Source organism: Canis lupus, chromosome 12 (genome assembly GCF_011100685.1).
Source record: "Canis lupus familiaris isolate Mischka breed German Shepherd chromosome 12, alternate assembly UU_Cfam_GSD_1.0, whole genome shotgun sequence".
Taxonomy (NCBI): Eukaryota; Metazoa; Chordata; class Mammalia; order Carnivora; family Canidae; genus Canis; species Canis lupus.
In genome coordinates, this window is record NC_049233.1 from 33,348,134 (window position 1) to 33,636,491 (window position 288,358).

The 288,358-nt window shown below is 37.1% G+C and overlaps 2 protein-coding genes and 3 pseudogenes across 2 annotated transcripts; 4 read left to right on the top strand and 1 right to left on the bottom strand.

Moving 5' to 3' along the window:
* The first annotated feature begins 19,258 nt into the window (after window positions 1-19,258).
* SMAP1 (small ArfGAP 1) lies at window positions 19,259-196,684 on the top strand. The gene is made up of 11 exons (NM_001097558.1): window positions 19,259-19,376; window positions 63,525-63,658; window positions 85,240-85,325; window positions 93,338-93,413; window positions 103,956-104,036; window positions 117,147-117,227; window positions 173,705-173,795; window positions 187,624-187,751; window positions 193,162-193,333; window positions 194,158-194,477; window positions 196,550-196,684. The coding sequence occupies exons 1-11, from the start codon at window positions 19,259-19,261 to the stop codon at window positions 196,682-196,684; spliced, it is 1,422 nt and encodes a 473-aa protein (NP_001091027.1).
* LOC106559561 lies at window positions 55,507-58,010 on the top strand (annotated as a pseudogene).
* LOC119874369 lies at window positions 160,617-160,752 on the top strand (annotated as a pseudogene).
* On the top strand, window positions 166,679-167,156 carry LOC100684310 (small ubiquitin-related modifier 2 pseudogene; annotated as a pseudogene).
* Window positions 196,685-197,976: 1,292 nt separating the features above from the next.
* On the bottom strand, window positions 197,977-276,864 carry B3GAT2 (beta-1,3-glucuronyltransferase 2). The gene is given in 4 exon segments (NM_001013419.1): window positions 197,977-198,063; window positions 198,149-198,297; window positions 223,740-223,884; window positions 276,256-276,864. Coding segments are annotated over 4 exon segments (990 nt in total).
* Window positions 276,865-288,358: the final 11,494 nt, after the last annotated feature.

Consider the following 288,358-nt stretch of genomic DNA (forward strand, 5'->3'; position numbering starts at 1 on the left):
CAGAACTGGAGTGAGGGGTGGAGGACAGAGAAGTCAAAAAGATGAACTTTTGCAACAGCCTAGGGGAAAGATGAAAAGGACCTGAAATAAGGTAGGTTCTGTGGAGATCAAGAGACAGAAGATGAAACTGAGAAATCTTAATACAGAATCTCTTAGATCTGGTGTGTGATTGAATATGAGGAAAGGAGGGTATCAAAGGCAATTCCCAGTTTTCTGCCTTGGGTGTGTTTGGATGGCAGTGCCACCACCTTAGAGAGGAGACGAGAGCACCAAGTATAGAGGACAGACGATGAGTTTCTGTTGGACAGACTGAGTGTCAGATATCCAGGGACATCTCAGTGAGGACATTCAGGAAATTGTAAAATGTACAGGTCAGGTGCTCATGAGAGAGGTTTGGGCTGCGGATGTGAGTTTAGGAGTCATTTGAATACATAGCATTTGTTCTAGCCTGGGCATTGGGAATTGTTCAGCAATAGTACACTGATGGAGAAGAAATACAACCCAAGGATAACATTAGGTATATGCATAGAAAAAGAAGCCCCAGAAGATTTGGAATTGTTGGAGGTAAGGTGAGAACCAAGAGAGGGTGGTACTCAGAAATTAAGGCAGGAATTTCAAGAAGGGGAGTTATCATTACGTAAGATGAGGACTGTCTTAGTCAACCCAGACTGCTGTAACAAAATACCATAGATGGGGCAGCTTTAACAACAGGCATATTTCTCGTGGTTCTGGAGGCTGGGAAGTCCAAGATCCTGGTGCTGGCAGATTCAGTTCCTGGTGAGGACCCTTTTACTTACTTGCAGATGGCTGCCTTCTTCCTGTGTCTTTACATTTAGGATAGAGTTGGGGGGGGGGGGGGAGAGCGAGAGAGAGAGAGAGAGAGAGAGAGAGAGAGAGAATGAGTGAGCTCTCGTCTCTCTTCTGCTTCTTAGAGGAACACTGGTCCTATCATAGAGGCCCCAACCTTATGATCGCATCTTAACCTAATTACTTCCCAAAGGCCGCACCTCTAAACAACATCAAATTGAGGGTCAGGGCTTAGACATAAAAATTTGGGGAGACACAAACATTGAGTCCATTATACAGATTAAAGGAGTCACTTAAATTTGACAATCAAAAAGCATTTGCTGGCCTTCATCAGAACAAAATTTGGTGAAGTTGTGAGCATAGCAGATAAAGGGAAAAGTCTGAAAGCAAAGCCAATGATCTCAGTTTAATTTCCCAGGAACTGACTTCAAAGGGAAGGAGAAAAAGAGGAATGTATTTAAAGAGGAGTGCAGAGCTGTTTTAACGTGGAGAAATTTGAGCACGCTCAGTAAAGAATAATTTGATAACTTTTAAAATACTTTAGAGAAAGGAGATGACTAACAGAACAAGGCCCTGGAATTAGAGAAGAGGAAGTAAGCTTGGGGCCAGATAAAGTAAACATGCAGGTGTGAGCAGGGCCAGCTTCCGGGGTGTGTACCAGTTGCCCAGGGGCTCGCTCTCAGGAGCTTTACGCTTCATTTAATCTCTGCCTTGGCAACTTTGAAATTCTTAACTGTGTTCTCTTTCAATTTGTGTGTCATATGTGAAATTCAATGGGATGATGGAAGCATGTGCATGAACCGAGAAGATATGCCTGGTGGCAGTGTGCACACACTCAAGTTTAAGCCCACAGACGTGGTAGGCAGCAGGCAGTTTACTGAGCTGCTTGGCACACATGTGCACACCTGACACAGACCTACTGAAGGGGGTGGCTGGGGCTGAGACCTGTGTCCAGATTCAATGATGATTAGAGCAGGAGCAGCAGAAGCAGCAGCAGTGGTGGGCACAGCTCTAGTCCCAGAAGACAAGAGGGACTCAGCATGGAGGCAGCATCAGGACCTGCAGTGGGAGACAGGCTTGCCTCTGTCCCAGGATCCCAACTCCACTGCATCTACACGACTATTAACTTTTTTGCATCAACACTGGAGCAGTAACTGTTGGTGTGCAGGCAGTAAACTGTAAAAAATAATGCAAAACAGAAGTTTACATATGGACATTCCAGTAAAGCATGTCAGGGCGTTACTAGAATATTTCAGAGCTCAGAATTTCTGATTTTCAAAACTACTGCAACACTGTCAAGCAAAAGTCTCTTTAATAGCTATTGTATACATTTACATGTATAATTAAATTCAAACTTGATAGGAAACTGATTTGTTTGTTTTGTTTGTTTTTTTTTAAAGATTTTATGTATTTATTCATGGGAGACACACAGAGAAGCAGAGACAGGCAGAGGAAGAAGCAGGCTCCTTGCAGGGAGCCACATGGGGGACTGGATCCCAGGACCATGTGATCACACCCTGAGCCAAAGGCAGACGCTCAACCACTGAAGTACCCAGGTATCCTGATAGGAAACTGATTTGTATGAAGAGTTAAATCTTTTTAGAAAAGTTGTTCCACAGAATCATCATCAGCTCTAGATGTACTAAAACTTATATGTTAGAAAAATTTATCAGAAATTATCTCAAATGTCATAACCTATGAAATACCCTTAAGAGCTCCAACAATAGTTGCATCAGCAGAAATATCCTGCTCAAAATTAAAAATTATCCAAAATTAATTGCAATACTTCATTTGAAAAGAGCAACTGACATTGCTCCTAGTTATAACAGTTGAAAACAAAATTGCTGAAAGTAAAAATTGTGCCAACCTAATAAGTGAACTTGCAGAAAAGTGAGCCAGAATTGTCTTGTCATTTGGATGTCACATTAATAAAATATTGTTATTGTATTACATGAAATTATGATACCAAAGACTTTATTTTGCAATTTGAAAGTTTATGGTTTATATATTATAACTATATTATTATTCCTAATATAATTTTATAATTAAAATAATTTTTAGAGGAAAAAGCATTATATTTTAATACCTATAGCTGCATATTTTCTTGCTTTTTAAAATAAAGGGCCCTCTTTTTCACTTTGCATTTAAGCCCTGAAAAACAGGTAGCTGAACCTCGGTGTGAGGATGGGAGGTTGAGGAAACCTATGCCTGATATACTCAGTTTCCCTTTTATCCTCCTGGAAAGTTGGAGGCAAGAAAACGAGGAGTGGGAGGAAGAGCAGGAGGGTGGGTTCTAAGTGTTGGCTCCAAGGAGAGTTTTAATGATTTAAATGTAATGGGGCAATCAGTAAGTCTGGAGGTTTTAAAATAGTTTCGATATAGTAATTTCCATAAGCTTTTAAAAATTACTACCTCTATAATATGCGTTTTATGACCAATCATAAAGAAAATTACATTTGGGGGATTATGCTATTTCTGCCAAACATTTGCTAGTTTTAATATCATGTTGTGAAAAGTCAAATACAGTTAGCTTGACTCGATATGAAATAAATGGTGTGCTAAGGTCTCAACTGCTGTAGATGATAGAGAATAAATGTAAAAATGTCATGTAAACTGTAAAGCATCATAAGTACTAGAGTTGTTAAATTTAAGTTTTAGTAAATGATCTATAAAATGTGAACTTTAAAAATGTAGTTTTGTTTATAAAAGTGGAATTTTCCAGAATGTGAAACTGACATATGCTCTTTGTTAAAAATTTGAAAGCTTTGTTATATGAAGAAAAAAATTACAGGTCCTTCTCTCAAACTCTACTACTGTTGTCATTTTGAAATGTTTTCTTCCAGATTTTTTTTCCTCAGGAGGTTAATTAGACTATAAGTATGATCATATAGTTACATGTTATTTAAATTTTTCATAAAAATCATTTTTATATTTACATTATTGTCCATTATGTGGCTCTGTAATACATGATTTATCCATTTGTTTATTGTTGGACATTTAGGTAGTTTCCAACTTTTCTATAATGTTATATAACTACAAGAAGTTTCCTCATTGAACTCCTTTCCAGTTAAAATATTTCTAAAATTAAACTACATTTAATCATACTTCATTTTCTCTACCTGTCCCTCTCTCCTTCTTAGTAAACATATAAATGTGATTCGTTGACCTATTTGAATCTTAGTTACTATGATCATTGTGCATTAGGACATTATTCTCTTTTTTAAAAAATATTTTATTTATTTATTTGAGAGAGGAAGACAGAGAGAAAGAGGGGAGGGAGAGAGACAAGCAGACTCTGAGCTGAGTGTGGAGCCCAATATAGGGCTCTATCTCATGACCCTGAGATCATGATCTGAGCTGAAATCAGGAGTCGGTCACTCAACCTACTGAGCCACCCAGGCACCCCTAAAACATTACTCTTAGAAGGTGAAAAAATACTAAAGCTAACCCCACAGGAAATTGATTTTATGAACTTATCTTCTGTTCTATGGCCGCACTGAGGTAATGTCTGATAATTTCTTAGTAGAAATGAAAGGCAAAGATTCAGATATTGCATGATAGTTGCATTAATCATTGCAGGAGATAAAACCCAGTGGGAACAGGTTGAGAATCCCTGCCAGATATAATAAGCTGTTTTCTATCACCTCTAAACTATTTAAATGGAAATGGGTCATTTGGAAACACATTTAGATTTTCCCAAAAATGACCACTCTAACTAGGAATGTTTCATTTGCCTTCTGTTCAATTCACTCTCACTGTTCCTGACTGTTCCAGGATATTCATTTTGTGGTCAGGAGCCTTGAAAGAGTTAAAGCACTTTGCAAGTGCTTTCCTTATGTTTGGGATTAATTTCCTCCCCCAACAGGATCTGACTTATTAGAGCTTCAGATATGTCTAAAGAAAATTCTATGTTAGAGGCATCACTGAAATGCTTGATGTCTCACCAGGAGCCCACATGAAAATGGCTTAGTGGAGTAAACTTATTTTTGTCTCTTTCTTCTCATGAGTTTTCCACAAAACAGCTGCCTTTTCTAAAATGAGGTTGACTAACCATTTACAAGATTTGAGAAGGGACTAATTAGTATTGGAGGTTGATTAGGGATTGTATCTATTTTTATTTAAAAAGTCACACCCAAATTGAACACCAATAAAAAAATAAATTAAAAAAAAAAAAAAAAAAAAAAAAAAAAAAAGTCACACCCAGAGAAGCATTTGTTTGGTGGCTTGCTGTAAAATTACTTTTTTCACCAACCACACATTACTGGGTAGCTATTGCCTGGGAATGAAGCCCATGATTCTTTATTACTGTTTGAAGTTGGACCTATCATAATCCGTGTTATTCAACTACATGATTGTACACAGTTTTATAGGTGGAAGCAAGAGATAAGAGGAACCCTGACCTCTTGTCAGAGATATCTCTTCATTAATTTTTCAAAGTAGAGGCTAGGACTAACATGCCTTTTGCAGGCCTTTCCTTTGGGGAGGAACAGAGATGACTTACAGCACAGGAGGCCTACATCTGCGGAACAGTGATTATGAGGGGCCCCTCCCCCATAGCCTTGTCCCATCCTGACCTCTGCAGGGGAAGGCCCTTCAATGCCCTACCAATGCTGGGCCGATCCCTACCTCCATAGCATGCATCATGAATAACCCAAAAGAACGTGGAGAGACAGCTTTTTCAGGGTTGAAGTCCCAACTTTGGATCTTTTTACTGCTCCTCTATCACTATCCTCCAGCTAGATTAAGTCCTCTGATTAACTAGTCTGAATTAACTTGGAATTCCTAAAGAACCAGGAGCTCTCCTTTATCTACATTCTTGCCAAACCTCAGCCTCAAGCTGCTTTTCCCCCTGCCTTTCTCTGGCTATTTTCATCCTCCACTGCAGTTTCGGTCTAGAGGTTAGCTTCCCTGACCACATCTTGCCTCACTAGAACTGGACAAACGAAAGACCCCCCCCAAGATAATAGGAACAACAACAACAACCACAAATTTGGAGGCTGTTGACAGTTTTCCCACAGTACTCTGCTCTTAGGATTTAAGTAGTAGCTGTACTGTGTTCAAATCAATCACCTACTTACTTGTGGGTGTCTCCTCTGTTAGCTGGTGACATTCTTGAGAGCACTGTTTTGTTCAGCTTTAGATGCCATGATGTTAAAGAGGTCTAAGACACAGTTTCTTTCATCAAGGAGTTTGTAATCCAGTTGTGAGAAAAAGGTATATCTATGTGAAGCCAACAGTAAAAAAATACACATAATTAAGATCAAAACTTTTATTTATTAGATCACCAAGAATTTATAGCCAGAACTGATCAATGAAGGCAGAACTATCTAAGGATTCTTCATGGGGAAGTTGAGATTAGAATTAGATTAATATTATCTTTGCTGTAGGCTGAGGAAAGGACATGGGGGGTGTTGTTATAGGCTAAGAGAATAAAATGAACAAAAATGTGAAGGTTGGAATAAGTCTAAGATGGGGTAAAATTAGCCAGATGGAGAAGGGAGAGATGTGACATGGAGCTCAGGCAAAGGTCATAGGAGGAGTGGAGCACAAGGAAAGGACAGTAAATAGTATACCGTGGTGAGGAGTCATATGGATTGGGTTCAATGGGAAATAAGAAATCACTGCAAGTTCCTAAACAGAGGATTATTGGAGTAAATTGTTACCCACCCCAACTTCCCAAGAAATCAGTCCTCCTAGCCTCTATACTTTTACAGAGAGAAAGATTTTCCCCTGTTTCTCCTCCCACACTGACTCTGTGCTTGGACATGTGATTTGCTTAGGCCAGTGGGATATCCACCAACATGACTCTAGTGCATCAGGGTTTGTCCTTTTGGAATGCTGCCTTTGCAGTGTGAGCAAGCCCAGGCTAACGGACTTGGGATGAAAGACCATGGAGAGACAGAGAGAAAACAGGAAGAGAGAGAGAGAGGCTGGCAGTACATTACTCCACCCATCCCAGGTGAGGCCCCAAATATGTAAATGAGGCCCTCATGGGCCATCCATCCTGTCAAGGCACGAGATGAGTACCTCTGCTTAAGTGACCGCAAGTAAGATGCCAGAACTGTCCAATTGAGATGGCCAGACCCATGGGACTTTGAGCAGTAAAATGGTGGTTGTTTTAAGCTACTAAGTCTGGGGTGGTTTTGTTACACAACAATAAATACATTAATAAGATGAAAGACAGGAGAGTCTTGGTCCCCTGTACAGGTTCATCATGTTTGGCTTATGTCAATACTCAATAAATATTGATGTTATTCAACTCAACCCTAGGCCACCGTCTGTCTTCTATCAATTCTCCCTCCTTGTGTGATTCTATCCACTTCCATAGCTTATTTAATGTAATAATATGCACCACCACCATACTTTCAACCACTAGTTTACACCCCCAGCTGAGACCTCTTCCCTGAGCTCCAGACTTACATATGCTATCGCCTGTCTGACAGCTCCATTTCGGTATCTCCAAGGCACTTCAGACTTATGATCCACCCCAAAACATTCTCCTGCGTTGGCATTGCCTCGCTCAATTTGGCACCATCCACCCAGCTGTAGAAGACAATCTCAGTTATTTTTTTTAACCCTCAGCCTTATTGAGGTAAAGTTGACAATTTAAAAAATGTATATATTTAAGATCTACAGCTTGATGATTTGATATATGCATACATTGTGAAATATTCATCATAATCAGGCTAATTAACATACCTATTACCTCACATAGTTCCCTTTATCTTTGTGTGTGTGTGTGTGTGTGTGTGTGTGCATCTACATCTACATCTGTGTGTGTGTGGTGATAATACTTAAGATCTACCTCCTTAGTGGACTTCAAGTTTACAATACAAAATTGTTAACTATAATCACATTGTCCCTCACTGCCTCTTACTTTGTCTTGTTGGTTTTACCTTCTTAACGCTCCCCAAGTCAACCTACTTCTTATGATCTCAGTAACCACCACCCCAATCTAGTCATCATCATCTCATCTACATCACTGCCAAAGATGCCTATCCTACTCTCCCTGCATCCACTCTTGCCTACATCCAATCTGTTCCCCACACTGCTGACAGGGATGTTTATTTCTCAAGACATAAATCTGGTCATGTCATTCCATTACTCTTGAGATAAAGACCAAAATGACAACTGTGGCCTAAAAGTCTGTATTTGTTCCAGTTCTCCAAGAAACAGATGCTAAGACAGGTTTGGAATGAAAGATATTTAGTAAGAAAAAAGCCTGTGGGGGCACCTGGGTGGCTCAGTCGGTTGAGCATCTGCCTTCAGTTCAGGTCATGATCCCAGGGTCCTGGGATTGAGCCCTGCATTGTATCTGCTCATCCCTCTCGCTGCTTGTTCTCTCTCTCTCTCTCTCTCTCTCTCTCTCTCAAATAAATAAATAAAATCTAAAAAAAAAGAAGAGAAAAAAACCTATGAAGAATAAAGGGGAGGAGGATAGAGAATGTAGGAGAGCTTTGGAACTATAAGGCAAGCCTGTGAAAGAGACGAGGCAAGAAGGAGGATTGGACAGGAAAAGGCTCAGATTCCAGCTAAAGTCTGAGAAAGTTTTGGCCAAGTTAATGTTCCCTATTAGAAGACTCTCTTGTCTTATAGCCATATCCTCTAGCTGTCAGTAAGCTACACCTCCTGCAGCAGGAGCTCTGAGTGGCACAATTCACGACCACCAGAAGGCCCTGATGACACGACCCCAGCCCACTTTCCCAGCTTTGCCTTGTATCATGCTGCCTTTTGTGGTCTCATACTGGCCATACGAGTCTTTTGTCACTTACTGGAACATGAATGTTACATGTTTCTAACCCCACCCCAACACACACACATCAGTTTATACCTATTCATCTTTTAGTTGTCAGCTCAGTTGTCTCTTTGTTTAGAGACAACTTCTACAACTGGGGCCAAATCTCCCTTTTACATGCCACAATAACACTGTCTTCCTTTCCTTCTGGGATTTATTTGTGTGATTCTTTGATTACTGTCTGTCTTCTCCCCTAGACCATGAGATAGTTAAGAATAGGAAGGTTGTCTTTTTTACTTGTGAATATATCTGCAGGGACTAGCATATAATACCTGCTCAAAATATTTTTCTTGGATGGATGGATAGATGGAAGCAAGGAGACTCAAATCCTTGATCTGCTGGTATACCTTAGGCACTTTTGGTCTTTTCAGCTACTTTATCTACTTTGGAGCTGATGAAAAGTTAATAACCCTGCTCCTTAACGTGAGGTCTTTAGCTTCTTTAAAAAATGGCATTGGATGAGTTAGAGTCAGGAAGAATATGGAAACAAAGAAGTCCTTCTGGGTGTGAGGAGCTGATGAAATGGATTACAGGCAACATTATAAGGAAAGAAATGAAGTGAGTAATTAGTGATTATTGGATATTTCATTTATTTGGAATGAATCAAAAGTGACTTTAGGGTGTAAGTCAGGTAATTGGGATCATGGAGATGCCAATGTCAGAGGCATTGAAGGTAGAACCCGAATAAGGACCAAGGAGAAAGATGAGTTGATTTTGAAGACCCAGATTTCTAAGTGAAGGCAGTTTCTCCTAGTGAAATGGTTGGTTGGTGAGGCACTGGAGGTTGTAGAAGCAAAGCTGTTGGAGAGATCTGAAGTCCATTGAGTGTCTCCTCCAAGGTGTCTGCCACGGTAGCTGAGTCACAGAGTCCTGGGAGTCTGGGTGGAGTGAACCTGCACAGAGAGGAGAATAGGGAGATCACCTGAGAGGCAAAGGACAAAAGGAAAATGTTGCTTCATCACCTATTAGTCAGAGGAACTCTCAGTACAAAGTACTAAGGCAGAGATGCAGAGTCTGTGGGGAGCTGATTGGATGGGAAGTGGGGCACCAGGAAAAATAGGAAGTTTGAAGAGGGGGACAGAAATGAGACCCTGGGAAAGATTCCCTGAGCCTATGGGAGAGCATCTATCAAGGTTGCCCAGGCCCAAAGTTGGGTGGGCATAGGGATGGAGTCTCTGTACTAGTTTCTTAATGTGGAAGTGATGGTGAAGTTGTGAGATGCATGGCCCCTGACAAACAAAAACAACAAACGATGTAGTTTAGGAGAGAACACAAACAGAGAGCAGAGAACAAGTCTTCAGCAAGGGGCTGAGGATTCAACACTGACAGCAAGGGAAAGGAAAAATAATAGTTTACAAGGCTAAATGAGGAGAGTTCTGACACAGTTATACAGAAGTGCTAAGAGTAACATTTCTGGGAGGAAGAGGAAATCCTCAGCAGAGAATCAGGAATAATGGGAACAAATGAAACCAAATTAGGCTCAATTTCCCATTGGGACTATGTGATGAAATGTTCCCCAATATCTTTCCTCAATCTTCTTTCTGTTGAGGTACAGTTTATGTACAATAAGATGCAGAGAGTCTAGGGATATAGTTCAATGAATGGTGACAGCTATATAAACCTGTGTGAGTCATCACACCAATTAAGATACCAAACATTTATATCATGCCAGAAAGTTCCCCTGTGCCTCTTTTCAGTAAATCTCCACTCTGCTCCTTCCATAGGAAATTATGGTTCTGCTTTCTACAATCATATATTAGTTTTGTCTCATCTGGAATTTCATATAAATGGTATCATGAAGTTTGTATTCTTTTGGGTCAGTCTTCTTTTACTCCACATTATATTTTTAGATTTATCCATGTTCCTTTGTATATAGTAGTTTGTTTCTTTTAATAGCTGAGTAGTATTTCATTGTATAAATACACCATTATTTATTTATCCTTTTCCTTATTGATGGATGGTTGGGTTGCTTCCAGGTTTGGGACGTCATGAATGAAGCTGTTATGAACATTTTTGTGTAAGTCCTTTTTGTGGATATATTTTTTCATTTCTTTTGGAATGGAATTGCTGGGTCATAGTAGAAACATATGTTTAACTTTATCTGACCAATAGTTTTCCAAAATGGTTATAACATTCCATACTCCCAAAAGCAATAGAGTAATATTAGGTTTACAAATTGCTACTTAATATTTGGCATTGGTATTGTCAGTCTTTTTAACTTTAGTCATTCTGGTGGATGTAAAGTGGTATCTCATTGATTTTTATTTACATTCCCCAATGATTAATGACAATGAATATCTTTTCATGTGCTTGTTGGTCATTAATGTATCTTCTTTTTGATTTGTCTCTTCAAGTCTCTTGCCATTTTTTATTATTATTTTTTTAAATAAGCTTTTTACTTTGGAGTAATTTTAGATTGACAGAATAGTTGCAGAGAGTCTTTTGCCATTTTAAATGAGTTGTCTTTTTATTTTGATTTATAGGAAATCAAGATTCAGATGCCTAACTGAGCCACCCAGGTGCCCCTTTTCTAGCTTTTTTGAGATATAATTGACATATAGCATTGTATATTTATTGCAAGTTTAAAGTGTATGATGCTTTTTCGTTTACTTAATGATATCTTTTGAAAGTGGAAATTTTTAATTTTAATGAAGCCTAATTTTTAACTTTTTTTTTTTTGTGGTTAGTGCATCTCATGTCCTAAGAAATCTGTCTGTCCTAAGGTAGTAAAAGTAACATTTAAAAATAATTCATATAAACCTATGCCTATTTCCTTTCCCCTTTCTCTTAAAATGTTACTTTTAGTTAAAATTACTATGATAATATGCACTGTTTTGATAAGGTCAAGAATGAGAATGGCAGAAAATTTCACGTATAAAGTATCTCATCCCAGCAAGGTTACCAAACCTCAAAGGCCTATAAGAAAAGGAGTAAGTTCCTTCAAAGACTGGGAAAAGTAGCAAAGTTCTTTGAGAACATGCCCCCTCCACTTCCATCAAATGGCACACAGCTCATTATCAGTAATTTTGGTGCTCTACATACATCAGTTTTAGTTCCACTTTTTATATCTAACAAACAAAAGAGGACTGTGTTAGAAGACTTATTCGTGGTCAAAGAATCTAAAGGGAAACTAAAGAGGCAGGCTTCAGAAACCACAGCAGCTGAAGTAGCTGAGCAGATCAAGGGAGTAGGATCCTATAGAGGAACAGATCTCAGTAGGGATGAGTGATCTCTAGCTGTGCTTGTCTTTGTGCCACTCCATTCAAGCTCAACTTTCTAGAGGAAAGTACCTGAATGGCCTGATTTGGGCACATGCCCAGGGTATCTTGGCTGACAATCTCTCCTTCAAAACTGGATTCAATAGAAGAAGGAGATAGTTCCCCAAAGGAGAATCAGGGCACTGCTACGAGAAGGGGATGGACTCTAGAAGGACAAAAGCAGTAAATGCCCACCATCCCTTAAAAAGGCAGAATGTATATCTTCCCATTTGTGTTTGTATCTCCTGCCTTAGCAGGATGAAATTGCCTTTATTCACTTATCTTTTAATCTTCCCTCAAATAACTGGTTGAGTTATATTATATTACTGCCAAGGCCAAATTTGTAAAAGCAAAGCTCATCTCAGGTTAGTTTTGTTGCTGTTTTAAATCTTTACGTTGCATATGTATTTGTAATTACTTAGACTTTTTCTTTTTGAGTTGAGATGCAGAAACTCTGTGGATGCTAATATTAAGTGGGGGGAAAGGGATACACTAGATAAAATATAACTTGACCAAGATGGGAAGTGAGTTAGGACTGATATAAATGGAATTTTTATGCATTAGATTTCCTTTTAAAAAATCACCTAAAAAGTTGTGTTTCTTAATTTTGCTTCTAGAAATTATGTGTTTTCACAGAGAAGCTCCTATATTTAATCTTTTTTGCTTATTTATGCATTCAGCAAATATTTATTAAGGACTTGCCATATGCATTAGCAGCAGGGGCTCTGAAGCCCCCTGACGAGATCCTGAAAGAACCTGATCTATGAATATAGATGATAAACTATGATAGGAGTGAGGGATGGGGTTGACTGTTTTGTTCACTAATTTTTATCCTTAGTACCTAGCACAGTACCTGAACCATAGAAGGAACTTAAAAAATACACTGTTGAATGGATGAATAAACAAATAGAGGGAACAGCCAATTGATAGTGTTGGGAGTATGGAGGATAATGAGAAGGAAAATTTCTTAGAGTTTTTTTATTCTGCTTCAACAAAATGCTTAGAAGGATGAAAGCTAGAGTTGCCAAAGCCCAAACTTGAGGACTGGCTACTGCTCTGTTTCCATCAGGCTTCTGCCTTCAATTACAGATGGAGGCTGGTTATCTTCTCTACAACAAAGACTCCAAGAATTAGATGTGCTCTTCTGCCTCCTTGTAATCAGGCTTTTTGTGACTGGGGACACTGTTGCCCATATGAACATCAAAAACATTTCAGCGTCTCTGTACTGGGGGTAAAAATGAGACATTTAGAATTTGAAAATTACTTTTTCCTACATTGAGCTGTGTGATGTGGTAGGTTCTTCTATACTAGATACTTGCTCAATACTGTATATTTGAAAATTACTTCTGAAGGAAGGCAGAGAAGAAGTGTGTGGAAGTCATGTATCTTCAACAAAGACCAACTTCCCACACTGAGGAGAGTCCACTGGTATCTAAGCATAGATCAAAAAAGTACCCCACACACTAGTCAGGCAGAGTTTTTAAGAACTACAAACACATTAACATTCTGTGATATAACTTTTGAAAACAAAGAAAAATAAAATCTGAGTCTTCCTTGGTTTTCCTCTTTGTATGTTGTATGGTGTATTTGCTTTTACATTTCCATGTTTGTGTATTCTCTTGCTTTAATACACTTAGTCTCTCTTTAACTCTTATCATTGTTGGTTCTAACTTGTTCTACTCAGTTTTCCATCTCAGGGGGTAGCGTGGCTTATGGAAAGAGCAGGATCTTTTTTTTTTTTTTTTTAATTTTTTTTAATTTTTATTTATTTGTGATAGTCACAGAGAGAGAGAGAGAATGAGGCAGAGACACAGGCAGAGGGAGAAGCAGGTTCCATGCACCGGGAGCCCGACGTGGGATTCGATCCCGGGTCTCCAGGATCGCGCCCTGGGCCAAAGGCAGGCGCCAAACCGCTACGCCACCCAGGGATCCCGGAAAGAGCAGGATCTTAATGCCAAAAAGACCTAGCCTCAAATGCCAGTTATGGTATTTAATATCTAGGTAATTTTCAAAAAGTGCTTAATATCTTTGAGTCATAGTTTCTGTGCTGTTCAGAGACATTTCCATTTCTCTGTCTGGGTGCATAGTAGGATTACACTTCTGGTTCCCTTAATATTAGCACATGTTACACAGTTGCTATAGCCAATGGATTGAGAGTAGAAGTAGGCATGTGTTATTCCTGGGGAGAAGTCTGTAAAAAGGTAATTTCATCGCCTTTCCCCTGAAGCATGACATAGATTCTATCAGTCTGGTCCCTGAGTGAGGGAAACATGGAAAAGAATGCCCAACAACCCAATGGACATGTAACGTGACCAGGAAATAAATTTCTATTGTTTGAGGTCATTAAAATATGGGGGTCGTTTGTTACTCAGCATGAATTAGCGCATCCTGGCTGATATTTCCTAATATGAGTAATGACTATAAGATTTACCTCAAAGATTGGTGTGAGGATAACTAACCCACAGTAGGGGATTAAAAAGCAGTGGCTCTTATTACTATGACCTCCCCCCACTTCTCCCAGCTGTCTGTATCTATTGTTCTTATCAGATATTTCACCTACACACTCACACATGGCTCACTCTGGTCCATTTCACTCCACCCATCATTCTCCTTCATTTCCCCATTCCCCCACTTTCCAACTTTTCTTTGTCCTCGGTGGAATACCAGCTCCAATGGGGGCAAACTGTCTACATCTGTTTATTGTTTTTCTCCAAATGGAAGCAGAATTTTAGAGTTAAAAAGGACTTCACTTCTCTAAGAATCTGGACAAACAGACTTTCAACCTCACTCTCCAGCCATTAAATGTCCATAGACATCTTGACTTCTGGACCTCATCTGTAGAAGTTACTTCTTCCCTGACAGCTAGGTACTCTATGTCCCTAAGTACTCCCCGCCCACCAGCTTTCTTTTTCTTTTTCTTTTTTTAAAGCTATTAGCATTCATTTCCTAAGGACACCAAATCACCTTTGGCTTCAAAGGAACCTGTAGTCATTTAGTGGCTCTGATCTCACCTCTCCCACACACATTTTGGACACTTACCTTACACTCTACAGTTAACTCTATCCATGCTTTCTACCCCTGTACCTATGTTTTCTTTCACCCCCTCTCCTAACCATTCTCATCACTCCCTCAACATTTTACTGAAATGCCAGATAGTTGCAGTCCCTGGGAAGTCTCATCAGATGATTCCTCTTCTCTTGTTCTTGATCTAAAGGTAAACAATGAACTGTACAGACCCATGACTGCATATGTTGTATGTGTTCTCTACAATTGAAATCATCGACTTTTCCAGACATTTGGCATTAATGTTACTCTTACTTTCAGAAAGCTCTCCTACCATGGCCTCTGGTTCTCTTCCTGGCCATACTTTACCTCTCTTTTCAATGGTTCACCTTTCTCTTTTCACTCATCATTTAGCTGGCAATCCCCAGAGTTTTGTGCTTTCAACTATTTTTTTTTTTTTTTTTGTCTACATGCTTTCTCTATAGGGGAATTTCATTGACTCTTATGGGTTGTATGACCACTTAAATGTAGATGACTTCCAAATGACTTTCATCAGCACTAACCTCTCTCTAGAGCTTTAGAAGTAGAAATGCAACATCCTATTAAACATATCGAAATAGATGTCCTATGGATACGTTAAACTTAACATGTCCTCAAGTAATTGTCTTTTCTCCTCTGGCCCCCAAACTGAACTCTCCTTGTGTTAGTGGCATCACCATTTACCTGTCTCCCCACTTAGAAACTTTGGTGTTATTCTCACCTCCTTTCTCTCCACCCCCACATACAGTCAGCTGCCAAATCTTGCTGCTTTTAATTTTAAGACGTCATTTGACTTTGTCTCTTCCAAGCTCTATGCTACTGGCTTAAAATAGGCCCTCAGCATATCTTCTTTGGACTTATTGCAACAGTCCTGTCTGTAATTTATTTCCCAGATCCCTGATAATATTTTCCCCCTCCCATATTCTCCAGCCTGCCATTATAGTTACAGAAACAAAGCTAACCAAATCTTTTCTCTGTGTAAAAGCTTCTCCTGGCTCAATATGCCCATGGGGTAAAATTCAAACTAGGTAGGCGGGCTGTAAAGTTGTTAACCTCTCCATCTTGCTTCCTTTCCTGCCTTCATGTTCTCTATGCACATCCTAGGTTCCTCTTGCCTCATATTCTCACTACTGCCAGCACATAATCATGTTTTCAGAAGTTGATGTGTATATATATATATATATATACAGATATATATATATACACTCACAGTTGATATACATGTATCTATACATATATATATCTCAAGATATTCTTCTTCCTCTTCATCCTTATCCCCTTGAAAAATTCCTGCATGTATTAAAATCAAGTTTAAGCATCATGCACTCTGTGAAGCCTTCCCCAATTCTTTCAGGCTATTGATGTTCTTTTCCTTTTGTTCCCAGAGCACTTTGTATCTGCTGCAGACTTTCCAGTGTGGCTTTTAATTGTTCTGTTTACATGTTTGCGTCTCACATGAGACTGTAAGCTTCTGATTGCCAGAGAACAGAATAGAAGTTGTTTAGTGAATATTGACAAATTAATGCATCGTTGTTTTCCTCCCAATATGTTTTTGGTATCAGTCTTTTGTTGTTGTTGTTTATTATTTTAAGATTTTATTTATTTACTTATCTATCTATTTACTTATTTATTTAGAGTGAGAGTTGGGGGAGGGGTAGAGGGAAAGGGAGAGAGAGAATCTCAAGCCGACTCTGCACTGAGCCTGGAGGCTGATTTGGAGCTCAATCTCAGGACACTGAGAACACTACCTGAGCAGAAATCAAGAGTCAAGATGCTTAATCCACTGAGCCACCCAGGTCCCCCTGTTTCATTCATTCTTTTACATCCTTAATAAAGTCAACTCAAACTTAGATTTTTAATAGCCTCGATGATAACCATCTAGAGAAGCCCTGTTCGGTAACATAGCCACTAGTCACATGGGGCATTTGTGTACCTGAGGTGTAGTTAGTCCAAGTTGAAGCAAGCTGTAAGGGTGGAATACACATTGGATTTTGAAGACAATAGAAAAACAGAATGTAAAATATCTCATTAATAATTTTTAATTTTAACTTAACAATTGCTCATATGCCAAATTTATAATATTTTGGATATATTGGGTTAAATAAAATATATTATTAAATTGCCTGTTTCTTTTTTCTGTTTTTAAATGTGGCTATGAGAAAATTTAAAAGTATATGTGGTGTGCATTATATTTCTATTAGACAGTGCTGTACCACTTCAATCATGTGAAACATTTCTTGGTAGTATGCCTGTCTTCTGTTTTTTCCTTAATTCTTGTAGTGGTAAGCAGAATTTCCTGGGAAGGGAAGAAACACTCAAAAGTGGTGTTTATTAGCTGGTATTTTTGGACTAGCTTTCCCAAATTTGCCTTTTTTTTTTTTCATGCTACTATCCTATTTGGAGAATCTGCGGGTTTTTTGTTGTTGCTTTGTCAAGGCACATTGCTTTGTCTGGTTCCCCAGAACTTCTTTAATTCTGTTGTACTTCACTTAGCCTTATCTTTACTCATCTTAAGTAGTATCCCTGTTAGCCTGTTTTCTGAGCTCCTTTGTGATTTTGTGCATGATGCTCTTGCTCACTATCTCCTTCCTTGGCCCCCATCTAAATCAAGCCAGTCTTTAAGATGTGGCTTAAAAGTTCTATGTCCCATATGGTGTTTTTTTCTGTTTATTGGAACTCACTCTGATATCCTACTAGTTATTGTCATAGCCACACAGTTTAAGCTCTAATTTGTTCAATTCAGCATTCGATTAAATTCCTCAAGCATTTTTTTTTTTTTTAAGAGAGGGAGGTGGAGGAGAGGAGAGGCAGAGAGAAAGAGAGAGAGAGAGAGAATCTTAAGCAGGCTCCATACCCAGCATGGAGCCTAAGGTAGGGCTGGATCTCACCACTCTGAGATCATGACGAGCCAAAATCAAGAGTCAGAGTTTAATTGACTTAGTCACCCTGAAGCCCCATGAATTCCACAAGCATTTTTGAGATCCTGTGCCAAGAGCAGGGATAGGTGAGCATGAGGGTCACCTTTATGCAGGACCTAAGCTAGGCATTGGCAGTACAGAAAAATTTAAGACACAGGCCCTAGCTCTTTGCCTTTCTTAGCATCTGCTCCACCACAGGCAAGGGCCATGTTTATTCTGATTACATAAGCCTCATATGAGAAATTGCTAATAAGCCATGATAGGCCAAACCAGTCAAATAGCCTCACTCAGCGTTCAAATCCCATGAGTCCAGGTCGGGAACTCTGGGTTCTAATTAAAGATCTTTCCCTAGTTTTCTTTTTCATGCATTAAAGATCACTGTTCATATAGCTTTTTGTTCAAGTGACCACACCCAGGATTTGCCTTCGTGGCCACACACTCTCCTCTTTATGAAAGGCCTATGGCCAGGGGTCTTAGACTCGGGAGCTTTGGATTTGAGTCTCAGCTACTCCACTGAGTAGCTGTGCAGCCTGGGCAAGTTACTTAACTCTGCCGTGCCTCATTTTCCACATCTGTATAATGGGAATAACATCACAGGGTTGCGATAAGGGTTAAAGGAGTTAATGGTTCTTGGCACTGAGTAACCACTCAATAAATGCCAGCTCTTAATACTTGCCACTACCAGGCTATTGCTCTCCCCCAAAATGTTAAGGGACTATCTTGACTACTTTATTCCACTTGCGTCTTCCAACTTGTAGGATAGTTCCTGTTTCAAAACTGCGGGTGAGTAAACACGGAACGAATAAACGAATGCACTCAATCACTTTATTTCTGCCATTCCCAATGTTGAGCCAGCAGGAGCAAAGGCAGGAAAGCAAGGGAAAGTCAACTCTTCGTACAGGTTCTTCGTTCGCCGGGTGTTACCCGAGGCCTTCAGGGTTTACCCCGTCTCCAAAGTGGGGAAGCCCACAGCGGGCAGAGCCGAGCAGCTTCTCGCGGAATCACCCCCGCCCCCCGCCCGCGAAAGGCCTAACGCACCGAGCGCGGCTGGCCGGCTGCCCGCGAAGGCCGGCGCATGCGCAGTGCGCCTAGCGCCCGGGTTCCTTCCTGCGGCGCCACCCGGAAGCCCCGGCTCCGTCTCCCCCTCCCCCCTCCCCTCCCCTCCCCTGCCCTCCCCTCCCCTCCCCTCCCCTCCCCTCCCCTCCCTCGCCGGCTCGGGCGGTGCGTGCGGGGCCGGCCCGGCGAGGAGGCGGGACACGTCGGCGCTGCCACCGCCGCCGCCGCTCCTCCTCCAGTTCCAGCCGCCGCCGCCGCCGCCGCCGCCGCTTCCTGGGCTGAGTCCGCCGCGGTCCCGGCGGCTCCAGGTGTGTCCACAGCCCAGCTCCCGCCCGAGTCCGCCGCCGCCGTAGCTGCCCCGGGCTCCCCGCCCCGCTGCCGAGATGGCGACACGCTCCTGCCGGGAGAAGGCTCAGAAGCTGAACGAGCAGCACCAGCTCATCCTGTCCAAGCTGCTGAGGGAGGAGGACAACAAGTACTGCGCCGACTGCGAGGCCAAAGGTAGCGCGGACGTCGCCGCCCCTGGCCGGGGCCTCCTGCGGCCGGTGACCTTCCCGTGGCCGCGGCGCCCGGGGCCCGAGCGGACGCCGCGGCTGCGCCCGGCCGGCCCCGGCCCTGAAGGGAGGGCGGGCTCGGGCTCCAGGGGCCCCTCACCTCCACCACAGGCGGCGGCGGGGTCGGGCCCGTGGGCGCCGGCCCGGGCCTCTTCTCCTTCCGGGCCCCCGGGCAGAGCCGGTGCCGGCGTCACGATGCTCCGACCGTCCCCAGGGCCGCGGCCAGAGCCGGGCCGGGAGCGCAGAGCCGCGCTCCTCCCGCCTCAGCTCGCAGGTACCTCCGTGGGTGGGGCCTCCCGTAGTCCCGGTCTCCGCCTCGCCCCTTCCCCGGTGACCACGGCGTCCCCCTCGGGCCCCGATGCCTCGTATCCCAGGTGGAGCCCTACCTGCCCGCCCACCTGACTGCCTTGTACCGGGCTTTTGCTGCCTTTTGACAAAGGGTATGGTGGTCCTTTTTGGTGGGTTGGAGTTTTTACCGAGCCAGACCATTGGGGAGGGGTCTTTAGTAGTAGTAGTAGTAGTAGTAGCAGCGGTAGTAGTAGTAATATTTTATTAGTCCGGATGTTAGCCGAAATGAAGAGGAATTTCATTATAGGAGTCTCTTGGACTGTGGGCTTATGTTCCTGAAGCTTTTAATAATTAGATTGTTTCTGACCAGTTGGTTTGGGAGAACATGTGGACGTTGGCTTCTGTGGCCCCAAAGCGTTAAAGGTGCGTTTTTTTTTTTTTTTTTTTTAAAGATCCAGAGATGAAAAAATAATCGTAATTTTAGTTAGTTCCGTTGGAGGGCTTCTGCTTCAGCCTTTAAAATAGATACACTATTTTTAGCCTATATGTTTGGGTTTGGAGATCTGATTTATATCTAATGTCTTATAAGTAATCTCATGAGAAAAATGTTTCAGATTTTTTTTGAAACAAACTTGCGTTTTGGGAAAAGATCTTCCTTATTTGTAAATTGGTTTGTTTATTCGGTGAAGAATAGGTAGTTTTCCCAAGCAGGAGTCGGTCTGAGAATGTCATTTAAGATTTCTGTTTTTTGACTTAGACTTTTCTTGAAGCTTTACTTTTCCTCCTCAATAGTATATAAATGAGTCACGTTTCAGTAGGCTGATAATGTTTGATTAGACTAAGCCACACAGCATCAGCAAGTCGCTTCAGTGCCATACTACTGTAACAGGTACCTGATTACTGGAAGATCATGTGGGAATACTGGAACTAGACCATTTTAAGGAGCACTTTTCAATATTATAGTAACTCGACCTGCCCAACGTTAGATATCCTGTGTAACCATTCAAGTGATGAGTTAAAAATGCCTGATTATTATGATAATATTTCTTTACCTGATACTGATTATGTGTGTGGTTTTTTTTGGGGGGGAGGGGGACACTGTTCTGTATTGAGCCTCAATTACTCATCACTGCACTAGTAAAACGCTGAAAAATGGGGCCCTCTAAAAGGCCGGAAAAGGAAATGAGCTGCATTTTGGGTAATAAGTAATATGGTTAAAAAGAGATGCTAGTATATATTAAATCTCTTAAAAATTGAATAGTAACAGTTTCAGTAAGTACTTTCATTAGTTATAGAAATAGGTGAAAAATAATTTTTGTTTGAATTTGTCCCCGAACTTTATAAAGTCAGACTTTTACTAATGCGTCCTAAAATAATTTATAGGTTTTGAAAAATCCATTATGTGCCACATGGTAGCATTTTCATTCTCATTTTTTGAAGTGAGGAGAGGAGAATCATGTGCTTTTTAAGTTAGAACAAAAATTTTATTCTAGCCGGAGGAAAAGGGAGCTTTAGTTTTGTTCGCTATTTGTATTGCCACTGAGGTCCATAGAAACATACTGAATGAACATTTTTATTTTGGTTTTGTTTGATCTTTTGTTTGTGGGTTTGTTTTTGAGAAATATAGGAAAGTGGAAGAGAGTAGTATCCAGAGTTTCAGGATGCATTGTGATGGGCATGAACTCCAGTCATGAGTTGGAAAGATCATTAGTTTTTTCCTTGTTGCTACTAAATCTCAAATAATATTAAAATGATCTTCTAAATTGTTTGACTGTTTTCTTCCAGTAAAAAAAAAAAATCACTAAGTTTAATTAGTTTATTAGACTTACTCTCATAGTTGCAGTCTTTGAAAAATTTGACATGATTGGGGCCATTGGTAGAATTAAAATTCTGTAAAATTTTTGAGTCTTTGATACAGTCGAACCCTATTGTAGTCAAACCCTATTGTAGGGCTCTCTTAGTAGAGTTCTTTGCTTGATAAATGAGTTTAGAGTCATTTTTATATATGCCAGGTGACCTAGTAAATGTAGTTAGTAAAATTCCAATTAAATGTATTTTCAAAAGACATGCTACAGGTCTTATTCAGCAGCTCAACTATTATAAAGAGGTTCCATACTGTATATATGTATTAATGTTTTCTTCACTAATAAACTACATTAAGCTTTTTGTGTATTTTGAAGCTGTTTCTTAACGCAATTTTCTTTTCTTTCAGAAAATACTTCCCCCACTGCTCTTTGAGAACATGTACCAAAGACCAAAGCCTAGGGCTAAAGATTACCCTGTTCTGTTGACTTATAATAATAGTTGGCAAAGTTATATCATTTGGATTTTGACATTTTCTTACTGAGTCACCAGTGTGTGTTTTCCTGAATTGACATTATTTAGGAAGGAAGGAGAAAAGGATGGCATAGGTGCCAGTTTCCTGATCATGATCCTACACTTACCAGATCTGTTGAGCAATTGGAGAATAAGAACAGGCAGATGGAGCTGCACGTCCTTTCCCTGGCCTCATTTGTGACTCTGTGGGAGTTTTAATGCAGTTCTATTGGTTATTAGTTGGTGGCACTTTATGGAGCAGTGAGGATTTAGAGCCCCTTGCTAATCTAAAATTTAGTTTTTAGTATTTAAAGTTTCATTCATGGTTAATACTAGCTTTAATTCTCAACACGAAAATGGGTCTCTTGCCCAGTAAGTTTTGGGTAGTCAAAACATAAGGTTTTAAATGCTTATGGGATTGTTTTGTCCCACCTGTCTTGATATTAAGAGGGCAAACTCCTTCCCCAGATCAAGCACTTATTTCTTCATTCCACAGATCTTGACTTGAGGGGACACTGCTAAGCACTATTGGATTATGGGGCTAAAAAATTAGTAAGATCTAAATGAGTTTGTTTAGTGAGTACTGCGTTTTGCAAATGTGTAATACCAAATCAATATACTAAGTATTACAACAGTGGTTGTAAGAAGTACTTCCCGCTCTACTTATTTTGGGCTGCTATCCCCATTGCATCTGACTTTTGTCTGTTTGTCTTCATAGTTCCTAGAATGCTGCCTCAAGGCCTTTGCACATATTGTTCTTTCTGCCTAGGAAGCTCTCTAACAATTTTTTGCCTGATCAGCTTTACGTACCATACAGTTTCTCCTTAAATGTCTCTTGACGGGAAAAGATTCTCCCATATTAAGTTAGGCTTCCCTTGTATAAGACACATCCTAAATGTTTTATTACACTTACTACAGTTGTAGTTAAACATTATTTGAGTATTTATTGGGTAATCTGTTTCCCTATTTAATTATAGCTATAAGAGAGAAGAGACCTTGTTTGTCTTGTTCAGGCTTGTATCCCCAGCCCTCTTCGCAATGTGGTAGGTTAATGTAACTCTTGAATGAATGAGTGAATGAGTATACAGAGCTGACAGCAGGCAGCAGGGTATGTGGAAATGGGTTCACATGGGCATGTGGAGTGACTCTATTAGGAAATATTCATGGGTGTCTTGTTTGTGCTAGGTTCTGAAAGTGGAGTGGGATTTCAGCAGATGGAGAAGGAATCAAAGGGCACAGTTAGCTGCACAGACAAGGTACAGGTGTATAAGAAAACATATGACGTTTCTGTGTGGCCTTTTTTGAGTAAGCTTTCTCTAAGCATGATCAGATTTGATGGTGGCAAATGAGGAAGAATTGAATTGGTGAGAGATTCCAGGCATGTCACCTAATTATAACAGTAGTCTGAGCAAGGGTGTAAGGATCGGAACTCACCTAATGTCATTGTGTTGTAAGTCAGGGTATAGGGCAGGAAACAGAACCACTGTAGCTACTTGAAGGAATAGAGTGTTTACATTGGAAGGGCTGGAGGAGCAAAAATCAGTGAGCCACTCCTGGAGTAATGGTTTCAAGGCCAAATACTAATACTAATACTAATACTAATACTAATACTAATACTAATACTAATACTGCTACCATGACTACCACTACTGCCATGGCTGCTTCTCACCCATGAGATTGGTGAACTAATGGGGGAACCAAGACTATGGTTACTGCATCCATTCGATGTCTATTAGACAATTTTGTCAATTGCCCTTACTGTAGGAAGATGGCATTTGTTAAACTTGTACCTTCCACGTACAAATAACTTACAGACCTATGTCCAATGCTTTGCTAATCAGGGGAGTCTTTTAGCTTTCTAACCTCTTCAAAACATAGAAACATGAAGAGAAGGTTGTGAGACTCAATCTGAGAGTTCACTACAAGGCGGTGAGGGTGGAGAACGTTTTCATTAAGTATTCGATATTTAAGAGTTCTTGTATAAATTTATTTTTAAAGTAATTCATCCTGGGATGCCTGGGTGGCTCAGCGGTTGAGCCTTTGGCCCAGGGTGTGATCCTGGAGTCTCGGGGTCAAGTCTCAAATCCGGCTTCCTGCATGGAGCCTGCTTCTCTCTCTGCCTGTTTCTGCCTGCTCCTTCTGTGGCTTTCATTAGTAAATAAATAAAATCTTAAAAATAAATAAAGTAATTTGTACTAAAAAGTAAAGTTCACCTTGAGAAAATGATGTTTATGATGATGTTGATGCTTGTGGGATAAATACATATAAACAAAATCTGTGATTATAATTTATCTAAAGAGACCTGCTGAGATGTGTAGGGTGGCTCAGTGGTTGAGCGACTGCCTTTGGTTCAGGGCGTGATGCCTGAGGTCCTGGGATTGAGTCCTACGTCGGGCTCCTGCTTCTCCCTCTGCCGATGTCTCTGCCTTTCTCGCTCTGCGTCTATCATGAATAAATAAATAAAATCTTAAAAAAAAAAGATTTGTAAGTTTCCCCCAAATGCTAGCCTTCAGTTTGATTGGGTCTATTGTTCTTATAATTCTGCTGATCTTGAGGTTTTCTCTGATGATTATGTGTAGAGCCCTGGTGTCAGAGCTGGAATAGAAACCACTGGTCTCTCTCTGACTCATCACTTTAATACTTAGGCTGCATGTTTTGTTCCCTTCCTTTTTTTCCTTCCCAATTATTTTTCTTAGTAATTTTTTAAAGATTAAAATACTCTTTCATTACTTGATTTCAATACAAGGTATATATAGCTCTGTACCAGATATATCAGATATATACAACCTTTATTGACATATAAGGACTTGAACCTATGCTTTCTTTAAGGCAGAGTCAAATGTTTGACATTCTAATTACATATTTTATAAACTCAAGCCTTTTCCTACTGTTGTTACTTCTATGGCTACTGCTAATAGCCTTCTCACTGGATAAAATCAACTCACTTTTCTTTCCATTTCTCAATAGAAGAGCAAAGAAACTTGGAGGCCATTTTGTTTGTTGACTGCCTTACATTCTGACCCCTGTAAAGAACTGATTTAACAGATAATATAATTATGTTGATTAAATCAGTATTTTCTGGGCACTACAAAGATTAAGAGTCACATCAGATACTGTTGTGTGTTCTAAAAAGTTTTGGGTATTGTCCACAAACTAGTTAGGGATCTCAATAGACATGAGACAATGATGCATTAAATTCTAGCCTATATGTAGACTTTATTATTTATTTATTTATTATTTTTATTATTTTTATTTTTTTATATGTAGGCTTTAGATTCATTAAAAGTTTAGTGATGAGAAAGCTCAGTGTGACTTGGAGAAAGTAGGAAGGAGAAGAAGAAGGTTAAGTTTAGAAAAACTTGAAAACTTCAAAAAAAATAATATTACATGTATATACAGAACTTATATGCTGCTTTCTTCTTGTCAGATGATGTTGTGATACTTCACATACATTCACTTACTTAATCCTCAAAACCACTTTTTGTGGTAATATTATTATTCCACCTTACAAGTGAGGAAACCGAGACATACAGAATTTAAGTAACTCCCAAGGTTATACAGCTAAGAAATGGTAGAGCCAGGAATTTCTTCAGTAACAGAAAAAAATTTTGGATGGCTACTATATTTCAGGCATTCTAGGAGCTGGGGAGGAAGCAGAGAACAGGTAGATGAGGTCCAAGCTCTAAAGAATCTACTAATCTGTTAGTTTGTTGGAAGCAGGCCTGGCTTGCAAAGTTGACCCTTGAGGAACTTGGATTTGGGGAGGATCTCGCTATCCCTAAGTGATGAGTCAGTCAGTGTGTCTTAACTGTACAGTGTGGTTTATGCCAAATGACTGCTTTCCTTCTGAGAGTCTGAAATTTCCATACATACTAGGCAAGGGTGCCTATGTGACAAGCCTCCCCACCTTGCCCCCCATAGTCTAGACATCAGGCCTCTACTGAGACTCTAATGGGCAGTATTTCACATTTGTCAAAAATCATTACTGAGCCAGTTAAGTGTGTCTGGTGCAACTTCACCAGAAGAGGACACCTGAACATTTGTGCCTGTTTTCTCTTGAACTTTGCTCCATGCACCTTTTTTCTTTGCTAATTATGCTTGGTATCCTTCTACTGTAATAAATAAATTATAATGATGAATACAACTGTATTTTGAGACTTCTGAGTTATCAAATTACCAAGCCTGATGCTGGTTTTGTGAACCTTTCAACACATTTGATAATATGTATTTTTCTCCAGTATATTGTGAGAGTATGTTGGAATATCAGTGTATCTTGGCTAGCTCTCGAACCTAACCTATCAGCAAGGGTATAGCTCAGAGAAGCTGGTATTTTTAGCATTAGTGGAAATTCTGGCCTTACTGGGATGATATGGAAGTAGGCATCTGGACTCTAGAATCAGGATTTGAATTTAGGAAATCTAGCTCCAGAATTATAAACTGCATGTTTGATGGCATGAAAGATAAAAGGCATGCTTTTGCAGTTGAAATTTTGTGATTGAAGAAACTATTGTTGGGGGCTGCCCTGGTGGCTCAGCAGTTTAGCGCCACCTTCAGCCCAGGGTGTGAACCTGCAGACCCAGGATGGAGTCCCACGTGGGGCTCCTTACGTGGAGCCTGCTTCTCCCCCTGCCTGTGTCTCTGCCCCTCTCTCTCTGTCTCTCATGAATAAGTAAATAACGATCTTAAAAAAAAAAAAAAAAAGGAAAAACTATTGTTGGGAATAGACTATCACCTTAAAGCTGACATTGTATTTCTCAGAGATGTTATTGCCAAATATGTTCCAGCATGGACAGTGTTACTGTCTTAACTTACCTCTTTGTTTTTAATAGCAGAACTACCATAACTTCGAAATACTGATGTAAAGCAGAGGTTTTTTTTTTTTTATCATTAAACTTTATTCTACATATTGAATCTTTTGACAAATCCTTTAGAGTTGTGTGTGTGTTTTATTTTTTGGTCTTCAATATAGCTTCTTTGCTTTTTTGTTTTCTCTTTCTGCGTATCTGTTCTTTGGTGAGTTACTGATCATCTACCGTGGCTTTTTAAACCATAGGAACAACTTAGTAGAATTGAAGGACCATTGACCTTGATTAAGTTAGTAAAGGTAGGTTTGAGTCCAGCCTTTGCCTCTTGACTTATTGGTGACTGGTTGTCCCTGTCCTCAGTGAGCCTTACTGCAAAGATTTATTTCAACTCTAATGTGGTTTGTGTTCTTTTCTGTCATGTCACTTCTGTGTCAGCTGTGTCAGTATTTACTGTTATTGTTAATTTTTAAAAATTGTATTATTAAGCATTTATATTTTAGGGCGTTATTGAACTTTGGGTCATGGTTGAACCTATATACTTTTTAAAGGTTTTCACTGATGACTTAGGCTTATCTGAGCAGATTTACTTGATATTATCTTTGATTATCTCAAGCTTTATCATATATTTCACAAGAATATTCCTCATAAATTGGGGCTCCTTTTGTTTGAAACTTTTTCACTTTAATGCAAGTAAGATAAAAGGAACTACCTTCTTTAGTCATCTACTAAAGCCATATGTTAGGACTGTAGACCCATACATTTAGTCATACATAGTACCATACATCATACTATCTAGTTATACATAGAACCATATAGAAATTTTAAAAATTTCACTTAAAATAGAGCTGTGATAAGATGCTATTGGAAATATGTGCTAATTTTATGTTCGTGTACATTTTGAGTGGTAAATGTGAGGACTTTGAGAGTCTAAAGGGCAGGGAATTATAAGCCTTCTAGTAATTCTCCATTCTCTTTGCACCCTCCCTCTCCCCTCAACAATTTTTGGTCTCCCTTTCACAAGAGATCCAAGTGATTGGTTTTAGGAGTGATTGATGATAGACTTTCAGACATCTATTACTGATCTTTTGTAAAGAGTGCATTTCAAGGACCAATGATCAGCTTGAACCCAAACTTAAAAAACATAATAAAGGGGATTTTCAAATTTCTGTGGGAGGTTATATTTAGGATAGCTTTATCTTTCAATATAAGAACATTGATTAAAACTTATGATTTAGTCTAGGTTAGATTTTTTTAGTTCATATATTTCCATTTTTGAAAGTTGTTTTTGATATAAGGTTGATGGTGCAGTATCAAAAAACCAGAAGTATGATTTTTGAAGAGAAATGATCACTAGTATATTAATTTCCTATTGGTGCTATAATAAATTATCACAAACTTAGCGGCTTAAAACAACACAAATTACTGTTTTATAGTTCTGGAGGTTAGAATCCAAAGTAAGTCATAACTGAGCTAAAATCAAAGGTCTTCCTTCTGGAGATACTAGAAGAGAATCTGTTTCCTCATCTTTTCTAGCTTTTAGAATTCATCTTCGATGTTTGCTTCATGTCCCCTTCCTTCATCTTCAGGTCTTTCTGCTTTTTTGTGCTTCTAGCATTATATCTTCTGTAGCTCTTTTAAGGATATTTGTGATTACATTGGGTTTACCCCAATAATCTAGGATAATACCATCTATATGTCCATAACTTAAACACACTTGTAAGTGTCTCTTGCCATGGAAGGTCACATATTTGCAGATTAGAGAAATTGGAACACGGACATCTTTGGGGATTACTATTCTGCTTGCCACAAGTGGATTTGTGATAAAAATTATATATTGAACCTAGATTTTTATTAAAGGTACTGCTCTGGATGGCACTTAACATGGCATAGGATGGTGAAGTTAGTACATTGCAGATTAGTCTTTCTTACAGGATTTATTTAAATATTTTATTTAATTATTCATGAGAGACACAGAGAGGCAGAGACATAGGCAGAGGGAGAAGCAGGCTCCCCTGGGGAGCACGATGCAGGACTCGATCCCAGGACCCCGAGGTCACAACCTTAGCCAAAGGCAGATGCTCAGCCACTGAGCCACTCAAGTGCCCCCTTACAGAAATTATTTTAAAAATATATGCATGCAAGAGTCATTTCACAGGCTCTTTGCATCACTTTGATTTATGTAGAAAATCTTTAGAAATTTACCAAAAAAGATATTACAATCAATAATTGAGTTTCATTAAGGTTAATATAGAAAAATTAACCATTTCTGTATACCAGCAACAAACAATTGGAAGTTGTAATGAAAATTATTTACAATAGCATAAACATATGAGAACTTGGGGATAAATTTAACAAAATACATCCAAGATTTGTATACCAAAACTTACCAAAGAGAAATTTAAAAATACATAAAGAAATGGAGAGAGATACTATGTTCATGGATTTAGAGGATGTAATTTTTTATTTTTTAGAGAGAGAGCTGGGGGGTGGAGGGGCAGAAGAGAATCCTAAGCAGTTTCCATGCCTAGCATAAAGGCAGACATGGGACTCAATTTCATGACCCTTAGATCATAACCTGAGCCAAAATCAAGAGTTTGACACTTAACCTGCAGAGCTACCCAGGCGCCTCTATCAGGTGCCATCTTTAGGTCAGTTCTCTCCAAATCAATCTGTAGACCTAACATGATCCTAGTCAGAATCCTAGAAGATAGTTTTGTTGAAACTGACAAGCTGATTCTAAAATTATAAAGAAATGCAAAGGAGCCTCCAAAAATCTAAACAATTTTGAAAAACAAAAAGAATATTGGAGTTTTTATAAAACCTGACTTCAATAGTTATTATAAAGCTATTGTAATCAAGGCAATGTGGTATTGGTGTAGGACAGAAATATCAATAGAACATAATAATCAAGAAGTAGACTCATGTCAAAGATCAGTTAATTTTTAACAGAAATGTTAAGGTAATTCAAAAAGGAAAGGATAGTCTTTTCAGTGACAACGAAAGAATGTATTATGACCATTATCTCACACCATGTACAAAAATTAGCATGAAATGGATAATAAAACTAAATTTATGAGCTAAAACTAGCTCATAGAAGCTCATTTAGCTTCTTCCAGAAGAAGACATAGGAGAAAGAGAAAGCCTCTGGGTTCTTGGTTAAGCAAAGATTTCTTGGGTAAGACACAAAAGCACAATCTATAAAAATAAAATTAAGAAATAGACCTCACCGGGGACCCTGGGTGGCGCAGTGGTTTAGCGCCTGCCTTTGGCCCAGGGCGCGATCCTGGAGACCCGGGATCGAATCCCACGTCGGGCTCCCGGTGCATGGAGCCTGCTTCTCCCTCTGCCTGTGTCTCTGCCTCTCTCTCTCTCTGTGTGACTATCATAAATAAATAAAAAAAAATTAAAAAAAAAAAAAAGAAATAGACCTCACCAAAATTATAAACTTTGCTTTTCAAAAGATAATGTTAAAATGAAAAAGAAAATCATAATTGGAAAGAAAATATTATATCTGATAAGGGCTTTCTTTTAGAATATTTAAAGAAATATTATAATTTAGTGAGATAAAACTTGAATGTTCACAGCATTTTTATTCATAATTGGCGGTGGAAACCATTCAAATACCTACCAGTTAGTAAAAGAACAAACTGGTACGTCATACAATGGTATAATATTTTGCAATATGTAGGAGCAAAGTAGTGAGACAGTAACATGGATGAATCTTAAAGATGTTATGCTTAGTGAAGAGATCCATACACAAAAGACTATATGTGATTCCAGTTATGGAATTCTAGAAAGGTAAAACTTACAGGGACAGAAAATAGATGGGTGGTTGCAATGGCTTGAGGGTGAAGGTGGTTTGCTATTTTTTTAAAAGTAAAATGCTGTACCAGTATATTTTATTCATTATTGTTTTGTTCACTATTCATCCACTTGCTGTAGATTATATAGCAGTTTCTCAGTTATTTTATTTGGATCTATGCAATATATCCACTACTAAAGTTATTTTGCTTTTCCATAAAAATGAAATTAATGGTCTGAATAAGAGTTTGCAAAAGCAATATTCTTCTGGTAGTGGCTTAAAAGATGATGAATTCTTGACTGGTGCCCTTTTATTGGTCAAATCTTTATTTTTTATTTTTTATTTTTATTTTATTTTTTTATAAATTTATTTTTTATTGGTGTTCAGTTTGCCAACATATAGAATAATACCCAATGCTCATCCCATCAAGTGCCCCCCTTAGTGCCTGTCACCCAGTCACCCCCACCTCCCCTTCCGCCACCCCTAGTTCGTATTCCGGAGTTAGGAGTCTCTCATGTTCTGTCTCCCTCCCTGATGTTTCCCACTCATTTTTTCTCCTTTCCCCTTTATTCCCTTTCACTATTTTTTATATTCCCCAAATAAATGAGACCATATAATGTTTGTCCTTCTCCGATTGACTGATTTCACTCAGCATAATACCCTCCAATTCCATCCACGTTGAAGCAAATGGTGGGTATTTGTCATTTCTAATGGCTGAGTAATATTCCATTGTATACATAAACCACATCTTCTTTATCCATTCATCTTTTGATGGACACCAAGGCTCCTTCCACAGTTTGGCTGTTGTGGACATTGCTGCTAGAAACATCGGGGTGCAGGTGTCCCGGCGTTTCATTGCATTTGTATCTTTGGGGTAAATCCCCAGCAGTGCAATTGCTGGGTCGTAGGGTAGCTCTATTTTTAACTTTGAGGAAGCTCCACACATTTTTCCAGAGTGGCTGGACCAGTTCACATTCCCACCAACAGTGTAAGAGGGTTCCCCTTTCTCCACATCCTTTCCAACATTTGTTGTTTCCTGCCTTGTTAATTTTCCGCATTCTCACTGGTGTGAGGTGGTATCTCATTGTGGTTTTGATTTGTATTTCCCTGATGGCAAGTGATGCGGAGCATTTTCTCATGTGCTGTTGGCCATGTCTATGTCTTCCTCTGTGAGATTTCTGTTCATGTCTTTTGTCCATTTCATGATTGGATTGTTTGTTTCTTTGCTGTTGAGTTTAATAAATTCTTTATAGATCTTGGAAACTAGCCCTTTATCTGATACGTCATTTGCAAATATCTTCTCCCATTCTGTAGGTTGTCTTTTAGTTTTGTTGACTGTATCCTTTGCTGTGCAAAAGCTTCTTATTTTGATGAAGTCCCAATAGTTCATTTTTGCTTTTGTTTCTCTTGCCTTCCTGGATGTATCTTGCAAGAAGTTACTGTGGCTAAGTTCAGAAAGGGTGTTGCCTGTGTTTTCCTCTAGAATTTTGATGGAATCTTGTCTCACATTTAGATCTTTCATCCATTTTGAGTTTATCTTTGTGTATGGTGCAAGAGAGTGGTCTAGTTTCATTCTTCTGAATGTGGATGTTTTTTGGTCAAATCTATTGGAATACTAATAAGTACTTTAGAAACTGTGAAAATTGCTGGTTTAGCTTTTTGTTTTTCTTGAGGAGTTGTGTTATTTATCTATAGCTCTGAAGTTCCTTATGGCATCTTTATAACTTAAGTTCTTCAGTGCCTTTAAAGTGCAGTATTTTCTGCTAGGCACTGTGATAATTTATAGGGAACAAATCATATACAGTCTGTAGACAAGTTTGTCATTTATTAGTTAAAAGAATGCCACATAGGTACTTTTAGCTCCAGGGAGGTGTACAACTTTTTGCCTCTATGATATTGGGATTTTTAATTCTGAGACCAGTGACTCCACCTCCTAGGACTTGGAAATCATTATTTGGGGGAAATTCAAATCAAGAAATCTCTGATTTTTTTTTTAAAGATATTTATTTATTTATTTATTTATTTATTTATTTATTTATTTATTTATTTATTTATTTATTTTTTCATTTATTTATTTTAGAGAGAGTGCAAGCAGGGAGAGGTGCAAAGGGAGAGGGAGAGAGTCTCAAACAGACTCCCCACTGAGTGGGGAGCCCAATGCAGGGCTGGATCTCACAACCCTGAAATCATGATCTGAGCCAAAACCAAGAGTCACACAACTTAATTGACTGAGCGACCCAGGTGCCCCAGGATATCCTTGATTTTAATGGCTTCCTATTTAGCCAAAATGAGTTATAAATTTTTATAACTCTTTTTTATAAATGAAGCAGTGTTTTCTCAAATTTGCCTTCTATTGATAATTCTTTTGTTGTTGTTGAGTAATATAGTTTTGATCTCAAAAGAGCAGCCTTTTTCCTGAGATTAGTTTGCCCCAATCTAGGGTTCATGATAGATATAGTAAGACATATATTTGAATAGATAAGTCAGGACAAAGTTGTGAATTATATTTGATGGCAAACAGTGGAGCATGAACTTGATCCAGTAGATAATAGGATCCTTCACCGGTGCACTGTATTTTTGTGAAAAACCAAACTCTGTATACTGAGTAAAACAAAGCACAAAGATGATTTTATTATAAGGCATTTGCCCTGCAAGTCGGGAAAGCGAAGGCTATGGGAGTAATGGGTTCAGAGTTGCTAGCAGACTAAGAGATTTTTATGGATAAATACAGAAGTTACTTGGCTTTTTCAGCTGATTGGCTGCCTAGTGGTCTTCTTTCTTACTTGGATCTGGGTAGCTGAGTTGGGAATAAGGAAGTCCAGAGAATGAACAGCCTTGGTCTTTGATGATTGGCTGATGTCCTCTACTTATTTCTGAGAAGAGCTGTAAATTCCTGTAAAATTAGGATAAGTTTCCTTTATGCATTGGTATTGATTGTCTTGATTTTGTCCTTGACATAAGTGACTCCATTTTGGTTTGATTGTATACCTTCTATAGAGTATGAAATTGTATTTTACATAGGTGGTTAGATTTTAAAATCAGCATTGACTAGGCTTTAAAACTGCTTAAAGACTGTATGTATGATTTTTTTGTCTTCAACTGTGTATAATTATGAGAACAGGAATTTCATTTCTTCAAAATAATTAAGCTTCATTAGAGGAGAGAAACAAAGGAAAGTTTCTGCATTTCAGACTGTTCTATTTAAAGTTAAATGCTATCCTTAATGGTGAATGGGCTTAGGTGAATATTTTTTAGCTATTTCTCCTTGACAGCATTTTGATGTACAGTTTTCTTTTTAAATTGCGATAAAAATTAATTAATTAATTTGAGGGAGGGAGAGAGAGAGAGCGCACACATGAACATGAGGTGGAGGGGAAAGGAGCAGAAAGAAGAAGGACAAGTGGGCTCCCTGCTGAGCAGGGAGTCCCATGCAGCATTCCTTCCTAGGACCCTGAGATCACGACCTGAGCTGAAGTCAGAAGCTTAACTGACTGAGCCACTCAGGCACCTCACCCACCCCCTATATTGTGCACAGTTTTAATATTAAACTTGTATAATCTTAATAAATGTTATATTAATAGGATTGTGATGACTATTACATGATGTAATGTATGTGACACATATAAAGTTTGATAGAGTAGGAAGTCAGTAAATGTTGGATTTGAATCTTAAATCTTGCATGATTAGACCTACAAACATTTTTGTTTTCTTTTTTCCTCCAGTTACTTTATTTTATTTTTATTATTATTTTTTATAGTTTTGTGTTAAGTTTTTCATTTTAATTCCAGTATATTTAATGTACAGTGTTATATTAGTTTCAGGTGTACAGTATAGTGATTCAGTAATTCTGTACATTACTCTGCTCATCATGAGTATACTCTGTAATCCCCATCACATATTTCACCCATCTCTCCACCCACCGTCCCCTCTGGTGACCATTAGTTTGTTCTCTATAGTTAAGAGTGACTCTTAGTGTGTGTGTGTGTGTGTGTGTGTGTGTCTTTTTTCTTTGCTCATTTGTTTTGTTTCATAAATTACAGATGTGTGAAATCATAGGGTATTTTCTTACTCTGACTTATTTCACCTAGCATTATGTTCTCTACCTCTTTCAATTACTTTTTAAGAGAATTATCCAAGGTTTCAGGTATTGGAACTCCTTCCTTCAGATTTTCCCTAAGTTTTATTGTTGTAAAATTTTTCTGAATTAACTTCTTGATGTAATTATTGTAGGAAGTAAAAAAACAAAACAAAACCCTAAAGTATCCAAATATTTGTTATAGACACATTTTCTTCTTTGTAATGTGGTTTCCTTTCTATTTGCATTAAATTATTATTTTTTATAAGCAAAGGTTACTAGTCTATTCTTGCTATTACTCTTCCCATATTGTCAGATTAAAACAAATGTTTTTTCACTGTGGAAATTCTGTTCAACTATTGTACAGAAGTACTTTCCCTTCCATTGTTTATTTACTGAAAATTAGTTGTTATCTGGGCTTTGTTTTTTAGTGGAGACAATGATTTTACTTCCGTAGATAAGACAAGGCTATCAGGTGATTGCCTTCTTTTTTCTTTGCCTTTTATTTCTTGTCCCAAATTGGGGCAATTATACTTTTGACTGCTTTTTAATTTACTTGGTAAAGTATGCCCGTAAATAACAGGAAACAAAGGTTTTTACCTAAAATAAATGTTTGTCTAGCTTTCAAAAAAGTAGTTAAGGGTGCTTCCAGTTTCTACCCTGGTTTCAAGACCAGAGGGATCAAGTTGCCACTCCATCCTAACAACAAGTAAAAAGCCTTGCAAACTGAAAAATCAACATCTCTTCTTAGTTCAGAGAAATGAGGTCACAGGGCAAATTGCTGTTCCCAAAAAAAGGAGAGATCAGTGAATATAGAGAATCAGAACTCAGTCGAACTCTGTGGGAACCAGACTGGGGTAGGAAAAAACTGTAATTGACAAATTGCTAGAGGCTCACTGTGGACTAATCAGAGTCAAAAACTACAGGGGGTCATGGTTGTGGGGAAGGAACTCACTCATATTTTTGTGAGTTTTACTTCCAGGAGCTTAACACAGTGAATATGGGAGAAAAATCTAATGCTTCTGGCAGGGGAAGGAGAAAAGGAACCATTTTGAAATACACCGAGCATTCCGTTCTTAGTAAGATCTGCCCTCTGCAGAAACTATTTAATTAGAGGTGGACTGACTCGGGGGAAGGGAAATAGCTAACTCTAGCCACCTGTAGCCTTTCACAGGAAAGAAGGGAAATGCCAGTTCCAGCCTACTGAATGATAGGCACAATGATATTTGTGAAACTCACAGGACAGAGGCAGAGGCTCACTGAAAGACTATGACCTAATCATAGAACTTTGGGATGCTTCCCACTACATTACTAGAACTATTTACAACAGTTACATTCATCTAATATATCATTTCTAGGGGTCTAGGAAAAATTACAAGGCATACTAGAAGGCAAAAAAAAATAGTTGAGGTTCTTAAATTTCACAGTGAAAATGTTTCAGATAACAAAACTATGGCTTTAAGCTGCCAGTTCATACCTTGTGAGATCTAAATATAATTAGAAAAACATGGAAAAAGTTTTTCATGTATTTAAGTGAATGTGTAAAATATATATATGTATATATATATATCTCCTATATAAATGGCTAAAGTTACATTATGTTCAATTTGAGTAAACTTGTTTACATCAAATCTGTTCCATCCTCTTCTAGTTTCAAAGGTTCTGAAATTTTTGAAGAGTATTCATCTCAAATAATAGTTACCCCAGAGCTAAGGGCCAGATCTTCAAACCATTCCCACTCAACTGAGCTATAATCTTTATGGTAGATCTCTAATACTCATATTCAGATTATTTTCAGAATTCACAATATGTCACTGAACATTATATTGATCAGTGACATTTCATATATGTGCCCCTTGAAAATATTTTATTTTTAAAAAATTTTCTTTATTTACTTGAGAGAGAGAGAGAGAGAGAGAGATACAAGAGAGGAACAAACAGTGGGGAGAGGGAGAAGCAAGCTTCCCATTGAGCAGGGAGCCCAACTTGGGGCTCGATCCCAGGACCCTGGGATCACGACCTGAGCCGAAGGCAGATGTTTAACTGACTGAGCCACCCAGGTGCCCCTCTTGAAAATATTTTAAAGTAGAGGTTATAATTACACTTTATATTAAACGTGGGTTCAATATTTCTTTACAAAGTCAATGATATGAAAAAAGTTGGGAGGGGACTCTTCTAAGTTGAAAGGAACTTAGGGGATATAACTAACCACAGTCCCCGGTCCTTGAGAGGATACTTTTTGAAAAAGATCTTTACAAAAAAATTCTGAGGGGAATCATAGTTGTGGAAAATAGATAAATATTAGATGACACTGAGACCTTATTGTTAATTTTAGTTGGTGTGATAATGTGGTTATGGGGAGAAAATTTATATTTTTTAGAGGCTCATACTAAAAACGTTAGAGGTGGTATCGTGATGTCTGAAATGACCATACTTCATAAAAAATGAAAATTTGGCAGAATCTTAACAGTTGTTGAGTGTAGACAATGGGTATGTGGGTATTCACTATACCATTCATTCTTTCCATTCTGTGTTTGGAAATTTTTGATAATAAAAATTAAGAAAAAAAATTTTAGTTTTTGTGTTTAAGGAATAAACTCAAGCCACCAATAAGTAAGGGGTCTCCTCTGCATATAAATAAATGTTCAATTCTCCTTGGTCTGCAGGGTTGTTCTTTTAATTTTTTTTTTCCCAAGTGGAAGACTAGCATTAATTAACTAGTCTTGACTGTTTCTGGACATTTAGGTAATTTTATACTGAATAACTGTTTTTCAATATGTATCAACTAATCTTAACATGCTCAGGGCCTGTGTAAGCATACGGAGAGAACAAAAGTTTTTAAAAAACTCAAACTACAAATTACAAAGATAGTGTGATTAAGGAATAATTACATTAACTATTGGCTCTTTATGATAGGCCCTTAATCATTTTAGGATACTGGTCAGAAAAGGATTTTTGTGGAACTGTTTTAGTGCTGTGTAGCTGTTGTTAAAAAGCATTTGAAAATGCAGTAATGAATGTTCTAATTTTACTTCTCCCATCATCCTGTTTTTCAAGAACACATTGAAAAGAGCTGCCATAGACCATGAAAATACACTAGAACCTCTAATGCTAATCACTATCTTGGATTTTATCCAAGGGTTACTTAAGGAAGTATTCATTTCACGGATATTTTATGAACAGCAATTATGTGTAAGGCACAACTGCTAATTGCCGTATGAATTGAAATTGCATAAGGTGTGTGAATCCTGACCCTAGGGCTTAATGTGTTATTTAGAACTTTCCATTTGAAGGCATAGAAACAGAACTAGAATTAACTTAAGCAAAATAGCATTGGGCATTGGGTTTTTTATTTTTTTATCAGAAGAAGGGGCAGACTTGCCTCATATGACTCAATTCTTGAATCTCTTTTCTGTTTGTATTCACTCCCTTGCCAATCTCATCCAGTCTTTTACAGTATTGACTGTAAGTCGCCTCCCAGTTGTATATCTTCAGACCAGAAGACCTTGCCCTAGAACTCCATGCTGATACATCGAGTTGCATGTGGTTGTGCATTCAGGGATTTTTGTCTTTTTTTTGTTTCTGGCTCTTAGTACTAGGTAACTATTTATTGAATGAATAAATGAGGAGGGGGCAAAGCATGCTGGGCACAAGAATAATGTGTATTTGTCAGTTTAAGACATTATCTACAAAAGATAACCAACCACAATACAACTGATATAGGAAAAGCTAATTTCTCTCCGTGGACTTAGAAATATTTCATAGGTGTTGGAAGGACTTTGGTGATTCTCTTTCTGGAAAATAAGACCTTATCCAATATTTCTCTTTTCCTACCTTTTTCTCATTTAGCTTATGCAAAACTTCATTTTATCAGATTTATAAAAGCCACTGACTTAGAATGCTGTAATCATATACTCTTTTTGTATGTTTATAATGTGAAGGGTGGTAAATTCTGCGTTCTTGTGCTTAACCAATATGTAATGGTACAGTGAGAAATGGTTTCATATTAAGTATTTACTTAGCTAGGTTTTTTAAACACAGATTTGACAATAAATGTAAACATGTTTCAAAACTTAGAATGCTGTTGGTGTCTGAGCTGTTATCTAAAGCAAATGTTATCTCATGAGATAAATCTGTAAATAGTGCTGAGAATAGCTTTAAAAAGAGGGATTTTTGTAAATATTGGATATCTTTGCGCTTGAGAGGGCAATGTTGCAAATACAAAAAGCACTAGAATATTTGTGAAAGAGTAAACAAAATAATCCTCGATAGCTATAATAGGCTTGCTCAAAGTTTTGAACTTTTAAGCTGAGTTTTTGAATAATGCTTTGTCACCTGAAAAAAGTAAGGAGGTTTGACAAGGCTTAAACTTTAGGATGGACAGGTGAAACATGGATTGTTAATTCTTAAAATTAAGGTTCATGAAATGAACCATAAAATGAAACCATTTTATTCTGTACCATCCTGATGACTATTGAATCCTCAGATTATTACCACTGTTTAATTTCTTTGCCAGAGTAAGTCAGCATTTGAAAAATGGCAGAGGAGTGCTTTTTTTGTAGTTTTTATAGATTTTAAAGTTTTTCAGTGTCCTTGTGATATTTTGAACTTATTTACAGCTTTTTCCAAAGCTTAAGTAATAAGTATTTTAAAAAATTTATATATAATAACTTTTGTTCTACAGTTTTCTTCTAGTTGACTGTGCGTTGGCAGATTCATTGCTGTTATCCTTGAGAGGACACTAGTTTAAGAGCTAAAAGCATAGGCTTTGAACAAGGCTGACTGCTCTGGGTTAAAATCTCCATTCTCCCTTTGCTACCTCAGTAATTTCTTTCTTTTTCTCTCCTTCCCTCTCTTTTCTTTCTCCCCTCCCTCCTTTACTTGTAGTGGGAGTGTGGTATTTAAACTTTCTAAGCCTCAATGTCATTATATGTATAATGGCCATACCTGTTGTCACATAGGAGAGTTATCTGAGTTTGTGAAGTAATGTCTGGTGCAAAATAAGGGTTTGATAAATGAGTAGGAGTGTGATAATTTATGTCAGGTCTTGTGGGGGGGGGTTGTTTATTTGTTTTAAAGCACTTATAGTCATTTAGTAATTTTTTTACTTCGCAGGAAGCATTTGTGAATTGTATTTTGTTTGGTAAATAATGTAATTGAGTAGATTCTGAGCACAAGAGTACTTTATGGAAGTCTCAGGAAAAGAAGGTAGTTATTATTTTTTTTTAACCTTTTATGTGCTGGTTCACTAGACAATCAGAAGTATGCAACAGAAGCCCTGCCTTGCCCTTTAGAAGCCTTTAAGGAGACAGGCAGGTCGTGATATATATATCACGTGATACATGTAATATAGTCTTTATGCTTATATATATATTTGTGTGTGTATATATTTGTTCTGGATACCTATGTGGAAGGAGTAGTGCAAGTATTAAGTGTTATAGAAGTTCAAAGAAAGTAAAAATCACCAAGAGCAGGAGTTGGGGAAGGCTTTTGACTAAAGAGAGAGTTCTTGAGGTAGAGGAGAATCAGACTTAAAGAAGAGTGGCAAAGTTGTTCTAGTAGAAAGTTATTCTGAGTTGGACAGGTTTGTCCATATATTTAGTGCAAAGGCTTTTCACATTTCCGGAAGCAGATATAGGTACTAGGCAGAAATTTAGGAGAGGGGATAGACAAAGGAGTGATTGTTGCTTTGGGAATCTTCTGTGTGGAAATGTTTGCCAAGGCCATGTGAGTGGATTAGATACTTGCAGACGGTCAGTGACCAAGATGGGGTAGGCAGTAGTTGGAAGTAGAATCATTGAAGGATCAAATAGTGGCCTGCAAGGAAAACCAGGACAGAGAAGCTTTAGGAGAAGAGGGCTTTCAGAAGGGGATATAGTCAGGAAAATTAAATGCAGGAGGTAAAAATGATTAGAAAAGAGCATTTAATTTTGGAAGACATTAAAAATGTTTTCTAAGCTCTTTATAAAAGTGTTTTGTTGTGAAACCGTTTCAGAACTTGTTTTCTGTCCTCTGTACAGTGTGAGTCAAGAAAGTGAGTCTTTAGTATGTTGGGACCATTTCCCAAGGCTTTCTGAGGCAAACATTTGCCTTTTTTTTTTTTTTTTAAGTACCTTTGCCAAATTTCTTTCTTGTTTGTTTTTGGCATTTGGTTTACTTTTGAAACAAATGCTTTATTTTCCCATGGAATTGTGGGAAAGAATACTTTTTATATTCTATGAGGAAAATTCTTTAGAGTTTATTTTGAGGACCAAGTACTATTGTTAATATATATGTAAATCGCTTTGAAAATAAGATTTGACTGACGTTTTATTCATCAGTGTTACTTTGTTTTGGCTGAAGGATTATAGTTAACTCTTGAATCAACTGATAACATTGGCATAAACTTGTTTCTGACGAGACCTGTCAGTTTATTTTTGGAAAATATGTTTATTTTTAGCACTTTTTCTTTTACCTCCAAGAAGTTAACTTCTTTTTGTGTAAGTTAATATACTAATGTCTTTTGATTCGGTACTATTGTACTTAGACATTTGAAATTGGCTTGAGGTGTTTGTAACATATATCTGCCCTCTGCTGGTGAAAATGCATTATTGCTCCTACCTCAATAGCTTCAGTAATTTATTCCAATGAAGCAATACTAATAGTGGCCATAAAATTACACTTAGGAAAAATGCATTTGTCGTTTGAAAGGAATATGTTTTCTTTAGGGCATTCCTGTACGATGGTTTATTCTGCCCCAAAAGCCAGTAGTGTTGTGGGTGAGAAATACCCACTATATTGATGATTATTTTTACATCGTGTATTTTTATATTCTTTTAAAACATTTTTTGGAAGTTTTAGATCTACTCTAATGTGGTAGCCAGTAGCCATATTTTGCTACTTAACTGAAGTTAAATTATCAGTTCCTTGTTCCCACTAACCACATATAAGTGCTTAATAGCCACCTGTGGCTAGTAGTTACTCTGTAGGACAGTGCAGATTAAAGAATGTTTCCATTTCACAGGAAATTCAATCAACAGTGTTATTCTAATGTTTAAATTTTAAATAACAAGGATTATTATTTTAATGAAGTAATTATTCTTAAATTTGCAGTGAATTTCTTTCTTTGCCATATACCTTTTCCAGATAAACACAGTTACCGATAAGGAACCTCAGTTAACTAAGAGAATCTCTTTAGTAGGATTTTGCTTTAAGATTTTTATTTTTTTATTTATGATAGTCACAGAGAGAGAGAGAGGCAGAGACACAGGCAGAGGGAGAAGCAGGCTCCATGCACCGGGAGCCTGATGTGGGACTCCATCCCGGGTCTCCGGGATCGCGCCCTGGGCCAAAGGCAGGCGCCAAACCGCTGCGCCACCCGGGGATCCCTTTAAGATTTTTTTGTACCATATAATTTATTGTACCATATATATATATGTGTGTGCGTGTCTGTGTGTATGTATATATGTATATATATATATGTATGTGTATATATACGTGTATATATATATACACACACACACACACACTTGCCAAATGATTACAGTTTTCTCATTGTAGAGCAGCGTGAACATTTCTCGTGTTTTCATTCTCTGGAAGATTAAAGTGAAGTTAAAAATAATGGTCATATTTTTTTCTGTTACTAATTGAGGTACTAGCTTCTTTCTCCCTTTGGTATGTGTTTAGGTGGAAGAAAGGCTAAAAGTCAGAGCATATGTAGGGAAATTCAGATTTTATGACAGGGTGAATCATAGTTTAATGGATGTTGGTTGATTTAAAAAATAGACATTTTTCCAGTTTTCTCTTCCTCCCATTTCTCATCCCCTCCCATCCCTAACCTCTGGCAAGCGTTAATCTGTTTCCCATTTCTAAAACTTTGTCATTTCAAATATATTACATAAATAAAATCATATTATATTTTGGAATTGGCTTTTTTTACTCAGTGTTATCCTTTGGAGATTCGTCCAAGTGGTTGCATGTATTAATAGTTCTTTCCTATATATAAATACGTAGAATTTTATACTATGTATGTTTATGCAGCATAGTTTGTTTAACCATTCACCTGCTGAAGCACCTCTGAGCCATTTCTAGTTTTTGACTATTATGAGTAAAGCTGTAAATTTGTGTACAGGTTTTCTGTGACGTAAGTTTTCATTTCTTTGTTAAGTGCCCATAGTACAATTACTAGGTTGTATGGTAATGACACACTTAGAATCATAAAAAAAAAATCTGCAAAGCTTTTCCAGATGGCTGTATTTTACTTTCACACCAGCAATATATGAGTGGTCCATTGTTTTCATATCTTTTCTAGCATTTGGTGTTGTCACTGTTTTTTACTTTAGCCATTGTTGGATGTGTAATGATAGTGATATTGGCTTTGATTTGCATTTCCCTAATGGCTAATGGTTTGAACATCTTTTTCATGTGCTTGTTTTGCCATCTGTATATTCTCTTCAGTGAATTATCTGTTCATGTCTTTCATTTTCTAAGTGATTTCTTTTTTTAACCGAGTTTTTTTAAAAAAGACTTTTTAAGAGTAGTTTTAGGTTCACAGCAAAATTGAGAAGGTACAGAGATTTTCCATATACCTCTTGTAGCTTCCCCCATTATCAAGATATTGTTGAGTTTTGAAAGTGCTTTAGTTTAGCCATTAGTCTTTTGTGTTAGATATATGCAACTATTTTCTCCTATTCTGTAGCATGTTTTTACATCCTTTTAGCATGGTCTTTTACAGAACAAAAGTTTTACTTTTAATGACATCCAATTCATTAATTTTTCTTTTATGGATTATGTCTTTTTTGGCAAGTCTAAGTACTTTTTCCTGACCAAATTCTGAAGATTTTCTCCTATGTCGTTTCCTAAAAGTTTTATGCTTTTATATTTATGACCATTTTCATTTTGAGTTGCTTTTTGTATATGATACAGGTATGAATCAAAGTTAATTATTTTGTATAGTAGGGTTTTGCATATTTGTCTTGTATTCTGCAACCTTGCTAAAACCTCATGTATTTGTTTTAGTAGTTTTTTTAAAAATAGATTTAGATCTCCTACCTAGATGATTGTCATCCTCAAATTAAGGTAATTTTTACTTCCTCTCCAATTTGGATGCCTCTTATCTTATTTCACTAGCTAGAACATTCAGTAAAATTAGAGTGGTGACAGTGGACTTGCTTTTCTCATTCATGATGTTAAAGGAGAAAGCATCCAAACTTTCAGCCACAAATATGTGTTGGCCAGAAGTTTTTTTTTAACAGATTTTTTATTGAATTGAGGAAGTTCCCTTCTATTTCTAGTTTGCTGAGATTTTTTAAAATCAGAAATGGATGCTGAATATTATCAGTGCTTTTTCTGCATCTATTGAGATTGAAGTGTTTTGTTGCTGTTCTTTAATACAGGGAATCACATTTGATTTTGATTGAATATTAAACGAACCTTACGTTCCTGGAACAAACTACACTTGGTCATGATGTATTATCTTTTTCATATATTCCTGGATTTGATTTGCTAAAACTCTGTTAAGTATTTTTGCAAATATTCACCAACGTTGTTGATCTGTACATTTCATTTCTTATGATGTCCTTGTCTGGTTTTGGTATAAGAGTTATGTTGACTTGCTAGAATGAATTGAGAATTGCCTCTTACCTTTTCTTTCTTTCTTTCTTTCTCTTTCTTCTTTTTTCTTTCTTTCTTTCTTTCTTCTTTCGCTTTCTCTCTCTATCTCCTTTCCTAATCATACTTCTTCCGTTTACTTCCTGCTTCTTCCTTCCTTCTTCTTCCTTCCTTTCTTCTTTCTTTCTTTCTTTCTTCTTCTTTCTTTCTTCTTCTTCTTTTTCTTTCTTCTCTTCTTTCACCTTTTATTTTCTTCCCAGTTTTCTGAAGAGTGTGTGTAGAATTTGTATCATTCTTTAATTGCTTGGTAGATTGCCCTAGTGAAACCATCTGAGTGTAGCTGTTTTGGTGGAAGATTTTTAACTACAGATTCAATTTTTTTTTTAATAGAAAAGGCTATTCACGTTCTCTTTTCCTTGTGGAAAGAGCTCATCTGTGTCTTTCAAAGAATTGGTGAAGTTATTAGCCTAAAATTTTTCATAATATTCCCTTATTTTTCTAGGATCTTTAGAATCTGTAGTGATACCACTTCTCTTATTCCTGATATTGGTCATTTGTGTTTTATCTTTTTTTAATCAGTTGGGCTAAAGATTTATCAATTTTATTGATGTTCTCAAGTAATCACCCTTTCTTTTCATTGACCTTCTTTGTTGTTTTCCTATTTTCTGTTTCATTGAATTCTGCCCTCTTTATGTCACCTTTGTTTTTGAAATATATTTTAGCAAGTAAACAGTTCTCAGTTTACGGTATTTCACTTTTAGTACTTTTAAGATGTTTCACTGTCTTCTAGCTAGCATTTCTGATGAGAAAATTGTCATCATCATACTTGTTTCTTTGTGCATTATGCATTTCCTTCCCTCCAGCTGATTTTAAGATTTTTCAATTTATCTGTAGTTTAAACATTTATGTTATGATGTACCTTTGGGTGATTTTTACGTTTCTTGTTTTTAGGGTTCTTTGAGGTTTATAGTTTTCAAGAAATTTGGAAACATTTTTGCAGTTATTTTTTTAAATCCTTTTTCTCTGCCTTCTTCCGCTCCTAATTTAGGGATTCCAATTATAAGTTAATTAAGCTGCTGAAATTGTTGCACAGCTCACTGATGTGCTTTTTTTTTTTTTTTTTGTCTTTGTGTCTCATTGTGGATAGTCATTAGAACTTTATCTTCAAATTCTTTAATTTTTAGTTTTCTATATTGTTTGATCTCCTGTTCTGTCCTTTTTTTTTTTGCCTCAGGCATTATAGTTTGCATCTCTAGCAGTTTGATTTGGAATATATATCACCCCCCCCACCTCATTCAATTTTGTGCCTCTATTTAACTGTTTTATTCTTTTCCATGGCTTCCTGGATATATGGAAATCACAGATAATAATAGTTTTAATGTCCTTGCCTATTAATCCTATCATTATGTAATATATAGGTTCATTTCGGTCGATTTTATAGATCATACTTTCATGTTTCTAACCTGCCTGATAATTTTTTATTGGATATTAGACATCATGAATTTGGCTTATCAGTTTTGAGGGTCTTTTTGGCATTTCTGTCAATGTTCTTGAGCTTTTTATTCTTTGACGATGTTAATTGGAAATAGTCTGACCTTTGTAGATCTTGCTTTTAACCTTTGTTAGGTGAAACTAGACCAGTGTTTACTTTAGGGTTAATTTTTCCCACTGGTCAGGCAAAATTCTTCTTCTTCTTCTTTTTTTTTTTTTTTTTAAGATTTATTTATTTTTGAGAGAGAGAGAAAGTGCACGAGTAGGAGGAGAGACGGAGGGAGAGGGTGAGAGAGAACCTCAAGCAGACACACTGCTGAGCATGGAGCCAAGCTTGGGACTTGATTCCATAACCCCAAGATTATGGCCTGAGCTGAAATCAAGAGTTGGATGCATAACTGGCTGAGCCACCTCGGTGCCCCCTGCAAAATCTTCTGAATTCTTCATCTAATGCTCTATGAATGATGGGGTCTTTTGATCTGGTTAGTGAGCTCAGACACTATTCCTGAACTTTTGAGCTTTAAGATTATTCTAATTGTTTTAGAAACCACTTTCTGTGGTTTCCTCACCTGTGTGTATTAATCAATAGCCCGTTGAATACTCAAGGGTGATCTTTTTCAGATCTAAGGAGTTTTCTCTGTGCACCTCTCTCCTCTCTAGTACTCTGCATTCTGAAATTTAGCCATCCTGGTCTCTGAATTCCCAGTAGCATCTTCTACAGTAAGGGAGACCAATGGGCTGCTTCTGGTTTTATCTTTCCTCTGCCATGGCCTGGGAAGTGTACCCAGGCAGTAAATGGAGTTCATTGTAGGTCTCTTACTAAGTTTGTTTTATGTTTCTTGATTTCTGATCTCTTTAAGATTGTTTTACATATTTTTCTTGGTTTTAAGTTTTCTAGTCAGTAGGGTATATTCAATGTCTGTTCCTTTATGTTGGTTAGAAACAGGACTCAGTATTGTATTTTAGTAGAAATAAGGAATGAAAAGAAAATTATTTTAAACCTTTTCTCTTTACTGAAGCTTGAACTTTTCCTTAGTTCTTTAAAGAGAATGATTATATTTAAATTTATGTAGAACATCTGCCTTCATGTAATACAGTTACTAATATAGCATAGGAGAAAATGACAAAACTATTGATATTACTACTACTCACCTGTTTCAAGGTCAGTTGGAACACTGCTCTAGTGTCAGTTCTAAGCCAGAACTCTTCTGACTAACTAATGCAAAACAAATTAATCCACTAAGTTCTCCCCATTTCCTGAAGACTAAGTCAGCTTACAGAAGAGATTTCTTATGGTGTGTTCTTCATATATAGATTTGATTTTACTTTGCTGACTGCCATTATCACAGGGTTATTTTTGAGTCAAGTTAAAATACTTGATTATACTCTTCATAGTATTAAATATTCATGTTTCAAAGATTATCTCATCTATTTTCTCTTATTGAAATTATCTGTTAATCATAACTTTTATGATCTCATAGCTTTCTCACAAGAAAGAATTTGGCTTAATCTTGGCATTTACTCTTTATGCAAAAATGCAAATAAGGCTAATGTATCCCACAGTGATATTTGTTAAAATCTTGATGTATCAATGTTTACTTGATGTATTACTGATATCAAAGATTAAGTGGGCTTAATCATCTCTATTATTTGTGAACTTGAAAGAAAGTAGTTGAACTCTGTAGCTAATTTAGAATATCATTTTAGCCAACAGTTTCTACCTTCACCCACCCTATCAAAGTCTTTTTTGAAGCAACAGTTAATATAGAGACTAGTTATTTGGGTTATTTTTGTACTTCAAGTTGAAAAGGGGTAGTAATTGAGCCAAATGTTAAGAAGGTGAAGAAAAAAAGAAGTTACTTTTTGTACAAAAAGTAGTTTTGTGTAGTTAACAAACAAGCACAAACTTCAAATAAGTTGAGCATTGATTATATGTTTTTTCTTAAGCTGTGATTTCATTCATTTCAATGGCCTGTTCAGAACTGTTCAATGAAGTTGGCAACAGTATAAAATCAAATTTAGAAGTCAGGTGTTTTTGCAGTGTTTTCAGCCTATATTTTCATATATGTCATCCTCTTTTGTTTTCTTTTAGATGCTGTCAACCAAAGATGCTTTGAGCTCCCATCTGTACATGTGTGCTTGGTTTTTATCCTCAGTGTCTTTGCACTTGCTGTTCTCTTTCCCCAAATATCTTTCTAACTGGCTCCTTGCTTTAGAGCTTTGTTTACTTATCTGTTTATTTATGTATTATTTAATTAATTATAATTTATTTTATTTAACAATCTGGAAGTTTACAGTCATCAGCAGAATTTACCAGAATAATTGCTAATGTATAGGCCTATAAATACATACATACATATGTATGACTGCAAGAAATGTTTATTGAATAACATTTATTTTTACTATAATATTGCACATTCTGTTTTATTTCAGAATAGATATAACACGTAATGATCATTATCTGTAGTCTGAAAATCTCTGCTATATTCACTTCCCGACTTTGTACAATAGTAACCCACTTTTGGCTGTACTTGATGGAACTCTTTAGTATAATTACAACTTGTATTTTAGTAGCAGAAACAAAAGAATAAGTCTTGTAGTAAAAAAAGGTTTATTTTCCCCAATTAAATTTTCATTTTATGTTGAAACTGATGAACTAATTCTTTGTTTTTAGTGAAGATCATGTTTACTGATACTGCATTTTTTTGAACTTATCTTTCCCCTCGGTTTCATGTGGACCAGATACACCATATGAAACTTTCTGATAGAAACTTTTATCTAGCTGCTCAGCAGATGATCTGGTAAAACCACTGTAGGATCTGTGTAAAATAGAGGTTAAATTGGGTTCATATTATTGGTAAAATTGTACTGTCAGTTATTCCATTTGTGATGAGAACTCTTAGGATCTACTTTAACACCTTTGAAATACATCAAACAGTATAACTATAATGGTCATCTTGTACATTACATCCCTAGTACTTATATTTATAACTGGAAGTTTATGCCATTTGACTACCTTCATCCAGTCCCCCCACTCACATCTGCCTAATCTGATCTTTTTTTCTGTGAGTTTGGTTGTTCTTTTGGTAGGGAAAATTGATTGTGCCGAAAGTTCTGAAAGCCATTGAGAGTATGGCCTCACTTCATATTGTTGCCTAGGCTAAAAGAAAACAACCAAAAAAACTCCATTTATTTTTAAAAGTGAACTATTTTGGCACTTAAAAAGGATTGAAAATGGATATTTAACACCTAATATTAAAAATGTATAAATCTAACGCATTTTCAAATTGTATTTTTAGGTGAATTTGTTTCTGGTAATACCATTTAAATAGAAGTAGGACTTTTTTTCTTTAATATACTGGAGAGACATACTTGGGTATTCATTCTCATTTTTAAGTATCTTTACCTAAAGATCTTAAAAGATTAAATACTTGAGGATTCCAGAAAAACATGTCAGATTTTAAGTTTAATGTGTCTATTTTATTGCTTTTGGTTAAGAAAGGAAAAGTTATGTGACTTGTCACTTAATGGTTTTCTTTAGAGCAGATTTTGTTAAAAGAACAAAGGCAGAATATTTATTCTTGTTCCCTCCTCCATACAAGCTCTCTTTCCAATATTTGTGGGTTTGGTTTTTTTTTTTTTTTTTTTGTCCTTGGTACTAGGGTAAATATATAGAAAGTCTTCTCCTATTTAATCTTAAAGAATTTGTTTGTTCAGTAGTAACTGGGCATATTAAGATATATAGCCTTACTTCATTCTTAACTTGTAAGGAAATTCTTGAGTCTCAGTTGATTCCTGGTGCCTCATTCATTTTTTCCCACAGACCCATACTGTTCTTATATTTCTGATAACTACGATCCATTTCTTTCTAGTGATATTCTTCTCACAAGGCTCAGAATTAGGAAGTTTCCTTTTTGTTTCCACTGTGGAATATGCACATAAATCTTTTTGAGGTTTGCAAAAAAATTTGTACTGCTGGAAACTTTAGAAAGAAACAAATTAACAAAACAAGAAGATAAAATGCAAAATATAATAACTCCTCTTAAGTGATTAGGAGAAATCTTAAAAATATTTCAGTATTACTAGATGTTGGGCTAGCGAAGTAGGTAGGTGTAGCTGACCATGAAGGGCCTTGTAAGTGGTGCTTAGGAGAATTAAACTTTATCTGATGGGTTATAATACTGAAAAGCAATATTTGGATCTGGGGGTTATTTCAGAGGATATTGTAATGATCTAGGACTCTAGCTGATAAGATCCTGAACTGGGGCAGAGGCCCCACTGAAATGAGATTAAAGTCATGGATTTGGAAAAAACAATTAAAAGATAAAATGATTAGGGTGTTTGATTGAATGATTATGGATGATGAAAGAGGACTAAGAATGACTTCTTTATTCTCCTCTTAAGTCATTAGGTGGATAGTGCTACCAGCTGAGTCAGAGGAATCAGGAAGAGCGCTGTGTGTGTGTGTGTGTGAGAGAGAGAGAGAGAGAGAGAGAGAGAGAGAGAGAGAGGGAGGGAAAGGGGGGGGAGAGAGAGAGAGAGAGAGGCAGAAGCAGGGTGAGAGGGAAGGGCTAAGTGGAGAAGTGAATTCCATCTTGAACATGTTTAACTGGTGATGCTATGGTATCTAAGTTGGTTATTAAGAATCTGATGCTTAGGGAAGGAGATCAGTGCTAGAGATAAACAGCACATTTTCTCAATTGTATTTCTGATTCTAATTCTGTTTCTGTTTATTATAGTTGTCTGTTGAATGATCATGTACAAGTATTCTCTTTTCACTTACTATTCACTTCTTCAAATGAAAGCATAGAATAAAGATGAAAAAAACTACTAATGCGATACTATCCCCTACCATTTTCCAGTCTTCAGGTATTAACATTTTACCATGTTTATTCTCTTCCTCCTACATATATTTTTTATTTTTTGTTGGACTCTTAGAAATATTCCCATATCCCTAAATTTATCAGTGTTTATCTTACAAAAATTTTCTTGCATAAGCACGTACAGTTATCAAAATGGGAAATTATCATTGATAAGATACTATAACCTAATCTGTAGACCTTACTCAGATTTCACCAGTTGTCCCAATAATATCAGGGATAAATTTTTGTTTTGTTAGCTTCAACAAATATGAATGAAAGACAGTGTCATGTAAATAAGTAGACTTTTATATTGATTTCAGAGCATTTGTAAACAGTTTGCTTTTTTTTTTTTTTTTTTAAGATTTTATTTATTTATTTGAGAGAGAGAGATTGTGAATGAGGGGAAGGGCAGAGAGGAAAGGAGAAGTGCGCTTCCCGCTGAGCAGGGAGCCTGACACAGGGCTCTATCCCGGGATCCTGGGATCATGTGACCTAAGCTGAAGGCAGACACTTACCCGACTGAGCCACCCAAGGCGTCCCAACAGTCTACTTTTTTAAGGTAATTGATGGACATAAGTCCTTCAAGTATATTTGCTTGCTCTATTTCCTGTAGTTAGACTTTGAGATTTGGAGAGAGTAGGGGGTAGATTACTTTTGGTTTTTACCTTGTAACCCCTTTCCATGCCTGATAGCATAGCAGTGTATGCCCCCAATATTCTTTGGAGAAATCTTAGCATTTTTCTTACTTAGCTTTTTTTCTCTGTCTTTATTTCATACTTACTAAGCATGTGTTGGGCACTGAATTAAAATGCTGGAAGTCTGTATATGCACTGATTATGCTGATTTATTCTTAGGGACTACAAATAGTTTCGGCAGCAACTATTTACAAATAATTTCATAGTAAATGTTTTATGACTTTATTTGATGTTGGGGTGTAGAGTAACTCTTCATAGACTCCTTAAAAAACAGACAAACAAAACCTTATCAGTATTTCTTAAGCATGCCTTAAACATTCCTTAAGGTATGCCTTCAACGTGAGGAAGTCATATTCACTTCCTCAGGTCCTTTGTGCTTATTGTTCCTTTTGCCTTAACTCCTCTTGCCTACAAAGCTGAATAAGTTTGTTCCCCTCCCTTCTTCAGATTTCTGGTGAAATACAACTTCTTCTGACTAACAATTACCTTCCCCTTCTTCCTTTCCATCTGTACTCCTTATCCTTTTCTCCTTTTTCTCCATAGTATTCACTGCTGCTAACAGACTATTACTTTTACATGTTTGTGGACAGCTTTCCATTGGAATTTAAGCTCCATGAAGGCAGGAGCTTATCTGTTTTATCACTGAATCTCCAGAGTCTGGTACAAGGTATAGTAGTGCCTGGAAATAATGAGCACTCAGTAAATATTTGTTGCTTAAATACATGTGCTGCTATTCTGAGTCTAACAGACTTAAAGAAGAAAAAAACCATTCCTGAGGGAATTATTTAAATACCAAACTTAAGTATTCTTTCTGGATAGAAAGGTTTTAAAGTTCCTTTATTCTAGGACTTTTCTCTTAAAGGTTTTATATTGTATTATTTATTGGTTTGGTTGTGTATAAGGTTCTTATGACTGAAGAGAGATGACTGCAGTGTGTCAAAGATTGACTCTTTTTTTTATAAAACAAAAATGTTCTTTTCTAACCACTTAATGTCAGTCTTATTTCAGACAGATTTTGGGAGAAAAATTACCTCTCGTTGCAGATGATCTTTGTATTTACAGGGCTTTTTATTTGAGGGTTTTTTTTTGTTTTCGTTGTTTGGGGGTTTTTTGATACGAATTTTGTGTGAGCTCATTTTTTAGTAATCACAATCACTTGGCCTCTTAATGTTTCATATACCAACCTTCAGGAAGTGATTGATTAGAATAGTATGATTCTTCTAATTAGGATTATAGTGACTCCTTGAAGCTTGTAAAGTTACCTAGGAATCCTAATTATCAGGTGTTATTCCTACGTGTCATCTTTTGGCATTACTGATGCTATTTAATAGGAAAACATGAATTTGAGATAGGTCAAATATAGGTGAGTAGGTCATACCAAAGTATGTTAGTTACTTTCAGATTTAAAAAAAAATGAAGGAACATTTTGTTTCCTTCTGAGTAAAAACCTTGTATGTTAAAATACTTAATATTTAAAGAAACCTAACTAAACATTCCATTGTATATGTTTGCTGGAAGAAATGGTTTCGCAATTTAAAATAACTGTTGTTGAAATACTATTATAGAACTTTTCTTTAAAATTTTTGTTTAATTTTGAAACTTTTTTTTTTTTTTTAAGATTTATTTATTTTAGAGAAAACACACTTGTGTGCAGGGAGGGGCAGAGGGAAAGAATTTCAAGCCGACTCCCTGTTGAGCAGGGAGCCTGGCATGGGGCTTGATCTCATGACTCTTGAGATCATTCATTTAAGGAAATGTATACAGATTTTTTTTTAAACAGCCTTATTGGGATATAAATAACATGCTATAAAATTCATTTATTTTAAATGTGTAATTCAATGATTTTTAATGTATTAACAGTTTTGCTATCACTAGTAGTAAAATTTTAGAACATACCCATCATTCCCATGCTTATTTTCAGTGATTTTCCTCCCCCACCACACATATACAGGTTGTTTTTGTAAGTTTGTAGTTCTGTTGTTTACAATGTAGAAAATATATTTTTAGGGGTTGTTGCTTGGGTCTCTTGCTGATCTGTGAGTGAACTTAATCTATAACCTAGCTGGCCATGAGCAATGAAAGGCTAATCAGTACTAGGGTAAAGAACAAAGGGCCTTGGGGTAGGAAAAGAGAAAGGGCTTTTTCCTTGTTTCATGCTTGATTGTGGACAGTCCTTCGATACAGGCTGTTCTCTTTAGGATCTTTTAATTGCTTTATTGTGTATCCCTTTCCCTAGGCATCCACTATTATGAGGCTGCCTTATGAAAGTACTCTTTAGTCTCAGTTGATTTTGCCTTTGACCTCCCCTCTCTTCCCCCTTGATCAAAATTCTCTATCCTTTCCAATTTCTTTCTCCAACAAATTAAAACAAATCCAGTTCTACTGCTTTAATCTTAGGTATTATGGGGAAAGAAATAAAGTGAACTTGTAAAAGTATGGGTAGCATTGATACTTTTGGAGAGTTGAAAGATTATTGGCATCTTTAAATCTATATTATTGGCCTCAACAATAAGTAACTTGGCATTTCAAAATGTTGACAGAATAAAGTAAAAGCAGTCAGCCAATGTAAAGGAATTTTGTTTGGAAGGCTGAAATTATCATAGTAGGAGATGCAGAGTTTCCATAGTTGCATTTTGGGATCTGCCTGTGGTATAGTCCTAGCTCTTTTTCCTGTCTTTCTATATTTTGACCCTATGTTTCTCAGTCTTGAAAATGATGTAGTAATATTACCTATCTCACATATTTATTAAGATTACATCAAACAGTATATCTGGAAATATGATGAATAATGTCTTGCACATTCAATATGGTGGTGAATTCCTCTAAAAGTACCTCCTAGCAGTTTTGGTAGCAGAACTCAGTGGCTCACAGTCTTAGCTATCATTTGTAAACTAGAGACAGCCTACATTTTTATGTTAGATGTTAACAGTGCGTACAGACTATACAGAGTATACAGAGATCAATAATATGATCCTATTCTCAAAGAGATCACTTTCTCAGAAAAGATAGCTAAGACAATTAACTGTAGATCATTGTGATAAATGTTACAGAAGTTTTGGGGGAATTGGAGAAGGCTTTATAGAAGAACTAAGTCTTAAAAAGAAATGACATTTAGCAGTTAGTGTTATATTCCCTTTTCCTTATCTTGGTTTATTTTCTATTTCTAAAAAAATTCAAAGTAGCTTTTATGTTTGTCATGATAATCAGAAACTTAAGTTTCTTCTCAGAAGAGAATGCAATTTCATCTTATTTTTCAAATGGTGTGAAAGCTACAAGATAAGCATATTCATTTCTCAGTAAAATTCTTGTTACTTTTTTAGATATATAGTATTTAAAAATATTATTTAGATATGTAATAATTTATGGTTTTATAAACCTCATTTTCCCACTTTCTACAGAATTTCTCTATCTTAAAACTGTCTTTCATCTCGATTTGAAAGTTATTAGTGACTTGGTATTTAGATGCATATGTATTACAACTTAAAAAAATCGAATTTCTATTTACATAAAAGAAACTTAATAATTGGGTGCTGCATTATTTACTTATTTTTTGGCTATAGCATTATAGGAAACTTTCATGATTGTGAGGGAAAGGAACTATTCATTTTACCTAGAATGTACTTTGTCTAGACTTTGTCTTTCAGTAATCATATCAAATGCCACTGTCTCTAGAAAGCTTGCACTAATATTCCTGGCCAACATTCATCTTTTCCTCTTCTGTGTTCCCCTATCATTTGTATGTACACTATACCTATTGTATGACTTTCTAGAGTACAAACTCCGGCAGGACCTGTGTTTTATATTCTTTATTTAATATCCTTAAAAAAAAACCAGACACAACACATATTTGGTGATTTAAATTGAATCTGGAAAACTAGGGTTTGATGAAACTGTGTTTTATTATTAATTAATGCCTCTTAGAATTTTGGCTCTTTTTTTTTTTTTTTTTTTTTTTTTTTAATTTTATTTATTTATGATAGTCACATAGAGAGAGAGAGAGAGGCAGAGACACAGGCAGAGGGAGAAGCAGGCTCCATGCACCGGGAGCCCGATGTGGGATTCGATCCCGGGTCTCCAGGATCGCGCCCTGGGCCAAAGGCAGGCGCCAAACCGCTGCGCCACCCAGGGATCCCGAATTTTGGCTCTTAAATAGAGGGCTAATCTGGCACATTTTATTTCCTGCCACCAACAAGCAAATATAATTCACATTGAATTCCATAGATTACAGGCTTAGATGATGTCATAAAAAGACCCCCTAAAACCTTGGCTTAAACAGCATATGCATTTATTTCTTCTTTACATTAGTCTGGAGAGAAACTGTCCAGGATGGACAGTGTAGTTCTGTCATCATCAACATGGGGTTTTAATAGCTGAGTCCAAGATAGCAGTTTCATTTCTTATTATGTCCTGGCTAATGAGAAAGGAGAAGGGGCAAGGGGAACACAGGACTAATCTGGTTAATGCCAAAACATGATTTCACCTAATATTCCATTGGCCAGAATTTGGTCATTTGGCCACAGCTGCAGTGGAGCCTGAGAACTGAGGTCTCTATCCGGGCATCCATGTTTCTAGCTAAAAGTTAGGGGCTTTTATTATTAAGAGGCAGAATGGCTAAATGGATATTAAAAACAACAGTCCTACCTCACAGCTAATTGTTTTTGTTTCCAAATGGAAACAGTTTATTGCTTTTTTTTTTAGTTTTTTAAAATAGTAGATGAATTGTTTCAGGTATCAAAGAACCTGTATATTTGACTAAGTCCTCAGACTTAGCAGATTTTTTATTATGCTCCCTATATCCATACTATAAGCCTTTTTCCTTACTGTAGGTGTTGTGGAAGGCCATATAGAGCCTGACTAGTGAGAAATTCACCATTTACTTGTAATTTAGATAAAACTAATTACAAATAAAAATATTGGGTACCTATTGGAACATACATATTGTGTGGAACAAGCTTTCATGGGCTGTAGACATTTATAGGAACAGGGAGTGAAGGGATGAAGTCATAAAGATTGATTTTCTGGATAATATGGGAGTCTAGTTAGGCCTTGAAAATGAGATAGGATCTGTGTGGTCATAAGCTGAAGCTTCTAGGCAAGGGAAATGGTGTGCAAGAAAGTTTCAAGACAGGATAATTGAGTTGTATTGAAGGGAAAGCAATGATTCTGTTGTGATTGGCTCCCTGAGTGTGTAAGTTGGAGTACTGCAAAATAAAGTTGATTCAAGAAGGCTCAAGGTTAGAGTTAGATCAGTAGCGGGAGTGGAGAGCAGATCCCAGAGAGTCCTGAGCAGCCCCAACCCTGCCACTGGCCTAGTTACCATCACACCCCTGGGAGGAGCCACAGCTGCCGCACCGGACCTCAGCTCTGCAGACACCAAGCCTGACACCATGGGCCGCCGGCCTCACATCCATGGCGCTTGCAGGCTGGGACAAGAGCATCATCACAACGGAGGTTTTGGGAACAGTAAAATGGTTCAATGTAAGAAACAGATGTGGTGGGATCCCTGGGTGGCGCAGCGGTTTGGCGCCTGCCTTTGGCCCAGGGCGCGATCCTGGAGACCCGGGATCGAATCCCACATCGGGCTCCCGGTGCATGGAGCCTGCTTCTCCCTCTGCCTGTGTCTCTGCGCCTCTCTCTCTCTCTCTCTCTCTGTGACTATCATAAATAAATAAAAATTAAAAAAAAAAAAAAGAAACAGATGTGGTTTCATCTATAGGAATGACACCAAGGAAGATGTATTTGTACACCAGAATGCCATAAAGAAGTATAACCCCAGGAAGTACCTTCACAGTGTAGGAGGTGGAGAAACCATTGTGGAGTTTGAGTTGTTGGAGGAGAAAAGGGTACAGAGGCAGTGAATATTACAGGCCCTGATGGAGCAGAGCAAGGCAGTAAATATGCAGCAGACTGTAACCATTATAGATGCTATCCACATCGCAGGGGTCCTCCATGCAATTGCCAGCAGATTTACCAGCATAGTGAGAGTGGGGAAAAGAATGAGGAATCAGAAAGTGGTCCCAAAGGCCAGGACCTACTACAGTCAGGAACCCTGTGGGTATTGACCACAGTATTCAAACCCTCTTGTGCAGGGAGAAATGATGGAAGCTGCTGACAACCAGGGCGTGGGAAAACAAGGTAGACCAGTGAAACAGAATATGTATTAGGGTTATGGACCACAATTCTGCAGGGGTCCTCCTTGCCAAAGACAGCCTAGAGAGGATGGCAATGAGGAAGATAAGGAAAATCAAAGAGAGGAGACACAAGGTCAACAGCCACCCTCAACGTCAGTACTGCCACAACTTTAGTTAGCAGTACAGACCCCCAGAAAACCCTAAACCACAAGATGGCAAAGAGACCAAAGCAGTTGATCCACCAGCTGAGAGTTCTGATCCTGAGGATGAACAGGGCAGGGCTGAGTAAATGCCAGCTTACCATCTCTGTCATCTGGTTTAGTCATCCAACATGAAATAAAGATGAAATTCCATCACTAAGAAATGAACAAAGGATTGGAGCTGAAGACCTTAAGTGCTTGCTTTTTGCTCATTGACCAGATAAATAGAGCTACCTGCATTATCTATGTAGCATGGTTTGTTTTTTTTGTTTTGTTTTGTTTTTTTATTTTTTTTATTAAAGACGTCTTTTTTTTTTGGTAATGACAAACTTGGGTTTTGTTTTTTTTTTTTCCTGTTTTTTTTTTTTTTTTTTTTTTTTTTTTTTTGTCTTTTAAGCCTAGTTTTTCTCAATAAACCTTTAAAGGTTTTTAAATTGTTTCATGTCTGGTCAAGTTGAGATTTTTAAGAACCTCATTTTTAATTTATAATAAAAATTTACAACTTCATTTTTTCAAAAGTCAACAAATAGCAAGGCAACCCATTAATAAAAGTCTTAAATAATTGTTAAAAAGAAATATCAAGGTTATAAATGGTCATGAAAGCAAAATAGAGGAAAATAGAAAACCATTAAAAGCTTGGAGTTGGAGAAATGCCTGGGTGGCTCAGTGGTTGGAGTATCTGCCTTCTGCTCACGGTGTGATCCCCTGGTCCTGGGATTGAGTCCCGCATCACGTCCCCCCCCCAGGGAGCCTGTTTCTTCCTTTGCCTTGTCTCTGCTTCTCTCTCGGTGTCTCTAATGAATAAATAAATAAAATCTTCAAAAACTTGGGGTTGGAGACTGAAATGGTGAAAGGATTTAATCTGATAATGAATTCAGAGGGGGGTGAATTTCCTTTCTTTTCCCCTCCTTTCCTCCTTAATCTGGTAATGGAATTCAGAATGAATAAATTCCCTCCCTCTTTCCTGCCTAATCTCCATGCAGTTACCAACGAATGACCTCTCAGTTATCATACCCAGATATTCTCTCCTAACCCAATTCTTCTTGACTTCTCTGAAACTTTTGACATTGTTGACTATCTTTTCTTTAAGACCTTGGCCTCTGTTTTTGTCTTACTTTTTATTTTCTCCGTAAGACTTGGTACTCTAGTTTTTTTTTGTTCTTTTGTGCTTGTAGGCTACAACTGCCATCTTGAAGATGCTCAGGTTTGTATCTTAAGTTTGAACTTAAGTCCTGTATTCCCAATTGCTTGATGCACATTTCATTTCATCTCCACAAGTCACTGTTATAATTTCATCTCCACATGTCACTCCATATCCAAATTTCATTTAAAGCATTCAAAAGATTACCTGCAAAATTTTCTGAGTCTGCCTTTATGCTTTAAATCCCAGATTTAAATAGAACTTATAGACATTTGGTCTCTACCTCTTCATCACTGTTGTCCAGTCACTCACTAACTCCTGGTGATTCTCACATTTGTCTATTTCCATTCTTCTGGTTGCCACATTTATTAATCCTTCAACATGTTATATTTGGATTGTTATGTCCTCTAAGTATTCAGTGATGCAGGATATGAGTCAAAGTGCTAGTATTAGTAAGACCAGATAACATCTTCTCTTTCATTACTGGAGCTTTGTTTTAGTGTGATTATGATATAAGTAATATTAGTTTAGTTGATACTAGCTTATTTGTGTTGCTTTTAAGTGAGACAGTGATACGGGTCACTAAAAATAACCCAGTATTTGAATTCTAAATGAACTTTGGATTTTTTCTTCAACAGATTTGATTCCTAGTATATTAAAATAAATTTTCACAATTTGAGTCATTAATTCAGTAAGAATAATGAAAGCAGGTCAAAGAAGTATGCTAAATGCTTGAGTTGAAGACGTTCTCAAGAATAATATAGAATCTTGCTATTCTAAATGTGCTTTGTGTATGGCAGGATGGACAACATTAGTTGCTTGTTAGGATTGCAGGATCTCAGATGCCACTTGAGGGCTACAGAATGAGAATCTGTAATATCCCTAGGATTATGTATGCACATTAGAGTTTGAGAGATACTGATCTGGAACTTTGTCTTTCTTTAACTTTTCTCAGTTTCAGAATTAGCTCTAAAATAATTAAACCCTCCAGCTATTTGTATTTATCTTAGATTTGTTTGCCTTAGATTTTTGTGTAAACTTTAGAACAGATTGGTAGAAGTATTATAAATGATGGAGAGTAACTAGGGGAGGCAACTCTAGCTAGAGTACTCATAGGAGTCCTCTGTGAACAGGTAGTGTGTGAACTGAGGCAACAAAGTGAGGCAGGTATATGAAGACCTAAGGAAGAAACATTTGGGGCAGAAACAGCAACAAATGCAAAGGCACAAAGGCAGGAGAGGGCATATCTAATCATAGTATATGAGTGGGAATGTCATGATGAACTTGAAAGAGTGATTAGGGGCCTTCTCCCTGGGAGTCAGGGTAAACCACTGTCTGCCACATAAAGACTTTAATTTTGTGTCCTCCTATCATTTCCCGAAACTGTCCCCAAATACATTTAATACTCTACTCTTCAGCCATAACAAAGTCCTTTACTGTACCACACCTTTTAGCCTTTGCCAAGAAAGTGTCTTGACATATTCTGTGCCTACTGCTTACTAGTTAGCCTTTAAATTTCAGATCAGGCTTTGCTATCTCTGTGAGATCTGCAGACTTTGTCTCCTTAGTTGGAGACGTTGCCCTTTATGTATATCACCTTATGCTAAAATTGATTACTCCATGTTGTAATTAAGATTTGTCCGTGTTGGGTAACCTGGGTGGCTCAGCAGTTTAGTGCTGCCTTCGGCCCAAGGTGTGATCCTGGAGACCTGGGATCGAGTCCCATGTCGGGCTCCCTGCATAGAGCCTGCTTCTCCCTCTGCCTGTGTCTCTGCCTCTCTCTCTCTCTCTCTCTCTCTCTCTCTCTCTGTTTGTCTCATGGATTAAAAAAAAAATCTTAAAAAAAAAAGATTTGTCTGTGTTGATACATGCAGAGTATTCATTTTCACATTGTATGGTGAGATAATCATACTAGTGTACATTTAAGTTATTTCCAGTCATTTTAGGAATCCATGCTGCTATAAATATTCTGGTACATGCTTCTTAAATACATGTGTGAGTTTCTTTGTAGTGTTTTTCAGCCATATTCGACCGTGACCCAGAGAAAAAACATTTTACAGCAGGACTTGGTTTTCATGTGTACGTGTGTTTATATACATATAACGTACATATAACGTACATTACTGATTTACTTAAAGATTTATTTATTTATTTTAGAGAGAGAGTGTGTGTGTGTTCACACTTGGGGTAGGGGACACAGTGGGAATCCCAAGCAGACTCTGTGCTGAGCTTGAAGACTGATGTGAGGTTTGATGACCCTGAGATCACTACCAAAGCGCAAACTGAGAATCCATCACTTACTCAACTAACTACGCCACTCAGCTCCTGTATGTTACTGATTTTTTTAAAAAAGTTTAACAACTATTCTTACCTTTTGTGTGGTGCACTCATATCTTTTATCCTTTTCTCTTAAAAATAAATACTTGTTAAGATTAAACTAATGGATTGTGACTTGCCATTTAAAATAACTGTTGTAGGTGGCTCAGTTGGTTAAGCATCTGCCTCAGTTCATGATCCCAAGGTTCTGTGATTGAGCCCCACATTGGGCTCCCTGCTCACTGGGGAGCCTGCTTCTCTCTTTCCCTCTGCCTGCTGCTCTACCCTGCTTGTACTCTTTCTCTCTTAGACAAATAAAATCCTAAAACAAACAAACAAACAAACAAAAAACCCCCACCTGCTATAGGGTATGTTATATATGAGTGTTTATGTATACCTGAATATGTCATATTACATATATAAACTGGTCAATCTGTATGTATGTGTGCCTAAGTGTGTTTGTGTGTGCATGTGTGTGTATGTGAGAGAGATTTGTGTGATTGCTGGGTGGAAAGGTTTATTCATCTAGAACTTTACTAGATTTCTTCAAATTGTTTTTTTAAATAGTTATACCTATTTATACTTCGCTTGACTTCCTGAGTCTGGGAACTTAGCTTTTTACCTTTGTGTCTATGGTCTTCTAATAACATTTACTTGGCACAGAGTTGGTAAGTATTCACCAGTAGTTTGGTGAGTCAAAATGAGTATTTCCTACCAATACTTGAATGACTACCATGTTGAGCAGCTTTTTAAAAATCAATTTTAGGTAAATTTTACAAAGCTAATTTTATAGAGTGGAGAACCGAGAGAGGCAGAGACAAAGGGAGAGGGACAAGTAGGCTCCATGTAGAAGCCCGATGTGGGACTCGATCCCAGGACTCCAGGATCATGCCCTGGGCTGAAGGCAGGCACTAAATCGCTGAGCCACCCAGGGATCCCAGCAACCAAACATTTAAATAGAACATGCCCTAGATGTTTGTCAGTTTATAGGTGTCATTTCTCAAATTTAAAAGGATATTTTGGTATAAATTGTGTATGTATAAACTATTTCCTAAGGAATTTTGGAGAGGAATGAGTTTAGTTTTACTGCATTATAATTACTGGCTTCAGTGTTATTTTGCAGATTAACTTTCACCTTTAGAGAAAAAGGATGTACTGAAAACAAGTCTATAAGTATTTTAGAAAGCTTGGTTTTTATTGATATCTCACACTGTATTTTTTTCATAATCAGATGATTTATAAAAAAAGGTATAAACTTCTGAATAGTTGACATAATTGCCAGATAGTACTTTAATTTTTCCATTTTACTTTAATTATACAAGCAATATATGAAAATAATTATAAGAATATTTAAAATTCAAGGATATACTTTCAGAGACATAAAGAATAGTACAACTAAAGCTTTGTATTCTTGTATCCTTAATGTGAGTTTCTCTACACTGATTTTCAGAATTTTTTAACCATGATCCAAAGAATAGTATTTTATAGCACACCTTAGTTCATCTATAACTTTTCTTAATTCAGGGTTATGTTTGGGATTTAACTATGTTGCTATAGGGTTTCTCGAGGCAGACCACATTGTTGCTCATTGTTTCTAACATTTAGTTGATTAAAATATTTTTTCCAATGTGTTTAATGTAAGATGGGGATTGTTGTAGTTTAAAAGAGCATTTTCCCTCACTACTAGTAATCTCATACATGTTTTTATGTTTATAGCCATACGTTTCTTCTTTGAATTATCTGTTCATATCTTTTTGCCTATTTGTCTTTAAGGTTGGTTGTCTGTTTCTTACTAATATCTACATTTCATTGAAAACTCTGATTTTTTGGTAATCTTTTAAGCAATACCTTACATATTTAATGAAGAACTTAATTCTTATTGTGGGATATTACCATTCCTGGTACAAATATGTATGCTAAGTGAAAACTTTTCACATAAATTAGTTTTAAATTCTTAGACAGATTTGGGAAAGTTCCTAGAAAAGCAAAATTAGTAAATTCATTAAAGTTCTTGAAGGTTGATTTATAACCTTGCTGCTTGGTGCCATTTGGAAATTTGAGCTATAAAATTCTTTTTTTTTTTTTTTTTAAGATTTCATTTATTTATTCATGAGTGACACACAGAGAGAGGCAGAGACATAGGTAGAGGGAGAAGTAGGCTCTGTGCAGGAAGCTCGATGTGGGGCTCAATTCCGGGACTCCGGGATCACACCCTGAACGAAAGGCGACGCTCAACCACTGAGCCACCCAGGCATCCCAAGCTATAAAATTCTTTAAGACTCCCATTATAATTGTTTAAAAAATCAGACTACTTTTTAAATGCTGCCATAATATTTATTTTAGTATTTAATATTTGTTTATCTTTGTTTTTTTCTCCTTAATTAGGTCCTCGATGGGCTTCCTGGAATATTGGTGTGTTTATTTGCATCAGATGTGCTGGAATCCATAGAAATCTTGGGGTTCATATATCCAGGGTCAAGTCAGTCAACCTAGACCAATGGACACCAGAACAGATACAGGTAAACATTTCCTTACTGAGATATTATTTACAATATTAAAATGAATATAAAATATTTAACCCTTCTTGCATCTAAGGGTTAACATTGAAATGGAGTATATTAAAGTGGCATGTGCCACAATATAAAATTTGGGTATTACCTGAAATGTCCACTCTCAAATGTTTATATCTTGTTAGGTCTGTAATGAACTCAGTTTTTTTATCTATTCTTATCTAAAATGTTGCTTTTAAAGTCTTTAAAAAATGAATTCCTTTTCCTTGTGTTGATGAAATTTGTCCTTAGAATTCTAGTCTGTTTTTTTTTTTTTTTTCTGTCAGTAGAGGGAGCCTGGGTAAAGATAAAAAATAAACCACCTCTTACCTAAGAACGGACTTGAAAGATTTCCCTTTTATACAGAAGTATAAAGTAATTTTCAAACAGGCCTCAATAGTTGGAACATAGCCCAGTTAGCAATGTTTTAATGGCTGATGTGGACTTGTTTTGAATAGTTTAGCTTTGTTAGAGATAAATTTGAAATTTTAAGGACTTGTCATTTTTACAAAGTGACAGTCTTATTAAAATTTCAAAATCTTATTTTCTGATCCTTAAGATGAATTGCTAAAATAAAAATGTTTATTTCTACTGGTTTTAATTTGTAATTCACAGTGAAATTATACTTCTTTTTCTTAATGCCCTTGAATATCTTCTAGTCAATATGAAGACTAAATACACAAATATATGTAGTTGAACTTCAGTGATATTCATACATACTTCCAATCAGAAAAAAACAAAAAGAACACAGAAACTCATGGATAGGGTGAGGTAAGAGTGAAAGAATAGAATATAATACTGGGGGGAGTGGATCATAAAGATTTGGTTAAAGAGAATAAAACTTCTGTGCTAAAGACATATTTATGCCAAAGTAAATTCTAGATAGAGCCAAGATTTAAATATTAAAAAAAAAAAAAACCTTAGAAGTACTTGAAAAAAATAGCAAAGAGATCTTCAGGCATCTAAGTCAAGCATAATTTATTAAGTTCACTCTTAAATAAGTTTTTGAGGTTTTTATTGGCTGGGGCATAAAAGGAAATATGATACGTTATGTATTTTCCTAATCCTTGAGTAGAAAATTTACTTCTTTTATCAAGGAAGCAGAGCTTTTTGAACATTGCATATAAGGCTATGTTCTTGGTAACATCTCTATAGTAACTGTGGTAACGGGTTTAATAATGTTGTTTCTTAAGTTGTCTTCAAGAAAACGTGAAGTATAGCTTGAAAATATAACTTGGTGTTTGTAATGGGTTATGATGGGTTATGGAGGTACAACACATTCAAGACCCAAAGTGTATTGCCTTTTTAATAGTTCATTTCAGACTAAGGACAAAACATGAAATCCTTGGACAATTCAGTTTTCCAGAAATAATATTTTTTCTCAACTAGGCTGTTAAAAGGAGTTGAAGAGTAGTTTATTTGAGGTTGGGAGCTGTTTTTTTATTTTTATTTTTTTAAAGATTTTATTTATTTATTCATGAGAGATAGAGAGAGAGGCAGAGAGAGACACAGGCAGCAGGGAGAAGCAGGCTCCATGCAGGGAGCCCACTGTGGGACTAGATCCTGGGACTCCAGGATCATGCCCTGGGCCGAAGACAGGCACTAAACCCCTGAGCCACCCAGGGATCCCCTAGCTGTTCTTTTCCTATGTGTGAGAGCAGTTAGAGGGCTGCAGGTATAGTTCATTGGTTTTCTGTGGAATAGGTTATAGTTACATAGCAAGATACTGAATTATTAAAAATGGCAGGCTTTTGAAAACAATTATTAAGTAATATACAGTCTTTGTATTTGAACATTATTTGTATGATTTCAACTGTCAGCTTCTTGAAATAATTATTATTTTGGAACGCAAAACTTTTGATGAGCACTTATCACCAGAGAATGCTCTGTATAGCTTCATATACCAAAGAGCTCCTCTTTCAGTGCTCTGTGATGAGAAACAAGGTTAGATGCACTTACTTAAAAATTAAATGAGTAGGGCAGCCCTGGTGGCCCAGCGGTTTAGTGCTGCCTCCAGCCTAGAGTGTGATCCTGGAGACCCGGGATCGAATCCCATGTCGGGCTCCCTGCATGGAGCCTGCTTCTCCCTCTGCCTGTGTCTCTGCCTCTTCCTCTTTCTCTCTCTCTCTCTCTTTCTCTCTCTCTCTCTCTGTCATGAATAAATAAATAGAATCTTAAAAAAAATAAATGAGTAGACTATGAAGTTTTATTTTTAAAAAAATATAGAGAAGCTTAATCACATAGACAGGGAAGTAAGCCATCCAGTATTCTTGTGGTGGGCCTTGCAAGTATTTGCAAGAAAAGCCAGTTGTTCTTTAAAAATCATCCTGGGACTACTATGCAATATAAATGAGTAAGTAATCGGTGAAGGCCCCAAGGTTCCATTCTATAATGCACAACCTTTATTTTAACCTAGAAAATTTCCAGGCAACTGATTCTAAAAAGGCAGTAGAACAAAGGGATTTATAGAAAGTTGTCTCTAGATAGTCAGACTGCCAGAGTTAGTCCTGACAGGATATTTAACCTCAGGGTACCTGAATTTCTTCACTTATGAAATGGGAATAGTAAGAATGTCTCCTGTGGGTTGCTCTGAGGATCGAATAAGGTAATATGGGGAAAACATTTAGAGTAGTACCTGGCACATTTTAAAGACTCAGTGTTAGCTTATCACTTATTAGTAATATTAGTCCATTTGTTTCATTGTTTAAAACCCTTAGTATTGTTGCCGTGAATCTTTCTGATATTAAGCAATTAGCTTTCTAGTAAATCTATGATGCTAAATGTACTAAGTAAATAAACAGATTGATTCATTATGTAGTATTATTGAGTATAAAGCTTTTTGAAGATATTTGTGAAATATAATTCTTTTTTAGTCGTATTGGATTTTTAAATAAAGATTTTATTTATTCATGAGAGACACACAGAGAGAGGTAGAGACATAGGCAAAGGGAAAAGCAGGCTCCCCTTGGATAATCCAAGGCAGAACTCGATCCCAGGACCCCGGGATCACACCCTGAGCCGAAGGCAGACAGATGCTCAGCCACTGAGCCACTCAGGTGTTGCAGTCATATTGGATGTTAAGGCATTTTTTTTTAAAGATTTTTATTTATTTATTCATAGAGACAGAGAGAGAGAGAGAGAGAGGCAGAGACACAGAGGGAGAAGCAGGCATCATACAGAGAGCCTGACGTGGGACTCGATCCAGGGTCTCCAGGATCAAGCCCTGGGCTGCAGGCGGCACTAAACCGCTGCGCCACCGGGGCTGCCCCTGTTAAGGCATTTTGAGATGGTTAGGTAATGGTATCAGTTGTCTATTGAGGTTGCATGTTATTCAGATTTAAGCATATCCTTTTGCCTGTGATAGTAGGTATGTTCCATATAATCCAACTCTATACTTATGCATTTTATTTTTTACTTAAAAAAATTGAAGTATAATTACAGAGACAACAATTTTACAGATATAACTGAGTTTTATGGGTCTTGGCAAATGTCTGTACTGTGTCACCTAATGAAGACATACAGAACATTTCTATCACCCTAGAAAATTTCCTTGTAACAATTTATACTTATGTTCTCTAGGGGAACCACTACACTGATTTCTGTACCCTTAGGTTGCTATACATTGAGATTTTTATCGTTTGGAGCTTGTTTTTATTAACTCTGACTCCTTTTTTTAAAAATTTTTATTTATTTATGATAGTCACACACCCAGAGAGAGAGAGAGAGAGAGGCAGAGACATAGGCAGAGGGAGAAGCAGGCTCCATGCACCGGGAGCCCGACGTGGGATTCAATCCCGGGTCTCCAGGATCGCGCCCTGGGCCAAAGGCAGGCGCCAAACCGCTGCACCACCCAGGGATCCCTTAACTCTGACTCCTAATTCAGATTAGGAAGAGTGAAGATCACAGTGTAATTTAGTGTTCCTTATTCATAGACATTTTAAAAGAATTTCTTTGATGTAAAAAAAAAGCTTGGGAGGCATTTATTTGTAGAAGTAAGGGAAGTACTTTAGTGCATATACTTCTATCCTGCGTCTTCCCTCACCACTACCCCCAACATTTCATGAAAATCGTGGTTCTAATTTTCAGAGATGATGTTTAGTATTATACTAAACTAAACTACATACTAAACTAAATTTGGTTAGTTATATGTATTTTTAGATCTTTAATTGCAAATGTGGAAACATGATTTAATCTCTGAGCCCAAACTGTTAAATAAAAATGTTCTTTTTTTGTGTGTCTCTGTAAAATGTAACTAAGTTTTGCCTGAAAGCTTATCAGCTGACATTTTATATACACCATATTTATATCATTTATATACATGTTGTGAGTGTGTGAATCAAGTTTTAGGGCATTACCATATCACAGCAGTGTTAGAATTCCTTTATGCTTATTTTTTTAAAAATAATTTATCGATCAGAACTTATTTTGATTTTTATTAGCATGGACATAGATACCTTACGTTTTAATCAAACAAAAATTTTTTAAATTTTATTTTTTAAAGTATTTTATTTATTTATTCATGAGAGACACAGAGAGAGAGAGAGGCAGAGACACAGGCAGAGGGAGAAGCAGGCTCCATGCAGGAAGTCCAATGTGGGACTCCATTCCGGAGTCCTGGGATCACGCCCTGAGCCAAAGGCAGATGCTACCGCTGAGCCACCCAGGCGTCCCAACAAATTTTTTTAAAAATGTAGCTCATGGTTAAGTTAAATGTCTATGATTTTGGGTTTATGGTCAGGCACTTTTCAAATTTTTAGAAAAGACCACTTTGTACTTTTATAAATACTATACTCTCTATTTCTTATTTTGTACTGCTTTGTTAACTTCAAGTATTGATTATCATTTTTTCTCCATTATTTACAAAATTTTAATTACTCATTTTTCAGTGTCTGTATTGAAGGAGTTAAAATGAAGAATACCTTATTTTTATTCCAGGGTAATGGTACTTGTGCTTTCAAGTTGCTTAGCTTGCCTTGTGCAGAGTCTTGTAAATTGGGCTGCCTAATAAAACATCTTAGTGAGATTTTGTCCCATTGCAAAGTGTACTCCATATATTTGGTATTTATCTTCATAACTTTTGGGCCACCTTTAATACTTTATGTATCTATAAATCTTTTAGTAATCTTTCACAGATTGTTTACTACTGACTAGTATAATACTACTTTGTATTTTCTTGGGAACCAAGAACTAAGGCCAAACAACTGAAATTTATTCATTTATAAAATATACTGTGGGGAACTTTACATTTGAAACTGCCCAGTCTCCATAGGCCTATGATTTATCCATAGAGAAATTGTCTACAACATTGTGTAGGCATTTTTACTCCCTCTCATGGTATCTTTACCATTTTTACTCTATCTCTGACTGTATTTTGGCTAGAAGGAAAGGTCTTTAAACTCAACCCTTGTCACATCCTTGTTTACTATTTTAACAAAAGAATAGAAGCTTGCTTTCTTCTCATTCCATGCAACCCCTGAATATTTCTGCTTTGACTTCAGTTTTTTGTTCCCTTGTTTTAGAGGCAGAATGGAAGGTGGTGGTTGCTAGTTTCTGTGCCTTTTATTTTCATTTGCAGCTTTCATTTCTACCTACTTAAAAAAATTATATTCATTTGGAGGCACACGAAAATCTTTCTTCTTTGAAACATATTACACTCTTCTGCCATAAAAAATTCTAATACCATCTTTCCCTCAACATACAGCTCTTGGCTCTGTTGCTCTTGATGAAGCTTTGGAATATAGGTGAGGTCCTGAGCTGACAACCAAGAAAGATGTCTGGTGCAAAATGGTGGTTTTATTAAGGCACGAGGACAGGACCCGTGGGCAGGAAGAGCTGCTGCCCCGGGCCTCTGAGGGGTGGCTGATTATATACCTGGGAGTTGGGAAGGGTTTGAGGATAGCGCACTCTCTACGGAATTTTGGAAGCAAGGTTACCAGGACCTTGAGGGGCTAGCTATTGTTGGGAAAAGGTCACTTAATCCCATTTAATAAAACCTGAGTCATGAGACCTTCAGATGGATATCGGTGGCTATGTGCTTGGAGGATGATTGCCAACATGTATCTTACGGGTTTAGAGATAAAGGAAATTTCTAAAGGAATTTTATATGTTAAAGCAGACTTACAGGCTCCTGGGGGTTGGGCTAAGATTAAGATTGCCTTCTGCCCTTAGCAAAGTATGAATATGGAGGCAGTTGAGTCTGTAGAGGATTGTCCCTTTGCCTGTTTCAAGGACTTGTCAATGTGCTGCCCCAAGCTCCTGCTTTGTCCTCAGCTAGCTCTGTGTTCCCCCATCACTATATTCATTTATTCATTTGTTTAGCCACTGAGGATTTAAGTACTCACAGTGTGCCAGCCACTGTATTCTAGTGACTATCTCTTATCTTCCTTTAGCAGTTGAACTTCTTGAACAGATCTTTACACACTGTTTCATTTCTTTACCTTACTTCTGGCTCTGTTAACTCATTTCTATTTCTATCCTTCTGCTAAATTTGCACTCACAAAGAATACTAGTTATCCCTGATGGCCAAATCCAACTCTCCCTCCTCCTTGGTCTTTCTACTTCACTTGACTATCCACTGCCTTTTTGAAGCTTTTTCTTGGTGAAAGAAGCTAAAGTTACTTCCTGTATCTTTTATTTGGTTTATTTAATCTGTTTGTTTTTAACTACTTCTTTTTCTGCTTTTTTCCCCTATTGCGAATTTTCTACAGTTTTGTCTTCAGTTCTGTTGTTCTTTAGTCTGTCTCCATAGGAGAATTTGTTTACTCTCATGGATTCAGCTGTTATTTTTTTTGTGTAGATGGGTTTTCCCCTGTCTATCCAGTAATGGCTTCTACAGTAAATTTCAGTTCTTTGTTTAGATTGCCTGTTAGAGAGCTTTGGTGTTTGTGGACTTACCATTCTTAAGAAACCTTGGATATCTTTGGCATGAAATCATTGCTAATTTTCCCAAGCATCCATTAAATTGTATATTCTGTGAGGCTGGAAGTTGAATTGGCAGGAGCCAATTCAGTTGATTTATAGCATTGAAATTTCAACTTGGATTCACATATCTCTTCATCTTTGTAAATTCAGTAGTTCTTGTGAAGTCATTAAAATCTTACTACTTTTTTTTTTTTTTTTAAATCTTACTACTTTTTGAAAAATACTTTGATATGAAGCAAAGAAAGCTGGTCAGTTAATGTAATGATAGAATTTAGGAGAAAGGAATAGATATGACCAGGCATGGAGTTTTAAATTTTTTTTTTGGCCAGGTAACATTATACATTTGAGTAGAATAAAGAATAGAGTCATCAAAATTAACTGTTGCTCTATAGCGCATCAGTAAAACCTCTGTATGTTTCATATGGAAACAGGAAAAAAGGATTTATGAGATTATTTCAATGTAGGAAATTTTGACCATAGTCATTATTATTAATGGGTAGCATTTGTAAATGTTAAGATTAATAGATGCCTACTAACCTGCAACTTGACACATTTAAAATTTAAATAATTATCTAGTGGTCCAGATTGGTTTCTTAGTTACGTCATTGTTCAAATTAATCTAGTGTTCGATGTCCTCTGGTTCTTCTTTCTTTCATGTGCCTCTCTGTTCCATCAGTTCTTAATTCCTTTGTTGCTTCTGTTGCTTTCCACTCTCTTTTCTCCTGCCATGTCCTTGGCTTTCACTTATTCCTGATCTTCGTACCACTGTCACCTCTCCATCACTTTTACATACCACATTCAGAATAATCTTTCTGGAACACTGCTTTGGTCATTTGACTTCTCTTCTAAGAGATTTGTATTGGTTCTCCTATGAGAATTGTAAAAGTTTTATTTTCCTTAAATTGGTAATCATATACCTCTGCCATCTGGCTTTGTCCTGTGTCTTTGATCTTACTCCAGATGCTTAACAGTAGATCGCTTTGACTGTATATACAGACAGCTGTTCCTGTTGAATTATTCTGGCGGTGTGTTCTTGCTTTTTGTTTTGGTTCTGCTGTTGTCATTTTTTGGAAATGTTTTCTGCATATTCCTTTTTTCAAACCAAATCCTTCCCATTCTTTAAAACCCAGTTAAATCCCTACTAATAAAGCTTCTTCAACTATTGGTTGTGCCTAGTTACCTACTACCATATATTGTTATTTACCTTTGTGCATGTCTGTTAATTGTAACCTTCCAGTAGCTAGAAACTTTATCATATATGTATTTGTAGTCTTTGTGATGGCCACCACAGTGGTGAGAACACAGTATGTCCTTAATTTTATAATGGCACACTGAGAACAGTCTTTGGTTTGATATAATTCTGTGAGATAATGTTTCCTGTATTTACCAATGAATGGGGAGAATGGAGAAAAAGAAAAAAAAATCAAGCATATGCCCCCAATTTGTCCTATATTATTTATACAGTGTCTTTTTTCATTTCTTTACCTCTGTCCTTTTCTTCCCTTGTTCCTATATATATGTTTAAATTCCTCAAATATAGCAGCCATAGGAGTATGACTTAAGCTAGTGTGTGGAAGTTCTAAGGTAATATATTCAGGTACTGGAAAGGCAGTACTTTCCAATATTTCAAACCATCTAAAACTGAAATTGATTGCCTTGGAAAGTAATGAGTTTGCCATTACTGGAATGTCTTTTGCAGAGGCTGGACAACCACTTGGAAATCTGTAGCTGGGATTCAAGCATTGAATGGGCAGATGAGGACTAGTTTTAAATGACTGAAGTATCTCCCATTCTTAAGAGTCTTTGATTGTATGTTTAGTCTTCTTTGGTTACCACAGCAATTCAAAAAACATCTTCATTATTTGTATTAATGGCATGTTACAAGTTAGAGATCTGATTCAACTTTTTCCTAAAAGTAAAATCACTGTATAGGAAAGAAATTCCTGCTCTCTGGATAAATCATAAAAATGTGACAAGATTCTCAGGTTAAGTCTGAAAGACAAGTTCTAAGAATGTTTTGAACAAACGTTTTTGGTCTTTATATATTCTCTCATAAGAAAAAAAAGTCACTAGCTAAATGGATACAGATTTCTCTTTTAACCTTGTTATTCTTAGAAATACCTGGTATAAGGTAACTTGGTAACCCTTAGTTTAATTAGCAATATATTTGTCATACATGCTTGTCTTAATTTAAACTTTTGATCTGTCTTAGGAAAAAAAAATGTCCTTAGGAAGCTGAAATTACAGATTTTCACTAATACTCATCAGTAAGTTTTACTGTGTCCTATGACCTCAGATTGAATTCTTAATCAGCCCAAATATAGGGAGAATAGGCAAAAGATAATTAATAGGTACTTTAAATATTTCTCTATTGTTAAAAAAGTAATTAAAATTATAGGTACTTCTTGTATTTGTGATCATGCTGTGCCCATCTTCACTATTAAAATTGGGATGTAAAAGATTATAAAAAGTAGGGGATGAAAGTGGCTAAATATATTGAGGAAGTTTTCTCCTCCTTGATCCTCTGATATTGTGTATTTCAGGTTAAAGTTATGATACATTCATTCTTTAAAAACATATGATTTTGTGAAATAAAATTGCAGTTGATAGAAATACAGCATTCCTGTAAGGTACCTCTGCCATCCTTAAAAAATAGAAAACTGGAACTAAAATATTCATAGATAGTTGAAACTTAAATTTAACTTGAAACGTGCAGTTGTGCAGGTTTGTTTTAATTTATCATATCATTTTTAAGTTGTTAAAGGAGGGTAAGGTAAGTTATGATTTCCATGGGAGTTCTGCAGAGGAGAAAGATGCACTAAATAAAACATATTAAGATTAATTTTACCTGTTTTCATTTTTGTTAATGAGACTACTTAATGAAAGTGTAAAAGAATACAACTGGCTTATATTATATTTTTGTCACACAACAGTGGAGTACCTGTAAGAATGTTGTTCTACCTTGCTTTGTAGCCCCTGTAGTCTTCTTGTGCTTAAGGTTTATATGGTATTTCTTCATGCTTTTGTGTTTAACTGATCTATATCGTTAAATATAAATAGGTTTCTTTTTAGACAAGAAATACCTTGTGGTATCCTCTTTCAAGTATGTAGTTTCAAATTTTCTTTTTAATTTCAGTGACTTTTTACAATTATTTTTTCGGTATTCTGTCTCCTTGTTTGCGTTTTCTTCCTCAGGGACTCTCTTACATGTATGTTGGATTTTCGTTGCCTAGCTCCAGTAATTTGTCACTTTCTCTTGGATCCTTTTTACTCCTTTTTTTGTGATTAAAAACGTTTTCATCTTTTGTCTCTCTAGTTTTGATAGGCCATTATTCTGTTTATTTTTCTCATGTTCCATTTTATTTCATATTCATTTCTGAAATATTTTTCCTTTTATTTCTAATTCTTTCCTGAGTTTTCATTTTAATTCTGAATATTTCTAATTTCTTTTTTTAAATTAAATTTTTTTTTATTTTTAACTAATTTCTGTACCCAACATGAAGCTCGAACTTAAAAGTCCCTAGATCGAGAGTCATGGTCTCCACCAACGGATCCAGCAGGTGTCCCTGAATATTTCTGACTTCTGATTTAGTTGTTCTTTCATAACTTCACATACCTTTTAACTCATTTTACATGTTATTTCATATCATGCATATGTTTTTTGGCTTATTCTGAATTAGTAGGTGTACGGTTTTGTTTTTTTTTTTTAATTTTTATTTATTTATGATAGTCACACAGAGAGAGGGAGAGAGAGAGAGAGAGAGAGAGGCAGAGACACAGGCAGAGGGAGAAGCAGGCTCCATGCACCAGGAGTCCGATGTGGGATTCGATCCCGGGTCTCCAGGATCGCGCCCTGGGCCAAAGGCAGGCGCTAAACCGCTACGCCACCCAGGGATCCCAGGTGTACGGTTTTGATCTGTTTTCTGAGCATTTTCGTTCTAGAGTGGTTTCATTGTAGAGATGTTATTCTGCTTCATATTCTCTTCTTCTAATAACTTCATATGAGATTTGACCTTGATTCTTTTCTGTTGATCTTTTTTGTGTGATATTAGTTTTCTTTACTTTTATTTAGTTTTTATAGATTTTATTTATTCACAAGAGACACAGAGAGAGGCAGAGACATAGGCAGAGGGAGAAGCAGGCTCTTTTAAAAAGGACTTGATATTCAAGATAGCTTTTCTGACTGCACAGACCTCTCCCTTCAGTGATTTTTGTGTAATGTTTAAAAAATAAGGCCACTTGTTTTCTGAGATTATTTTTACTCTCTTCCTTCTCCCACGTTTTTTTCTTTTTAAAGATTTTATTTATTCATGAGAGACAAACAGAGAGAGGCAGAGACACAGGCAGAGAGAGAAGCAGGCTCCATGCAGGGTGCCTGATGTGGGACTTGATCCTGGGTCTCCAGGATCACACCCTGGGCTTAAGGCGGTGCCAAACCACTGAGCCACTGGGACTGCCCCACCCCCCTTTTAAAGATTTTATTTATTTATTCATGAGAGAGAGAGGCAGAGACACAGGCAGGGAGAGAAGCAGGCTCCATGCAGGGAGCCCAACCTGTGTGCCTCGATCCCGGGTCTCCAGGATCACACCCTGGGCCCAAGGCGGCGCTAAACCGCTGAGCACCCAGGCTGCCCCCTTCTCCTTTTATCTGTTCTTTCTTTCTTTGAGGGAGGGAGGGAGGGAGGGAGGGAGGGAGGGAGGGAGGGAGGGAGGGAGGGAGGGAGGGAGGGAGGGAGGGAGGGAGGGAGGGAGGAAGGAAGGAAGGAAGGAAGGAGGAAGGAAGGAGGAAGGAGGGAGGGAAGGGGGAGGGAGGGAGGGGGAGGAGGGAGGGAGGGAGGAGGGAGGGAGGGAGGGAGGGAGGGAGGGAGGGAGGAGGGAGGGAGGGAGGGAGGGAGGAAGGAAGGAAGGAAGGAAGGAAGGGAAGGAAGGAAGGAAGGAAGGAAGGAAGGAAGGAAGGAAGAAGGGAAGGGAAGGGAAGGGGGAAGGGAAGGGAGGGAAGGGAAGGGAAGGGAAGGGAAGGGAAGGAAAGGGAGGAGGGAAGGGAAGGGAAGGAAGGAGGAAGGGAAGGGAAGGGAAGGGAAGGGAAGGAAGGGGGGAAGGGAAGGGAAGAGGGGAGGGGAGAGGGGAGGGGGGAGGGAGGGAGGTGAGGGAGGGGCGGGGAGGGGAGGGGAGGGGAGGGAGGGAGGGAGGGAGGGAGGGGACGGAGGGAGGGAGGGAGGGAGGGAGTGAGGGAGGGATGGAGGCCGGAGACGTGAAGGAAGGAAGGAAGGTAGGGAGGGATGGAGGGGAGGAGGTGAGGGAGGAAGGAGAGGACTGGACTTAGTCATTTCCTTCCTTCCTTCCTTCCTTCCTTCCTTCCTTCCTTCCTTCCTTTCTTTCTTTCTTTCTTTCTTTCTTTCTTTCTTCTCTTTTCTTTTGCCTTCCTGCCTGCCTGCCTTCCTTCCTTCCTTCCTTCCTTCCTTGTTTTGAAATCTTTCCTAGGACTTTTCCTCAGGGTGGAACTCTGTCCTTGCAGGGAAATTTGGTGGTTATGAGAACTCATAGGGGCTAGAGTGTGTGTGTGTGTGTGTCCCCACCCCTATTTTAAGTTTATTATAGACCATTTGTGCATATTTGCTATTGGATTGGGTAGAAATGCTTTTCAGTTTCATGTGCTTTCTGCAGACTGGTTCACCATAATTTCCAATTTGTATCTTTTCACTATTTTAGTGTTCTGTTTTCAGATCCACTTGGCTCCCTATTAGTTGCAGAGATCATTCCATTCAGTGGTTGTTAGTGCTTTGTCTCTACCTCATAGCATTTAGGGTTTATGGGGATACTCTGTCCCTAAGTTTTATTGAAAATATTGTCCATGAGGTTTTGGTTTTTCTATTTAGTGACCCCCCCCCTTTTTTTGGGGGGGGCGAGATGCTTCTGGGAGCTTTAAAAACTGTCATTGCTATTATAGAATTCCTCTGACAAGCAATATTTTTATAGAATAAAATTCCAGTTTAAAAAAAATAGCTAATTTGAAGAGCTCCATGATTTAACCGCATCTGACCCTGTATCTGACCCTGTATATGTTAGAACATTATTTACTCTCTCAAGGTTTTGACTCTTAGATAAATTTTCATAGAACCAGGCACATAATAAGCTTTCAGTATACAACCTTTGATACATGATTATTCAAGAAAATTCCCAAATAACTGTCTTCATATTTTGTGGGAGGAGTGCTCATTATTAATTCTATCAAGCTGACCAAAATTCTCAAATCATAGCATAGATGGTCAACTTTTTTTTTTTTTTTTTAATTTATGATAGAGAGAGAGAGAGAGAGAGAGAGAGAGAGGCAGAGACACAGGCAGAGGGAGAAGCAGGCTGCATGCACCGGGAGCCCGACGTGGGATTCGATCCCGGGTCTCCAGGATTGTGCCCTGGGCCAAAGGCAGGTGCCAAACCGCTGCGCCACCCAGGGATCCCTCAGGTAGTTTTCATAATGTGTTCAGGGTTCATCCATACTGTAGCATGTACCAATATTTCATTCCTTTTATTGTTGTGTAATAATATTCCATTATGTGAATATACCACAGTTTATTTACCCATTCACCAAATTGGACATTTGGGTTGTTTCCACTTTTTTTGAGAAGAAGGGTTATTCCCAGTATTTACACTGTTAAATAGAAGTGGTGAGAGCGAGATTCTTATTTGTTCTTATTTGGTCAACTTTTAAAATTGATTGAGATTCAACTTCTGCTGGCTCCTTGCCAGGATCATTAAATGTGTCATCAAAGAAGAGCAGAGCAAGGGGGCAGCTTACAGAGTTGGGTCTGTGTATTGCCTATATGTGTAGAGTGAGGTGAAGAAAGAAATGTGATGCTGTCTGTAACAAAATTTAATCTGTGAAGTTTAATAAGAGTTTTGCAATTTTAAGCAATCCATTTGAGAAAAAGTTACATTATTTTGAATTTGTGCAGGATTATGCACTGTATTTTCCTTTTAATTTTTAAATTGTTTTTAAGGTTATTAAAAAGTCAGTGATAGTTTTTAGAATTCCCTTTTCTAGTAACTGGCTATAGTTCTTGGGTCAAAGCAATGAACAAAATGGTAAGGGACAGTACCCGTAGATAGAACTGGGACAGTACCACTAAAGGAGTACTAAGCTATTTGAAGGAAAAGACTTTATCTGTCCATATAGACTGCTGTATTTGGCTTTATCTGTCCATATAGACTGCTGTATTTGCTGTATTTGGTAGGAAATTGTTATGTGGCAAATAATGATCCTGTATGAATAGATCATCTGGAAATATTATTATTATTATTAATTTCATTGCATATAATACTTTAGAGGTGTAGTCACTGCTCTTCCCTGCTTTATATGAATATAATGATGATAGAAGATAGCAGGCATAGTCAAAGGCTGGGACTCTGTAGACCTGGGTTCTAGTTTTGGCTTTGTTAACTAAATGGTTGTGTAATCTCAGGAAGTTACTTAGTAGAGGCTCCTTTTTCTTTTTCTTTTTTTTTTTTTAAATCATCAACATTAGTGCTATGGTTAAGTTTTCAACTTATTTTAAAGATGTCTCATTACTATTTTTATAGTGACCTTTCTTTGCTTATGAATTTCTAGAAGCATACTACAGTGTACACAAGGCCTTCTAGGCAGAAAGATGGAGAAAGCATGTCACATTTGAGAAAGTGAGGCAGTTTTTTGTGACCAGAGTATTGGGTGAAGTTATGTGTCAACAGGAGATGAAGGTGAAAGTTGCAGTGGGGTTGTTGGTTTGGTCTTGATCCTGTCAGTGATGGCCTGTGAGGATAGGGACAGAACAGGAGCTCTTAAAATGTTTTAAGTTGAAGAGAGATATTTAATGTTATCTTCCTTTTAAAAACCAAAATATGATGGGCTTGTTGCTGCAATGGCCTAAGCAGTGGTTGACTAGATCTTGTACTAAAGTGGTAGCAGTGGGGCTGATTAACAGGGGTAGGCTGTAACAAATATTTAAGAGTTAGAATCACTAAGACTTCTGACAGAAGAGGGAAGAGAGTCCAGGATGACTCCTGAGCTGGGCCTTAAGCACCTAGGATGAAAGTAGACATTTATTCCTGAACTTCAAATGGTATGGGTTTCATAGGAAGTACAGATTACAAAAGACTGTGAAGTGAAGCTTTTCCAACTTTGTCATAATAGTGTTTAATTTTACTGCTTTAAAAAAATATATTCTCTGAATTAGTAACAACTAGCAAATGCTGCAACAGATAAGTTCTGAGAATATCTAGAAAATGTGAAAAATATGAAAACTGGTACCTCTAACTCCACATCATCATTTAAGATTTTTAATTTTTAAATATGTGTGGTTTACTTACTTTGTTTTTGAAAATAACAATTAAAACAGAAAGAGAACAATTCCCCTAAAACACAATTTTATGAAGACTGAAGGAATGGACTCTGTATTAAATATTTACAAAGAGTTCCTGAGACCAAAAATGGTGGCCCTTCTTTTCCAGCAGCTGGAATCCAAAAGATCTTGAAACCAGTCCTGAAAAGCTTGCTCCTATGCAAGAAATCCTGTGGCTTTTGAGAGGAAGATAGAGAACTATGCTGGAAAATTTCAAGTGGTAGTAGAGGTGAGTCACTGACATGAAGAATTTGTCCAGGGACTACAAATACTCATTTTCTCTTTCTAATTAACACTTAAAATATTTATATACAGTCAGATAAGGCAGTTTGAAAATCTTAGTCTTTGTGTTCTAAAAATTTTAATGAGTAGAAAATAGTAGAATAAGTATAATCCCTCACCCACATAAAAATAAATATGTTGAAGTTTTAAGAAGCAAAAAAGATACATTCAGTGATATAACTTTAGCAGCAATTCTGTTTATTTAGGATGATGATGATATCAGGAAAAGCTATGATAAGTAAGTGCCATATTTATACTTTGTATCTTGAATGTAAGATATACTTGGATGGGATTTTTTTTAAATGTATTAATTTGATTTGATTCATAACCTCTTTGTTAACTAGAACACTTTGTTCTCCTAGTATGAGTGGAGGATACCAATGACAGGGAAGTCAACTTGCTCTGATTCATATGCTGCTTAAATACCCTAACTAAGCTTCCTCTGGATAATATTTTATTTAGAAACAATGCAGGATTAGTAAGTCCCCCTTAATTATTTTACTGTTTTGGGGAGTGAGAAATATATGGACAAACTTCAAAGGATACAAAAAGTGTAAAGTGAATAGTTTTCCTCCTATTTCCATCACTCAGACATCCAATTTGCCTCCATAGAAACAACTGTATTTATTAGTTTCTTGTATACTTTTCCTGAAGCATATAGTTTTAGCTGTTTTCATATCCTTACATAGTAATTCTTTACCTTGTAGATGAGATTCCCTCCCACATCAGTTCCTTAGAAAATTGGATAGAAGAGTTCCAATTTATGTAGTTTTACCTTTCTTCCTCCAGATTTACTGTAGACATGTGGTACCTTTCCATTATACACCCACATATAAGATTCTGCTGATTATTTTAATATTTTGTATTTTTGCCATTGGGAATTGGATCTGATTGCCACATTAGAACCTCGTCAGTCATTTACAACAGAGCAATTAGTGATCTCAGTCCTTTATATTGTAGCTGCTGTTCTTTTCCCCCAATTATTCCTTTTTTTTTAAATTGCCAGTGAACTGCAAAAGGCAAGTCAGTACACACACAAAATTTTTGAAAACTATTCAGGTAGCTTCCTGAAGTAATACATTAGTGTGAATTGTAACTTAATTATAAGTGACTGTTGACCAGGTAGGTACTTCTTAGTGTCTGAGGGAGAAAGTGCATGAAACATTATGGAGACGGTAGGAGGTAGGTCCTAAGAAAGGAGAGAGGATGCACACGATGAAAGAGTAGGGAGGTCCAAGGAGCCATGGTTCTTAAATGTAGCTGCTCAACCTGGACTGCACTGTACTTAGCTTTACTTGAGCTAACACAGGTAGAAGTTATATCCTGAAGTAATTTTATCAGTTAGTTGGATTCAACAAGAGCTCTGCTTTCCAAGAATTTGGAAAACTAAAGAAAGGGAAACTATATGTTGGCAAATTTCCTGTAACATTTGTTTGCCTACTTATTGGTTCTGCCTATTTTCTTTATATCTATTCCCACTTTTGTGACATTTGTTACTTTTTAAAGTTATTTTTATTATTCTTTTATTGAAGTACAATTGACATAATATTACATTAATTTCAGGAGTACAGCATAGTCATTTGACAACTCTATGTTATACAATGCTTACTGCAAGTCTAGCTACTACTATCTGTCACTGGTTTTTGTATGTTTTAGTTAATTAAATTGTACAAAGCCCATAAATAAATGCCAATTTAAACTTTAAATTGACAACCACAATTTGCTTTAGTCTCTGTAAAACATTAGAAACTTAGAACTCATTTAGGATATAGCTTTTATTGTTTTTAGTGCAAAAACTAGGATTGGGTAAATGTTTTCTTCTTAGAAAGTTTCAGAAATTCAGCATCATATATTTCAGCATTCCAGTTCAAATAATAATTTTTGAAATTGAATCTCAGGTGACATATGAATCTTTGAGCAGGTGTTGTTCTATATATTAGATTATGTGGAGAAACTAAAAACACAAAGATTATGGATTGACAAGGACAAAATACTTTTAACAGTAGGTTTTGAGGCTCTTAAGTGTGATTTATTATACCATTTTCAGGTGAAGCCTCCCTGTGCAATTTTAATGGTGGCTATTTGGGATGAAGATGGTTCAAGCAAAAAGTACAATATAAAATTGATCTTTCTTAGGAGCATACAGTGTATAAAATAAGGACAGATTGAATTTGAAAGTGGACAATAACTAGTACTAATTTTGAAATGTGTACTACCTAAACGGCATTTATCCTAATTATGAAGTACACATTTCACTTACTCTTCAATATAAATATATACTTTTCTTAAAGTAAAAATGCATATTGACTTTTTATTTATTATATTCTTAAAATCATTTCATTGTCAAGAATTTCAGTATATTTTCTGCTCACTTAATGTTTGTTTTTTTAAAAAATCTAATTTTAAGATGAACTATACTTTAAGTAAAAACCTATTTTAAAATATTTTTAAAAAGTAGAAATTTTGACAAGTAATTAGTCCTCTTCCCCCCTTTTTCATGTTTGAAGTGTGAGAGAAAGAAAAGAAATTACTCACAGGATTACATGCCTTCCATAAAACCAAAGAATTTTGAAAATTGGTAAACTTAAAAATTTTTAATGGTCTGTTTGGTACTCTTACAAGTATTCCTCCTTTTGGAGAAGTGAAAATAGATTTGGAAATTTAAAGTGTTTCAGAATGGTGCATATTAGGTTCTGGCTTGATATCCAGGAAGCTAGATGACAGAAGTTAAAGTAGCTAGTTCATTACCTATAACTTAAGTCTCACTGGAGTTAAAAACATAAAATAAAATATAAAACTTACTTTTTAATAGTAGTATATTTCCCTTCCCCCACTTTTTTGCAACCAGTCCACCACTTATCTCAGCTCTGGAAAACTGAATGATAAATTACCAAAGAATAAGCAACTAAAATTCTCCTTCCTAACAGTGCATTTTGCTAAAGCATTTTGGTTGAGAGAACCTAAAAGAAAAGCAATAATGTTTTAATAACAGGAACGATGTTTTAATAGTGGAAGCAATACATACAGAACTCTATTTTGTGGTGAAATTTCCTGGACACTTATTTTGGTTAGCCTGGTGATAAGGATTGGGACTAGGGAGCTTGATCCTAGTCTCAACTCTGAAACTGATTCATTGTATTACTTTAGAGAAATCATATAACTTTTTTTGTGCTTCAGTTTCTGTACCTGTAAAATGAAAGCAGCCTCTAAAGCAAAGAGCTTAGTGTTTGTAAGTCCTGCAGGACATAGTCCCCAGTTCCAGTTCTCCATTGGATGCAGCCAGACATATCTGAACTCCTGAGGGCTGATATTGGTTATATCAAGTGTCAAACCTTATGGAGACAAATAATCTTGGGCCAGTTACTTAACATCTTGCCGCTTCAGTTTTCTTTCCTGCCACAATAGGGTAATGCCTAAACCAGCTTTTTTTTTTAACATTTAAAATTGCATATGTGTATGTATATATATACATGCATGCCATTGAATATGTCATTGAAAACTGTGATGTCGTTGAATACTTGTTTCCTCTAATCTCAGCTAACATACACACACTTGCACTTGTACCAGTCACTTTTTGGCAGTGGTCTCTTGTAGAAATGGGTCATTATTTCACATTACTTCTTCCTTTCAGATTTTTATACTTCTTTTTTCCCCCCCTCACCTGTCTGATTGTGATGGGTAGAATCCATAGAACAACAGTATATAATTTGGTGCAATATACATGTATGCCCTGTTCCTATTTATTTTTTATTTTGTCAAAATATAAATGACCTACATTAAATAAAGAGAATATTTTATATAAAATGTGTACAGTCATATTCATTGAACATAAGATTTCAGGCACCTCTATTTTATGGACTAATAAAATTATCAATTATAAGACATTAATTTTAAGATGTATTTCTATTTCATTAGTGTTTAACTATGAAAATGAAACAGAATCAATGAGATATGGCATATATAGTAGATACAGTTTTTAGTCTTACTAAATTTTTGTTAGAATTTCTGTGTATTCTTATTTGCTTGATGGAAACTTTTCCAGTTTTTTTACTTTTATAGTTTCTGTGAGTTACTTTTTGCTTTATTGCAGTTATTGTGCAAACTAAGAGGCATTTTTCTTATTGCAGTTCTTCCTAAATGTTTAATGCCTTTATGATTACATAACTTGCATCATCTTTACTCCTAAATTCCCACCATGACACAAAGGTGAAGCATCATTTGAATGCTTGAGATAGGAGACAGTTTTTCTTTTTTCAAGAAGGTTGAGCTATACTGAAAGTTTCTTTTTTTTTTTTTTTATACTGAAAGTTTCTAAGCTCTCCTCCCCACGCAGAGATTTACATCTTAGCTCTGCTCATGTGCATGCTAATATGTGTCATGATGTAGTAGAGCCCTCTGACCTTGTACTGTTAGTTCACCTTACATGGTTTTCTCCCTTCACCCTGTATACCCTTGGGTTTATTTTGCTTTAGCTTCTGTTTTCTCTCCAAGACTAAATAACAAAAACTCTTTCATTCTTTTTCAGTTTACTATTCCTTATATTTCCTAGCCCCCTATTCCTTCCTTTCTTATTATCTCCTTTACTCTGAGACAGTACTTATGCTGAGGTGGGGTAGAATAGATAACCAGAAATGAGTGTATACTAATATTTTTGCATACCTTAAAACTCTTATTTGGGAGAAAAAAGGTCACTGTATTTTTTTAAAAACTTATTTATTTATGAGCGAGCGCACGCGTGCAGGGAGAGGGACAGGGACAGGGAGACTCGCACTGAGCGCAGAGCCCTGTTCCAGGTTTGATCCCATGACCCTGAGATTACGACCTGAGCTGAAATCAAAAGTTGGATGCTTAACTGATTGAGCCACCTAGGTGCCCCGTGTCACTGTATTTTTTATTTGAAGGATGATAGTTCTGTGTACACTTGAAGGCTACCACTCAAAGTGGACATCTAGTTATCTGTTAAATCTGGATTGTCTTGGGGTTGTGGGTGTGTCTAGGAAAAAAGGAAAAAGAATTATATAGACTGATTTTTCTACCAATTAAAACATTTTAAGGAACCTAAACTCCGAATGATGTAAAGATCTTAGAACATTTTACATATATTCATTTGTAACACGTATTCATATAAAGTAAATGTTTTCTTTGTAAATTTTACTTTCTGGTGTAATAGACTATCCAGGAAGAACTGTTTGGGTGCTCCTTACTCACTGAAAATAATGAAACTTAAACTGGTTTAAATGACTATCAGATTATTTTATGCCTCCTGAGTAGTTCTTATTTTTGGAATTTAGAGATTCTAGGGAGGCTTTGGGTCATCAAATACAGTATTTTTTTTTGTTTTTTGTTTTTTTTTTGCTTTTGTTAAGGAGAGGATCCATAGTTTTCAGTAGAATCTTAAAGAGATTAACCCCAAAGAAATTAATCCACTTCTGTAGAGTTTTAAGTTAGCACTATTTCTTTTTTTCTGCTCTCCATGTGATCCTGATTGTAAACCATGAAAACTCAAGAGTATTTTGAAACTCAAAACAAGGAAAATTTGATCATGAGTTGTTACCCTTGGATATGGCAGTACTGTTCAAGTGGCATATCTAAAACAATAATAAAACTGCCATGAACCACCAGGGAATTATTTTTAGGTTTTATAATTTTATAAATTTCATTTATAGTGAATATAAATAAAGATGGTATTGTTTTCATAGAAAAGACATTAGGAAACTGGGTTCACGTTAAGTTGAATAAATGTGAAGGATTAAAAATATGCTTCTACTTTGAACTTGAGTACTTAATTTCATTGTTGTGACTTAAATTGTTTTTCTGAGAAGAAAGTATATTGGAAATAATAAATGTTACCTGATATTTATTTTTACATATATGTGTATGTATGCATATATATGTGTATAATGTGTATATAGGAATTACTTTTTTAATATTTATGTGAATAATGAAAATACTTGATTTTTCTTTTTATTTTAGTGCATGCAGGATATGGGAAATACTAAAGCAAGACTACTTTATGAAGCCAATCTTCCAGAGAACTTTCGTAGACCACAGACAGATCAGTATCCTTTAAACTTTATTTATTGTGGATTTTGAAATAATTAATTCCTTTTTATACTTTATATTTTAATTGTTTGTATTTAGGAAAATGTGAACTTTATAATACTGTTACTTATTAAAGATAGAAATTGATTTGCCCTGAGCTGTGCTTTGTATTTAGTAAATTTTTAATAGGATTCTGATAATATATGATCTACATAGTATTTTGATGTAATTATTACTAAGTGTAAAATATTATGACATTCTTTTTGATCTGCAGTTCTCGATTGGAGGGCATTCATCTTTGTTATAAGTTTCACAACTGTGTTTGCTTTTACAAATCTTCCCTAATGAATAAATAGAATATTTTCTCAACAGGCATTTTGGTCAGGATGGTTTTTACATTTCTTAAAGATAAAATCATTTGATTATATAGGATTTCTCAAACTTATATTGAAGTTTGAGAAAACAGCTCATCAAAATTGATCTGTTCTATAAAATTATCAAATTTATTGTAAATATTTGTGATTCTATCCAAAGAGGACACTTGCAGTTTTGACAATAAAATAACATGGTTTCTTAAAGAGCAGTTGTATATTACCCATTTGTATACTAAAACAGTTCATGTGGTCAGTGAAAAAAATGCGATCTTAACAGAAATATAGGCCATTATATATATTTTTATGTTTGTATAGAAACTTTTTAAGCTATATTTTAAAAATTAGTATTTGTATTTGGCCATTTCTGTTTCTGCTGCTCCCACCTTCTTGCCCAAAATTTAACAATCTGATATCCAAGGCTGTTTTTATTATAGTAAGATCCTATGATAAAGGTGGGAGGAACATTTCAGGCATAACAGATTGTCTGAGTAGAGGTATGAAAGTGCGAGGAAACATGACATTTAAGGTTTTGATGTGACACATTCAAGTTTAGTGGGACAAGTGGCAGAAGCAACATATTTTCCATATTGCGAAGGTTTTTTTCTTTTTTTTTTTTTAGTACCATATAGAAGCAGTGTAGACCTCATTCCACAGGTTCAAGGGAGTTGAAAAGCATGAAGGTTTTGAAGCAGGAGAAACATTAGAAGCATTAACTTCTACCACAAAGATTAGGCAGAGGAGACCCTGGAGTCAGAGAGACCATGTAGAATACTAGTACAGCCTTGAAATGAGCAATGATGAAGTTATAAATTAGGTAAGTAGATTAGATAGTGGCATTGAGAATGGATAAGAAGGAATTGGGAAGATTGGAAAGCAGGAGCAGTTGGATTAGGTTAAGATTGGCTGTTTCTGAGGAAAGATACTGAGATCACCCCAAATTTTAAAGCTTGGCTAAAGTTCTATGGGTGAGATAAAGCATATTCCCTAAGAGAAGAAATTCAGTACCAGATAAAGGTTGAAGGGTCAGAAATGAAAGATAATGAGCCATGCTTCATTGCTTTGGGCAGGTTGAGGTGTCTCTTGGACATATACATGGAGATCTCCATTTAGTAGCTGGAAACATGGATCTGGACCCTAGAAGAAAGCAGGAAATACAGTGCAGATTTTAGTGATTTAGCATGTAGATGATAGAAAAGTGTTGGTTGAAGCTATGTTTATCCAGGGCAGTGGTCCTTTGTTCTTTTTTGTGTGTTTATTGAGAATCTTGAGAATGGTGTTTTTTTCTTTCTCCTGTGAAAAGTGAAGGCCTAAGGCAGAACCTTGGGAAATCGAGCATAGAAGGAAAAAGGGTAGAGGAAGCAAGTAATGTCCTAGATGGTTTTTACCAATTGTTTGCTAGCTGTATTTATTCCTCTGAGTTGGCATATAAGATCCCTCAAGTGGAAGAATCTCAAATGGAAGAATCTCCCTTTTGTGGAAGTTTGTGTGTATGTGTGTTGAGTTGGTTTGGTTTGAGTTGAGTTTTTTGAATACTACTTCTCTTGAATACTACAGGGTAAATTCTTGAAATTTTGGTAGTATCCTTTATTTGGTGCCTTGTAGATGAAAGTGACTTCCAAGTTATTTAATATATCATTTTGATTCCATATCGTTTTCAAAGAAGCTTTGAAGATGTTCAGGAAAGGACTGTATATAGCTTCTTGGTATCTTCTTATATTGAACTGTTCTATGCACTATTTTGTGTATGATGGTAGGAATATTATTTCTTAAGTAATTACCATTAATTTTATGATGAAACTTATAGAACCAAAGAATTAATGAGGCAGTGAGTTATTAATTCTGGTATTTTTGCTGATACATTTTTAAATATTTGGTACTTACTAAACATTTCAGAAGAGAGAAGATTTTTATAGTGAATTGATTGGCATTGGGTATCATTACATTCTTGACCTTTGACACACTGAAGATACAACAGCTAAAGTAGCCTTATTCTCTAAAAACACTTTGCTGTGGGCTAAGCACTGAGCTTGGCTTTTATGTATACTATCTCTTTAAATTCTCAAAATAACCCAATGAGCTAGAGCATAGTATTTTCATTTGGGGGATTGGGAAGGCGGGATGTGCAAAGAGTTATTAAGAAACTTCTTAAAGTTTCCAGACTTCTCCTTCTGTAGAAGGGCACTTGAATATTTTTTAATGATGGTAGTCAGTATTGCCACATTTGAGTCTTGATGGCCTTTAAAAATACATAGGCTTATGGTTTGGGACTCTGAAGCTAGATCATAAAGTCTAAGTATAGATCACAACTTTTAAGTACCTGGTATGATTCAATTCAGGCTTTTGGGTTATGTATGTTTTTGCTATTGTTTGCTCAAGCATGCTTATTTGATTTTTCAAACTAAGTGTTACTTCTAAAGCATTGGCAAATTATGATCATATTTATTTGAGGTGTTGATCTCTTTCTATTCACAAAAAGATAACCTAGTGGTTGTCAGAAGCTACTTACAGAGGGATTTTTGGCTAAACAAATTTGAGATAGATGACTACTGTGAATATAAGATGACGTGTCTTAGACCATGAAACCAGCCCCTATACCCAGTATAATGCTCTGGCCTTTAAAAATTGCTTTACCTTAAATATTGTATCAATATCACTTTATTCCCTTCTTTTCATTTAGAAACATTGTGATTTGGAGGTTTTATTAGGGAAACTAATAAGAAAACTAATTCTCTTTCTTTATTTCACGAATCACTCTAAATTCATTGCTCTTTGAAAAGCCTAACATCTCTGCATTTTTATTAATTTAAATATTGTTGCCTCATCCCCAGAGGCAAGTGGAACCAAACTGAGTAAAACTCAGATAATATGGGACCTCACTGCATTCTTAACAAGATTTGTCATTTTTTAAAAGCTTTATAATTTACAAAGTTATGCAAAAGCTGCTGCAAAAGTATAATTTCTCATGTGGGATGTGGTTAATTATAGGCTGCATGTACTAGTGCATGACAAATGATAAAGCTTTACATTAAGCTTTTCATTATTAGGATATTTCATCTTATCTAAAAACTTTAATTACTTTAGTTCCATGAGGTCTATTGTGCACCAGAGCTAATCAGCAGTTCTTCTCCTTTGAGCTTTTCAAGATTTTATTGCTGTCAGTGGTAATGTGTCTGGAACTGGAATATTTTGTTCTTGGGACTAAATATTAATTTAATTCTTTAAAATGGTATCTTTAAGAAAAGAAAAAATCTCAAATTATAAATAAATACATGTTAAAAGAAAATACAAAGTAATGTTAAACTTTTGGGGGGCTTGCATAGTATTTGTTAGTTTCAAGGGCAGGGACAGTTAAGGGTACTGTACTGTTTTTTTTTTTTTTTCTGTACTGTTTTTAATTACAGGCATGGGGAAGGTTTTGGGGTATTTGTTTTTGTTTACTAAATCTCAAAACAACCATTTAAACTTGAATTGTTATTAATATATTCCTAACCTTGATTTCCTGAAAATATTGTTCTGTTTCTAAATTTTTGACTGTATTATTGATGTCAGGCAATTAAAAAAAAAAAACCCACATCTCAAATGACTCCTAGAGACTAGAAAATGGAGATGAATAATGACTGATTTCCTTGGTCCTTTTTCTTGTGGTTTCTCCATTGCTCATCTATTTAAACTTGATGCTATGCAAGCCGTGTTAGGCCTGAACATGGTAATTCCTGTCTATTACCTCTCTCTACCATGGTAATAAGAGCTAAAAACTAAATAGCACTCACTATGTGCCACACATTGTTCTTAGTTCTTTACAGACAGTAGCTTATTTAATTATCACAGTAATCCTGTGATATGGGTCTTAACGTTATCTCCATTTTAAAGGTGAGGAAAGTGAGATACAAAGTTATATAACAACAAAAGCTATCTCCACTTATTGAATGCTTATTGTCTGTCAGGAACTGGTGCTAAATGCTATTTTATGTGTATTATTCCCATAATTCTCAACAACTTTGTGAGTTGGGTATGATTATCTTTTTTTATATATCTAGGTACGGATTCAGCAGATTAGCTGACTTTAAGGTAACAATAACTGCCAGTTAAATAACAAGTGCCTACTGGTACCAGAAATGAGGGTGTACATTGGGTCTCAAAGACCATCTTCTTTGAAAATTAGTACCAGAGTTAGCATAGAATGCAAAACTGTTGTCAAAATGTCCATTGAAAATTCCTTAGTTGTCTATAATGACAGACGCAGAGATATATATATATAATGATAGACGCAGAGACAATCTATAAATCCAACTTAACTGTTCTTTGCCTCTTGGGCAAAATTGGGTTACAATTCAGGAATCAGTAACTACAGGCCTGTGAGTCAGCTCCTGTTTTTGTAAATAAAGTTTTATTAGACCACAGCCATGGCGATTCATTTAAGTATTTTCAAGGCTGCTTTGGAGCTACAAAGGCAGAGATGAGTAGTTGCAACATAGACAAACTATCAAAGCCTAAAATATTTACTTCTGGTCCTCTAAGAAAAATTTGTTGACTGTGATAATAAATCATGTTTCTTTATGTGAATCAACATTGAAGAATTGGCTTGTCATTTGGGACCCTATACAAATATACATAAAGACTGTGTGATGTAATCTTACTGTCAGAGGTATGTAGGAACTGAGAGCAACCAAGGCTATAGCATGTTCCCTAAATTACGGCCCTTTCTCAGATGACTCCCATGGAACTTAAAAAATGCACTTTTTAAAGTGCATTTGATTGGGTGCTTTGATTGATTTTTGAAAAGTAATGTTTTATGTTAATAATAGGAAGATCCAAGTAAGTTCTTTTGCCCTAATGATTAATTATTTTATCTTAATTTAATGTTCTTGGAAAACAGATCAGCTTTCATCTCAGAATTTTAGAAATTGTTTACTTTTTAGATAATTTCTGAGAGGGTTTTGTATCATAAATGGAATTAGATTCAGCTATATTTGAATTATTTGTATAACATACATTAAATATTTCACTGATATCTTTTATTTCTGAAAATTCATGGCAACATGTAATTTCACCAGATGTTTGTATTGTTTTTCACTCCAAAAAGTTGTATATTCAAAGTGTTTACCTTTTTTCAAATTCAGCACTTATAAAATCATCATAGTTTTCAGTATTTTAGCTTTACTGTTGGTTAATTATTTTATATATTTCTAATTTTAATGTGTTTTCTGATAGTTATTTTTAGTCCTAAACATTGATCCTTTTTATCATAAACATTCATAGATGAGAGTAGTAAATCTTTACAAGCTTTAAGGTGTAGTATACTCTAAACAATACCTACAATGAATATTGTTTCTATCTTTAAGAAGGAAAAGTATCAGTATTACTTTCTCTGATATTTAAACATAAAAATTATGATTTAAGAATTCAGGTTTCTAAAAGTTTCTGTAGTTAAAAAATGGCTGTACATATGCATGCTGTATTATATGTCAAATAATATATAACTGAATATAATTGCTGCTAAAATAATTAAATTTACAAACGTATATGTACAAATAATAAATAGTCCATATTATCTGAAGTGAAAATGACATCAATCTAAGTGAAGTCTATTTTCTCTTCCTTTTTGGTGGAAATAAATAGTTGTCTCTTCAATGAAAATTGCTCAGTATATCCACATTCATACACCAATCCAAAAGGCCAACTTCTTAAATTTTTTCTTTTTTTTTTTTCTGTTAGAAAAATGTAATATTGAATTTGGATTAACAATCATGAGCAAATTTACAAGTTGGAGTAAAATAACATTATTACATTTTGTGAAAATATTGGCATATATGTGGTGACCTTTTGGTATTAAATTGGCTGCTAAAATTTTCACATATCAAAATAAGCAGTCTTGGGGCCTTTCACTTTTAAAAAGGGTCTCCGAAGGCTACCTTGAAAATACCCTTAAATTTGACATTCTTTTCTAAGCTTTAAAGTATTTATTAGCATTACCATAAATTAACTGACCAATTCACAGATGTACTGGTGATGTGATCAGGAACATTCTGAAAAGGTTGATGCTAAACATTCCTGGTTTTGAATCACAGCTCTCCCTCGTCCTGTAGAATCCCAGAAAACTTTTATTATTTTTTATTATTATTTTTTTTTAATTTTTATTTATCTATGATAGTCATACAGAGAGAGAGAGAGAGAGAGAGAGAGGCAGAGACACAGGCAGAGGCAGAAGTAGGCTCCATGCACTGGGAGCCCGACGTGGGATTCATCCCGGGTCTCCAGGATCGCGCCCTGGGCCAAAGGCAGGCGCCAAACCGCTGCACCACCCAGGGATCCCTCAGAAAACTTTTAAAATTTTCTTTGTCTCACTTTTGGTTATGAAATGGTACCTACCTTATAGGTTGGTTAAGAGGAGAAAAGGAGATAGAGATCATATAAAGTACTCTTCACATACTCAGATTATAGAAAACTGTCTTTAAAAATACCTTTCAGTCACTCAGCTTACTTAATGAATTAAATGTCTAGATTTCCCCTCTTGCCTTCCCTGATCCCCTTTGAGTGCTTTCATAATACCCCAACTTTTTAATATCCACTGTATATTGGTCTATCAACTCTTTGCATTACCTCTTGCCTCAAATGTCAATTTAAAAGGCTTTTTATTAACCTCTAATAAGAAGTTATTGACCGAAAATGTATTGTCTTACTGCTTCAGGTAACTTTTGAACAGAAGGATGTCTTAATGGAGATCTACAGAGAAATTATATTTCAGTGTAATTCATTTCCTTTGTAATTCTGTGTATTTTATTTTATGCATTTAAAAGCACTGTCCTAGAAAGGAGTTCATAGGCTTTGCCTAACTATCAAAGGGGTTCATGGTGCTAAGAAGGCTACGAATCTCTGATGGAAGAATTTTCATTTTAGTGAAATACGATAAAGCAGTGATTGAGTGGTAAGAGAAGTCATCAATATCAGATAACTCAAAACTGTCAAATCCTATTAGAATTGCTCACTCTGTCAACATATAAGGCTAGTGCAGCCAACTACAAAAAATTAAATAGTACTAACTTTGATTGTAGCGTCTTTTTCCTCAGCTTTGAAAGAAAAAAAAATGGCCTCTGTTCTTCTAATACACAGGAAATACTCTAGGATACAATGAGGGGAAGCCATGTATGATGGGAAAGAACAGAAGTATTGAAATCACAGTTGTTTTATTTTTCTAAGTTGTTGATTATTTATCTTTGATATGGAAATAATCTTTACATTACTGGATTGTGGAAGGAATCAAAGAAACAAACTACAGACAACACATATCACACAGTGTCTGGTACATTGTGGGTACCACATAGCTATTAGTTTTCTTACACTGAGAATGTAAAATGAACTTTAACTGAGTTTGGTGGGGGTGGAGATTTGGAGAATGTAGTAGAATTGAGAAATGTTGTTACTTTTCTTTCTAGAATTGGGTTTGGTGGTTTTGTTGAATGGGGAAAACTTCATGAAAGAGGAATTATTTAGCAGGTAGAAAGGTAGAATTTAGTTGCAGAAATAGTGTGAGAGGAGGGCACAGATGGGAGAGGAGGAAAATTGAGTTTAGAATATAGGTTTTGTGGAAAGGAATGAATAAAGGGGAATGTACAAGTCACTGAACTCATGCTTTTCCTTAAGTTATCTGTTTTCAGAGCAGTGGAATTTTTCATCAGAGATAAGTATGAAAAGAAGAAATACTATGATAAAAATGCAATAGCTATTACAAATGTAAGTAAAATCTTCATTTCTATCACCAATTCTTGTTTGTTGAATAGATCTCAAACTTTTTTTAAAGACATTTCTTTGAGAGAGAGAGAGAGAGAGAGAGAGAATAGGGGGAGGGGCAGAGGGAGAGAATCTCAAGCAGACTCCCCACCGAGTGCGGACCCTGACTTAGGGCTCCATATGACAACTCAAGAGATCATGATGAGCCAAAATCACAAGTTGGATGCTGACCCAACTGAGCCACCCAGGCGCCCCAGATCTCAAACTTATCATACAATACAATACAGCTTAATTTGTTTTATTGTAAAAGTATACTTAGTTACATACTTTAAAAAATTTGAATATTGGAATTTTTTCCACGTTTATGAGCTCTTACAAAAGCAGAACTCTTAATTCAGAAAAGAAAATATTCTGAGTCTAATAACTATTAAATGTTATTTATTAAGTTAATTTATGAAAATTGCTAAAAGATAGAGTCACTAATTGAAAAAGAGGGGAGGGAGAATTATTTTACTCAGTTTTGGAAGTGAATGAAAAAGAATCAAGGCGATTTATCCCCTCTCCTAAGGGCTTTAGTGGATGTGTCCGACATATATATATATTAAGACATGGCATTTTAATTGGTTATTATCAAGCATTTTGATACCCAATAGTTGAGACCTTATTGCAGTGATCAAGTTATATCACTGTTTTTTGTTTTGTTTTGTTTCTGATTAATTTTTTTCATTACTGTTTAAGGCTAATTGTCTTTACTGTTGCAATTGTTTTTTTTTTTTTTTTTGGCCTTTGATTCCTAGATTAATAAAGCCAAGCTATACACAGTTAATCTTGTGGTTAAGTAATCTGTCAAGTAATTTAGAGACAACAATTTCATCTCATTTTGTATACAAACTGGGTTTATCTTTTCAGTCCATGTGGAGAGGCAATATAATAAAAAATTAATAAACTACTAACAAAGTGAGGATATTTTAATACATTGTCTTTGATCATGAAAAAAATCTTGTTAAAAGTATTTAAAGTATCATTAGTGTATATTATGAAACAAATACACCCTTGTGGATAGAGTTTGGGCTGCATTGGATACAGGAGAGGAAATCTTGAAAGAATGATAAAAATTGATAGTATTGAGAATGATACTTAGAATGTCTGTAAAATTAAATTTGGTTGTAGCATTATGAGGGAGGGAAGGACTAACTGTAAAACATAAGTTACATATTTTCATATGAAATTTTAAGAAATCATTTTAGTATATTTATAAAGCATATGGTTTTACATTGTACATCCTTTCCCCTTCTTCAAGTTTTTATTTAAATTCTAGTTAGCATACAGTGTAATACTGGTTTCAGGAGTAGAATTAGTGATTCATACTTATATATAACATCCAGTGCTCATCACAACAAGTGTATTCCTCAGTACCCATCATCCATTTAGCCCATCCCTGGCCCCCTTCCTTCCAGCAACCCTCAGTTTGTTCTCTAGGGTTAAAGAGTCTTGTATGTTTTGTTTCTCTCACATTAAATACCCTTTTAAAAAATCGTAAACATTTTTGTTGTTTTTAATTATATTTAAAGTATTTTTTTCTTCTTGACAACAGTTTGGAAATTATTTTTGTGTAGTAATGTATAGGAAAACAGTTTTATCTTTGGACGATAGCTGTTGGTATGGAATCTCCCCTCTCCCAGGTGTGAAAATGGTATTATGCTCAGTTAAGAGAATTTCTTTATTCACTAAGAGATATGTCCTGGAATAAAATACTCAGGGATGAAGTATCATGGTATCTGTAACTCATTTTCAGATAATAATAAATTATTTTAAATCTTCAGTGAAACCTGGCAGTTGATTTGTGTGTGTGTGTGTGTGTATTGCCTGTCTGTGGAGAGAGAGAACAAGTATGGCATAATGTTAACATTTGATGAATATTGGTAAGGTTTATAGAGATATTCATTCTACACATTTTTACATTTTTCATAGGCTTGAGAATGGAAATTTCAAGATAGTCTTGAGATTATATTATTCATATTATGAAAATTTAGGAACGTTCACAAAAATCACATTCAACCCAAGGGAAAATGTATTCCTCTTATTCTTTAATAAGCAAAAGAATAAGTTGTTAAAAATTTATATTTTAGCAAGTTTAAAATATTTCTCTTTCATGGCAATCAGTGTATAAGCAACTAATTTTATGTATCACTAAGAATTACATTATATATTTATATCTTTTTTTTTTCAGTAATAGATTGAACATTTGTTTAAGTAATTGCTGATCACTTGTTATGGTCCCTGTTTCCTAGTATGACTTTTGCTTTCAGAGAGATTTAACTTCATAGTGGGGATGTGAGACTAGGTTGAAAAAATAAACCTGAGACAAAGTATAAGTATCGTATATCTAAGGTACTTAAGGAGCACTAGTGCATTTAAGGGAATATCTAAGGAGAGACAGTTTTTTATTTTTTAATTTTTATTTATGATAAGCACACAGTGAGAGAGAGAGAGAAGTAGAGACATAGGCAGAGGGAGAAGCAGGCTCCATGCACTGGGAGCCCGACCTGGGATTCGATCCCGGGTCTCCAGGACCGCGCCCTGGGCCAAAGGCAGGTGCCAAACCACTGCGCCACCCAGGGATCCCAGGAGGGACAGTTTGAATACTAACTGTACTCATTGTACTCTGATAAAAAGATGTCATGAGTGACTTAAGCTTGATATGACTGTTACCCTGATATTAAATGGCTCCAAATTGCTTTATCTTTACAGCTTTTGTGTCTGATTTTTGTAGTTTTTCTGTCTTCTCTTAGCTGGTATTTTTTAGTGTTGCCAATATATGTAACTGTCTTATTATTTTCTTATTTTAAACAAGAGTAAGGGCCTGAGGATTGACCCTGTATCTCTCTATAAGGCAGTTAACTTCTTAAACCCTTTTTAAAAAAATGAGAAATTTCTTGCCCTTCTGAAACATAAATATTTCAGATTATTGTGGCAAAATACAAAGCAATAAACTATAGGGAAACAATGGCAAAGAGTTTTGCTATTTTTCTGTGATATTGCCCCCTGCTTGCCAGGCCATTTAATGAGTCTATGAACTAAGCCTCATAGAAATCCATCATGTAGAGTATGAAAATATAGGATGGTATTTCCTTCATACCCAGGGATTTATTATAGTTGTAAAAACTGGCATCAGCAAGCTGTTAATAAATGTGGTATCTGGTCCTATAAACATGGTGCTTCTGAGAAAGCAGGAGGGTTGTATGTGCTGCTTTGTGGAGGGAGCTTGTGGTATATGCTGTATGGTTTTGAGTGCTGTGCAGTACTCTAAGTGTGAATTAAGGGAGGAAGCTTAAAGAGGAAGAGCAAAGTTTAGATAAAAACAAAGGAAAATATATCTCTGAGTAGAAATGTTTTGGTACTACAGTTTGTACTGTTTTGTAGCCTCAAACAGAAAAAAAAATGACATCTCATTTCTTTTGTATTTTTTAAAGTAACTGCATAGTGCTGGGCACCAATGTGGGCAGAGCACAGCAACCCTTATTCATATCGAACCTCCGTACTTTTCTTTCTTACCCCTGAGATCTGTGGTACCCTTTCACAGGATAGTTTGAAACTATATATAAAATTCAGAGATTGGCTGTTGAAGTTCCCCTGGATTATTTCTTCCTTTATTTGCTTTTTTAGTCATGCAACAAACATTGAATGTATACCATCTACAAGGCACTGAGATTAAAATGATATAATTTTTTTTTTTTTTTAAGATTTCTTTATTTCAGAGAGAGAGTGTATGTGTGACAGGGGAGGGGGTTAGAGAGAGGGGAAGCAGCAGACTCCTCACTGAGCGGGGAACCTGATGAAGGACTCAATCCTCGACCTGGAGATCACAACTTGAGCCAAAACCAAGAGTCAGTTGCTTAACCAACTGAGCCACCCAGGTGCCCCAGAAATGATATAATCTGTACGATACTAACTCACTCTGAAACATTATTCACATGTAATGTAATGTATATGTACAATGAGGCGTATTCTAAAGCACGGTGTGCTCTGATAGAAGATTAAAAGTGCTATGGGAACACAGAATTTAGGTAGCAGTAGTTAATTTTGACTGGGGGAATTTTTAAAGGAGACATATGTTTGAAATCATCCTTAATAGAAATGTAGGATTTCAGCAAAGAGAAAATAGCCTGAGTGTTAATAGTGCAGAAAGGATATTTCAAGTTGAAGGGACATTTTATCTCAACTGAATTAGGATAAGGAAGAACAAGAGTTTACGTATATTATTTGTTTGGGTTTGGTGAGTAGCCCATCAAACTGTCTTACTAGTGAGTGTGAAAGAGGACTTTGCAGGGTGGGTAGATGATGAGGAGAGAATAAATGTAAGAGGAAATAAGTCTTGAAAGGCAATAGGAATTATATGGAGGACTTCGCCTTTTTTGAGTAAGGCATGGTTGTTGTGTTAATTTTTTCTTGCCATTTAGCAGATTGCTAGTAATTTAGTGACTTCAAATGACACAGATTTGTTATCTTACAGTTTCTGTTGACTAAGAATCTGGACAGGCACAGTTCTCAGCTCAGGAGATCACCAGGCTAAAATTAAAGAGTTGGCCAGGGATGTGATCTTATCTGAGGCTTATTGTCTTCCAAGCTCACGATTTGTTGTCAGAATTCATATCCTTGTGGTTGTATGACTATGGTCCTGTGTACTTGCTGTCAGATGGGGACTACTCTCAGTTCCTAGGGGCCCCCCTCAGGTCCTTAACAGTTAACCCCATCCTCTCAGATCATGGCAGCTTATTTCTTCATCGGAGAATTTATATTACACTTCAAATCTCTTATCTTATGAATGGGCCCATCACCTTTTAAGGGCCACCTGATCAGGCTGGGCACACCCAGAAGAGTCTCTTATTTGATTAAACCATCGTTAACTATTTTGGGATTTTAATGACATCTGCAAAGTCCTAACCTTTGTTATATAGTAACCAAGTCAAGAGAGAAAGTCTTTCATGTTCACAATCCTGCCCACACTTAAGGGAAGAACATTATATAGAGTATGTATACCAAGGCATGGGACTTGTGGCCATCTTAGAATTCTTACCTTAGTGATAAAGAATGAATCTGACCTTCCTGGTTGTTCCTTAATTGAATGAGTGATAGGGGAATTTGCAAAACTTTGAGTACAGAAATCTGTCTTCTGTCCTGTCCCCTTCCCCTCCTTAGCCAATAGTGAATCACAGTTGGAAGCACAGTGATTAGATGAGTTGCTAGAAGATCTAACAGATCTTGAGTAGATGAGGCTGAACTCTGCCATATGAATTGCTCTTTTCCATCAGCAGCTTTTCTCTCCCCTTCCATGCCTTCTCCCTCCCTCTCTCATTTCCTCTCCCCCTTCTCCCTTATTTCACCCCCCCATTCTTCACAAGTATTTCCATGCTCTCATTATTCATTTGCTATTATAATGATCAGAAACAAAAAGAAAATCTACTAGAGCAGTAAAATGAATAAGTAACTATAACTATTTACTCCTGACCCCCTCACTTCCTCAATTTTGTCTTGGAAACCAATTGACAATCTTTGGGAGTTAGTGACTTTAAAATGAGCACTTGCTTGTTCTTGTTTCAATTTGTCTTACATATTACTTGCCTCCTTTATCACTTCTCATCTCTCAGAACTCATTTTGAGTACATACTTGAATTTGTAGCACACAAGGATTTTAATTCTCCAGTTTGAATTTCACATGAAATTACTGTTCTAATCAGTTACCATATAATTGAATATTAATAATATAAGGGTTTAAAAACAAAATTTTCACTTGTTTTATATATATGTGTATGTATTATATAAAGACAAAATACAACAAAAGTAAAGTTAAATTATTTCGACTTAGAAATTATTATAGACACAGTATTTCTATACTATTACTATAAAATAAGATAGCACTAGTCATTTTATTAAACTCTTCACAATTTACTAATGATATAATTATTTAAGATACATGAGTGATTTCAAGACTGAATTGCAATGAGTTTTAAGTGTTCTTTAATAGCAATGAGAAACTTAGATGAATAATTAGGTAATGACTTAGGATTAGTATAAAATAGCAGTTTCAAGTTGGCTTTCTTTGTTAATTCTTGTCATTACAATTTTAATTTCCTCTTCTGTGGAATAGGAATGATCGTGGTATCTACCTTTCATAGTAATATTATAAGAGTTAAATAAGATAAGGCATATTGCATTTTTAAGAAGGTGCCTGACACATAAGTGCTCAGTAAAAATAAACTATTATAATGATTATATTGAAGGAAGATGGGGAAGTTATCAGCAGCAAGTGACTTCAAGCAGGTAGATAATTAAGACTTAACTCTAAGACTTTTTAGATCACTGGCATAATTTTGACCTGAGTTGTTTGATTTGTTTGTCCACATTTTATTCCGTGCTTTAATTATGATTTGCTGATGACTTGATGTAGCAATTAAGGACCTATATTTTGAAACTTTTCCAGATTTCTACATTTCGTAATGACTTATGCAAAGATTTTAAAGTTAGTATATTAAAATTTAGGCTTCTTCTACATACTTGGTGGCTGTGGTTACTTAAGTTTATCAAAGCCTTTTAAGCCTCATATGGATGAGTTTGATTGATGGTGTCTTTTGTACGATTTACTTATTAGTTCAGTAAATGTATTTTCAGCTTTTGTGTCATTTACATTGATGTGGGAAATCATATTTTTAAGATGATTTCTGGACTCCTGAAAAACCTGAGGTTTGCAATATATTGAAAGGTCATGAGATTGCATTTGATAATTGTTATCATAAAATTAAGCCATTTGATAATTGTTATCATAAAATTCCCACTTAGAAAACATATCCAAGAGTTTCCAAAATGGGGTTGAAGCAGTGTATTGCTAGTAATTAATCCATAGACCTTTTTTTAGTGGTATTATGTTTTTCAGTGTTTTAGAACACCAGATTTTATTATTATAGCATTATTTTGTTGAAAAGGGTGGTAGTGGAAAAAATTTGATCAAGAAAATAATTTGATCTTTTCTTGAAAAGATAAACATTTTGCCTTATGGCCTTCAAATAATCACACTGATATTTTTATCATTTCAATATGTATTTACTCACCTTATCCTGGTTAGGCAGGAGTTGGATACTTGTTTTGCCTAATCAGTTTTTCTTTTGCAGGAGGTGAGTTTATGTAGTTGTATTACTTTAGGAATTTCTTCACATATAGGTTACTTTGGTGGTGGCCTAGAGAGGAACTTTTGGGCTTACGAACAATTGGAAGGACTCTAACTCATTTATTCCTGAAGGATATCTTTACTGGGTTCCCACTGTGCATTCTCTCATTGATGGAGGGGTTGGGCACAAGAATGGTAGGGAGTAAAGAGACATTCAGTCATAACAACTGAATTTACTGACACCACCAATTTCCAGTGAAATTTTCTAAGATCAAAGTCTTTTCTGCTCTCTCTCTATAAATGTACTAGAATGAAATGTGTTAATGTCTAGTTACAAAATAAATTCTTGATAGTAAATGTAGATAACATGAGATTTCAGAAAAGTATTTTAGCAGACAGTGAACTTACTAAGGACAGTGATAACTGCTGAGATTGAGCCTCTTTTTGGTTCTTCCTCTGAGATGCTCCCTTCCTCCTTTTTATTTTTCTGTAACATTCACAAGTATTTACTGAGACTTGTTGGGTGCCAAAAACTAAAGATAGTGAACAGAATAGAAACAGTGTCTTTCTTAGAGAACTTCAGTCAGTTAAACAAAGAATACTGATAAGTATTTGGATCTTAACAAGATGGCATGTGATAATTTCTGCAATAGGGAAGAATTATAGGAAGTGCTTTGGGAGTACCTCAGGTGGCCACTTTACTACTGAAGTGATGAAGGAATACTTCTTGGAAGAGACATTGTCAACTTGAAATTAAGGGATTGGTAAGAACCAATAGAAGTATGGGTATTTCAAGCAGAGGAAATAGCAGGAGCAAAAACAGAAGCAAGAGAAGCAGAGTAGAGAGCTGGAACCAGGGGAATCATGTATGGCTAGACAATAGTTTAGCCAGGGCAGGAAAATCATAGGGAGATAAAGTAGATGACATTTGTAGCCTGTTAAGGAGTTTGGACTCTGCCCTTATATAACGTGTATGAACTATTTAAAGCTTCTAACTAGGAATATCTAGTGATCAAATCTGCACTTGAGAGTTTCATAGTTTGGAGAAGAGCAGGATTTGGGGCAAGGAGGCCAGTTAGGATTAATCCAGGTGACAAATGATGGTGATTTTTTTTTTTTTTTTAGGATGCTTAATGGAGAAGATGGTGAGAAGTGGTTTTGAGAGATTTAGAAAGAACATTCAAGGGCACCTTGTTTTTCTTGCCTCTTTATTTTTTCTTTTTCCCTGTTCTTTTTTTGTTCTCCCTCATCTGCCTGTTTTGTGGTGTTTCTTGCTTCTGATTATCCATATGTTGACCTCTATTTCCTAATTCCTTGCTCATATAATGTATCTTACCCTGCTCATTGACTTTTTAAAAATGAACTTTATTGAAGATAAAATTTATATGCAATAAAAGGCAGACAATTTAAGATACGGTTCATTGACTTTTTTCCCCTCAAATTTTTATTTAAATTCTAGTTAGTGAATACACTGTGACATTGGTTTCAGGAGTAGAATTCAGTGATTCATCACATACATACAACACTTAATGCTCATCACAACAAATGCCCCTTAATGTGTATTTCCCCAGCCCCCACCCACACAGTTTATTGAAAAATATATAACCCTGTGTAGCCACCACAGAGGGTATATACAATTTTTCCTTTGCCCCAAAAGGTTCCTTTGTGCCTCTGTACTCTAGTGTCTGACATCTCTTGACATATTTCTGAAATTCATCCTTTTTTTTTGTATTATTAAGACAATTCATTTTGTATTTGCAGATAATAGTTCATTTTATGAGTATACTATAATTTGTTTATCTGTTCACCTGTTAATTTGTCCATTGATTTTTCAAGTGTCTTTCCTACTGAACAACTCTGTGTTTCTAGCTGAAACAGTATTAATGCTTTTTTGGAAGGGAGCAATAAAATGCTTTATTATATTACTGTTATTTATTAAATAATTTTGTATTCTTCTGAGTTTTAACAGTGGCCAGATCAGTCAAAAGGAGAACACTTTAATAGTGAACTGTCATGGGTTAGTAATCCTTGACATGCTGAGTATGCCTATTTCTCTCATATATTTTATGTTCAGTTATTACATGAGTTTGGACAAAGAGGTCTTTATGATATAGGTTATCATCTTAAGTGAATTTGTGTGCTTTTTAAATCTTATTTTTATATAAAGTCGCAATTAAAGATCTTTAGCAAGTAAATGTCCAATGGGATAAAGCGGCTCTGAAGCTAGAGTCTAAGGTATTTTTCTTTTAAAATCTTCTCTTCCAAAAAAAAAAAAAAAATACTTCTCTTCCATATGTAATTTCCATTAGTAGTCACTAAATGGCTAATTGCACAATTATGACAGAGCCAACAAGCAGTGTTCAAGCTTAAAAAAAAAAAAAACCCAAAAATTTATGGTCTTGGATTGTGATTCAAGAATTAGAACTATAACTAACTTAATAACAAGCAGAGTGATTGAGGACTTACCTCCCAATGTTATTTTGACATTACATAATGACCTTTCTATAATAGCACCTTTATTTTAAACAATTCCTTAGAGGCCCTATTGATATGATAGAGCAATATATACAGATGTCAGTTTTATGGCTCCAGAGATCTACTATGCATTTTGTAAACATATTTTAGTTATATTTTGGCAATAAAGAGAGCAAGAAGATAATGCTCCCATTAAAGTGATCAACTATGCATGTAGAAATTGGGAAGGAAGATGTGTGAAATCCAATTTCATATATAAATTGCCTTTGCTGCTTATGTAACTATCTCATAATGCTTTGGGAGTAATTCAGCAAATACAGCACTGGAAATGGTGTTTGTACCTACTGATCTTAAGGAAGTGTATAAATTGCTTTTTGATAAGTCCTGCTGCTGCTCATCTCAGAGTTTTTTTTCGTTCTTAAACAGCTTATTAAAACTTAATTAACTTTTACTATTTCAGCACTATTTGTTTTATTTTCCATTCTTAATATAGTTATTACAAGTAAAAACAAAAATTCATATGTACTCTCCTGCTGCTCAAAACGACCTATCTTCCTGCTTTAGTATTTCAGTAGTAATACTAAGTAGAAGTTTACCATATGAAAAGCTTATTTTTAAAATACTTTTGGTATGATCTTACCTGAGTACATTTTACATTTTATATCATAGTGAATTCTATTTTAAACCACACACTATTCTGTAATAAATAATTTTATATTTAGAAGTTGCATGTGGGAATTTTAAGAAAGCAATACTCTCTACTCATGCTTTTTTTTCCCCTTAGTTACCATATTTCTAAGTGCTTGTATATCTCAGAAATGCATGAGTTTTGTTTTTTTCCTTTGCCTGTCAATTCTGATTACCTTCCTTTCGCTTTGTTCTTCTGACTTTTCATCTGTATTCCACAGATTTCTTCCTCTGATGCTCCTCTTCAGCCTTTGGTATCTTCTCCTTCTCTACAAGCTACTGTTGAGAAAAACAAATTGGAGGTATGGTAGTGTTCTAGCCAGCTGCATACTATAGTGTTCAATGCTAAATGAACTTCTTTTACAATGTGCCATAATTTGGAAGTGGTATAATAGTTGTTTATATTTGATGGGTCTCCAGCATTAAATATATTGAACACAACAATTTCTAAAATATTTTCCTATGCTGCAAGTAGGATTAAAAGACTTTGATCTGTTTAATTTCAGAATGACAGATTTATTGGTACTATAGATAATATTTCCACATTTAAGAAGCAATTTACTGTTGTTTCTCTGACTATACTTGCAGGAATATATATATATTTTTTTATACTTGATGTTGAATTCTTTGATCTATTAGAAAAGTCTTTGATTGAAAATGTTTTCTTTAGAACATTCCGTTGTTATAAGCATTTGAAGAAAATTAATGTTAAGTTTCTTTTTTAAGCAAAAGTAGCCATCATACAGATACGGTAATGTATATAATAATAGAGTTATAAATATAGACTCATCAGTGATAATCATTAGAATGTGTTGGTGATAGGGGTGACAGTGATTCCTAATGGAGGAAAACAGAGAACTTTATGGAGGTTTCTAATTCAATATAGTGTGTGCTGTGATTGATATTCGCTCACTGTGCTTCTATTTACTACAGAAGGCAATCTTTTGATACATCTTAATTTCTTCCTTTCTTTTTTTTTTTTTTTTTAAGAGAGCACATGCGTGAGTGGGGACTGGGAGAGCAGCGGAGGGAGAGAGACAGAATCCCAAGCAAAGCCCAACATAGGACTCGATCTCATGTCCCTGAGATCATGACCTGAGCAGAAATCAAGAGTCAGACACTTAACCGACTGAGCCACCCAGGCACCTGAATATATCTTATTATTATTTTTTTTAATATTTATTTGAGAGAGAGAGAGAGAGAATGAGAATGAGCAGGGAGAGAGGCAGAAGGAGAGGGAGAAGAGATTCCCCGCTGAGCAGGGAGCCTGACATGGGGCTCGATCCCAGAACCCCAGGATCATGTCCTAAGCTGAAAGCAGATGCTTCAGTGACTGAGCCACCGAGGCACCGCATATATTTTAAATTCTTAATAAACATCAGCTATGAGGATTAGGATGCATTCTAATTAGAGTAATAAGCATCTTGTGGGGGAAAAAACCCTGTGGGCAATGTAGATTGGGTATTTGCAAGTAGATGGCATGGTTAGAACATGCATAGGATAGGGAGAGAAGTGAGAGAACAGCCTACTTCTAAGCCTTCTGAAGGATTTTGGTCTTTACTCTAAAGGTCCTAGTACTTTAATGATGAGTTTTAAGGGTACAAAAGGTAGCAGGATCTGATTTACTTGTCATCACACAGCTCCCCATCTCTGTGGAGAATAAATTATATGCTGAGGAGTGTGGAAAAAGCCTGAGAACCTGTTGCCTTAATCTGTGGATAAAATGATGGGAGCAGTTGCTAAATTAGAGACAGAGGGAATAAAAAGAGTGTAGTTTAAGAGATTTTGAGAAGACTGAATCTGTGGGATTTAGTAATCAATGGATTGTGACAGTGGTTTGGGAAGTCTTTATGACTTCCAGTTTCTGGCTTGAGCATCTCAGTACATGATGGTGCTATTCAGAGAGAAAAGGATGCAAGCTGAGAATGAGGAACAGTTTTGAGGAGAACAAAAGAGGGGAGGGATGAATTAAAAGTTAGATATGACTGTGGGACATCCAGGTATCTAGTAGGTGGTTGGATATGCAAATCTGTAGCCCAGAGAAGAGATCCAGGCTGGGGGCAGTTAGAGAGGGATTGAGAGAAGGATTGAGATTATAAGGCAGCCCAGGGAAAGGGTGTTGAGTGATAAGAGAAGGGTCATGAGAATGGAAAGCTGGGTACACTTGAATTTAAGAGTTAGCAGGGCAAAGGGAGTTCATGAGGAGTCTGTAGGGGACAGTTTTGGAGCATGAAGTACATGGTTGGAATGTTGTAGGTATCGTAGATCAGCACATAGGTCCAGGAAAGAAGCACTCTAGGAGTGTAGATATTACCATGAGAAAGAGAAAGAGTGTCAAAGGCAAATTTTTCCTTTTCAAAATTTGCTCTGAAATTATGCTTTCATGTGAATAAAAAGGTGGGAACCCTTAACACACTTTTACTGTGTGATTCCCTCTTGCAAGTCTTAGAAAGAAGTGGACATTGATGATTCAGGATGGTGGCATAGGAAGACCTAAAGCTTCCCTTCTCCCATGAACACACCAAATCACAGCTACACATAGATCAGTTTTCTCTAAAAAAGATGTGAAAACTAGCTAAACTGCTCCTCTACAACAAAGGACAAAAAAGCCACATTGAGGATAGGTGAGGCAGAGACATGGACTCACTAAAAACCCACTCCTGGTGCTCTGATCCACTGGTGGGAGTGATCTCTCACATACGGAGCATATCCCTGAGGAGCAAGGGGTTCAAGCCCCACATCAGGCATCCCAACCCTTGGGAGCTGTACTGGAGAGATGAGTCCCCAAAATATCTGGCTTGGAAACCATCAGGCCTTATGTCAAGGATATCCTAAAAGCTATAGGAAAGTAGTCTACTCTTAAAGGACACATCAACAGTGTCTCATTTGTCCTGGAACCCAGTACAAAGGAACAAGTTGAAAAGCTACTAGACCATATATGAAGGAGATTTATTGCCTAAGTTTGAAGTGTCTGCCATGACAGGTGCTAGGAGGCACCATTTTGCACTACCTCTACCTTCATAGTGCTGCTTGCCCTGCCCCTCCACATCCCCACAATCCCACACTGCAGACTGGATGGGTTGGCTCTTTTTGGGCTGGTGCTCCCCTCTGACCCTGCTAAAGTCAGGAAATACATGCATTTCACATAGGGGACACCCCTTTTATGCCTGGCTTTGGTGAATAGCAGGCCTTGCATTTCTGGGCCTCATAGGACTGAAACAATTGGAGACAGTTGTGACAAGATGCCAGCCCAGGACACTACACAGACAACTGACTGAAATAAACTCAGTCTTCCTAAGGCTACTCTTTCAATACTGGGAGAGCACTGTTTTGCCTAATACACAGAAACAAACAGAATTAGACAAAATGAAGGAACAGAAATATGTTCCAAATGAAAGAATAAACAGAACTCTAGGGGATAAAACCTTAATGGAAATAAGTAAGTTACCTGGTAAAGAATTCAGAGTAGTAGTCATAAAGGTACTCATTGATCTCGGGAGAAGAATGGATGATGACAATTTCAACAAAGAGATAGAAAATATAAGAAAATACCAGATGGAAGTCTCAGAGCTGAAGAATACAATAACTGAACTAAAAAAATATGCTAGAGAGAACCAGCAACAGATAAGGTGAGGCAGAAGAATGAATCAGTGACCTGACCTGGCAGACAGGGCAGTGGAACTTAAACAGTAGCAGAAAGAAAAAAAAAAAAAAGTTTTTTAAATGAAGATAACATAAGGGATTTATGGGGATAGCATCAGTAACATTCCCAGCTGAATAACAGTCACATTGTAGGAGTTGCAGAAAGAGGAGAGCAGAAAGGACAAAAACTTAAATGAAGAAATAATGGCTGAAAACTTTCCTAATCTGGGGAGAGAAACAGCCAGGAAGCCCAGAGAATTCCAAATAAAAGGGAACCCAAAGAGATCTACGCCAATCATGCATTATAATTAAAATGTTAAAAGCTAAAAATAGACTCTGGGAAGATGATACAGTAGGAAGATCCTGAGCTCACCTCCCATGGATACACCAAGATTGGGGTTACATATAAAGTGACTGTCTGAAAAAGACCTGAAGACTAGCAGAACAGCTTTTATACAACTAAAGATATTTTTTAAAGCCATATAAAAAAGAATACAAGGGGCAGAGACCTGGTCAGATTGGGAAATGAACCCCCAGCATAGTAATGCATAAATGGGAGGGATATCAAGGTACAGAGGTCCTCCCTGAGAAGTGAAAGGGGTTCAAGCCCCATATTGGACATCCCTTGCCCTGGGGGGGTCTGCACCAGGACATTGAACCTCCATAACATCTGGCTTTCCAGATCAATGGAGCTTAACTCTGTGAGGGTGAGAGGGCTATAGGGAACAGAGACCCTGCTTTTAAAGGGCCTGTGAACAGTTTAACTTGCTTGGAGACCTAGAACAGAGGTAGCAGTTTGAAAAGTACTTAGAGCATGTGTTAAAGTAGATTGGCTAAAATTAGGGCATGTGCCAGAGGGGCAGGGATCTGTAGGAACTTTCTCTAGAGTACTAGAAGGCACTATTTTCTTGTCCTCCTTTAGCTGACCTGATACTGGCAGATGCTTTTTCTGACACTGTCCTATCAACTTTGCTAGCAACCACTCCCCCCATTTCATGTTCCCCTGAAGACTGACCTACCTCTGTAAGCACCCTTCTAAGTGGCTCCCACTCCACCACAACCTGGCAGACAGCCTGTTAGGACCAGTGCCCCACCCAAAGCAGCTTCTTCCCACCTCCCTCACCTAATGGGAAACCTTGGCTGACACTAGCACCACTCTAAAGTGACTCGTGTTCCCATAAAATGGGGGCCAGCCCTGCCGACCAGCATGTCTGCAGCAGTCGTGGCCAGGCCTTGCAGCTAGCTACACTGGGGACTCACTGCTCCCACCAGCATGCCTGTATGGCTGTAGCAGGCACAGCCAGGTGTCTTAGCCAGCTGGGCTGGAGGCCAGCTCCATGCCTTCAGTGTGCCTGTGGTAATAACAGCCAGGCAGTAGCAGCCAGGCATTGGAGCCAACCCCACCCATCAGCATGTCCCCAGCACTCATGGCCCAGTCACAACAAAAGGGTGCATACATCTCACACAAAGGACACCCCTGAACTGCCTGTTTCTAAAGTGACTGAGGAGCTTGGGTTTCTGGGCTCCACAGGACACTTTCTACATAAGGCCACTATCTTCAAGACAGGGAAATGTAGCTGTGTAAAAATGAACAAGACACTCAGATAAACTCAGGAGACAGAGGAATATGGTCTGAGCGAAAGAGTAAGACAAAAGCTTGAGAAAAATAACTAAACAAAAAGGAGTTAAGCAATCTATCTGATGAAGAGTTCAAAGTAATAGTCATAAAAATGATCACTAAACTGAAGAGAAAAATGAAGTCACTGAGAAATTTCATTAAAGAGATAGAAATATAAAAAAGAATCAGAGCTGAAGAATACTATAATTGAAATGAAAAATATCCTAGGGAATTAACAGCACATTAGAGGATGCAGAAGAACAGATCAGTGAGCCTGCATGACAGGTTAGTGGAAATCAAGCTGAATGACAAAAAGAAAAAAAGAATTGAAAATGTGAAGATAGGTGAAGGAGCCTCTGGGACAGCATCAGGCATACTAAATTCTAAAGAGAAGAGAGAGAAGAGGCAGAAAATTATTTGAAGAAATAATAGCTGGAAAGGGCTAATATGGGAAGCAAACAGACATCTAGGTCTGAGACCTCTAGGTCAGTGGAGCACAGAGGGCCCCAAAGAAGATGAACCTGAAGAGGTTCACACCAAACACATAGTAATTGAAATGTTCAGGTTAAAGGGAGGATTTTCAAACAAGTAGAGAAAAGCAACTAGTTATATACAAGGGAATATCCATAAGACATTAGCCAGTATCTCAGCAGAAAGTTTGTAGGCCAGAAAGGAGCAGCATAATATATTCAAAGTATGAAAAAACCCCCACAAATTTAAACCCTACCAAACTAGGCTACCATTCAGAATTGAAGGAGAGCCTAAAAAGTTTCCCAGATAAACAAAAGTTAAGAGTTCATCACCATTAAACTGGCCTTATGAGAAATGTTAAAGGGAACTCTTTAAGTAGAACAAAAAGGCCATAACTGGAAGAAAATTATGAAAGGAAAAAATTTCGCAAGTAAAACATATCATAAAGATCATGAGTTAATCGCTTAAAAGCCAGTATAGAGATTAAAACACAAAAGGATTCAAATAATATATATTTATAAAAATTAGCCAAGGGGGGATCCCTGGGTGGCTCAGTGGTTTAGCGCCTGCCTTTCGCCCAGGGCACAATCCTGGAGTCCTGGGATCGAGTCCCACATCAGGCTCCCAGCATGGAGCCTGCTTCTCCCTCCTCCTGTGTCTCTGCCTCTCTCTCTCTCTCTCTCTCTCTATCATAAATAAATAAATAAATCTTTAAAAAAAATTAGCCAAGGGACACACAAAATAAAAAGATCTAAAACATGACATTATATACATAAAATGTGGAGGTGAGAAAAATGTAGTGCTTCTAGAATATGTTTATGTGTGTGCAACCGTCAATGTAATATAAGACTGCTATACACATAAGATTATTATATATGAACCCAATGGTAACCACAAATCAAAAACATGTGCTAGATACACAAAAAATAGAAAAGAATACAAGCATAACACTGAAAAGCCACAAGGGAAGGGAGCAAGAGAACAGAGAACTGCAAAAACAACCAGAAAACTGTTAGCAAAATGACAGTAAGAACATACCCATTAATAATTAGGTTAAATGTAAATGGACTAAATGTTCCAATCAAAAGACAGACATAGGGTGGCTGACTGAATAAAACAAATAAGACCTATCTATATGCTATAAGAGATTCACTTCAGATGTAAGGACACACAGACATAAAAAGATGTTTCATGCAAATGGAAGCCAAAAGAAAGCTGGAGGAGCTATGCTCTTATTAGACAACATAGACTTTTTAAAACACTAATAAAAGACAAAGGCATTACATAATGATAAATGGAGCAGTCCAGCGAGAAGATATATTTGTAATTATTTATGGGTGCAACATTGGAGCACCTAAGTATAAAAAACAGATATTAAGAGACCTAAAGGTACAAATTGACAGCAATACAATAATAGTAGTAGACTTTAATACCTCACTTATATCAGTGGATAAATCATCCAGATGGAAAATCCATAAGGAAACATTGGCCTTATAACACATTAGACCAGATATACTTAATAGATCTGTATATCTGAATGTTCTCATTCCATCCCAAAGTAGCAGAATATACATTCTCTTCAAGTGCACATGGATAGACTAGTAAATTTAAGAAGATTGAAGTAATATCAAGCATCTTTTTATACCACAGTGGTATGAAACTAGAAATAAATCACAAAATGAAAACTGGAAAAAGCACAAATATATGGAGATTAGACAACACTACTGAACAGTCAATGAATCAATGAAGGAATCAAAAGAGAAATTAAAAAATAACTTGATACAAATGAAAATGAAAATAAAGCATAGCAAAATCTGTGGAATTTAAGAAAAGTAGTTCTAAAAGAGAAGTTGATAGTGATACAGGTGTACCTCAAGAAATAAAAATCCCAAATAACAATCTAACTTTATACCCAGAGGAACTAGAAAAAGAGGAACAAATGAAGCTCAGAGTCAGTAGAAGGAATGAAATAATAAAATCAGAGTGGAACAAAAGAAATAGAGACTAAAAGAAAAAAGATCAATGAAACTGAGAGCTGGTTCTTTGAAAAGATAAATGAAATTAACAAGCCTTTAGCCAGACTCATCAAGAAAAATAAGAGAAAAGGCTCAAATAAAATCAGAAATGAAAAAAGGGAAGTAATGACTGATACCAAAAAAATACAAAAAATTATAAGACACTACTGTTAATAATTGTTCATAGTAGACTATACAGATTGGACAGTCTGAAAGAATGGATAAATTCCTAGAAATGTACAATCTGCTAAAACTGAATCATGAAGAAATAGGAAACCTGAATAGACCATTTACTAGCAAGGAGTTTGAATCAGGAGTCAAAAACTTCCCAACCAACAAAAATCCAGGACCAGGTGGCTTCACTAATGAATTATACCTCAACCTCTTCCAAAAAATTGAAGAGGAGAGAATGCTTCCCTATTAATTTTACGAGACCAGCATTATCCTGATACCAAAACCAGACAAAGTACACCACAAAATAAAACTACGGGCCAATATCCTTGTTGAATGTAGATGAAAAAGTCCTCAATGAAATGTTAGCAAACAGGTCAGCAATGAGTTAAAAAGATCATACACCGGGACGCCTGGGTGGCTCAGTGGTTAGGCGTCTAGACGCCTTTGATTCAGGGTGTGATCCTGGAGTCCTGGGATCGAGTCCCATCAGGCTTCCTGCGGCGAGCCTGCTTCTCCCTCTCTGCCTGTGTCTCTGCCTCTCTCTCTCTGTCTTTCTCTCTCTCTCTCTGTCTTTCTCTCTCTCTCTCTCTGTGTGTCTCTGCCTCTCTCTTTCTCTCTCTCTCTCTGTCTCTCATGAATAAACAAATAAATTCTTTAAAAAAAAATAAAGATGACCATGACCAAATGGGATTTATTGGAGGGATGTGAGGATGGTTAAACATCTTCAAATCAATCAAATTAAGGATAAAAATCATGATAATCTCAACAGATGCAGAAAAAGCATTAGATAAAATCCAAAATCCATTTATGATAAAAACTCTCATCAAAGCAAGAATGGAGGAAATCTACCTCAACAAAATAAAAGCCATATATGACAAACACCACAGCTAGCATCGTATTCAGCGATGAAAAGCTAAAAGCTCTTCCTCTAAGATCAGGAACAAGACAAGGATACCCATTCTTACCACTTCTATTCAACATAGTATTGGAAGTCCTAGCTGGACTAGTTAGGCAGGAAAAAGAAATAAAATGCTTCCAAATTAGAAAGGAAGTAAAATTGTCATTTGTGGATAACATGATTTTATATATAAAAAACCCTAAAGACTCCACCAGAATGCTATGAAAAGAAACAACTTCAGTAAAGTTGCAGGATGCAAAGTCAATATACAAAAATCTATTCTTTCTACATATTGGCAACAAATGGTTTGAAAGAGAAATTAAGAAAACAATCTCTTTTATAATTGCATCAAAAAGAATAAAATACCTAGAAAGAAATGTAACCAACTAGATGAAAGACTTAATACACTGGAAAGTACAAGATGCTTAAGAATGAAACAGAAGACACAAGTAAATGGAAATTACTATATGTTCATCAATTAGAAGAATTAATATTGTTAAAAATGTCTGTATTACCCAAAGAAGTTTGTAGATTTAGTGCAATCCTTATCAAAATCCCAATCCATTTTTCACAGAAATAGAACAAACATTTCTAAGATTTTTATGGAACCGCAAAAGATCCTGAATAGCCAAAGTGATCTTGAGAAAGAAGGACAAAGCTGAAGTTATCACATGCCTTGATTTCAAACTATATTATAAAAATATACTAATCAAAACAGTATGATATTGACGTAAAAACAGATGCATAGATTACTGCAACAGAATAGGGAGCACAGATATAAACCCACATATATATGGTCAGTTAATTTGTGCCAGAAGAGGCAAGAATATACAATGCGGAAAGGATAGTCTCTTCAATAAATATTTTGAGAAAACTGGACCAGTGTTTTATTCTGTATACAAAAATTAACACAGTATGGACTAAAAATTTGAATGCAAGATTTGAAATCATGGAAATACTAGAAGAAAACATAGACAGTAAGCTCCCTGTTATCAGTCTTAGTGATGTGTTTTGTTTTTGTTTTTGTTTTTCATCTGACTGCAAAGGACTAGAGCAACAAAAACAAAAGTAAACAAATGGAACTACATCTAATTAAAACGATGTTGCACAGCAAAGGAAACTGTCAACAAAGTGAAAATCATATATCAAAATGGAAATCATATATTCGATAAGGGGCTAATACTCAAAATATATTAAGAACTCATGCAATTCAATAGCAAAAGAACCCAAACAATCCCATAAAAAATGGACATTTTCCCAAAGAAGGCATACAGATGCTCAACCAGCACATTAAAAGATGTTCAGCATCACTAATCAGGAAAATGCAAATCAAAACCACAATGAGGTATCATTGTTAGAATGGCTATTATCAAAAAGGCAAAAAATCACAAGTGTTAATGAGGATGTGGAGGAAAGGGATCTGTTATGCTCTGTTGATAGGAATATAAATTTGTGTAGCCACTCTGGAAAATAGTATGGAAGTTCTTCAGAAAACTAAAAATAAAACTATTGCATAATCTAACAAGTCTACTTCTGGATATATGAAGAAAATGAAAACATTAATTTAAAAAGATATAGGAACTCCTATGTTTATTGTAGTATTATTCACAATAACCAAGATACTGAAACAATCTAAGTGTCCATTCATGGATGAATGGTTAAAGAAGATGTGGTATGTGTGTATATACACATACATACATACACACAATGGATACAACTCAGCTATATAAAAGAATGAAATCTTGCCATTTGGGACAACATTATGCTAAGTGAAATAAATCAGAGTAAGATGAATATCACATAATTTCACTTATATTTGGAATCTAAAAAGCCAAATGAACAAAAAACAAAAACAACTCATAGATGAAAAGAATAGATTGATGGTTGCTAGAGGGGAAGGAGTTGGTAGGGGGAGAGGGTGAAATTGGAGAAGAAGATGAGGTCAAGAGATACAAACTTTCAGTTATAAAGTAAGTTATGGGTAATAATGTATAGCTTGGTGACTAGAGCAACAATACTGTATTTCATGTATGTAACTTTCTATGTGATAGGAGGAGACTAGACTTATGGTGGTGATCATTTTACAGTGTATTAAATGTTTGATCATTATTTTGTATACCTGAAGTTAATATAGTGTCTGTAAATTACACTTCAGTTTTTAAAAGAAAGGCATTGGAATAAGTCAGTGTGCTTCAAAGTCTAATGTCTCTAGCATTACCCCCAAGGTCTATTTGTGCCTTTTTTGGTTATCCTTTCAAAATTTCCATTGTAATGTATGTTTTATAATGTGCATAATATAGTGTTAAATATACTCAATAAAGAAATATATACACATGGTAGCGTATATATGCTCACAACTTTTTAAGGTCAGAGTACATAATAAACATTTTTTGAAGACCATATCTTTAATCAAATCACTCAAGTATAGTTTGGGTATAATGAACCCGATATGTGCTTTTCTCTATCTTATAAGAATTGGACAGTTGATTTTTTTTTTTTTCCACATGGAAGGCCTATTTCACTGTATCATTTGTATATATAGAAACCAAGTTTCAGGAACTATTTTACAATACCAAACACTGCTGTATTTTGTTCTTGCTGAAAAAATACTTTAAAACAAATTAGGTTCTCCCAGTACTCTTTGATCTTTCAGCAGCTATTGATTCTAGAGATGGGAGTCATCTGTGGATCAAACTGTATGATCTGAATTTAGACCTCATGTTTTTAATGTTACTTCAAAGCTTGTATCATAATATCCCTATTATGACAGCTATATTTAACAGCTGAAATTCCAGTATTGAAGAACACTGAATTGTGCTCTTTCTCATTAAACATAGCTAAATAATCTGATTCATTTTTGGTAATATCATATGTGCCTACCAGTCACAGTGATTAGAAAGACTATCTTCTTCCCCTTTCTCATGATAGTGCCTTTCTTGAAAACTTAACAGTTCTGTGAGGTTATAGAACAATTCATTCCCAACATATTAGTGAGAATGTTTTATCACATTGCTTTCCTCACGAATTTAATATCTAGAAATGTTTTAAAATAGATAAAGGATTTGTTCATCTCATTTATTCTTCATTGCTAAGTGAAAATAGTGTCTTGCACATAGTAAGGGTTCAATAAATATTAACCATTGTTGTATGGCAGAATAGTAAAAAATAATAGTGCTTCACTGGATGGCAATGAATAGTGACTTGAGAGTCTGGCTTTGTCTTCCCTTGGTCCTCCCATTGATTAGCTGTGTGGCTTTCTGCCTTACTTGTGTAAGTTTTGGTTTCTTCATTTGTAAAATGAACATGATGACATTTTTTTTTTTTCAGACTCTAGAAAATAAGGTGATTTTCACAGTGTCTGGCCCATAGGAACCTTTATTATGTCTTGATGTTATAGCCTAGGAATTGCCAGGGTTATCTTTTCTGAATTATAAATAATAATTTTGTTGAGAGAGGTTGTGTCAAATACCATTTTAAAGACACAGATACAAACAAACCCATAGTCATTTTGACTAAGTTCTGTGTGTTTATTATTCTGCCTTTCCTAGGTTCATCAGTTTATCTTTTCCTATTTGCTGCTAGGAAACTAAGGTACTAATTAATACGCATTTGTAGTAGTGATTCACTTCTAGGTTTCTAGGCATCTCTTCCCTTTAAATGTCTTATGAATGTTCATTGTTTAATCTATTATTTCATTTTTCTTTTTTGGCATGTTTGTGGCCCTTAAGTTTTTAATATTATATCCTGTTTTATCCTTCTTGGAAATGCAATTGTGGACATCATGGTACCATTATACCTACACTGAATTGGATTAAGTATACTATTCAATTTGCTATGGTACCAGGCATACATATCCTTAACATTTTTTAATGAGAAAATAATTGTATTTTGTCCTTTTAAAAATCACAACATTTATGTAGTAGACTAAACATGTTTTGTGATATTTTAAAGGTTTATTTATGCTTGAGAGAGGGGCAGAGGGAGAGAACCTTCAAGCAGACTCCCCACTGAGCATGGAGTTCAACATGAGGCTTCATCACATGACCCATGAGATCATGACCTGAGCCAAAATCAAGAATTGGCACCTAGGGGTCAACTGAGCCACCCAGGAGTCTCCATGATTTGTGATATTTAAAAAAATTAAAGCATTTTTTCCCTTTTCATCTCATGTTCACATGTTGTAATCTGTTTTCATCTGTGTCATAAGGAATTCTTTCACAGTTAGTTTACATTTTTTCTTCTTGTTCAAATTTCAGTATTATGGTTGCTATTACGAAGCCTAGCCTGATGTAAAGACACAGTGAGAATTTATTGATTTAGAGGTCTCATTTGTTTAAACAAACTCTAAAATTTCAAAGAAGTTCTAAATAGTTTCATCTCTGTCTTAAATTTTTTAAAGAAAAGATATTCTTTGTTGTGTTATCAATATGTAATTTCAATGACTATGAATTTGCTGTGTTTACTTTTGTATTTCAGTATCACTGGATAGTCATCATCAAACACTTCCTCAAATAATGGCTCAACCTATAAAATAAAAATGTGTTAAGAGCTGACATTTTTTAAAAAGTAAACAAAACTTTGGTCTGTGTTTTAGAAAGAAAAGGAAAAAAAAAAGGAAGAGAAAAAGAAAGAAAAGGAGCCAGAAAAGCCTGTGAAACCTCTTACAACTGAAAAGGTAAAATTCATTTTAAAAAATATCTATTAATATTACCATCTTATTTTTGTATTTTTACATATGAATGTCTTTTGGGATATTTACAGTATGTTAATAATCATTCTTTTGTAAGTATTTTTTGAATGGATATGTATGCTAAGCATGTCCTTCTAGATTGTCCTATATAACTTTTAGTCAGTTACATATCTATGTAACTATGTAGATCATGTGAATTCCTTAAGGATTAGTATTCTCTTATTAATGACATAAAAATGTTTTTAGTTTTCATGCACAAACAGATTTGAGTGAAAGTTTAGAGAATGAAGAGATCATACCTGAAGGGGCCTTCAGAAAAGAGTTGATGTTTAAGGGTAAACATTTGAGGTAGATTTTGATTTGTAGGTAGGATTAAGGTGAAAGGCAGGAGTATATCATTTGGAGAGAATACCTTGAGGACAGGTATAGAAACTGAAACTATACAAAGTATATTTCGAAAAATAGTATCTCTGTTGAAAAAAATACCTATGTATAGAAAAAATATCCCTATCCATAGATGCATATCTTTTTGCAAAGATATATATCTGTGTATAGACAGTAGTGAAAAATAAGACCAGCACGGTAGATGGAGCTCAAATTGTAAAGGACCTTTAAGTCCATGTTGATTGTTTTTTTGAGCAAAGGCTGTGAGTAACGTTTCAAAGTCTATAGAGATATATCTGATTCAGAAAGGTTCTTTCGGAAGATTATTTTGACAGTGATATGCCATCTAGATGTGCTTAGGCAAACTAGTAAAGAGAGCATTAGCTTTTTAAAAGACTTTGGGTAAATAGTTATGGCAGCTTGGCTTTGAATATATTTGATCATGAAAATATGGAAGCATGGTTAAAGGATTAGTCAGTAAAAAGGGAGCATCCTTCATAGTTGCGGAAATTTAAAAAAACTGACCTAATCAAGGTGTAAATTACATATACAAGGTGCATTCACTTAAAGTGTATAGTGCAGGTACATAGTGGTTCTTTCTCTGTCATTTATTAAAGCAGTCTCTACCTTCAAAGAGTTGTAAGAATATCCTTTCTTTTCCCCATCTCTTGCTAAGACTTACTCATTTACCTTTCCCATGAAGTCCCTTTAAATATCTCCACTGGATCACACTTTTTCCCTTCCTCAGAATTCTGGAGACATTGCTATACATTTGATATTATTACTTCCTTCTTTGTATTACTGTTCAATTGTATTTTTAGATAAGTTTTCTTATCTAACACAGATGCATAGATGTTTTGTTTCTTGAGATTGTGCATCAATAAGGTGGGGACCAAGTCTTGCACTTCTTTGTATTTCTAACAGTTTATTGTTTGTAGCAGATATTTAGAATAAATATATGTATACTAATTCATTGATGTTTTTCATCTCATAGTATGTTGATTCCAAGGTAGTGAAGAACAATTAATAAACTGGAAATGCTGACTGTAAGACCTTTGCTAAGAACAATTATTTGAAATACTAATTTTCAGTTAAAGTTAATTTCTTTGAATATCACTTGGTTTTAATGATAGTATACAGAATTAAATTCTTATCTTTCAGGACACCTGTGTGGCTCAGTGGTTGAGTGTCTGCCTTTGGCTCAGGGCGTGATCCCAGGGTCCTGGGATTGAGTCCTGCATAGGGCTCCCTGTGGGGAGCCTGCTTCTCCCTTTGCATGTGTCTCTGCCTCTCTCTCTCTCTCTCTCTCTCTCTCTCATGAATATATAAATAAAATATTTAAAAGTAAATAAATAAACACAAATTCTTACCTTTCATCAAATTAAATTTAGATGTTAATGGGGTGTCTACGTGGGTCAGTCATTTAAGCATCTGCCTTTGGCTCAGGTCATGATCCCAGGATCCTGGGATTGAGCCCCACATCGGGCTCCTTGCTCAGCAAGGATTCTCTTCTCCCTCTACCCATCTCCCCCACTCAAGCTGCCCCCCACCATCTGAAACAAATCTATTTTTAAAAAGCTAGATTTTTTTGAAAAAATGTAGATGTTAGATATTCCATTTTTTAAAAGGAGTGATTAAGTTGGTAATTATGACCTGGTTACTTTAAGTGGCTTTATTCCTCCTCTGGTAACTTTCTCTTTAGCATGCAGTCGGCTTTTTTCTTTTTTTTTTTTTTAAGACTTAGAGCACAGTGGGGAGGGGCAGAGGAAGAAGAAAATCCTAAGCAGACTCCTTACTAAGGGCAGAGCCTGAGGTGCGGCTTGATCTCATGATTGAGAATATGATCTGAGCTCAAACCAAGAGTTAGATGCTTAACTGACTGGGCCACTCAAGCACCCCAACATGCATCGTAAACTTCAGGTGAAATTTCTTATAATTTCTGGTTGCATTAAAAGGAATTTTAAAATCATTAGTAGAGGTTATATTTTGTTATCAAGAATTGGAAATATCAAAATAAAGAGTTTTTTTGGTGCTTGACAAGTTATTACCACTTAAACCTTACCATAGAAGTGTATCGAGCTTTTTGATGTAGTGACCATGACCATGTGTGTTTCATAGCCTTGCATGTAAATACTTCTTCTGTTGCCTCCTGTAGAAAAGGGCTACAGCAATCACCTAAAACTGAGTTTCTGGGTTGGGAGCTTGAGAAGAGCAGTTCAAGGTGTGTGAGCAATGAGAATCTAGTATAGTTCTTATACTGTTTCCTTTAGATACTTAGATTTTATTAAACTCAGTTTATACATCATCTGTTATTCTTACTCAACCTGCAGAGGTTTAGGACTCCTGCTGCTGATGTCACCATCAGCAGATCCTTGCTGAAAGAATAATCATGTAGAGGGGAAAACTTTAGTTCCTATCAAAATTTTGTGGTCAGGATAGTGCAAAGTATATAAAAAGGAAGATGCATTTAGAAGTGTAACAGTGGGGAAACGGAAAAGAAAATAACACAAATAAAAAGCTTAATAGGCATGCATACATTTTCACATACAGGCATTTTTTCTGTATAGTCTCTCTGAGCTGATATTTTAAGGGGGCATATATAATCGGCAGAAGAGAAATTAGTAGTAATATCAGTGAAAGTAGTAGCAATAGTTGTCAGAATAAAATTATCATTATAATGTAATAGTTGTTTTTATTACTATCTCCTGTGTGCCAGAAACTTACAGGTGTACAACTTACAAGTGTACTTGTATATATACAATATATTTGTAAAGTGACCATCCATGTATTCACTAAGTCAAGAAATCAGTCATGAGCAACACACCAAAAGCTGCCCCTGCAACACCATTCCTAATAAATAATCACTTCCCTTGGGGATCCCTGGGGTGGCTCAGTGGTTTAGTGCCTGCCTTTGGCCCTGGGCACGATCCTGGAGTCCTGGGATCAAGTCCCACATCAGGCTCCTAGTATGGAGCCTGCTTCTCCCTCTGCCTATGTCTCTGCCCCCCACCCCCCTCTGTGTCTATCATGAATGAATAAATAAAATCTTTTAAAAAAATAATCACTTCCCTTCTCCCCAGAGATAAAAATTTCTTTTCGTTTTAGAAATAGTTTAACCTTCTCTGCATGTATTTCTGAACAGTGTGGTTTATTTCTATATTTTAACATGTGAATGAAATGATATCACAGACATTCTTTTGTATTTTGCTTTTTTAGTCAACATTTTATAAGGGTCAATCATATTGTATTTAGTTATGGTTTATTAGGTTGTTTTGTAGTATTCTATTATATATGTGTTCCTTATTTATTTTATTTTATTTTATTTATTTTATTTTATTTTATTTTATTTTTTTGTGTGTTCCTTATTTTATTTTTCCATTCCACTGTTAATAAATATTTGGATTATAACCAGGCTTTAGCTGTTATAAACAATGCTGCTATGGACACTTCTATTCATGCATCTAAGCATGCATTTCTTTAAGGTATACTTATGAGTGCAATTGTTGGGTTATAATCTACCTGTATCTTTTTTTTTTTTTAAGATTTTATTTATTTATTCATGAGAGACAGAGAGAGGCAGAGACATAGGCAGAGAGAGGAGCAGGCCCCTCGCAGGATCCCAGTGTCCTGGGACCCCGGGATCACGCCCTGAGCCAAAGGCAGATGCCCAACCGCTGAGCCACCCAGGCATCCCAATCTACCTGCATTTTGAACTTGACTAGATAAGGTTAAACTGTTTTCCAAATTGTATACCAAATGTATTCTGGTCAGGCCATATTCTTTACAGTATATGTTAGAGATTTTACTCTTTGCAGTGTGGGGAGTATATAATGATATCCCATTATATTTTTAATATCACTTTTCTTGATTACTAATGAGGCCAGATGCCTTTTTCATATGTTTATTGCCTGTTTGGATTTCCTCTTTTGGTGTTCTGGTTCAGATCTTTTGTCTATTTTTCAATTAGATTGCTGACTTTTCCTCATTCGTTTGTACCAATCTGTGTATACATCTGTGTATAAACACACATAGAGGATACTAGCTTTTTTTCGGTTATTTGTTGCAGATACCTTAGCTTTGTAACATTATTGTAGCTGATTTTATTGCTCTTTTTATTTCTAGTTTTTGAATTAGTGATAGGACATCCTTGTCTTAATTCTGACATCATAGGGAAAGCTTTCAACTTTATACCTGTGGGTGTTATCTTTATTCCTCACAAAAACTACAGAGTTGTTGTTGATGGTCCCCATTTTATAAATGGAGATTCAGAGAGAATATATAATTTGACTAATGTCACCTAGTTTAGTTGGAGATTTTATAGAGTCTGATTTGGAAGAAGGATTTTACTTATTTTTTTAAGGCAGCACATATTAAACTCCATCTCATATGTCTTTATGTGTTTAAAAGAATGAGGCTAGAAGAGATTATTTATTCTAAAACGCTTTTTCTAAATTCATTAGCTTCTACAGGTTATTAAAGTTATTAACATGGTTCTTGACACATAGCAGTGATTTAATAAATGGTTACTTAAAAATGACCTAATTTGTGGCCCTGGATAGTATAGTCTGTTCAGTGTCAGACTCTTGTTTTAGCTTAGGTCGTGATTACAGGATCATGAGATCAAGCTCCACATCAGGCTCCATGCTTAGCCCAGTCTGCTTGAGATTCTCCCTCTCCCTTTCTTTCTCCCATTGATCCTCCCACTCGTGCTCTTACTCTGTCTTTCTCTCTCAAATAAATAGATTGTTAATTTGGGGGTTAGAAGGAACCTTACTACTCTAGTCCAAATCGCTTATTTTATAAAGAAATAAATTAGGGGGATCCCTGGGTGGCACAGCGGTTTAGCACCTGCCTTTGGCCCAGGGCGGGATCCTGGAGACCCGGGATCGAAGTCCCACATCGGGCTCCTGGTGCATGGAGCCTGCTTCTCCCTCTGCCTCTGTCTCTGCCTCTCTCTCTCTCTCTCTCTGTGTGCCTATCATAAATAAATAAAAAATTAAAAAAAAAAGAAATAAACTAGGGATGTCTGTGTGGCTCAGTCAGTTAAGTGACTCTTGATTTTACCTCAGATCATGATCTCAGGGTTGTGAGATTGTCCTGTGTGGGGCTTGATCTCATGGGCATGGAGCCTGCTGAGGATTCCCTCTGTCCTTCTCCCACCCTCTCTAAAAAGGACGGAGGGAGGGAAGGAGTACACTAAATATTAGAAGGACATTAAATCATCAAGAAGTAACTTGCTCAGTATTAACAGTTGTTGGCAGCTCAGAGATTTGAACCCAAGTCTTCTAATTTAAGTCTCAGATCGGGGAAAAAAAAAAAAGTCTCAGATCGTGTGTGTGTGTGTGTGTGTGTGTGTGTGTGTGTGTGTGTGTTCTAATTTGATATATATATCTTTAGGTTCCTTTCTGGTTACAATTTTTAGTCTTGTAGGATATACAAGACTATACAATGTAAGATATATTGTTTTATAATGAACTGTCCCCGGTTCCCTAAAAAAGAGCTATGTGTTTGTATGTAACCTTATTTCATGCTATCTTCACTAGTAAATTAATAACTTTTACTGATTTGTTAGCTTCTAGTGGGGACTTCTTTAAATAAACTTGTTTTCCTTGAGTAGTCTCTTTTATGTAAATTGTATTTTGTACTTAAGTTTCACTGAGGTTTACATTTTTTTGTGGTGTGTGCTGTTACTAACAGGATCAGCTGGAGTCAGGTTTGCTTGCTTTTCTGAGAAGAGAAAGATAAAAGTGAAAAGTTTAATGAATCATGTGATTAATAGGCTAGATGTTCTTAGCACTTAAATATATATGTCTCCTTTGTGCCTTAGATATCCTGCTGGAAAATTGGATATAAATTTGACTTTTTCTAAAATATTCTGTCATACATTTGACATCTCTAATTCATTTAGCTTAGATTTATCTGTTAGGCTCTCTCCCAAATAGCCAATGATCTATAAATATATTCATGTAAATGAGAAGTGGTTTTATAGAATAGGAATGTATACGAATTTTCTTTCAGTTTAGTCAAGTCTTAATTTCTCCTTTGGAAAGTTCTAAGTTTTTCTTTTCTAAAAGATGTTTGTGTCAAAATATGCAAAATGGACAAATAGATTCTTTGGTGGTAGTAGGATTAACCCCTTATAAGGTAATTGCTAGTGTTGTTCTGTTTTATTATTATTTTTTACAACCCATCATATGGGTTATTATGGATCAAGTTCTAAAATTTCTGAATTGTATGGTAAAAAAATCTTCAACATAGAGTCAGCAAACTTATTTCTGTAAAGGACCAGTTGGTAACTATTTTAGGCTGTAGATCATAAGATATCTTTCATAACTACTCCATTTTTTCTTTGTAAAAACAAGCAGTAAATGAATGTGTTCTGATAAAACTTTACTTACAGAAACAGTTTGTTGAGATCCTCTGCTTTTGCCTTCCCAACAACTGAGAATTAGTTGCAGTGAAAGAAGCAGAGTCAGGAAGACAGCCAGATTCAAGCCCTTGGTCTGTGGTTAACTATCTCCTTGGCAAAGTCAGTTAACTACAGAACCTTCTTTCCTTCATTTATTAATGACAGGGCTTCCTAAATGATCTCAAAGTCCTCTTGGCAATAATAGTTTTAAATTTAGAATTATTCCACCTACTGAACACACGAACAGATTCCTAAAATCATTTTAAAATACTCTTTTTTTTTTAAGATTTTATTTATTTATTCATGAGAGACACACAGAGAGAGGCAGAGACACAGGCAGAGGGAGAGGGAGAAGCAAAGCCAATGCAGGAAGCCTGATGTGGGACTCTATCCCGGATCTCCAGGATCAAGCCCTGGGCCGAAGGTGGCGCTAAACCGCTGAGCCACACAGGCTGCCCTTAAAATAGTCTTAAAGATGACTTTCAGTGTTGTATAGAGCTGGCTTTTAGTCACCTTTTCCATATTATTTCATACTGGTTCCTCACCCACCATAATTCTCATCTCTTAATCAATTGTTTTACTGTTAAAACACAAAGTCTAATTTAGGAGAAAAGGCATTTAGTTATTTCTTTTTCTTTTCTTTTTTTTTTTTTTTAAGATTTTATTTATTTATTCATGAGAGACAAAGAGAGGCATAGACACAGGCAGAGGGAGAAGCAGGCTCCGTGCAGGGAGCCCGACATGGGACTTGATCCCAGGTCTCCAGGATCAGGCCCTGGGCCGAAGGCAGCGCTAAACTGCTGAGCCACCCGGGCTGGCCTATTTAGTTATTTCATTCATTCATTCATTCATTCATTCATTTATTTATATATTTTATATTTTTTTATTATTTAGTTATTTCTAATGCAAGTTACTTCTGTATTTATATAGATCATATATATATCCACATACGTATATAAAATTTGGAAGAAATGGCTTACTTTAAGTTGACATACAGTATAATATTAGTTTCATGTGTACAATCGACAAATACCATATGTTGTACCATTGTTTTTATATGCAATGGATATATTAATAGAATAATTTAGATTATTCTCAGAGATATTTTCATGGACTTTAAGTTCCTCTCTGATCATTATACTGAGAGGATATAATTATGTACCTGTCTTCGAATATTTTTATGTTTTTATGAACTTTAAAAATTCTCTTAATATTCAAACTTTTATTTTTTATTATTACCTGTTTTGTAGAAAAAAATCTATAAACAAGCAAAGCATTAAAAAATATGTAATTTCTCATAGTAGCTCTACATAAGGATAACTGTTTTAAACAAATTATAATTTTCTGTGCTCCTGTACATACGCATGTATATACTTAGTCATATATCCCTTAGTGGGGTACTTTAGTTTAAAAGGGATTGCTGTCAATGGGATGTGGTCTCCAAAGTATGTGTTACAATTTTTTAATGTTAAATTTAGAAAGTTTTTTTTTTAATATTTTATTTATTCACAAGAGACACAGAGAGAGAGGCAGAGACACAGGCAGAGGGAGAAGCAGGCTCCATGCAGGGAGCCTGACGTGGGACTCGATCCTGGGTCTCCAGAATCACACCCTGGGCTGAAGGCAGCGCTAAACCGCTGAGCCACCAGAGCTGTCCTAGAAAGTGTTTCTTATGCAGATTTTTGCCACTAGCTTCTTGAAATTCATGAAAGAAAAATCAGTTCACAAAGTATATGAATGTAGAAAAAAAAATCCCAAGAAGGAAATTAGAGAAGCAGTGGTATTATGGGAAAGAGAAGGTTCCTACGTTAATACTGTCATTAAAAAGTTTATGTCAAGATATGACAAGTATTTGATTCTTTAAGAAAATGATATAGATGAAAAATGATTTTTTTCCTACTAGTTGCAAAAGAAAAAATCAGCAAAGTTGCTTTTTTGAAGAAGTTTTTTATGTTTTTTTTTTTTTTTTAAGATTTTATTTATTTATTCATGGGAGACACAGAGAGAGAGAGGCAGAGACACAGGCAGAGGGAGAAGCAGGCTCCACACAGGAAGCCTGATGCGGGACTCGATCCAGGGAATCCAGAATCACGCCCTGGGCCGAAGGCAGATGCTTAACCGCTGAGCCACCCGGGCGTCCCAGTTTTTTATGTTAATAAAACTTAAAAAATAAATTTTTACTTGATAAATATAAGTGATTTAATCTTACAGAATAAGTGTAAACTACAATTACAAATCTGTTGAATTTAAAATTTCAGTACTGGGATCCCTGGGTGGCGCAGCGGTTTAACGCCTGCCTTTGGCCCAGGGCGCGATCCTGGAGACCCGGGATCGAATCCCACATCGGGCTCCCGGTGCATGGAGCCTGCTTCTCCCTCTGCCTATGTCTCTGCCTCTCTCTCTCTCTCTCTCTCTCTCTCTGTGTGACTATCATAAATAAATAAAAATTTTAAAAAATGTTTAAAAAAATAAAAAAATGAAATTTCAGTACAGCCCTATGAAAGTAAGCAACCAATTGTAAACCAAATTGTTCTTAGTAAAACATTATAAAGTTAAATTAGGTGGCTCATTGCCAGTTGCTATATTGATAGGTGTTTTTTGGCAATCTGACCGAGATATTTACACAGTCATCAAGCTCTCAAATGTAATTTAGGCTAAATAAGCCTTTCATATGATACATGAATTCATTTGAGAATAAGATATTTCTGATAATTAATGCTTTTATAGAAATCATAGAACATGGTCTAGGTGAGTAAGCATAGCAGATGCCTCACAGAGCATTTTCATAAGTGGGTTTGGAAGATTCCTTGTATTTTCCACAAATCATTTCATTCCCAGCTTAACGCTCAACCTTAGAGATTAGTTTGTTAATAATCTTTTGTTTGTAGATTTAAAAAACAATAGGTGCAATATCACTGTACATTAGGCTTAGAAAGCATTTTAACGCAGCTTCTCTATTATCTAAGTTTTATTAAGGTATAGATTGCTAGTTGCTATTGACAGCTTCCTATCTTTTTTAGCTATTAAGTACCCTTTTAAAAATTAATATTTTCTCATTGAAAAAGAAGATCACAGTGCTATGCCTGAGTAAAAAGAAATCATATGTTTTATCTATAGTAAATTTATAGTTACTCATTCTTTAACCAAGAGACAGAGCCTAGCTGATTTTTAATAGCCTCTCTCTCCCTGTAGTACCCATACCATATATGTTTTTAATATGTTAGAAAATGTGTGTAAGCAAAAAGAAATCTCACCACAGATCTGACCACATAGAAAAAAATATCGCTAACATTTTGAAGTTTATCCTTCCTGATTGTTTTCCATGGAAATGTATATATCTACGTGAGATCACACTATACATATTATTTTGTTACCTACTCTGCTCCTCTGTCATTTAACAATGTCTTTGGTTAAATCTTCAATGCCCTTTCTTCTTGATAAATATATGTATGCTTTTTTTTCTTTAATGTTCCATTGAATGGATACATCATAATTTATCTTACTCTGAGTACAGTAAGATTCTTTTTTTTTTTTTTCCACAAAAACAGTTTTATTTACTGAGTAAGTGAAGACCTCAGGCCCTTTACATCCCCAACCCCCTCAAAAGGATGGGGCTGGATAAAGGAGCAACCTGGGGCAGAAGGTCCCCTGTCCCTCAACACAAGATGAGAGAGGCTCAGGGGCTGTGCAAACAGTAAGATTCTTTTTAAAATGTATTCTCAGGGTGCCTTGGCAGCTCCTTTGGCTTAGGTCATGATCCTAGGGTCCTGGGATTGAGCCCTGTAGCCTGTCAGGCTCCCTGCTCAGTAGGGAGCCTACTTCTCCCTCGCCCTCTGCCTGCTCTTTGTCTGTCAAATAAATAAATAAAATCATTTTAAAAAGTTTAAAATGTATCTCTCTTTTGATTAATGAAAATATATATATAATCAGAGTACAGCTATGTGATAACTTCTTAGGATCAGTTTTAAAACCAGAATTGCTAAATCAAATGATAGGAACTTTTAAAGAACCTTCTGAAAAATATTAACAAAACCCTTAGAAGACAGAGATGGAAGAGCCTGAATTTTGGTTAGAAGACTTCAATCTGCTTCTCAGCTCTACTATTTTCTAAATGTCTGAACACTCTGAGCCTCAGTTTTCTATATATATATATTTATTTATTTATTTATTTATTTATTTCCTAAAATCAAAGACTGTGTACAGTATGACTTCTGTCTGAACTAGTAAAAGATTAAAATAGGCCAATCTCCACATTCTTTTGGCTCTGAGGATGGGGAAATGGGTTGGTTCAGATAGATGAGGTAAATCCCTCCCAGTTAAGACAATTTTAGGGTTCTTCTAATTTGCTCTTGTCAGCTATTAACTTTACTAGTGTAACTGCTGTAACTGTTTAAATTTTAAAATTAATATAATAGGAAGAACACTCAACTATTTGCTGGTAATTGCTTAGAGCCACAAATCTGATCCTGTGGATTTACAAAATGCATTCCCTCTTTCTGCTGTAATTTATCACTGCATTTGTTTTGTAGCTGTGCAGATTCTGCCCACCTTGTTTGACTTCACTGTAAGTTTAAGATATTGACAAGGAAAAGCTTCTTCAGTGGTGATATTTTCTTAGTGACTTCTATTACAATCTTAATTTAGTCTTTTTTTTTCATGTATTTAATTTCCTAAGTTTCAGATTTAATATCTGTTACTTCCTAATATGTTGGGTACCAGAACATAAGAATTTGCCTGATTGCTTGTGGTGGGTATTATTGAAGTTCTGGCTAAATTACAGTTTAAAGGTTTTTAAAAATGCTTTGACCATATGTATGTTTACATTTAGTAACAAATCATTTAAAAATCATTCACAAGTTTTTTTTTTCATTTGTTTTACTGACTGTAATTCAGAATAAAAGCTTTTTGTTCCTGTATTTAACCCTTTTTTATAAGCAGCTGAAGACACTATATTTAATGTTATATCTCAGTGATAGGAAAATAGCTGCATTGGTCTTACATAAGACATTAATTCTCATGCTTTGTGTAAGGATAATTAGTACAATCCCTTTCTATTATGTTTGAGTTAAATTTGCTCTAAGGGGAAAACTATAATTCTTAAGCATCTTCATTATTTAATTTGAAGATTCTTTAACAGATCACAGCAAAGTTCATCATAAAACTGTTATGGTGTCTTCAAAGACTTTATAAAATCTGAGACACTGAGAGGGAATTGGTCCATTGTATTCTGTGTTTCCATTAATTGCCAAAAAGAATGGGTTTAAGATTATATTTGTTTCCATTTTACTTCCATGGATCTGCATCCCCATGTTTAACTGACACACTTGGGGCTCAGTTGTGTGCTGTAATGTCTTATTAAAGAAGGTATTAAAACTAAAAAAACTGGTCATTTTTGAGTACCTACAGCATGCCAAACACTGTTTTAGGTATTAGGGATACAGTGCTGGGGGGATGTCCTTATAGGATGTTTAGCAGCATCCTGCCAGTCCTGACAATCCAAAATGTCTTCAGACATGCTGAATGTCCCCTGTGGGTAAAATCTACTCCACCTTTCAGAATCACTAATTCAAATTATAGATACATCAAACTGGGTGTTGATGTCATTTTTCGTCTTCTGGAATATTACTTTTGTGATACTTAAAATTATTTGTTTAGATTACTACATTTATTTGAAAGTATTGAAGTGCCAGAATAACTGGCGGCAGAATAGAAAGATTCCAGCGTCATCAAAACTTAGTGGGGGCCTGAACACTGGGAAGAATTAAGATAACTAAGCCTAACTGCTTATAGAAAAAGTACAAATGTCAAAGCCCTTCAGCGTTTACTTACTTGTTTTCACTTTTTGTTAATGCCTTTTCAAGTATATACAAATCCAGGGAAACTGAGTAGATGTCTTCTAATTGTACCTTTCTTATTTTTGTCTCAGTAACTTTGATTTGCATCTATATCCCCCTCCCCGCCCATGTCTCTTTTCTCCACCGAACCAAGTCTACATCTACTTCTAAATCTTTATCATTATGATAATGATATTCAGCCTCATTTCTTTCTATAGCCATTTGTTTCTTACTATAAAAATCATGGAAAATACAAGAAAAGTAAAAAGGAAAATCAGTTTTAAATTTATTTATTTATTTATTTATTTATTTATTTTTAGTTTTAAATTTAAATCTCGCCACTTACAACATTTTGGTTTTTACTTCCATTTTTTCCCTTGGTAGATTGTATTTTTATATTTTTATTTCCTCATTCCTCATTCCCTACTTAATATTTTATATATATATTATATATATAAAATGATCATTTTCTTATGCAATGTTTGTATAACCATAAATTTTACTATAGGGGCTAAATTAATAACTTTTTATTTTTTAAATATCTAACTCATTTCATGACATTTTCAAATACAGGTGGAAATGAAAACTTTTATAGGACTTAAACAGGGCACTTTGTACAGGACACTAGAATGACTACTAACAAAAAAAAAAATAAAATGAGAAGTATTAGGATGTGGAGAAATTGGAACCCTTGTGCACTATTGGGATTGTAAGGTGGTGTGGCCACTGTGAAAACTAGTGTGGTGATTCTTCAAAAAATTAATTATTTTTACGATGACCATATAATCCAGCAATTCCACATCTGGATATATATATATCCCAAAGAATTGAAACCAGGGAATCAAACAGATATTTGTACACCCATATTCATAGCAGCATTATTCATAATAGCCCAAAAATGGGAAAAAAACTAAATTTCTATTAATGGATGAATAAATAAACAAAATGTGGTATATACATACAGTGGAATATTATTCAGCCTTATAGAAAGAAAGAAATTCTGACACATGCTACAACATGGATGATTCTTAAGGACTTTATACTAAGTGATAAGCCAGTTTACAAGAGGGTAAATATTGTATGATCCACTTCTAGGTACCTGTATGTACATAGAATAGTCAAATTCATAAAGACAGAAAGTGGAATGGTGGTTGCCAAGGGCTAGAGAGCAGGAGAAATGGGTAGTGATTATTTAGTGCATATAGAGTTTCCATTTTGCAAATGAAGGGTTCTGGAGATGGATGGCTGTGATGTACTTAGAGCTACTGAAGTATACACTTAAAAATAGTTAAGGTAAATTTTATGTCACATATATTTTACCATAATTAGAAAGTTAATACATTTTCAAAGGACTCCTTGCAAATATATACAATTTTATCTTTATAACTCAATTTTAATGAATTTTATAATTTAAAAATTTCATTGGTATGTTTTTCTTTGGGGTGCACATTTGGACATTAACGAACTATGGTATTTATTTTGGCTTCCCTTTAGCCTAATGTTCTGTTTATCTGAGTTATAATATTTGCTCTTGTAATTGTGCTGTTTCAAAAATTATTTTTAAATATGACATTTAAACTTTCAAAACAAAGACATTAATTTATTTTACCGTGATTGTAATGTGTTGTACTGACCTGTGGTAGTGTGGGAAAAGTCACAGGCATCTAGAGACTACTAAAAAAAGATTTGCTTATCAAACTGAGTAATGACCACTCACCAGTTAACAAATGTGAATAAAGATATTTTATCTTCCCATTTATTATGCCATCCTTACAAATGAGAACAAAAATGAATTGAGGATGGGATGCCTGGCTCAGCGGTTGAGTGTCTGCCTTTGGCTCAGCGCATGATCCTGGGATTCTGGATCGAGTCCTGCATTAGGCTCCCTGTGCGGAGCCTGCTTCTCCCTCTGCCTATCTCTCTCTCTCTCTCTCTCTCATGAATAAATAAATCTTTAAAAATAAAGAATTGAGGATGAAATAGGCTTAAATGATAAAAAAAAATTTTGCATAACATGTTTTCATGTTATTCATGAAATTCAGTACTCTTAGATGCTTCTCCACTCCACCAACCATATATACACTATGTGATAGACTAAGACTACTCCAAAGAATTGAAGGTTAATGTTATGTTTTCTTAATTACATAAAATTTCTAAATATAAAATTTTGCTGTATTATTTTTAGCTTTTCTTCCCCTGTTTTCACTCCAATCCCCAAGCCCTCATCTCAATAAAAACTAGTAGGAAAGACTTCTACTTTGAGCCCTAACTTGTAATGCCCTGGTTGTATTAACACATAGTTTTTCTGGTATGCTTTTATTTTTAATTGAAAATAAATTTGTTAAATGTACAAAAACTCCAAGAAAAGTTTCAAAACCTATTCCTTATTTAATTTGAAGATCATTTTCTGTACATTCTTTTTCTTCTTCTTTACATTCTTTTTTTATTTTTTATTTATTTTTAAAGATTTTACTTATTTATTCATGAGTGACACATAGAGAGTGGCAGAGACACCGGCAGAGGGAGAAGCAGGCTCCATGCAAGAAGCCTGATGTGGGAATTGATCCTGGGAGTCTGGGATCACACCCTGAGCCAAAGGCAGATGCTCAAACGCTGAGCCACCCAGGCATCCCTTTACATTATTTTTTAAAATTTGACTTCAAGTCCATTGACATTTAGTATATTATTAGTTTAAGGGGTAGAATTTAGTGATTCATCAGTTGCATATAACCCCCAGTACTCATTACATCAAGTGCCCTCCTAATGCCCATCACCCAGTACCCCATCCCCCTACCCACCTCCTATCTAGCAACCCTTAGTTTCTTCCCTATAGTTAAAACTATTATAGTTTGCTTCTGTTTTTATCTTATTTTTCATTCCTTCCCCCTATGTCCATCTGTTTTGTTTCTTAAATTCCACATATAGTAAAATTATATGGTATTTGTCTTTCTCTGACTGACTTATTTCACTTAGCATAATACCCTCTAGCTCCATCTAGTCATTGCAAATGGCAAGATTTCATTCTTTTTGATGGCTGAGTGATATTCCATTATATATACACACTGCATCTTCTTTATCCATTCATCTATTGATGAACATCTGGTTCCTTCCTTGTTTTGGCTAGTATGGATATATATTGCTGCTATAAACAGTGGGGTGTATGTGCACCTTCGAATCACTATGTTTGAATCCTCTGGATAAATACCTAATGGTGCAATTGCTGGGTTGTAGGGTAGTTCCATTTTTAACTCTTTGAGGAACCTCCAAACTGTTTTCCAGAGTGCTGCACCAGTTTGCATTCCCACCAACAGTGCAAGAGGATTCCTCTTTCTCCACATCCTTACCAACATCTGTCATTTCCTAAATTGTTGACTTTAGCCATTCTGACAGGTGTGAAATGGTATCTCATTGTGGTTTTGATTTGTATTTTCCTGATGATCAGTGATGTTGAGCATCTTTCCATGTGTCTTCTGGCCATTGGTATGTCTTCTTTGGAGAAATATCTGTTTATATCTTCTGTTCATTTTTTGACTTATTTATTTATTTATTTATTTATTTACTTATTTATTACTTTTTGGCAATTACGTTTGATAAATTCCTTATAGATTTTGTATGCTCACCCTTTATCTGATATGTCGTTTGCAAATATCTTCTTCTATTCCATACGTTGCCTTTTAGTTTTGTTGATTGTTTCCTTTGTTGTGCAAAACCCTTTAACCTGATAAAGTCCCAATAGTTCATTTTTGCCTTTGTTTCCCTTGCCTCTGGAGACATGTCCAGCAAGAAGTTCTTGACCAAGGTCAAAGAGGTTGCTGCCTGTGTTCTCCTCTAAGATTTTGATGGACTCCTGTCTCACATTTAGGTTTTTCATATCCAATTTGAGTTTATTTTTGTGCAAGAAATAAAATAAATTTTTACATAAGAAAGTGGTCCAGTTTCCTTCTTCTGCATGTGGATGTCCAGTTTTCCCAACACCATTTGTTGAAAAGAGTGTCTTTTTTATTTTTTTATTGGATATTCTTTCTTGCTTTGTCGAAGATTAGTTAACCATAGAGTTGAGGATCCATTTCTGGGTTCTCTGTCCTGTTCCATTCTTCTTCGTGTTTTTGTGCCAGTACCATACTGTCTTGGTGATTACAGATATGTAATACAGCTTGAAACCCAGAATTGTGATGCTGCCGGTTTTGTTTTTCAATGTTACTTTGGCTATTTGGGGTCTTTTTTGATTCCATATAAATTTCAGAGTTGTTTGTTCCAGCTCTGTGAAAAATGCTGGTGGTGTTTTGATAACATTTTGCATTGAGTTTGTAGATTACTTTTTAACAATATTTGTTCTTCTAATTTATAAGCATGGAATGTTTTTACATTCTTAGAAAAGATTTTATTTGAGAAAGAGAAGAGAATAAGAAGGGGCAGCAGTAGGTAGAGGGACAGGGAGAAGCAGGCTCCCTGCTTGGCAATGTGGGGCTTGACCCCAGGACCCTGGGATCATGACCTGAGCCAAAGGCAGATACTTAACCAAATGATCAGTTGGAATGTCCAGGCAGACATTCTTTATCCATTAATTCATCTGTTGGCATTTGACTTAAAGCAATAAAATCTGACCAGAAAGTAAAAAATATACAATGATGAAAGGACAAGGTGTTTCTCTACTCACATGGGAGGAGTTCATGTTCTATTTTTAAAAAGTATCAATCTAAAAAAAAAAAAGTATCAATCTATAAATATATAATATGTATGCATGTCTGTGTATAGACAGACAGACAGACAGACACACACACACACACACACACACACACACAGTAAAGAAACCCCTGGCCTTAGGGTTTCTAGCTCTCTCTGTGTGTCACCTGTCTAAAGATGGCTATTGTAGATACACATCTTTTTTTTTATTTTATTTTTTTAGATAGACATCTCTATCTTAGATTTCTTTCTTGCCTCTATGATCTTCTACCAGTCTGGCCCCCATTATCATTACTGTATCTAATAATATTAGCTGTGGATCTGGGGAAATAGATACTGTCTTTTCTGGTAGCAATGGTAAGCATTCTTCTTTTTTTTTAATGATAAGCATTCTTGAGGTATTGCTCCAAAAGTATCCAGGATGGTTTTTAAATGTAGATTATAAAAACAAGTCTTATCACTTCAGAGTTACTACATAGTGTGAACATCCTTACAATCTGATGAGGGTAATCGTAGCAGTAAATATTAATAACCTTATAGAGATGACTGTGTGGTCTTTTTTTTTCTTCTGTGCCCAGTACTCTAGACCATTCTCATTTGAAACTTTAGCTTTTAGTTTCATAGGCTATATATCTTTGATCAGATGTTATTAGAACCTTGAGGTGTGCACTCTATTTTACATCCTGTTTCTTCATTTCACCTGAATTCAGTTCTCTGAGTGTGCCATCTGACTTCTTAATCCCACTCACACTCAACCCTCCTCTTTTTATTGTATAAAGCATGCTGACCAAGTTGGAGTTCTGATCTGGCTACTGTGATATTGTGTGATTAAAAGTATAAGTTTGATAAAAGTAATCTTAAAAGGGATTTGGTCTGACAGTTTGGTTGCTTTCAAGGAGATTAAATGCTACCACTGTTCTGCATCCAGATATTTAGTGAGTGAGTGAGTGTGTGTGTGTGTGTGAGAGAGAGAGAGACAGAAAGGGAGATAAATATTTATTTAGAGAGATAACCTTGCAGAATTTCTGGGAGGAAATATTTGGATTGAAGATAGCAACTATTAGGATCCTTGCAGTGTACAGGCACACTAAAGGATTGGAAGGAATATAAAAATGGTAAAGATAGAACTTATCAATAAGAATCTTAAAATTCAGAAAGAGCAAATGGTTGAAAGGGGTATAATACGAATAGTAACTTTAGCAAAAGGCCAATACAGTACAGCACAAGAGGTACAGAGTGTGGAGGTTAAGAGAAGTGAGAAATAAGATTTTGGGATTATTAGGAACGTCTTCATGGTGGTGGTTATATTTGACATGAGCTTTGGAAGATTGTTAAGAAAGAGGAAGAGAGGGCAACAAGCAGAAGGAATAGCCTGAAAAAAATTATTGAAATTGTAAGGTATATTTTGACAATAATAAATAATCCAATTTAACTAGAATGTAGGACAATGATGGAATATTAGACAAAGATAATATTGAGAAAACCTTAGGCTTCATGATGAACAGTGGATCACTTCTGATTTTGAGTTGGGAGTATATTGATTTGAGCAATGGTTTAGGAAGATGATATCCTGGCTGCAGAATATAAGATGTATTGACAAGAGGAGCAGCAGTGAGCAATAATTCATGCAAGAGATAATTGAGGCTTGAATGGAGAGTGCTATGTTTATAAAAGTAGATTAGCCACCATCTGCCTTTGTAGAAGAATGAGTGAAAGGCTTTTTTGTTTTAATGCAGTTTGCTTTTTAACAAATAGCCTTGTCAGACTTAAAGGGTTGTTGTATCAGATTCATTCAGTCAGTCATTCAACAAATACTTATTAAGCAGTCATTGTATATACAACATTAAAGACACAGTTATAAAAAATTCCTGCCTTCATGTAACAATGTATATAGAATCATTTTAAATGTGTAAGGCTCTTTACCAATGAAAGGTATTAGTGTGATGTTCAGTAGTTATCACCACTAGTACTTTACATTAGCCAAAAGCCTAAAAATGACATTATTATGCCAATACTCTGCATTTTATCTGTATTTAAAAACATTTTAATTGATCATTAGACTTGAAATTATAGAATTGGTAATGAGTTTTAAAGTTTAGTACTTTGAAAAAAAAAAGTTTAGTACTTTGACGAACATGCATTTATTTTCAAGGAATTTTAGCAAATGCCTATTTAAAATATTGGTGACTGCAGGAAATTGCATTGAATCTAAGAAATTCTCCCCAATTCCATTTCCCCCCCAACCAGTAGATAGGTTTTGGTGTTAGGACTTCATTCTCAGAAGCAGTAGTTCTCAGACAATATAAGAATCCTTCACCTCTGGTTATTCTGATTTAGCAGGTCTGGGGTGGGCTCCCAAATTTTGTATTAACACACAGACCCTAATGGAGATGAAATACAGCAAGAGCATATTCTTCTGCCATTTTCTTGACTTCTTTATCACTAATCCTGTTGAAGCTAAACTTGTATGCTTCTGCAAAGTAGATACTAGTCCAATGTCCCTAATTTTTCTTATCTGGGACCTTATTATTATAACTTTTAAACTTAAAATTCCTGCAGCTGCTACAAGGGGAAGTAATCCTTTCTTCATAATTTATGTGAAAACATGTGAGGGAAAATACAGTTGATTTGGGCTAAACTTTTGGTCTCTAAGGGATTTAAAAGGGGTTTGTATAATCATGGTTCCTTGCAGTAATACAAAATAGAGTATTGGACTTTCCTATCTTTCTGCCAGCTATTTATGCTTGTAGAAAACTGGGACTTTTTCTCTTCAACTATAATTCTGGATTAAAATCCATTGGAAAGATCCTTTTAAATAAGACAACCAGTCTACATATTTACTGAAAGCGTCCTTTACTTCTATTTTGTTCATTTTCATAGTTATCCCCTTTGTGACTGTTGTATTTCTTATTTCTTTTTTTTTTAAGATTTTATTTATTTATTCATGAGAGAGAGAGAGAGAGAGAGAGAGAGAGGCAGAGACACAGGCAGAGGGAGAAGCAGGCTCCACGCAGGGAGCCCCACGCGGGACCGATCCCAGGTCTCCAGGACCACACCCCGGGCTGAAGGCGGCGCCAAACCATGGAGCCACCCTGGCTGCCCTTGACTGTTGTATTTCTAGCTTAAATCCTTTCTGGCTCCAACTCTTTGTTGATTGTAAAGGGAGGTCAGAAAAGTAATTCAATATTTCACTGCCCAGCTGCTTTGAGTTCTCTGAAAACCAAGTAGAAAGCAGTAAGATCCATAAGGGAATAAAGAGTTACTCTTTAAACAATTTTAGAAGACCCAAAGATGTTGAGAATTGTCTTTGAAACAAATATTTGTGATTACATTACAGAATCTTTTAAAACAAAATTGTCAGGGTAAGGTTGTTATAATATTTATGTAAATTTACCTTGATTATAAGATCATAAATCTTTAGAATTTATTTTTCAATATATATTGTATTTATAAATATAAATTTAGTCCAGACATTTAAAATCTTTTTATTATTTATATGGAAAATGTCAAATGTATACATACTTATTACTCAGCTTCAGCAGTTATCAACTCATGCCCAGTTTTATTTCAACTATACATTTATTCTATTTCCCCATATTATTTTGAAACAATCCTGGAAATTATATCACATTATCCACAAATATTTCATTATAGATCTCTAAATGATAAGGGCTTTTAAAAAGACAACAAAGGGGATCCCTGGTGGCTCAGCAGTTTGGCGCCTGCCTTTGGCCCAGGGCGCGATCCTGGAGTCCCAGGATCGAGTCCCAGGATCGAGTCCCATGTCGGGCTCCCAGTGTGGAGCCTGCTTCTCCCTCCTCCTGTGTCTCTGCCTCTCTCTCTCTCTCTCTATGAGAGAGAGAGTGATCTCTCTCTATGTCTATCATAAATAAATAACTAAATAACTAATCTAAATAAATCCTTAAAAATTTTTTTTAAAATTAAAAAAAATAAAAATAAAAAAACAACAGAATGCCATCATATATACTAAAAAAAGACTATTCCTTATTTCTCACCAAATACCTTATAGTGTTCAGATTTCTAATTATCTCATATAAGTTTTTTTCTTAGTGTGTTTGTATCAAAATGCAGGTCAGATTGGTTATGTCTTTAAGGTTTCAATCTCATAATTCCTTCTTCACCTATTCTTTTTTTCCTTCTAATTTACTTATTGTAGGGAAAAGGATGTCTTTTCCTTTCCTACTGTATGAATTTTGCTGATTTGTATCTCCATAGGTCTTTTGCCCTTTGTATTTCCTATAATTAGGTAGATGGATTCCCATTTGATTTTTTTTAAGCTACTATTATGCTGTAATTATTTTTCTATCAGGAAATAATATCTGGCTATTTCTCTTCTTGAGATGTTAGCCCATTTACCTTAATACCTATGTCTAGGAATCTATTAGGGGCTGCAAAATGGTGATACACTAATTCTGTTATTTCTTTTTCACTCAGTAGTTGAATTATTCGTACTAGTTTGGTAGTATAATTCACATAGGAAAGACAGCTTCATTCTTTCCCTTTATCTAACAGTCTTCAAAGTAATGAGTTGATTCATCCTTCAGTTGTGTACAATTAGGTTTCTTTATTTTTGTCTCATTAAATATTCATGAATTTAAATATATATGGTGTGGTCTGTCCATTCAAGTTATTATCCTTTGATGAGAAGCCTCTTCAGGTTGGCTCCTGATCCTTTTTTGTGATGCTACTCTAAGTAGTATAATTGTTTTAAGCTCATCTTGTACATTGCCTGCCTCAGACCTGTAAACCACTTGCCATTTTACTAAGGAGTTTTGGTTCCCTTTAGCAGAAAAGGGTATTTCATTACCACAGTGTAGGTCCTATTGGTGTTCATTGTCGGCATATAGTTCCTTAAATTTAAATTGTTTACTCTCTGCCTTTCATTTTATAGAAAAAAGTTGTGACTAATAATAACAAATCAAGAACAGATTGTGGATTTGAATTTAGAATTCTATAGCTTACTGATTTTCTTATTAAAAAAATACATGTCCCCAAAATGAATAGCCAACAGTGACTTTCTTGGATTTGTTACCTGTTGCTCAAGAACCACAGGCAGCAGATGTTTATTTCCATTCCCATTTCTCCATTATTTTCACTTTCATCCCTTTGTAAATACCATTTTTAAATATGATATTATATTAAAAATTGATAGGTTATGCTCGAATCTTGTTTATAATGAAAGCCTATTGATGTGGTTTTCATTTTATGTTATTTTGCCACATATGAACATACTTGCAAACGAAACAGAACACAGGAAAGTGTTGAACTAGAGATTTCTTTTGTGAATTGGTATCCTGGAGATACTCTTGACTTTGAGGATAGAGTCTTTTTTTTTTTTTTTTTTTTTTTTTGAGGATAGAGTCTTGAGGTAGAGAGGTTTGTTCATCAGACTTGCTTTCCCCAATTTTATCTTTTTCGCCTTCCTGGTTTCCTAACCCTCTTTCTTTCAGAGGAAGAAGAGAAGCTGGGCTGGAGGACGCTAAATCTGTGGTAGTGGAAGTGTGTTCCCATAAAATGTTGGCATTCTTCAAACTGGATTAGAATATTTACTAAAGTATAATGCATGATAATCTTTTTATTTCCAGTTTGTGTAAAAATCATGCTAATAACATTTTCCAGTTGTAAATTTTTCTACAATGTTATTTTTTTAATAAATAGTTTTGAGATGTAATTTGCATATTATGTCACCCATTAATATGTACAGTTCAGTGGTTTTTACTATATTATTAGAGTTGTACAGCCATCAACATTGTTTAATTTTAGAACACCTCATTACCCCTAAAAAGACCCCTTAGCTATTAGTGATCACCAAACTCTCCTCCTCCTGACCATGGTCACCCCATAATCTTTCTGTCTCTATGGATTTGCCTGTTACAGATATTTTATGTAAATAGTAGTAAGTGTGGTATTTTGTGACTGGCTTCTTTAATTTAGCATAATGTTTTTAATGTTTTTATAATGTCATAGCATTATGACAGTACCTTATTTTATTGCAGTATATTTTGTTACAAGTATGGAGCAAAGAAGTGGTTATTCTTTCATCAACAAAATTATGAGCTTGTCAGAGTTTTAGAAAATATCATTCTTTAATGATGTAACAGTAGAAAGAACCAAAAGTAGTCATTTATTAGGGAGGTATTTGAAATCTGGAATCAGTGGTTTACAAGACCAAGAAGTTCCATACTTATACATGTTTCATTGAAAGAATATTGTCCATTTATGGTCTATGAGAACCAGAAACGAGTAATTAAAATCTGAGTTTCCATATTTCAGTTTTTACTGAAAATTTTTTATGTAATTTTCAATTCTCCCTTTATTTTTTCTAAAGTAAACATAAAGTGACTTAAAAATATAAAAAAATTAAAAGCATTGCTTAAACCCAGGTGATAAGTGATGAGAACTGTTTGCTTGATAAACTGAGAACTAAATTGACTGCTAAATCGAAGTATCTGTGATACAGTTTTTATTGGACAATAGTAATATTTCTAAGATTTTGAAATAGGATACCACATATTAATTATTACTTAAAACTGAGTTTTATTAGTAAGAAAGGAACATACTGCTGAATTGGCATTAATATGCCTCTACTTAAGATCGTTTTAGAAAGACTTGTTTTAGCTCCTGGCTTTAGGCAGTGGACTGGATTCCTTGCCCATAGTGTTCTCTATAGGGCAGTGACTTCAGTTTGTCTCTCTGCTTTGCCTTTCCATTTGATTTCTGCTCCAGGAAGATGTTCATCTCAATTCTGAGCCAGACTAATCTTACGGGTTTTCTCACATGTTATTTTTTTATGTGTTTGAAGCTGAAGAGATGTGATTAAGGATGAAATTCTGGAATCATGTTGGCTATAGAATGTTATAAGTGGAAAACAGAAGAAAACTTAAAGAATATCTTCCTTGATTAATAAGTAAATGTGAACTAAGATACCAAATAGTCATTTACCATATATAAGCAGTATCTATTAGATATATCAATAGAAAAAAGATATATCAACACAGATATTATTCATTGATTTTCATGTCATATTTCTATACAGTAAAATGTAAAGAAACAGTCATAATTTGTGTTACAGAATTGTGAAGAGAAAGACAAGAGAAGAAAACTATTTGATTTGATGGTAATAGGTATGCTCTGTTTTGGTACAGAGACTAGAGAAAGATTGTGAAACCCTTATATATTATTCAAAGTAATTTTGAAGGGGGCAGCCCAGGTGGCTCAGTGGTTTAGCGCCGCCTTCAGCCCAGGGTTTGATCCTGGGGACCCAGGATCAAGTCCCATGTTGGGCTCCCTGCATGGAGCCTGCTTCTCCCTCTGCCTGTGTCTTTGCCTCTTTCTCTCTCTCTCTCTGTGTCTCATGAATAAGTAAATAAAATCTTATAAAAAAAAGTAATTTTGAACCAGTGAGAAAGGACCTATCTAGGATAATACAGTAGATATATTTTTTTCCTCTTAATTATACAGTTAGTTTAAACTCTCCTTTATAAATAGGCATTATTTTGAAACTTGTTTTCACTGCTATAGAATTCTTAAGTAAGCATTTAATCTACAGAATTTTCTTTTTCAATAGGCTAAACTATCACACTTAAGAGACCAGTCAGTACAACCAGAAACTGTGGTTCAAGGGAGTAATCATAGCTGCTGAAGTTAGTTTTTGTAGAGTCTAAAGTTTGACTTCTCTATCCTTCTCAGTAAAACCAGTGTTAGAAAATATCACTCAAGTAGGACTTGAAGTTGCTGTTGGGATTTTATTTTTTCTATCTGTTTTCAAGATGTCCTATTTTTTTAAAGACAAAATTAAGAGAATGTTTAAAAACTTTTGTTGTTACATTTTGAGTATATACCTATCTGGACGGGATATTTTACAACTTCATAGAGATTTCATTTAGAAGTTAAATTAGTTTTTAAAAATTTCCTAACCCTTTTATGACCTTTGAAGTATAATATATAGATACTAAATTTACAGCGTAAAAATTAATGTACTTGTGTAACCAATGCACAGATCCCTATACAAAAACATTTCTAATATTCCTGCACTCTTTTGGTCCTCCTAATAAGCACTTTCCCAAAGTTAATCACTTAAGATTTTTGAATAGGTAAGTTTTGTCTGCTTTTGTATTTCATGTAAATGAAATCATAAAGTATGTACTCTTTCTGTGTCTGGTTTCTTTTGATTTTCATTGTGTTTCTCAGATTCATCCATGTTATTGTGGATTCTTTTCTTATTGCCAGGTATTATTCTATTGTTGACATTTGCCGCCATACTTAATTTGTCCATTCTACTGATGGTTGACATGAGTAGTTTTTGGTTAGGAGTTTGATGAATAATGCTGGTATGAATATTCCTGTACCTGCTTTTTGGTAAACATACACACAAAGCTTATTGGGTGTATACCTAAGAGGCGGAAATGTTGGATCATAGGGTATGTATATGCCCAGTTTTAAAAGTTTTCAAAAGTGATTGTATAAATTTATATTCTCTAAAATATTGCATAATTATACGATTACAATTATGATTGCTTTGCGTGTTTTACAAAACTTGGTATACGTTGTCATTTAAAAGAACAATCTGATGGATATAGAAACTAGTATTTTTATAAGTATATAGAATGTCCTGGCAGTTGAAAGGTTATCTTTTTTTTTTTAATTTAAATTCAATTCCAACATGTAGTATAACACTCAGTGCTCATCTCATCATGTGCCCTCCTTAGTACCCATCACCCACCTCCCCTTCTGCAACCCTTTGTTTTCTAGAATAAGGAGTCTCTTACGGTTTGTCTTCCTCCCTGATTTTTCCCCCACTCAGTTTTCCTCCAAAAAACGATGGTAATTGTCTTTCTCCAATTGGCTTATTTCACTCAGCATAATACCCTCCGGTTCCATCCGTGTTGATGTGAATGGGAGGTACTCATCCTTTCTGATGGCTGAGTAATATTCCTGTGTGTGTGTGTGTGTGTGTGTGTATGTGTGTGTGTGTATACACACCACATTTTTATCCATTTCTCTGGTGAAGGACATCATGGCTCCTTCCATAGTTTGGCTGTTGTAGACATTGCTGCTATAATCGTTGGGGTGCAGGTATCCCATCATTTCACAACATCTGTATCTTTGGGGTAAATGCCCAGTAGTGCAATTGTTAGGTCTTAGGGTAGCTGTATTTTTAACTTTTTGAGGAACTTCCACACTGTTTTCCAGAGTGGCTGCACCAGCTTGCATTCCTATCAATGGTGCAAGAGGGTTCACCTTTCCACATCTTCACCAACAATTGTTGTTTCCTGTCTTGTTAATTTTAACCATTCTGACAGGTGTGAGGTGGTATCTCATTTTGGTTTTGGTTTGTATTTCCGTAACGACAAGTGATGTGGAGCATGTTTTCATGTTCTTGTTGGCCATGAGTAGGTCTTCTTTGGAGAAATGTCCATTCATGTCTTCTGCCCATTTCTTGACTGGATTGTTTGTTTTTTGGGTCTTGAGTTTGATAAGTTCTTTATAGATCTTGGATACCAGCCCTTTTATCTGATATGTCATTTGTAAATATCTTCTCCCATTCTGTAGGTTGTCTTTTAGATTTGTCTTTTAGATTTGTTTTAGATTTGTTGACTGTTCAACAACTACTGTCCCAGTAGTTCATTATAGCTTTTGTTTCCCTTGCCTTCATAGATGTATCTGGCAAGGAGTTGCTGTGACTGAGTTCAAAAAGGTTGCTGCCTGTATCCTCTTCTAGAATTTTGATGGATTCTTGTCTCAGATTTAGATCTTTCAACCATTTTGAGTTTATGTTTGTGTGTGGTTAAGAGAATTCTGGTTCCATTTCATTCTTCTGTATGTGGCTGTCTAATTTTCCCCACCACCACTTATTGAAGAGACTTTTTTCCCATCTGGTATTCTTTCCTGCTTTGTTGAAGATTAGTTGACCATAGAGTTGACCATAGAGTTGAAGGTCCATTTTCGGGTTCTCTATTCTGTTGCATTATCTATGTGTCTGTTTTTGTGCCAGTACCATACTGTCTTGATGATCACAGCTTTGTGTAATACAGCTTGAAGTCAGACATTGTGATGCCCCCAGCTTTGGTTTTCTTTTTTAAGGATTATTTTTTCCAACTCTGTGAAAAAAGTCCATGGTGTTTTGTTAGGGATTTCATTGAATGTGTAAATTGCTCTGGATAGCATAGACATTTTCACAATATCTATTCTTCCAATCCATGAGCATGGAGTGTTTTCCATCTCTTTGTGTCTTCCTCAATTTCTGTCGTAAATGTTCTGTAGTCTGTAGTATATGGATCCTTTACCTGTTTGGTTAGGTTTATTCCTAGGTATCTTATGGTTTTGGCTGCAATTTATAAATGGGATCAATTCCTTAATTTCTCTTTCTTCAGTCTCATTGTTAGTGTATAGAAATGCAACTGATTTCTCTGCATTGATTTTGTGTCCTGCCACATTGCTGAATTACTATATGAGTTCTAGCAATTTTGGGGTGGAGTCTTTTGGGTTCTATGCACAGTGTCATGTCATCTGCAAAGAGGGAGAGTTTAACTTCTTCTTTGCCAATTTGAATGCATTTTTTTTTTCTTTTGTCTGATTGCTGAGGCTATGACGTCTGGTACTAAGTTGAACAGTGGTGAGAGTGGGCATCCCTGTTGTGTTCCTGATCTTAGGGGAAAGGCTCTCAGTTTTTCCCCATTGAGAATGATATGCTGCAGGCTTTTCATAGGTAGCTTTTATGAATATTGAGATATGTCCCCTTTCTCCCTACACTTTGAAGGATTTTAATCAGGAAAGGATGCTGTATTTTGTAAGATCCCTTCTCTACATCAATTGAGAGGTCATTTGGCTCTTGTCCTTTCTTTTATTAATGTGATGTATCACATTGATTGATTTACAAATGTTGAATCATCCTTGTAGCCCAGGTGTATAAAGTGGATAAATCCCACTTGGTTATGGTGAATAATCCTCATAATGTACTATTGGATCCCATTGACCAGTATCTTGGTGAGAATTTTTGCATCCATGTCCGTTCATCAGGGATGCTGGTCTTTAACTCCCCTTTTTGGTAGGGCCTTTGTCTGATTTTGGGAAAAAGGTAATGCTGGCCTCATAGGAGTTTAGAAATTTTCTTTCCATTCCTATCTTTTGAAACCGCTTTGGTAGAATAAGTATTATTTCTTCTTTAAATGTTTGGTAGAATTCCCCTGAGGAAGCCATCTGGCCCTGGACTTTTGTTTTCCGGGAAGTTTTTGATGACTGCTTCAGTTTCCTTGCTGGTTATTGGTCTATTCAGGTTTTCTATTTCTTCCTGTTTCAGTTTTGATAATTTATAGGTTTCCAGGAATGCATCCATTTCTTCCAGATTGCCTAATTTATTGGCATATACTTGCTCATAATACATTGTTAAGAAAGGTTATCTTTAAATTAGTAAATAATTTAAGTAGCTTGAGACACTTGTGGCCAGTACATGAGAGTTCTTCCAGCCTAGACTGTTTGTTTTCCTCTTACTGTTTTACCTAATTTAAAAAAGAAAGAATTGGGGAGTTAAAGTAAGAATTATTGTCTTACAGAAAGCCATAACAAGATGATAGTGACCTTATTTTGTTAGTTAAATAACTGTGTACTAAAATGCCCTCAAACCTAAAGAAAAAGGAACCAAAGTTATAATAGCTTTTTAATACTTACTCATTATTAAAATAACTGTGATAAGGAGTGTATAAGTTGAGGCAGAAAACCATATTTTAGGCTCTATTATAGACTTATAGTAAATTGGAAACATTTTTTTTCCTTCATGAAATTTCTAAAATGTTTTTGCAATCATTTAAAGCTTTATTGCAAGTGAGGCAATAAAAAGGGAAGAAATCCAATTACTTTATGTGCAAAACTTTCATTTCCTATTTAATGAAAGGAAGACTTTTATTTAGTAAGCATGTAAGCTTTACAGTCCCTTAAAATAAGTTAGAAATTTCCTTAAATAGAAAATAAAAAAAAATATTTCCTTAGTAAATGCTTTAATGAAAGGTAGTTTTACTAAGTTAAAGCCTTTACTTAAGAATGTTACCGTCATGGTGAAAAGGTTCAGGAATTAAATATAATTGGTCATGAAAGTAATAAAAATAGGAAGTACTTACTTGATGTTTAACTATTGTAGGGATTGTTTTAAACGTTTTATAATATTTTATGGGCTTCACTACAACTCATTCTCATTGAGATTGATACTATTGCTCTTCTTATTTACCGATGAGAACCTTGAGAGACTTGGTAATTTATTTATGGTCACACAGCTCTTGAGTAGCAAAATCAAGATTTGAATCTGAACATAATGCCTTTAGAGTATGCGCTCTTAATGAATATGCGCTCTTAATGAATATGCTGCGGCCTTTCAGTGTATTACTATTACAGCCAGAAGTGGAGATAGAAAGAAGGGGTTAACAAAGTTCCTACAAGTGCCAAGCATTGTGTTGAGCATTTTGTGTATTAATTAATTCTCACAATAACCCTAGATAGCTTTACTGTAGTCATCACACAAAGGAGAAACAAGATTCAGAGAGTGAAATTTGCCCACATTTCCATATCTCATAATTGGTAGAACAGATCTTTCTTAAAAGGAGACTACTGATAGGAGTTCATTATTTTCACATGAGTGTCTGCTGTGGATTAATTTAAACAGCTGCAAATACACATAGGGGAATAGCAAGTGGTTTTTATCGTCAGCACAAAATTTCTAATAAGAGTATTCCTGGAGTGAGTCAACACACCATCTCTGCTAAATAATGGCAGCATAGTATACTAAAAAGAATATGAACCTTGAAGTCAGAAGGACCTCAGTGTTTATGATTAAAGTTTAATTTTAAAATGTTAATTCAAAGTCATAGTTTATAAGCATTTTTGAATGGACCGCTCATCTACCTAATCCTGATAGACCCACATTATTAAACAAATGTGTAATGAGTGTCTGATGTGTGACAGACGCTGTAATAGGCTCTTCGGATATAGCATTGAACAAATCAGACATAGATCCTTGCCCTTTGGAGCTTAGAGTCCAGTCATGTTTGTGTAGTTGTGATTTGCTCTTGAGAAATTGTGATTTCTTGATATTGTCTCCTTGCTCTCCATCTGGCAACCTGATAGGTTAGGTGCCAGTCTACTTGATAGAGCTCATTTCTAAGAGCCTCCAGGAACAAAGGTGTTAGGTCCCATTTGTGCTTTCTCCAGGACCACCAGTCTTCTGTGTCTTTGCCTGGGTGTTCTAAGTTGAATATGCACTTATTGAGCATCTTTCATGTGATGAGGTCTATTCTATCATTGGGGGTACAAAGGTGTTATCAGGAAAAAGTATCCTCTCAGAGCTTATAGTTTGGGAGAAAGATAAGGGGCAGAGGGAGAGGAGAGGAAGCCTTTGCCTCCTACATATAGACTCTCCCTAAGCCCTCCTTCTGTTCTTTTCCTTCATTAAAAACCAGTCAGAACCTACAAGCAGGGATGTAAAGGTTCATTGTATAAGTTCCTTAATCTCAGTCATGCCCTGTTCTAGGCCTACGGTGATCCCTCAAGTATTCCTTAAAGGAAGAAAAGGAGGAAAGTGTGTTTCCAGAGATATGCATATTTTATTTTCTGGCTCATATGGTTTTAGTTGATCTTCTAATATTTTCATATCATCTGTCGTCTGTGTGTTTTGACATGCGTACTAGTTATTATATTTAGAAGTCCTTCTTGAAAAATTTTCACTATCCACTCACTGCACTTGAGTCATAATATGCAAAGATTTCAAGTAGATGATGTTATTGGAAAACTGCTTTAAAAAAATTACTTATTCATGAAAGACACACAGAGAGAGGTAGAGACAGAGGCAGAGGGAGAAGCAGGCTCCCCGCAGGGAGCCTGATGTGGGACTCGATCCCAGGACTCCAGGATCACGCTCTGAACTGAAGGCAGATGTTCAACCACTGAGCCACCAGGCATCCCTGGAAAACTGCTTTAATTACATTTAAAGCCACTGTCAAATGAGGATTTGATAAGAGGTAAGCTGGTTAACAATCAAAAAGAAAATTGCTGAAGATGTGCCTCAAAATAGAATTATTTAAATAACCTCCTGACTTCACACATTCCTCACTCTCACTGTACTTACTCACTTCCTTGTGACTGCCCTGCACTTCCCTCGGTACTTTTGTCTGGCAAGTACTGATTTAATCTGTTTATCGTCCCATTCCATGCCCTTTATCCGGCAGAGAAACTCTACCTGCTGACTGGTCTCACTTTGAATTCATGGCTACACATCTCTAGCAGGCATTGAATGTTGCCTTGTAGTCCAATTATACTTTCCTTTTTCCTAGTATGTTTGCTTTCTAGTTTTCCAGAGTTGTTTTGTGCTTTCTCTTCTATGAACATAATACACAATCCATTTCAGTAATGTATTTGTTTCATGTTTGATCAAGAGAATAGCAGTCATACAGGAACTTCCTCATTTTCTCATCATGAAACAGGCAGCCGGTACATGTGCCCTGTACCTTTCTTATCATGAAATGGACAGGTCCTGCCCCTGCTGGAGACCAGCTGCTACAACTGGTCAGTATTTTACCTCACAACTTAATTCTTTATTTCTCCCCCTACTTCCTCGTTTGTTTGTTTTCTTCATTTTACTGTATCTTATTATCCAATTATTATTGTCTGTATCTAACACCATTTTTGAAAGGGTTATCTTTGGTCATTGTTTACATTTTCTTACTTGAGGTTTTCTTCTTGTTGCATTCTATTCCAGCTTCTATTTGTTCTCTCTCCTGTGACTCCCCCAATTGAAGTCACTAGTTACCTTCATGTTGTTGTCAACATGGATTTTTCTCTTATCTTTCTTCTTGTCAGTTTTCTATACAGATGGTCATTCCCTCTTTCCTGAAGCACTTTCTTATCTTGGTTTCCATGAACTCCATTCTCTTGGTTTTATTCTTACTTCATTGCCTATTCCTTCTGAGTATCCTCTGTTGGCTTTGTCTCTTTTGCTAGCCCCGAAGTATAAATCTCCCATATAGTGGGCTCCCTTCTTTTGTACTTTCTCTGCCTAAATGCCCTCAATTAGTCCCATAGTTTTAATGATCAAGGACACACTGTATCTCTAGGCTTGACCCAGCTTCAGAACTCTTGGCTTGTATATTCAGCATCCTTCCTATCATCCTTATGTAACAGATGTCTTAAACTGACAATAACCAAAAGAGATTTCTAGATCCTCTACCTGCTACCTCCCCATCTAAAGAAACCACATCACTAGTTAGCTTAATGAGTTACTTTAAGGCAAAAATCTGCATTGCCATGGTTTTTCTTCTTTCCCTCGCCACCTCTGACACATCACTTCCAGTAGCAAATCCTAGTAACTGTACCTCTCTCCATCTTCACTGTTACTATCCTACATCAAGCCACCATTATCTTTCCTCTGCAATAGCATCCTAAATGTTTTCTCTTTTTCTCTCATTTGTCTTTTTAATGGTAAATCAGATCTTGTTACTTCCTTGCTTCACACCTTCCAGTGACTTTCTATTGTACTTAGAATGACATTAAGCTCCATAAACCTTGTGGAGTCATACAGTGAAGCCTTAGGCCCCTACCTGTGTCTCTGGATTTACCTCTTTCTACTCTCTCCCTTATTTATTTTGCTTTAGCCATCTCTTTTTTTGTTGTTGTTTCCAGAACAAATCAGACTTATTGTGACCTGAAGACCTTTGCACTCTTTGCCCTGCCTACAGTGCTTTTTCCCAGATCTTCTCAAGGGTGCCTTCCTTATTCTTGTCTTCAGATTTCATTTTAAATAGCACCAGAGAGATGCCTACCTTGTACACCTGATTCAAGGTAGCCCACAGTCATTCTTCATTGCAACACCCTATTTTAAGTTATCCTATGACAATTAAGACTACTGTTTTATTTGTGATTATTTGTGTTATTATCCGTTTCTCCACTCTGCACCCCCCACATCCCCCAAATGCCAAGTGTAGATTGTCAGTGCCTGGAACATTGCTGAGCATGTAGAGGTTTCATTATCAAATAAATGACTGTCAATAGAGTAAGCAGTCCTTGTGGAAAATGATGATTGGCAAAAATGATCCTCTTCATGATTAAATTGCTGGGAAGGTTGAACCGAAGACTGATACAATTTAGAGGAGTAAAAAGAAATGAAGAGAAATTGCTACATAAGACCAAATTCTTGGCTGTTTACATTTTTGTTATGCAAGCATCTCATTATCAGGTCACTTTACTGTATGGAGTAGGGTTGAATGAACATAGGCCAGAGGTGATGAATTATCCTTAGGTTTAAAACAAGTAACACAGCCACTGAGCCTACAGTAAGATGTATAAACAGTTTAGTGTTTACGGTATTTTCTTTTTCCCTCCAGCTGATACTTTTAATAACTTACCTTAGGAAAATTTTTTTTAGAAGATTTTATTTATTTTTATTCAGAAGAGAGAGGCAGAGACATAGCAGAGATAGGGGTAGAAGAGGTATAGGTAGAGGCCCCTCGCATGGAGCCCGATGTGCAACTCAATCCCGGACCCCAGGATCATACCCTGAGCCGAAAGCAGACAGATGCTTAACCGCTGAGCCACCCAGGCGTCCCCCTTAGGAAATTTTCTAAAAATAAGTAAGGGAGGGATCCCTGGGTGGCACAGCGGTTTGGCGCCTGCCTTTGGCCCAGGGCGCGATCCTAGAGACCCAGGATCGAATCCCACGTCGGGCTCCCGGTGCATGGAGCCTGCTTCTCTCTCTGCCTGTGTCTCTGCCCCTCTGTCTCTGTGTGTGTGACTATCATAAAAAAAAATAAAATAAAATAAAAATAAAAAAAAATTAAAAATTAAAAAAGTAAAAAAAAATAAGGGAGACAGCTACCTCTGTAATATTAGAAAAATATTATTTATCCAAAATATAAAAAGTATTTTTAAAATTAACAGCTATTACTATTATAGCAAAATGGTCCTGGTGGATGAATTATTACTAAATTTTTGCAGTTCTAAGAGGATCTGTTCAAACAGCGATAGCTAAACTGATTAATATATTCATGATATTTCTTAGAATATCTATATGGGCCTTGCCATTTAGGAAGGTGTTTCCCTATACTAAAGATTCCTGGTAGGTAGCTAATAGGCTGTATGGAAATGTATGCACCAGCTCCTGATGAGGCCCAGCAGCACCATATTTGATGTAGTTTTAGAATGTTGATGAGATCTGGAGCCTATGGCCAAGAAAGAATTCCTGAGATGTCTTGGTGCAAAAAGGTAATTTTATTAAAGCATGGGGACAAGACCCGTATGTCAGAAATTTTGTTTACTTTCTCTTCTGCCTCAGTTTCCCACATCACTCATAGAAGGGAGGGTCGTGTTAGGGCTCCAGGAAATTGAGTTATGGGTCTCTGGAAGTTAGGGTATTGATAAGAATTTTTGTCTTGTAAATCACTAAGACATTTGTGAACCAAGGGAGATTCATTCCCTGTAGTACTGTGATCTTCTTTTTTTTTTTTTTTAAGGTTTTTTATTTATTTATTTATTTATTCATGAGAAAGAGGGAGAGAGGGAGAGTGAGAGAGAGAGAGGCAGAGACACAGGCAGAGGGAGAAGCAGGCTCCACTCAGAGAGCCTGACATGGGACTTGATCCCAGGTCTCTAGGATCACACCCCTGGCTGAAGGCAGCACTAAACCACTGGGCCACCAGGGCTGCCCAGTACTGTGATCTCTACAAGTTAACCATTTGCTTTTTTCTTCCCTTAGCTTTAGGGCAACCAGGAATGCCTGAGGAAACACGTAACCCACTTGGGAATGGGGAGGTGGGTATGGGGTGTCCTCTTGTGCTTTGCCCTCAGCTTGCCTTCTGCTTCCTCATCATACTACTCATACATGCATTTATATAGAGTGGAGATATTTAGAGTCCACATCAGACTTTATTTGTAGTCTCCTAATGTTTGAGCTGGTAAGGATATAAGCAATCTAATCCATCCACCTTATTCTTTAGATGAAGAAACGGGAGCTGAGTGTGATTATGTAGTCTGTAAGTAATGCCAGGATTTAAATCCCATAGCTTCTGACCTGAATCTCTGCCAGTGATAATGTTACCAGTGGGAGAGTCTGCCTTGTGTGAATGGAGTTCTTGGTCCTTGGATTCCCCCATGAGAAGATTTACGTGGGGATCTGTGCTCTAATAAAGACAGAAGAAAAGTAGCAAGCACAATGCTTTGTTTATTAAAGCAAAAGTACACCGTGAAGGTGGGAGAGCAATCAGGTTTTCTGAGGTAGAACCAGCCCCTAGATTGTTTTGGGATTGGGTATTATTGGGTCTTTCTGGGCTGCGAGGAGCTATGACATACAGTGGGGTGGTCTCTGATGGAGGCTGTGTCCAGTCATTTGGGGAATTCCTCCCACAGGTTGGAAGGATGAGTTTTGACCCTGCTAGGATTGTACCAGAGCCTACTGGCAGCCTTTCTCTGTGGTGGGGAGGGGCTATACCTGCACTGCAAATGAATTATAAAGAGTTTAGGGGTTTCCCTGGGGCAGAGGTGGAAGAGGAGGGCACTTGCTCAACACCCACAGCTATCTATCTACACTAGTCTTTCAGCCCCAAGGTCTTGGAAGTCACCTCTGGATGTTTTGCCACCACCCCTGGGCTTTTATTGTGTAGCTTATTTATCACCCTTGTCTCCAGCTCACTGTCTCTATCATTACCTCTTAAGGACTTGGGACTCTGCCTTGGGGCATTCCTCCCACTCCTTTTTAGTTCCTACCACCTAACAATAACTTCCTTTTAATAGCTTTCTCTAATGGGTAATAAAGCATCTGGAACTAGCAGTAAGTATGCATATCCAGTGATGGATGCAGTTGTCTTTTATCAGTTGGCTATTTGTGCTTACCCGAATCCTGCAGGAAATACTTTGCAGCTTTCATTTTTGTCTTTGACTTTAGAAATTAGCAATTTTTCATACAAGTAATCTGTTCATCGGTTGTTGATAAAATATATGATAACTTGTGTGATATGTTCGGCTGTCTTGAAAGTTTTTCCGTATGCTCCTCCCTAAACTAGCATCACTAAGAAGATATGAGCTTACTGCTCTCTACCTTTTCTTTAGTTTAAAAAGAAGATATAAAACTAGAAGTAAAGTATTGGAATATAGCACAGCATTATTCCGAAGTAACCACAACTAAGTGCCAAAGAGAATTTCCATTGTTCAGAAGAGAAAGAGACTAGGTTAGGATGGAAGCTAATGCAGGGGAGAGGAAGGAGATAGGTAATTAATACTAGTAGTGTTGTCAGGAGTAGATGTGATAGTGGTAGTAGTATCTATACCAGCAGTTCAGTACTTTAATTGATTGTGCTTTTATCTGAAAGAGCACAGGCTCCAAAACTAGATGTTAACATGATTCTTAGATTGATTAACATTAACTAATAAAAGTAAAAAAATAAAAACATAGATTAACTACATGTGAACTCCATACATGTAAGTTGTTACCATGGTTGTGGTAACATCAAATAATACTTTTGAATGGAATTCTTACCAAGTTACTAAAATGCTTAAAACATGAATTTAGACGTATTAACATATTAACTATCAACTAATGTTACCTTAGTAATAACTATATAAAGTAACATTCTGAAATAAAGTAGCTATATATTATTAGTTCTGTTCTTTACTAACAGTGATTTTATTTTATTGTTAAATATTTTATTAAAGGAAAGAACTTTAAATAAACATCCTCTGTGTTTGAAAATTAAATGAATGGTTTCTGATGCTGAACTTCTGTTTTCACCGTAGACTTATTACACCACATTATTGCAAACAGTGAAAGAGTGAAATTCTCTACAGATTTCTTGTGATATGGTAATAAGTTGCTACAATTTCTAGAATTTACAACTGTCTATAAAGGAAACCTTGTAACAGTGTAAGGTGTATGATAAAGCAGGCTGACAGAGTATATAGTAGCACTCAAATAATTTGGCAGTGCTGTGTTCTGATCATAGTACCTGATGATAAGATGGTATGTAGAGCTATCAGCTTCTGAGATAATAGGAAGGAGAGAGGAAAGAGTTCAGTTATAATAGTAACACTAATCTCAAATGTTTATATTTTTATTTTTAAAGTTTACAAAGCACTGTTGTAGTATTTATCTTATTTTACCTTTATCTGTTTATGGTTTGCATTTCTTTATGTAGTTTTAAGTTTCTGACCTTTATCATTTCCCTTCACTCTGAAGAACTTAGACCTTCTTTCTGGTAAGGCAAGTGTATTGGCCACACATTCCCTCCATTCTTGTTTGAGAAAATCTTTTATGTCTCCTTTACTTTAGAAGGGTGATTTTGCAGACTACAGAATCCTAAGATTGTGGGGTTTTGCCCTTCAATACTTTAAATTTGGGGTTTGTTTTGTTTTTGTTTTACTTTAAAATATTTGACTCCAGTCTTTTCTTGCTTGCCTTTCTTCTAAGGAGAAGTTCAGTGTAATCTTTATCTTTGTTCCTCAATAGATAAGTATTATTCTCCCTTTGTCTTCTTATAGAAATGTTTCTTTTTTCTTTTCTTAATTTAAATTTAGTTAGATAACATGCAGTGCAATATTGCCTTCTGGAGTAGAATCCAGTGATTCATTACCCAGTGCTCATAATCACAAGTGCCCTCTTTGATACCCATTATCTATCTAGCACATCCCCTCTCTTTTGTTTGGTTTGTTTCCCTCTCTTCTTTTTTTTCTTTTCTTTTACCCCTTTGCATATATTCATCTATTTTGTTTCTTAAATTACACATGAATGAAATCATATGGTATTTGTCTTTCTCTGACTTACTTCACTTAGCATAATACACTCTAGTTCCATCCATGTCTTTGCAAATGGCAAGATTTCATTCTCTTTGATGGCTGAGTAATATTCCATTATATATAATGTATATAATGTATTAATATGTATATATAATATTCCATTATATATATCATATATATTATATATATATGCACACACACACCACATCTTTTTTTTTTTTTAAGATTTTATTTATTTATTCATGAGAGAGGCAGAGACACAGGCAGAGGAGAAGCAGGCTTCCAGCAAGGAGACCAATGTGGGACTCAATCCTGGATCCCAGGATCACACCCTGAGCCAAAGGCAGATGCTTAACCCCTGAGCCACCCAGACATCCCCATACCACATCTTCTTTTTACATTTATCAGTCGATAGACATTTGGGCTCTCTCCATAGTTTGGCAGTTGTTGACAATGCTGCTGTAAACATCTGGTTGTATGTACTCCTTCAAATCTGTATTTTTGTATCTTTTGGGTAAATGCCCAGTAGTGCAATTCCTGGGTTGTAGGGTATTTTCATTTTTAAGTTTTTGAAGGAAATTCCATACTGTTCTCCAGAGCGGTTGCACCAGTTTGCATTCTCACCAACAGTGTAACCGGGTTCTACTTTCTACGCATCCTCACAACACCTGTTGTTTCTTGTGCTGTTAACTCTAGCCCTGTTGAGGGTTTTTATCATGAATGGATACTGTACTTTGTCAAATGCTTTTTCTGAGTCTATTGAGAGGATCTTATGGTTCTTATCCTTTCTTTTATTAACATGATGTATCATGTTGATTGACTTACAAAATTGAACCACTTTTGCAACCCAGGAATAAACCCCACTTGATCATGGTGAATAATTCTTATGATGTGCTGTTGGATTTGATTTACTAGTATCTTGAGAATTTTTGCACTCATGTTCATTAGGGATATTGACCTGTATCATTTATTTCTGCTCTGATCTTTATTATTTCCCTTCTTCTGCTTGCTTAACTTATTTGTGGTTCCTTTTCTAGCTCCTCTGGGTGTAGGGTTAGGTTGTATATTTGAGGCTTTTCTTGTTACTTAAGGTAGGCCTGTATTGCTGTGTACTTCCTTTTTATGACTGCTTTTGCTGTATCCCAGCAGTTTGGGGCTATCATAATGACAATATTTTCATTTGCTTCCATGTATTTTTAAATTTGTTCTTTAATTTCCTGGTTAACCCATTCATTCTTTAGTAGTAAGTGCTCCAACTTCCACATATTTGTGATCTTTTCAAATTTTTTCTTGTGGTTGACTTCAAGTTTCATAGTGTTGTGGTTTTAAAATATGTGTGGTATGAGCTCAATCCTTTTGTGCTTGTTGAGGGCTGATTTATGACCTAGTATGTAATCTGTTTTGGTGACTGTTCCATGTGCACTTGAAAAGAATGTGTATTCTGCTGCTTTAGGATGAGATGTTCTGAATATATCTGTTAAGTCCATCTGGTCCAGTGTGTCATTCAAAGCCATTGTTTCCTTGTTGATTATCTGCTTCAATTATCTGTCCATTGGTGTAAGTGGGATGTTGAAGTCCCCTACTATTAGTGTTTTATTGTCCATGAGTTTATTAATTGAGTTATATATTTGAGTGCTGCCAAGTTGTAGGCGTAAATATTTACAATTATCAAATCTTCTTAATGGATAGACCCCTTAATTATGATATAATGCCCTTCTTTATCTCTTGTCGTAGTCTTTGCTTTAAAATCGAGTTTGTCTGATATAAGTATGGCTCCTTCGGCTTTCTTTTAACATCCGTTATCATGATAGATACTTCTCTGTTCCCATACTTTCAATCTGCAGGTGTTTTTAGGTCTAAAATGAGCCTTTTGTAGGCAGCAGATAGATGAATCATGTTTTTTTATCCATTTGGACACCCTGTGTCATTTGATTGGAGCATTTAGTCCATTTACATTTAGAATGATTATTGAAAGATAGGAATTTAGCGTCATTGTGTTACCTGTAGAGTTGGTGTTTCTGGTGATGTTCTTTGGTCTTTTCCTAGTCTTTGTTGCTTTTGGTCGTTTTTCTCCACTCAAAGAGTTTCCTTAAAATTTCTTATAGGACTGGTTTAATGGTCATGAACTCCTTTAGGTTTTGTTTGTCTGGGAAACTTTCTCTCCCATCTATTCTGAATATTGGCCTTGCTGCATATTTTTCCCATTGAGCATGTTGAATATTTCCTGCCATTTTCTTTTGGCCTGTCAAGTTTCTGTGGACAGATATGCTGTGACCTGATCTGTCTTCCCTGTAGGTTAGGGACATATTTTTCTCTTGCTGCCTTCAGGATTCTTTCCTTGTCTGTATATTTTGTAATTTCACTGTGAAATGCCATGGCAATTGACAGCTTTTGTTGAACTTAATGGGGGTTTTCTGTGCTGCTTGGATTTTGACGACAGTGTCCTTCTTCAGATTCGGGAAGTTTTCAGCTATAATTTTCTTGAATTAACCTTCTGCCCCTTTTTATTTCTCTTCATTTTCTAAGAATCCTATGATACAAATGTTAGTCCATTTAATAAGTCATTGAGTTCCCTAAGTCTGCCTTCCTGATTCATTACCTTTGTTTCCCTCTTCTTTACAACTCCATAATTTTATCTTTTTTACTTTTTTTTTTTTTTATTTATTTTTTTTTTTTTAAGAGAGAGCATGAGCTCGGGAGGGGGCAGAGGGAGAGTGAGAGAATCACTGTAGAGCCCAAAATGGGATTCTGTCTCAGGCCCCTGAAATCAATGACCTGAGCTGAAATTAAGTCTGATTTTTAACTGAGCCATCCAGATGCCCCCATAATTTTATCTTCTGTATCACTGATTTGTTCTTCTGATTTGCCCATCCTCATTTTTATGGCATCCATTCAGGTTTGTATCTCGGTTATAGCATTTTTAATTTCAGCCTGACTAGATTTTAGTTCTTTTATCTCTGCAATAAGGGATTCTCTGGTATCTTCTATGATTTTTTCAAATCCAGTAGTATCCATATAATTGTTTTAAATTCTAGTTCAGACATATTACTTGTATTTGTAGTCTCTGGTTATCACTTCTTATTTCTTTTGGGGTGAATTCCTCTATCTTGTCATTTTGGAGGGGAAAAAAGCCAAATAAAAGTTTAAAATTTTTAAAAAATTAATAAAATACATAAAGGAAGCTAGATCCTAGATGTGTTTTTATTTGCTTTTTTATGAGAAGCTTGATAGAGAAAATGTAGTAAGAAAGAAAAGAAAAAAATTATGTATAAAATAAAATTTTAAAAATAAAAATATTAAAAAAACTTTTTTCTATAACCACAAAAAAAGAAATGAAAAAAACCTCAAAGGGTACTCGAACCTGTTCCCCTAGAGCTGAAGCTTGGCAGCACTCAGTGATTAGTAGGGTGATGGGTAGACTTGGTATGTGTGAGGGGTTTTTGCTCGTCTTTTGGGGGAGAGTCTTGCTGCTCTGATTAATAGGTGGAATTGCCCTGGTGGAAACGTACCTGCAGGGCACAGTAGGGCTGGGTTTGTAGTTTCAGCTTCCTCATTTAATTGATGGCATTGTTTAGCTCACTGAGGTGGGTCAGAGTGGCAGACTTCAGAAGAAAATGGCTTTGCCTGGTTCTCTCCAGGGAAGGAAATTCGAGTCACCCCTCTTCAGTAAGCCCTCACAGGCAAACAGTGACCCCTCCTGTGTCCCTGATCCTTGCCTTCATCCTGTGTCAGAGCTACCCAGCTGCCCAGTGGTGCAGCATTCCTGTGTTTTGTTTCAGGTGCAGTTGAATGTCAAAATCCCACACTTCAAAGATCCCCTGCTGCAGGGACCTGCACTGATCTTCTGGGAGAAGATCTCCCTGCACTGTGGCTGGTGCTGGCTTGTCCCGGAAGGCAGTCACACAACTGCATCTTGGTTCAAAGTTTATGGTAAATTGCAACATACAGTTGGGGCCAGGGTCTACTGCTCTCTGCAGATGTCTGTTCTCATACTGGTGAGAGGAATAGGTTGATGGCTCCCACAGGGTCCTTTGCCCCCACAGAGGCTGTGTCACCTCTACCAAATGCACCCCAAACAGAGGAACTGCTTTTCCCCTTGTGACCCTGAGGATCTTCAGACTGCCTCCTGGTAAGTCTCCAGCTTTCTTTCCCACTAGAGCACTGCTCAGCGACCCAGGCATGAACCTAGCAATGTCTCAGACCTCTGAAACTTCAGAATCTGTACTCTTGTTTATAGAAAACTGGTGGTATTGTTACCCTCTCCTTTCTCCCTCTCAGTGTTTTGTTTTGTTTTGTTTTGTTTTTCCTTGTCTGTGGTTTTTGGGAGTAGTTTTCTTAGCAGTCTCCTGTGTGTGTTTTCAGTGTTCTCCCCAGCCCCCCCCCCACCCCCCCCCACCACCACTTTCTCTCTTCTTTCTCTTTCACTACTCCCTCCATGATCAGGCCTCCTTCTCCTGGTGAGTACCTCTAGCTCTTTTCTTCCACAAATCAACCCTCTACAGTTCCTTCCTTCCTGGGTCATTTTTCCAGATTGTAGACCTGCAGCTTTATTCTCTAAGACTTCAGATCGATTTCTTGAGTGTTAAGAATGATTCGACATTTATCTAGTTGTATTTGAGGGAGGAGGCAAACTTAGGATCATCCTACTCCTCTGCCATCTAACCTCTCTTCTCAGAATTTTTGCTTTATCTTTTATTTTCTGTAGTTAGAAAACTGTATGATAGGTGGAAGGTTTTTGTTGGTTTGTTTTTTAGCATTTATCCTGCTTGGTGTTCTCTGACCTTCTTGGATTTGCAGTTTGGTGTTCAACATTTATTTGGGTAAATTTTAAATCATTATGGCTTCAAATATTTCTTCTCTTCCTTTTTCTCTTTCTTCTCCGTCTCATACCCCAAAAACATGTATATTATACTTTTTATATTTGTCCCACTTGAATATTGTTTCTTTTTCAGTTTGTTTCTCTTTGTTTTTCCATTTTGGAAATGTCTATTGACATATTCTTAAGCTCAGAGATTCTTTCCTCAGCTATGTCCAGTCTACTAACAAGGTCCATCAGAGGCATTCGTCATTTATGTTATTGTGTTTTTGATCTATAGCACTGATTCTCGGAGTTTCCACTTCTCTGCCAATATTATCCCTCTGGTCTTGTATGTATCTACTTTTGCTGTTAAAACCCTTAGCAATCATAGTTGTTCTAAATTAAGTCTGATAATTCATTCCAACATCTCTTCTATATCTGAGTCTGGTTCTGATGCTTGGTCTATCTTTTCAAACTGTTTTGTTCCTAGCTTTGCACAGTGGCAGCATCATAGCCAATGAGGTTTATTCGAGGCGTGATTATTGCTAATTAAAAACTTTTCTCGGGGGGTGGGAGTGAATGGGTGACGGGCACTGGGTATTATTCTGTATGTTAGTAAATTGAACACCAATAAAAAAAAAAAAAGAAATTAAAAAAAAAAAAAACTTTTCTCAAACTGTTTTGTTCCTTTCTGTTTGCCTTGTGATTTTTTTTTTTTGAAAGCTAAGTATAATGTACATATAGGATGACAGGAACTCTGATAAATAGGGCTTTAGTAAAGTTTTGGTGAAGTGTGCAAAGAAAAGAGACATTCAGTAGTCCTGTGATTAGGTTTTACCTTTTAGTGAGCCTGTGTCCCTGTGCAGTGAACTACTCCAGTACCTCTTTTCCTACCTTAGGTGGAACAGGATGGCCGGAGTGGGACTAAATGGGTTATTTCCCTTCTCCCAGGTAAGCTAGATACTGAAAAAGCTCCAATAAATTGGGCTCTACTTTTCCCCATACCATGACAAAACCAAAGGAAGTTTCTCCCTACTCTTCACTAAGAGAACCTTGGTAAAATTCAGAAATGTGAGGACCCCCACGGGACAGGATCGCTCTGCAGTTTTTGATGCTCAGGTTGAGAGTCTTTTCAGCACTTTGTCAATTACATACAATTCAGGTTTTTCTGCCCTGCTGCTGGGTTGTGCTCCAAAAAGTGAATTTCTCTGTATGCTTTCTTTCCAATTTTGGGGGCTGCTGTTTGTCTGCAACCTCACTTCTCTGATGAAATCTAAGAAGAGTTGTTAATTTTTCAGTTTGTTCAGCTTTTACTTGTTAGGATGAAGTAGTGACTTTCAAGCTGCTTATCTGCCAGACCAGAAACTGAAAGTGTTGTTTTATTTATCTTAATTATTATTTTGGCAGTCATAACGTCAATATGACAGTTATTATTGTACTAATCAAAAGCTAAGGCTCAGAGACAGAGCCAGCTATAACTTTAAAAAAAAAAAAGAAAAAAGTACCATTAAATATACTAAAATACAGAGCTTTTTAAGTTTCTTCTACATTCTCTCAACTATCAAGGTGTCTTTTATTTGCTATTTAATGTTGTTCTAAATACATGAGTTCGAGCCCCACATTGGGAGTAGAGTTTACCTTAAAATAATGTTCTAGATAAATAAAAATAAAAAATTTACATCAACATAAATTTTACCATTCATCTTTATGTTGTAAAGCAGGTTTTAACTGTAATCATAAGAGGCTTTAACTCATATTTGGAATCATCAAATTTACACCCTTGGTATTTCTTAGCTTGTATATGCATGGATATTTTGTTATTACCACAATAGTGAGAATAATGCCCAAAACTAACTATACTCTTTTTATTTTACTTCTTAATATGTACATATTCCATATTTTTGATTAACTGGTGAGTAAGGAAGGACTGAAAGGAAAGGTACTTCTCTCTCCTGTCATCATTTTTACTGTAAATGGTTGGCTGATACAGGGAAGTGACATGAGTAAGAAAGGATAGGAGTCTTTGGTCTGTCTTGTTTCTTAGAATACTACTGCCTTCTGCTTTTTAAGTTCTGATGGAAAGAGAAAGCCCGGCCTCTTTAGGGCTCTTGATATCCTGTTTACCGTGTTGTAGACCTAATATGCTTACATTGTGCCCACTTGGGTCCTTACACAGAAATTCTGTGCTCATAAAACAGCATGACCACTGTATGCAAATGGGCAGCCAAGGGCACATATTGCACATACCTTCTGTGCTTATGTTTCATTGTCTTATTGGATTTACAAAATCAAGTTCAAAGTTCAAAGATAAAATGAAGTTCAAGATGCAATAGCTGTTAAACCTTTTGTGGAACTCTCTGGTTACTCTCTGGTTACTCCCATGAAGCTAACCCTGCTCAGAGATACTCTAACTTACACAGCTGGGAAGTGTCCAAGCGTGGTTTAGACTTAGGTGTTTGGCTAATTTTCCTTTCTTTTTTTTTTTTGTATTTCTTGTTATTATTTTTATTCTTGTGTTGAGGGCTGACTTTGCATGGATTGCTGTGAGGGGAGCTGCTTATCCACATATAAAATTCTGACCCAGAAGCAGGTCATCTGTGAAAGGTGTAGTACTTGCTTCCCATAACATGTGTTATGTGATGGGCAAGGTGGTGGCCCCTTCCAGCTGTACTCTACTTATTTTTTTTCTTTCAGTTATATTTTGCTATTAAGTAGTAATTATAAGTAACTCTTTTTCTTTCTCTGAATTTCCAGGCTACTGTATGAGGCAATAATAAAATAGCAAGATGAATGTTAAAGACAGAGGTATAGATACAGCCTATTCCTTGTTTTGGAATTACTGACTCTTTTTCCAATCTTGCTAATTTACTACTGAGAGGCTGGCTAGGCATTTGCATGTGGTCCACAGTCTTACAGAACTTTGAAAGATCATTCTGTCCTCAAGGAGTTTACCATTGCTAGAACGAGAGGAACCCCTTTACACCTGAGTGTTTTAAATTAGATACTTTTAAGAGTGAAGTAACCAGTGATACCTGGTTTAGGTACTATTAATAGTCAAGTTGGAATAAGAGGCAATTTAGGTACTATTAATAGTCAAGTTGGAATAAGAGGCATTAACTGCAGATGTCCTGAGCAAACTGGGACATACAGTCACCCACCTCATAATGCGTTATTCAAACACGTGTTGAGCTTCTAAGCATGACATTCTTGTGACTTTCCAGGAGGCTTCCTTTTTTTTTTTTTTTTTTAACACCGTCATTGTGCTAATCCACACTGAACCACAGTTATGTTTATGTCTGTTTGCTTGATTAGAATATGGGCTTCTGAAGATTAGGAACCAAGTCTCATTCATCTTTGTATCCGTAGTGCTTTATAGAACCTGGCATATAACTGTAAAGGCTACCACCACAACACCACTGACTGCCATTTATGAAAGTATTTATTATGTATCTCCCCCATTATGAAAAGGACTCTATTATTTTACTTAATCCTCACAAAAATCCTGCAAAGTAACTATTATTTTACCAATGTAGGCATTTGATGTTTATGTTAAATTGTGGAAAACCTTGTAGACCTAATGTATAAAGCACATTAGGTCATTCTTTGAGAAACTGTGCAAACTGAGATAGGAACTAGAAGATTAGAGATAGGCAAATGTCCAGATTCTTAGAAGGAAAATGTACGTGGATTATGGATGCTTGTATCATTGAGCTTGATGTGAATTCTGTGCAAAATTCAAATGAGATTTTTTTTTTAATTACTTTTTTCAGAGTGTTAACAGTACTCACTAGGTGCTTACATGGGTTTCTTGGGAACAATTTCTGTCAGACTAAGCTTATTGTTTGAGATTCTTAGATATCTTTCTGGTCAAGATGTAAACAGGTATGTCTGATGAGCAAATTGTAGATTGTGAACTGGATGGACAGCTATACCAGAGAAATCCAGTTAATAGAATTGATGTTAGTATCGAGGGAGTTTGCTGCATTCTTTGGGACTCAATCCTGGATTTTGTTCTTTTCAGCATTTGTATTAATTGAGCACATCAATGTCATATTGTCCAAATTTTCAAATAACCAAGCAACATAGATTAGTTAAGACATTGCACGACAGAACAATTCCTCAGAAAATCTTAAAAATTCCAACAAATTGTACAAAAGTAAAATTCCAAAATAAATGCATCCAAACCTCAGCTATCCTGAATATAATATCACAAAGGAAAATGTCAGGGAATTTTAGATGACTGAGGACTTGATGTGAATTAGTGGTCTGATATGCCTACTGAGAGGGTCAAAGCTCCACTTAATCATTTCTTACTTGTTTTCTGCATGGCTCTATCATGGAGAATAGGGGTAAGTGACTAAATGTTGCAAGCTGCCTGAAGAGGAAACTTTCTAGTATTTTTAGCATTGTCAAAATATGGAATATGCTGTATCACCATATCCAGTGATTCCATAATACTAGAAAATTTTATTATAGAGAGAATGACCATGTAAGAGAGATGTTACAGTGATATTTTATTCATCACATAATGAATTGAGTAAATGTCTCTGAAGGTTCCTTCTCGTTTTGAAATGTATATAAATCTCAAATTTTCCAGCCCAGCGAAAATTATTTGGGATTGTATTGTCCCTAGGCCATGTAAAAAATCATTTACTGAAAGATGTCCATATGATTGGAGAAATAAAATGTAGATTACAGTTCCAAATTGAACCCTAAAAATTCAACTTATGAAAGAATATTAAATTCAAAAACAGAGTACACTATGTGTTGAAAAGTTTAATGTGAAAAAGATTTATAAGTACATTAAAAATGGTAAAGAAGAAAAAAGGAAACTTTAACAAGATTCTTAGTAAAACAAAATAAGATATGCAAATAAATGAGTTACATGCAAGATTGTTTCTTATATAAAATAGTTTTAAACAAGGTTGTATATAATTTGGTTGTGACAGCATACACATACATATATAGTAATGACAACAATCAGTGTATCTTAGGAATTAAGACAGTGATTTTTATTTTTATTTTAATATACTGGTATTAGGCAATTGAGACTACAGGGTAAGCAATAAAGATGACTCAGTCTTATAGTAGAATATATGATGAAGTACAACCCAATAGTCTTTGAGTAACTTGTCATTCATAAATTTTTACTAAAAATTTCAGTAAAGGTGAAATCCTATTATAAAGACTTCAACAGGTATCCAGATGAGAGTAGTATTCTGGTAATTGTAATGTTATTGAGCAACTTATTAGAAAATATATTTCAGATTTCAAGTTGTAATGAGGGAGTAAATTAATTTAATCCTACTGTCTCTGCAGAAAGTGCTGTGTCTCCACTCTTCGCCTGAAGCAATTAAGAATTAGAAATTGGTGCCCAAAGGGAAAACAGAGAACAGTTTTATTAAGCAACAACAGTACACTATCTAAGGGAGAGTGGGCAGCTTCTGCGAGGTGAAATCGGCCCCTACTTTGTTTGGGGGTTGGATATGTATTGGGTTTTTCTGGACTGGGAAGACCTGTGACTTACAGTGGGGTGGGGCTGAGAGCTCCTTGACTGACACTGAAGTTTATATAACCAGTTTCCCACTCTGCATGCCCTTTCCCGTAATATAACTGAAAAACCAGTAAGGAGGGTTTTAACTGTAAAACAAGGGTTTGTAAATGACTGTATAGCTAAAGGTCAAGCTGGGGATACCTTCTTCATGGACTATGTATGCACCTTTTTAGGAACAGTTTCTCTAGACTGTTAAATCCTGTTCTGAGGGGAACATGACCTGGTTTTCTTGATTGTAAAGACATTTCTTGGGGTGTTCAGCTGCTCATTATCTGGTTTCTGCCTTACACTGCTAAAGTACTACTCTGATCATGTCACAGCCAACATACCCCCATGCTTACAATGGTAATAATCATTTTCTTTCTCAGTACAGTTCTTATGCATAACACTTCCTAGGAGTAGTATCTTGCTTTGGCTACTCTCTTTGAAAATTGGTATCCTATCTAACTACTATCTCTAGTTGGTTGTTCATGTCCTTCCACAGTGTGGCCCTCGCTAACTTTTTTCAAATTTATCTTTTATTGTTTCTGTACATTTAGACCCATAGGTTCGTCAGATGTGTCCACTGTCTTTTTTGCTTTCCCATACTCAATTTTCTTACTACTTTTAAAACTAACTCCTACCTACTGGACTGCTTCCTATCTTTCCTACAGACTTCAAAATAAATATTATTGTCTTTTTAAAGTCCTAATCATCCAATGACCACCATCATGGTGTAAGTTGCATCTCACACCTTTCATATTGTCTTTATACTCTACCTTGTGTTGAAATTATTTGGGTACTTGCCTTATCCCATCTATCAGATTGTGGGGTTCCTTTTTTGCAGTGTGTCTTTGTTGCTATTGGAAAAATGATACCATGTAAGCATTGGATAATTTTGAATCTAATTTGTGATAAATAGAAATTGTTAAGGAGCTTCTGCCGCTCCTGGTGCTGCTTGTGTGTTCGGTGCGGACCTGGTACCTTTTTTGTGAAGCGGCAGCTGAAGAGACTCTGGCACTCGCCATGGCCGACGAAAAGCCCAAGGAAGGAGTGAAGACTGAGAACAACGATCATATTAATTTGAAGGTGGCGGGGCAGGATGGTTCTGTGGTGCAGTTTAAGATTAAGAGGCATACACCACTTAGTAAACTAATGAAAGCCTATTGTGAACGACAGGGCTTGTCAATGAGGCAGATCAGATTCCGATTTGATGGGCAGCCAATCAATGAAACAGACACACCTGCACAGTTGGAAATGGAGGATGAAGATACAATTGATGTGTTCCAGCAGCAGACAGGAGGTGTCTACTAAAAAGGGAACCTGCTACTTTACTCCAGAACTCTGTTCCTCCAGACCAAGAAGACATTCTCAAATAGAAAGCCATAATTTGGTTCCACCACATCCTGACTACTACAGTATAGTTTTCTCTATTCTTTCATTTTCCCCTTCCCCATTCCTTTATTGTACATAAAGTAACTGTGTATGTGCACAAGCATATTGCATTTTTTTAACTAAATGGCCAATGGTATGTTTTGATCGACATCAAATGGAGATGAGATGAGGGAAAATACTGTTTCTGTGAAAATACCCCCTCTCTCCATTAGTGGCATGCTCAGTCAGCTCTTATCTTTATATTCCAGTAAGTTATTTTGCTCTCGCTGTTTAACAAAAAAAAAGAACAACATAAAAATCCTTGCATACCTTGTTCGATTGGAGAATTTTAATGTTTTTCATTTATCATTGTAAAACCAAGGACAATTTTATAACTTTTTTGTACGTAGCTGTTACATGTAGGGCAATCTGTCTTTAAGTAGGGATAAATTACTCTAAAAGAAATGAATCCTAGATAGTTTTCCCTTCAAGTCAAGCGTCTTGTTGTTTAAATAAACTTCTGTTTAAAATGAAACAAAAAAATTGTTAAAGAAAAGGAATCATGGTACAGGGGAAGGAGCCCTATCAGGAGAATAGCTACTTTAGCCACTTATGGAGCCTTTGGACAAATCATATCGAACTAGTTATGGCATATTTGAGATGTAGTCAGGTTTGTTTGTTTTTTTTTTTAAAGATATTTTTTTAATTTTTTTTTTATTTTTATTTATTTATGATAGTCACACAGAGAGAGAGAGAGAGAGAGAGAGAGAGAGGCAGAGACACAGGCAGAGGGAGAAGCAGGCTCCATGCACCGGGAGCCTGACGTGGGATTCGATCCCGGGTCTCCAGGATCACGCCCTGGGCCAAAGGCAGGCGCTAAACTGCTGCGCCACCCAGGGATCCCTAAAGATTTTATTATTTGAGAAGAAGAGTGTGTGTGAGTAGGGGGAGGGGCAGAGGGAGAGGGAGAGAGAGAGAGAGAGAGATAATCCCAAGCAGACTCCCTGCTGAACAGGGAGCCTCATGAGGGGCTCAGTATCACAACCCTGAGATCATGACCTGAACTGAAATCAAGAGTCAGGTACTTAATCAGCTGAACCACCCAGGTGCCCCAAGATATAGTCAGCTTTAGAAAAAAGTTTTTAATTACCTCTAGAATTTAGGAAATTATATAGCTTTCCTAGTCTTATAATATGTAATAATGCTATTATCTACATTAATTGGTCAACTAAAGCATAGTGAATCACATTTTAGAGGCTCAGCTCTTATTTCTCTTTTGTAAAAAGGTAGCAAATGTAGGAGTTGGAAATTATGTAGGGTTTTTATTCATTTATAATCTGTGGATAATAATTTGAATGAGACATCTGCTCAGTAGAAGTCTAAGAAACTTATAAAATATCTTTATCTGAGTAGACCTGTATTCTTGCTTGTTAGAAAGTTTTGTTTAATAAATTATAAATTACCTAATTTTATTAATTAACAGTTGACTGCATTCCTCACTTATTAAAAGGCAAATTGCATAATGTTTTTAGTAGCAGGAGAATTTAAAGTGGAAGGATTCTATACATATTGATTGACATCTAAACTAAATGAAATATCAAAGTGGTGACAGTTACATGAGGGAAAATGTGGTCAGAAGCTCTCTTTTTATTGTGGCTTTTTTTTTTTTTAAGCGAGGTCTTAATTTACTATTATCACACCTTATTATATCCTTGCCCCCAAATCCTAACAAGATGATATTATGTTTATTCCGAGATCTTCTAAAATTTGGTTTTAAGAAATTACATAATTTATATGACAGCTACATTTCAGATGTTATTAATAATTTTATCTTGTTATTCTTTGCAAAGTACAACAAAATTGGTATGCTGTAGAACCAAAGGATAAATAATAGTTTGTGTATTAATATTTTGGTTTAAGGTTTATTATATCCTGAAAACATTTGGCAAATAGTACTTAGTAAGTATTAATATAAGTCTGGTAGAAATCAGATTATGTTCTTAAGGATTTTTTTCTTTTTGGAAGAGATTGTCATGAAGGCATACATAATCTATTACACATCTGTTTGTTAACCACAATGTTTAACTAGAATATACTTGGGAGTCCTCATGTAGATCTTCTCTAACATTAATCTGGTGACAAATATATATATACATATATATACATACATATATATATATGTGCAAGCTTATCTATGTATACATTTAAATTTTTTACATATAAGTGAAGAGTGAAAATATATTTTGCTATAGAAACTAAATAGACTTCAGAGTGGCCATAAAGTTGGTGTTTTTAGGATGAACACAGGGCACTTCTGCTTCCCTCTTGATAAGTTTATAAATTGTCACATTGCCTTGTTGCCATGGATATTATAATGAGGGAGAAGGAAAAAACTAATCCTAACTTCCTGTCTTATTTCTTGAGATCTGATTTTGATCATTTTAAATGTTTCATTTTTGAAATGCTAGATTATGCTTTGTGGTGAAGAAAGGAGATTTATTTTGATACTCTCTTCCTAGTTCAGTGTCTGAGGGCTTCTGTAATCTTCCTCTTTAGTCAAAAACTGAGTGTCTTGTCTTTTAGAATATGGCAGTGTCAAGAAGCCATAGCAGTGGACATGATTTAAGGGCTAGAAGTAGGATCTTTTTAAAATAGGCTTTGCCTCTCAATTTATTGGTGATGTCATTGGGCTTAAATGTACATTATCATGGAATAAAATGCAATACCTAGATAATTTCAGTTTGTTTTTTAAAATACTGAGTTTTCGGGATCCCTGGGTGGTGCAGCAGTTTGGTGCCTGCCTTTGGCCCAGGGCGTGATCCTGGAGACCCGGGATCAAATCCCACGTCGGGCTCCCGGTGCATGGAGCCTGCTTCTCCCTCTGCCTGTCTCTCTGCCTCTCTCTCTCTCTCTCTCTCTGTGACTATCATAAATTAAAAGAAATACAAAAAAATACTGAGTTTTCCTTTATTTTAGAGGACTGCATAATTTAGAGGACTTCTTAAAGGTGTTTTCCAAACCCTCATCATAGTACTGTATAAGCAAAAAAAAATTTATTGCTCAAGTGTATATTTCTTAGGTATTATAATTCATCTAAGACTAGGAAAATAAATGCTTTATTTTTCTCATTTTACATAAAGATCTGTTAAAATAATTTTAAGTGTGAGTGAATGAATTTTTAGTTATTAGAAAGTCACTCATAGAAATTGAATAGAAAATTAATATCTTTTTATGGATATTTAGTTCTGAAAGATGAAATATATATTCTGGCTAGAATTTCAAGATTTCTTACCTATATAGTTTGTTGCTTTGGTATATCCGTCCTTAAATTTTCTCTGTAGTAGATTTCAAAATAAAAATAATGAAGTTAATTTCTTAAGTTTACACTTACGAACAAAGTATCATCTGAATTCAATCTTTGTAGCTCTCACAAATGTATATAAGGTAGTACTTGGATTACTATGAATATGTAAAAGAGTGATCTCTAAAATTATCTCTGCCACGCATTAGTGCGTTTGTGATACTGCCTCAACAAGATTTGAAAATGAAGAGAGATAAGATAGTTTTTACAGTGATGGACTCTTTTGCCTTTTTAATTTGTAGGACAACCTGAGATGCCAGCTCTAAGAGTAATTCGTGTCTGAATTGTTGAAATCCATCTAGAATAGCTACCTCTTTTTGGAATAGTTTGTAAGGTTTAAGACAAAGATATTCCTTACTCATATAGGTCAATCCACTGTAGGTAGCAAAGGAACAGACTGTATTAAAAGCAGTATGTCTCAGCGTATGACTCTGGTAAGAAATATGTATTATATTATGATCCAGCCTGCATGTAGTCACGTTTGCACAAATATGCAAAACAAGGGCAGCAGGTGGCTCAGTTGGTTAAGTGTGCCTTATGCTCAGATCATGATCCCAGGGTCCTGGGATTGAGCCCTGCATCAGGCTTCTTGCTCAGCGGCTCCCTCTCCCACTTTCCCCTACTTGTGTACTCTCTCTCTGTGTCAAATAAATAAATAAAATCTCTTAAAAAAAGAAAAGCCAAGTATGTAAAACAATTCATTAATACTTACCTTTACTTTTGTACCTAACAGTACAATGCAATATTTCATTTTTTTAAGTTCCAAAAATTAGACTTCAAAACCGAGTAATGGGCCATGTCTGCAATTTGATAAACTATGTTTAGGATATGTCCCTTATTCTTACCTTTAAGTTTTTCTTTACTCTGCACTACTATTCACATGTACTATATTATGTAGTTTTCTGTGGAGATGGCTGATAAAACACCTATTTAAACTGATGCAGTTGCAGTCTAAAGAAGAAGAGGAACTCTGGGAACCCATATAGATTTGTGACATCTGGAAGGAAAGAAATTTTCCAAACTGTTTGCAGTAGTTCTGAGGGCAGGAGTCAGGATTACCAGAGGATCTCTTATTTGTTTGATTTGGCTTTTTCTCTCTTTTCCAAACAATGGGTAGTTTCATATTCTGCAGTATTTTAAAGGTTGTTCTAATTTGGTGTGAAAGTAACTCTTAAACCAGAATTTGAATTTTTAGAAAGAAGCCATTTTGGCCTGAAGAGATTCCAGATTATTATAATGCAGCAAGTAAATAGGAAGGAATCCCTTATAGATTGGTTCCATGATTCTTTTCAGGGAAGAAGTTTCAGTAAAATATATCAAAGAAAGAATTTTAAATTGAGGGACAGAAAATAAGCTTTAGTTACTCCTTCCCTATTTGGCATATGATATCTGAACCTTAGCTGATTTGCAAAGTGAATGAATTTGGCCAGATTATTTAAGTTTATTTTCAATTTTAAGGCTTTCTGATTTTAAGTTAATCAAGGATTAGATTTTTAAATGCCCGCTAAACCTAAGACACTTATATGTCAACATTTAGAGTTTTACAGGCAGGGGTATGAATTAAGATCAATGAAGACCTGTTTGAGGAAACTGCTAGAATCCTGCTCAAAAATATTTGAAGTTTGTGTGCTTTATGGCCACTTAGTCCGCAGATTTGAGTGCTCATCCACTAAATACAGATTGTCCAGGAAGAAAAGGAAGGAGGGATCTAGCATTTTAAGTATTTAGTTGGAAAGAATTCATTACTATAAACTTCATTACTATAAACTATACTTTCTTTGAAATTATTTTGCTATAAACAAGGTGAGTCTTATCTCTGTTATAGGTGAGAAATAAAATGTGAAATGGATTATGTTAAACTTCTGAGAATTGTGTATTGTTATAGGCTGATAATTCTGTATTTGTGGTTATTAAAGAATTGATAGTCATGATGATAGGTTAATTAAATAATATAATAAATAACTTCGAGGGAGACAGTTGGGACTAAAAATGAGTAGATATATGTTCTTAGAAATTATATATCTGTATAGCTAACAAAAATATACTCATATAACAAAGTTATGAACTTTTTAGGTAGTTGTAGAAGAAATGATCTTTAGGAATGGTTTGAGAAATGAATATGAGTGAATGAATGTTTTATTTTCTTGGTCTAAGAGAGGTAGGCTATATATTTAATGGAATGTTATTCAGTTATAAGATAAAATGAAATCTTGCCATTTGTGACAACTCGAGGGCATTATGCCAAGAATAGTAAGTCAGAGAAAGGCAACTGTCCTATAATCTCACTTATATGTAGAATCTAAAAAAAGAAAAAACAAATGAGAAAACAAGATCATAGATACAGAGAACAGATGGGTTGGGGTAGAAGGTGGGCAGATGAGTGAAGATTAAAAGGTACAAACTTCCAGTTATAAAATAAATAATTCCTAGGGGTGTAATATATAGCATGGTAAGTATAGCTAATATTGTCTTGTATATTTGAAATTTGCTAAGAGAGTAGGTCTTAAAAGTTTTCACCATTAGAAAAAAAAATCTGTATCTGTGTGTAGTAAGGGATGTTAACTACACTTAACTATGTGGTGATGATTTCACAATGTATACAAATATGGAATCATTATGTTTTGCATCTGAAGCTAATATAACATTATATGTCAATTATATCTACACAGAAAAAGTGAAAAGAGAGGTAGGCCTTCTAGTGGATAATCCACTGGATGTATGTCTTTTCCTTCTGTCCTACAGGACATTTCTGTATAAATGAGAAAGAAAAAGTTTAGAATGTATAACTGTGACTTAGGTTTCTGAAAACTAGAAGAACATTATATTTAAAACTAACTGATTGTATGGACTCAGGAGGAAACTGTCAGGTAACAATTCATTAGGCTTTTCTTGGTGCAGAGGTGACTCATATGTCAGCAGTGTGGATGAGGGAAGTAACAGTCTGCTCATGAAGATTCTGAGGCTTGCCTAGCCTCTAGTTGACAGAGTACATTTATCAGTAGCTAGCAAATAATGTGAAAAGAGTTTTAAAAAGTGTAATCTCATATAAAGGATTTAAATGATTAAGAACAATTACATTAAGATTAAATGTATATATTTGCTATTTTGGGATCCTGATACATGGTTTGTTATTTCACATTCAATGATCATGCTTGTTTTTTATACAATAATAAAATCTCTGGGCTTCATTACACTATGCTTCATACTCTTCATTACACTGTATCAAAATACACATATTTAACTGGGGCTTAAAAGCCTTGTTCAGCTTATTTAAGAAAAATTAACAAATCTGATTATTTACTTTAAAGCTACAGAAGAAAGAAGATCAGCAGTTGGAGCCTAAAAAAAGTACCAGCCCTAAAAAAGCTGCAGAGCCCACTGTTGATCTTTTAGGACTTGGTAAGTAATAAAAAATACAAGTCATCTTAAGAGTTACAAAATTATTGAAATCTTTACTTGAAATGAATATAATGGCTTTATCATTAGTATGCCAAAAGATACCTGTTAACTGAATTTGAAAATGATGTGATTAGTGTGCTTAGTTCCCACAAAAAGGGAGCTAATGTCTGTCAGCACTGTCTCCACTGAAATACAAGTAATGAGTTCCTTGGGGGAGAGAAGAGATATCAAAGTAATCTTCAGAGGCTTAGTAGACTGACATTTCAACATTTAAGATATAGAGAAGATTTCTTTTTCTCTTCTTTCCCCCCACCCTTACCCCCGCTTCTCTTTATTTAGTTTTCTTGGGGGGGATTCCCTTAGCAAAGTAATTATGGGGTAACCTTACTGTAATATGTGCTGGTTTAAAATAAAATTTAATTTTGGTTAACTGAAGCAGTGAGCTTTATACTTAGATCTAGTGGCTAAATTCCTTTCATTTATTTGAGGACACTAAGAAGTGCTCATTCTAATTGAATGTCGTATTTATTCTTACGGCTGACAGATATATGTTGTCTGCCTGATAAATCAACAGGCTTCCCATTCAAGGAGTGTTTATACTGTGCTTACCTACAAATACTGTCAGCTCTTTTTTTTTTTTTATCTTCTCTTCCTACAAAAATAGCTTTAAATAAATGGTTATTTTTAGTAATACCTGAGCCTTCAGCAGTAATTAATGTATTTTTTTTTAAGTTTGGAGAAGGATTAACAGGAAAAAAAGATACTTAGTTGAACTTCATATACTGCTTTCCTAAAAATTGATCTTTGTTCTTATTGAGTAAACTGTTTTCTGTTTAAAGAATTATAGTTGAATTTTTTATTCATTTCTTAAGGAAACTGGTATATCATGCAAATATATCCTCGTGGGTAAAAATTTTCTGTGGTAGTGAAAATAAGTAGTATATATAGCTGTAATTTTGAAAATAGGGCTTCAGTCTAGAGGCTCTGAAATAATTATGTTGAATTCTACTCCATATAATTTCTCCATTTTATTTTATTTTCTGTAAATGAAAGAAGAAAAGACTTATTACCAAAGTAAGAAAATACTTACTAAAACTATAAGCATGTTTGTCTTCACTATAGCATTTCCTTTCTAGTCTCAGTATCTGGTTTATTACTTTATAATTTAGAAATGTAAGCTATAAACCAGACCTGACTCTTATCCTACAGATTCATTCATTGATTCAAAAAATACTGATTAAGTAAGTGTCTACTATGTTTCTAGGCACCACTGTAGGCACTAGAGATATAGCTATGAAAAGAACCAGTGGAAGTACCTGACATTTTGGAGCTTTCATTCTATATGGGGAAACAGTGAATAACTGTTAAGTACAGTGTTTTATGGCTCATACACAGTAAGTGCTATAGATAAAGTAAAAATGAATAGCTGTAATTTTAAATAAGGCAGCATTAAGGGTGCTCCCTAAATATTGCTGGAGCAAAGACTTGAATAAGTTGTGGATATCTGAATGTGTGGGGCGAGAACATTTTAACCAGGAGAATATCAAGTGCAAAGGCTCTGCAGTAGTGGCTTACTTGATGTGTGCAAGAACCAACAAGGATGACTGTGTAGCCAGAGTGGAATGAGCTCTGGGGAGTAGTGACAGAGGAGAGGAGCATCCAGGTGAGGAGAGAGGTGGGTAGATTGTAACAGGGCTGTGGCTTTTCTCTGAGTATCTTGGAAATATATTGGAGAGATTTGAGCAAAAATGTACATAAACCGACCTTCGTTTTTAAAGAATAAAGAATTATCGTAGCTACTACGTGAAGAACAAATTGTAGCAGGGCAATGCTGGAAGCAAGGAGATCAGTAAGGAAACAAAGTAATATAGGTGAGAGATGATGGGGAACTTAGAGTCAGTGGTAACATCAGAGGTTAAAATAAGTAATCCTGTTCTGGATGTATTTCGAAGATGGAGCCAATAGGATTTGTTGACCAACTGAAATTTATAGGGGTTACCTTTGGGAATGAACCTGTAGAACAGACAAATCTGCTGATTCAGGACCAGAAAAATTGCTGTAGTGATGTCTTGACTAGCCAGTGGGATCTAGTAGACAAATGGGGTGGCTGGCCTTAAATGCTCCACTATTGCTGCGGTACTATTGTATAGTATTAACCTCCAGAACTCAGCAGCTTATATCAGTTCACATTTCTTTTCCTTACTCTCAAGTCTGTGGGTCAGCTAGGGCATGGCATCTATGCTAGAATTTCATTTGATTTGTTTCCTACCTTCCAGATGATTGCTGGGGACTGCTTACCAACTGTTGGTAACACATATAGTTGGAGACACATATAGTGTCTCCATTTTTCAAGATCCTATAAGTGGTTCCCTATCTTCTGCCACCCACTGTCAAAACCATTACCACAGCTTTTAGGGTTTGGTGATGGCAGCACCCCTCTTCTAGTATCACTTTCTGTGAGAGCTGCTCATGCTACATAGCAAACAACTCCCAAAATCTGCTTGGCTTGTATCAGTTAATATTTCTTTTGCTCACAGTCTGTGAGTTTCCTGACATAACTCTATTTGGACAATGAGGGAGCTTTGGAAACAGTGTCTTTAGGAGAGAACCAAGGTTCATTTAGGGCAGGAAGGTGAAGGGAATATTAGAAGAAAGTAAGGGTATATAGGGGATTTGCTGGTGACTATCAGTTTTAGACCATATACTGGAAGAGTTCCAAAGGTGGCAGAGATGGGAGATAAGGTCAGAAAGAGGGAAATCAGACTTTGGAAAAAAAAAATCAAATTTCAGATTTTTTTTTTTTAATTTTATTTTTTCCTGAGAGATACAGAGGGAGAAGCAGAGACACAGGCAGAGGGAGAAGCAGGCTCCATGCAGGGAGCCTGATGTGGGACTTGATCCCAGGACTCCAGGATCACGCTCTGGGCTGAAGGCAGACGCTAAACCGCTGAGCCACCCAGGGATCCCCAAGACATTTTTTTTTTAAAAGCCTTGATAAGCATGGCATTTGATGAGTTTGTGAAAGTCTAGGAGACCGCAGAGAATCAGAGCTCCCTTCCAGCTCAAAACAAACAGTCATTCTAAGTCAGAATTGATTATTAATAGCTACTTTAGGCAGCAGACTATTTGTTTTTCTGCTGCCTGAGGTAAGCATGCCACTCTCCCCTAAGGGGACTCTGGTTTTCTCCTGTAAATTGAAACATGGTAGGGGGTAGGGAGCAGGTGCCCTGAAGTATGACTGATGGTCATGCAAAAATGACAGTATATTCCTAAGTGAATGAGACTGGAACAGGCATTAACTTAAAGCATTTGCAGAAAATATAGAGAAAACCCTTACCATTAGTTTAGTTACACAGCCATAGAGGAGCCATGAATCTTAAAGTTTGCTGTTTGTATTTGGGATCATTTTTATGTCATAATAGGTTAATCATTAAGATCCATTTTTAATAATTTATCTTCCCTTTAAATGGCACTTTGTTGAGTCCATGTTCTTTTCAACCTATACTGACTCAAGCTAAACCTATTTTCTTCAACTCACCTTTCCTGATCTACTCCCCATCCCAAGGTCAAACATAAATGCTCTCTATATGCTTATTAGTAAGGATCAGCAAGATTTTTATGAAAAGGGCCAAATAGTTTGGCTTTGCAAGCTATGTGGTGTCTGCAACTACTTAACTCTCCCGTTGTAATATGCAAGTGGCTATAAGCACATACATAAGTGATTGAGCATGGCTGTGTTCCAGAAATACTTAAAAATAGGCAGTGAACTATAGTTTGCTGACTTCTGCCTTATGTTCTTGATTTTACCTGGAAGAACTGGTTCATATTTAGGTATTAATTCAAGTTTGAGGCCAGTACAAATATGATTTATTCAGTGCTTTACTCTTTGATACCAGAAGTGGGGTCAGATACTTGATTATTACCTGCCTCTAATCTTGGAAATAACCTAATGTCTTAGAATTCCTCTTCACCAAGGGCCAGACTGAAAACCCCTGAATACTCTAGACTCCAGTCAGACTCCAGACTCCCGATACATCTTGACTTGAATGTATACTTCCTGTGTTAGAAGAGAATTGAAATCAGTTTCTGGGGCATGGGGCGGTGGTGTACTTCATGGTCCTTACCTGTGTAGTTATTCTAGGACTGGGCATTACACTGTTATGCGAGTGTCCATTTTTTGTTGATTGCTGCTTAGTTTTTACATGATAAAAACTAACAGTTTAGCAGTTGGCTAGGATAATCCTCCTAGACAAAAATTTTCATCCAGTAGTGCTTTTTCCTTTTTCTTTCTTTCTTTTTTTTTTTTTTTTGGTAGAGAACCCCATCTGAGAATTGCTTCAGGGCTGAGCAAATGCTCTAAGCATAAGGCTTTAGAGGAATCATAAATTGCTGGTGTTAAACGTGACCTTACAGGTTTCACTTCAATCTGCCACCAAAAGTAGAAAGCCCTCCTGCAGAGTTTCTGCCTTGTGGTCGTCCATGCACTGCACGCACACTACAGCGTAGCCCGGCCCCTTGCCAGGAGGCTTGGACCAGCAGTCCTGTCGGGCACAGAGGGTATGTGTGTGTCTGGGGTGGACTGCAGAAGATGTCTGAGCGGATTGGATCCTCAGTGCTATAAAAGGCATCGTGCAAAGAATCAATATGATCTTGGTAATGAAAATCTAGTTCAGGGTGTATTCACCGCTTACATAAAATCATTCTTCCGCTTACTCACTGTAACCTAGGGAAATTTCTGCCTAAACATTTTGTGAGTTGTATTTTAAATAACTGAATTCTATGGAGGAATAGGAAGTTCCTCTAATTATTCTTAATTCAAAATTTCAAAGGAACGTACAGCTTTGGGCAAGTTTTAAAGTTTTCTCATTCATGTTCGTGTTTTGGGAAATAAAAGTATTAACTTCTTCCCACAGTGGATCGACAATGCTAGTTAAATATAGTTATCAGTGTATAACCTGCTTAATTTTCTAGTAACATATATTCCAGTTTTATATGATGAGAGAGATGAATACATTACTCTTTTTTTCTCTAAGTTTTCTTGTTTTTAAAAGATATTTTGGACAGAAACAAGCTAAAAAATAAAACCCCCCACAGAAGAAACTACTTACTTTTAAAGCAGAAAATTTCTATTTTTCAAAGTTCATATGCAGTGGACTGAAACGAGGTTGGGAATGAGCTAAATGCCAGGTGTAGCAGCAGTGGCCCTGGAAAACCACCAGTGTCCTATGAACCATGCATGCACTGACCAGATCAGGAGGATGTTTGTGTAGTTAGCTACACATTCCATTTTTCCAAGGAGAGAGGCAAAGAGAAGGAATACTCTACCTTCTAAGTGCCCTTAAACAATTATGTAGTCTGTTTTGTTTTTCATATAGAGCTTCAGACCTAATGAAAACTTGTATTGCTTCTGCTCAGAAAAGTATGTTTAGTAAGCTATTATATTAATCCTATCAAAAGGAAGAATTGGTTTCATTTTTGTGAAACAACACCTGTGGAGGAAAAAAAATGCAGGTAGATGAATATATTGTTTTAAGAGAACTGGCAATAGGCAGATCCTTGCAAGTGGTCCTCAGTCCATTCTGGGGAGAAGGAAGAGTAATCACCTGAACTATCATTCCATTTTACAGATGAAGAAACTGAGGTACAGAGAGGTTAAGGTGCCCAAAGTCACCTAGGTAATAAATTATGGAGCCAGGCCCATGTTCTTAACTGTTAATTACACTATGTTGAACTGTGGCACAAAATAAAACTCTAAGATTACTAGATGACATTCTGCCACACAAAACAGACATTAGATCATTTGTCAGATTGATAGCTGGTGGCATTGTGTCATAAGAACAGCACTGGATTTAGAGGCAGTAACCTATAGTTTGTGTGGGCTCTAGTGTTTTCATCTGGGAAGTGGAAATAAGAACTCGTCTGTGGTTGATGGCCAGAATCTAAATGAAAAAATAAATGTGAAGCATATAGCATAGTAACTTGCATGCAAGACTGTGCTGAGATTGTAACCTGAATATCAGGTCAGAGGAGATGATTAAGAGATAGCTCAGGCCTTTGAAGATGTCCAGAGAAGACAGTCAAATTATGCTGTGTAACTAGGACTCTTTCAGACTTGTCAGACGCATGGTCTTTGGCTGACGGACGACTTGTAGCTCCCTTAAAAGCACTGAGGAAATCAGGTGGCCTCAAAGAAATCTAGTCTGTCACCGTGTTTTAAACATTTAGAAAGAAATTTGTTTTATGTAATTTGGTTTTATATTTATATATTCCTTGTCTTTTGAGGCTGTAAAATGGTACAGAAATATATGTATTTAAACAGTTCTATGACATTTATTCCTTAAAGCACTTCTCCGTGGTCTCAGACAGCAGCTCTAAATTGATCAGTGTGGGTCTCCTGAAGATGGACAACACTGCAGGGCTTGCTACACGGCACTGTGGTATCTATTCATAAAGGCATCCTCTGCTCCAGAGTTGGCCAGAGTAAAGAGATGTGTAGCATACAGGGGCTCAAAAGGGAGAGCAAATAGAGCAAGAGAATTAAGATCATCTTTTAAGGCCACTTTAATCAGTTTAGTAAAGTAGCCTAAATACAACGTTTTTAGCATTAAGAAAATTTAACTAAAAAATAAAAATAAATAACTCCATTTAATTGTCAGGCACCTGTCTTTTTTTTTTTTTTTAAGCATTTGAAAACAGTTTGAAGCTTGAAAATATTAATATGCTTCAAATGGACATTTGTGACTTGAGTTTAACAAAGTAACACCACATGGAAGTTTATTTCATTCCATAAAGCAATTCATGTATTTTAATACAAAGGAATTACAAATGACACTTTTATTAAGGAAAGAGCTTTACATGATTTCTTGTGTAGAAAGCAAAAAGGGTTCTTTGAGTAACATGAAAATATATAAAGCTTTAGGAAGGAGTTTTGTCGTTAAGAACATTAGTGCAACTCATGGAAGCAGCCTTCTTTAATCAGTACTGTTTCCACTTAAATTCATTCCTTCTTAGGATGATGCCTCAGTAGTTACTGATGAAGAATTAGAGTTGGCAGTTTTCATTGCAGCAAGGGTGTACTCAAGGCTGAATGTTCATGCTCAGTCAAAAACGGTAATGAAAAACATAACATCCATTTACTTATCATATTCTTATCTGCCTTAAACTAGATTAGTAATACATAAAATCACATGTTGTTCTTTGACATTTTTTATTATTTGTGTAAATAGATTATGACCAGCTAATGCATCTGACATTCAAGTAAAGGATGAATTCAATTAATATTTATTGAGCACCAGCAGAGTTCATGGAACTCTAGTAAATACCAGAAAATGCAGCTTTTGTGTGTATATAGGAATACAAGTTGAGGATGAGGTTGCAGTCTGGAAATTGGGAGATAGAGAATTATTGCTGAGGGAAGAGTGGGATTATATAAGAGAATTGGTTGACAGAATTCAGTTTGAAATATCCAAGTTGAATTTTATTGTTATCAGTTCAAAGGTTAATTTTCTTGCTGCTGCTTGTCAGAAGAGGAGAAAAGAAGTTTTTTGTTTGTTTTATTTTGTCCTTTGAAAACTTACTTCATGTAAGATCTAAAGTGTTTATGGAGGTCATCTTTATTTTTTAAAAAATATTTATTTATTTATTCATGAGAGACACAGAGAGGCAGAGACATAGAAAGATGGAGAAGCAGGCTCCTCACAGGGAGTCTAATGTGGGACTGGATCCCCTGACCTGGGATCACGCCCTGAGTCTAAGGCAGGCACTCAACCCCTGAGCTACCTAGGCGTCCCTGGGGGTCATCTTTAGAACTCATCTGCATCTTATTGAGCATTCAGCTTTGGAGTACTATCTGTCAGGTGCTATGATACATTTGGAACAGATCTGTAGGTGAGGAGAGTAAGATGTGCTTCTGGCTCACAAGGCGGTTGGCGGAGGAGACTTGCCTGTGTGTGACTAGTCATGTGTGGTGCTGTGGCAGCAGGGATGCACTGGCCTGTGGACAGAGTGACTCTGGAGGACATATTTCTGCTTTGGAGAGATAATTCTAATCTCATTGTCATTGGTGAACTGGAGAGCCCCAGGATAGGGTTTAGTGTCAGTCATCAAATTAAGGAAGCAGGGAACCCTGGGTGGCGCAGTGGTTTAGTGCCTGCCTTTGGCCCAGGGCGCGATCCTGGAGACCCAGGATCGAATCCCATGTCGGGCTCCCGGGGAATGGAGCCTGCTTCTCCCTCTGCCTATGTCTCTGCCTCTCTCTCTCTCTCTGTGTGACTATCATAAATAAAAAAATTAAAAAAAAAATTAAAAAAAAAAACAAATTAAGGAAGCAGCTCCACTTTCTCTTCTTGATGAGACAACAGGGGGGCATGGGCAATGACTCTGAGCTATAACATGTTGCAGTAATGAGGCCTATGTCATATTGGGGCTGCCTGTCAATCTGAGTATATTGAGATGCCATTAAAAACTAAAATGACGAGTTTCTAGGTGGCTTCATTAGTTAAACAACCAACTCTTGATTTCAGCTCAGGTCTGGATCTTGGGTCATGGGATCGAGCCCCACATCTGGCCCTGTGTGCGGTGCAGAGTCTGCTTGTCCCTCTCCCTCTGCTCCTTCCTCTACTGTCTTTCTCTCAAATAAATACATAAATAAGATCTTTTTTTAAAACCCTAAAAATGAAAATATTGAGGTACTTGGAAAGGCCTCCACTTTGCAGCCCCTGGATTTGGGGTGGAAAAGTCAGTAGGCCCTGGCTAACTAGATGTGAGTGATGGGTCTCTATTGGAAGTGGTGCTGGGTCTTAGGAATTGGGAGTCATCAAATGCCTCAGAAGGGAGCTTGAGCCAGGTACCGTGCCTGGGTGGGATATTAGTAAAGCCAGCCTCACCCTTCAGGTGGTTTTATTAGGGATGTAGGGCAACTGCCACATAAACTGTTTTAATCCTAGTTGGGGAAGAGGTACCTGTTTCTGCTTGGGTACTCCAGAAGAAGCTTCTCAAACTGGTTATGGCAGTTGAGTTTTCTAGGTGCATCACCAGACTTCTGTTGAAATCCTAGACTTAATGTGCAAAATTGTCTTGAGGTGATATGATTAAACTGAAATACTTTATATAAAGCATTGCTGAAAGTACCTGGCAGTAGAATTTAAATAAAAATATTAAGTGTTGAAAATGTGTCATGAAAATGCAAAGTATTATATTATTTTTTCCTTTAGCTTATAAATTATCATTCAAAGGCACTTGGAATGAACCAAAACAAAAAGACACTAAATATTGTCTTACTTGTTTTTTTTTTTTTTATTTTTTGTTTTTACCTTTATTCTTTTGGATTATTGGTGTCAGATGAGTTCTGGTATAGCCATAGTCAATAGAATCAGCAGTCTTATTCACCATATTGAGGATTTCTAGATGACAGAGACTGGCCTTCATGACTTTGTCATATTTGAAATGTTACCTTCTTTAGATACAAAGTAGGCCAGTAAATGCATGCTGGGCACACTTTATGTTCATGTGAGGTGTAGCACTGATTTTAACAACTTTTTTTTTCTTAAAAGCACAAAACATTTTAACATTTTCTTGTAAATTTGTGGTATGTTTGTAATTTAAAACAGTCGTCTACAGAGTTTTCAGATAAAACACTGGTTTGAAACCTTAAGGTAACATTGAAAGAAAATAGTTACCCACAAGCAGCTAACTGTAGGCTTGATCTCTTGCCTTTTAAGATTGAAATTCCTTCTTCTTTTTACTGCATTGTCCTAATTTCTTCAGTTTGCTCATTGCCTTTTCAAGGGGTCCTTTGTGCTTCATTATCGTTCTTTATGATGTTGTCCCCAGCTAAATTTCTTCCATTTGCCTTAGGCTTTTCTTGTACTCTGGATCTCCCATTATTTTTATTGTCCACCAACTACTGTTTCTGCATACTGATTAAAGGAGGCTGCTCCCCTCCTCCTGCTGCTGGCTGCTCCCACCACCATTCTGTAGCTGAGGAAGGAACACAACAGTCATTCTGAGCTGCCTGTCTGTGGTGAATTCTGATTAGTTTGCACAGACATCCACTTCTCTGTTGCTTTTGTGGCCTCTGAGCTTTTATTCAGTCAGCAAAGACTGTGCTGTTAGTGGACCCTTGATCAAAAGGATTCATTGAACTCACTGTGATATGTAAATACTCTCTTGACCCAGGGCTCACTGTACCCCACATTTGCTTCCCCTCAGCCCAGTTTGCTCATTGATGACCCTATCCATCTGTATCCTTCCCTATAAACTGAGAAGATACTAGGCTTGGTAGGACAGTGGAGTGGGGAAATGAAGAGGAACCGTGCATGTGGTGCTAAATGGTTTTTGAATCTTTTGTGTCACTGCTTCTCTTAATACAAATAATTATAAACTATTTAAAAGTTGGTTTTTAAATTTCAGAATTTTAAGTGACATCTTTATAATTAGGTACAGTTTTAATTACATGACTGATGAAATGTGGTTTAAAGAGCACTCCCTAGCCTAGGGATCAGAGGGACTCCATTCTAGTGCAGATTTTGCTGCTTAACTAGGGAAGTGACTTGGGTTTTGTTTTTTGTTTTGTTTTGTTTTTTTAAGATTTTATTCATTAGAGAGAGAGAGAGGGAGAGGTGGAGACACAGGCAGAAGGAGAAGCAGGCCCCATGCAGGAGTCCGATGTGGGACTCGATCCTGGGACTCCAGGATCACACCCTGGGCCAAAGGCAAGTGCTTAACCGCTGAGCCACCCAGGGATCCCCACCTTTCAGTCTATTGGTGCCCTGGTTTCTGTAACTGGAGATAATAGAAGGAGATGCCTTTCCTGTCTTTCACAGAGACAAAAGTGATAACATGTAAACATTCTTTAAAAAATGTCCAGGAAATATGTTTATAATGATGATAATGACAAATAGTCTTTAGACTGTCCTTTTTAAATACTGAAAATCAAAAACATAACCCTCAAAATGAAACTATCCTTTTTAAAGAATACTAAAGAAAAAAAAAAAGAATGCTAAAGGCAGGCTAGTAAGTCAAATTCACAAACATTAAAACCCATTGGGAACTTGTATTTACTGATTATGCAAGGCTGAAAAGTTTTTGTTTAGGTTAAGGATTTATTTTTCAACAATTCGGTGAATGCTTAGCTTTTGTAGTAATAAGAAAAATTGATGGGGGTAAAATCCATCATATTAGGGTATTGTAGGAAGAGAAAACCAGGGTAGAGAGAAAAGACAGATGCGTTGTAGATGTGAAAGCAGAGTCCCTGTGTCTGTCACGAGCTGGAAAGGAAACCTTGGTCAGACCTAGGAGAAATTTCTTCATCTTGGGTTTTTGGGGTTAAAATGGTATCTTCCTTAATCACTTGGAAACAGTGGCAACTTTACCATAAAGATCACTGTTCCTAAAAGATATGCTTTGTCTGTCTCATTCTAAAAGATTCCAAAGTTCCTTGGACTTGTATTATGAGTTGACTTTCATGGCAGCTCCACTATGGTAGGTGGAGTTTGTGTGGAATGGTTTTCTGAGATTTCAAAAGGTTAGATTTTAAATGTATATATATTTGTAATCGGATGAGAAAATGAAGCTATTTACAGTACAGCAATAGAGCATGAAGTCATGTTATCTTGCAGTGTACCTGGGCTCACTGGTGTTCTATAAACTAGATTGACATGGCCTGTGATAAAAATCAACTAATGATACTTTCTCTATTCACCAAAAAGTAAAAGAATAGTATTTTCTAATATGTAAGGTATTTTTTCGTAATTTTGTCCTAATTGTTAATATTTGCTATTACTTGAAGAAGCAAAAAAAAGTTAACTGAAAAACCAGAAATACATAAGTTTATACTCAACTTGTCAGGTTTTTGCTTTTTTACCTTTGTTCCTCTTATTCAAAGTTTGTTTTAGAGGACGCATGCTTTTGTTTGTGAATATACTGCATATATAAAATAGCTATATTTTCTGCTAATAAAATGCTTCCTTGTTCATATGATAACATTAAACATGTCTGTTTGACAAGGTTGTTTCCCTGTCTCCAACTCTGCAGCTGATGGGTACTTACACTGGTTCACATGTCCTTGTGATTTGAGTTTCTTTACTGAGCTGTTGTAGATATCACAAAGATGTTCCTTTAATTGTTTTTAATCTAGAATATCTTGTCCTTTTAAAATATTTTATTTCTGGTTCATATTTACATGTTGTATTACACGTGATGTAAACGGAATGCAGAATGGACTGGAAAACATGAAGTGGTTTTTTCGGGAGGTCTGACTTCAAAACAAATGTTGCTATATGTGGTTATAAATGAAAAAAATTCTTTCATGAGTCATATTTGAATTCTTTTGTGTCATAGTTGTGTCTCAACTTAAAATTCTGTATATTATAAATTAGTAATAATCTGTGCATTGTTTTATTGCTTCACCTTTAAATTGTCCATAGTGTTTAATAGAAATAGAACATACATATACACATACACATTTTTTTGGTGGTTCTGATAATGTGGTCTCACTGAAAATTATTAAAAATAGTTGCAGTTGATCTCTTTCAAATTAATCTTTTGTGGGCTTTACATAGTCTTTTATAAATTACGTAGTAAAAAATAGTTAATTGTGACTCATTTATTCATTGAAATTAATAATTATCTGTGATTCACTGAAGCTTAAATGGGGAAATAAAATATACCAGTTTCTATAGTTATATTTCAAAAAAAGAGAAGAAACCTTTGAGTTTCTGTGGGTTATGGCAAAAATACCCACGGTGTGATAGACCTTCCATTAAATTTGCCAAATATTTGAAGCCTGCTTTGTATAAAACATCCACTCAATGTTGAAGAAATTTTGAAAGAAGACTGATTTGCCTTTGAGGAGTGTGTAGTATATCAAAGTGAGATCAAATGATATTGTAAATTGTTAAAATAGAAGCTCAATTAGGATATAAGTCCTAAGAGATTAGAGTTGGGGTATTCTGAACTGTTACTTGGTTGTGGCCACCATAAACTGTGTGAGGTGTCCCATTCCCTGGACTATGCTCATAAACTCTACTCCAACCCACTCAGACTCCCATCTCTTACATCTTATAACCTGCACTAATGTAAAAAGGAGATATAAAATTTTTTGAATGGTAGGATAAATAGGAAGCTGATACAGGATGTTGTTGCTCTATCAGAGTTCCTTTTCCAAACAATTCAGTGGCTTGGTACTACCATCACTGAAGGTGGCCATGCTTGAGTAAAAAAGGATTTATTTAAAAGTTTTACGGATGTCTCCTATAGAATCAGTTTATATAGTATATGTTTTCTTTCTAAGCAGTTTTTTTTCTCTTATTGTAACTTGAAAATTAAACATTTCAGACATTTTAAATCATCAAAATTTATTTTCAACATAGGTAAACATATGTCCAAAATACACACATGCACATGTGCATTTATAGAGAGACATTATTTGTAAGAACATGATATTAAACACCAGTTTAGCCAGTTATCTGAAAAGTAGTGTCTGTCTCATACTATTATGGGGATTAAATTAGTTAATGCATGTACTCAGAACAGTGCCTGGCACATAAGGAAGCATCAGGATGCAGAATAATGTGAATAATGTAATACCATTTGTTAAAGCAGGGTTTGGACATATCTAGAAACTGAGTGAGTAAAGAATATTTTTGGGAGAATAAACAACTGGAAATAGTTTATTTGGGAAAGAGGAGAGAGCCTGGGGTAGAGGGGAACATATATTTTGTCACCTTTGAACTGTTTTTTTAAACCATATATTAATTTTTTAAACAATGCCATGTTCCAAGTAATTGAAGAGAATCTACTTTAGGATGAGAATCTGTATTCTTTTCAGATGGCCCTGCTGAAGCACCAGTGACCAATGGGAACACAACCACAGTGCCATCCCTGAATGATGATCTAGACATCTTTGGACCAATGATATCTAATCCCTTACCTGCAACAGTCATACCCCCAGCTCAGGTATGTAGTAAGAAAATGGTTTTACATGGTCACTGCTTATTTCCTTTATGAAAAGTATCGAAATTTCAATTTTGAAAGAATTGTCTCTGAGCAGTCTCTTACTTGAAAACTTTGTTCTTTAGGCCAGAGATTGGCAAATTAAGCCTGCAGCTCATTTTTGCAAATAAAGTTTTTATTGAAACACAGCATTCCATTTGTTTACATATTATCTGTGGCTGCTTTCACACTACAGAAGCAAGTTGAGTTGCAACAGACACTGACCCACAAGGCTAAATATTCACTGTTTAAAGTTTGCTGACTCTTGGCTTTTAGGCAAACAGTGGTGTTTAGAGTGAACCAGTGGGAAGACTCAGACTATTTCAACCTTGCCTGAAATTAACAAGGTCACTTCAGAGGTTTTAAAGCCATGGGTGTTTAAATATTGATCGCAAGCCAGTAGTTCTTTTTTTATGTTCTGTTGAGCCATTCCCAAGGTAGTGTTTAGTTCTGGCTACAAAAAAAAAAAAAAAAAAAAAAAACACAAACAAACAAACAAACAAAAAAAACACACACACAAGAATAAGAAATTCCAGCAAATTCAGTAAAATAGTATATTCTTTTTTATGAAGATAAGTTGTTTTAAGTTAGTCTTAAAACCTTTTTTTTTAATTGAAGTATAATGGGCACACAGTGTTTTTACTTGTTAAAATGATTTCAAAAAAAAATTTAGAACAGGGCTCCTGGATGGCTCAGTTGGTTAAGCATCTGCCTTCGGCTCAGGTCATGATCCACGGATCTTGGGATTGAGCTCCACATTGGGCTCCCTGCTCCACAGGCAGGGAGCCTGCTTCTTTTCCCCCTCTGCTAGCCATATCCCCTCCTTATGTTCATAGGCACACGCGCTCTCTCTCTCTGTCAAATAAATCTTAAAAAAAAAATTATTTAGGACAACAGTAACAATCAGGATTTTTTTTTTTTTTTTTTGCATATGATGGTAAAGAAATTTTGAATTGTATTCTTAGCATTATATGGAATTTTTTGCCTTCACTTTTTTAAAATTTTAAATTATTTAATACTTTAAATATTTTTTCAGCTTTACTGAGGTATAATTGACAAAATGGTAAATATTTAAAGTGTATATTTGATTCCTACCATCAAATTAACACATCCATCACCTCACATATTCACTTTCTTTTTTTTTTTTTTTTTTATGAGAACACTTTAGTTCTTTCCTCACAAATTTCAGTTATACAACACGGTATAATCAACTATCCTCAGGGTCTAAGGACCTTATTAATTTTATTTTTTTTTTCCTTATTAATTTTATAACTGAATTTGTACCAGTCTCTCTGTATTTCCTCTACCCTCGAACCCTGTTAACCACCATTTTGCTTCCTATTAATTCAGCTTTTTTTTTCCATGTACAAGTGACTTCATGAACTATTTGTGTTTAAGGTTAATATATTTTTATATAGTTTTATATTGAACTATTAGGATAGAGGTTACTCTTAAGTGTACAGCTTTAAGATTTTATCTTAAACTTATACTTTATAAATGAATAGTTGTATCACTATAGCATAATTTTTGAGGTGAAATATTGTCCTTTTCTCTAGAAAAACTGAGCCAAATGAATAGTGTTTGGGTAGAAAGTTTTAATAAGAACCTATGTCTTAACTAAGAAGATTAATTGCTTATACTTTTATTACACATATTTTTTGCTATTATGGATAGTCATTGTATAATTACCAATAGAATTGAGCAAATAAATTTGTTAGGAATTAGTTTAAATTATCTTTATGAAAATTGCCTACAGCATTAATGTTTTATTTTCAGAAAAGACAGCTTTATTTTATGGCTTTGCTCCTTCTCCCCTCCCCCAACACCTACAAAGAGGGACTGTTACTACTATTTGTTTCAATTAACATTAAGCACCTTGTGAATTTATACAGGCATGGGTATGCATGTGATAATAAAAACTGTCTAATGCTAAAGTTGTGGCTTCAGAAAGGCATTTAGATTATTTGATGATTTGAGCATGAAAAGCAGTTTCTTTTGGTCTAGCATTCTTGTGAGGCTGTTTTATCTGTTAGACTTCTTTCGATTCCACTGGATTATGAGAGTGCTTTGTAACTACTTGGAGACTTAGACCCCACATCTGAGGCTTCAGTGTACTACTTCATGTGTTCTGTTCAGTATCAAAGCAAGTAGAACAATGCAGACTTCATTTAACTCTTAAGTAGCACATGACAAGCAATATGGGATATAGCTTCTGCCTTTACGAGAGGTTGGTCTGACCTTCATGCTTTGTGCATTCTGCATCAATAACTAAGAGTAACAGGACTTATTGTAAAATCACATGTAATTCTTTCTTTAGAGCATTGTTTTTGGACCAAAACTGTGCCAGTTGTATTGAGCCCTATAAAATATGTGGGGAACAGAATTCTCTTTCATTTGAACTACATGTAAAAATTACAACCCAGACATCTTTTTTAAAACAATGTCTTTTAAAATGGGGGGAGGAGAAAGGCAGGTTAAAGTACACATACACTCCAGCTATGTAACTTAATAATTTTGATGGGTTTCTATTAAGTAAAATTGATTGGACAGAAATAGGAATTACTCTGAACACTATAATTCTTTCAGTGCTGATTTTATTCATAATTGAAGTTCAGTTAAAAGATTTCTCACTCAGGGGCACCTGGGTGGTTCAGCTTGTTAAGTGTCTGACTTGGGCTCAGGTCATGATCTCAGGGTCATGGGATCCAGCCCCATGACAGGCTCCCCACTGAGCAGGAAGTCTAGTTGTTCCTCTCTCTCTCTCCCCCTCCTCGTGCTTGTGTTCTGTTTCTCTCTCAAATAAATAAATGTTAAAAAAAAAAAAAATCCCCACTCTCGTGAAGATGAGATTTACCCTTATGTCTGTGGTCTTCCAAAGGCAGTTGGGGTATATTTAGCTAACCAGAATGTGCATGTGTATTGGGGGTTCAGAGGGAAGCATTCCAGAGTCCTCAAAAGTGACTTGTAGAAACCATCCCTTTCCTTCTGTCTATAATATACATAGACCAACAGTATCTAGACCTGCACAAGCACTGTGCCCTGTCCTTGGATCAGCCCTAGGATCCCAACTGCTACAGAACCTTTGGTCAGTGATTCTGCAGCCTCCCAAAGTGTAAATTGACAGGCAAAAGTTGCTCTTTTATTCTGGAGTTGTACTGCTATCAAATGGAGCACCAAAAAAAAAAAAAAAAGAGAGAGAGAGAGAAAGACATAGGAGGGCTTACTCATCATGCTGTTTGGTTTGGCTGCTTTTAGACTATGACCATGTTGAAGTAGATGTTCCATTTCATCTGCGCTCCTCAAAAGAAAGATATACATGTGTAGAGCATGTGAATATTAGGCTGCTCTAGGATGAGACCGTGGTTTTATTTTCCAAGGTTTCACTTGCCCACAGTTCGGAAGCAGATCATCTTCCTTCTGATGTATCGCCGGGTGACTAGTAGTAGCTTAACACTCGTCACAGTGTCTCACTTGTCATTCATCTCACTTCATCTCATCATGTAGGCATTTAATCATCTCACATCATCACAAGAAGGGTGAGTACAGTGTATTTTGAGAGAGACTACATTCACATAACTTTTAATATATTGTAATTGTTCTTTTTGTAGTTAATCTCTGTGTTTAATTCATAAACTATCAGAGGTATGATGTATAGGATGTATAGGAAAAAAACATATATAGATTTTGATACTATCTGTGGTTTCAGGCATCCACGGGCCCTTCGACTGTATCTTGGAAGGGGTGGGAATAGGGGAACTACTGTAATACAGCCATTTGGATTTTCTTGTAGTTACATCTCTTTCACAGGGAATAGACCTTAGGATTTTGAGCAGGTTCTTAGATTGAACAGAAACATGATGAAAAGATTAGTGAGATGGTTGCTTCATTACCTGACAACATTAACAATAAATACTGTGTGCTTAACCCTGCTACAGAGTACTTATTGTGGTCATCAAGCAACTGTGTAAGATAGTGTAAGATAGGAAATCTTACTATTCCAAAGTTTAGAGAAGAGAGACAATGGAGATTAAGTGACAGTCTCCAAGGGTACATTGTTTTCTTCAGTAAGCAGTGGAACCAGAGTTTAGTTCTAATAGGCTGGCTCCAGAGCTCTTACTCTTATAGCTTCTGTGAGCTTCTGCTGCATCATTGGTAGTTCGGACAATACTTTAATCAAGCATATTGTTATATTTGGTATTCAGTTATGTCTGATATCTTACACATTTCAGATCTTTTGCAAAATTAAGTGGCCTTTCTATCTCAGAATTCTTGCTTAATTTGTCATAGTAGATTCGACATTGATTTGCTTAAATTTGTGAATACAGTGCTTGGATGGTAGTTTATATTGCTAGTTTTTTTGTTGTTGTTGTTTTGTTTTTTGTTTTTTTTAGCCAGACTATTCGATTTTTTAAATTAAGGCAAATCATGTGCATGATCTTTAACTTGTAACTACTACTCTCACCTTATTCTATAGTTTGAGAAGATCTTTAACTTGTAACTATTACTCTCACCTTATTCTATAGTTTAAGACTCTTACCCAATTTCTACTGTTCTTAGAATTCTTTGAAACCCTTCATATCTAAAACAATTTCATGTAAACTGTGATTGACTAATGACTACAGAGATTATACAGTCATAGCTAATAACCTCACTTTAATCCATGTGCACATATAAAGTGAAAATTTTTGTTTTGTATTAAAATAGTATCTACATGTTTATTTGTATTTGTGTTCATTTGCCCCTTGTCCAAAAGTGGAATGAAGATATGGTTGAGAGTACAGGTGGTTGAAGTTTTACTGTGGTTCATTTCTGGATAGATTAGAAAGATTCTAAAGCTGTCATTAAAACTGATATAGATTAGGTTTATACAAATAGCTTGAGGCAGCTTTTGAAAAGACCTTTTCCTTTTTTCAAAGTAGACAAAAATCAGCCTTTGCAGGACCCTCTTGGAACCTGCTGTCATTGTAGCAACGTTCTTTATTCCAAGAGAAAGCAGTTCCTTGTAGTAGTAGTTGCCAAAGGGGATGCCCCAGCATCTCTCAGGAATGGTGGTCCTTACAAAGCCATCACATCCTGTTGTCGAACCCGCTATGGTCAGGATGTGATGAGCAAAAACTCAGCATCAGTTTAGCAAATAAACACATTTATTATGAAAGAACTTCAATCTGCCTCTCTTACATTAACAAGTTCAAAACAGGAAACAGTATACCTTCATCCAGGATGTTGTTTTTGTGTGGGCTTGTGAATGATCCTCTGTAATGTCATCATATCGCCTTCTACAATTGCTTAAATTCTAATTTCATTTAGATTTTAAGCAACAGATGAACTATTCTGGTATGCAGAATCTGACCTCTTGTTTTGATATTTGTCTCAGGGGACACCCTCTATACCTGCAGCTGCCACTCTGTCTACAGTAATATCTGGGGATCTGGATCTGTTCACTGAGCAAGCTACAAAGTCAGAAGAGGTGGCAAAGAAACAACTCTCCAAAGACTCCATCTTATCTTTGTATGGTACAGGAACCATTCAGCAGCAGAGTACTCCTGGTAATTCATTTTGAGATCTGCTGTCAGTGAATTGTAATGACATTACTAAAAGTATACCCTTTGTGTTATATCACTTCTTCCTATTTTTCTACATAATGAGTGCTGTTGTTACAATTTATGCAACTACAAAATTGAAATGAAGCATTAGAATTAAGAAGCATATACAGGAGTCACAAAACTTTATTCACTTAGGATTAACAAGCTCTTCACATATCACTTAATATTGTTTCACAGGCTTATAGGACATGGATTTTTTTAAAGAATTATTTTGATTTGCATGAAGTTTACAACTTTGTGTACAGTATGGTATATTCTCTGTAAGTAAACAATCAGTCTGAATTATCACATGACTTACTAAACTTTGAGGTTTTATAATGAAATACTGCACAGTAAGATTGTTTACATGATCTATTGAACCCATTTCCTCTAAAATAGTGAGCTGAAACTATAGGGCATCCCAGCTGCTTCTATTAAAGGCAGACATCATCATCTCACGTGTTTGGTAGTGGAAGACCAGTAGTGCATGTCAGCACAAACAGCACATAATCCTGCTGCGTAGTTTGGATATTTTATATAATTATTGCATAAAATTTATTTATTCTAATTAAATTTGCTCAGGTTTGTAACTGCATTCCGGAAGTAACCAGCTCTGAGGGTATTGGTATGTGAATTGGTCTGAGCAGTAGGAGCAGACTGGAAATAAAATTTTTACTGTAGGTAGTTCAGAAAGATGGTGATCCTTTTTCTGTGATTATGGAGGTGAGTGCAGCTATATACAATAGTCCTGTTCTCCTCATTTTCTTTTCATGGTTCTTAAAATACAGGTGTGTTTATGGGACCCACAAATATACCATTTACCTCACAAGCACCGACTGCATTTCAAGGTTTTCCATCAATGGGCGTGCCTGTGCCTGCACCTGCACCTGCAGCTCCTGGTCTTCTAGGAAATGTGATGGGACAAAGTGCAAGCATGATGGTGGGCATGCCCATGCCCAATGGGTTTATGGGAAATGCACAAACTGGTGTGATGCCACTTCCTCCAAATGTGGTTGGCCCCCAAGGAGGAATGGTGGGACAGATGGGTGCACCCCAGAGTAAGTTTGGCCTGCCGCAAGCTCAACAGCCCCAGTGGAACCTCTCACAGGTAAGGGGTCATTAACTTTCCAACTTATCCAAAATCAAAGAAAGTGGATTTATTTTCTAAATGGTTTTATTTAAGTCTAACAAACTGGCAGAAAAATTTGAGTAGGGATAATGTATAAGGTGAGAACTGTGTATAGGTATTATGAAGTTTCATCAGATAGACAAATGAGCTGTCACTGACCATATATTGAGATTATTCTGTAAAGAAATAAGCATTTTTTCATTCAGATTATAACACTGGTAAATATCTTGTAATAGCTAGAAATTATCCTGGGCATCTTGAAAAACTTGCCACTTGGTGAAATTAGCACCAGGCTTTTAACCCATTTCTCTGGTGGGGTATTTATATAGTCCACTTAGACCAGCCTACCTTCACTAATAATTTTGGGGGAGTCTATGTGGTAACTTGACAAATTAGAAACATATCCAGCCTCCTATTCTCAGAGCACTATTTTATGAGGGATCTAGGCTATTCTCCATGGCTTTATAAGAACTATTTTTGTTTAAAATCCTTTATAAAGTTGGATTTCCTTTATACTTAGGGACAAGTCCATATTTGTCTCAGACATCCCCTCATAGTTTAAGCCAACATTTTAGTATAACTTCTTTCAAATCAATTTCTATTTTAGTGCTCCATTCTGACCTTAGATTTAGGTTCATGCTCCAACAACTCCTTCCCTTTACAGTTCTTATTTGATCTTCCTCTAGCATTTGGAGGATTCTTGGTTTCTGTTCTGGTCAGCTGTTTTACCTTGAAAGCATTGAAAGAATAGTCTATAGTAATTATTAACATTACCAAAATCACTGTCTACCCATGAATGCTTTTACTTTCACTATAATCTCCACACCCAACATGGAGTTCAAACTCATAACCCTGAAATCGAGTCACATGCTCTACTGACTGAGCCAACCAGGCTCCTCTATCGTCATTATTTATTTAAAGGAATTATTTTTGGCACCTGGGTGGCTCAGTTGGTTAAGCATCCAACTCTTGATCTTACGGTGCAAATTAAAAAAATAAAAAAGAAAGGAATTATCTGTAGGACATTGCTCTCGATACTAGGGAACCTCAAGTACCAAATGTCAGAAACCACTTTTGTGTAGCCAAAATGCTGAAGCACACTCAGATAAGGTTAAGGGGCTAGACACATCCATAAGGAGTTAACGTTGGCCCTTATTTCCAGGCATTTTCCAGCACCTGCTCACTGCAAGGTGGTTATAACATCCATTAGTAGGTAAGAAGAGCAGGACACTAATGCCTCATCAGCAATGCTGTAAACATCAGTGTCTGCAAAATAACAAATGAACTTTATTAAGAATACATTCCAACCCTGAGCATTGATTTTGAATACGCTCTGTACTTCGTGATAAATCTTGCCATATGATTCTGAGAAGTACCACAGGGAAAGGGTTAGGATGCTCCTATACATACATGATTCCAGTTTGGAATAAAAATACATGTAATGTTATACCATGAAAATTAATTTTAGATGTGTAGTGGTTAACTGAGCAAAAGAAAAGGTATGCTTTAAGACCTTTTTAAAAATATTAATAGGTATATAGAACCATTTAAGATTTTAATAAAGACAGAAGAATAGCTTTCTAAAATTTCCTCAGTCCTTACAGTTAAAGCACAACATCCTAGTAGAATTGAAGAATAGTGGACTCAGATTCAAAGATTGTTTTGGAACTTTCTTTCAGTTGTGTTTAATCTTTGGGGGACAAGAAATGGAGTCTTGAAAATGAATAGAATATAATTGAGATCACTTTATGGACAATGCTAACAAAAAAAAAGTGGAAGGAAATGAACAAAAAGTGAAATGAAGTAGCTACTTGCTTTCTCTAGGGAAATAATTGTTTGGTAGTCTACTTTTTACCCCCCGTGATTTGACTAATTTTCACATGTTGAAAAGTACTTAAAATTGCTATTAAATGTCATTATCTGACTAAATTAATATCAAATAAAGGCAGCTTCTAATACAATAGGGTAACTTAAAAATGTCTAACTGTGGCTAACAAAACAAGAATTAAAAGTGAAGTAAGCCTCTTAAATAAGCTTTTTATGTTTCACAGATGAATCAGCAAATGGCTGGCATGAGTATCAGTAGTACGAACCCAACAGTGGGTTTTGGCCAGCCCCCCAACACAACAGCAGGATGGTCTGGAAGCTCATCGGGTCAGACTCTCAGCACACAACTGTGGAAATGAAAACTGCAGTGCAAGTTTCATCCAGAACTACCACCTGACATTCCTTGCTAAAACGCATCTAGTTCCCCTGTTTCTTCATGTACATATATTTTTTCTTTTTCCCCATTTGTTCATATTAAGAATTACCTGATTGACCGTGTTGGTCTGTACTGATTAAATTTGGTGTGAAAAGCAGGTTGAGAAACCATTTTATGTCAAGGGCAGCTTTGCTCATTTCCCATTATTTCATAAACCACATTATTTGAGAAGCTGCTCAGTCAACTTGCATAATCAGTTTTAGTCTCAATAAAATTATAGCTCTAATGTCTGCATATAAGGGAAGTAGTTATCATGTTAGTAATACCTCTAACAGTATAAACCCCACCCCCAAATTAGCCAGTAATCCTGTAGGAAGGTACTGTATGATCAAATGTTTAATCATATAAATAGAATGTAAATGTATCACTGAGCACTGTTTTCTAGTGTATCAAAGTTCTTTTATTTCATCATTCACTTCACTGTGCTGTTGTTATGATGTGCTTAACAGGGAACGTGGTTAGTGAAAGGAAGATAAACCTGGATGTTACTACAAAACTTAGTTTAACGAATGTTTAAAAAACCTCAAATTCTGCCTCTCATAATTTGGATCTCTTCTTATGTACATAGTGCTGATAACATGAAGACCTTTCTCTGCACTATAATGCAAACAGGGTAACTAAACAAAGCCACTTTCAATCCTTGAAGGTATATCCAGGTTTATGACAGTAATTGTGTTTACATTTTATGGTGCCTAGTATTGACAAAATGTTATATCCCTATATTAAACAGATGAATCCATAGACCTTTTTATTTTTGTGGGTTTTATTTCCTACAATGTATACTGCCACCAACCTTACAAATATTACTTAACATTGCAAAGTGAGGAACTGGGAACATTTAGTTGACAAAATACCTGTCATTTGTTTCTAAAACCTGCTCCGTTCTACCAATTATAAGGCCAAATGGGAAAAAAAAAAGTACGTAAGATACTCACAACAGTATCCTGCAGTGTCACTAGTTGTACTGTACAAAGAACTTCCAGTTTAGTTGTAGGAAAAACATGCAGAACAAACAAAGACAAAAACATAGACTTTATACCAATCCCATCAGCTGTATGAACTGACAGGCTCTGTTTAAACAGATGTCCATCAGCTGACAATAAAGGCTGTCCTACTGAAGTGAACAATACCTGAATGTTCTGCAGCCTAACCTCCGAACTCCTCTTCCACATCCACTAGCCAGGCAGACTGCACCAGCTGCTGCTTCAGTTCAGTTTATACCTCAATTTTCACTGTGTCCAGGCGGTACTTTGGCTCGTTGGCTAGATTAACCTTCTCTGTCCGCGTGTGCCACACGAGAACCTAAAGAGGAGGGAAATCTTTTGGGTAGCCACACTTCTTAACGCTGACACTCAACAAGGTCAAGCAGCACAAGTGAAATGAATACCTTGGTGCAGTTATTTGCTTTTGGTTCCAGTTCTTCAACTGTTGTTATCTGTTTTAGAAAATCAGATTCTTGCATCCCTGGCTGGGATCCACGGCGCTTAAATACGGCTTTTGGATTGGACAAGATGACTTGAAGACTTACAGCAAATCCTTTGTGAAAAGAAAAAAAAAAAGACTTTAAAATAAAATACTGGTGTACTTCTCTTTTTTTCTGTAAAATTTCAGATACATCAAAAACTTCTTTGAATATCAAGTATGTGCTAGGTCTTGGTTCACAAAGTTGAATAGGAGCATTATATGTATCACAGTCCCAAAAGGAAAGACAGTTATTACAGTGTAGTCTATTCAGTGCCATGACAAAGGTGTATGCACGGGGATGGGGGCAGGGAACAACATCTACTGTATATACAAAGTCTGGGCTGTTGATAATAAGCTGCTCTTTCACAGAAGTCATCACACCCCGACATTCAGCACACTGGGAATTAAGAACTAAATGTAGCTGAAGAGCATACAGACTTACCCTAAATATCCTCCGGATAGAGAGAGCCTGCCCGGGTCTCCTGCCTATTTTTTTACCATCTTTATGTGTGCTCTTACCAGAACCAGCACTGCTGTGATTGAGTTTAGAAGACTGAGGAATAGAAGTCAATTAGCTAGAAAATGAAAACTACATAATCATTTGGTTTAAATTTCCACTTGGTTCAACCGGACAGGGATGGGGGAGAGTTGGAAATCAATGCGGGAGATGTCAGGCCATTTGATAAATTTAATTTTGGGGTTTAATTCTTTTTTTTAAGGAAACAAATGAGTGTCAACCTCCTTGAATGATTTAGTCATGAAAAATCATTACTATTTAAATCTGTAGTTTAACAAATCCTGTGTTAAAGGCTCAGCCATTAAATGCTCTACAAGCTATCTCAGCAAGCAACTGCTACAACCTTTGTAGTTGTTTTGAAAGTCTGAAGCCCTGGACCTCTGCTCTTAATGACTAAGCTGACTCTGTAAAGTCAGACACCCTCCTAGAATTAAAGCTGTGAGGACCAATTTCCAAGGACATTTCTTAGCAACATTTTGCCCTCTTCAACATTAACTGAATTGATTTATGCTTCTTTTTGCAAAAGTATAGTTGGGGAGTTGTGAGAAAACTATAACCAGGGCAGCCCCGGTGGTGCAGCGGTTTAGCGCCGCCTGCAGCCCGGGGTGTGATCCTGGAGACTCGGGATCTAGTCCCGCATCGGGCTTCCTGCATGGAGCCTGCTTCTCCCTCCGCCTGTGTCTCTGCCTCTCTCTTTGCTCTCTCTGAATGAATAAATAAATCTTAAAAAAAAAAAAAAAACTACAACTACAACTACAACCAGCATTCTCAATCTCCTCACCTGCCAGACTGGGCCAGTCCCACATACTAGAACCTGTCCCCTTGATAGGAAAACCTCCCACTAAGCCACCTACGAACATAACTTTGTACATCACTTGCTGAGTGAGGCAGAATAAATAAAGCATTAGCTGAGGACTGGCCCCAAAATTCTCCACCAATCCTGAAAAGAGGCAGCACATTCCAGCAGAAGGAACACTAAATTTGGAATTAGAAGCCTTTTGGTTTTGCCTGGATCCTTGTACTTGGGACATTGGCCAAGTCATAACCTTTCTTGATCCTGAAACTTCCCCATTTCCTCACCTGCAAGAGCGGTGTGACACCTTTTCAACTCAACGTCTGATATAAAATCAGCAAATGGAAAGACCCCACTAACTGCAAAGCACAGTTCAAAAGATTCTATGGTATGTAAGTTAAAATACCATTATAAGAAGGGCAGATGGCACTGGCCACCATTTACAGTTGGAAAACGGTTGAAAGGAAAAGGGGCTGCGAAAGTAGTGGCAGAAATCAGGCCACCTGCATTTCACACCACTTGGCTGGTAAGTCTGAAGCCTTCTTCATACAGCCTAAACAGCCACAGACTTCTTCAGCAAAAAGCCAAAACGTCAAATTCACAAAAGGTAACTTTTATAATCGGTGAATTCAGATTTTAGTGTCTTAAGATGTCTTGCTTTTTCTCATTGTACTTTAAGTTTCATCCCTTTTCTATAGTTGAGGACCTGCCCTTCTCAATCACTTAAGATCCTGGTATATTTTTCACATGGCTTTAAGGTAGTATTTCCTCATTCTTAACTTAAAAAAAGAGTCTAAAATGTAAAGCAGTCTGAAAATGCTTGAAGCCACTTTGATTGTCTTCATTTTCCCCGAAGTCTTGAACACATTCATCATGGTGACCACTGAAAAATATGGATTGTATTTTCTTGTTTTCCTTGGTTCAGGAATATCCTTCTAACTCTTAAAGCAGACTCATTTGGTACAATGTACAACTTCCGCAAGCAAAGCTGACAACTGGCCCTTTCCTGGCCTCACTGGAGGGGTGGGTGGCGCCTGGCAGGCCAGCAACTGTGGCTCACCACAGTGGCAACGTGGTTTTCTGTTTAATAATACAAAAGGAGGAGGGAGGCAATTCAGATGCTCTTCAATCTCCTACCTCCTCTATTTCTTCACCATGCCTCTGCTCAGCTTCAAAGTACTTCAAAGGAAGCGGGCACAGCCAGCATGTAGGAACTGCACACTACCTAGCCCCAAACTCCGGGGTTGCCTTTCAGGGAATCATCTGACCTGCTAAGAAGCTGGGGAGTTAAAGAGTTTTCCCTCTGAAAGCAGCACAAGGAGTTTTTAGCTTCTTAAACCACTGCTTCCAACCCAACATGGATATTTTGGGTTTTCTTAATTTCCAAGTATTTATGCCTCAAGTATCATACGTACCCTTCCTTTTTTCTAGTGAAATTAATTTAGCTTTAAAGATGTTGGCAGTAGTTCAGATACTGGGAGCCTTACAAAAATCATGAGAGTAGAATTCCCTGTCCTACGGGTGTATAAAAATTAAAATGCAAATTAAAACTGGTTATTCACTATGAACACAGAACTTCCTGACTTCTTCAAGTGACACAGGGATAGGGTGGAGAAACTGTCTCTTATGTTTGTATTCCCCTGTGTGTGTGTGTATACATATACATATGTATATATAATAAGCTTATGTCACACATATTCTATATAAACATAACAGAATTTTTTCTAGTACCCAGCAACATAAAATTCAAAACACCTGAGCTACAAAAATTACCAGATGTACAAATAAGCCGGAAAATACAACCCCATAATGAAAATAAAAATCAGTCAACAGAAATAACATAGATGATAGAATTACAGAACAAAGACATTAAGACATTATAAATAAGCCTCCTATGTTCAAAAAGGTAGGGGAAAGATTGAGCATGCTAATGAGAGATAACGGCAGATAGAAAAAAGACCCAGAGATCTCACTGTTGTGAAAATATACAAGCTGGTATTAGCAGCTGATAAGACACTGCAGAATAAAGGCTAGCAAACTTGAAGACATAACAATAGAAACCACTAAAAAGAAAACACCAAAACATACAAACAAGTCACAGAAATTGAATGAAAGGTAGGAAAGGGAGATAGAAAATGGAATAACTGAAAACTTACTAAGTTTGATCAGTAAAGGTATTATATAAGACTTAACCAACTTGACCGGACATTTATAGGACACTCCATCTAACAATACAGAATACACGATTTTTCAAGGAGCATTGTCAAGACAGGCCGTAGTCTGGGCCATAAATCAAATCTCAATAAATTCAAAAGAGCTCAAACTGTAAAAGGAATTCAAATAGAAATAATACGAAAATATCTGGAAGATCTCCAAATATTTGGACACCAAATAATGTAATTCTAAATAAACTATGGATCTAAGAAGAAATCAAAAGGGAAATGAAAAAGTGGTTAACTGAATGAAAACAGAAATGTAGGATGCATCTAAAGCAGTACTTAAGGGGCACCTGGGTAGCTTAGGTCATGATCTTGGGGTCCTGAGAGGATTATTGTTGGATTCAGTTGGTTGGATTCATGCTGGCATTCAATCATGACCAAATGAGGTTTATTCCAAGACTGCAATGTCGATTTAACATTTCAAAATCAGTGTAATTCACAAAGCTAGACTTAAAAAAAAAAAATTCTAGAGAAAATGCACTCGACAAAATCCAACATCAAGATTTTTAAAAAGCTACTTGGTAAACTAATAACTTCCTCAACTTGATAAAGAGCATCTACGAAACACCTACTGCCAATATTATATATGCTTAATAGTGAAAGACAGTGTTAAACCCTTGCAGTCTGGAATGCAAGGCTGTCTGCTCTCAAATTTTATTCAACAATGTACTGGAGGCCCTAGTCATTACAATAAGGAAAAAACAAAAACCAGACAAACTGGAAAGGAAAAAGCAAGTCCAGCAAATCTCTTCCTCCTTCAGCTATAGTTAAAAGCATTGGTAATGCTTATCAATTCCTTATAGTATGTATCAACTTAGTCTCACTTCCATATACTTGTCCCACTGGCATATTCTCTTTTTTCTAACCACACAGTCTAATCTCAAGCAAGGCTGATACAAACCAAAACTATTTCTAATTCCCAAAGGATAGTTTATGGCAGCAATACCTTTATAGTCTGGTTACAAGAAAGATACTAATGGCCTTTTTTCCCTAACAGTCACTCTGGCTAATGGTATTAGAATACTGGGCTCTTGACACTTCTACTACTGGCAGTAGGTATCAGGTAATTTAAAAAGTCGGTCTCTACTACAGATTAAAAAAAAAAAAAGATAATCTCCAAATTAAAGCATTTACACATGTAGGGGCACCTGGGTGGCTCAGTTAAGTGTCTGCCTTCAGCTCACGACATGCTCTTGGGGTTCTGAGATCAAGCCCTGCATCAAGCTCCCTGCTTGGTGAGGAATCTGCTTCTCCCTCTCCCCTCTGCCCCTCCACCATTTGTGCTCTCCCTGCCTTCCTCTCCAATAAATAAATTTTTTAAATGTATACACATACAACTGTCTAAAGATGTGCATGTGGTACCTCCTCTCCTCTCTGTAATTCTGAGGTGAACCACTCACAGCTCGTCCTAGCAGAGCACATCCAGTCTTTTGTAAAGTGTGTGAATCTTCCCTACCTACCCGCGCCCCTCATTGAGATAGAATTCATAGATAATGAAATTTGCCTTTTTAAAGGAGCATTAAGTGGCTTTTAGCATATTCATAACTCGGCACCATTTTTAAAAACTAGTCTTTCTCTATTGAATGGTCTTGGCATCCTTGGCAAAAATCAACTGATTGATAAACCCATAATGTAAGAGTTTATTTCTGCTCTTTCAATTCCATTCTATTAATTCATATACTCATCTTTATGCCAGTGCCATGCTATTCCTGGAGCTTTATATACTAAGTTTTCATATCAGAAAGTTTAAGTCTTCCAACTTTGTTCTGTTTCAAAATTGTTTTGGCTATTTTAAGTCCCTTCCTTTCCAATATGAATTTTAGGATGATGTTGGCAATTTCTGCAAAACAGGCAGCCATAATCTTGATAGGAATTACCCTGAATCTACAGATTAATTTGGGGAATACTGTCATTTGAGTAATCTTTTAACCCATAACATTGTCTCCTAATCCAGGAATATAAGATGTCTTTCTACTTCTCAAGTTCTTTAATTTCTCTTAATAATGTTTTATAGTTTTTAGTATACAAGCCTGATACTTATTTTGTTAAATGTTACTGAGTATTTTATTATTTGACACTATTGTGAATAAAATGGTCTTATAGTTTCATTTTTCAAGTTGTTCATTGCCAATGTAATAGAAATGCAATTGATTTCTTATGTTGATCTTGTATCTTACAATCTTGCTAAATTTATTTACTAGCACTAATAATAGTGTAGGCTCCAACACAGAGTTGAAACTCAATTCTGGAATCAAGACCTGAACTGAGACCAAGAGTTAGACACTTAACTGACTGAGCCACCCGGGCACCTCCCCCCATTTTTTTTTAAGTAGGCTCCATGCTACAAGTTGTACATGTACTCTTGAGGCTATATTAAAAAAAAATCATGCTATTGATAACTAAAGATATTTTACTTCTTCCTTTACAACCTAGATGCCTTTTATTCATTGCTTTCAACTAATTATCCCAGTTACAACCTACATTACAAAGGTGAATACAACTGTCAAGAGGGGTCATCCTCGTCATGATCTTAGGGGAAAAGCTTTCATCTTCAGCTATTAAGTAGGTTAGCTTTTTCATGGATGCCCTGTATCAGGTAAAAGATGTTCTTTTCCATTCCTCACTTATCAATCTAGTGTCTTTATCATGAAAGAATGTTGAATTCTGTCACATTTTCTGCACCTATTAATTTGATCATGTGGCTTTTGTTGTTTGTTCTGATATGGTGTAGCATATTTACTGACTTTTGTATATGAACTAACCTTACACGACAGGGATAAATCCCACCTGGTTATGGTGTATGATCTTTTTTGTTATATTTTGCTGGATTAACTCCACTAGTACTTTGTTTAGGATTTTTGCATCCACATTCATAAGGAATATTAGTCTATAGGGTTTTTTTTCTCTTTGATGTCCAGTGTTGGTATCAGGGTAACTATGGCTTTATAGAAGGACTTCAAACATGTTCCCACCTTACATTTTGGAAACGTTCATGAAAGATTGGTCTTAATTCTTATTTTCTTAAAGAATTTATTTATCTGACAGAGAGGACAAGTGGTGGGGAGGGGCAGAGAGAGAGAGAAGCAGACTCCCTGCTGAGCAGGAAGCCCAATGTGGGATTCGATCCCAGGACCTGGAGATCATGACCTTAGCTGTAGGCAGATCCTTAATTGAGCCACCCAGACACCCTTTAATTCTTCTTTAAATATTTGTTAGAATTCACCAGGAAAACTATCTGGAACTGGGCTTTTCTCTATAGAAGTTTTGTTTTAATCCATCTCTTATGAGTATATTCAGATTTTCTATTTAAGGTGATTTTTTTTAAAGTAATCCTCTACACTTACACGCAATGTGGGACTTGAACTCATAACCCTGAGACAAGAGTTGCATGCTCCACCAACTGAGCCAGCCAGGTGCCCTTTGAGAATCAGTTTTAATAGTCTTTCCATGAGTTTGCCCATGTCATCTCTATTATCTAATGTGTTGGCATATAATGTTTCATGGTTTTTCTCTTACAATCTTCTATAAACAGTAGTAATGTTCTTGTTTTCATTCCTAATTTTAATAATCTGAAGCTTGTCTCCTTTTCCCTGGACAATAAAACTAAAAAGTTTGTCAGTTTTGTTGATGCGTGTAAAGAAACAAACTTTTGGTTTTGCCCATTTCCTCTATTGCTTTTCTATTCCCTGTTTCATTTACTTTGGCCCTAATTTATTTCCTTCTACTTATTTTGGGTTTAGTTTTCTGTTCCTAGTTTCTTATGGCAAAAGTTTAGGTTATTGGTTTCAGATCTTTCTTTTTAACAGAAGCATTTGTAGGTATAAGTTTTCCTCTAGGCACTGCTTTAGGGGCAATCTCTAAGTTTTAGTATATTGGGTTTCCATTTTCATTCATCTAAAAATATTTTCCAATTTCCCTTATGATATATTCCTTGACCAAGTGGTTATGAGTATGCTGTTTAATTTCCACATACTTTTAAATTTCCAACTCCTTTATGGTAGTGATTTCTAATTTCATTCCAGCATGGCCTGAGAACACATTTTGTATGCTTTCAACTATTTTAAATTTATTAAGACTTGTTTTATGGCTTAACATAAAACATACTTTATAGTCCCTCCTAGAGTATGTTCATTTGTGCATTTGAAAAGAATGTATATCTGTTGAGTGGAACATTCTCTAGATTTTACAGGTCTCGTTAATTTACAGTACTTTTCAGGGCTTCTTAGTTTGTCTCCTAATTGTTATATTATTGAAAATAGATGTTGATGTTTGCAATGATTATTGTTGAGCTGTATCTTCCCTTCAATTCTGTCATTTCTGCTTTATGTATTTTGGGGCTCCATCGTAAGATGCATATATATTTATAACTGCCATATCTTCTTTTTTTGTCATATCTTCTTAAAGGACAGACACTTTTATCATTATAAAATAACTTTTTTGTCTCTACAGGCAACTCTGTCTTTAAGTCTATTTTGTCTGGTATTCATATAGTTACTCCAGCCCTTTTTTTGGTTCCTGTTGCATGGGAGGTCCTTTTACATTCTTTTGCTTTCAACCTACTTATACCTAAAATTTTTTTTCTTGTAGACAACATTATACTTCAATCACGGTGGTTTTTGGAGTTTTTTTGTGTGATTTTTTTAATCCATTGTGTCTATATGTCTTTTTAATGGACATTGTTTGATCCATTTATATTTAATGGAATTACTGGTAAATTAAGATTCATATTTGCCAGTTTGCAATGTATTTCCTTCATGTCTAATATCTGTTCATTCCTCTATTCCTAAACTACCATCTTATTTTGCATTAAAAGGATATTTGTTAGTGTATCATTTTGTCACTTATCATTTATTTTTTTGAGTTACTTATTTAGCAGCTGCCCTGGGAATTACAATTAACATCTTCACTTCTAACAATCTAGTTCAGATAAATACCAATTTCAGTAGTACACAAAAACTTTGCTCCTACATAGTTCCATTATTCCTGCCCCCCTTTGTCCTGTTCTCAAATTACATCTATATTGTATAGCTCTTAATCCTGATTTCTAATTATTGCTTCATGCAGTTGTCTTTTAAATAAGAGAGTATGGAAAAAAGAGAGGTAAAACTTACATCTATACTCTCTTTAAAATTTATCCATACATTACTTTTACTGGCACTCTTATTTGTTTGTGTGATTAGAATTACTGTCTGGTATCCTATCATTTTAGCCTAAAAGACTCTTCAGTACTTCTCATAGAACATATTTGCTAGTGATAAGTTTTCTTGGCATTTGTTTATCAGGAATATCTTAATCTCTCCTTCAGTTTTTTAAAAAATATCTTTATTTATTTATTCATGAGACACACACACACAGAGGCAGAGACACAGGCAGAGGGAGAAGCAGGCTCCATGCAGGGAGCCCAATGTGGGACTCCAACCTGGGACTCCAGGATCACGCCTTGGGCCGAAGGCAGGCACCAAACCACTGAGCCACCCAGGCTCATTTCATTTCTTCATTTTTGAAGGATACTTATGCTAGATATAGAATTCTTGGTTGACAGTATTTTTCTTTGGGTATTTATGTCATCCCACTGCCTTCTGGCTTCTGTGGTTCCTGATGAGAAATCAGTTGTTAATCTTGCACAGTCTCAAGGTCAGAGATGAGAACTCAGGGCCTTCTAAGGTTTTTTCATAAGCATATGTACAGCTCTGGACCCTATACTTAGACCTACACTACTACTATATGGCCTTCTAGAATCCTAGAAATATGTTAGAGCTTTTCAAAGCCCCTATGTAAATATTATCCAAGATTTTTCCGTTGAAATTTTTTAATAATTTGTTTGTCATAACTATTATCATTGCCTCAGAGAGCTGTAATGGTAAACAATCAACATTTGATTTTTATTTTTGTTTAGTTTTTGTTTTCCTATTTTTTATTTCTTACAAAGGCTCCTAGGAAAAGGCTGTTTGTACTGAGCAAGATCTTAGGTCAGATAAAGATAAGCTTTGAGAATGTCAATTTCTACAGACCTATTGGGTAGAATAATGGCAATTCTCTTATAATGGAGCTTTGGTGAGTTTCAACCCTGTTCTACCCCCAGTGACTGTTAGAATGAATAGCTGCTGATTTTCACCCTGACTGTAGGACTCTTGATTTTCACAACCACCAGGGAGGCAGGAAGAAGAGGATGGGAATAGGGAAAGTTGAAATAATGTCATACTCATTATTACCAACATTTAAGCATTTTTCTTGAACATTCCTCAGATTGGTGTACATACACTCTGGCTTAATTTCCATAGTTGTGAAAAAGTTGATTTTGACAATTTCTGAAAGTATTCTCATTGTTTCTATATAAGACAATATTCAGAGGTCCTTACTCTGTCATTACCAATGATGTCACCTTTTTTTTTTTCCCCCAAACCCTTAACCACATTATCACCATTTGAAGAGGATAAGCATGAAAGAAGCAGCCACAGTAAGGTAGGGCATGAAGGTTAAAAATGGAAAAATGCTGAGAAAAATACCTTGAAACAAATACAAATGGAAACATAACATCCTAAAACTTATGAAATACAGCAAAAGTAGTTCTAAAAGGAAGGTTCTTAGTGATAAATGCCTACACAAAAGACAGAGATCTCAAACAACCTCCCTTCCTCAGACAACTAGAAAAAGAAAAAACACCACCAAAAGTTAGAAGGAGAGAAGCATATAGCAAAGATCAGAGAAGAAATAAGTTAAATAGAGACTAAAAGGTAATAGAGATGACTGATGAAATTAAGAGCTGATTCTTTGATAAGATAAACAAAACTGACAAACAAGTTAGCTGGAATGACCAAGAAAGAGTGGGCTCAAATAAATAAAGTCAGAAATGAAAGTGAAGACATTGTAACTCATATCACAGAAACAGAAGGGATAATAAATGACTATGAACAAGTATACACCAACAAAATCAGACAACACAGAAAAAAATGAATTCTTAGAAACATACAACCTACCAGGAACCATAAATAAATAGAAAATCTGAATAGACCAATTACTAGTAAGCAGAATGGATCAGTAATCAAAAACCTCCCAAGAAACAAAGTACAAAACCAGATGGCTTCACTGATAAATTTTACCAAATATTCAAAGAGTTAATACCTAGCCTTCTCAAATGCTTCCAAAAATTGAAAAGGAGGAATAACTTCCATTTATGAAGCCAGCAGTACCCTGATACCAAACCTGACAAGGATACCACAAGAAAATTACAGACCAGTATCTTTGATGAACATAGATACAAAATCCTCTACAAAGTATTAGCAAAGAATTAAACAACACATTAAAAAAAATCACATTATCAAATGAGACTTATTCCAGGGATGCAAGGATGATTCAACATCTGCAAATCTATCAGTGTGACCCACCAGACTGAAAAATAAAGGATGAAAATGATATGATCATCTTAATAGATGCAAAAAACTCCAATATTTGACAAAATTCAATATCCACTTGTGATTAAAAACTCTCAACAAACTAGATATAGAAGAAATGCACCTCAATATAATAAGGGCCATATATAACAAGCCCACAGCTAACATCATACTCAACAGTGAAAGCTAAAAGCTTGTTTCCCTAACAAGACAAGGCTGCCCACTCTCACTTTTATTCAATATAGTACTAGAAGTCCTAGCTACAGCAATCAGACAAGAAATAAGTCATCCAAATTGTTAAACTAGTAGTAAAATTCACTATTTGCAGATGACATACTATATATAGAAAATCCTAAATATTTTACCAAAAACTATTATAATAAATGAGTTCAGTTAATTGCAGGATACAAAATTTATATGCAAAAATTGTTGGCATTTCGAAACACTAGTAATGAACTATCAGAAAGAGAAATTAAGAAAACAATCCTACTTACAATTGCATCAGAAAGAATAAAATACCTAAGAAGATTTCAAACTATATCACGAAGCTATAGTAATCAAAACAGTATGGTATTTGCATTAAACAGATACATAGATAAATGAAACAGAATAAAGAGCCCAGAAATAAACCTCCGCATATATGGTCCATTACGACAAAGGAGCCAAGAATACAAAGGAGCCAAGAATATACCATGAGGAAAGCACAGACTCTTCAATAAATGGTCTTGGGAAAACTGGACAGCCACAGGCCAAAGAATGAAACTCAACCACTGTCTTATGCCATATACAAAAATTAACTCCAAATGAATTAAAGACTTGAATGTAAGACCTGAATCTGTAAAACTCCTAGACAAAAACATAGGTTGTAAGCTCCTTGACAACAATCTTGGTGAATATTTTTTGGATCAAATGCCAAAAGTAAAGGCAGCAAAAGCAAAAACAGGTGAGTGAGACTACATGGAAATAAGAAGCCTCAGCCCAGCAGAGGAAACTACCAGCAAAATAAAAAGGCAACCTACTAAATGTGAGAAAATATCTGTAAATCATATTTCTAAGACAGTTATATCCCAAACACATAAAGAACTCATATAACTCGATAGCAAAAAAACCAGAACAATATGACTTAAAAATGAGCAGATGACCTGAATACACATATTTCGAAGAAGACATGCAGATGGCCAATAGACACATGAAAAGATATTCAATTATCACTAACTATCAGGAAAGTGTAAATCAAAACCACAATGACCTATCACTTCACACATGTTAGAATGGCGAGTATCAAAAAGATAAGAAATAACATTGTTGGCAAGGGCATGGAGAAAAGGGGACCCATGAACACTGTCGGTAGGAGTGTAAATTAGTGCAGCTGCTATGAAAAACAGTATATTTTAGAGATTCCTCAAAAAATTAAAAATAGGGATCCCTGGGTGGCGCAGCGGTTTAGTGCCTGCCTTTGGCCCAGGGTGCAATCCTGGAGACCCGGGATCGAATCCCACGTCGGGCTCCCGGAGCATGGAGCCTGCTTCTCCCTCTGCCTGTGTCTCTGCCTCTCTCTCTCTCTCTCTCTCTCTGTGACTATCATAAAAAAAAAAAGTTAAAAATACCATATGATCCAGCAATACCACTTCTGAGTATTTATAAAAGAAAAATGAAAAACGAACTCAAAAAGATATATGCATGACCCTCCCCTCCCCACACATTCATTGCAGTATTACTTACAGTAGCTAAGGCACGAAAGCAACCTAGGTGTCCTGTGATGGATGAATTTGGATAAGAAGATGTGGTATATATACACAACGGAATATTATTCAGCCATAAAATAGAAGAAAATTTTTTGCCTTTTGCAAAAATGTGAACTCTGGGTACATCATGCTAAATGCAATAAGTCAGAAAAAGACAAATGCCAAATGATTTCACTTACATGCAAAATCTAAAAAAAAAAAAAAAAAAATCAAACTCACAGATCCAGGGAATACACTAATGGTTGTCAGAAGTAGGCAGGTGGAGGGTGGTCAGAAGGTATCAATTCTCAGTTACAAAATAAATAATTCCTGGGGATGGAATTACAGCATAGTGACTAGAGTTAATACTATGTTGTATATTTGAAAGTTAGTAGAGCAGAACTTAGTTCTCATAACAAGAGAAATATTTTTAACTATATGTGGTGATGGATATTAACTAGAAAAACTGTGGTGATCATTTTACGATATATACAAATGTTGTACACCTAAAACTAGTATATGTCAATTATATCTCAATTTAAGAAGTAGAAAACTATACTTAAGTACTTTTTTTTTCATAATCTTGTACCTTTCAGCCTTGTCATCTGAACTATCCAGCTGAAAAACAGATATGTTAATAGTGTTTCGGGAATCATTTTCACTATACTTAAATCAGACATAGAAAGCAAAAAAGAGGGCTGTATAAAAAGCCCTCTTGACTATCACCTCTAAATTGCCATTATTTCATGTAAATGCTTAACTATAGATTTTCACGATCCTAAGCCTGAATACTCATGTGCCATGCATGCTCCTAGGGGGCAGGGAGAAATATAGTTTTCCACACTTATGTCCAATTATACCTTAGAATGATTTCTTTTTTCTAGTACCAAAAAGGAATGAAAACACATGGCCTGGCTGTTAAATGGATTTGTTAAACTGCTCCAGAATATGGATTGAAACTTTATGATCGCTTCAGGGTAAACCTTATTTTTTTTTTTTTGGTCCATTTTTTTAAACTCCTCAAAGCCATTTAGCAATCATTGTTCTTTGTGGAAAAAATAAAACACTTTTTATTTCTAAGACGTATTCTTTATTTAGTCTATAACAATTCATTTAAATCTTTACTCTGAAAAGAAATCATCACAGAAACCTAAATCTTCTAAGGAAACCATCAGGATGCTGAATCAGAATGGAAAGAATGAAAGATAAATTAAGAAGGCTTAATTAACTGAATACCAAAAATATCCAGGACAGATTTTTTTTTTTTTTTTTTGGTAGGCTGGTAGCAGAGAACTAAGACATGCCTAATACCGAAATTTAGAAGGGGAAGTGGTTCTATTGGCTCAACAGCCAGAAAGACCCTGAAAGGAAATGAAGCACTTATGTATGTTGAGTATGGCACAATCAACAAGGTTGACAATGTCTGAGTAAGAATCAGGGTCTCATGCTTTATGTTACCATGAGATTTTCTGTTTGACTAGTACTCACTACCATGAGTACTACTACTGAATGTGCCACAAAGCCATTCTATTCTAACCCAGGAAATACAGCAAAACAGGAGAAGGTATCTATATTCCTATTCCTCAAACCCAGCACATGCATGTAAAATAATTTTTTAAATAACAGAAAATAATGAGTTAACAAGGATATGGAAAAATTGGGACTCCTATGCATTGCTGATGGGAATGTAAAATGATGCAGCCAGTCTGGAAAAAAGTATAGTGGTTCCTCAAAAAAAAAAAAAAAAAAAAAAAAAAAAAGAAAAGAAAAGAAAAGAAAAGAAAAGAAAAATCAAACGTAAATTACCATATATATGGTCCAGCAATGTCACTTCTGGGTGTATACTCAAAAGAATTCAAAATCGTGACTTAAACAATTATTTGTACACTCATGTTCATAGCATTATCCATAAGAGCCAAAAGGTAGAAACCCAAATATCCATCAATGGATGAATGGATAAACAAAATGTGGTTTATATATACAAGAAAGTATTATTCAGCTTTAAAAAGGCATGAAATTCTGACACATGCTATACAGCATGGATGAACCTTAAAGATACCATACTAAGTGAAATAAAAAGGACACAAAGAATGCATAATTCCACTTACATGAGATACCTGTAGGGTCCAATTCATAGAGGTAGTAACGTTTGGGGGTTTTGTTTTATTTTGTTTTTATTCATGAGAGAGAGAGAGAGAGGCAGAGACACAGGCAGAGGGAGAAGTAGGCTCCATGTGTGGGACTCGATCCTAGGGCTCCAGGATCACACCCCGAGCCAAAGGCAGACACTCAACCACTGAGCCACCCAGGCGTCCCGAGGTAGTAGATGTTTGTTACCAGGGATGGGGGTAGGGGGTGGAGGGTGAGGGATTAGTGTTTCAGGGGCACAAAGTTACAGTTTGTGATGATGAAAAATATATGGAGATGGACAGTGGTGATCACTGCATAACAATGTGCATGTACTTAATACCACTGTGTACTTAAAAATAGTTAAAATGGTAAATTTTATGTTAAGTACATTCTACCACAATAAAAAAAAAAAAAAGACGAAACTTGCATTCCTAGTGAGTGCAGTCTTTTAGATCATTGGTGGGGCTCTTCAGTTGTTATAATTTTAAAAACTCCTCTCCTGTGCTCAAATCCTCTTCTTGTTTGATCCATGGAAGTGTTTTCAATGAAAAAAATTTTATTGAACTTTGTCTCAAACTTTTTCAGGACAGAGCTATCTGACCTCCTACCTCCAGAGGAGATTCAGTGGGTGGCCAGGCAGGAGACCACATCTGTGAAGGACGATAAAGAGCCACAGGAAGAAAGGGGAGAGGAGCTTCTGACCACTGACACCAGCCATTCTTACTTCTAGTTGCACTTTATCATCACTTCAGACTTAAAAAAAATAAAAATACAGACACACCTGCACACTAGGTGCCACACCCAGAGATTACGGTTTAACTGATCAGTGATGAAGTTATGTTTTCTCAAAGCTCTCCATGTAATTCTGATGTGTAGCCAGGTTGGGACCCACCAAATTAGACACCCCAAAGCTCTCCTTAGAGAGTTCTCTGGAGTAGAGCTCAACATCCCCTTTTTAAAAATCTCACCACTGAGAATAATGGCAGGGGTGGTTGGACGGCTCAGCTGCTTAAGTATCTGCATTCAGCTCAGGTCATGATCCCAGAATCCTGAGAGGGGAGCCCTGAGTTGGGCTCCCTGCTCAGTGGGGAGTCTCCTCCTTCCTCTCCCCCAGCCCCTCCACCCCCCACCCCACCCCCACCCCCTACTCGTGCTCTCTCAAATGAGTAAATAAAATCTTGAAAGAAAGAAAGAAAGAGAGAGAGAGAGAGAGAGAGAGAGAGAAAGAAAAGAAAGAAAGATGGCAATTAGGGCTTAGAAGGAATAAGCAGCTGTAAAACTTTTAATTTTGATAATCCTTATACCAGAAGTATAGTCAAGTCAGAATTCACGAATTTAGCGAACATTTACTCAAGCTACTCCTGTCAGGGACTGTGCTGAGGCTGGAGCCATGGGTAGAAGAGCTGAACCCTCTCCCAGGGGAGCTCAGGACTCCACTAGCAGAGGAAGCCCAGGGCAGACAGGACACCAAAGTAAGCGCCACCTTGAGGACAAGTGCATAAGCAGAACGTGGGAACAGCATCTATGCTGGATGGAAAAATCAGGAAAAACTTCCCAGAAAAAGCTATCCTTATACTATTAATGAGTCTTGAAAGGGGACTAGAAAGTAGTGAGGCAAACCTGGGAAGATAAAGTGACATCCCCTATTCTGGAAGACAGTGTGTGACACTCTGGATTATCCTGAGCCCATGAGCACAAGGCAATGCTTGGCTGACCTGGTGGTTGGTCACGGTGAAGCGATTTGAATGAGGTGGACTCAGTGCAGAGTGTCTGGGGTTGGGGGATACGGCTGCTCAAGGGGCCCAAGAACGGCAGCCAAGTTCAGCTTCTGAAGCCAGTGCAGAGACGTGTGTGCCAGTCACGGCAACCAACTGTGTGCCAAGCAAAACCGGCCCATGTGCCGGCCCCAGGTAACTGAGCAGAGCAACAATCCTGGATTCTTATTTGTACTAATAAACTGCCTCTTTAATAGACTCCAAGTGAAAACTGCATATCCAGATGCTCTCCCACAAGCTCTTAGCAAAGTCAAGGTGATAAAAAGGGACATGTCTCCCTTCTTGTGACCTGATTACAAAGTGTGAGAACTACTCTTTGAAATCCTTCCCCGTGTGCCATCAGTAATTAGGAAATGATTTTTCATCTGGGAAATTATGAAAAGGAGCATATATCTTATTCTCAGCAGCTTTCTAATGATCTTTTGTTTCACTTTTCTCTTATTGATCAGTCTCTTTTTAGAGTATTTTATCTAAAGCAAGGGCCAGCGTTTATCTCCATATGCCATCATGCATGCTGAGTTAGTTCACTGAATGATAATGAGCACAAGTCCCAGCCAGGAGAGAAGTGAAGTCCATCATGAGCCCAAAGCAAAGAGTTTGTATGTTCTTAAGTATTACACCTTCAAGAATGATCTGAAATAGCTCTCCGTGGTGAGAATTCAAACACTGATAGAACAGCAGGAACTTCTGCAGTATCTGTTCTCATTTCAACCTCACCATAACCCAGAAGGCAGGTGGTCTGATCCCTAATCTATAGGTGGGGAAACAGCTAGTACGGCCTGTTGTGCCCCAGGGGAGCCTGGGCAGCAGCGACGCCTGTGCCCCACAGCTGCTGTGGAGATCTGGCCACCACGGTCATCGGCCACACACAGCACTGGGCCAATTCCCCTGGACGAACGTGGGAGCCACCTGAACCCAGATGACAGGGGAACACAGACACAGTCTGACCTTGCTTCTTGGTGAAGGGACCAATCATTCAGGTGCCTACAGTTGTACCCAGTGCTCTGCATCTGATGTCTTACTCTGTGAGGAATTCCATTTCCTCTGTTCTGTGGATGAAGAACACAGGCTCAGAGATCAAGAGCTCAGTCACCTGGTTGTGAGCTGTGAGCAGACGAGATGGGATTCAAAGCCGAGTGGGCATGCCATCTCTGGAGACACACAAAACCTGAGCAGGATCACCATGCAACCCTGGACAAGTGACTTCGAGTCCTCAGCCTCCCATTTTCCTTATATTTAAAGGAGGAGGATAATACCAGCACATCCCTTGCAGAACTGAGTAAAGATTAAACAGGAAAGCACCACAGAGCATCTAAGAACGCCTGGTTCCTGGTAAACATGCCTGATACTCAGGAAACAATAATCGCGAGGTGTGCTGGGCTTCCCAGGTAGAAGGAAAAACTTCTGATTTTCAAAATTCTTAGTTCTAAATGCTTTACTCACTGAAATTTTGAGGGATACCGCTCCACTTCCACCAAGCCCTACTTGAACAAGGCCACCCCACCCTCAGCTACCCCAGAAAAGTCCCCTGATTATGAGCAACAGGTGCACAGGCACTCCTTACCCCACACGCCCACCTTAACCCAGCATAGATACAGTATGTGTAGAGAGAACATGTTGTTGAGGCCACTGAACACCTGCAAGTCTCTAGAATGCAATTCACTCTGGAAATAGATATGAAATGGGCAACAGGTACCCTCACACTCCACCCCTCCCTCCATGGTGCTCTAAGTTCTTGGGACAGAATCACCAGGCCCCAGCAGCTGTAATTCTGTCCCAGAGAACCCACACACCACTCCAGTGATGGTCACACTGCACCAACCTAAGGACAAGTCCCAAGTCAGTCCCCAGACCCTGCACTGAAAGGCACCATACAATACATTGTCACTTTACTAAAAACAGTATTTTTTATCTTCCTTATACAAAGCAGTCATGCATTGAAAACAACACATTTAATTTACAAATGGCCTCAAACTCATTACCTCTCTTTTTTATTGGTTAAGATTTATTTGAAAGGAGGGGGTAGGGAGAAAAAGCACATGCAAGTGAGTGCAAGCAGTGGGAAGGGTAGAGGCAGTGAGAGAGAATCCCAAGCCAACTCCCTGCTGAGTGTGGAGCCCAGACAAAGTCTCAACCCCAGGACCCTGAGATCATGACCTGAGTCAAAACCAGATTTAGGACGCTCAACCAACTGAGCCACCCAGGTGCCCCATACCTCCCTTTTCTTGCAGTATTTATATTCATGAAGCAAAGTAAAACATTGCCAATTTGGGCTATGCTTGTTTGGCTTTTTTGATGATCATTTGGTCTGAATGGGGCTGATGTTTACTCTTATGTTATCTACCAAGAAAGGGTTTACCAAGTAAATTAATCCAGACAAAATTCCTTGTCAATAAACATGAAGAGAAAGACGGCCCGGTACAACTGTTATTTCCCAAGGGCCCAAACTTCACAACCCTCCTTAAGGACACACACCCACAATGAATCCAGAGCCTAGAAATTTGTCAAGGAATGTGAATTAGTTTCCTAATATGAATATTCCTATTTGTCACTGGTGATTCTGGTTAACAGAATGTTCTCATTACCTGAAATCACCATATACTTCTGTATTTAAGTTACAATTCCCATCAGTCCCCAACTCAGAAATTTCACAAATCCTCCAATAATCCACAGAAATGCAGGCAATTTTTTTTTTTTTCAAATTTCTATTTCAGCAACCAAATCTCACAGACTGACCCAAGCTTGCCTCTCCTCGAAGAGCCACACATACCCTGGGGTTTGCTGTTCCCCAAACTTGCCCTGACCTCCCAGGTGCTACTTCCATGATGCCTTTCCCAAACTGCCCTCAATAGCAGTTCTCTTTTCTCTTAAAATATAAACCCCAAACATTCCATTCATACCTCATTTTCTATCTCATGAGACAGTAAGTGATATATTTATCCTAACTATTCTCTGCTAGATACAAAACTACTTGGGGGCAGGGGCCGTGTTCTCCCTACAGGCTCCGTGCAGCCCCAAGGTTAGTAGGTGTGTATAGGATTCAGTCCGTGGTGCTCCCGCCACACTATTCATATTCAGCAGCAGGTCAGCCCCCAACAAGCAGCCCCTCCTCCTGCCCGGCTCTTGGTTTCCTTGCTCACCTCACCTCCTCAGTAAGAATAAGAGCTGATTCTGCCAAGGTGAACTTGTCCATCTAAGAGTCTCACCACCACCCCCACCCCCCATTTCATCTCCTTTGGTACTTCAATACATCTCTTCTCTCCAAACTTCAACTTCTCTTCTTTCATTAAAGGAAAACAAAAAAGCAGTTCTACCCCTTGGACCTGTTACCATCTCTTCCCTTCTCAATCCTGACACATTTCTTGAAGGAGTTGTTCTGGCCCTCCTGCCTCTTAGTGGTGCTCGCCACCCCCACCACTGCACCCACCATTCACTCGACATCCCCAGAGGTCTCTTCTAAATTATGGATCTGATTTTCATTTTACAAAGGGCCCTTTACATCTCTAGAAACTACTGTATCCTGGAAAAGCCATAGGGATGGAGAAGTTAGGTGTCAATAGAAAAAGTATAAATACAGTGGCCTACATACAACCTCGATCTTTAGAATCAAGGCTTGCCAAAACTCATGTCACCTTGGAAACCATCCCATCCATCCTCTTCCTTACACATATCTCCTCGCAGCCCTCCTAGCTACTTATTTCCAGGACATCCTCTGTAATCACTGTCCTGCCCAAATGGAACCTCCTCAGTCCTTTCATAGAGAGAACTTCCTTTTCCTCATTGTTCTACGGGAAATCTAACTTTCCTAGCACAGTCCTGCCAACCTTTTACTCCTCTTCAATTCAGGCCATCCATTCTCCCAAACATCCCTTGTTCCAGGGAACAGCCTACAAGGTCCTAATTGCTACCAACCATCCTCATGACACCATCCACATGCTGCCGGCTCTCACACTCCCACACTAAGCACCTTCCTCTTTCACGTCCAGGATGAGAGACAGCCAACAATCAAATTCGTGACTCACCCAGCACTTCCCTCTGCTCCCTTCCCTGGCTCTGCTCCCTGCCGCCACTTTGGAGGACTGAGCCCTGGGATGCCATCTGTGGGAGCTCATCTAGTTCCAGAGCTTCAACGCTCCCATATCCGCAGGACTCCAGGCCCGGAAACTAAGAGTCCTCTCAGACTTCTCATCCCTCTCTATAATCCACACAGGAGAAACGATTTCATCCCTTTACAATCACATCTCATTTTTAGGAGTCATGAAAACATCAGAGACAAAGCTGAAAGTGACCCTGAGACATCACCTCATGTCCCCTTTGCTTTTATGCATGAAAGCATTAGTAAAACAGGGATGTGATAGACACTCTTCTTTATGATATGAAAGTTATCCTTTTTGAGCCTGTGGTATGAGATTAAAAAAAGTCTCTCAAGTCTTTGTGCCTAGTTCTTGGCAAGGAACTTACAAAACCTTTAGCTTTTCCTGAGGGATGGGAGTGACTTTGTTATGCTAATGAGGTGGCTGCAGAGGGTCCCCAGATAGCTGCACCATGGGGGCTTGGTTACTGGAAAAACCAAACACATGATCAGAGGGTTGGAACGCGGGGCCATGTGGGGCCATGCTGACCTCTGGGGATAGAAGCAGGAGACTGAGTTCAATTGTGTGGCCAATGATTCCATCGATCATGCCTACAAGATGAAACTAACTAAAAACTCTGAACACAGAGGATCAGTGGAGCTTCCCAGGCTGTGAACACATTAATGTGCTGGGAGGGGGATATATCCCGATTCTCGATTCTCGGAGAAACGGCACAGAAGCTCTTTGTTCTCTACCAGACCTCACCCCAGGTGTCTCTTTGTGTGGTTGGTCCTAATTTCTATTTTCTGTAATAGGACTGTCAGAAGTAGAGCATTATCCTGACTTTTGTGAGTCTTTGTACTAAACTATCAAACCTGAGAGAAAAACAACAAATTGATAGCTAGTCAGGAGTGTAGTTGGCCTGCGGACCCCCCCAAGTGTTGCTGGTTAAGCAAGGGTGGTTATGCGGGGACTGTACCCTCCAGCCCGTGGGGTCTCAGCTAACTCTGGGTGGCTATCGGCAGAGTTGAACAACAGTGCACCCGGCTGGGGTTTTACTGGAAGAGTCCCTACTGTTCGCCAGGCACTCAACTGGGAACTCAGCTGCATATACCATCATCAAGGGAGCCCAGTGCCCTGCCTGCCACCTCTCAGAGTTAAGAATAAAGTGCACACACATGTTGAGAATTCAAAATAAATATCGCAGCCTTTCGTTCTGAATTTGAACAAGTCTACACCTCCCGGCAAGGCTCAAGATTGCTTTAAACTCAGTTCTTTCAAGAAATGGTTCTTATTGACATCTCCCTGGAAGTGGCCAAAGTGAGGCTGTCACTTGAGAATAACACCCAGACTTCAAAAGAGAGCTAAAAACTCTGTGTGGAGTGCCTTGCTGTGGCCAATAAGAACTAGCCGGCGGGGCGGTCACATGCCTGAGGCGGAGGAACAGAAGCGCGAGGCTCTATTCCTCCGTCTCACTGGCTTGCCAGGGCAGGGTGGCCACCAACCACCTGCGGAAGCCACCTGAATGCTGCTTCCAGGGCAAGGACTGCACCTAACACTCTCCTAAGTCATCTTGTGGGTGGTTATTTAACTTTTTTTCCAGTAGTAATTAGAAGGTTTCGTTTAACTGTCCCAAAGTGCAACAGAAATTATCTTTACTTCTGCCATTAACAACACTGTGCATACAAGATAATTCCAGAACAATGTTTCCTGAGTGCAAAAATTGCACCTGCAAAGTCCAATATGGCAAAATAAAGACAGACACAGAGTCAAACTCCCTGAATGACGTGAAACATTACAGTTCCAATGTCTGATACTCAAATAAGCTCCTAGTGATGAGCTGGCTGGGACTGGACAGAAATACAGGCAGGACAGACCCTGAGGGGCTTCCAGTTAATGTGCTCACCACTCCCACAGCAGGACAGCTGAGACAGGTGCCCTGTTGGTTAAGATGCGTGTTTCTTATCAGCTTGTGGAAATCCAGAAGAGGCCCAGACTCTCTTGCTTCCTGAGCAGCGCTTCCCTGACTGTCCAGAGGGCAGCAGGAAGTTGGGCTTCTGGCTTCTCTCTCCCCCTGGAGGCTGTGAGCGCACTTAACTTAAAAAAAAAAAGTAGGAAGTACCATTTGTCCACGAATGTCCATGAGGTCTTTCCATTCCCCTCTTCCCACAGAGAAAACATGAATCTTATGTGAAATGTAAACAAACGTATGAATTTTCAAGCTTTAGAATGAGAACAAACTCCCTCCAAATCAGAATCATTATCTGATCAACCAAATCACTCTCACTTAAAGGCTTCCAAAAATACTAATAATTTACTGAAAACTAATTTGCAAAGCAAGTTCCTGTGTGAAGAAAATAACAACGTGGCAGAAGTTGTTTTCTTAGAGACAAAAATTTTATTCCTATTTTGAAACAAGGATAATTAAGAAATGGGTCAATCATTCATATTTTATTATAGTTCTTATGTTTTGAAAATATACTGAAATGCTTAGAAATAGCCAAACATCAGTCATGTCATAGAGTAAAGCTTCCCAGAGAATTAAGCAGTAAAAAAGATATCAAATATCTTGTCACAGGCCAGGCTATAAAACCTGTGTCCCTTTCTTGAATTTTAGGTATATCTATTTGGATCCAAATTCTGGGGGAAATCAATGCAAATACTCAGTGGGTTTACTGGATACTTGATCATCTATGTAAAAGTTCTGACAACAAAATTCAGGAAGACTTGTCTATGTTGTCCTCACCTGGAAGCTGCCTTGCAGGGTTATAGGCAGAGATCCTATGTGTAAGGAGACAGGTCTGCAGGGCTTGTGGTGAAGCAAGGCTCTGGGAAGGGTCAGGCCCCAACACTATCAGCTGCTGCTTTAGTGCTCACAAATCCTCACTCAGGAACCAGGGACCAGGGCTTCTCTTTGAGCTTCCCAGGGATGGAAGCCAGGAGAAGGGAGTATACATTAGAGAAGACCTCAGTGGTCATTCACGCTACACCTCATTCTACACATGGGGAAACTAAGTTCTGGGAAAGCAAAAGACTGTGCCTGATGTTCTTGAAGTTTCCTGCTCCAAGTCATACTTCCTCTCAAAAAGAAACCAGATTTTCAAAAGACCCATTAAGGTCAGCCTTATAATTTTTGAGCCCTGAATTCACATTTGATTGAGGAAAGGCTTCTACTGGGAATCCTCAGGGCCTTCCAAGTAGGGCTGACCTAGTCTTTATCTGCTTTCGGGTAAATGGTTTGGTGGAGACGCCAGCTGAGCTCTGAGGCTGCAAGAACTGAAGACCAAAGCGTAAGTAAGGTTCATGTTGAAGAGATCAGAAAACAGAGGAAAGCCCAGGATAGGGTGACCAGTGAGTGGTAAGAGCACCAAACTGTCCCTGAGGTCAGAGACCATGACACACATTTCCATAAAACTGGCATGTTTCTTAAATGTTTTTTTTTGTTTGTTTGTTTCTTAAATGTTGAGTACAAATATCTGAGTTTGTCTCCTTCCCTGATGCTGTGGAACAGATCCACCACAGTGCTGTGCACAAGAGCTTCCCCCAACTCTTACTCCTAGCATCCTTCATAATCTTGCTCCCTCAAATTTATAGGATTGTCAGAATAAAAGTGATGAATCCAGTTCAGAATGCAGCCTTCATCCCATCAGAATTCTGAGTATCAAAATTTTGATGGCAGTCGGGAAATACACACAAAAGATTGGCCAAGCACAGAATGACAGACAGAGCTGTGTCCCAGAGGTAAAGACAGATTAATTTTGAAGCTTTTCTGCCTCTATCTTCTAGGTTATAAATGTCAGTGATTTGTCTTGCCTCTAAGCTTCATGTTTTAAACTGTACCCTTCCATGGTTACCACAGGCATTGTTTTATATAACCTATAGAAAATGAGTCACTATTTTTTTTTAAAGATTTTATTTATTAATTCATGAGAGTCACAGAAAGGCAGAGACACAGGCAGAGGGAGAAGCAGGCTCCATGCACGGAGCCCGATGTGGGACTCGATCCCGGGGTCTCCAGGATCACGCCCTGGGCTGAAGGCAGATGCTCAACCACAGAGCCACCCAGGCATCCCACGTGTCACTTTATGATAATGTAGCATTTTAGGATTTGTGGACTACTGCAGGCCTTACTCAATTCAATGGGTTGGCCAGAGAATAAAAACTTATTTGGGGAGGGCAGGGGCAGAGAAAGAGAATCTTAAGCAGGTTCCACACTCAGCATGGAGCCTGACCTGAGGCTCTATCTAACAACCCTGAGATCATGACCTCAGCCAAAATCAAGAGTCAGACTCTTAATCCGACTGAGCCACCCAGGTGCTCCAGGGAATACAAACTTTAAGACAGTTATTCTCAGTTGTTAAATGTTTGAAAAACTAGAAATCTGATTTTATGTTTCAGCTATTAAATGTCTCAGTAAGCACCAAATTTATCAATAAGCATTAAAATGATCAGCTTGTCAATTTCACATCATTACTAGATTTATCAATAAGCATGTGATAAAACCGAAACCAACTGGACTCTAGAGAGAGGCACCAAAAGGTGCAAGCAGCAGCCCCTGTGAGGCAGGTCTAGCTCTCGCCACTGACCCAGCAGTCAACCCAGCCCCTGGCACATACGGGCTTGCAGGGATGGCTGCAGCCGCATGGACAGCTGACAAAAATGGAACAGGATGAGCATTTTCTAATCACCCACAGAGTCCATTTCTACTTGAATTAATCAAAAGGCCTGTTTTGAAGGTTTACTTAGGTAGTTTATCAGCTGAATAGGATACGATCTAGGTTTATAACCCAAGGGGCCTTTCAAAGCCTCCTTCCTCATGCTGCCGTCATAAACAGGACTGCTGGGAGAACGATCGATCGGGGAGGAGCGAGGGCCACCGTCCCCACCCTCACCTGCCATGTCGATGGCGAAGGGCCTGTCTGCTCTCCAGCCGGTGTACCAGCCCACGACCTTGCCGTTCTCCACCAGCGGCCGCTCGTAGCGCCGCCCGCCCACCAGGCCCACCGGCCAGACGGAGACTTTGCGGGTAGTTCGCATCTAGAAGAGGGGAAAAGAGACGTGCTTTAAGTTTCCTTAGGGAACACAGCTTGAAGGGAGGCCAGAAATGCGAACCACAGAGGAGAAATGGGGTGGGGTGGGCGGTAGATTCTCAAAAGCTGAAGGTTCCAGACAGAACCCCGTCCTGGCAGACTGTGCCCAACTCTCGGCTGCGGCGCCGTCCGCCACCCTCTGCCACGAGCCAGCTGGTGGCTCCAGGCTTAGGAGAAATAAAGTGGGCGTCAGTGTCTGAACATCACCGAGGTGAAGCTAAGCCGTGACCCTCAAAAATATTTTCTACCTGTTTCAAAGTGGAATCTTAATATTTTGCACCTTCAGAACTGAGAGTGTTGACTTCCCTTTAGGAAACTTTATTGCTCAGTAACAGCAAAAATTTCACTCAGAGAAGCCACAGGAGTTGCCTTTCTATGAATTTTTTATTTGTACAGACACAGAAATAGCGGCTGGGGGTGTTAATAAAGGCATCCAGGGACAGAACAGGTATCAGGCATTCTCCAGAGTGACAAAAAGAAAAACCTACCTTACATTCTGCCTTTCAAGGGAAATTGGGCCCAAACAGAGGAGAGGACACGTCATGCAGGCAGCCGGGGAAGCTGGCCCTCTCCCAGCACTCAGTGTAGTATCTGGGGAGTTCTGGGTAAAGACAACCCTCAAATGAAAGTTATTTGCTGGATTTCTTTAAGGGGAAAGACATGTTCATGACAAAGCTTCCTGATACTGGGCAGCATTCTGGGGAGACACTACCATCACCACCACCTTTAAGACACGTGTCAAACAGGGCCATAGGCAGCCCACATGACACCTTTGTGCAAACTAGAAGCTTCCCTTTTCCCGGGGCACACACCTATGCAGGGGCCTGTGGCTTGGCCCTTAAAGCACAGGCTGATTTCAACTCCACTCGCCCTCTCAGCTGGGGGTGTCCTTGGGCATAACCTATATAACTGCATTTGATGGGCCTGTTGTAATGACAATTTCAACACCAAAGGTTTTTTTTTTCCCCCTCAACACCAAAGCTTTGTCTTTTATCTGCTATAGAACAGGGTCGTGATCAGTTAACCAATGGTTAAAATAATGATTATCAATCGGGTTTTTTTATGAAAGAAAAATTATATACTTGGGAAATATTTTCAAATATAATTCACATGAAAAGTCTTATTAATAAAGAGTAAAAATAACTAGAAGCTTCTATTTGCCAGGCATTCCAATTTCACTTATTAATTTCCCACCTGACTCCAGAAAGAAGATTAAAGGGCATGAAACATTTCAGGTAATAAAGATCTCACCGTATTAGTCTTCCACAAATTTGGAATTATTTTTATAATCTATTACTTTCTCAGTAAATTAATCTCCATTACCTTGTGCTCATACTAACTTATATGATGATTTTTAAAAAGTCTTACTAAGGCATAACTAATTGGAGGAAAGAGTTAATAGTTCTGAGACTGCTAAGAGACTTGCTTAGTAGGCTGGCCCTTGGCTGGCATCTGGGAACCTGGCTTTTGAAACAGTCTCTATACTGATAAAGTTGTTTTGCCTCCCTGGGGGCACTGAACACCTGTTTTCCTTTTGGGAATCCGAAATATTAGAGGGCAGGAGGTGCCTATGTGATCAGCCCCCATAAAACATTCTGAATGCTCAATGTTACATGGGCTTCCCAGGGCATAAATATTGCACATCTGTAGTTACAGTTTTGCTGTCAGAGAGAAGATGTGCTTGTGTGATCCCTCAGGGGAGGGGAAAAACACAGAAAATCTGCACATGGATTCTTCAGACCCTTCTTCCTGGTGTCTTTTTCCCCTCACTGGTCTGGCTATGTATCCTTTCTGTGTCACTATAATAAATCTAAGCCACAAGTACGACTATACGCTGGGTGCTAAGTGTCCTAGTAAATCACAAAATGTGTGGCTGATCTTAGGGGAGCCCTGAAAGAATAAAATGAAACTTTTAAAGTGTAAAATTTGATACATTTTGATACATGCACATAGCCATGAAACCATCACCACAATGATGAACAGATTCATCATCCCCCAAAGTTCCCTTGTGCTCATTTTTTAATCCCTCTCTCCCATCACTCTCCCCTCTCCACATCCCCAATCCCCCTATCTTCTCATCCCCTATACCACGGAACTCCTGGTCTATGCATTAGTTTGCATTTCATAGAATCGCATATAAATGGAATCATACGGTGTATACACGTATTTTCATTTGGCTTTTACTCTGTACAACCATAAAGATTCATCCATGCTATAATGTTGTGTTATCAATAGTTAATTCCTTCAAATTACCAAAGAATATTTTTTTGTATGGATGTGCCACAGATTGTTCTTGTTTTTATCTATTTGCCTGTTGACAGACATTTGGGCTGTGGCAAACTTCTAGCTATTATAGATGAAGCTGCTGTGAACATCTGTGTACATATGAACTTCACTTTTTTTGGGGATAGATATCTAATGGAATAGCTGGATCACATGGTATGTATATATTTAACTTTTAAAGAAACTGCTAAATTATTTTTCAAAGTGGTTGCACCATTTTACATTCTGACTAGCAGTGTATGAGAGTCTCAGTTACTCCACATCCTTATCAACATGTGTTGTGGTCAGTGTTTAATTTTAGCCATTCTAATAGACATTAGGAGTTTCTTGTGCTTTTTTTAAAATTTTTTTTTTAATTTTTTTATTTTTTTTTTATTTATGATAGTCACAGAGAGAGAGAGAGAGAGAGAGAGGCAGAGACACAGGCAGAGGGAGAATAGGCTCCATGCACCGGGAGCCCGACGTGGGATTCGATCCAGGGTCTCCAGGATCGCGCCCTGGGCCAAAGGCAGGCGCCAAACCGCTGCGCCACCCAGGGATCCCAGTTTCTTGTGCTTTTAATTTGCATTTTTCTAGTGACTAACGATGTTGATGTTGACTATCTTTTCAGGTGCTTATTTGCCATCCATAATCTCTCCTTCATTGAAATACTGTTCAAATTTTTGCCTATTTTAAAAACTATTTTCTTACTATTGAGTTTGGAGAGTTATTTATATATTCTGCATAAAAACTCCTCAGATGATTTATGATTTGTAAGTTTTTATGATTTAATATCTATAATAAATGTTTTATATTTATGACTTATATTTTATCCCATTCTGTGGCTTATAATGTTCATTCTCATAATAATGTATTTTGAAAAATAGAACTTTTAATGTTGATAAAGTCCATCCAATTCATCAATTTGTTCTTTCGTGGATCATGCTCTTGATGTTGTATCTAAAATCTCTGCCTAACTCAGGGGCATCTGGGTGGCTCAGCTGGTTAAGTGACTGTCTTGCTTTCAGCTCAGGTCATGATCTCAGAGTCTTGGGATTGAGGCTCCCCACCCCTACCCCTGGCAGGCTCTGCGCTCAGCATGGAGTCTGCTGGAGGTTTATCTCCCTTTCCCTCTGCTCCTCTCCTTTCTTGTGCACATGCTCTAAGATAAATAAATCTCAAAAAATAAAATCTTTGCCTAACTCAAAGTTATGAGTTTTCTCCTCTACAAGTATTACAGTTGTAGGTTTTACATTCAGGTTATGGTCTATTTTGATTTGTGAGTATGGTATGAGAGACTAACTGTGCCACCCAAGCACCCCTGAAGTTATTTTCTTTATCCTTCCTTCCTGCATTTGGATATCCAATTGTTCCAGCCACAATATGTCAATGGACATTCAGAACAACTGAACTGTCTTTAACGCTTTGTCAAAAATCAGTTGCCATGTATGGGGGGATTTATTTATGGATATTCTCCTCTAACCTGCTGGTCTAGTTGGTGATCTTAGTGCTAACACCCTGTCCTGATTTACTGTAGCTTTGTAACAACTCTGGTCGTCACACAGCATTTGTTCTTCTTCATCGAAGTTGTTTTAACTGTTTTAACTCCTTTTTTTCTTTCCATATGAGCTTCAGAGACACTTTTTCCATTCGGGCAAATTTTGACTGGGATTGCATTAAATCTATATGTCAATTTGGTGAGAACTGATACTTAACAAAATCAAGTCTTCAAACCCACAAACATGATTCAGATTTTTAATTTTCCTCAGCAATGTTTTTGCAATTTAATTCTTGAATCAATATTAACATTTAATGTTTTGTGTCCTAGGTCTTCTCCATTGGTGAGGGGAAAAAAAAAACCCCAGAAAATTTACTAAAATTTCCACAGAAATAGAGCCCTCTCCCCAACTCACACCATCTTCAAACTCCTGTTCCCTCCCATGCTGCAGAAAATGTAAGCATTTCTATTTTTTTTGTCTTATGTATCAAACATGCCAAAACTATGAAGAAACTAAAATCTAATACATGTATTTTTCTTAAATTGACACATGGCCTTATATCTATCTATAAGGCACTAAAAATAGTACTGTTCTTGATATTTTCGTAAAATGTCTATGATTTTTCAGCTTGTAAATTGCTTTTGCCCTAACTTTCTAAATCTCCTAAAGACCGGTCAACAGAACCCACCTCAGCCTTGTGTGTCCTCTTGAAAATGCCTAGGTTGTGCCCTGCATACACATCAGGGGCCAGAAAATTCTTGATAAACACCAGGTAGTAAGTGAAACATGGACCACGTGTAATAAGCAGTGTGTGCCTGTGCAGCACAAGGGATAAGCTCACAATCAGGAGAAGCAGACAGACCATAAACAAACAGAAGTTAAAAATGCTTTTGAAATAGGAATGGAGAAATCATTAAGGAGAATAATAAACCACAACTGTGAGACCACGAGAGTAAGGGAATTAAACATAGCTGAGCACATCTTGTGGCAGCCTTTTCACTTAAGCTGAGCCATGAAAGACATGTAGGATTTGGCCCACAGACTTCAGAATAGCCTCAGGTTCTAGGTAACGAGATGAATCAAGAAGCAAAACTTCACATTTCTGTGCCAGTTTCTTGCTCGAAAATGCAGGTTTTGCTGAACACATTCCAAATTTCTAAGAACAGCTCAGAGCTAACACTTACTTGCATTTTGTTTTTACCCCCAGAGAACTGGGTGTTAAAAGGTGAAGGAAGGAGTAATTATTTGAACGCAGGTGAGATGGCAGGATTATGTTTCCAAGTGTGCTAAATTAAAAAAAAAAAGTGTTATTTAAATAGTTTAATACTTTGGAAAGATCCAGATGCCCCTGCCATGTGCGCACGGCTCTGAGAGTCAACGTGGAATGCTTCATCAGAGTTAGACACACAGCCCCTCGGTACACCACCACTATACTACATAGAATGTGTCAGACATTTCAAAGGAAAATAGCACAGCTATTTACAGAACTTCTTCATTTCACCCTTGGGAGCTATCCTTTGTTCTGTGTCCTTTTCACTCAATCTATGCTCTTTAAGGATTCCTTGGCAGCCACCTTCTTTTCTGAGAAAGGGCGGGGGAGGGGGAACAAAACAATGACTGCTACTATTAAAAGTAAAAGCACTTTCATATAACTAAAATACTCTCAGTATTTAAAAGTTTTGTCACATTCTTAACACAAAATAGTAGTTACATAACAGGCACAACTTCAAGTGCCTGGTGTGAGCTCCAATCTAAAACAGAGCACTAAAGCACGACATATTAAGATAAAGATGAAGCAATTCACATATTTATAACAGTTACAATATTACAATATTACAAATAGATCCCCAAAGCATTCTCTTCCTATTTATTCAATGCCAAAGTCATAATCTGTCATTTATTCCTCCCACCATGACCCCAATTAAATAGACAGGACTTGGAGAACAATGTTAACCAGGCAAAATCATGGGCAGAGTAATTTCCATAAACCCAATGGCTACAAAGGACACAAAAGAAACATCTGGTATATCTCCACACTCCTCCTAAATGCCATTTAAACTATCCTAAGGCAGGGGTGCGTAGGTGGCTCAGTTGGTTAAGCATCTGACTCCTGGTCTCAGCTCAGATCTTGAACTCAGGGCTCTCCATCGCTGTGGAGCCTATTTAAAAAAACAAACAAACAAACTATCTCAAGGCAGGTGGTGGTTATCTTCATCTCCTCCAGGAAAGGAGGAAGATAACTACTTCCCACACTGGAGGCTGGTGACCCTTACCAACAATCAGCCTCTGGTTTCTTTTAGCCAACTATTGTTTTCCTGCAGCTTTAAGATGCATCCTTTTGGTCCCTCCTTGGGGGATAACTAACAGCCAGCTCCAGGGACTGAATACTTCAGAAGATCACACATAGATGATCATCAGAATGCCCTTAGAGTAAAACAGAAAAAGTTTAACAAATGCCTTTGGCTTCCTTTAAGACATACCACTAAGGTGAAATCTTGCCTTATTTTTTTCCAAAGGGAACTGAATAAAGTTCTTGATCTTCTGAATGTAAAACGCTATAGGCAACCTCAAGGAGAATTACAATAAAGAATGGCACTCTGTATCTTGCTTTTTTAACTAACAGTTTCAGCGGGAAAGAAAAACACCCTAAATCCAGTGAACTGAAGACACAAAGGAAAGAGCCGGACAAATATAAGGAAGGAATACAGAAATGATGACCTGGAGCCGAGGGTCGTTTTCCAATTTCAATAAACATCTGATATTTTCCAACACAGAAACTATATTACATAATCCAACATACCCATAAAATTCTTTGGGAACAAGTTTGAAAATTAAAGTCCTATCTATCTGCACTTTCTCTTTCTTGCAATCTGCCCTCTGATGATTTTAGCATCCATTTCCTTCAACTAATTGGTACTTGGCTCAATGCTATTCATTCCAGTGGTCTTCACATATCTTTATATTGCCTTGAATCTTTTTTTGCCTATTTCCACAGCATGAACTTTTGAGGTGCATAAAGTAGCTAAGAATTCTGGAAAGCAGGAATGTTCCTAATGTTATATTCTAAACTCATCTCCTATGTCATTGGGTAGAAGATCACATCTAAGACTTCTTCCATACCTGCTGTATTTTCTCACTAAACACCTATCACATAATATGTGTCTGGTCCTGGGGTAGGCCCTGAGCAAGGCTGACAAGGTCCTTGCCTACCAAGCCAACATTCCAAGAAAGAAAAAGCAATAACACATCAAATTGCAAAATTACTTAATTTCTATGCTAATAAGGGCTGTAAAGACAATGCTACAGGAACATGTTGCAGAGGATCTGACATGATCTGTGATCTGCTGAGGTTTCCTTGAGGACATCAGCCTGAGCTAAGCCTAAAGCCTGAAGCATCAACCAATGTGGACAGGAAAACCAAAAATATTCCAGGAAGAAAAGAATTTGGGTGCCCCTGACAGGAATATTTCCCTGCATTCCTTAATAATAATAATAATAATAATAATAATAATAAATAGTAATGATAATAAAGATCTATTGTGGACAATGGATGCTAGGAGTCAAATTTCTCACTGTTGGAGTAAGAATTTACAGATAAGAAGAGAAGGCTAGAATGATCCATGTGGTTATGGATAAGAGCTGGAGACATCAATATGAATTTGTACTTAGCTGAACACTGACATGGTTGTCCAGATACATGTGTGTACGTGGGTTAGTACCACCACACATATATTTCCTTGCTCTATCAGTGACAGGGCCCAGAAACAATGACACTCCAGTGGCAACGAGCCCACTTAGTGCCCAGATCTTGGTTTCTAATATCATACTTTAATAGAAGGAACTGGAGCCACTTGCAGAAAGAAGTACCTGATTCTAGGTCTGGGGCAGAAAATATACAAGACCTATTCCAAGGTATCTTTAGAGCCAGAAAGTAAGGAACTGCTCAAAAATGAAAACAAATAAAAGCTGCACATTGAAGGGGGCATGTAAAAGACACACAGGAGTCAGTTGAAAATTCCAATTGGCCAATGCTGGTCAAATTGTGAGCAATGAATTAAAGAGTATTAGATTACATCCTAAAGTGTAAAGTAAATACTAACTACTAATATAACCTGAAACATATAAATGATTAAACAAATAAGTAAATGGACAATAGACAAATCTCCCATTAAGAGGTGTTTTGAAAAATTTACATAGATAATCCCCCAACAAGGAGGTGGAACGGATTCCTTAGGTATGAGCTGCACACAGTAACTTCCTTCCAAAAGAACAGCTTGGAAGGAAGTTTGGAGGGGGGAATGTGCTATACAGTAAAGATATCTGATGAGACTACCTCAGCTGAATGAACAAAGTTAACATCAACCGTGATAAATCATGTCGACAGTACATATTCTTCTTATGATGTACTGAGCAAGACGACCTCTGTGGTCTTTCCTAACACCATTCTCCAATAAAAGGGACTGGGGGCTCCTTGGAGAAATGGCAGATTCTAGGAGTGGGGCAGACTACAAGAGGTGAGCCTGAAGCATCTTATAGTACCAGAAAGTAAGGAAGTGTTAAAAAACAAAAACCTCAAGCAATCCTACATTGATGGAAGTATGTCAAAAGAATACAGCCAGCTGAAAGAGCTCCCAATGACCAGAACAACTTGAGTTATAAAATAATGTTGATTCTTGGTACCCTTAACAGGATGTTATGAACTTAGCACTTTACCACTGTGATCTTCTTCCTGAAAACCTATAACCCCACAATCTACTCATGAGAAAAAAAAACCCATCAAATTCCAATAGAGAGGCATGCTATAATACATCTAACCAGTGCTCAAAACCGTCAAGGTCATCAATAACAATGAAAATCTGAGAAACTGTCACAGCCAAGAAGAACTTCAAAAGACATGATAACCAGATGTAATGTGGTATCTACGATGGGATCCTGAAAAAGAAAGAGGCCATTCACGTACAGATCAAGAACATGTGTATAAAGAATATATTTTAGTTAATACTGGTTCATTAACTTTAATACATGCATTACACTAATGTAAAATGTTAATAAAAGAGGAAACTGGGTATGGAGTATAGGGGAACTTTCTAGTATCTCCTCAGTTTTTCCATAAATCAAAAACTTTTCTCTTTTTTGGAGAGAGGCAAGATGGAAGAGTAAGAGATGGGGGAAGATCCTGAGCTCACCACCTCCCAGGAACAAACCAAGGCAACTACATATAGTGCAACTCACTCTGAAAATGACCTGAAGACTAGGAGAACAGACCTTCCACAGCTAAAGTCATAAGGAGAAGGCCACATTGCATAGGGTAGGAGAGGCAGACATGCAGCTAGAAGCCAAACCTCCAGTACGATTACCCATAAGGAAGGACATCATAAACATGCAATAGCAAAGGGATCAAGCTGCACACCAGGAATGCCCAGCCCTGAGGATTTGCACTGGGAAGATAAGTCACCATAATGTCTGGCTTTAAAAAAATCAGCAGGACTGAACTCCAGGAGAGCCAGAGGGGCTATAGGAAACCAACTCTGCTTTAAAGAGCCAGCACACTGTATCATTCTGCATGAGACCCAGCACAGAAGTAGCAGTTTGAAAAGTACCTGGGTTACACATGAAGATTTACTAATTTTTAGTACCTATGCCACAGAGCCAGGGATCTGCAGGAACTTTCTCCAGGGACTGAAGTGCTGGTGGGCACCAGTTTTTTTGGTCTCCTTTAGCCCACATAACCAAGTTCCCCTGTCCTGGCACTCCCCCCTTCAGAACTCTTCCCCAATCTTCCTACCCAGGCAGATACCCCTCAAAATGAATCCCACCCCACCACAGACAGCAAGCACCCTCACACCCCTTTGGTGTGTCCCCAAAGGACCTACTTCCCAGAATGGGGAGTAGCTAACCCCAAGCAACAGCACTCTCAATATCTGCAGCTGGGGCTCTCAGCTAGCTGTGCCACAGGAAAGTTATGGCCACCAGCGCACCCACAGCAGTTGTGGCTGATCACTGCAGAGAGCAAGGCTGAGGACAGCAGCTTCCACCAATGCACATGCAGAAGCTGCAACAGGGCTTCTCAGCACACATATAGGGGACAAGCAGTACCCACCAGTGCACCAGTGCAACACTCATGGCTCAGCCACAATAGTGGGGTACAAGCAGCCCACTGGAGGAGATACCACTGGGGCATCTGGTTCTGGTGACTGGGGGAACTGCAGTATGAGGCACCGTATTTTCAAGAACAGGAATGTAGCTAACTTACCTAACACACAAACACACAGAGAAAAATCCAACAAAATGAAGAGACAGAGAACTAGGTTCTAAATGAAAGATGAAGACAAATCACAGAAAAAGAGCTAAACTAAATGAAGAAAAGCAATCTACTTGATAAAAGAGTTCAAAGTAATAGTCATAAAAATACTTACTGGACTGGAAGGGAAAACGGATGAAATCAACGAAAACTTTAAAAAAGAGAAAAATGTTTTAAAGTCAGAGATAAAGAACATATATCTAAAATAAAAAATACACTAGACAGAATCAACAGCAGATTAGAGAATGCAGAAAAATATATCAGCAATCTGAAAGGGCAGTGAAAAGCAAAAAAAAAAAAAAACTGAATAGCAAAAAATTTTTTAAATGAGGACAGGTTAAGGGATCTCTGGGACAATATCAAACATAATAATATCTGTATTACATGAGTGCCAGAATAAAAGAAGTAAAAAAGGAAGAAATTTATTTGAATAAATAATTGAAAACTTCCTAATTTGAGGAAGGAGACAGACATCCAGATCCAAGAAGCAGAGAGAGCCCCAAACAAGATGAACCCAAGGAGGTATACACCAAGACACATAATATCTAAAATGGCAAAAAGTAATGATAGAGACTCTAAAAAGCAGCAAGAGAAAAGCAAAAGTCCTATATAAAGGAAAGCCCATAGGGCTATCAGCCAATTTTTCAGCAGAAACTTTGCAGGTCAGAAGGGGTAGCAGGATATATTCTAAGTGCTGAAAGGGAAAAAAACAACAACCAGGACTACTTTACATCCTGTAGGATTATCATTTAGAACTGAAGAAGAGTTTCCCAAACAAACGTTTAAAAAGTTTATCAACACTAAACTGGTCTTACAAGAAATATTAAAAGGGCTTCTTAAAATGGGAAAGAAAAGGCCATAACTAGAATTAAATTATAAAAGGAAGGAAATTGATATAGAGAACTGATGCTTACCAGAGGAGAGGTGGTTGGAAGGATGAGTTAAATAAGTGATGGGAATTAGGTAGTACACTTGTTATGATAAGCACTGGGTGATGTATGAAAGTGCTGATTCACTCTATTGTACACTTGAAATTAATAAAACTGTGTGTTAACTATAATTAAAATTTTTTTTTTAAAGTAAGATAACTGGTAAAAGCAAAGACAGTAAAAGTAGAAACTCAATCACTTACAAAGCTAGTATTAAGGTCAAAACACAGAAGTGCTATAATGAATTATATCTATAAAAAACTGTCAATGGATATACATACAAATAGGCATAAAATATGGCATCTCATATACAAAATGAAGAGAGGAGAATGAAAATGTAATACTTCTAAGAATGTGTTCAAACTTAAGCAATCATCAACTTAATATACACTGCTAAATATATAGAAGTTATATATAAACCTCATGGCAACCACAAACCAAAAACTTATAATAGATACATAAAAATAAAGATAAAATAATTCAAACGTAATGCGAAAGAAAGTCATCAATCACAAGGAAGGAGAATAGGAGAAGAAAGGAAAAGAGAAGAACTATCAAAAATAAAAAAAAAATTAAGATAAATGAAAACAACAAAATGGCAATAAGTACATACCTATCAATAATTACTATAAATGTAAATGGCCTAAACACCCCAAAAGGGTGACTGAATTGATAACAAAACAGGACCCATCTATATGCTGCCTCTAAGGGACTCACTTCAGACCTAAACATAATACAGACTGAAAGCAAAAAAATGAGAAAAGATAATCCATGTAAATGGAAGCCAAAAAAAAAGCTGAGGTAGAATACTTAGACAAAACAGTCTTTAAAACAAAGCTATAACAAGAGGCATTACATAATGACAAAGGGATAATTCCAACAAGACACAATAATCATAAATAACTATATATCCAACATAGAAGTACATCAAAACGTAAACCAAATATTAACATATTTAGAAGAAATTGGCAGTAATACAATAATAGCAGGAAATGTTAACACCAAACTTGTATCAATGGATAGATCATCTAGACAGAAAATCAATAAGGAAACAGTGGCTCTGAATAACACATTAGACCAGATGGACTTAACAGATATATACAGAATATTCTATCCCAAAAGGGCAGAATATACATTCTTTTTAAATGCACATGTAACATTATTCAGGAGTGATTACATGTTAGATCACAAAATAAGTCTCAATAAATTTAAGAAGACTGAAATTATATTATGCATCTTTTCCAACCACAATGGTATAAAACCAGAAATCAATTACAATAAAAGAACTAGAAGAAACACAAATGTAGCACTAAACAGCACGATACTAAACAACCAAGAGCTCAACAAAGAAATCATAGAGGAAAAAAAAAAATACCCAGAACAAATGGAAACGGAAACACACTGGTTCAAAATCTTTGGAAAACAGCATAAGCAGTTCTAAGAGAAAATTTACGGCAATGTAGGCCTATCTTAAGAAAGAAATAAAATCTCAAATAAATATTCTAAACTTACAACTAAAGAAGCCAGAAAAAGAACAAAGCCCAAGTTTGGTAGAAGGAAAAAATAATAAAGATCAGAGGAGAAATAAATGAAATAGAGACTAAAAACAAAACAATAGAAAAGATCAATGAAACTAAGAGCTAGTTCTTTGAAAACAAAATAGATAAACCTTTAGACAGACTCAGGGAAAAAATACTCAAGTGAAATCAAAAAAGAAAGAAAAGAAATACATTCAAATATACTAAAGAAATACAAAGAATTATGAGACTACTACAAAAAATTATATGCTAACAAATTAAACCACCTAGAAGAAATGGGTAAATTTTTAGATACACACAAACTTCCATGACAGAATCAGGAATAGAAAATCTGAACAGGCCAATTACTAGTAACCAAATTTAATCAGTAATCAAAAAACTCCCAACAAACAAAAGTCCAAGACCAGATGGCTTCACAAGTGAATGCTACCAAACATTTAAAGACAACTTAATAGCCATCCTTCTCAAACTATTCCAGAAAACAGAAGAGGAAGGAATGTTTCCAAATTCATTCTATGAGATCAGCATTACCCTGGTACCGAAACCAGAAAAAGATACTACAAAAAAAGAAAATTATAGACCAGTATCTTTGATAAACATAGATGCAAAATCAACAAAATATTAGCAAACCAAATTTAAAAATACACTAAAAGTATCATTTACCACAATCAAGTGGGATTTATTCCAGGATGCAAGATAGTTCAATATATGCAAACTGATAAACATGATATGCCACATTAGCAAAATGAATAAAAGTCATACAGATGCAGAAAAACCATTTGACAAAATTCAATATCTCTTCATGACAAAAACTCAACAAAATGAGTATAGAAGAAACATACCTCAACATAATAAAGACCATACATTACAAACCCACACCTAACATCAAACTCAATGGTGAAAAGGTGAAAGCTTTTCCTCTAAGACCAGGAACAAGATAAGGATTCCCATTCTCAGCACTTTTATTGAGTATAGTACTTGAAGTCCTAACCACAGCAATCAGATGAATAAGAGGCATCTGAATTGGTAAGGGAAGAGTAAAATCATCACTACTTGTGGATAAAATGATACTATATAGAAAACCCTAAAGATTCCATCAAAAACAATGTTAGAATAAATGTATTTAGTAAAGTTGCAGAATACAAAAATCAACAGATGGAAATCTGTTGCATTTTTTTATACACTAATAACAAACTAGAAAAAGAAATTAGGAAAATACCATCCACAACTGCATCAAAAAGAATAAGATAGGGATCCCTGGGTGGCGCAGCGGTTTGGCGCCTGCCTTTGGCCCAGGGCGCGATCCTGGAGACCCGGGATCGAATCCCACATCGGGCTCCCTGCATGGAGCCCGCTTCTCTCTCTGCCTGTGTCTCTGCCTCTCGCTCTCTCTCTCTCTGTGACTATCATGAATAAATAAATAAAATCTTTAAAAAAAAAAAAAAGAATACCTTAATCTCTAAAAAAAAAAAAAAAAAAAAAAGAATAAGATAACAGGGCACCTGGATGGGTCAGTTGGTTAAGCATCTGACTTCAGCTCAGGTCATGATGTTATGGTCCTAGGACTGAGCCCTGTATCAGGCTCCATGCAAAGTGGGGAGTCTGCTGCTCCTTCTCCCTCTGCCCCTCCCGCTGCTCATGGATGTGCTTTTTCTCAAATAATTTTTTTTTAAAGAAGAATAACATATCTAGGAATAAATTTAACCAAAGAGGTACAAGACCTGTACTCTGAAAACTATGATATTGTTGAAATAAAAGATGACACAAACAAATGGAAAAATACACCATGTTCATGGACTGGAAGACCCATTAAAATGTCCATACTACCCAAAGTAATTCACAGATTCAGTGGGATCCCTATTAAAATATCAACAGTATTTTTCACAGAACAAGATAATCCTAAAATTTGTATAGAACCACAAAAGACAGCCAAATAGCCAAAGCAATCTTAAGAAAGAAGAACAAAGTTGGAAGTATCAGAATCCCAGATTTTAAACTATGCTACAATTGTGCAGTAATCAAAACAGTATGGCATTAGCACAAAAACAGATATACAGATCAATGGAATAAAGAGCCCAGAAATAAACCCACACTTACATGGTCAATTAATCCATGACAAAGACAACAAGAATATATAATGAGGAAAAGACCATCTCCTCAATAAATAGTATTGGGATAACTGGACAGCTATATGCATAAGAATAAAACTAGACCACTTTCTTATACCATACATTAAAATAGTCAAAATGTATTAAAGACCTAAATGTGAGACTTGAAACCATAAAACTGCTAAAAAGAAAACATAGGCAGCAATCTAGTAGCCATCACACTTCTAACATTTTTCTGGCTATGTCCACCAAAGTGAGGGAATAAAAAATAAAAATAAGCAATGGGAACTACATCAAACTAAAAGAATTTTGCACAGCAAAAAAGAAACCATAGACAAAATGGAAAGGAAAATGAGTAAATGGGCGAAGATACTTGCAAATTATATATCCAATAAGGGGTTAATATACATAACATATAAAGAAGTCATACAACTCAACAACAAAAACAATCTGACTTAAAAAATGGCCAAAGGACCTGAATGGACAGTTTTCCAAAGACATATATAGATGACAAATAGACACCTGAAAAGATGCTCAACGTCACTCATCATGAGGGAAATGCAAATCAAAACCAGGATGATATCACCTCACACTCATCAGAATGGCTCGTATCAAAAAGATAATAAAAAAACAGTATTTGTGAGAATGTGGGGAAAAGGGAACTTTGTGCACCACTCGTGAGAATGTAAAGGGTGCAGCCAGCATGGAAAACAGCATGGAGGTTCCTCAAAAAACCAAAAATAGAAGTACCATACAATCCAGTAATTCTACGTCTATATTTACCTGAAGAAAATACAAAGACTACTTAGAAAATATATATGTACCATGTTTACTGCAGAATTATAACAGCCAAGATATGGAAGCAATCCAAGTGTCCATCAATAGATGAATGGATAGTGACAACATGGATGGACCTAACAGGTAATATGCTAAGTGAGAGAAGTCTGAAAAAGACAAACACCTTAGGATTTCCCTTATATGTGGAATCTAAAAACCAATCAACCAAATAAAAAATAGACACAGACTCATAAATACAGAGAAAAAAAAAAACTAGTAGTTTCCAGAGGGAAAGGGAATAGGGAGATAGGTGAAATAGATGATGAGGATTAAGAGATACAAACTCCCAGTTATAAAATAAGTCAGTCACAGAGATGAAATATACAGCATAGGGAATACAGCCATAATACTGTATTAACATTATATGGTAACAGATGGTAACTACACTTATTATGGTGAGCATTTTATGTTTAGACCTGTTGAATCATTATGCTGTACACCTGAAACTAATGTATGCCAACTCTAGTTCAATTAAAAACAAAAAATCTAAGAATATAGTCCATTAATTTAAAAAAAAAAAGTATTTCAGAAGTTTCTAAGAATCTTTTTCTCCACTCACTGCTATCAGGTATAATGCAGACTTATTCTTGAGCTTAGGAGTCAATTTTTCTCTCATTTTTTTGTGCTCTTGTTTGTCATGCAGACCAGAGGAGCTTGGGGCAAATGTGGTCCTCAGGAAAGTTTGGTTTGGCCTACACAGAGATGGGTTTTAAATTGAGACATGTTAAAATCCAAAGACTTCTGGCCTCTGAAAATTCGCCAAGCTGGGCTAGCATTACCTACAGCAACAGTGGCACTGAGAGTCTATGTCCCTTCCAGTAGTGCCAGCTCTCTCCTGTTGTCCATGGTCCCCCCACAGCCCCAAGGCTGAGTCTCAGTGTTAATCAACATTATTACTAACTGGTGCTGTCCCAGGAGATATTTGTATCTCCAAAGCAGGAAACTGAGAAACACACCAAATGGGCCATGCATTTCAAGAAATGAGAAATGTTGGAAATGTATGGAAATGAGAAATGTTCTTGTATATTTAGTATGCAAAGTATGTATATAAAAGACACGATTAAGAACATAGGAATGATAAATATATGAAAAAGGAACATAATTAAAATCCTTAATAAATGAAAATAAGTCAGGTTGTAGTTTTAGTCCTTTAAGTTTTAATACCAATTAAGTAACTGCTTACAGATGGCCAACTTAAGTATGCTACATACTTGAAAGTATATGAATTTGTGGTTCCTAGTATGAATTGTCTGGGAGGAGCTAGCTTGGGCTCTGCTTATTATAAAGCCACACTAACCAAACCAATGTGATATTAGTGTAAGGAGAGATATGTAAAAGACATGAAAGAGACCGAGTTCAGAAGAGTTCTTCCCACAGATGGTTGGCTAATTTTTTTTTTTTTTACTAAGATGCCAAGGCAATTCCATGGGGGAAAAGACAATGTTTTTAACACATAATACTGGAAGAACTGGGCATCTATGGAGAATGAACAGGTGAACAGAACTTCAATCCCTCTGTCTCATAAATCCTATAAAAACTAAAAATGGAATCACAAACCTAAATACAAAAGCTAAATTTATACAACTTCTAGAAGAAAACACAGGAGAAAATCTTTGAAGTCTTAGGCTAGGTAGAGATTCCTCAGTTGGTACCTAAAAATGCAAACTTCAAAACAAAATTCAGAGATTGAACTTAAAATTTTCTACTCTCCCAAAAGATACTGTTAACATTTTTTTTAAAGCAAGTCACAGACTGGAACATCCCAGTACATATCCCTGACAAAGAGCTTATATTCAGAATACACAAAATTCTTAGAGCTAAAAAAAAAAAAAAAAAAAAAATGTCTAAAGGATGAATAGCATTAACCACTGCTAATATTGAACTATTAAAAAAACAAGCCAAATGATTTGAACAGACATCTCATCAAAGACAAATGGACAATTACCACATGAAAAGATGTTCTATATCATCAGTCATTAAAAACCAAAATAAGAAAATTAAAACCAGCAATTAAAATGATAAGATATCATTGTACACCCACCAGAATGGCTAAAATTAAAAGTCTGACAATACCAAATGATGATGAAGATGTGGAGTAACTGGATCTCTTATTCCTGGTGGGAGGATAAAATGGTACAACCACTTTGGAAACAAATGTGGCAGTTTCTTTCAAAGTTGAAAAAATATGCCTATCATATGATCCAGCAATTCCATTTCTAGGTATTTATCCAAGAGAAAGGAAAGCATCCATCCATATAAAAACCTGTACCTGAATGTTCACAGCAGCTTAACTCATTTTAGCCATAATCTGGAAACAGGCCAAACATACATCAACTTATAAACAGATAAACAATTTGTGATACACCCATTCAATAGATTACTACTCAGCAATAAAAAGTAATGAACTATTGATATTCATAACATGGGTGAATCTCTGAAACATAATGCTGAATGAAAAAAAAGGCTACATACTATACTATTCTAATTATATGAAATTCTAGAACAGGCAAACTGATCTATAAGGATAAAAAGCAGATTGCAGGCCATGATGAAAACTGACTATGAATGGTCATAAGGTGACAGTTACAAGGGTGTATGTGTTTGCTAAAGAACAGCAGACTCTATACTTAAAATGAGTACATTTTATCATAGGTAAGTTATACTTCAGAAATACAACAAAAAAAGTACTTAGAAGGTTTTGACCTGAATTCATGACTAAAAAGCCTAGAATAATATCAACACCCCAACAGCAATAAATATATCTAATACCCTGATCTTAGTTTGTAAACACCATTCTCCACTAAAAGGAATCAGGGCTCTTAGAAAAGTGGCTGATCCAGGGCTGGCACAAGGAAAGTAGGAGTCTAGAATGCTGCCAGAAAAACAAAGATGGGCTCAAAGACAATGAAGGACATGCGGAATGAAGACAGAAGCCAGTCTGAAGGGTTGCTGGACAATGTGGGAACAATTTAAGCATCAGGAAGAACAACTCTGATGGATTAAATAAACAGTGGCAAGAGGGTGGGTGGGGGAAAGGAATCGACAGGTCTAAGGTTACAGGTTGGGGTGTATGTGTGAGAGAGAAGCTGCTCTTTAAGAAGGACACCAACTAACAGAGGAGGAAAAGACTGGCACAATAAGAAGATAACCACTTCATACCCTCAATGTACGAATTCAAGCAAGAACATTCACTGGATATTAGAACTCTTGGGTAAAAGCTAGGTAAAAAGACATTCAGCTACCTCAGAGTATCAACCTATGGCTTGCCTAGTAAACACAAAAGAAAAATGTGCCTTCACAATGGAGAGATTTGGCAGTTACTACCTTGACCCAGTGGTCAAGCGTGGTGTCACCACCCGTAAGATGACCTAACAGTACGTCCCACCCAATGGAAGCAGGAGAGGAGAACAAGATCATCAATGTGGTATTCTTGCTAAAGGGGTTTGGCCTGAATGTATTTATGAGGAAACAGATGACTGGCAGATGACAATCAAATGCAGCTTACTGCATGTGTGGACTTCATTTGTAAGTATGTATGAGAGAGAAGCTGTCCTAGTCAAACCTATGATCCTAGTCAAACCTATGAACTATTTAAATTTCTACTTTCCTCAAAGCTTCTAGGAAAGTAGGTATTCTTGCAGCAAAGAACCCTAGCTTAAGAGTAAAATACTATGGTGACAATATCAGACAAGAAAAAAGGTTGCTACTTTGGAGGTCCCCCCACCCCACAAGAGCACATTCTCTCTTCAGCCATCAATGTTAAAATATATCCCTTCTAAAAATTTCAAATTTCATCTACTGTCCCTTGTATAGATCTATACACCTTAGTAAAATTTAGTAAGATTTGATGTTTATTGAAAATATGAACATAATTGCCAATGACCATGTGAATCTTCATTTGGGTATCAAAAGGTAAAACTTTACAAAATATCAAACATAGATCTGCAGAAAACTTCTGCAGTTCTTCAGTACTGTAAGCTGTTGTCCCCTTTAAAAATGTTATCCTAAAAAAAATAAAATAAAAAAATAAAAAAAATAAAAATGTTATCCTTTTGCTACACATTCCCCAAACTGTTTCAAGAGTCCCGAGTTCTTTAATGGTAGGGAGTATTGTTACCCATCCCTGTGGCAGCAGTACTCAGCATGTGAAAGGAAGTGTCTATCCAAGGGTAGATTTTACTTCATATGGGTATTTAGAGCTCTAACCAACATCTCTGATGGCTGGTCTCATTTTTGCACTAGCCTTTTCATGCAACTGACAGACTCATATGCAAAGAAGCTAATTCACATTTCAAAAAAAGTTATAAATACTGTGGACTTGAAAGTATTAAAAAAATCAATATGGTCTCAGAACATGTACTTTGCTGCTGCTGCTGCTGTGTGTGTGTGTGTGTGTGTGTGTGTGTGTGTGTGTGTGTGTGTAGAGATGGGATACTGGGAGCAACTGGATTCAACTCCTTTTTCATCATTACATAAGAGGTAGCAGAGTTCACTACAAGAATGGTAGCATTGGCCATGCTCAATTTGTTTTCCTGAATAAGTACTGATCCTAAAGATTTTTGCTATAGTTTGCCCAAAACTAGAAGTATGTGAGAAAGTCCCAATTTCTTAATTTCTGTTTATTAATTTCTCTGTATGGAAACCATCTACCCATCTCCCATTATTCTCATGTAGAAAAGTTGTGCTGATGGTAGGCAGAGGTTTCTTAAAAGATGTTGGTTATTGGTCATCCAGTTTTAGCATTAAGTATGTTCTGGGACATACAAGCGCGTGCGCACACACACACACAGCACTCTTTTAAGGCAAGTTTTGAAAAAAACACATACTCTCATTTCTTTCCCAGGCATTAAGATGTAACCTCTCTTTTCACAGAAATGAAAAGTAATAAAATACTCTTTGTTTTATTACTTGTCAATCTTGTTGCTATGTCCCCTGTTCCACATAAGATCATTCTACTTGAAGGTTTCTTCCCCAGAATTTAATTAACATCTACTACAACTTCAAAAAAGGATGCAAGGCAATTTACAGAGATACACACATAAAAGAAAATTAAACAGAGATGACTGATAATCAGTAGCTTTCCTATATACCAGTAAATATCATGGAAAGTAGCATTACCACAGCAAGAACAAATATGGAATGTTAGGCATAAACTTACTGAGAACAGTGCAGGAACCATTTGAAGAAAATTTTAAAGCTTTATTAAGGAACAGAAATGATGTGAATGAGTGCAGAGAATGACTGTGGCAGATATTTGTTGGTTTTGTACTCCATATCCACTCTCCTTTTCTTTGATAGCTGAGCTTCCGTTTGATTCAGATGTAGACCTGCTGACATGACTGAAAATATAGTGACTCTCTCCCATGCCAAGGGTAAATTCTCATTTGTCAGTGATCAGTTTGAGTACTGGCAGTTCTGATCATCAGAGGAACTGTGCTTAGCTGCTTCTAAGAAGGTTCCCTCACTCCTAAGGGGACTCCTGAATTTCCTTTCCATCTCTGCACATAGTCATGTTTAGATGTGATGGTGGGAACTGTAGTGGCCAGTCTGCAACCAGGAGAAGACAAAACTGACATTCTGAGGATGGCAGTGAGGACAGAGATGGAACACTCTGGACCACTAATGATATAATCAGTTGCTCAGATAACCCTGAAGTCTGCTTTACGTCTGGACTTCCTAATGAGAGTGTGGCTCCATAATCCCTACAGCCTGGCCCCCCCTCCTAGGCTTACAGGAAGACTCCATGTCTCAGCATTCCTTGCAGTTAGGAGGGAGTCATATGGCAGATTCAGTCATATGGCTTGTTTAATACAAGCAGAAGTCATGTAAGTCAGACCCAAGTCTGGTCCTTAGAAATAATCTATGTGAATGAATTCTACCAGACATTTAAAAAAGAGTTATCACCTGTTCTGGAATATTACTCAGCGATTTGAAATGACAAATACCCACCATTTGCTTCAACATGGATGGAACTGGAGGGTATTATGCTGAGTGAAATGAGTCAATTGGAGAAGGACAAACATTATATGTTCTCATTCATTTGGGGAATATAAATAATAGTGAAAGGGAATAGAAGGGAAGGGAGAAGAAATGGGTAGGAAATATCAGAAAGGGAGACAGAACATAAAGACTCCTAACTCTGGGAAATGAACTAGGGGTGGTGGAAGGGGAGGGGGGCGGAGGGTGGGGGTGAATGGGTGACAGGCACTGAGGGGGGCACTTGACAGGATGAGCACTGGGTGTTATTCTATATGTTGGCAAATTGAACACCAATAAAAAATAAATTTATTATTGGGGCAGCCCCGGTGGCGCAGCGGTTTAGCGCCACCTGCAGCCTGGGGCGTGATTCTGGAGACCCGGGATCGAGTCCCATATCGGGCTCCCTGCATGGAGCCTGCTTCTCCCTCTGCCTGTGTCTCTGCCTCTCTCTCTGTGTGTCTCTATGAATGAATGACTAAATAAATAAATACATAAATAAATAAATAAATTTATTATTAAAAAAAAAGTTATCACCTGTTCTCAAACTATTCCAAAAATTAAAGGAAAGAAAGCTAGAAAGCTAGGAGGCTAGCATTACCGTGATATCAAAACTAGACAAAGACACTAAAAAATTACAGACCAATATTCCTGATGAACATAGATGCAAAAATCCACAACAGAATATTGGCAAGTAGCATTCAGTAACACATTAAAAGTGTCATTCACCACAGTCCAGTGAGATCTATTCCAAAGATGCAAGGACTGCTCAATATCCACAAATCAACCACCATGACATATCACATTAACACAATGAAGGATAAAAATTATATGATCATCTCAATAGATGTAGAAACAGGATTTCACAAAATCCAACATCTGTTCATGATAAAAACTCTTAACTAAGGGATATTTAGAGGGAACATACCTCAATTGTAATAAAGGCCATACATGAAAAACCCAATACTAACATACTCAATGGTGAAAAACTAAAAGCTTTTCCTCTAAGAGTAGGAAAAGGAAAAAGATATCCATTCTCACCACTTTTATTCAACATAGTACTGGAATTCCTAGCCATATCAATCAGAAAAGAAATAAAAATAAAAGGCATCGAAAATAGTAAGGACAACTGTCACTATTTGCATAGGACATGAAAGTACACACAGAAAAGCCTAAAAACTACCAAAAATTGTTAGAATTAATACATGCATAAATCTGTTGCATTTCTATAAACAATGAAGTAGAAGAAATGAACAATTCACTTACAATTGCACTAAAAATAACAACTGGTAATAAATTTAACCAAGGATACGAAAGAACTATATTCTGAAAACTATAAAACATCAATGAAATATTTTGAAGATGACATAAACATTAAGATATTATATACTTACAGATAGGAAGAATTGATACTGATAAAATGTCTGCACCACCCAAAGTATTCTAAAGATTCGTGCTCGCTTCAGCAGCACATATTCAAAGTACTCTAAAGGTTCAATGCAATGCCTATCAAAATTACCAATAGTATTTTTCACAGATCTAGGAAAAAATAGCACTAAAATTTGCATGAGACCACAAAAAACCACAAATAGCCAAAGTAATCTTGAGAGAGAACAAAGCTGTTGCTATCACAATCCCCTATTTCAGACTAGAATACAAAATTTTAGTAATCAAAACCGTGTGGTTCTGACTCAAAAACAGACACATAAACCAATGGAACAGGGGTGCCTGGGTGGCTCAGTGGTTGTGTCTGCCTTTGGCTCAGGGCATGATCCTGGAGTCCTGGGATCGAGTCCCACATCAGGCTCCTCACAGGGAGACTGCTTCTTCTTCTGCCTATGTCTCTGCCTCTGTGTGTCTCTCATGAATAAAGGAAATCTTAAAAAAAAAAAAAAATCAATGGAACAGAGTACAGAGCCCAGAAATAAACCCTTACCTATATATGGTCAACTAATCTGCAACACAGGAGGCAAGAATATACAATGTAAAAAAGACAGGCTCTTCAGTAAATGATATTGGGGAAAATAGCTGCATGCAAATAATGAAATTGGACTATTTTCTTAATACCATACACAAAAATAAACCCAAAATGGATTAAAGACCTAAATGTGAGACTTGAAACCATAAAACTGCTAAAAAGAAAACACAGGCAGTAATCCCTTGGACACAAGCCTTAGCAGCATTTATCTAGATAGGTCTCCTTAGGCAAGGGAAACAAAAGCAAAAATAAACTATTGGGACTATACCAAAATAAAAAGCTTTTGAACAGCAAGGAAACCAAAAAAACAAAAAGGAAACCTAGGAAATTTGAGAAGATATTTTCGAATGATATACTCAATAAGATATACTTAGGTATACAAAGTATATATAAAGTATATGAAATAAAAAAAAAATAAAGTATATGAAATACATGAAATATAATGTTTATAAAGAACTCTTAACTCTCAATACCAAAAGAACAATTAAAAAATGAGAAGACCTAAGTAGACATTTTTCCAAAGAAGACATATGATGGCAAATAGACACCATGAAGAGATGCTCAAAATAACTAATCATTGGGGAAATGCAAATCAATACCACAATGAGGTATCACCTCAGACTCATCAAAATGGCTAGTATCAAAAAGACAAGAAATAACAAGTGTTGGGGAGGATATGGAGAAAAGAATACAATGGGGGCAGTACTGGTGGGAATGTCAAACTGGTACAGCCACTGGAGAACATTATGAAGGTTCCTCAAAAAATTAAAAATAGAAATACAATATGATCCAGTAATTTCACTATTTGGTATTTACCCAAAGAAAATGCAAATACTAATGTTTATTGCAATTTGATTTACAATTACCAAGATATGGAAGCTACCTAAGTGTCCACTGATAGCTGAATGAAAAATATGTGGTAATACAGATACAATGGAATATTATGGTATATATAATGTACATATGTACCATATGGTACATATACAGTATACATACAATGGAATATTCCTCAGTAACAAGAAAGAATGGAGTGAGATCTTGCCATTTGTGACAACATGGTTGGACCAAGAAGGTACTGGGGCAAGTGAATTAAGTCAGACTGAGAAAGATAAATACCATGATTTCACTTATATGTGAAAACTAGAAAACAGGGCAGCCCTAGTGGCTAAGTGGTTTAGCGCCACCTTCAGCCCAGGGTATGATCCTGGAGACCTGGGATGGAATCCCATGTCCGGCTCCCTACATGGCGCCTGCCTCTCTCTCCCTCTGTGTCTCTCATGAATAAATAAACATAAAAAAAAGCTAGAAAACAAAACAAAAAGCAGACACAGATCCATAAATACAGAAAACTGATGGTTCCCACAGGGAAGGAGTTTGGGGAGATGGGCAAAATGGGTGAAGGGGAGTGGCAGGTAAGGCTTCCAGTTATAGAATCAATGTCTTGGGATAAAAGGTATAGCATAAGCAATATAGTCAATGGTATTGTAATAGCATTGCATGGTGGCAGATGGTAGGTACATTTGTGATTAGCATAGCAAAACAGGTTTATGAAATCATGATGTTGTACATTTGAAACTTAAGTAACTTTGTGTATTGACTATACTTCAATAAAAATAAAAATTTAAAAAACACAGGGAACTGGAAACTGTAGTGCTTGAATATGCAACAACTCTTAAAAACAAAAACAAAAAAGCCTGGGCAATCAAACAGCCCTCTTCCTTTACTAGAGTAACCTTAGAAGAATCCAGGCGTTATGGTTAGTGCAATGATAAGATGGAAGCACTGGGATGTCAAAATCATTGACTCTGCCCAGAAGATTCAACACCCAGCAAACTTTGTAGAGCCAATCAAGAAGCTTTTACTCTATCAAGCTTATCAGATGTCAGGCTTTGCCTGCAGCAGCAGCCAGTATTATTCTGCTAGTAAAGTGTGATTATATGTACTGCTTAAGGCATTTTTTTATTGTTTACATTGAGTTTTTATAACTTATATTTAAAAGCTTCCTGTTTGTTACATGTGCCATGTTCTTGGACCAGAAATCTCAAAAGTATAGAGGATTCTTCAAATTCATGCCTAAAGTAAAGACCCGACAATAGCTCTCTTGGCCATAGCTATTCTGTGCTGTTGGTCAGTGCTATTAAAATATTTAATTGCTGAATCAGGGGAGAATGTGGTATGAATTTAATAAGATAAATGTAAGGCATCTAAATGAAGGCATGTGCCTGAAGGAAGGAGGGTAAGGAGCATCAGGAACATGTTCTCCAGGGAGTTTATTCTAGGAGCTGGATATTGGTCATTTCTGTGCAGGATTCACATTTACAGAGACCTAATTCACAAGGAAGTAAGAATATTCCATTTGGCATAGTCTGACTATACAGTATCCTTGAGCAGAACTAGAGTTTTAATTTTTCCATCAATTAATACAGCATTAGAATGCTATGGTGATAAATGCAATGAAGTACCTCATGGCAAATTCTAATTTCCCAAGTAAATAAAGCATTTATGAGAATTCCAATTTGAGAAAAATAAAGTTTCACAGAAAGAAACAATAGAGATGCACACAGCAATAAACATAAATCTTTAAAATATGGTACAACATTGAGAAATAACAAAAATCTATCTCACAATGTCATTTTAGAAACTGAAAGTACTGCACACAAAATGCTATATGTTTCACAAGGATACATATAAATAAAACCACCAACGGCACACATATTAGAATAAATGCCTGAAAGTAAGCATAAAAGAAATAAATAGAACATGGAAGGAAACTTGCAATGATGTCAATAGTAGGTCAGGAAGTATGATCAACTCTACCTCTGTACCTTGAATCTAAGAGAAAGAAAAATATCTTCAGGATATCCTGGAGGAAAATATACTCAGAATATATGACAAATGAATAAAAGAAGAAGAGGAAGGCAAACCTCTAAGATTACAGAAGTAATTATATACTCCCAGAAAATACTTTAAAATTTTTGATGGAACTTTTCCTAAAAGTAGTAAGTAGTCTCTGTAGCCACAGTAGAAGGTTTACAATGTTATCATGACCAAACTTTACATAGATCAAAAACAAAGACCGGGGCATCTGACTGGCTTAGTCAATTGAGCATGCAACTCTTGATCTTAGGGTTGTGAGTTCGAGCCCCACATTGGGTGTATAGATTGCTTAAAAATAAAATTTTTAAGAAAATACAGATATAAGTAGATCTTGAAAGAAAACCTAAGAAAGCCCAGTCATCTCTCTCTCTCTCTCTCACACACACAAACACGAAAAATGTTCCTCAGTATAAGATTTACAACAGTTTATTTAAATAAAGTTTTGTTTACATATTAAGCCCTTAACTTGGGAGAAAATGGATAAACAAGAACCAATTACAAGCTACTTACAACAGACATACTTTAAATAGAAAAACAGAGATAGGATAAAAGTAAAAGGGTAGAAAAAGATATACCATGCAACTAATAAGCATATGAAAGTTACTGTAGCTATATTAATAACAAAGAAGTTTTCAAGACAGATTATCAGAAATGAAGAAAATTGCATAATGATAAAATGGTCAATTCATCAAGAAAAACCAAACATCTAAAGGTGTATGCACCAAATAACACAACTTCAAAATACATGAAGCAAAAAAGGAGAAAGGGAATTTGGGGACGATTGTGGAGTAGGAGGATCCTGAGCTCACCTCCTCCCACAGACACAAGATAATGGTTACATTTATGCAACTAACCCAGAAAACAACTAAAAGACTAGCAGAACAGACTTTCCACAATTAACTGTAGAGAGGAGGCCACAAGGAAAAAGGTAGGAAGGATGGAGACACAGTTAGGAACCAAATCTCTGGCAGTACTAAACATAAATGGGAGGGACACCATAAGCACAGAGAACCAAGAAAATCAGCCCAAACCAGGAACCTTTAGGAGTAGGGACCTGCACTGGAAAGATGAATCCCCATAACATCTGGCTCTAAAAACCAGCTAACTTCAGGAGCTAGAAAAATTAGCAACTCTAAGAAACTCTAAGAAAGCCAGAAGGTGACAGGAATCTGAGTTCCTGCCCCTAAAGAACATAATAAACAACTCAGCCCAAGACATAGCACAGAAACAGCCACTTTAAAAAGTACCTGGGATATACATGAAGGAGCTTTATTGATTAATCCTAGAATTTGTGCTAGAGAAGCAAGGATCTTCAGGAAAATTTCTTTGGGGGAAAAAAAGTGATGGCAGGCGTCATTTCTTTTCCCCTTCCTCCAGCCTAGATAGCCTGACACTTGCAGGAGCCAGGACTAACTCCTCTTATCTTAATACTTCCTCAAGCCCCACTGGTGTTCCTCTACAGACTGCCACATCCAACCTTCCTATCCCTTCAAAGAAGATTCTACCCATCAAACCCTGCATGATGTAACCCCAGCAAGGACCAGTACCACTCCAAAGTGATTCCTGCCCTAGGGAGGGGAGGTGATAACCCTACACAGCAGTGTGTCCACAATTCCAATAGTCCAGCCTCAGCCAGCTGCACAGGGAGTAAGCCATGCCCTTCAGTGCATCTGTACCTGTGGCAGAGAGGCTAACTGCAGACAGCTAGGCTGACAGCCAGCCCTGCTCACCAATGAGAACCTCTCCACTGGCCAAGCAGGGAATAAGCCCTGCTCTTTGGTGTACCCACAACTGCACCAGAGAGGCTAACTGCAGACAGCTAAGCTGATGCTGGCCCCATTTACCAACAAACCTGTGGTGGTCTCAGGCCTCGTGACAGCTTAGAGAACAAACCCTGACCAATGCGCTCAAAGCAGGCAAAGCAGATCACTGCAGGCTGCTGGGCTGAAAATGACAGCACCTCATCCACAACAGTTAGGTGCAGAGCCTACACAAGGAACATCACTGGAGCTCTTCTTTCTGATGACTGGGGGGAGACTGAGCTATAAGCACTACAAGACCTCCTCTACACAAGGTCACTCCCTTTAACATCAGGGAATCTGACTTACATAATACATAGAAACAAACACAGACAAAATGAGGAGACAGAAAAAAAGGGAAAGAAAAAAAAAAGAATCACAGTAAAAGAGCTAGAGTAAACAAAAGTAAGCAAAGTGCCTGATAAAGAGTTGAAATCCATGGTCATAAAGATACTTGCTAAACTTGAGAAAAGTGGATGATCTCGGGGAGGACTTAAAAAAAAGAGAAAATATTTTTTAAAAGAATAGTCAGGGTTAAAGAATTCATTAAATGAAACTAAAAATAAATCTACCACAGATTACAGGATGAAGAATGGATCAGCGATCTGGAAGATAGGATTATGGGAAGCAATGAAGTTAAATAGCAAAAAATTAAAAAATAAAAATAAAAACAAGACCACATTAAAGGAATCCAGCAATGTCATCAAGTGTTGAGATGTGTGAATAGGATCTCAGAAGAAGTGATAAGGGGGCAGAAAAATAATTTGAAGAAATAATAGCTGAACACATCACTAGCCTAGGGAAAGAAACAGACATCCAGGCTCAGTCATCACAGAGTCCCTAACAAGATAAATCCAAAAAGGCCCACATTAAGATGAATTCTTAAAATGGTAAAAGGTAATGATAATCAGAGAATCATAAAGGCAGCAAGAAAAAACTGTTATATACAAGGGAAGCCACATAAGTCTATTAGCTGATTTTTCTGCAGAAACTTGACAGGCCAGAAGAGAGTGACATGACATATTCAAAATGCTGAAAGGAAAAATCTAAACCAAGAATACTCTACCCAGCAAGGCTATTTTTCAGGATAAAAGCAGAGATAAAGACAAACCAAAGTTAAGGGAGTTCATCACCACTAAACTAGCCTTACAAGAAATGTAAACAAGAGCTCTACAGATAGAAATAAAGGTCATAATAGAAGAAACATAGTAGAAGAAAATTATGAAAGAAACAAATATCACAGGTAAAACCAAATAAATAGTAAAAGTAGTAAGGTAACCACTTTTAAAGCCAGTATAGAGGTTAAAACACAAAATGAGTAAAATCAGTTACATCTACAAAAATTAGTCAAGGTATACACAAAATTAAAATATGTAAAATATGACATCATATACATAAAACATGAAGGGGGGATTAAAAATTTAGTGCTTTTGGAATATATTTGAACTTAAGTGACCATGAATATAATATACACATTGCTATATACATAAGATGTTATATAAGAACCCAAGGGTAATCACAAATCATAAACCTGTAATAAATAAAGAGAAAAGAGGGGCGCTTGGGTGCTGCCTTTGGCTCAGGACATGATGCTAGGGTCCTGGGATAGAGCTGCATATCAGGCTCCCTGCTCAGTGGGGAGTCTGCTTCTCCCTCTCCTTCTGCCATTCCCCCAGCTTGTGTGCACTCTCTCTCTGTCAAATAAACAATAAAAATTTTGCTTATTTATTTTTCAAAAGAAAAGAATCCAAGGATAACACTAAAAAAAAAACCCCATCAGGGCAGCCCGGGTGGCTCAGCGGTTTAGCGCCACCTTCAGCTCGGGGTGTGATCCTGGAGACCTGGGATCGAGTCCCACGTCCCTCTGCCTGTGTCTCTGCCTCTCTCTCTCTCTTCTCTCTGTGTTTCTCATGAATATATAAATAAAATCTTTAAAAAAATAAAAATTTAAAAACCCCATCAAACAATATGGGAAGTGAACAAGAAAATAAGAAAGGATCATGGAATAACTATAAAAATAACCAGAAGATAGTTAACAAAACAGCAATATATGCATACCTATCAAGAAGTAGTTTATTTTTTTAAGAAGTAGTTTAAATATAAATGGACTTTTAAATACTTCAAAAGACACAGAGAGACTGAATAGATTTAAAAAAAAACACACACAAGATCCAACTATATGCTGCCTGCAAGAAACTTATTTTAGAACTAAAGACATACGAACTGAAAGTGAAGGGATAGAAAAACCATGCAAATAGAAATTTAAAAAAAGCCAAGGTAGCAATACATATATCAGACAAAATAAACTTTAAAACAGGCTGTAGTAAGAGACAAAGAAAGGCACCACATAATGATAAAGGGATCAATCTAATAAGAAGATATGTTAATTGTAAATATCTATGCATGCAATATAAGAGACATAAAGGAAGAAACAGGCAATAATACAATAATAGTATAGGTATTTAACACACCACTTAATGTATAGATCATTCAGAGAATAAGGAATGAATGACTTTGAACAATATGCCAGATCAGATGGACTTAATAGATACATACAGAATATCCTATCCAAAAAGAGAAGAATATTCTTTTCAAGTGCACATGTAACATTCTCCAGGATAGATGACAGGTTAGGCCACAAGAAATGGCTCAACAAATTTTAAAAGATTGAAATCACAGCAAGCATTGCTCCAATCACAAGACTATGAAACTAGAAATCAATTATAAGATAAAAAAATCTTGGAAAGAACACAAACATATGGGGGCTAAACAATATGCCACTAAATGAATGAGTCAACCACAAACCCAAAGAGAAAATCAAAGGACACATGGAGACAAATGAAAACACAATAGTCCAAAATCTTTGAGACACAGCAAAGCAGTACTAAAAGAGAAGATTACAATGATACAGTGATACTACCCTCAAGAAATAAAGTCTCAAGTAAATAACCTAGCCTTACACCTAAAAGACCTAGACAAAAAATACTACACAAAGCCCAAAATCAGTAGAAGGAAAGAAATAATAAAGATTAGAGCAAAAATAAATAAAATAGAAAAGATCAGTGGGGCAGCCTCAGTGGCCCAGCGGTTTAGTGCCACCTTTGGCCCAGGCCTGATCCTGGAGACCCAGGATGGAGTCCTGCCATCAGGCTCCCTGCATGGAGCCTGCTTCTCCCTTTGCCTATGTCTCTGCGCCCCCACCTCTCTGTGCCTCTCATGAATAAATAAAAAATAATTAAAAAAAAAAAAGATCAGTGCAGTCAAGAGCTTTTTTAAAAGATAAAATTGATAAAATTTTAGCTAGACATCAAAAGGGAGAGAACTCACATAAAAACAAAATGAAAAAAATACAGATGCCACAGAAACAAAGGATTACAAGACATTATGAAAAATTATATGCCAACAAACAGTACAACCTACAAGAAACAGGTAAGTTTCGAGCAACATAACAATCCCCCAAAACTGACCCAGGAAGAAATAAAAAAATTGAACAGACTGATTACCAGTCATGAAATTGAACTTGTACTCAAAAACTCTTAACAAAAGTCAAGGACTAGATGGATTCACAGGTGAATTCTATCAAATATTTAAAGAAAAGTTAATACCCATTCTTCTCAAACTATTCCAAATAACGGAGGAAGGAAAACTTCAAAATGTATTCTACAAGGACAGCATTACCCTAAAAAAACAAAACCAGACAAAGACATTACAAAAAAAGAAAACTACTGGCCAATATCTCTGATGAACACAAATGCAAAAGTCCTCAACAAAATATTAGTATGCCAAATTCCACAATATGTTAAAAAAAAATCATTCACCACAATCTAGTGGGATTTATTCAGGAATGTAAGGGTGGTTCACTATTCACAATTCAATAAGTGCAATATATCACATTAACAAGAATAAGGACAAAAACATATGATCTTATCAATAAATGCAAAAAATGTATTTGACAAAATTCAACATCTCTTCATGATAAAAACTCTCAACAAAGTGGGTTTAGAGGGAATATAGCTCAGGATACAGAAGGCCACATATAACAAGCCCAGTGGTAAGACCATACTTCATGAGGAAAACTGAAAGCTTTTCCTCTAGGAACAGATATAGGACAAGGATGTCCACTTTTATTCAACATAGTACTGGAAATCCTAGCTGCAGTAATCAGACAAGAAAAAGAAAAGGCATCCAAACTGAAAAGAAGTAGAACTGTCTCTATTTACAATTGGTATGATACTATCTACAGAAAACCAGAAAGACTCCACCAAAAAAGTGTTAGAACTAGTAAATGAATTCAGTAAAGCTACAGAATTTCAGGATATGAAATTAAAATACAGAAATCTGTTGAGTTTCTTTTTTAAAAAAATATTTTGACACAGAAAGAGAGAGAAAACACACAAGCAGGGGGAGTGGCAGACAGAGGGAGAGGGAGAAGCAGGCTCCTCACTGAGCAGGGAGCCTGATACAGGGCTTGATCCCAGGACCCCAGGATCATAACCTGAGCCGAAGACAGATGCTTATCTGAGTCACCAAGATGCCCCTGAAATCTGTTGAATTTCTATATACTAATAATGCAACAGAGAAAGAAGAAACAATTCTGTTTACAACTGCATCAAAAGGAAAATACCTAGGAATATTTTAAACTAAGGAGGTGAAAAACATCCTGAGAACATTAAAACATTGAAAGAAAATGAAGATGACACAAATAGGAAGCTATACAATGCTCATGTACTGGAAAAATTAGTATCATTAAAATGTTCATATTACCCAAAGCAATCCACAGATTTAATCCAATCTCCCAAAATACCAGCAGCATTTTTCACAGAACTAGAATAATCCTAAAATTTGTAAGGAACCATAAAAAGTACTCAAACAGTCAAAGCAATCATGAGAAAAAGAAATACAGGAGGGGTCCAATCCCCAATATTGAACTATATTACAAAGCAACAGTAGTCAAAACAGTTTGCTACTGATACAGACACACAGATCAAGAGAATAGAGCTCCCAAATAAATCCATAATTCATTTGGAATCTCAAGGGATTCCATATAGCCCAAACAATCTTGAAAAAGAACAAAGTTGAAGGATCCATACTTCCTAGTTTAAACACTTATTATAAAGAAACAGCAATCAAAACAGTGGTACTGGCATAAAGGCAGTGTAGACTAATGGAATAGAGAGCCCAGAAATAAACCCTCACATATATAGTCAAATCATTTTTGACAAATGTGCCAAGACCATTCAATGAGGAAAGGACAGTCTTTTGAGCAAATGGTGCCAGGAAAAACTAGATATGCACATGCAAAATGAAGCTGAATCCCTAATACAATGTATAAAAATTAACTCAAAATAGATCAACATTAATTATCTAAACATAAAAGTTAAAATTATGCACCTATTAAATGAAAACAGGGGAAAATAATGAATTTGGTGACAATTTTTTGGATAGACCCCTAAACATATAGGCAACAAAAGAAAAACTATATTAAACTTCATCAAAATATAAAACTTTAGGGCATCAAAGGACAAGATCCCCTCAGGATGGAGAACATATTTGCAAATCACATATCTGATACAGGATTAATATGCAAGACATATGAAGAACTCCTCAAACTCAATAACAAAAACAACTAACCAAATTCGAAAATGGGTAAAGGACATGAATAAACATTTCTCCAAAAACTATTTACAAATGGTCAGATGGTCAACGTCACTAATCATTACAAAAACACAATCAAAACCAGGAGATACTACTTCATGCCTATCTGGATGGTTATTATAAAAACCAATGCAAAAACAAAAAATAACATGTATTGACTGCAACGTGGAGCAGTTCAAATCTGTGTGTCTTTTGTTGGTGGGAATGTAACACGGCACCACTTTTATCTAAAATAGTATGAGGGTTCCTCAAAAAATTAAACATTGAATTATCCTTTGACTCAGCAGTTCTGCTTTCGTATATATACACAAAGAATTGAAAGAGAAACATGAACAGATATCCATACAATAATGTTCACAGCAGCACTCACAAAGCCTCCCTCAAAAAAAGGGCATGAAATTTTGTTATATGCTACAATGCAGATGAACCTTGAGGATTTTAGTTAAATAAGTCAGACATAAAAGGACAAACATGTATTGATTCTTCCTTATATAAAGGTATCTAGAATAGTCCAATTCATACGGAAAATAGATTACAGTTTACCAGGGAGGGGGCAAATGGGGAATTATTATTTAATGGGTACAGAGTTTCAGTCTGGAATGATGTACAAGTTCTGGAGATGGATGGAGGCAGTGGTTGCATAACAAAGTGAATAATGCCACTGAATTGTACACTTAAAATGGTTAAAATGGTAAATTTTATGTATATTTTCCCACAATAAAAAAATTACAAAAATATTCCATTTTTGCTTCTCCCCCATTGCTCTTCACATTTAGGGAAAAGAGATAAAATAAGAAACAGAATACTTATTTACTTTTAAATGTCACTGGATTTACAAGAGCCAACCAAATTAACATCTAGATTTGAAACTATAGGACAATCAACTGATTCTCAAAGGAATCCCAGGGTTGCTATAAAATTTTATTATCATCCACAGAAATCACAAGCATTGTCAACCCAACTTCTTAAATTTTTTTTAAGATTTATTTATTCATGAGAGACCCAGGGAGAGAGAGACAGGCAGAGGGAGAAGCAGGCTCCATGCAGGGAGCCCAATGTGGGACTCCATCCCAAGACTCCAGGATGATGTGCTGGGCTGAAGGCAGATGCTCAACCGCTGAGCCACCCAGGCATCCCAACGTTTCTGTTTTTTAAATTCTTAAATAGAGAAATTAACCCAAAGACTGAGAGAACTTCACAACTATAGGGAGAAAAGAGGCCAATCTAAGAAGGTAGAAAGTGCAGACATGGTTTAGGGGAGAAATGGATCACAGGTGGTATGGACAGGAGGGAACCATGGTCATGGAGAAGGGTGAGAGAGGACCACACAGGGGAATGCACAAGAAGATCACTTCCCCAAAGCTATTGGCTTGGAAATGAGAGGGGATGAATTTTGTGAATTCTTATAACCAATAGGGCTTAAAGCCTGGAGTTTTAAATATCAGCCAGCTTGGCTGAGACAAAGCCCAGAGGGCACTGCACTTCTCCTGGAGAGAAGGCAGGCAAATAAGCTGGGGGCACGTGGTGTGGAAACAGCCATCTGAAGAATGCCTGGAGCACAGAGTGGGGAGATTATTTGCTGTTCTCAGAGTGTTTCCCTGAGAGGCAGCATTCAAGGAGATGCCTCTTTGGGAACAAAGGAGCTGGCTGGCACCATTTTCCTCCCCCATCCCTCAGCATAAACACAAAAACACCTATGGGAAGGAGCACAGTGCAGACACTGGCTGCCTAACCTGCTTACACCAAGCTCCATCACCCAGCACTCTAGTGAGATTGCCCTTCTTAGTCAAGTTTGCCTCAGTCCTAGCACGGCATGTTCCTCCTCCAGAAGACCAGCACAAACGCATGACTGCACTGCATCTCTCAGAGTTTTCTGCACAGCCTCTCTCCTTGTGGAAGTGGTGTCAGGATTCATTTCAGAAGGAGAAGGGCACACCTACTTAAAACTTATCACATTCAGGTCAGGGACCAAACACTACTCACAGCAGGCAAAGAGAGGCAAGGCAAGGACTGGCCTGAAGAACAAAGCAGCCAAAACACAACAGCAGCACACACAACACACATTGGAGACACTTCTTCAAGCACCAGCCAGTAGCACTACATGACCTCTTATTCATAAGGTCATTCTTTTCAGGAGTAGGATGCCTTCCTGGCTTTTCTAACAGAGAAAAGGCAGAGACTTGGAAAAAATGCCAAGACAGAAGAATTTATCCCAAGTGAAAGAACAAGATAAAGCCATGGCCAAAGTTCTAAGACAAACAGATACCAGTAACATGCCTGTGGAGAATTTAAAGCAACAATCATAAGAATACTCACTGGGCTTGAGAAAGAAGACATTACTGAGACCCTTACTACACAGATAAAAGAGTTAAAAAAAGAATCAGAGATGAAGAATACAATAAATGAAATTAGAGATAGGGTTTGACACAACAAACAGCAGGCTGAAAGAAGTAGAGGAACAAATTAGTGACCCAGAAGACAAAATAATGGAAAACAATGAAGCTGAGCAAAAGAAAGCAGCATTATGCAACACAAGAACAGACTTAGGGAAGTCAGTGGCTCCATCAAATCTAATAACATTAATATTATAAGAGTCCCAAAAGAGAGAGAAAGGGGGCAGAAAATTTATTTCAAGAAATAATAGCAGATAATGTACCTAATCTGGGTACATCTAGATCCAGGATGCACAGAGAAGTCCCATCTATACCATCAAGACATACTGTAATTAAAATTGCAGAATATAGTGAATATCTTTAAAGAAGGAAGACAAAAGAAGCCCTTAACTTACAAGGGAAAACCCATATGGCTAGCTGGAGATTTCTCAACAGAAATTTGGCGAGCCAGAAAAAAAGAAAGAAGAGAGAAAGAAGAGAAAGAAGAGAAAGAAGAGAAAGAAGAGAAAGAAGAGAAAGAAGAGAAAGAAGAGAAAGAAGAGAAAGAAGAGAAAGAAGAGAAAGAAGAGAAAGAAGAGAAAGAAGAGAAAGAAGAGAAAGAAGAGAAAGAAGAGAAAGAAGAGAAAGAAGAGAAAGAAGAAAAGTTTGGCAAGCCAGAAGAAAGTGGAATATACTCAATGCACTGAATGGGAAAAATCTGCAGCTAAGAATATTCTATTCAGCAAGATTATCATTCAGAATACAGAAAGAAATAGAGAGTTTCCCAGACAAACAAAAACTAAAGAAGTTTGTGACTGCAAAATTAGTCCCTGCAAGAAATATTAAAGGCGACTTTGAGTGGAAGAGACCAAAGGTGACAAAGACAAGAAAGGATTTGAGAAAATCTTCAGAAACAAAAAAATGAGTAATAAAATGGCAGTAAAAACGTATCAATAATTACTCTGAATGTAAATGAACTAAGTGCTCCAATCAAAAGTGTGTCAGAATGGATTAAGAAAACCAAGTCCATCTATATACTCCCTTACAAGAGATTCATTTTAGACCTAAAGATACCTGCAGATTGAAAATGAGAGGGTGGAGAAACATCTGTCATGCAAATAGATGTTAAAAGAAAAATCAGAGTAGCAATACCTATTTTGGACAAATTAGATTTTAAAATAAAGACTGTAAAAAGAGACAAAGAAGGGCATTGCATAATAATAAAGTAGACAATCAAATGAGAAGATACAACAATTATAAATATTCATGGCCCCAACATGGGAACACCTAAATATATAACACAATAACAAACCTAAAGGAAATAATTGATAACACAATAGTAGGGACTTTAACATCACACTTAAATCAATGGGCAGATCATCTAAACAGAATATCAACAAGGATACAATGGCTTTGAATGACATACTGAACAAGATGGATTAACAGAGTCAGAACCCATCCTAAAACAGCAGAATACTTGTCTTTCTCAACGACATGTGGAACATTCTCCAGAACAGATCACATATTAGGCCACGAATCAGGCCTCAATAAATACAAAAAGACTGAAATAATACCAAGTACTTTTTCAGATCACAATGCTATGATACTGGAAATCAACCACAAGAAAAAAATTGGAAAGATCACAAATACATGGAGGTGAAACATGCTACTAAACAATGAATGATTCAATCAGGAAATCAAAGAAGAAATTAAAAATACATGGGAATGAATGAAAATGAAAACACAATGGTCTAAAACCCTTTGGGATGCAGAAAGATAATCCTAAAAGAGAAGTATATAGCAAAACAGACCTACCTCAAGAAGAAAAATCTCAAGCAGCATAAACTTTCTAGCTTTAAGGAGCTAGAAAAAGAACAACAAACCAAGCCTAAGGACAGCAGAAAGAAGAAAACAATAAAGACTAATGCAGAAGTAAATGATTACAGATACTACAAAAAAAAAATCAGCTTTTCCTCTGTGGTCAGGAACAAGACAAGGATATCCAATCTCACCACTGTTATTTAACAGTAGCGGAAGTTCAAATTATAGCAATCAGACAACAAAAAGAAATAAAAAGCATCCAAATCAGGGAGAAGGAGGTCAAACTTTCCCTATCTGTAGATGACATGATACTCTATGTAAAAAAACTTGAAAGACTCCACCAAAAAATTTCTAGAACTGATAAATTCAGGAAAGTCACGGATACAAAACCAACATACAGAAATCTGTTGCATTTCTATACACCAATAATAAAGCAGCAGAAAGAAAAATCAAGGAATCAATCCCATTTACAATTGCACCAAAAATAATAAGATACCTAGGAATAAACCTAAGCATAGAGGTGAAAGACCTATATGCTGAAAACTTTATAGTTTATAGTTACAGTGATGAAAGCAATTGAAGAGGACACAAAAAAAAAATGGAAATATATCCCATGCTCATGGATTGGAAGAATATTAATGTCTATTCTACTCAAAGCAATCTTCACATTTAATGCAACCCCTATCAAAATACCAACAGCATTTTTCACCGAGCTAGAACAAACAATTCTAAAATTTGTATGGAACCACAAAAGACTCCAAATAGCCAAGACAACCTTAAGAAAGAAAAGCAAAGCTGGACACATCATAATTCTGGACTTCAAGGTGTATTACAAAACTATAGTCATCAAGACAGTATGGTACTGGCATAAAGCAGACACATAAATCAATGGAACAAGATAGGAAACCCAGAGATGAACCACAAATATATGGTCAATCTTTGACAAAGCAGGAAAGAATATCCAATGGGTAGAAGAGTCTCTTCAACAAAATAGTGTTGGGAAAGCCAGAAGCTCCATGCAAAAGAATGAAACTGGACCACTTTCTTATACCAAACACAAAAATAAATTTAAAATGGATGAAAGACCTAAATGCGAGACCTGAAACCATAAAAATCCCAGAACAGAACATTGGCAGTAACCTCTTGGACATCAGCCATAGCAACTTCTTTCTAGATACGTCTCCTGATGCAAGGGAAATAAAAGCAAAAATAAACTACTGGGACTACATCAAAACAAAAAGCTTCTGCATAGTGAAGGAAATAATCAATGAAACTAAAAGGCAACGTATGGAATGGAACAAGATATGTGCAAATTACATATCTGATAAAGGGTTAGTATCCAAAACATATAAAGAACTTATAAAACTCAACAGCCAAAAAATGAATAATCCAATTTAAAAAATGGGCAAAAGATATGGATAGGTATTTTTCCAAAGAAGACATACAGATGGCCAACAGACACATGAAAAGATGCTCATCATCACTGATCATCAGGGAAATACGGATCAAAACTACAATGAGCTCAGAACTGTCAGAATGGCTAAAATCAACACAGGAAAACAAGAGATACTGGAAAGGATGCAGAGAAAAGGGAACTCTCTTACATTGTTAGTGGGAATGCAAACTGGAGCAGTCACTCGGGAAAACAGTATGGATGTTCCTCAAAATGTCTAAAATAGAACTACCCCACAATCCAGCAAATACACTACTGGATATTTATCCAAAGAATACGAAATTACTAATTCAAAGGGACATACACACCCCAATGTTTATAGCAGCATTACCTACACTAGCCACATATGGAAACAGCCCACATGTCTACTGATTGATGAATGGCTAAATAAGATGTGGTATATACATACAATGGAATGTTAGCCATAAAAATAAAATCTTGCCATTTGCAATGATATGGATGGAGCTACAGAATATAATGCTAAGCGAATTTATTTTATTTTTTTTGCTAAGCGAATTTAATCAGAGAAAGACAAATACTATATGATTTCGCTTATATGTGGAATTTAAGAAACAAAAGAATTGAGCAAGGGTGGAAAAAGAGGCAAACCAAGAAACAGATTCCTAACTATAGAGAACAAATTGATGGTGACCACAGGGAAGGTGGGGGGATGGGTGAAATAGGTGATGGGGATAAAGGAGGGCACTTGTCATGAAGAGCACTGGGTGTTGTATAGAACCGTGAAATCTCTATGTTGTACACCTGAGACTAATATTACACTGTATGTTAACTGGAATGTAAAGAAAAACTTTTTAAAAATCCTTAAAGAGGAAAACAAGAGCATGAAAGTTGGAAGAAAATTATAGCCTATCTTTTCAGTATGTCCAGCAGGAATGAAAGATAATAGGTAAACAGTTAAATAGAACCATTCAAGAAAAATGGAAACAATTAATAGGACATGAGCCCTCAAATACCAGCTCCAATTACTGTAATAGAACTTTTCTGCAAAGCAAGGCTGCAGTTCCACCAACGGAAAAAGATGCCCCATGGAGGTCTCTCGCACTTTTGCCAGTGTGAACAGATGTAGCTGAGGAACTTTCCAAAGTTATAAAAATATCCCCAAACTGTCATTTGACCTTTAAAAATGACACTGGCATTTCAATCTTGCAATGCCAAGTTTATTTAGATGATAAACAACACATGGATCATACTTAAACTCTCATTCCCATCGGCCGAAAGCAGCATCTTGAGGCCACTGCGACTGTCAGGATTGGTACCACCATGGTGGCTCAGGGTTTTCTGCCATTTTGCCTTCTGGAGCCTTTCCACATCTCCTGTGGCCACCAACTTCCGATAGAAGCATGTGTCCAAATGGATAAGGAAGTTATCCTATTTCCCCACTTTAGGGGTCTATCAGCTCACTGAAATCTTAGAACAACTACATACATTTATATCAGGCCTTGTAAGGCAGCTGTATCTTAGGGCTTTTACTCCTTTATAAGAAAAGCATCATAGTTCCTACCTCAGAATACCATGAAAATTAAACAGCAGTGCACATATTCAAATATTCAGGCAGGGCTAGCACAGAACAAACCATCAGAAAACATTAGTCAAGTTCCCCTGAGGTTATGAGAGACGAGGGCTTTTGGCTCACCCAGGCCTGGAGGACACATTCTCCAGCTCTTTACCAAAACTGCATTTTTCAGACTTGGGGTGCGTGGTCCCTGAATATATAATAAAGACTCTCAATGGAATATTTGAGCAGATAGCTTTAAGGGCATATATTCCCAGATCCTCAGCATTCTTACTTCCTCTCCTAAAACTGAATTCTTGGGTAGAGGGGTGGAGTCTTCTTCCCTCTGCTCTTCTCCCACTTCACAGAAAAGGGTCAACTTCTCATCCATCCTGAATCATATTCAATGTACTGTCCCATCATGGTCAAGCCTCCAGGGCACTAAACAAAGGCAATTAGAAATACTGTTGTCTTTATTAAGAAAGTTGATGTCTTTAATGAATGGGTAATAAATCCCTTTGGAAGACAAGAGGTTTCTCATTATTTGCTTTCAACAAAATTGAAGGAGACCTAATGTCGTCAATAGATCATTAAGTATTTTTTTTTTTTTTTGCTGAGAGATCACCATATGGTTTTTGGCTTAGAGCTTTAGAGTTCAAAAAATTGAAGAACACCACTACAAGAAAATGCTTTCCATCTTATTTACTTCTTTATGTAAACAAGGTTGACCTAATGAGAACAGAATTAGATCTCTTTCTAGCAATCAGTAATATTCATCAGTGAATAGATATCAGCCACAAAATGCTCCATCCATATCATTAAGAATACAATTTCCAATAAATGTAACTTTTATGCTTAAGAGTTAATTATCCAAGTTGGTAACATTTATGGTTTTTTTATTACAATTGAGCAACAATTTTATAAAAAAGATATGTACTCATATGCATGACATTTATGTTGTCTTGATTACTTGTTTACTGCTACTAATTGTAGCATTAACTCAATCCTAAAGAATTTTTAAGATCTTAGTTTATAGCCATAAGAATTTTTTTTAAATGTAAAATCTATCTATAGTAATTTTTGTTACTGCAGATATATGTGACTAGAGGATCAGTAAAGGACCTTGAACCTCAAAATCTTATGCTAAGATAAAATTCTGAGGGAGAATGCTAGTTGAAAAAGGAATAGAGAATTTCCAGATGTTTTATATTCAAACGATGCTGAGTTTTTTAATATCCACTGTATGTATGTAGTTTTCATTGATAAATATCAGTATTTATAACTTACTAAAACTCAACACGCTTTGCAACCATTTTAAATGATTTTTAAAAATTAGACATCAATATGAACATCTTAAAGAGTATAATTTTACTAAATTCTTTTAGTTCTGTGAACAAAAAATGATGATCATTGCACCAGACCCCTGAATGCAACCACAATTCTTGCAAGAGACTGACTGGGAAGGTGCAGGGTCTATGAAGAATGAACAAGACAGTACTCAGAGCATTAGCAGGCAAGGAGGCAATCAGGGGACCTGTGGGTAAACACACACACACCACTCCAACTGCTACATTCCCCATTCTGGCAGGAAATAAGCTTCAAAAGCTTCATAAGCTTTTTACTTATGAAAATGTAAGCAACATTTGAAAAAAGAGAAACAAGCTCAGGGTAGACTTCCCAGTAATTGCCAGTTAGTTGAAGCCCAGCTTGGTGTCCCAGTAAGGCTGGTGGGGGGTGGGTACAAGGGAGGCTGTCAAAAGGGATCCTCTCTGCCCTCTGCAACAGATGTTAGAAAGAGGTCATTCTTTAATGACCTTAAAAAAAAAAATAATCAAACTATTGCTTCTAATCATGTGTTTTAAAATAGATTCATTGCATTTCTCCCTTTAATTTGCCCTCTCCTTTGTAACTACCATCTCTGATTCATTTGTTCATGCCAGAAATAATCTATACTGTAACATGCTCCGCCAGAAATAACCTATACTGTAACATGCTCTGAGTCCAAGCTAGGTGCTAGGACCGCTAAGTAGCTAAAAATCACACCTAGGACCTGCTCTGAGCTACATGCAGGCCAACTTCCTAGCTTACACACACACACACACACACACACACACACACACACTAATCTGCTTCAGACATCTTAATCCACTGGAGAATCAGCCTTCCACCTCCTCTCAACCCAAAATATCCTTTAGATGCTTTTCACTCTCTCACATCCTCCCAGGACTCTTTGTAGACAAGCCCTATTTCACTCTTGTCCCTCTAATCACTGTGGTAACACCCAGTAGTGTAATTAGGACACCCAATTTATGTAGTTCCACTTGGGTACAGACTAATTTGGGAGAGTCAAGCACCTGTACCTCCTCCTCAACCCCAGAAACACAGTCCATATCTCAGAAACCGAGCATTTAAAGACATCTAATCAACAAAACAGTACAGCAGCTTTTGGATAAGCCTCTCGACCCTGGCAGTCACCCACAGAGGAGAACGAGGTAAAAAGAACTAATATTCGTAAGGTGCAGATAGGTCAGTATTTAAACAGTCCTATGAGGCAGGCAGCTCTTGCCAAAATCATACAGTCACTGAATGATAAAAGCTGGATTTGAACACAGGGCTGTTTAACTCCCTAGTTCCTACCTGAGCTCCCCAGTGGCTTTCCCATGTGATGAGCCCTCACACTCAACTGGTTCACAAGCTACCTTCACATACTTCCTGCCCTTTGGATAAGGCATTACCAGGAATGCTTTGCTATATATGCAAATAGTCATGGACCTTACTCTCCTTTTTAGCATGAAAAGCTCTTAGAGTCAGCACAGGGGCCACATTCATCTCTAAGTTACTATTTTTTTTTTGTTTTGTTTGTTTGTTTGTTTTTAATGATAGTCGCACAGAGAGAGAGAGAGAGAGAGAGAGAGAGAGAGAGAGGCAGAGGGAGAAGCAGGCTCCATGCACCGGGAGCCCGACATGGGATTCTATCCCAGGTCTCCAGGATCACGCCCTGGGCCAAAGGCAGGCGCCAAACCGCTGCGCCACCCAGGGATCCCTCTAAGTTACTATTTAAGAGGCGCCTGATGGCTCAGTCAGTTAAGCTGCTGCCTTTGGCTCAGGTCATCATCCTGGGGTCTTGGGATGATTCCTGCATTGGGCTCCATGCTCAGCTGGGAACCTGCTTGTCCCTCTCCCTCTGCCTCTTCCCCTACTCATACTCTCCCATGTGTTATCACTCTCAAAATCTTAAAAAAAAAAAAAAAAAAAAGGAAGGTGAAATAAAAGGATGTCTTCAGACAAAAAAAAAAAAAGCAAATTTATTTAAAAGGCTCAATATAATTCTAGACACACAACACAGACTTCAAAGCTGTCATCTGACCAACAATCCCCACTCAGGGCTCCTTTCTCAGAACAGATTCCTTCTGTAAGAGAGCTCTTCACCTTCTAAGCCCCTTATAATTTCATTAGCTTATTCAACAAATGCTTAATGATCATTTACTACATGGTAGGCTCTCCTCTGAGCACTAAAGATATAACAATGAACAAAAGAGCATTCTTACCCTTATGGGGTCTAGATTCTAGTGGGAGAAATAGATAACTCAAATACATAGACATTATATAATGTGATGTTAAGCGCTTTTATAAAGAACCCACAATAGTCTACAGTACCACTTCCTTAGTACACCTAGATGTACAATACTTACACATTGTTTTTTTACTAATTTACTCCCCCATCCTTATCCAAGTTCTGTTTAAAAAGTTAAAGGTCAAAGATTTGCCTGATGTGTGATCTGAAAATCAGATGGGGAAAAAAAAAAATGAAAGCATGTGCCTTACACTCCTATGTACACACTTTTCAAAGTCACAGATTTACATAAAAATTTGAAGATTTCTTTTCTTGATAGGACAGTTTGGGGAGAGATGGTACTCTTCTCCCAGAACTAAGTATCTCACTCAGCATGCAGGCGATGGGGACGCGACTGTCTACTCCTCCATCCCACTCCCTGCTCTCAAGGACATTTTTCTATTTTCTGGATATTCACACACGCTCTTTGCTATGGTTCTTAACTAGGGCTCCCTCCGCTTGGAGAGCTCTTCCCTCTTGCCCTGTCACCCACTAGGCCCATCACCCTTTAGGTCTCAGCTCAGATGTCACTTACTCCACAATCACTCCTATAACCTACAATCCCATTAGCTGCCTCTGCTTTAAGCTCCCAGGCATCTGCATTTCTCTCAATACGCACTGATCCTAAAGTGCACACTTAGTCCAAGCACTTGATCTGTGAGGACTGGGATGTACCCTCTCTGTTCACAGCTATATTATTCTCTGCCTGGATAGAGCATAGTGCCTAGTACATAGATGCTCAATTAAGATTTGTTAAGTGGAATAGAAGGCATGCTAATTATATCCAAATATCTTTTCAATGTGGTAATATTTAAGCTCAAGTAGGTAGCAGTAATAGTGTATGACTGTGCAAGAATCCTTCTAAGATACAATTAGCTTAGATAACTGAAATCTTAGTTAATGGAGAATGTTCGGCGTTTAGCACACTCAGCTTTTATAGAGAGATGAAGATACAATTTATAAATACCTGCTTTTCAGACTAAAACAAGGACAGTCTCAGTATCTGCAAGTAACATACATTACTATTTGAAGTTCTCTTTCTGGGGCACCTGGGTGACCTAGTCAGTTAAGTTTATCTGCCTTTGGCTCAGGTCATGATCCTGGGGGGGGGGGGGGGGGTGGGGATCCAAAGGATCAAGGCTTACATCAGGCTCCCTTCTCAGTGGGGAGTCTGTTTTTCTCCTTTTCCCTCTGCTTCTCCTTCGTTCATGTTCTCTTACTCTCTCTCAAGTTGTGTTTTTTAAAGCCCAGTATTTAAAATTCTCTTTCCACTGCTAGAGACAGATTGTAAAAACAAAACAAAAAACCTTTTAAGTTTTCAGTTATTTTGAAGAAAAGACGAAATAATCTGACATGTGGTAAAGAACATGATCACCACCAGCACCCCCTCCCCCACGGACAGACATCTCCAAGGTTTTCTCAATATGCAAAAAGACTCAACCAATGATTTATTCATTCTGTTCTTAATCCAGGGAAATTCCTAATCCCCCAAAAATGAAAGACAAGAATATCAAGACTTCTATCAACAAGTGAACAGTCTGGTGAAGCTGACAGTGTGTGCCAAAAATAGCCAGCATAACCAGCACACTGGTTGAAGCTTCCCACAAGTTCATCTTTATGTTCCAGGGAAGGAGCTGCCTCAGGCTCTGTGGGAGAGGGTGACCAGCAGGTGTCTATATTTCACATGAGCTTCAGCTCAGACAGACTCAAGTCCCCAGCTCTTCCCCACATGAAATAATTCAGTACTGTCCCTGACCTCTATTCTACCCCAAAAATTATTCTTCCATTCAATTCTGCCTATTCTGAAAAAAAAAAAAATACACATCACCAGCTGTAGCTACTGAGCATGGATCAAGTGAGGTAAAAATTTTAATGTTTCATCTTCTTGCAGAAATGATCCTTTTTGTTCATAATACATTTTAAAAAGAACACTATATGAAAGACTACAGTTTATATATTAACTAGCAGTATTCAACTGACTTGAAAAAAACAATAAAAATCAAATGGTCTATAAATGAGATAGTGTGAGATGAAATAAAATGTTCATAAGATCAAATGATATGGGGGGGGGGGTCAAAAAGGAAAATTAGAAGTTGATATGGCCAAGATGACAGACCTGAGTTTAAGTGTGGCAGGAGACAAGAATAATGTTAGAATACTCCTGTTGAGGGGCGCCCGGGTGGCTCTGTCAGTCAAGAGACTGAGTCTTGATTTTGGCTCAGATCATGATCTCAGGGTCATGAGATCAAGCCAGGCTGTGGGCCCTGTGCTAGGCAGTGAGTCTCTTGAGATTCTCTCCCTCTACTCCTCCCTCCATTCACTTACTTGCTCTAAAATCTTCCAAAAAAAAAATTTCTCCTGTTGATCAAATGCTTTACTTACTACAATGGCATATTTCCATCTGACTGTACATGTTAAATGAAATGATCCTCAGGATAGTCAAAAATGCCAGCTCTAGGGGTCGCCTGGGTGGCACCAAGTGCTAGTCAGTTAAGTGCCAACTCTTCGTTTCAACTCAAGTGGTGATCTCAGGGTTATGAGACTGAGCCCCAGGCTGGGCCCCACCTTCAGTGTGGAATCTGCTTGAGACTCTCTCCTCACTCTGCCTCTCCTCCCTCTTCTCTGGAACAAATACATTTAAAAAAAAAGTGCAAGCTCTAGAACTGGAATACTTGGGCTTTAAATTCTGTCTCTGAAGAGCTGTGTGACCTTTTCAAGTTACTTCCAGGCATTTCCACTCAACTATGAAATAGGGACACCAATTATACCCATCAGATTAATGACTATTAGATTCATGCTGCACTTTAAAAAAAATCTCTGTGCTCACCAAAGTACTATGTTCAGACCTAAATATCAGCAGTAGGATGAAAGAACAGGAACATACTATACGTACCTCAGGCGCTATTGTGAAGAACAAATAAACTAAAACACATAAAACCCTAAGGGTGGTTCCTGGCTCATAGAGAAGTACTCAGCTGATGTCAGCTACATTCTCCTTGTATCCATGGTAAAGAGTATCTTAACATTCATTTTAAATTGTGTACAAGAACTACCAGGCATAAACAATGGATTATCTTGGTTTATTGATGTGGATTGGAAATTTGTTCTAAACCTACTGACTCACCTACCTATCTCCCTACCAATTAGTGTAAATTTTATTTGTGTTTTGGAGGGAACACTTAGGATCTATGTAAAACTTAAATATCATGCTTCAACAGCATTGCAAATCAAGTATCTAATGTGTTAACTATACAGACTGAGCAAATATTTCCTCAGAATTCAAAACGTTTGAATAGACCTATCTGATTATTGAATTCTGTACCCCAAAAGAAAAGCACTACTTGAATACCACCTGGAATACTTAATAAGACCACTGACTTCTATTTTGCTTTTGTAGCATGCCTTAAAAGCAATTACTATTCCATTACTGTTCACACAAGAGAAAATTTACCAGCTTGTAATTTAGAGGCAAGTGGAGTAGACAGAAGAAAGTGGAGTCACCTACTATAGTTTCCAAGAAGCAGGGGACAACAGTCTAAATGTTTAAAAGACACACGTTCACTGCACCAAACAATCCAGGCATGTCCTCATGTCTATTCATGAGAAAGGATAATCAGTGAAAAGTAGGTTGGAGGACAGAATGATGGAAAAAGGCAACAGGAAGGGGCAGAAGAGAGAATGTTTTTTACACCCAAATTGTTACTTCTGGTCCATTAAAATAGCAAAATCCAAACGAAAACTGGTCTTCACAGAAAACTCAAAAATTAGCCCTAACTCAAGTACTATACACCGGGGAGAATAAAGAAAATCTTTAGATTCAACACTAAGAAAACTGGTTGTAGTTTTATACACACAGTTTTAGAAAATTCTCACATTTTATCAGCCCTACAACATGATTAATATGGTTTTAGATGGGGAGAAATAAAAAGGGCACATTTCAGGTAAAATAGTCATTTTTGCTACATCTAAGAGATTCTTTTAGGTTTCCTCCCTTTGAAAAGATAATTACCCTACACCAAGTAACGATATCCAAAGTAAAAGTAAAGGTAGATCTCTGGTCTCCTTTCAGGAAACAGAGGCAGAATTTCCTATGGGGGGGGGGGGGGCAAGTATTGTGAATTTGAGTATCCTTTGGATTGTGGCTCCAATAAGCTGCATATAAAGAGGGGAGCACACCGATGCTTCAGAAGAGGAAGAAAAAATTAAACCTCAATTCATCCACCTGCCCAGCATACAAATAGCTTAACTGCACCCAACAGAAAAATCGAAACAAAGGGCCTCTTGAGTTCACTGCTCGCCAGAAATGCATCTTCAAGATGCCTGCTCATTAACTGAGTCCTTTCAGGCACCCCCACCCCTTAAATGTCTCACAGTTGGCCTGTCTTCCCAGTCTTTCCTCATTAAATTTAAAAGTTAAGTTTTTTTAAAGTTTTTCTTCTTGCTCAGAAAGTACGGTTTTTTAACCTTTCGATTCAATTGATTTCCAAAGGTGAAAGCAACTTCACCTGAAAAGCATCAGCTTTAAACTCAGGAAACACAGGAAGGTTTTCTAGTAAACAACAGAAATCTGGTCAATAGTGTTATTAAAAATACGACTAGAGAGAGTGTCACATTTATCTGCAGTTGTGGCTTGTATTAAAGTAGCTTAAATCCTTCACAAATAAGCTTTTCTGGGGGGGGTTAAACAGATACGGTGCTGAGGCAGGCAGGATTACCTGTGATCTAGAGTGTAAAGCCCAATCCATGCCACAGGAAGAGGAGGAGATGCTGCTGGGACACTACAAACCTGAAAACCCCTTTCCATTGTCTCCAATGGACAGTCCAGTTTCTGGGGCTACCACTCCCACTGAGCTTCATTTGCGAGTGGATTTGGCTGTTAATGTAGCATTGTTCAGCACAAATATTTCTTTCCTGGCAGCACAGCTCAGTCGAGACAGGAGGCTGAAAATCAGTTAGCTGTATGTAAGAAGAAAGCAGCTCTCCAGTTACCAGGGAGGAATAATTGAACACAGATTGCCTGTTGCGCCTTTAATTTAATTTGGAGACCTTTCATCTTTTCATTTCCTTCATTTGCAGCCAATGCTTAGTGAGCTAATTTGTACCTGGTTCATTTTCCTCCTTTTATCTTATCTACATTAACATCAACCATGGAAATTAGAAGCACTATGAATAAAAGATGAAGCCTGACTTGGGACATTCCCTCCTTAAATACCGTGAATTACTTAAAAACTAATTTGTGTGTATGCACAATATGGAAGGACTAAGATCTCTATGCCTCACCTCTACAGTATCCTTTATCAGCATCTTCCCTCTCCCCAAGGGGCTGCAGTTTTCAGATGTTTTATCTAGTCTTACCTATTCTCAGAGTGCAATGTCTAGACCATAATCCAGATGGAATCTGTAACTGGTATAAGGTAGTCCATCCCATTACTGCACAAAACCAAGGATCCACAGATCCCACTAACTTGACTTTTTAGAGAGTTCAATACTGCTTGCCTTACAAGGAAAAGAATGTGTTGCAAAAAGGAAAACTGAATGTATCAACAGATATGTATGGTGAGCAGATGCCCACTGTCCAAAAACACTGTGTGGGGGAGGATGAGAGATGGTGGAGAAAGGGACTAATCTTGAAATTACTGCCTGGGAGTGGCCTCTGGAAGCTACAGAATTTAAATTTCAAGTGTATCATGGGTATGACGTTTTTCAAACAGTCCTTCTGTTGAATATGTTGTACCACTTGGCAACCTCTCCGTTAGAAAGAGTTACACATGCTCTTAAAATAAGTTTTTCTTACTTCCCACTGTACAAAATTTTAGTGTCTTGTAATTTTTGCATGTTTTTCCCTTTATAGTTTCCTCTGGGCCAATACTATTTTTTTCTCCTCATCCTCTCCTCCTATAAAGTTGGGCTTTAAATTTTGTCTCCTTTCTTTTTCCAATGAAAAAAAAAATCTACTGGATTTTTCTTTTGCTGCTTAGTATCCCCCACCAATAAGCTATCCTTTCAGTTTGGGAAGCATCAAAGACTGTGCTCAATTGTTTCACACTGCTTCTAATGCCAGCTCTTCTACTCCTATAACCCTTCATACCAATGGGCTAGATGGAAACTGGAGATAAACCAAAAAATTACTCCCTTTTCACAGCCCAACCCCCTAAAAAGTTGATGTGTGTTACTTGTATAAGACCACACGTCTTTACAGGTAAGGCAACTTCCAAATTGTAGGGGGAAAAAAAAAGACTTTGCAGTTTAAAATTATAGTGTACTGAAATGTAAAAGTATGCTCCGGAATACAAACCACTGTATCTTCTGGGGAAAGGGTATGTAAGTAGGATCAAAATTAAAGCCCAACTTAAGGAAAAAAAAAAAAAATCAGATTATATCTCTAATCTTGGTTATAATAAAGACTACCCCCTACAATGTCAAGCTTATCTATTTCTTCTGAAAGAACAAGGAAAGCAAGCCCTACATTGAAGAAAAAAAAAAAAAAAAAAGGACAAGAAGCAATTACTGGTCCTTTTATTCTTGAAGGAGAGGATGATTAGAAACGAAGGTGGCAACAGTCCTTAAAAAATAGATTCTTAGTAGCCACCTAGGCAGAAAAATTAAACCAAAAGGGTACAAAGTCCCTCTGTCTCCAGGTGAAGAAAGCCAAATAGAGATTAGGATAAAATTGTGGAGCATTTATGTTTACCAAATACACAGATTGTCCCGCTTACTTCGTGGAGTGGAGGGTGTGATGGAGTCTCAGAAGCAGGAGGCCAAGGAATTGGGGATAGTGGAAAGGAAGAGTCCCACGAAGGGTCAAAGAATCCAAGGTTTTGGGGTTTTTTCCCCCACATACCTTTGTGTATACGGAAGAAAAGTGAACGCCATGCAATAGGGACTCCCAGAACACACGCAGATTGCAAAACGCCAGCCTCAAGAAGAACACCTGTCCTAACGCCCAGCTGGCTCTGCGCATGAGCGGCCTTCCAAGGGAAAAGGGCCATTTTAGCGACAGGGGACGGCGCCGCCCCCAGGACCTCCCAGTGAGTACCAGGAAGCAATGGGGAGGTGCAAGAGCGGCCGGGCGAACCCCCAGAGGCGCCTTGGAGAAAGGTTGGGGGAAAAAAAAGAAAAGAAAAAGAATGAGGCTGTTGGCCTGATAATTCGGGAAAGACAGAATCACAGGACCTCAGAGTCTCAACTCCTTTCCCAGAGGTTTTCCTTGAAAAAGAGGCAAACCTGAGAATCAGAAAGGACTTCTGTGGGGTGCAAGAAGAGAGAGAAGTTGGACCCACATACACACCAAGGAGAAGTCCCTGTTTTCACTAACAAGTGCCAGTGGACTGTAGAGAGAAGTTGGTCTCTGGGCTGGTTTTCGGCCACCATCTCCACCTCCTTCGCTGTACGGTTCTTGATTGGGGGGTACACCAAGTCCGCCGGCCCTGAGCTGGGTCCCCGCGACCTCTGCGGCCCGCGCCTCCCCCGCCCACTCGCCCCGCCCTCGAGCCACCGGCGCCTCGGGCCTGCACGTCCCCCGCTTCGGCTGGGCCGCTCCGTCGGCTCACTCTCAGGCCCCGGCGGACTGCGGAGCCCCGGCCCCCTGCCTCCCCTCGTCCACTCCGCACCCCCGCGTGGCCAGCGTTCACGCGCCAAAGCCCCTGGAGGCTGCAGGCTGCAGGCTGCCCGCGCGCAGCGCTCCACCCGCATCCGGATCGGGGGTGCGGACAAGGGGGAACGCCCGAGGGCAGCCGCAGCCCGGCCGGCCCTTTCCCTCCCGACCCCAGGGGCGGGCCGGGCGCTACCTCCTGGAACAGCTCCAGGCTGTAGGTGTTGTCGTCGTCGGCGAAGAAGAGCACCCCGGGCTGCGCGCGCTGGTGCTGGTGCCTCTGGCGCAGCCAGGCGAGCCCGGCGTTGCGCTGCTCGGTGGCGCGCGGCAGCCCGGGCCTCTTGTAGCGCCGCGGTGTGGGCACGTGCAGGTGCGTGCTGGGCAGCCCGGCCCGCGCCAGGAAGCGGCTCACCAGCTCGCTGCGCGCCGCCGCGTCCTCCACCAGGATCCAGTGCAGCTGCGCCACCTGGCGGAAGGTGTTGGCCAGGCGGGTCAGCTCGGCTTTCTGCACCGGGCGGCTGTAGGTGGGCGTGATGGCATAGATGGTGGGCAGGGGCGGCTCCGGCCGCGGCCGCGCGTGTGGCCGCGACTCGTTGCGCTTCTCCCAGCCGCGCCCGGGCCCGCTGTCGGGGCCGCCCCTGCGGGGCGGGAGTCGGGCGCCCCCGCGGCCCACCGCGTAGGGAGAAAAGTAAGGGCGCGGGGTGAGCGGGGGCGCCGGCCTGCGCGTGTCCACGTCGAGCATGATGATGACGATCAGGATCCAGGGCAGGAGGATGAAGAAACGGCCGAACAGCGCGGACTTCATGGTGCGCCCGCCCTTCCGCGGCCTCTCGGACGCCCCTGAGAGCGCGAGATGGAGGACCCCGGCGCTCAGTTCGGACGGCGGCGGCGCCCGCGCCCGCGCCCGCTCAGGAAGGCGCTCAGGGAGCCGCGGCGGGCGCGCTCTCCATGGGGTCGGGGGGCGCTGCGGGGGGCGGGAGCCGCGGGGCTCAGCGGCCGGGCGCGGGCGGTCGGCGCGGGTGCCGAGGAGTAGGGCGGGGTGGGGGGGGGGCGGCGGGCGCTGGCCCCAGTCCCGGTGAGCCGGCGGGAAGCGGGGCTGCGTCCAGCCGCGGGCCGGGCTCCGGAGTTGTGCCCGCGGTCCCCGGCCGCTCCTGACGGCGAGTGGGCGCGGAGAGCCGGCCCCGGGCTCCTCGCTCCTCCCGTCCCGCGGCGCTGCGGGCAAAGGGACTCCCGCCGCGGCTCCCCGGCCGCTCCCTGGGGGCACCCTCGAGGGCGGGCGGGCGGGCGGGCGGCAGCGCCCAGGGCTTTCCTTCGTCACGCCCGGCCCGGGTGGCGAGGACCGGGAGGGGGCGCGGGAGGTGTGCCCCAGCCCTGCGAGCGCCGCAGCGGAAGCCTGCACGCCCGTCCTCCGCTCTCCGCTCTCCGCTCGGAACCTCTCCCGGCTCGGCAGCGAGATCCCGGAGCCAGGAAAGAAAGAGAAAGCGGAGGGGGCGGGGGGCGGGGGGCTGCAGACTCCAGCGTCCTCCCGGTCCTCCTGTGGGAAGGCAGCAGCGCTGCTACTGGCGGAGAGGGGCTGCGAGGGGGAGGTCGCGAGGGGGCCCCGGCTCTCCGCGGGGGGTGCCGCTGACGGCCCCGAGAGCCAGCTCTGGAGGCGGCTGCGGCACCGCGGGGGGGGGCGGGGAGGAGGGTCCCCGCGGGGCCGCACGACCTGCGCGAAGGCTGGATGGATGCGCGTTCGCCGCTCTCCGCGCGCGCTGAGCCTCCTGAAATACCGCAAGGTCTTGAGAGAGCAGCTAGGAGACCCCGTTCACGTGCGGGAAACTCGGGAGACCTAGGGTGGGGAGTGAGGGGACAGAGGCGGAGAGGGTAAAGGATCTCGTCCCTGGCCCCCACCTGCAGGGCTGCTGTGCCGGGGTGTGTACCCATCGGCGGCAGCCGAAAGCTGGACTAGCAAAAGGCAGAAATCTGTAGAAGCCCCGGGAGACGGAGAGGCGCCACGCAGAGGTGTTTGGCACGTGAGATGGTCCATCCCAAAGAATCCACCCGAACGGTTGCTTTGCTGCCTGCCAGCAGGGAGATCACGGGGGGCGCGGGGGGGGGGGGATTCCTAAAACTCCAGCTGAGTATGTTTAACTTATTTTTCCTTCAGTAATTCGGACTCACATTTCCCCTATAGTTCGCTGTCGTCAGAATTACTCAGTTTGACCCTCCCGACGATCCTCTTAGAGAGGCCTGAAAAGTAGAATCATTTTATGGGTGAGGACACGGAGACTCGGTTTAATTTCCCCGAGGTCAGAGGCAAGTGGCCAAGTGGAAATGGAACGTGGGTCCCCGGAGTCCAGCCCGTGGCTTCCTCGCTGCGCGGCCTGAAGAAGTCGCTCCGGACGCAGCCCGACCGGGAGGGGTTGGCTCTCCTACGTGAAAACATTGTGCAATCAAAATCTAACAGAGCCTGTGAAGACGTAATGGAACCATGACAGTGCCTGGAAGACAAGGAGTAAACAATTGGTGCTCAGTTAGGACCTTTTCTATTGGGCGGACCTACTAGCCAAGTCCCTGGTGTCTATGATGTACGGGAAAGAAAGAAGAGGGGCCACGCTCCATAGTCACGTCCCAGGGAGGTGCTTGCAAAAAGAGCAGGAAGGCCTTGCCCCTCGCCAGCCCATGATAAGTAATTTCTGAGCTCATCTTCTCTCGATTGTTGGTCTTCCTCGGTCTTGTTCACAAATAAATCCCTCCGTGCATTTTGTATGGGGGCGCGCGGGACAGCTCTAGAGAGGCTACTGCACCCCACCCCCTCCAGCCTTTTTGAGAGTCCAGCCTCATAGCCCCACCTTTGCTGCTCCTGCTATCATCCGGGACTGGAGCGCTTGTGGATTTCCCTAACTTCCCGCTCAGAGTCTGAAACCCGAGGGTGAAATTTATGGAGTCAACATGCACTCCCTTCTCCACCGCCCCCCACCGCAAGGGCTAGCCTTCTGTCTGGACCTCCCTGTAGCAGCCGCAACTCCTACTATAGACGTGGCAGGTGAGCGGCACCCTAACATAGGAAACAATCCATTAGACGCCTTCCCTTATTCTCGGCTAACCTAGTGGTCCTCTGAATATAACGCAGCCTCCGGAAAATGTGCCATGATCAGACCTGGGGGTGGACCGCCTGAAACCAATGTCAGTATTTTGGGGGCGGGTAGGTCGGGGAGAGAGCCTGGTAAAAACTTCTCTTAAATACTAGAAAGCAGCACACACACCTGACAACCCTTGCAAAGATACTGAAGTCTTGCTCTTCCTGCTGGAATCTTTAATGTAGTTGAAGAGAAATGCCTTGTGTATGAGCTGGAGTGAAGCTCAAGCAGTTACTGAATTGTATTATAAATTTCACTAATCTTTGTTAGCTGGGAATTCTTGGTTATTCTTACTATTCCATAAAAAACCATTCCTCATTGCTTCTCCAGCAACCAGGGCCATTCACAGATGAGACACGTTCAAAATCAATCAAATATTGGAATTGGAAATTTTAACTGGTGCTCAGAATTCACAGGTGTCATACAACACAATGCTTAACTAGCAGGGTCACATCAAGGAGGTCATGTCATCTTCTCCATTATCTTTCGTCAGCATTTGCATCCAGGTGTACCTCATTCAATCATCTGTTGGGGGCATCATGGTTCATGCAGTGAGCCAGACCTTGGTTTGATTTCCAGCTGGGCCACTTGAGCAACTTTTACAGTCAGTGAGTCTTTCAGTTTCCTCACCTGGAAAAGGGAGTTACATACTCCATGGAAATCTTGTAAGGATTAAATAGGATAAGTTAGGTAAAGTATTTTGCAGAGGAGCTGTTATTATGCAGACAATGAATGGTATTTAAATGCAAGTAACACTTGTTCAAAAGAAGATCTTAACCTGGGAGATCTTGCAGAATCATCATCACACAGGAAAAAAATGAGATCCATTCTAAAGGAACTGACAGTGTCTTTAAATAGGGCCCCCTCCTGTCTGGAAGGTGTTGGTATGTTTGGTAGTCTTCTCCCAGCTGGGGTGAGGTGGGAGGAATAAAGAAATATTTACCAAATACAAGGTGCAGCTTATCATGCAATAAGGATAACATGATTCCAAGTGACAATGATTTCAAGTGACTGAATATGCCATATTGTTTTACATTCATTGATTCAAAAATGTTTATCCACATCTTTCATAGTCAAATCTGAGTCAAGATAAAGGCACAAAATTATTAAGAATGTCCATTTGAAGCATAAAACCAGGGCAATACACTTTTAAGCGCAAAAATTTATCATGCTTTTAAAATATGTAGAGAGTTTATCAGGTAGTAGAATGGAAACAACTCCTTTTAGTGGAACCTTGAAGAAAATGCCATTTTTATGAAGCATAATCACTGGGTAGCTGTAGTGCTTTTTCATATAGTCTATGATATTTTTACATAAAACAACTTAAACTTGATCTGTGGCTGATAATGAAGGTTGGTAGAAGTCACTAAAGTAATTAAAATAATTACCTAACTTCTGAGCTTCTGTACATCCTCTCAGTGTTTATTTTCATTTAATCTCTCTAATTATTTGTGTAACAAAGTGAGCATTGCTTCATCTGTACTAATGAAGCCTTAGATTGCTGGCATCAGCCACAGCATTTCATCAGCATTCAGTTGTTGTTCTCAGATAAACAAAGGTAAAAACAAAAAACAAAAAACCAAAACCATCTGGAGACTTAACAAAAACATATCATATAATCACTAAACATTTACATTTTGCCTTGATGAGTAATATGCAACTGTGACTTCTGTAGCAAAAAGATTGCAGTCCGATTAGTGCACTGCATACAACTGATCCCATTTGACATTTGAGCCTGGGGTTCTGCTAGTGTGACTAAATCAACCTTCAAATGAGCATCTGGGGACATCCTAAATATTCTTAGTCAAGTAAGAAAGAGATCAAGGAAAAAAAATCTATACGCAATTAAGTGTTTGTAAATAGCTATATCATGATATGGACATGCAGATCGGGTAAAGAGAATCAGAACTAATTCATATGCAAGTAATAATGTATTGTGAATGTATTGATAATCAATACCCACATTTAGGTGAACATAACTTTCTGTTAAAATATCAGTTATGTGAAAGAGCGACATCCAAAATAAATAATTCTAATAGCCCCAAAGTCCAGAGATACATGACAGTTTCATTGATAACTGTCAGAAAAATGACATCCAAACCACAAAATAAATGGCTCATTTGGTTTATTTTCTTGGATCTGGATCCTCTACAAATACCACAATTGGTCGAGAATTGTTCTAAATTATAATGCTTCCTTAAAATTTTAGACACTTGCAGCTATTATGTACAAAATGTGATGTGAGAAGTAATTTGTTGAGTAAAATCCCATTTTCATTTGACAGGTTGGGATCAAGGTTATTCAGTAAAAGTGGTTTTCTAGAAAAGCAGAAATTGGCAATTCATCCTAACAATTTCATTGAAAAATAATTCCATTCAGTTTGAATAATAGCTGAAGATAAAACATGCCCATGTTCCTCCTTTTCCCTTTATTAATGAATTAGGGTACACAAAAACCCAATAAAGCATAGATAAGGATATACTAGCACCCTTTATATCTTTTCCCTCACTATCTTAAAAATTGGCATTTACATTAAAATGATTATTTGTTAGCAATAGAATTTTACTGTAAAACTACACAACCTACCTTTCACGGTTGTTACAAGAATCAAAGGAGATAATGTAGATTAAAGTATTTTAAACACTATAGTTAATACATGTACAACAGAAGTGATTGGGCATGAGCTGATAATTGAAGTACGAGATTACACACAGGGTTCCTTATATTACTGGGCCAATTTTTACATGTTTTAGAATTTGTATTATAGAAAGTTAAAATACATAAAACAGATTATTTTTGCTTGCCAAGATAATACTGATGCCACAGTCCAGAAGCTGAGTTGGTAGAGTTCTGTAACTCATTGAATCAGTCTCTTGGCCTTGAAAATAGGTCAGTTCAGTTAAATGGTTTCATCCTATTTTAGGGGTCAGTGGTGTGTGTGGAAGGGGGGGCATCTAAATTGGGCCTTAGATTGTATGAGTAGCAGGCATTTAATGAGAGGCCTTTCTATAGAAATAGAAGAAAAAAAAAAAGAAATAGAAGAAAAACAAAGGTAATGATTAAAATAAACCATAAGTTTGAGTACTCTAAGTACTCAGTTTTTGAGTCCAGAGGGCTCAAAAGTCAAGATTTTTAGATGTTGGGCTTGAAGCAGATTTAGATGGTGGAATGAGGACAAGCATTGGCAATCCAATTGATTGATTGATTTAATTTTTTATTTTTGGTTTGTTTGAATATCTCTAGTGATGGCATCAGATGTTACAGTGAACTTTCTGAGTGACTTACATAGGAGCAGGCATGAAAGTTATCCATATGTGATCTGTTGTGGTGATATCTTTAAAACTGATATCAAGTCAGTCAGCTTCAGCTTGCAAGGCTTCAATAAAAGGGCAGTTTTGGTTTTTAGTGATGCCAAGTCAGGAGGGTAGGAGAGAAATTGGAAACAAGAATTGACAAAGGGGACAAAACAGCAGGAGCCAGTTTATAAAGAAGAAAACATTTAAAATCCATGAACATGGCAGTGTTCAACAACCCATAAGAGTATGTTGTACTTTATACTGAAACAGAATTTCCTTCCTAAAATTACCCCCATTTATACTAAAGATAATCAAAGAAGACTAATTTGTTTGTAAAACAAATTACTCCCATCAAGTTTGGTTTGATTATTTTTTTTTTTTTTAAGATTTATTTATTTATTTATTTATGATAGACAGAGAGAGAGAGAGAGGCAGAGACACAGGAGGAGGGAGAAGCAGGCTCCATGCCGGGAGCCCGACGCGGGACTCGATCCCGGGACTCCAGGGTCACGCCCCGGGGCCAAAGGCAGGCGCTAAACCGCTGAGCCACCCAGGGATCCCCTGGTTTGATTATTTATGTAAGTACAGCAAGAATAGTAAATTATCATATAGGCCTCTTTTTAAGTCTACTTTGCTGGAACTTTAATAAAAAATCTTGGATTGAATGTTAAAAGCTTAGAGAGGTTGGGGCGCCTGGATGGCACAGTTAGTTAGGTGGCCGACTCTTGTTTTTGGCTCAGGTTGTGATTTCAGGGTCATGAGATCAAGCCCTGCATGGGGCTGTTGTACTCAGTGCTAAGTCTGCTTGGACCCTCTCTCCTTCTCCCTTTACCCCTCTTCTCTCTCTGTCTCTGTCTCTCTCTCTCTCTCTATCTCTCTCAAAAATAAATAAATCTTTGAAAATAAAATGAAATAAAATAAAAGCCTATAGAGGTTCTCTCTCTCTCTCTCTCTCTCTCTATCTCTCTCAAAAATAAATAAATAAATCTTTGAAAATAAAATGAAATAAAATAAAAGCCTATAGAGGTTAATAAGCCAAGTCAGGAACTTGCCACCAGACTTTGCCTGAAATACCCATAGATTTCTAAAAATTCTTTTTTTAAATTTATTTAAGCAATTTCTACATCCAAAATGGGGTTTGAACCCATGACCGTAAGATCAAGAGCTGTATGCTCTGCCAACTGAGCCAGCCAAGTGCCCCAGATTTTTAGAAATTCTTATTTACTTTAGTGGTTTGATTTTTTTTTTTTGGTTTGATTTTTAAAAAAATATTTTATTTATTTATTCATGAGAGACACAGGGAGAGAGATGCAGAAACACAGTCAGAGGGAGAAGTAGGCTCCACGCAGGGTGCCCAAGGTGGGACTTGATCCCAGACCCTGGGATCATGCTCTGAGCCAAAGGCAGAGGCTCAACGGCTGAGCCACCCAGATGTCCCAAGTGGTTTGATTTTAAAGTTACTGAAATCTGTATTCCAGGGTATTTGTCCAAGTCTTTTCCTCGAATCCCTTTGAAGCACTTTTGATTGCAGTTGATTGCCAAAGCTTTCAGAGAGGCATCAGAGTAAAAAATAACTATCTGTGAATGACAAAAGACACAAAAATAGCCATGATTAAGGATCTGGTGAGAGTTCATTGTGATGTAATTTACAAGGAAATTTGATTATTTCTGTGGCATTTAACATTTTAAGATAATAATTGGAATTATGATTGTTTATATGGATATTAAGGACATGGACAAATTTTTATGAATTTTATACAATCTTTAAAATACTTCTATCAGTAGCACATACTCATACAAATGTAACCTAAAGAAGGCTAAACAGCATGTCTATTTAACTATGTTTCCTATGTAATTTCATGTCAAATAAGCATAATTAGTTTCACATCTTTCTTTTTATAAGGCAAGGGAACAAATCTTTTGAAATTTTTCCAGGGACCTTTTAGGAAATTCCAAAGTTAGTTTGAGATCACAAACACTTTATTCAGAATTTGATTTTGGGAAGTTTGTCTAAAATGTTAAAAAGTTTGAACACTTGATTAAACAGATCAGAGACCACTATGAAAAATATCAAGTTATCCACCTAACCAAAGTGACAATAAAAGATTTTAAAGACAAATACAGGAAGTAAAATACTTAAGAAACATAAAACCTTAGCTTTTAAATATTGAGAAGACTCAGTTTTATTTATTTATTTATTTATTTATTTATTTATTTATTTATTTATTTTTTTTTTTTTAAGACTCAGTTTTATAATCAAAGGCCAAATAAAGCTAACATGAAGCACAGGAAGTTCTTTTAATAAGACCCACAATCTTTTTCCTAGGCAGATTACTCAAAAGGTAAATTAAAACCTTTTATATAATCTCTTAAACTAGGACTGATAATCTAAGAAACGTTGTCATTTTAACAGAAAGAGAAATCAAACACTGTTTTTGTATCAGTATATTATTGAGCTCATTTTAAAAACATAAATACATTTAATCTTAGCTTTGACTTTGGAACATACAAATATATTTCCCCATAAACCTTCTGCAACTTTCTATAATCACTTAGGTTCTGTCCTACTTTTTCCACTTCTCAATTCTTGAACAACAGTCATTTCATTTTAGGAGAAAATTAGTCTCTTTTTCCCTTAACGAAAACATGTCTTTCATACATTTTTTAAAATAAAAAATGCATCCCACTTTCCTTGCAAACATTGCATACAGAATTGTCTCTTCACTCTTAAGGTTTCTAGTACTTTCATTTACATATATAGATTGCTTGTCATATACTGGCATTCTGTGGCAAACTAGCAAATTTTATGAATATACAATTTCACAATTTATAGATACCTATTTTTTCATAGTACTATTTTCTAGTGTGATCAAAAAAAGAACATCTTTATTAGATTCAAATATCTTTTGTTTTTATAAAACTTAAGGAGTCAAAAATAGATGAACTTGGGGGTGCCTGGGTGGTTCAGTTGGTTCGACATCTACCTTTGGCTCAGGTCATGATACCAGGGTCATGAGATCAAGCCCTGTGTTGTACTCTTTGTTTAGCAGGGAGCCTGCTTTTCCCTGTCTCTCCCCACCATGCCTTCCACCCCCTGCGTGTGCTCTCTCTCGTGCGCGCTCTCTCTCTCTCTCTCAAATAAATAAATAAAATCTTTTAAAAATAGATAAATATATGTTTAGCACTCATGTTTCAGTATTTTATCTTATTTGGAAAGGATCTAGATATTCAATGAATATTCATCATTTAACTTAACTTAGTATAACTTTAAGGTTTCAAGATACCAAAAGATTTTAGAATCTATTTTTATGCAGATATGTTTTACAAAACATAATCATTATTGAAAATGTTTGTTTATAAACTCTTATCCCAATTCCATCCAGTTAATTCACTTATTTTTCATTTCACTTAATTATTCACTTTAATTATTCTTGAATTATTCATCAAAATTTCACGAGATATTAAACAATGCTATCCATCACCTTAAGTTATTTTTCTTGTAGACAAATCAGGAAAATGTTTTTTAAAGATCACAGAAGCAAAGAACCTAAAAGTTAAAACACATTGTTGTCTCTCTTTTTTTCCTGTCATGCTTGACATACATTAATCAGCTTATCTTTTACTGTATGTTTTGTTTTTAGGTTGAAATTATACATTTACAATCTTAAAAACATCTAATAGAGATAATATAAGCTTACCTGACTAGTAAGCCCAGGCAGAAGAATTTGTATGCCCATACTATATTTAATGTTGATAAATCTGAAGACATGTCTATTTTTATTAAGCCAACAAGCTTAAACTAGCTTTTATTTACTGAAGATTATCCCAGATCATGTGGAATTGTAAGACACTGGGTCTAGTTTCTATATTTCTGAGAGTTTTATGAACACTTGATTTATAAATGAAATGCTTATTTTATATTAATACAGGGCTTATTTTTCTTATAGGGTTTTTTTTTTTAAAGACTTTATGTATTGGGGCAGCCCTGGTGGCTCAGCGGTTTAGCTCCACCTTCAGTCCAGGGGCTGATCCTGGAGACCCGGAATCGAGTCCCACGTCGGGCTCCCTGCATGTGTGTCTCTCAGGAATAAATAGGTAAAATCTTAAAAAAAAAAAAAAATTATTTATTTACTCATGAGAGACACAGAGAAAGAGAGAGGCAGAGACACAGGAGGAGGGAGAAGCAGCCTCCATGCAGGGAGCCCGACATGGGACTCGGTCCTGGAACCCCAGGATCAGTCCCTGGACTGAAGGCGGTGCTAAACCGCTGAGCCACCAGGGCTGCCCAGTGCTTATTTTTCTTGAGCCAATTAAATAGAGCTCTTTTACAAATTAATTTTGCCAATATCATCTGGGGGCAGAAAAAAATCACATGTACATAACATATGCAGACATAAACATACAGATAATCGCAAAAAGAGATCCTATAGTTTTAATTTTAAATTTTAACCATGAGTTGGGTATAAACACAGAAACACATAATTTGCTAATTTATATAAGAGCTAATTCTCACCTTTACCTTATTAATTTTTTTCTTTCAACTCTGATCTTCTTATAGATAACAATAGTATATTTAAGATGAGAGATCTCTAAAAAACTCTTTTAGATATAAAAGTCCAAGTCTTCCAAAGTATATCTGTTTCAATGTGACAATATAAACCAGGAAGCCTTTTAATAGCTTTAAACCACTAGGCCGTTTAATGGATTAATGATGGTATCAAAAGGCATCTCCAAAGAGGCTGCAAAAGATGCAGCCCTCTCAAGACCCAGAGCCACTTCCAAAGACACCAAAAGAAAGAAGAGTTAGACAATCCCCTCTAAGAACCAGTAACTGTTGGTAAGATGCTAGCTGAAATGATGTGCAATCCTCATTTCTGTTCCACCAAATTCCCAGAGTCCCCACTCTGACCATTGGCTGCTATAGCCAGAGGCCCAATTTGTACACCCTGGCAGGTAGAAAGCCAAGCCAAGCTCTCAGCACACAAAATGAGACAAAGAGGAAAGTGATACCTATCACCAGCAGGGAACAGATAGGGTAGGATATCCTGGTAGTGACCAATGGTCAATGGGTAACTAAAACCAAATTCACAAGAGTCACAATCCAAAGAGCTATGTGTTTTGTTTTGTTTTTTTAAGATTTTATTTATTTGAGAAAGAGAGAGAGCAAGCATGAGGGGCGTTGGGGACGGGGAGAGGAAGAAGCAGACTCCCCACAGAGCAGGGAGCCTGATACAGGCTTGATCCCAGGACCCTGGCATCGTGACCTGAACCAAAGGCAGAGGCTTAACCGATTGAGCCACGCAGGTACTCACTTTGTTATGTTTATTGAACAACTGTTTTTTTCTCCTGCCTATCTGAACCTGGAAAAGAAGGGACAAGAAGAAATTTTTACCTTCTCTCTTGACTAGAACTACAGAGATCTGGGAAAGCTGACTATGGAAAGAATTCTTCTGCTGGCTTTTGTCAGTCTTCCCAGCACTCCAAACACAGGTTCTGGAAAGAGTATTAGTGGGGCATCTCAGGCTTTCACGATCACATCCTCCTCATCCAGAAACTGTAGGGAAGGCAAAACTTAGGGTCTCTGGCAGACTCTAAGAATTAAATAGACATAAAACTGATTAACAGGAGAAAAGCATACCAATGCATTTAATATAGGAGCCCTCATCAGGAAATGAAGAGCCCAAAGAAATGGCAAAACCTATGCTTTCATGTGAGGTTGAACAGAGAGGTATTGTGGAAAGGGAACTAAAATATATAGGGAGGCTAAAGGAAGATAAGAATTATTTTAGCAAGGTCTGTTTGTACAGAATTTCCTCAGCCTCAGATCTTTGTCTCTGGTGATAAGAATGTTTCTTTCCTCCTGGTAAAGGGAGGACATCTT

What these genes read in the sequence shown, in the direction of transcription:
- SMAP1 (NM_001097558.1), top strand. Translation starts at nt 19,259, where the DNA reads ATGGCGACACGCTCCTGCCGGGAGAAGGCTCAGAAGCTGAACGAGCAG. An exon ending in GGACACCAGAACAGATACAG is followed by an intron (nt 63,659 to 85,239) that starts GTAAACATTTCC and finishes TTTTTATTTTAG; the next exon opens with TGCATGCAGGATATGGGAAA. An exon ending in TCAGCAGCAGAGTACTCCTG is followed by an intron (nt 193,334 to 194,157) that starts GTAATTCATTTT and finishes CTTAAAATACAG; the next exon opens with GTGTGTTTATGGGACCCACA.